Raw genomic sequence first — 254434 nt, forward strand, 5'->3', positions numbered from 1 at the left:
CCAGTTTACTACTGTGTGTGCATGCCTAAAGAAAAAGTTACTTTCTTTTTTCTCTTCTTTGGGAAGATAGACATGTAGGCAGGAGTCTTTTCTGTGTTTTTATAAGTTTCTTTGTAATTAAAAAGGTTAACAGTAGAAGATATGCTTCGGGTTTTCTTTGTTTATCATGCATCAAAAACGAACCACGATCCATCCCCTCTGATAAAGAGTTTTTTACTCTTTTGACAAACACAGCCAAAGACCTTGCTAGGAGGCAGAGTCGGAGGCCTCTGAGCTGTCCTTGACATCTGTGCTCTCTGTAGCCTCACTGACCTCACTGACGTCCTTGCTGTCCCCACTGTCTTCAGCTCCAGGTCCAGTGCCCACAAGGGTCCCTGGGCATCTGTCATCCCGGCAACAGTCACCCACATGGTTAGTCTTGTGATCACCGCCCTTGTTCTCAATGGAGCCCAGCACAGAATGCTTTCCCTTCTCTTTCAATTCCACCTGCCTCCGCAGCTGTCAAGAAGAGATGCTTGTTTGAGTACAGTGTTCTATCCAAGCATGGCATTAGAGAGGTATGATTATACAGTTCGTAAGACACATGGAATCAGCAACAAAAAATACATCCATATTATTAATAACCTCATGTTGCCTCCAGGGGTAATCTTGTTATGGTATACTTCAGGATAAACAGAATGCCAAAATCTGAGAAGCAGCCATGGAGACTGCTTTCAATGTTATTTGTTCCTGTTTACAATTCTGCAGCCAGTCAGCATTTTCACAGAAACGCATGGTAAGGTTCTAAAAAAACTTGATGACGGATGCGCAGATGTGCTGGTCTAAGGTCAATCGTTTGGCCTTAGTTCCCCTAATAGCAAGAGGGGCAAAACAAAACATGACATGGTTTTCCTTCCCCATTTTAACAAGACAGAATAAAAAACTGAGATGAAACACTGTGCATGATTCTGCTTCTTTAATAGGATACTATAGATCACAAATGTTTATGCCACAATAGTTTTGTTAGCCTTTAAGGTGCCACATGTCTCTTTGTCGTTTTAGATTCTAAGTCAAGACTAACTTTGCCTGGTATTACAAAGTGCAAAGCAAGATTGGTCACGGTTAGCACATGTCTGAGAAATCCCAAAGCTTTCTCAGTGTATACACCAAAGTTGAAAAAAAAAACTATCCTGAATAAAATCCACTACCGGTAGTCCTCGACTTACAACTATTCATTTAGTGACCATTAGAAGTTACAACAGCACTGAAAGAAGTGACTTATAACCGTTTTCATATTTATGACGGCAGCATTCCCGTGGTCATGTGATCAAAATTCAGATGCCTGACAACTGACTCATATTTATGACCGTTGAAGTTTCCTGGTCTGATGTGATTATCTTTTGCAATCGTCTGACAAGCAAAGACAAAGGGGAAACCAGATTCACTTAACTATGTTACTAGCTTAACAACTGTAACGATTCATTTAACTGTGGCAAGAAAAGTCATACAATGGGGCAAGACTCATTTAGCAACTGTTGTTTAACAACAGAAATTTGGGGCTCAACTGTGGTCATATGTCTACCTGTGCTATTATTAGCAAACAACCTGCATGAATGCTTCCCTTTAGTCAACAGAAATAAAAATCAACTCTAGGGAGCCCTTAACCATTTTTACAAACCAGTAAGGCATTTCCAAAATATATCAAATATAGCTCAAGGTGAAAGAAAAACAGCTAGATGCTACAGCTTTCATGCAAATGTCCCTTTCTAGATTGTTCGGCTCATTTTCAGATTATTGAGAATCTGACTATCAAGGAATAGCTTATTCAGAGGCATTTGGGCTGTCATCAAGGCAAATTTAGCTCAGCATTTGTTCTGATTTTTAATAAATCTTTTGTTCCTGCCAGAAGGCAGGCTGGCTACCCATCCGTATCTGCACGAGTTGGTGATTCTGAATTGCGTGGCAGGGCCACTGTAACTAGCAACAGCAGTCTCAGACTTTAGGATAACAAGGCCATGTTGTCCAGCATGTATCCATCAAGAGAATCTGTGCTCACCTCCTCTGCCATCTGTGTTAAATCACGCTTCATAGCATATGCATCCTCCCCATCAGCATAGTATTTAGGCTCTACTTCACTGATCCTATGGGAAAGAACAAACGTGTTTCCTCTTTAGAAAAAAAAAAAGCAAGTTTCCATAATCTCTCCTCTCTGCTCAGTCAGAACAACAGAATACAGAGAAATATAAGCTGCAAAGCCCCAGGTTTATAGTCATGTACTCAAACACAATGTGCTCTTCTTACAAGCTCAGACTCCTTCCTATAATAGAAAATTCTGGGCTACACTACAGGGTTGTTTTAAGTATTACTGAGAGAAAGCATTTATCTGCTTGGAATATTCAAAAGGTGAATGACTAGACCAGTTGTGGCAAACTTACGGCATGCGTGCCAGAGGGCACTCAGAGCCCTTTCTGTGGGTATGCGCGCCTTGCTCTTTGGCTAAGATTTTGCAGGAAAAAAGCCATTTCTCAAGCCCCTTCCTAGCCAAAACAAACCTCCAGAGCAAGCACAGGATTGCTGTTAAGAAGAGCGAGGCGTGCTCGCTCCAGAGGCTTGTTTTGGCTAGGAAGGGGCTTGAGAAATGGCTTTTTCCTGTGAAAACTTAGCCAAAGAGCTTGCAGTCTCTGCCAGATCTCCATTGGGATAAAGTTTTTTCTCATCCTTGTTTTCGCAGGATTGCTCTCAATAAGTGAGACACGCTTTGGCTCCATATGCAGGGCAACAGAAGAAGTTTGTGGGACTAAAAAAAAAAAGATCAATCTGACCTTCCAACCTCACGAAATAAAAGGAACTTGCAAAGTTGTAAGGTCTGGTTGAACTTTTTTTTTAACTGGTAGACCCACAGCTTCCTTTGTTGCCCTGCACACGGTAGTGGATAACAGAGCGGAAAAGGTTAGTGAAGGGAGGCTTTGGGAAAGCGAGGGTAGACAGGACTCTGGCCTCTGCTGCCTCACTCCGCCAGCATCAGGGCTCGGAGGCTTGTTTTCGCCAGGAAAAAAGCCATTTCCCAAGCCTCTTCCTGACGAAAATGGAGCTTTGCTCTTATTGAGAGCAATCCTGCAAAAACAAGGATGAGAAAGGACAGCACAGTTAATTCTGAAAATGAAATCCTTAAAGTGTGGAATTCTCTGCCAAATAAGTTTAACTCAATGAAATCACTCGGGACTGCTTTTCTTACTTTGTTTGGATCATCTTATGCTTGTGAGCAGCTGTTTTCAGCTTTAAATTATATCAAATCTGACACCAGAAACAGACTAACAGATGACCTGAGTGCTGCATGTGTTGCTCTCAAACTTACAAAGTATAACCCAAGGTTAGACAAATTATCAGCATGCATACAACAGCAAAAACCACATTAATTGTTCAAAAGCATGCCAAAGGCAAACTTTTACCTTTCAATAAAAAGTTGTTTGTATCAGTGAAAGCTTTGTTATTGTGTTTTTCTTTTAAGACAAAAGATGTTAATGTATGAGGGGTTTTTTCCCTAAACTAAAACCTTTGTATTCCGGTTAAATTGCTGTGTTGGCACTTTGCGATAAATAAGTGGGCTTTGGGTTGCAGTTTGGGCACTCAGTCTCTAAAAGGTTTGCCAACACTGGATTAGACAGTAATACTCGTTGAGAAGATTTACAAATGTTCAGACAGCAAGTGTTTTCAGGCAGTGAGAAAAATATGTTTGGCAGGTTTTAGGATGATGCTTATTTTAAGAGTTGTCCCTTGTTTGTGTTGTTTTCTCAGCACTAAAAAGCCCTGGTTTTTAGAAATCCAGGTATTTTAATCCATACAATTCCTGTTAGTACTACAAAACAAACAAAGATGCATGTTCAGGTATACATAAAGAGATCAGGGTATTGCCCAAATAAAACCTTCTCCTAAGCAAAGTCTTTGCATGGGATCAACCATGTTAAAAATATAGAATATCTGCTATTTTTAATATGTATTATATCTCCTGTAATTCCCATCCCATATAGTCCCACATACTCTCATTCCTATGAGAGCACAAGGAATTCACAAGTTTGCAAAGTAATTAGTCTGACAGACTCTTACCCCTTCAGAGCTACTCAGTGTCTTTTGCAATCCAGTTAAAAGATGAAAAAGTCCCATTTCCAACAATGTTCTAACATCAAAGAACTCTTTGACCATGCCCCTCCCACTCTTGTGGTACTCACTGGAAATTGAGCGTGTTGGAATAGAGGTGTAGTGCAGCTCGATTACTGAAAAATGGAAGAGAAAAAAATACAAGTTATGTAAATCAAGAAAAATGACAAAATTGGACTGATCCCAGTTTTTGGATTAAGATCATCATGAACCTGAAATCATCCACAGAAACTAAAGGTAGGGACATGCAAGACCCATAAAATGGGTCTTGTAAGTTATTTCTTTTTACTGCTATTATTAAAATTTGAAATTGCTGCTCTCAGATGAGACATTAGTGACAAATGCAGATGGTTTTAAAAGAGAACTAACATTTACACAGAACTGATCTATTAATAGCTACTAGTCACGAAGCTTACTATTCACTCAATTACAGGAAACATACCTTAAATGTAAGCTGCTTAGAAGCTAACTGGTGATCTCTTATCCCTGCTGTTCACCTTCATACACAGTGTGTAACCCAAAATGCTGGACTGAATGGGTCCTGGCATAATCCAGCAAAGTTTTGCTTACGTAATAGAGACAAAGTTTTCCATGTATCTATCCACCAACTCCCAATTCTTTTTCCTCTTTTATGGCCACATCTAAGGAGAACAGAGCTCTTTCAACCTATATCAATCTTTTGGTGGATATTACATTTATATCCAATTTAAGTATCGAGAGCCACAAATGCCAGTGTGGTCAGAGCATGCCAAGAACAAGCACTGAATCCAAATAATTCAAATTCTACTGAAAATAGTAATGGCATGGAGTTAAAAACAACATAGTGGTAAAAGACAGATGGTCTCCTGAAGACCATGGAAGAGAGAGTGCAGACAGACTATTGTGATGTTACTCACAGAGTTATGCCACAACCGTATCTGCATGTCAGTTTGTTCAGACATGTCTCTCCGCAAATACTGAATTTATGTAGGAAGCTCTTATCCAATTTGACAATGTCCAAATGAACAGAATGCACGGATTTTGTGCGAGTCACTCGTTCTAAAATCTTCAGATGTTGGGAGAGGTGATAAAAAAATGGAAGCCCTACCTTTCTGAACACAATTGCAATTATATTGCTAAGCACATTGTGCTTTAGATTGTAAGCCGCCCTGAGTCTTCGGAGAAGGGCGGGATATAAATGGGATTAAAATAAAATAAATATGGTAAAAATGTGGGTTTGCCTTTTTTAAGAAGGGTACTACAAATAAATCTGACAGGCAACAGGAAAACTCACCTCTTGCGAACATGCAGTGAGACATACTTAGCATTGAAGTTCTCAATCATGGCTCGGGAAGCCTGGTCCATTAGCTTTTGAGCCAGCCCTAAGCGACGGTGGGAACGCTTGACTGCCTACCAAAAGAGGAACAGCAATGGAGATTATTGCTTATTTCATAAAAAAAAGAAAGAAAGCCGATAGAAGATTTTACAAACTGATCTAACTCAGTATAGGATCCTGATACCACTCGTGTCTAAGCTTATCCTTATTAGGGGGAGGCATTTGCCGGCATCATACTAAGGTACAAATATGGCTGCAGATCATAGTGATCTTACCTAACAAACCTCCATTATCTATCAAGGAGGTCCATCGGGTACTAACTTGATTGTCAGCAATTAAACTTCTTTCTGTGCAATTGCACTCACAGAGAAAAAAAGAGCCTCAGCCATTACTCAACAGTGAGTCAAGCCTCAGGGACCGGCTCTCAGGACCATTTCTGCAACTATTTCAGAATTTCTTTTGAACGATTCCACCTCCCAATTTGAGTTTGATCCCAGCAGAGGATATGCCTTCTCTTTAATCCGATGCTTTCGACTTAGTTCAAATACCTGATCCATCTCAAAGTTATAAGGGGGGGAGGGGGGAGAGAGAGGAAGACAAAGAAATATTACCAGAGACGTGATGTGTCCATGGGGGACATCATCGGGGTCTTCCTCCCTAAAAACAATAGTAAAAATTAGTTCAGCCACACACAAATCCCAGACCATAACTATGGTTCTGGTAGTCTCTTTTATTTGTGAGACTGTAACTCCCCTCATTAGGATAGAAAGTGTAGCCCTATACAACTGCAGAGCTCCAATTTGGGAAGGCTGCTTAAGACTGTATATTAAATAAAAAATCAAATAACCGCCCGTATGGCTCCTGTGAGAGCCCAGCCCTCAGAACATAACAGCAGCAATATCAAAGACTCATTTATTTCAGCATTTTGTTTCCACTGTAGCCAAGCCACAGTCAACAGGAATCTCTCAGGCAGGCTATGAGGCCACCAGCACCCTTCCATTTGTGGTCCCCAGCAACTGGTACTAATAGGTACCCTGTCTCCAATGCTAGGGGTCTTATACAGCCAGGATCGTTAATAAACCTTGAAAATCTTGTCCTCCATGAACCAAACCCCATGCCATATCTTGAAGGAGCAAGATTGTCTGAAATACCATCTTGTTCTCTTTTTGTACTCATCTGTTTCTCACAGCTCAAAGCACACATAGAGACTGCAAGCCAAGAAAAAGTCAAACACACACACACACAGTTTATCAAAACACAGGTTCAGATGGTCAACAGCAATTCCTGGATGTCTGATAGAAGAATGAATGCCACAAGTTTCTGGGAAAACATCTAGGTAAAACAGAGTTGTGCCTAAAATACAAGCTGAGGTCTTACTCTGTACCTTTTTCTGCCTTACTCTGTACCTTTTTCAGACTTTCACATCACAAGAGCAATTATGGGATTTCAGCTTATCTCATTTAAAAGGGAATCTTAGGATTTCTTTAAGAACTAAGAGCAGATTCTTTGATTTCTTTCACCTTTTAAATTATACCAAAGTTATTCTTAATTATACCTTATGGCAGTTTGTCAAATGAGGAAATAGTTCCCTGTAGCTTCTTCTTGTCTTTTGTCAATATATTATAATAATAGAAGCTCTAGCATGTCGATCCAAATCTTTATGCTTAAAGTTATTTAGTGTATTCATTCTGACATAACAAAACAAAAATTATGCTTCTGCCAGTTGCATTGCGTAAAAGCTATAATACTAGAAATTGCTCTATTGGCCCTTGAAGTGCTAAATCAACTCAGGCTGAAGAGTGTCGTCTCCCAGCAGGACAGCCAATAATGGGAGATGCCTTGAGCTGTAACACTGGAAGTCCCCCAATTCCTTATCCTTTAGTTAGCTAATGGGAAGCAAGTTTACAATTAAATGAATGCATTTCTTATCATTTCATTTCATTTTTCATTTTCATTTATTATATTTGTATACCGCCCTTCTCCCGAAGGACTCAGGGCGGTGAACAGGGCACATAAAAAATACAGAATACAAAAATTAAAAAAGAATTAAATAAGAGCCCGAGCTAAAAACAATAGAATAATATAAAAATCCCCAATAAAAACCCCAGCACATCCCCCATCAGGCCAGGCCGGCTTGCTCAAATAGGTAGGTCTTCAGACAGCGTCGGAAGGAGCGAAGGTTAGGTGCCATCCGGAGCTCCACCGGCAGCTGATTCCATAAAGCCGGGGCGCCCACAGAGAAGGCCCTCCCCCTGGGGGCCACCAGCCGACATTCTCTGATCGGTGGCACCCTGAGGAGGCCCTCTCTGTGGGAACGCACAGGGCGAAGGGAAGTTGACGCCGGCAGCAGGTGATCCCCAAGATACTCCGGACCCATGCCATGTAGGGCCTTGAAAACCATTATCATTATCGTGAGAAATCAACATTTAACTGCTCTTTGCTTCTCCTCTGCCATCCCTTGCTTTCATTAACTTCTTTCTATGTTATTTTCAGCAGCACAACTCCTTCAGAAAAAGGTCTATCCTGACCACTTTGCATACTGGTAGTCCTCAACTTACAACTGGTCAGTTAGCGACCATTCGAAGTTACAACAGACCTCTCCAGGATGATTTATAACCTGGATTTGAAGTTCCAAAAGCCATGGGGGGCAACCCAGTCACATGACTGCATTCTGGGCACTTGGCAACTGGCCCGCATTAATGGCGGTTTGCAGCATCTCACGATCACATGACCATGATTTACAACAATTTTTGCTGGAATCCATATATTTCCAGTTTCCAACAAAAAATGCCCACCATAAACAATGAATTCACCCGACGACCACAATATCTTCATTACAAACACCGCATTCACTTAATGACCACCATCACCAAAAAAACCAAAAAACCCTTGCAAAATCAGGTATGGTCACATGGTGACCCATTTAACACCTGGCATAATTTACAACCGCAATACTGAGCTTAGCTACAGTTGTATGTCGAGGATTACCTGTACCTAAGCAAACAACCAAGCCCAAATAATACAAGAACCTAATACAAAAAAAGAAACAAATATTTTAAAATATAGAAGAAAAAATATCCTCAAAAAAGGAGATAGTAAGAGAAAAGAAACTTTCCCCTTTATTCCTAGGAAGCACACTCAACACTAACTTATGAGTGCCTCCTAGAATACAATCAAATATATCTTCATTCCATACCTCACTCCATTTATCTATAAATTCTTCTCTAAATCTTCAGCTCTCCTTATTAAGCAACAAAGATCTAGTAAAACTGTAATGAGTGTCCTAGAAGACCTGGGGATTGTTAAAAAAAAAACAAATGTAACTGTTTTGTGAGCCTCCTGTAATCTGCCCTTGCAATCCTGCAATATTTCATTCATTCTCAAAATCCCTTCCATCTTCAAGCTCATGACTAGTCATCAGTAAGAAGAAAATGAGGTTATGCAACTTTAGAATTGGAATACACACACACAAAAACACACAATGTAGGCTATAGCTCGAAACCTTTCACTGCTACAGCATAAAAGATTGCAAACGTGTTTATTTATAGTACACACACATTAAACTCATCCAATCAGGGCACACATACTCACATTTTAGCTAGCACATAGCCCACAATCTTGCCATTCTCATCTTCAGCAATGTAGGAGAGCTGGAAAGAGCAACCAGGATATTAGACACACAAGGCCTTGGAAAAGAATCCAGAAGCCAAAGGAAGTCATCCATATTACTGCTTTTTCATAGAGAAGTCAAACTAGCCAGCTTAACATTTGACTTTTTTGGATTACTTGCTAAATAATCATAATCTAAATATTCTACACATATATATTATTACTTTTGTAGTCTTTCATAAAATTAGTTCACTTGAAATTCCTTCCTGTCAACTATTCCCATATCACTAAGGGTACACCTAGCTAAATAAAAGAATAATTTCCAAGGTTAAAATGTAAAATACTTGTGTTTATGGTCAAAGAGCCAAGAGGAATTTGGAGGATTCAATAAAGTATTGTCATCAATAAAATATGTTACACAGCTTACTGAAAACAATGGCCACCTGAAAGTTGGAGCAGACATGGCAGATGGAAGCTAAGGGAGGACACATATATACTTAGAAAGCCTGGATCAAACTAGTTTTTTTGAAGAGGCATCACTTGCTACAGGTAGTCCTCAACCTATGACCACAATTGAGCTCAAAATTTCTGTTGCTAAGTGAAACAGCTGTTAAGTGAATTTTGCCATTTTACAACCTTTCTTGCCAGTTGTTAAGTGAATCTGGCTTCCTCACTGGCTCTGCTGGGCGGAAGATTGCAAGTGATCACATGACCCCAAGCTACTGCAACAATCATAAATTTGAGTTGCAGTTGAGTGGGAATTTTGATCACATGACCATGGGAATGCTGCAATGGTTGTAAGTGTGAAAAACAGTCATAAGTCACTTTTTTCAGTGCCACTGTAACTTTGGCCACTAAACAAACTGTTGTAAATGTCAAGGCCTACCTGTATTGTATCAGTTCCCAATGCCAACTGAAAAAAGGACAGGACAAAGGAAAATATTGTGTAGAAGAAACTTGCACCGGGCCCCTTTGAGATGAGGCTCAACCTGTAGCTTTCACATTCTTCACAATTGTTGTTACAGAATAGGAATATAGATGTAAAAGGAATCACCTGTGGCCAGGAGAGTCCATGATAAAAATAGTATTTCATCTGATAATTCTCTGGCAAGCAAAGGAGATTGCAATGTTGCATGTTCATCAGGTCCTCGGGCTGATAGTGAAAAAAGGAATAAACACTGAGAGAGAAAAAAAGAGGCAGCACTTCATTCCCACAAGAGGAGCCTGCTCCTGCTCAAATAAATGACTGGAATTTCTGCAATCAAAGGCAATATAGCACAGGGCCAAAAAGTGGGCCGCTCAGTAAGCTGTGTCTATTTCCGGCCTTGTTTTTCTAAACCTACCACAGTGCTGACTTTAGGAACAGAAACTTGCTCATTGATTACAATCATCTTTTTGGATCAAACCGATTGCAATAATGGCCGTCTCCAGCAGCTATGAACTGTTAACAGTAAAAAAAAAAAGATATTTACTTGGTATATACCAAATACTGCCTATTTTATCCAGCATTTAACTTTGGTCAGGAGATATCCAGGTGCCAGATCAGACATATCAGTTGCAAGGAAGTCCTAAGCAATCAAAGATATACTGCTCCTCCCAAGGAAGGTTCCACTCCGATCCTTGCAGCTATCAACTCCTGCGAGGATCGCCCTGGATCGAAAAGCGCAGCTGTGGGGCTACCAACGCAGAACCTGGGTAGGCCTACCTAACAGAAGAACCAACTTTTAAATCAGGGGTCTTCAAACTTGGCCCTTTTATGACTTGTGGACTTCAACTCCCAGAATTCCTCAGCCAGGCATGCCTGGCTGAGGAATTCTGGGAGTTGAAGTCCACAAGTCACAAAAGGGCCAAGTTTGAAGACCCCTGTTTTAAATGTTCAGTTAATATCCCGCAACAATCTGGAATTGATTGACTGAAGCCCTTCGGCAAGAAAGGCCCGGCGATAATAAGGGGGGGAAAAAAGAGCTTTCCACTCTTTCAGCTTAATTAAGTAGGGCGGTAGAAGGATTGAACAATGGCCTCCTCTACGTAGCCTTTACCTCAAAGCAAAGGGCTGACGCCTTTTCCCGCTCTCGCCCCAGCGCGCCTCCTGAACCCGTCCCGCCTCCCCCACCCTCCCTTCTGCCAGTCCCAAGACTCGAACCCGCGCATTCCGGATATTCATAGTGACAGCAGCGACCCTTCCTCGGCTCACGCGCTAGCTACGATCATCAAGGTACGTTGCCCCGGGAAAAAGACGTGAGCAGGTGGGAGGGGGGGAAAAGAACGTGCTCGTCTCCTCTACGCAGCCAATACCGGGACAGAGAAGAAAAGGTCACTAGCCAACCCCGACACAAATTCTGAGGATTGGACCACGCTCTTCTCCAATCAAGAAAACCCAGCCTAAGGAAGGCATCCTCAGTATCCAATCGGAGCTTGTCTAGAACTGGTCATGCTGACCAATGCGTACGCGGTTTACTCTTCTCCCCCCCGCCCCCGCTTCCCCGTTTCGTGGAGTCTTTTTTTTTAATTCATCTATGGTTGTATTCAGTTGGTTCCTTCCCCCGTGTCTAGTTCCGGGGTAGGCAACCTCGGCTCTTTTATGACTCATGGACTTCAACTCCCAGAATTCCTGAGCCAGCTGGCTCAGGAATTCTGGGAGTTGAAGTCCAAGAGTCATAAAAGAGCCGAGGTTGCCTACCCCGTGTCTAGGTTAAGAAAGTCTTGCATTGTCCCCGCCCCTTTGGACTCATGGAAATAAATGAATGGGGGGGACAAATTAATTCCTCCCAGAGGTGCTTTAATTATCAGTTAAACCAATCATTCGCAAGCAGAAATTGAATGATATACAAGGAAACTTTAGCAGTGAAAAAGTGAGGCTATGGATTTGTGAGTGATTAAATTTAAGAAATGAATTTAGAGACTCGCTCCATAGACCAAAGAAAAGGGCGTAATCTCAGCAAATAACAAATCTATAACATTACGGCTTTTGTTTTTACAACACGCTTGAAATGATGACAAGAAGCAGACGTATCCTTTCTCGGTCCAAGCTGTCTCACAGGATTGTGGGGGAAAAGAGATGAAGGCAATTATGCACCAGGTTGTGCTCTTGGATGAAAACAGGATAGAAATGAAATAACTTCATAATTGGTATTCTCTAAAGATCACAATTTTGAGCCTCAGATCCATTTGCAAAAAAAGGATATAATTAATGAGTCTCTAGTTCAGCCTCTCTTGAGTCTGGCATCTTGTCAATATATTTCCTCGAGCTGCATTGGGTGCTGGCTTGCTTCAAGGTTTTGAAGGGTTCTGGAACAAAGGGAAATTGTTTAGTATGTAACTTGTTGCTTTCTTGCTTTTTGAAATCGGCTTTTGCACCAGGGAAAGCTCATGCAAGCGTGGGAAACATGTACATGGATGAAAACCATGCACATGGAGGGAATAAGGGAGTGTACAGGAATAATTGGTGTCTTTCTTATGATGTAATGGCTCTGTTGGCTGATTTTCATTGGTTAACAACGTTTATAAAGCTGTGGCACTTCTGGACGCAACTGCCAGCGTTCCAGATTGTTAGCCACCCAGCTGCTTCATCAAGAAGTCTCTGCTTGGGTTATCTGATTAGATTGATATGGTATCTCAAGTTCATGTAACGGACTGGGACCTTACAGTTTGGTTATGAGCTTTTAAGCCCTTCGTGTCAAAGGGCCAGATTACCTACAGAGCCTCCTTCACTCCATTACATTGGCCCATCTCACCTGGTCAGGCATGCTGTTGTTGTTGTTAGTTGCAAAGTGTCCGACCCATCGCGACCCCATGGGCAATGTTCCTCCAGGCCTTCCTGTCCTCTACCATCTTCTGGAGTCCATTTAAGCTCACGCCTACTGCTTCAGTGACTCCATCCAGCCACCTCATTCTCTGTTGTCCCCTTCTTCTATTGCCCTCAATCTTTCCCAGCATTAGGCTCTTCTCCAGTGAGTCCCTCCTTCTCATTAGGTGGCCAGAGTATTTGAGTTTCAACTTCAGGATCTGGCCTTCTAAGGAGCAGTCAGGGTTGATCTCCTCTAGGACTGACCGGTTTGAATGCCTTGCAGTCCAAAGGACTCGCATGAGTCTTCTCCAGCACCATAGTTCAAAGGCCTCAATTCTTTGGCGCTCAGCCTTTCTTATGGTCCAACTTTCACAGCCATACATTGCAACTGAGAAAACCATGGCCTTGACTATACACACTTTTGTTGGCAGGGTGATGTCTCTGCTTTGTCATCTGAATTAAATTCACCCATTCCTGTCCATTTTAGTTCACTGATTCCTAAGATGTCGATGTTCAGTCTTGTCATCTCTTGTATGACCATGTGCAGCTTTGCCTTGATTCATGGATCTTACATTTCAGGTTCCTATGGTGAATAAATCTTTATAGCATTGACTTTCCTTTCACCACCAGATGCATCCACAGCTGAGCATCCTTTCGGCTTTGGCCCAGTCGCTTCACTCTTTCTGGCGCTACTAGTACTAGCCCTCTGCTCTTCCCCAGTAGCATATTGGACGCCTTCCGACCTGAGGGGCTCATCTTCCAGCGTCCTAACTTTTTGCCTTTTGGTACTGTCCATGGGTTTTTCATGGCAAAGATACTGGAATGGGTTGCCATTTCCTTCTCCAGTGGATCACATTTTGTCAGAACTCTCTGCTATGACCTGTCCATCTTGGGTGGCCCTGCACAGCATAGCTCATAGCTTCATTGAATTACACAAGCCCCTTTGCCATGACAAGACAGTAATCCATAAAGGGGTAGGCATGCTGTGGACCCCATCAATTATTAAACAATTTTAGCTGACAGAGTCCAGGAAGAGATCCCTTTCTGTCATTGCCCCCATCATTTGGAACATTCCCCTCATCCTGTCAGGGTGAAGCAGCCCCCCACTCTCCTGGCCTTCTGAAAATGTCTGAAGATCCAGCTTACCAACTAGCTTGGGATCCAGAGAGGTGCATGCAGCCATGGGGCTGGTTAATCACTTGAAGCCCCTCCCCCTGCCCTTTAATTCTGAATTTTAAATATTTTGTGTTTTGTTCAGACCAGCACTAATGACGTTACCTAGTTAGGGTAATGAAATGTCTGCAAGAAAACAAGCAAGCTCAAAGAGCACCAAGGACCCCTCATTTCAACCCTAAACTACAAATATTCCCCTTCAATGTGTTGTTCTGTATTTGTATAGTTTTTATGTTTCTATGTCTTACTTGTAAGATATAAAAATTTATCACCCAGAGTCACTCTATGAAGATGAGCAGTTCCTATATGTGAGGGAGGGAGGGAGGGACAGACGGACAGACAGACAGACAGACAGACAAGATAAATAGATGCAGCTTTCTTCATTTCCAGACAGCTCTGCTGGTAGACTGCTGGTAGATGACACCATTTAGCTCTATCTTCCATTCTTTCTGCATAACCAAACATCTGTAAAAGACAAAATGCACTTGGTTTCATTTTCTCTGAAATTTAGTTGCTTGCTCTTACATAACACACATTTAAAACACACTATATACAACGTATATATAGAAAAGAGAGAGAGAGACAGATGTTTGTATCTGTCTCTGTGTCTGTCTCTGTGTACAGTATGTAAGTTGAAAAGTTCATTAGCTTGAACTGATTACTTTTTTCTCCATAAACTCTGTAGCTGATAAGGCTCAATTCTCAAGCACCTTTTTAGAAATAACTTGTTTTCTGGATTCATTTCAGCCCTCCGGGATCTGCAAGGCGACTCTGAAGCATCCATGTCTCAGGCTGCAACTCTGGCTGTGGAAGAGGTTTTCTGGCAATGTGGCCTTCGCATCAACCCGATGCTTATTCCCAGTCAGATCCTCAGGAAATTCATCAGAAACCTATCCAGGCAGCCCTCCGAGACCACTCAGTGATGCCTCCCTTCCAGCTGGGTCTTTGGGCAAAGCCAGCAAGCGCTTTGCAATTCAATAAATAGCATTAAATAAAAGCCTTCGTGAACATTTCTGGATCCCGAACTACTTCAGCTTTGTCTTCCAATGGGCCATGATCGTTTTTGGAAAACATGCGACGTTTGCCAACTTTGGGTTTGGGTTTGGCTAGTCTAAAGAAAAGAAGGACTAGGGGTGACATGATAGCACATTCCAGTATTTGAGGGGCTGCCACAAAGAAGAGGGGGGGTGTCAAATGCTGGAAGGAAGGAAAGAAGGAAGGAGGGAGGTAAGGAAGGAAAGGGAAAGGAAAGGAAAGGAGGGAGAAAGAAAGAAAAAGAGAAGAGAAAAAGAAAGAGAAAGAAAGAAAGAAAGAAAGAAAGAAAGAAAGAAAGAAAGAAAGAAAGAAAGAAAGAAAGAAAGAAAGAAAGAAAGAGATGCAGAGCACCTGACGTTGGTCCAGTCATGAATGGAAACTGTTATCTCCACCAGCAGCTTCACTCCAGATTGGGAACAGACAGAGGTCTAGGTTTTCTTGCTTGCTTATTTGCTTGCTTCTTCACGCACATGATTATGAGGATTGTGCAGAGGTTGGAATTGTGAAAAATTCTTCAAGTGAAGGACATTTCCTTGCTCAAAGATTAAGCATGGAAACTTCCCAGCAGCACTCACCAGTTTTGCTGTGTGACTGTGACTTCTTCAGCCTACAGAAATAATTTGTTTAGTAACCATTCAAAGTTACAAGGGACGGAAACACGTGACTTACAACCGTTTTTCATAGTTATAACCTTTGCAGCATCCCCATGATCATGTGATCAGAATTCAGACACTTGGCAACTGGTGCATATTTTGTGTCTTCACTCTGCAGTCCTCCAATCAACAAAAAGGAAGTTGAGTTGCTGGCAGGGGATGATGGGTGGTGGGGAAAACCTGTCTCCATTTTTTTTGTCTCCTCACAAAGCCAACTTTAAGGAGCGTCTCAGTCTATTGCCAGTAGCGATTTTTGTACTCTCTTGTGGGTGGAACAGAGGGGAGTCTCCCTCATGACAATTCGAAAAAAAGATAACTTGGGAATAAATTCATTGCTTCTAAAGACATGCCAAGGATTTAGGCAGGGAAGATTGTGGCGGGCTTTAGAATTCTTTTAAAGCAAGAATTTAATTGCACAATGAAGGGTGGGGGGCAAAGGGATTTCTAGCTGTCATGGCTCACATGGGTAGGGTGGATCTGGCCCCTGGCAGGCAGGGGAAGATTGGGGTGGCTTCGCCTGATGGGCACCATGCTGCAGTGGTGGGATTCAGCCAGTAGTTAAATTTACCTGAATTCGGAGAACTAGCTAGCTTCTGGAAGGCCTCCCAGACCTAGAATGTCCCACCGGAAGTGCATGATGCCATTCCAGAAGTCTGTTCTGGACATTGGAGGCCTAGGCCCGCATCATATAATAGAACCAGTTGTTCAGGTATTTGAATCCCACCACTGGCTCCATGTCTGCCATCTTCAATGATAAGCAATTACAGGTAATCCTCAATTTATGACCACAGTGGAGCCCCAAATTTCTCTTGCTAAGTGAGACAAGTTGTTCTATGTTTTGAATGGCATGTAGATGTTGTTTATCTCTATGTGCCCTTTGATGGCTGACTTGTCTGAGTGACATGCTTCCAAGTCTTAGAGCTTTAATTTCATGTGTTTTTCAGAAATATAAGCAGAGTAGGGGTGTTCATGGAGGAGAATTCACAGCCCTTGGGTGGCCCCAAAGATCTCCCCAAATTTGCTTGGACAAATGAGTTCCTAGGACATCATAGGATGTTGAAGTCCAACTTATCTGGAAGATATCAAAATAGAGGAAGTTCCTTAGAGCAGCAGAAAGATTCATCCATCCAAAAATCCTAAAAACCGTGACAAGATTTTCCTGAGCAAAGTATACAAGGGATAAACCTGTCGGGTTCTTGGTGTGCTCTGAACTTGAGCATTCTCCAGCAAACCTAAAGAAAGCTCTGAAGGAGAAGCCACCTAGCTCAGACCACACCAAGAACCCAACAATTCAGCATTGAGCTAAATAGATTTTCTGCTATTGGACTAACTAACCTGGTCCTCTTCCTTCCCAGGAAGACACTGAACTGCAATATATCTCCATCGTTCTTTTTGGGATGCTTTTGAGAGGGGTGGATGAGATGGACAGAAGCAACATGTCAGGAAACATCCTCAACAGCATCGTGCCCCTCTTAATCCAGCTTTCAAATGGTCGCACCAAAGAAGTGAGTTGAAGGGCTGGGTAACCTAAACTCCTGGTCTATTCATGCTACCTTCTAAATGAAACCACTCCGTATCCCATCAATTCAGAGCAATGTTGTTGTATCATATGGACAGTCCTGGTAATGCAAAGAGATTCTGGACAATTCTGAAGTTGTGAGGTCCTTGGTGCTCTCTGAGCTTGGTTGTTTTCTTGTAGACATTTCATGACCCAACGAGGTGACATCATCAGTACGAGGGAGGGCAGGCTTTGATCTCTGCTTATAGACAGCATGTCCTATCATTTTGATGTGGGTGTAGGTCAGACATGTCAAACACAAGGCCCGGGGCCCAGATCCGGCCCGCAGAGTGGTTTCATGCGGCCCGCGAAGCCATCCTGGAAACAGGAAGAGAACGGCCCCCACTGCCTTGGCCCTGGCCCAGAGACCCTCCTTCTGCCAGAGACTCAGATCTGTCCCACTCCTGCCCAGGCCCCCATAGGCACCCTTGATGCAAACGATGTAGAGCTGGCCACGCCCACCCAGGCCATACACACTCTAGCCACACCCACACAGTAGGCCACGCCCACCCAGGCCATACCCACCCAGCCCCCTGAGGGCAACTGCGATGCTGATGCGGCCCTCAATGAAATTGAGTTTGACACCCCTGGTGTAGGTTTTCTGCTTGGGAGTTCTTTGATTAGGGGATTGTTTTCTGCTTGATTGTTTGCCTGGTACCAACAGAAGAGAATCAGGGTTGAAATGAGGGGTCCTTGGTGCTTTCTGCTTGGTTGTTTTCTTGCAGATGTTTCCTTATCCAACTAGGTAACATCTTAAGTGCTAGAAGGGTGTGTGGTTTAGGAGGAGGAGGAGGAGATTTTCTTGATTTTCTTCCAGACATTTCATTACCCAACTAGGTACCATCATCAGTGCTAGAGTGGGGTCTCTGTTTATATGTATCAGTGGCTAGTCCTGTCAGTGTTGGTGGGAATGTTGTTTTCTTCTTGTTCATTCCCTTATTAAGCACTTACTATAAACAGGGTCGTGTGGTCCCCTTTTGCAACTCTCCGATGAGCAAAGTCATTGGGGAACCCAGATTCACTTAACAACCCTGTCACTAACTTAACTCCTACTGAGATTCACTTAACAACTGTGGCAAGAAAGGTTGCAAAATGGGGGAAAACTCAGATAACCACTGTCTCACTTAGCAATAAAAATTTTGGGTCAATTGTGGTGGTAAGTTGAGGACTATCCCTAGAGAGATTTGGCCCCTGGTTAGCTTGTCCACCATCCTCTTGCAGATGTTGAGAGACATCTCCTTTCAGGACGGAGGTGCTGTGGTCATCAATGACCCCTCTCTGTCATATCTTAGTCCTGGGTTAGCTTATCAACTTTCCTGTCTACTGAGCTAGGAGAAGGGTGGATGGTCCCTGTGGAACATGTACAAAATTGAAACCAGATTACTCTGACTCCATCTTTTCTTCCATGGCCCAGGCCTCCAGGAACACCCTCAAGTCAGGTGCGAGTTTCATGAACTGGGAGTACGTCCCCAGCCACTTATTTCATTACAAAATATATGACAGTCTACGCAGCATGTACTCGGCCATCTGCCCTGTCATTGTAAGTATGACCCGAACGGCTTGTTTACTTCCAGATTAGAGCATATTAACCATTTAATTTTCTTTGACCTGCCTTTATTATTTTTATACTGCTGCTTCTCTGATTTTCTTCACAACAACCCTGTGAGGCAGGTTGCACTGAGACAGGGGAATTGGCCCAAAGTTACCCAGCCGGCTTTCATGCCAAAGGCGGGACTAGAATTTTCCACCTCCTAGTGATTGGCCCAAAGTCACCCAGGTGATTTTTGTGCCGAAGGCTGGACTAGAACTCACTAGCTCCCGATTTGTTCACTGTTGTATTTACTGTTAGACTAAACTGACTAGAGGGATTCTTCTTGGGTTTTTGCTCTTTCAGGAACAACAGAGCTTCCTTGAAACCACGAGGACTAGAAACCTTGCAGATTTATGGGTTTGAGGATTAGAAAATGTAGTTTGCAGAAAAAGGAAATTATGGTATAACTTAAGAGAGAGAGAGAGGGCAAAATATGAATGCATTTATAAGATCAGAAGTCATTTCTTTATCATCTTTTTTCCCCTTTTCTTTTTCTATTTTCTTTTTTTTTCACTGTTTACTATTTTTCTTTATTTTCCTTTATGGTTTTAACTTGGATAAAACTGTCTTTAATAAGATATATGTCTGTGTTTATAATACTATAATATAATGAATACAATTACGTTATGTTACGTTATGTTACGTTACATTATGTTACATAGTATAGTGTAGTATGGTGTATAATATAGTATAATGATATAGTTTAGTATGGTACACAGTATAATATAATTAATATAATATAATTAATATAATGTTATTGAAGACATTGTTTTTGAGGACATGAGGACCCTTTGTAAAAAAAAGGAAGCTATAGTTCGTTGCCTTGTTTCCCCCAGATAAGCAAATGCAAGCAAAGCCTTCCGGATGTGATGGCTCAGATGCTGGATTTCCTGAGGAGCAAGAACCCGTCGTATCGAGAAGCGGCTGCCTTGTTAATTGGCAATTACAAATAAAACCCTTGAAGAAGGGGATGAACAACCAAGACAGACGTGCAGCCTGGCGCCCTGCATGCTGACCATTACAATCCAAAAGTGCAATATTGCAACAGGCTGGAAGCTGCTGTCATTCTCTGCAATTGCTGTCAAGTTCTTCACGCTGATCTGAACAACTGACGCCGCCAGTGCTTCTGATTTTCAGAAGCCTTCGTCCTTGCTCTGATTTCCACTTCCTGTCTCCCTCTCACCCCTGAACTAAGGAGAAATTTCCTGACAGGGAGGACAATTAATCAGCGGAACGGAAGTTGCCTCCAGACGTTGTGGGTGCTCCCTCACTGGAGGCTTCCAAGAAGAGACTGGGCAGCCGTTTCTCTGAAATGGGATAGGGTCTCCTGCTTGAGCAGGGGCTTGGACCAGAAGACCTCCAAGGCCCAATTTATTAAAAAAATAAATAATATCCCCCTTATACAGGTAGTCCTCGACTTATGACCACAATTGAACCCAAAGTTTCTGTGGCTAAGCGAGACAGTGGTTAAGCGAGTTTTGCCTCATTTTGCAACCTTCCTTGCCACATTTGTTATGTGTATCGCTGCAGTTGTTAAGTTAGTAACACTGTTGTTAAGTGAATCTCACTTTCCCACTGATTTTGCTCATCAGAAGTTTGCAAAAAGTGATCACATGACCCCGGGTCACCGCAACTGTCATAAATATGAGTCAGCTGCCAAGCGTCCAAATTTTGACCACACGATCAAGGGGATGCGGCAATGGTTCTAAGTGTGAAAAACAGTCATAAGTCACTTTTCTTCAGTGCCGTTGCAACTCTCAAGGGTCGCTAAATTTGATTTTGATTTTATTAACTGTTTATGAACTGTTGTAAGTCGAGGATTACCTATACTGTATGTGGTCATCCCTCTGTATCATATTGGCAACTACACAGCCGTGGTTTGTTGTTTGGAAATATTTTGGCCTCCCATTTGAGTATTAATTGGATTCAACGCTGCTTAGGTTTTTCCAAGATAATAATTGTTTGCAGAGTTATAGAACATAGAATACGGTCTCCTGCTTGAGCAAGGGGTTGGACTAGAAGACCTCCAAGGTCCCTTCTGGCTGTATTGTGATTGATTGATTGATTGATTGATTGGACTATTGGAAGACTGCTATCCTGTCACCCCCTAGTAGTCCTTCCTTTCTTTAGACTAGCCATACCCAACTCAACCCTAACCCAATTTTTTATTTATTTATTTATTTATTTTAATTCCATTTATATCCCGCCCTTCTCCGAAGACTCAGGGCAGCTTACAAGCTTAGCAGTAGCCTTCATTCTATGTATATGCCTGCTTATTAGGGCTTTCACACACACACCCAAGCGGCATTATTACAAAGTCAGCTTAATTGCCCCCAACAATCTGCTGTAACCATCCTGTAAAGTCCGAAACCTACTGTTCCAGGTAGAAACAAAGTTAATCGTGTTTTTTTTCTTGAGCCAAAGCAGTCAATTTAGCCATCTCTGCTAACTCGATCAACTTTTTCATTTTTTAATGTGTCTAGCATGCTGTGCTCAGTACATGAAACGGAATCTGGTCAGTTCAAAACAAATTGAGGAAATTTTCCTTGGTAAGTTGAAAAGTTCATTAGCTTGAACCAATGACTCCATAAACTCCGTAGCTCATAAGGCTCAATTCTCAAGCTCCTTTTTAGAAATAACTTGTTTTCTGGATTCATTTCAGCCCTCCGGGATCTGCAAGGCGACTGAAGCATCCATGGCTCAGGCTGCAACTCTGGCTGTGGAAGAGGTTTTCTGGTAATGTGGCCTTCGCATCAACCCGATGCTTATTCCCAGTCAGATCCTCACCAAATTCATAAAAACCCTATCCAGACAGCCCTCCAAGACCACTCAGTGATGCCTCCCTTCCAGCTGTACCAATTCCAACTTGGTACCCAGATTTTCCTCGCATCCATGTCCCTGAGTAATTCCTGCCCTGTGCTTTGAATTTTAAGAGATCTGTACCACTGTGACTGTCATTGTTTGCAAAAAGGTTAATTAAAGCATGATAACTCACAAATCTTATCTGGTTGAAGAGTTGTCAGTTTATCATGGGAACAGCCTTGCAGTGAAAAAGAAAAAAGAAAAGGGAAAAAAAAAGTTCCAGGAACCAGAAAGGCCAGAAAATAATTTTAAAAAAATCATTTGGATCCTCTCCAAATTCCTTCATCTCCGATGCAAGGCCAAACAGGTAGTCCTCGATTTACAACAGTTCATTTAGTGACTCTTGAAGTTACAACACCACTGATAAAAGTGACTTATGACCATTTCTCACACTTATAACCATTGCAGCATCCTCATGATTGGACTTAAATTCTCCAATCATGGGGTTGGAAGTGACCTTGGAGGGTCATCTAATCTAATCCCCTACTCAGGCAGGAAACCCTATACCATTTCAGACAAATGGCTGTCCAGTCTCTTCTTAAAAACTTCCAGTGTTGGAACATTCACCACTTCTGGAGGCAGGTTGTTCCACTGGTGAATTGTTCTGTCAGGAAGTTTCTCCTTAGTTTTAGGTTGCTTCTCTGCTTGGTTAGTTTCCATCCGTTGCTTCTTGTCTTGCCTTCAGGGGCTTTGGAGAATAGCTTGACTCCCTCGTCTTTGGGGCAGCCCCTGAGATATTGGAACACTGCTATCTTGTCACCCCTAGTCCTTCTCTTCATTAAACTAGAGAAACCCAATTCCAGCAAGGTTTTCATGTTTACCTGCCCAAGTCTCTTCTGAGGATCTCTTGTCTGGGAGAGATGTGCTCTAGGTAGTTCTTGATTTATACTATTTGTTTATTGACCTTTCAAAGAGCCTTGGTGGAGCAGTGGGCTAATGCCTCCTTAAGTAACACCAGCTGCCTGCAATTAGTGCAGGTTCGCATCCCACCAGGCTCAAGGTTGACTCAGCCTTCCATCCTTCCGAGGTAGGTAAAATGAGGACCCAGATTGTTGGGGGCAATAAGCTGACTTTGTAATAATGCTGCTTGGGTGTGTGTGAAAGCCCTAATAAGCAGGCATATACACAGAATGAAGGCTATTGCTAAGCATATTGATTTGTGCTTTAAATTGTAAGCCGCCCTGAGTCTTCGGAGAAGGGCGGGATATAAATGGGATTAAAAAAAAAGTTATAACAGCAGTGGAGAAATGTTACTTAGGACTGGTCCTCATACTTACGACTGTCCCAGCATCCAGGCCTTGGCAACCGGCTTGTATTTACAAGAGTTGCAGCATCCCAGGACATGTGATTGCCATTGGCAATCTCAAAATCAATGAGGGGCAGCCGTATTCGCTTAAGGACAGCATGATTCACTTAACAACCCAGTGATTTGCTTAACAACTGTGGGAAGAATTCAGAGAAACAAATATTTTGGGAAATATTAAAAAGACAGAATATATTAAAAAGACAGAATAATGGAGATCTTTAAAAAGACAGAAACCAGCCCCCAGAAACCAGCCCCAACCCTAGGCAGGGGCCAGCTTTTAGAAATGCAAATTCAATCATCCTTTCAGAAAGGTTTAGAATAGAATAGAGCTCAACACAACTGTGGCAAAAACGCTGGTAAAATTGGGCCTGACTCACTTCAACAACCACCTTGTATGTAATGGAAATTCTAGTTACAATTGTAGTCGTAAGTTGAGGATTCTCCCTGTACGTTGCTTTCCAAAGGTTGTAAAATCAGTTCAGTCACTTTGTCCCTTAGCAAAATTAGAATAGAAGCCAAAAAACTACAATCTCAGACTTCAGCCACCCACCCACCCCTTTCCTCTTTTCTGTATTTCTAAGCTCTGAACACAAACTGCAGCAGGAAAACGAAAAGATACATTTGGAAGCAGTTACAGTGTGAAAACACCAAGACTTACAAGGAGAGGCAGGGTTGTTGTTTTTTTCCAAATCTATAAGGGGTGAGGCAGGATTACTCTCTAACAGCAGCATCATCTGGAAGTGTCAGAATCCATTTATATCATATTCATAAATGTATGTTTAAAACATTATTCCATGGATTCTGCCATCTCCCGAGGAGGAAAGAACAAATGTGGATTCAGCCTGCCTTAGGCATTTCAAAGATTCAGAGAAGCCTTTTGAACTGAGGGAACAAAAAGGGGGGGGGTTAAGATAGGAGGCATCTGGCTTGTATCTCCTTTTGAAGGAAAAGCAATAACAGGGAACTCTTTATAAGGTTTCAATTTGTAGAACAATATTAGATCCTGTCTTGTATTCCCACAGCCAAGCATGTCATAGTAAAGATTTCTTTTTGGACTAGAATTGGCTCCAAGAGTTTTGTCTTCCTAAGACGTGGTTTGGGGTGGGTCGAACGACTGTCTGTGTGCTATCGAACAACTGTCTGTTTTCTTTAGGTTTAAAAAGAACAGTTTAAAAAAATGCATTATGTTGCTAGGGAGTCAGTACAGTACAGATTTTATGGGCCTTTTTCGAAAACACGTTGAACAAGAGTGTAAATTTGATCAATAACAATAGTTCCTTCTGTTTCCAGAAGATGGCAATCATGTGGAGCCTGTTCTAGTATAGTGAATAGCAGCTATTCTACTACAGCTGCAGAATGCACTACTGTTACTTGCCGAGTTTTGAACTCAGGGAGAGCATGGTGGAGACTGTAAATGAATCTTGCTTGATGTTGTGACATCTGAATGACCCTTTATGTGCCAGGTTGCAATTCATAGTTTAATCAAGTCATCATATTTGTGTGCACTGAAAATATCTGCAAACTATTTCATCCAAATTCAAATACAAGCAGAGTGAATGCCTCTTGTACACATCAAGATGTGTATAGACAAGTTTCTTACAAGCAGCCGGCTTAATTTGTAGGCTCCCTTCCCTGGTTTCCAAGAAGGAAGATTCCTTGAATGTTTAAAATTCATTTCATGTGCAATTCCTTTGTTCTGAGAAGCAGTAGGTAATAGAACAACTACTAGACCTTGTGTTTAAAAATTCAATTTTTATTATTAGAAATAAGTTACAAACTGTGCAAAGAAATAAATTGCTGTTTAATGAGATGGAAGCCATAATCTTAAAGATTACATATTAGGAAATTAAAATAGAAGGAAATCGCCCAATTAGAGAAATCCTACCACCGTCATACGTTTTAGACTATGATTTTAGGAAGCCACTCTGAGGCTTAGAACTTTTTCTTTCTCCTCAATTTACAGTATCAGACCAATAATAGAGCACTGTTGTGAAGATTGCAGCAAGAAAAGATGTCTGAAGTACTCTGAAAACTTGAATTTGTCAAATAAATGAGAAATGATCATGCTTATAAATACATTAAACAAGCAAAGTTCATTAAGGAACACCTTACAGAGATTCTGGATAAAAAAGAAAAGCTGCTGAAGTTCCTCTAACCCAGGGGTAGGCAACCTTGGTTCTTTTATGACTCGTGGACTTCAACTCCCAGAATTCCTGAGCAAGCATGGCTCAGCTTGGAAACCTCTCCCTTTCCCCTCAGCATGGCTGGCTCAGGAATTCTGGGAGTTGAAGTCCACGAGTCATAAAAAAGCCAAGGTTGCCTGCCGCTGCTCTAACCATTTTGTCAGTAAAATGTCTCTCTAGGGTAAATTCAGCAAGGGGGTCAGGCTGGAGATTCTGTGGCCCTCTATGTCATCATTTGCTACCATTGGCTGTACCTAGTGAAGGGCCACAGGTTTACCACTCTTCAGTCAATCTTTTTATGTACAGAGTTAAGCAACCTTAATAATATACAAAATAAAATTTAAAGCTGGAACCATATGCATGCTGAGTCTTTCTTCCCAATGAATCTGCCTAAAAAGTGGAGGTAATCAAAAATATGGTAGTGCAAGCACAGAAAAACAGATCTTACCGCTTGCTTTCCACCCGTACAAATCATTCCTCAAAATGAGATATTAAAGAGGAAATTCAGGCTATTGGCTAGCCCAGAGGTTTATTAGTAATATTTCTATATTTATCTTCTATTTAGTCAAGGAATTTTATGGAATCATGTCTGCATCAGGCTAAAACCAAGAGACCCCGAGGTCTAGTCCTGTCTCAGGCACAAAACCAGCTGGATGATCTTGAGCCAGTCATTCCATCTCAGCTCTAGGAAGGAAGTACAAACCACTTCTGAAAAACCTTGCCAAGAAAACTGCTGGGACCTGTCAGGCAGTCTTCGAGAATCAGACCCAGTTGACAGAAAGAAAAAAGTTGGATAGATAGGTACACACACACACACACACACACACACACAAAGCAAACATTCAAAGGAGACAAACAAGATGAAGCCTACAACTTTTTCTAACATTGGTGTGGAGGCTAAAGGTAGCCCTGAAAGACTTGCAGTGCACAGCTTGGAAGTGATACAGGAGGAAGCCTCTTTTTGCATATCCAATAAGTAGGTTTTAAAAATGCTAGTAAGTGTTCCTTAAAGGGAATCTGTGTCCTGCCTAAAAGAGGAAGAACTGCATTGGATAAGAAAGTTAGAAACCGGCAAATTTAACAGATTAGTAAATTAGCCATATGGAGAAATCGAAAATTATTGTATTAATTCTGAATGTAGATAGTTAACATGTTTTCTGATGTCAGCTGCCTCAGATCTATTATCTTAGACTGGCTACAGATTCAGTTATCGTTGTGGGCTTTACTGGAGGAGGAACAAACCCTAATCAAACCCACTGTAAAAATTCCACCAGACATTTCTTCTATCACAGCTCTAAATTCCCGCTATTTCAGCCTCAGGGGCACTACAAAACCTAGTACACAGGCTTACTCTCTTTTGCTTCACTGCAAGGAGCTGCTTCTGGATGTAGAAAGTCATTCATTTTAGAATATCATTCTAAATTACCTCAGAATGAAAGTTGGAAGCCAGTGAATCAAAATGCTGTTTTATTTTCTTTTTTTAAAAAATGTTTCGTATAAAAAATGGTGCAGTGCTTAAGGTGCTGGACTAGAACTGGAAAATAGGGAATTCTAATCTTCCTTTAGCTAGCTGGTGAGTCCTCTCAGCCAAATCTACCTAACAGTGTGGTTAAGGAAGAAGCGCTATGATATGTATAAATAATCCTCAATTTACAGCCACTCATTTAACAACTAAAAATTATGACAGTGCTGAAAAAAGTGACTTACAAAAAGAGACATAAAATCAGGTATAACTCACTTAATAACCACCATGCTTAGCGATGGAATGTTCCAGTACAGATTATTGTAAATCGAGGTATTTATGCCACACTAAGCATGCTAAAATAAAAGTGGGATATTTGTTTTTGAGAACATTTTGTGTCTTTATTGCACAAATATAAATGAAAAGGCACAGGTTTGGCAATGACCAGCAAGCAATTTATGATCAGGGAGAGAAAGAAGAGATTAAAAATATTTTCCCACCGCAACAGAAAATGCAAATACTTGTTACAATTTTTAATCATCTATCTATCCTTTTAAGCTGTCTATAAATGTGGCTCTGTAGCACCCATAATGGTGTTGCTAAATCTAGTTAGATTACAGGTTAAAAAAAATAACCAACTTTTTGAATCTGAAGTGAGAAATGATCGGGACTTCCTTTTTCCTAAAATACCTAAAAGCCAAAAAAATCTGAAATAAAAATAGCTGTTTGGTTTCTAAAATGAGAAGTGTGCTGCTTGGGAGAGGGGGGCAGAGTTTCAAAATGATCAGAAAGGATCATTTTTATAATTAGACTCTTTTGGGGACAGAAGATGCAGAAAATACAGCATTTTACAAAAGTCAAAAGAACATTTCATTCCTGAATGGCAGATTTTGTCTCCCTCAAAGATTTCAGAATTTCTTCACACATATAAAGAGCACGAGGGACATGGAAACAACCTGCAAAGAGAAGAAAGAAAGGGTTTATCTTCAAAATATTCAAAACTTCGTACACCTTGCCCCTTATCTGGTTTTTGTTATGTCCTCCAGAGCCCTTTTCATCATTACAGTGCTGCCAAGATCAACAAAAAGTTACAATAAAAGTACTCCTGGCCTATATGGCATTGGTTTCTTTGTACTGACAGGCTTGCATTATAGTTTTATTGATTTCATAGTTTCTTCTGGGGAAACCAATATTGGTGGTGAATGGTTGTGTATGGAATCCCATGAAGAGATCTGCCAGGCTAAGATTGTGTCTACAAAGCAGGACACTTCCATAAAGGAAGCACAAACAGGGATAAGGAAATAAATTACGACATTAGATAATATCTGTAGCTCAGGGATGAACTGTGGAGTTCTTGGTGCTCTCCAAGAGTGATTCGTTTGCTTACAAACACTTCATTACTCTACTAGGTAACATCATTAGCACAAGTCTTGGTGCACGTTTCACACACACACACACACACCCAATTTATATGCATTTGGACTATGTCTTACATATATTGCAGGAAAATGAGACGTACTCTTGCTAAATTACTTTTTGCATTCTACGGTTGAGCTCACAAGTTATTTTTTTGGTTCTACGGTTAAGTTCACAACTTATTTTAGTTCTGCTGATTTCCCATTTACACAGCTACCTTTAGGATAAAGACCCCTCGCCCTTATTATTTATTTATTTTACCTTTAAATGGCCCTCCTTTGATTGTGAGAGCCACCTTGCCTTCTTGGCTCAGATATCCAAACCATTCTCCTGCTACGGGATCACGGAACTAAGGAAGAAGCAAACACGATAGCGACTGTGCTAACATGGAACAACGAAAGAGCAGGGCAGAGGTAGAGAAGAGGATGCTGGACGAAGATAAGAGGGGAACTAAAGTTCAGTGGACACCTAATGCAAGTAGTCCTTGACTTACAACCATTTTTTTAAATAAGCCTATGAAATTACAACTGCACTGAAAAAAGTAACGTAGGACTGTTTTTCACACTTAAAAGCATTGAAGCGTCCCCATGGTCAAATAATCAAAATCTGAATGCTTGGCAACTGGCATTTATTTACGATGGTTGCAGTGTCCCGGGGTCACGTGATCGCCTTTTGTGATCTTCTGACCAGCAAAGTCAATGGGGAAGGCAGATTCACTCAACAACCAATTACTAACTTAACAACTGTAGTGATTCACACAACAGCTGTGGCAAGAAAGGTCATAAAATGGGGCAACATTCACAACAACTTTCTTGCTTAGCAACAGAAATTCTGGACTCAATTGAAGTCGTAAATCGAGGACTAACATTATATTATCTAGGAACACTGTGAAAATAACAATTATTTCATGTAGGCTATCAATTCTGGATATATTCAAAGGGCACACAAATAGGAGCCACACTTTCAAAAATGATTTTTCCCCCACTCCTGCACTCTATATCATAATTATTATTTTGCATATACAGAAATGTTTGTTGTCTTTAACAGTGCAAGTCTAATGAGGAGACTAATAAACATCCAAATCTGGTAGAGAGTAGACATCTGTGATTGCTGTGTTGCGAAAGGATTTGTTCTGTTACAAACAGCAACAGGATAACGAACCATCATCCTGTTGTTGTCCCCGGTATCTATTTAGGAATCCTTCCAGAATTTATGAATACTAACCCTTCATAGTTCTTTGTGCTATGAACAGGAAAGATGTGGAAAAGCATGGAACAGTATTGTCTGTATATGAAGGATAATTGAAGAAATTATGATAGGAATTGTCTAGCACAATCTGGAGGACTTCAAAGTCTATAGAAAAGACATTCAAGGCTCCTAGCAACAAAAATAATGGTGGTGAAAAATAAGCCACACTTATAGAAAAGCCAAAGCATTCAATTTCTATTTTGATTATGAAGCTGTGATGGTGAAAATGCTAGACTAGCACAGGAATTCAAATCCCCACTAGTAATGAAACCTCACTGAGTAACAATGGGCCATCTACTTTCTTTCAGCTCAGTGGGACTGAAAGGGGGAGTTGTAGGGAAAAATGAGAGAAGAAAGTGCTTTGTGTGTTGCCAAAGAGCTCTGAAGGAAAGATGGGCTGACTATACAGCTAAAAAAATTAAGAAATAACACACCCATTTTTATCAAATACATTAGGGTGTTGACGTTCTTCCAGATACCAACCAAACAATCTATGCTCATACAAAACCATATTTAGTCCATCAAGGCTAACATTGCTTATGAAACATTAACAGCAATTCTCCAAGGATTCATGAAGTTTTACTGCAGAGCATTTTCTATCTCTATCTCTTATTTCCCCACCTCTTTTCTAACTAACTGAAATACACCTATTTCTCAAGGCTAAACAGATTCCACGATTCCCAACATTCAATCCTCAAAGGTACCTTAGCAAAGGTGTAATTGGCCACCTGGTGAAATAGCTCCAGAAGCTCTTGGTCTTGAGTTTCAGCAAAACCCAGCAGAAATGCAATCATGGCCTCTGTGTGTGGCCACCAAAGTTTCATTCTCCACTCTAGCTGCAGAAAAGGGTGAAAGAAAAATAGAAAAAGAACTCCCTAATGTTTGAGGGATGGGGTGGGATCTTCAGCTTTGTGGTGAAAATAAGACTTTACAGTCCATACCTGAGTGGGGCAGAAACCATCAACATCTTGGAAGGCAAAGAGTCCCCCATGTTCAGGATCCCAGCCTGAACGGAATGGCTGTTTCATGAATTTCTCCACTGCCTGAAACTGGAGGTCTGAGTTGAGCTGGCGCATGGCACAACGGAGCAAGAACCAGCCTGCTTCAATTGCATGACCTTGGAATGAAAATGAACAGGAAGGAACAAACCAAATCATTCAGAACATCTAGCTCCTAATTACAGTCAATTCATAAATTAGTACTAGACAAACTGTGCCCCATTCAGTCATTTGTTTCAGAGATATTTCCTTACCGAAACAGAAAAACAGAAAGACCAAAAGCAGGCAAAAAAGCAGTAGGAGCAACATTCAACTTCCTGCCAGCTTCCCCATTGAATTTGCTTGTGGGAATTTGATGGGAAATCTGATCAGAAATTTCCCTTCCTTCCTATCTTCCCTTCCCTTTCCAGCAGGGAGATAAGTGGCTACTGCTGAGTGGGGGAGGGATTGTGAGATTGGCTGGGAAACTGTCAAGGAAAGTTGAAAATGAAGATCTCGTGACAGCAGCAGCCAGTAATACTGAAGCAGTCACAACTTTTCCAAATTTCATTCCTTTGGAAGACATTGATCCTGAATTTTGGATACATTCTGTAACTTAGCCCATTTGAGGTACCTTGGTTCAAAACAGCCCTATGATGCACCGTTTTGCCGTTTCACATTAAAGGCCTTGGACAAGTTTTAATTGTACGTAAATTAATGTTGCACATAACCTGCAGAGTTTAGAACTCTGGTTCTACTCTAGACTTCTTAATATCTCTATTAACAGAAATATATTTTATGCCAATAATTATTATACTCCCTAAGGTCATGTTTTCAAAGAATATGGATCATTTGTTAAAATTTTGCATATATTATTTTTTTTAAAAAATGTGACTTGATGGTAATTATAGAGTAATGGTAAAAACAAACAACGCAGGCAGAGAAAAACTGCTGTATAAAGATCTCAGCACAAAGAAAAATCTCTCTCCATGAAGCAATACCATTTTAGGCAGCTCTGCTTTAGATTGAAAAAATATTACTTTTGATGGTCTCCATGTAAAAGAATAGCTTCATATGTAATCACTATATATAAAAGAATCCCCATCTAAAACCCCTGATGTTACTGGCAGTTTATTAACAAATTGCTTGCAGATATAATTACATATGCATGATTATAAAGAAACATGATAATCCTTTATTGTGTAAAATTTTACATGTATACATGCTTCAAAGGCTCTGGTGTTTTCTCTTCCTATGTTTTGTTTGATTAAAGAAAGAACTGAAGGTGATCAAAATTAAAACAGGTTCATATACATATAAAGACAATTTTCTTCTCAACCTTATGGATAACCTGCATCTTCCTCAGTCTTGGGTCCTCTGCCAGAGGCCTGGGAGCTTGAGGGTTCTGGGTAGTACCTTAGCTGTTCCTAGTACTGCATTTTTCTGGACAGAGAGCTCTGATGTCATTCCTGGGATCTGTTGAAGCCACTCCCCAGCTTAGGAGTTACAGCCCAATGTACCCCTAGCACAACTGGGACCACTTTGCCTTTTTATTTTCCACATCCTCTCTGATTCTTCCTTCAGGCCTGATACTTCTTCAGCTTCTCATAGTCCTTCCTGATATTGTTGTCACTTAGCACTGCAACATCTATCACTATCTTCTGATCCTTGTCTACTATGAGAATGTGTGTGTTTAATTTAATACAATTATATATACACTCTCTCTATATATATTTCAAATTAGAAAATGCAAAAGCATCCTGGCCTCTGAGTCACTTTTTACCAGGATTCTGCTGTCTTCCCAAACACCCTGGCAATTCCTTGCCATCTTCAGAAACATTCTCCAAAACTGCAGCACCGTTCCTCTACAAGAAAATGAGATGGCTGGTAATGTATCAGAGGTGAGGCAAAGAGGTTTATGGAGAGGGACGCTGGCCACACCCATTCCTTTACCTGAAGGTGACCGAGTATTCTTTGAACAGACCAGTTGTCCAATTCCTTGAAGCGGCTTGCAGTCTCCCCATCTCCTTCTGACAGCTGATCCACCAAGTTGAGGAGCATCATGGGAATAGCCATGGAGTCATGTGGGAGAGCACCTGCCAGCTGAGGACGACCCAATTCAGAGGGATCCTCTCTCACCCAGTGTACGATGGCTTCCATCATTGCAAGGGCCTCCCTCTGCCAATAGGAATACCATTATAAACACCGTTTTATCTTTCAAGTATAGATTTTCTATTCCTGAGTTCCCTTCTATCCCCAGAGTAAACAAGAACTTAATTCTACAGGCATGGGACCAGACCTCATAGCATAGAGGTTGCTGAGCAGCATGTGGTTTGAGTCTGCCTGGGCTCAGAACAGCATTTATAGGCTTACCACATTTTATTAACTTCAGGATCTTTTTGTTTATATTGGGATGGGGTGGGACAACATTGGCATCTGCCCAGCTATTCATCTATGGTAGAAATTAAATCCTGTAGCTTTTCTTGCAAACCACTACTTGTAAAGCCAAACATTATTCCTGCAAGACATCATTTCAGTCTTCTCACAGACCATTTCCCTGTGGATATTCTTTCCCAGATTCCATCAGTAGAACCCATGTATCCATAGAGACCGGAAGACCATCTCTAACTGCAGCATCATGAGGTAAAGCGGGCCTAGCCAATTTATGCCGTTTTAACTATGTGCATTAGAGGTTGTGCTTGGTTTCAGGAAAGGATGCTAATCAGAGAGAAGGAGAATAAATAGGTTTGAAGACCATGTTATTCTCCAGCAGCCTTTCCCAATGTGGCTCTCTCCAGTTGTATTAGATTATAACTGACCCAATTTTCACCAGCCCCAACCGAAAACATGATCACTAAAACCAGCCCAAGAGCACTGGAGGGTGCCAAATGGGAAATAGTTTTTAAAAAGTAACAGAAATTTTGATATACAGCTCTCACAGTCTGACCTGGTAATGAGATTCCCCTGTAGCTCGACCGAGCTCATCCAACCCAAGAACATAGAAACACTCGCTAAAAATGGTACGCTGGATTTTCACAGGCCGGCCATCACGGGTCAGGACAAAGGCACATTTCTGGGAAGGTGGAGCCACTCGTGCATGTCTCAGCAGGAATTCCCCTCCTTGGGAAAAGAAATGGAACTGGATAGTGGTATCTCACTTCTATTTCTTGTAGCTTGTGCCCAGAAAATGAGCTCAAGCACTCCCTTCCCCTTTATATAAATGTATTTCTTATGAAGCTCTTCATAGAAAACCAGCATGGCAGGAAGGCCGAGAGAGTGAGCTGGAATCCAGAAATAGCTTTACAGTGAAAGACAGAGTGTCCTGTACAACTATATTACAACTCCGCAGTTTACTTTTAGTTATTCTTATACCACCTTTATTACATTTACAAATAGTTCAAGGCCACAAACATATCCGACACATCTCCTTCCTCCTGTTTTCCTCACGACAGCCTTGTGAGGTGGGTTGGGCTGAGAGAGAGTGGCTGGCCCAAGGTCACCCAACTGGCTTTCATGGCTAAGGAGGGACTCCCCTGCTTTTTAGTCAGGGGAGTGTCTACAGTTTGTCTACTCAAAACAGTTCAAATGTAAAGATTTACCTTCAGGGTTTTTCCTTGGATTATTTAACGAATGTAAATACCAAGTGTTAGTACTATCCTGTTTGTGATATTTCACAGAATCCCAGAATGTAGAATTGAAAGGAAGCACATGGACCATCTATTTCAATCTTCTGCAATGTGCAGGAAAACCAAGCACACCGTCCTTAAGAGGTGGCTATCCCACCTCTTCTTTAAAACCCTCAAAGATGATGAACCCACAACCTGCTGTCAGGAAGTTTTTTCCTATACATTTAAATTAAATCTAGTTTCAACTTATATGCAGTATTTCTGGTCCTAGTCTCTCTGCCCATGGAAAATAGTTCTTGATCACTTTCCCTACAGTTTCCCTTTACGTGCCTACAATATCTTTCCTCATTTGTCTTTTCTACGGGATGAACATCCGTAGGACCTTTAGTCTGTCCTTGTAGGACATGATCCTCAAATCCAAGTATCATTTTTGTTGTTCTCTTCCGATTCTTTTCTAACCTGTGAATAACTATCTGGAAATACAGATACCCAAAATCATGTAGAGCACTTCAGATCAGTTTTCACCAGTGCCAAGCAAAAAGGAATAATGACTTCATGCATCATTGATACATTCTTTTAATGCAGCCCAGTATTAGATTCATCTTTCTAGCAGTTATTGAAAGACAAATCAGATTTGTCTTTCTAGCAGCTATCTCACACTATTGAATAATGTTCAGATTACTGCTGATGACCACAGCCCAGAGTCTTCTTCAGATGAAGTGTTTCCAATCCATAAATCCGCCATTTTGTATGTTTGTCCCTTAAACCCATCGCTGCTCCAAAGCACTAGATCTTTCAAGTTTATCTCCTCCTTCCTGAGTTAGCCATCAAAGACCTCAACCCCTCATACAACTTGAAAACCCACCCTGAAGATCAAGGCTTCTCAATTTGTTTAAAATCAGTGAACAACATCTTTAATTTTCAAAGCATGTTGAATGTAGGCACATTCTCAAAATAAGTGTCATAGTCAGCTTCAGAATACCTATTTACCAAAAAGCAAATGAGGGACTTTCTCATGTCATGAGGGTGGCACTTTGCTTTGGAAAAATGTTGACTTTTCACTTTATTTTCATTAACGTATACTAAAATTAGTAGGTCAAGGGATGTTGTCTGTGTGTTCACTTGGAGCCCTAGGGTCTCATGCTGATAACATAAAAACAAGCACAGCAAGGAAAGTTACCTGCTTTGGCTGCCTGTAGGAGTTCTGGACGCTGGAATCTTGGTACTTTTCGATACAACCGACTATACATCCATACCTTGGAGGAAAAAGATTGCAGAAATCCAGCTGAGTTCTCTGGTATGTGTCATGATCCACCACCTAACCAAATGTGGTAAAAAAAGTTTCTTGCCAAGAGGCAATCCTTTGAATGAACAAGTAAACAGCGGGAACTGCAGCCCAACATGAGCAAAGTTTACAGGATTGCTCTCTACTCTCTCGTCTACCCTGTGACATTTTTCCCCTTCCAGGGTTAGTGTCTGCCTTCTGCTTAGTGCTAAGAATAATACCAGGATGTGCTTGTCCATAGTTATTCACTAACCAGCCCTGTATTTAACTTCCAAAGTAGAGATGGGGAACCTGTGACCGTCTAGATCAGGGGTGTGAAACTGCTGGCCCGCAGCCTAGTTGCATCATATGAAGGCCGCTCCCACCCCAGCTCCGGCAATGCAAAAAAAGTCGCGATACGTCATGACACATCACGTGATGTGGCAAGTTTGACACCTGTAGTCTATATATTGCTAATTACATTGCTAATTACAATCTCTTATTGGTTGGGGTTGTTGGAAGACCTAATTCATCAATATCTGGAGGGCTACCAGTTCTTTTCTCCTATTCTAAAGAAATATGTGAGCGCTCAAGACAGAAATATTACATTTTAAAACATTTTCCTGATTATCAGTATTCCCACAATCTGCTAAACATCTTACTCTGCTTTGTGTGCATCTTTTAAATCAAAATCTTAGGTTTACCCATGCCATCCAAGCCCACAAGAGTTATCAACCCAGGTTTATGCAAATCAAAATGCATAATTTAAAATAAGCATTTAAATTCAAAATTATGGCTGCTCCAGGTTGAAAGAATGTGGTATATCTATAATTTTGGTTGTAAGAGCCACACGCAGAAGAAGTTGCAGATGCTCCTACTTTTTGACTTAATCTGTGAGGTGAGCAATGGGAAAGGATTGGAACAATCTCTCCATCCCTTCTAAATTTATTTATTTATTTTATTTTAATCCCATTTATATCCCGCCCTTCTCCGAAGACTCAGGGCGGCTTACAATAAATGAATCATGAAGCCAGGATTCAACAAATTCCCAAGGCTCACATTTTCATGACTTGAACTAAGGAAGCTTGCCTGATTGATCAATTGCCTCAGTTTAATTTAACAACTTTCAATGGGGATAAAAACAGAAAATCTGAAAGTTACCTGTCGACCTTGTAGCCATACGTACTTCAGATCATCATAAACTTTTCCAGTCTGGTCCAGACATGTAAAGAACCCTCTGGAAAAATAGAAGAGGCAACAGCATTTAGAACTAGAAAGAAACAAAGTTTCCTTTAACTTGGTTTCCGGAAGTATTGTACTACAACTCCCAGAGTTCCTAGCCAGCAACTTAAATGTCTCTGAGAAAGATAAGGAGGAACTAAACAGCGATTCCCAGAAACAGCATTAACAGGGCAATTAGCAATAATTTTATAAACCAAGGCATCTGTAGCTAGCTTCTTCAAGAAGCAAAGAAAATAAGTTAACTTAGCAAATTTTGGGTACTACTGAGACGGAGAAAGAGCTGATCCACGTATTATACTATGTCGTCGTTTGCTTCTCTATGTTTTGCTAAAGAAACTACCTTTAGTTATGTTCATTAAAAAACACTAACACAAGCAAAATATAAATTAAGCTTCGCATGATGTGTGAATCCAACCACAGCCAGATCTTATATGTGATACATCATAAATCCAGAGTACGCTGGACATTAATGCCTATTATTCCCAAGTAATAATCGGGGACTGCTAAGAGCTACAAACCTACAATGGCTGGGCTATATGGGGAAAGGATCCCTTCGTCTTAAAAAAAAGGTTTCTTTCTGCATCCCTTCGATTTTTAATAGAGTTTGCTTAAAAACAGCATCAACAGTAGCAAGCATACGGTTCCTATTCAAGTCTGCTTTTTTTAATAATTTGAAGGCTGAACTACCGTTTACTCCACTCGTCTGCGAATTCACACGATGCCCTGTATTCTAAACCAACCGCATCGGCTCGGCTTGCATTGCACACGAAGCCGAAGAGCTGCGTTTCACAGATCGAAGCTCACCCATATTCCTTATCATGGGAGTGCCGTAGCCAAAAATCCACCACCGTGTCCAGCTCTTGAGAGATCCGTTCCTGCCAGCAGTGCAGCGTTTTCTGCCAATCCATTTCTGCTGCTTAATCTACTTTAGCTCTGACAAATCCAGAGATCTAACTATCGTTGCCGCCGATGAAGCAAATCGAGGTATCAGCACATTCTCGTAGGTGACCCGTGGTTTTTTTTTTTTAAATCTAACAAAAGTTTTGCAACCAATAGCGAATCACTGATCATATGATTTGCCCGAGTCACCTGATCCTACTCCAAAGGAGTGGGGGAAGAGTTGTTTTGGTGATATTTTTTTTTCCCCTAGAATCTTTTTTAACCCTGAAATTGCTGTGAATTGCTGCCGAGCATTGCAGAATAATAACAAAAAAAAACCAACCCAAGATAACCGCTATCTTTCACCTTTAATTCCCGGCCCCGCTGATGCATATAAAACTTTCCCTTCTAAAATCTACAGCGCGGTTAGTCGATTCTTTGCGTGTAGCATTTGAAAGCACTTCGGGAATCCGTACGGGACAACTAATTGCCCAACTCGGCATAGAGACTAATCACAGAAGCAGCGATTTATTTAAGGCAGGGGCGGCCAATTAAGCTTTCTTCCACTGACTTATCGCGGGGATTCCTTGTGTGGTAAATCAACAAAGCGTTTTCCACTTCGAATGATTTAGTAATGGTGACAACCGGCGGCGATTTTTTTTCCCCAGTCTAAAATTAAGATAGTGAAAACAACAAAGATGGTCGAGAAACGGGAGCAGATTTGTGGATAGTATCTGCGCAGAGATGTCCCTCTCTCCCTCCCTTCTCTTTTTCCCTTCTTGAACCTTTACGCAGCTGAGTTCCGCTGTGGGCTTCAGCTTTGCAGAAAAACAATGTATCGTATTCCTTTGGGGGGAAAAAACCACCCAGAAACCCTAGATTTAAACTGAGCCTAACCACTCCCAAGTAAATAGATGGGGGGGGGAACCATTCCAGACTAAGCAAATAATGTCTTGGCAGGCAGAATTTTCCCCACACATATACATTAAAAATCCAAAAGACTATTTTCCTTTGCATATATAGGCACCACTAAAGCAAAAAAAAAAAAAAAACCCGCAGAAAGCACTTCTGTATGGGAACTTCTGTATGGGAAGTTACAGTTTGCACATGCACGGTGCATGAAAGATGCATTTATGGGTTGCATTTTTTTTATTTTTTATTTTTTTTAATTTTAATTCCATTTATATCCCGCCCTTCTCCGAAGACTCAGGGCGGCTTACAAGCTTAGCATTTTGTTATGTTTTTGTGGTATGGAGTGCTAAAACATTTTCTATTCTTCCTTCTTGAGAAGACATACATGCATTTCTGACTCAGGATGGAAAATACACTTCCCATACCTAATCTATACAACTCAAGTCACATCCTTTTTATTTGCTCACTACTTAATACATAGCATAGCATTAATTTATAAAACCTATGGAAATCAATGGGAATAAACCCATCAATTGTCTGTTATCTAAATATAATCTACGTTCTTTGGGGCAGAGTTGGATCTCTTGTTCATTCTTACATTACTCAGTTGCAATGTAGTATAATGTCAGAGGAGAGTTCTATTCATTGAGAAAAGTCCCATATATTTCAAATGTCTGCTTGGCCATTTCCGTAGTAGAAAGAAAAGGCTTCAGTTTTACCATTCTAAGTTGTTTCGAAATTTTTACAAGCATGATTTTATTATAATGCTTATAACAGTCCTGCAAGGTAAGCTATTACAATTATTAAGATCAAGGGCATAGGGCAGATTGGGAAGGGCGAGGCAAGCCTATGAGCTCTGAAGGGAATTTGTTAAAGACATCTCATTTAAATGCTATCCTGTGGAACAGCTTTCACAGCAGGACCCCAGTTCAGAAAAAAGGCTCCTAAAGAAGAATTTCAGACAGGTGGTCCTTGACCTACGACCACAACTGAGCCCAAAATTTCTGTTGCTAAGCAGATAAGATATTCTTTATTGTCATTTTTTACTGTGAGCACAACGGCACACATCAAAAATGAAATTTAGTTGCCCGCTCTCAAAGTGAAACACATACATGACACACACCTAAAACATACAACATATGTATAGACCCACACCCCTACATATACATAACAATAAAATATTAAATACTGTCCATCTTGAATATATAATGGAAGGAGGAAGCCTGTGAGTTTGTTAAGTGACAATGTTGTTAAGGCATTGTTAAGTGAATCACTTTACAACTTATCTTGCAACAAGTTAAGTGAATCACTGCAGTTGTTAAGTTAGTAACACAGTTGTTAAGTGAATCTGGTTGCCCCATTGACTACTTGTCAGAAGGTTGCAAAAGGCAATCAGATGACCCCAGGACAACTGTCATAAATACAGTCATTTGCTAAGCATCTGAATTTTAATCACATGACCCTGGGGATATTACAATAGTCATAAGTGTGAAAAACACTCATGTCAGTTTTCAGTGTCATTGCAACTTTTTTATTTTTTAATTCCATTTATATCCCGCCCTTCTCCGAAGACTCAGGGCGGCTTACAAACCTAGCAGTAGCCTTCATTCTATGTATATGCCTGCTTGTTAGGGCTTTCACACACACCCCAAGCGGCATTATTACAAAGTCAGCTTAATTGCCCCCAACAATCTGGGTCCTCATTTTACCTACCTCGGAAGGATGGAAGGCTGAGTCAACCTTGAGCCTGGTGGGACGCGAACCTGCACTCATTGCAGGCAGCTGGTGTTACTTAAGGAGGCATTAGCCCACTGCTCCACCAAGGCTCTTTGAGTGGTCACTAAATGAACTGTTGTAAGTTGATGACTATCTGTACTGTATATTTGTCTCCCTGCCCTTACCCCGTTCCTGGAAGTTATTACGCACCAGTGAACTCAATTATGGTTCAATGCTTTTCCTTGATAATCCAAATGAGTGGCCCAAGGCAACTGCCTCCATTTGCCCAAGGGCAGCCTAAGATTTTGCTGCCCTTGGCTTTAGGCATAATAGGAGGCAACATGGATAGCAACTGTAGACCTTCCTTCAAATCAAACAGCTTCATCCCATCTTTCACTGCACCCAGGCTTAGAAGTGTGTTTTATTCTCCAAGGGAAGGGGTTTTCCAGGGCTTTTTTTGTCATAGAACCTTATAGGGTAGGCAAGGCAGGTTGTATGACATGTGTGAGTTCCGGCACCTTTTTCTTTTACAAAAAAAAGCACTGGGGTTTTCAAACAAGTGACCAGTAGGCCGTCATTCCTGGCCCTCAAAATAGGGTGAGTGCCGGTCTCAGGTGGCCCAATGGCACACTACTCAGAACACTGATTGGTTCCCAAAGAAAATAAGTCTGCACTTGCTCAGGAGCTACTTAAACCTCCTTCCTGCTCTCTCAGAGCTCCAGGAGTAAGTCCTGATACTGAGGCCTGGAACACCTAGCACAGCGTTTCCCAACCTTAGGAACTTGAAGATGCGTGGACTTCTACTCCCAGAATTCCCCAGCCAGCATAGCTGGGTTTAGAGCTGGCTGGGGAATTCTGGGAGTTGAAGTCCACGCATCTTCAAGTTCCTAAGGTTGGGAAACGCTGACCTAGCAGACGGGAAGATCCAAGCGGACTCCTCCTTTGGCTAATTGCTCCTTCCAAGTTCTCGGCTGCTGGGACAAACGGGAACGTCCTTTTCCCGCCGAAGGCCAAAACCCGGGAATTTTTTCGTCAGGGAGCCGCCGCTCAGCCTCGAGTCCCAGCAGCGGCAGGCGTGGCTGCTTGCGCGCGCTTGCAAACACCTTGCCTTGCTCCTGGGAGGAAACTGTGAGGAGCAACCTGCTTTGGCGCAGTACCTTCCCTCCCTCGCAGAGGCGGGTGCCCTAGGTGTAAGAGAGCCACCATGGGGGGGGGGGAAGGGGGGAGTTGAGAGGGGGAAGGGGGTGGGGGAAGTAACCGGGCAAAAAAATAAAATAAGAACGTCCTAAGTTTTCCTCTAGTCTAGGCTACCGGTTTTTCGCTGCCATCGAGAAACGGGCGACCGGATTCCGAGGGGAAGCCACCCTGGGGGCCAGATGATGTGGCAGCGCCTGAGCCCCCCCCAACTTCTCTCTTTGCAGGTTCTGGCGGAGACGCCCCATGTTCAGACGTTCGCACCTCAAAATCCTGCTTATTGGGAATTCAGGGTAAGCTTTTTTGGGGGGGGAGGGCGCGCGGACAACAACCCCCCCCCGCCCCCCTTGGAAAGACAAAAAGTCCGGGGAGAGCGCGCAGAAACGGGACGGCCCAGGCAGGGTGTGTTTGCTGAGTGGGTGTGTAGGCTGCAGTAAAGGCACCTGCCGCCTCTCAGGGAAACGGCAGCTCTGGAAGCTCGGGGAGGGAAGAGGGACGCTGAGGTCACCTCCCTATCCGAAGTGGATCTAAAGACCGAGGGCTCTTTTCCTCCCTGACTTTAAGCACAGCCTGAACCTGCTGGGCAAACTTTGTCTTCCACACGTGCTCCTTACGTCGTCTTCCTCTCATTCCCTATCCTAGCTGAGGCAGGTTTATTTATTTTATTTTAATTCCATTTATATCCCGCCCTTCTCCGAAGACTCAGGGCGGCTTACAAGCTTAGCAGTAGCCTTCATTCTATGTATATGCCTGCTTATTAGGGCTTTCACACACACACACACACACACCCAAGCGGCATTATTACAAAGTCAGCTTAATTGCCCCCAACAATCTGGGTCCTCATTTTACCTACCTCGGAAGGATGGAAGGCTGAGTCAACCTTGAGCCTGGTGGGATGCGAACCTGCACTAATTGCAGGCAGCTGGTGTTACTTAAGGAGGCATTAGCCCACTGCTCCACCAAGGCTCTTCTTTTAAAATAGACTTCCATCAGATTGTGCAAAACAGGGGTGCACCAATAATTCTGCCCAATGGATTTTGTTGGGGCATAGCCCTCAAACTCCAATCTGCTCCAGAAACGAGCGTTTTGAGTGGACAGAGGAAGGAAAAGGCAAAAAGGCGAGACCCGCAGATGAAGGCATGATGAGTTGCTGATGAAAAGACTGATAGCAGAGGTTAATTATCTTTTGGATAATTGGTGACATCAACTACAACTAGGTTTCTGTGATCCCACTTTATATTTAACAACTCATCCCAGAGGATACAAATGCTCCATGTTATTTATTTATTTATTTATTTATTTTAATTCCATTTATATCCCGCCCTTCTCAGAAGACTCAGGGCGGCTTACAAGCTTAGCAGTTATGACAAAGTTGAGAGCCAGTTTGGTCTGGTTAAGGCACCAGGCTAAAAAAACGTGGAGACTGTGAGTTTGGGTCCTGCTTTAGGCATGCAGGCTAGCTGGATGACTAGACTAGTCATTCTCTCTTAGCCAAACACACCTCATGGATTTGTTGTTGTGGGGGGAAATAGGAGGAAGAACTATTAGGTATGTTTGTTATTTATAAAAAAAATGGAGATAAATGAGGGAAGAAAGGCGAGTGAAAGGAAGATTGATGGGCCACTAGACATGCACCATGCAGGGGAAGAAGGGAGCAAGGCAACCCAACCTGGGTTGAGTCCTTTCTGGAGTAGGAGAGGAGCAACTAAATTGACCTCACCCGCAGTGCTCATTGAAGACTCTTGTAGCATCCTTTCCAATATATTAAAAGGCAGAAACTTTTGTAAGCTACACTGACTTCATCAGATGCATAGTTAGAGTCCTGTAGGATTTAAACTGGAATGAGGAAGGAAGTGGAAGGTAGATTATACAGATATAGGTGAGGGAAATTATAAGTATCTTATCAATTAACTGCTGTATTAGGTTAAAAGCCTTTGTATTTGTTGAAACTTTGGGAAATAGCCCCAAATCTTTTGATGTGAGCTTAGCAATCTCTTGCTCAATTGTGCTATTTAAGATTTTTTTTCCTTAGAATGCTTGTAGTGAGATTTCCAATGAGTGTCCTGGGAGACTAAAATAAATCATCTGTTGTTGTTATTATTATTATTGTTATTATTATTATTAGGATTTATATACGGCCCCTCTCCCGAAGGACTCAGGGCGGTGTACAGGGCAATTAAAACACTATATACAACACATAATATACAAAAATTAAAATAAATTAAACCAAGTAGCCCCAAACAATAAAACACGTTCTAAAATTTAAAATCTAAAATCCCAGTCCCTCAGTCCAGACCGGCAAGTTCAAATAGCCAAGTCTTCAGGTCACGGCGAAAAGAGCGAAGGTCAGGAGCCATCCAGAGCTCAACAAGTTGTGACCCCTATCTACGGGGGGGGGGGGGTAACACCTCACCACCTATAGATAAAAATGGAATAGAGTGGACAACCCGAGATGCCGGTATGCACAGCCATTCGGTCTTGTTGGGATTTAGACGAAGCCTGTTCCTCCCCATCCAGACCCTCACCGCCTCCAGGCAACGGGACATCATGTCGAGGGCATCACTGGGTTGATCTGGGGTGGAAATAAGCTGGGTATCATCAGCGTACTGTTACTTTGTTCATCAAAAGAATTAATGAACACAGCATGACATCAGGATTCAAAGTTCTGTTCATTAACTCTTTTGCAGAAAGTTTGCTCTGTATGCTGTTGGAGTTGTGGAATTGGCCCTTTGTCTAAATGGAGGGAGGAATCACATGAGATGAAAATATTATGCTTGGCAATGCTTATCAGCCCCATACAACATGACTACTTACCCGAAGTGATGAGAATACCTTATTGGTGAAAGCAAAGAGGTTTCAGTTTTTAATAAGATATACGACAGTGAAAGGGAAGATTTTTGAGGAATACTAGTCTACAACTCTGCAGCAGTGCCAAATGCTTTAAAAGATTCTATGAATTCCGTTAACACTGGTTGGCAAATTTGTTTCTCTTGTAATTCTACAGACCTATTAACTTTGCTGTCTTTCTTTTATAATCATTGACCAGATACCCTTCAAAAAATGTTTTTGGTTTACTGCTTAGAAATTAAGTTGGCATGCTTCTTTGAAGCTTTGAGCTCAGCCTATGTAGGGTACACACTGCTCTTTGTCCAAACCAGTGTGTGTTGTGCTTAAGCTCCCTAAGACTTTATTTTTGGAGGGTTGAGTTAAATTACATGCCTGTTTCTAGCATTAGCAGAAAGTTATTTTGAAGAATGCCAAGAATCTGAAGGCCAGCTCAAATAGCTATGGTGATGCTTTGGAGAGTTATGGCATCTTAGTTGGAAGAGATGCACAATTCATCATCATAAAAAAAACCCCTCAAATTTAATGTATGCATGTGCGCTGGGATTATAATACTCCGAATTATCAACAATTTGTGCTGGAAATCCTACCACTGTTTGAGAAAGCTAAAGTGGAACATGCTTACACATAATTATGTCCCTCTACTATAGTACTAGAATATAATAGTATATTGAGTGCAAGACTATAACTACTTATCTGTGAATAAGAAACTAATTTTAACTAAATTTACTTCCAAGAATTAAATTTAAAATTTCACTAATCCTAGAGACAAATAACTGGCTTGGATCCTAAGATTTCTTGAAAGCTTAATCAGTCTTCCTGTACTTAAACTACTTAAAGTGGCATTTAAAAATGAGTTGATTTCTGGAAAGAACTTACCTTGAAGAGCATTTCTTGCACTAAGATGCAATTGCTACTCCTACTGAAATAGGGCTCCAAAAATTTAAATTTGGCTGGACCATATCCCTCTTTTAGAAGAAAGTTTACAATATTGCTAAAAGAGGTATTGGTGTATATTTGGTACTGTTCATCATGAAGGTATCACAATGTAACAAGAAAACATGGATGTATTATAAGATCTTTTTGTTTTGGTGGGACAAGAAAAAATAATAAAGTTATGTTTATTGCTTCATCTTCAGAGAAAGCAGTAGTAATTATTTTTTAATTCTGAGATTTTTCCCCCCAGGTGAAGTACATTTTAAATAATTCGTAAATTTAAAAAACCCTGCTTTTCAACTAAGCTTTCTGAATAGAATTGGTTTTCTTCTTCTGTATCCAATTTTACTATTGTAATTTGGCTATTGCGATATTATTCAAATCTGTCTTAATAAACTAAAGAAATTATTTTTTCAGATAAGAGCTGTATTCTATCTAAAAGCTTTTGGGCAACAGGAACTGGTTCTGTGGAGAGAGGTTTTTCTGCGGACCAGAAGGGATGTAGTTTTGCATGCTGTCTGCATCTCGCAGATGGGGCTTTGCTTGTTTGTGTGGACGCATGTTGTGGTTCGGTTTCAGTCCATGGACCTGGGGTTGGGGACTCTTTGATCTAAAACACTCCTGTAAAGAAATAATGTTTGACAACTTGATTTAACACATTATTGCCTACGTTTTATTAGATATTCCCTCTACAAGTCTTCCCCAAATCATAGCCTTAAATCTTTGGGATTATGAAGCCATGCTGGCTGAGCTTATGAGATCATGAGAAGTAGGTTGGGGAGGCTGCCCCCCTCCCCATTTTTTCAAGCTTCTATTTATATTTACTCACCACACTTGGAATCCAAATGTATGTGTGCATCTATTTTATCCAGTTTTGTGAGGAAGGTTGGTTGAGAATAATTGGCTTAATGTTGCTCAGTGGTTAACTGGGAGTTTCCATAAGTTCAGCAGTATAATCAGCCTTTCTCCCCATTGGACCTAACTCAATGGGCCCAGTTCCTATGATCTCTCTTGAATCTTCATGCAACACAGCTTGGGAGTGTGGGAAATGGTATTCTTCCTTGATACCAACCAGTCATCTGTTGATTAATGGGAGGATGGGTAACTGGTCTTCTCTCAGGACCTGATACCAGTGTTGCCTTCTCCACAGGGTGGGCAAGTCTGCCCTGATGAACCAGTATGTTAACAACCGCTTCAGTAGCCGCTTCAGAGCCACCATTGGAGCAGACTTCCTCAGCAAAGAAGTACACATTGATGGCCACACCCTGATAGTGCAGGTAGGCCAGATACGAGGTGGACTTCTGACTACCCTTCTGACACAGATTGAGCCATCTATGCTAATGTTCTCATCCCACCATTGAATAAGCCAACTTTGGTTATTACCAAGCCTATCCTTTGTGTGAATCGCTATATAGTCAAAAGAGGATCTTGCATACAACCACACATAAAATGGTGTCAGCAACCCAGATTAAATATCAAAAAATGACGATAAGGGGTAAGAAGAAATGCAAGTAAAAAAAACCTCCCATAGTTTTGGGGGAAGGGGAAGGAACTCACAACAGCCAGTAATTGATCAGAGATATTCAGTGAGCTCACAATGGTGACTGTTGAACTGTGGGTGGCAGAACATTTACAAGATAAAATAAAGCTCAGCTTTGTTGTTTTGTGAACTGGAAAGCTCCACATTAAATATTTTTGTGGAAATATTCCACTTGTCTCAACTTGTAAGACAAAAAGAAATATGCTATACATGTATGACTCTATGACTTTCATCAGAACAGGGATCACATATATCAGAACAGACATCCATATTTTATCAGATACCTCTAATATACAACAGCTTCCTCCCTATAGCATTGTTTTGCCCTTAGAAATATTCTTCAGCCGCTAGATATAAATATAGAAATAATAGTAAAAGTACTTGCTTCCTTCTTCCTTCATTTTCTTATTTCTACAGATATATGGTATGGCAGTCTCAAATAAGCGATAACCCAGTTCTTAGAAACTTCAGCTTTAGTCTCTAAACTAGCTTATGCTTAAACTGGCTATGGCACATGGAAGTTATGATATACTGCCTCTGGAAGATGGGTCTAATAAAGTAAGGATTTTACAGCTGTCGAAGCAAAGAAAAGCAGTACAAGCAAAGCTTTCACGGCATGTGTTATGACCATTCCCTGAACTAATATTAACAATTACCCCATGTCAGATTTTATCACTAAATATGAAAACTTGGAAACCTAAACTAACATTTTACTCATTTTTAAAAATACAACATAAAAGCTGGAGCACTCCACAAAGGCGTAATATTCCTAAACCAAATATATCATCAGCAAATTGTTTTGAGGTCTAGCTTGACTTGACTAAGTGTGTGTGCCTTTTGGATTTATTTTTTTAAAAACCCTTTTAATTGTCCACTAAAATGTTCATGGCAAAGAAAATGTAACTCATCCTGTAATGATGCACTTTCTCATCTTGCCCATTTAAATATTTCTCAGCACTTGAGGAGTCAGACCTTTCTCTCTCTCTCTCTCTCCCCGACTCAAGATCTGGGATACAGCTGGTACAGAAAGGTTCCATGCGCTGGGGACTGCCCTTTATCGGGGATCTGACTGCTGCCTGCTCGTCTTTGATGTCACATCTATCTATTCTTTTCAAGCCCTTGAGAAGTGGCACAAGCAGCTCTTGTTGCAGATTGAGCCAGAGGAAGAACCCACTTTTCCCATTGCCATCATTGGAAACAAGATTGACCTGGAGAATCGTGAGGTACATAGCAAACACACTGAGGATAGATTGCAAGAGCTCACGCAGCACCCAACGTTATGTGTGAAGGGATGTTTTAAAGATTAGGAACAGGGACCGTATAGTGGTCCTACAGAGCCTTGAATGAAGAATCTGGATAGTTTTTTGGTGGCAGAGGACGCAGAACCTGCAGGAGAGGTTTTACACTTATAGGTTCTATTTCTAGTTTAGGGTTGCAGACAGGAGTGGGGAGAGGGCAGCGTGTGAAGGTATCTTGTCTTTAAGCAGGTTTCTAAAGAGGAAGCCGAAATGTGGAGCAGGCTTCACGATGCGACCTATTTTGAAGCCAGTGCCAAGACAGCTGCCAATGTGCCGGAGGTGTTTGAGTGGGCCATACGGGCTGTACTGAAGAACGTAAGGAATGCATTCACTCCGTTTCCAATTTTAAAAGCTTTAAAGCATGGCTATTCTTTTTTTTTTATAAATCCTGGATAACCCAACGGTGTGCCATCAAAATATGCAAACAAAATTAATAAGTGAAACAGCTAAAGGCAGTAAGAATGCATTATGCCTCCAATAAGGATAACATTGGAGAAAAGAGAGGGAAAGCTATCCCTCTTTAGGCTGAAAAATATATATTAATACTATTAAATAATATGCTGCCTCCAGGTACAATAGTCTGGTCTGGTCTGACGGGTTCTGTTTTAATTATTGTTTTAAGATAACTATCTTCTGCATTTGGGCAAAATTAGGGTTTAATTTGTTTTCAATATCTGTATTTGTGCATTCTGTTATTTATGTCACTGTTCACCGCCCTGAGTCCTTAGGGAGAAGGGCGGTATACAAATCAAATAAATAAATAAATAGGCATTACCCCTGCTTTTAAGACTACACTCTTTGTGATAAGCAATTCCTTTACCAGGGCAGTGCTTTCCAGCAAGTTGCTCCATATCATACCTCTTTTTCAAGTTTCAAGTTTCAAGTTTTATTTAATTTGTATACCGCCCTTCTCCTTGGTAGGGACTCAGGGCGGTTCACAGGGCATATATAAAAAAGACAATACAAAAATTAAAAAAAGATTAAACCCATGCCCAGTTAAAAACCGTAATACAAATCTAAAACGACAAATTAAAACCCATAATCCCCCGTCAAGCCAGACCAGCCATTTCAAATAGGTGGGTCTTCAGGCCACGACGGAAAGTTCGGAGGTCTGATGCCGTCCGGAGCTCCACCGGCAGTTGGTTCCATAATGCCGGAGCGCCCACAGAGAAGGCCCTCCCCCTGGGGGCCACCAGTCGGCATTCCTTGACTGGCGGCACCCTGAGGAGGCCCTCTCTGTGGGAACGCACAGGGCGGAGGGGAGTTGATGCCGGCAGCAGGTGGTCCCTGAGGTATCCCGGACCCATGCCATGTAAGGACTTAAAGATCGTAACCAAAACCTTGAACCTCACCCGAAAGACAACTGGTAACCAATGCAGCTCGCGGAGTAAAGGTGTAACATGGGAGTACCGGGAAACTCCCAAGACAACTCTCGCGGCCGCATTCTGTACCAGTTGGAGCCTCCGAGTGGTCTTCAAGGGAAGCCCCATGTAGAGAGCATTACAGTAGTCAAGGCGAGAGGTCACGAGCGCATGAGTGACCGTACACAGGGCATCCCGGTTCAGATAGGGCCGCAACTGGCGCACCAGGCGAACCTGGGCGAAAGCCCCCCTAGTCACGGCCACTATATGATCTTCCAGGGTAAGCCGTGAATCTAGGAGGACTCCCAAGTTGCGAGCCCTATCCACGGGGGGTAAGAGCTCACCCCCCATAGAAAGAGATGGAACATTTTGAATGTCCCGGGATGCCGGAATGTACAGCCACTCAGTCTTGTCAGGGTTGAGTTGAAGTCTGTTCCTCCCCATCCAGACCCGAACCGCCTCCAGGCAACGGGACATCACAGCGAGGGCATCACTGGGGTGGTTTGGGGTCGAAATAAAAAGTTGGGTATCATCGGCATATTGATGATACCCAACTCCAAAACCACGAATGATCTCACCCAGCGGTTTCATATAGATGTTGAACAGGAGGGGCGAGAGGACCGATCCCTGAGGAACTCCACAAGCGAGAGTCCTAGGGGTCGACCTCTGCCCCCCTGCCAACACCGACTGCGAGTGTCCCAGGAGATAGGAGGAGAACCACTGAAAAACTGTGCCTCCCACTCCCAATCCCCTGAGACGCCGCAGCAAGATACCATGGTCGATGGTATCGAAAGCCGCCGAGAGGTCTAATAGGACTAGGACAGAGGAATATCCCCTATCCCGAGCCCTCCAGAGATCATTCACCAGAGCGACCAATGCCGTCTCCGTGCTGTGCCCGGGCCTGAAACCCGATTGGTAAGGGTCCAGATAATCCGCTTCATCCAGGACCAGAGGGAGCTGATGCGCCACCACACTCTCAACAACCTTCGAAAGAAAGCGAAGGTTGGAGACTGTACGAAAGTTGTTCAATACAGCTGGGTCCAAGGCAGGCTTCTTGAGGAGGTCTCACCACCGCCTCCTTCAAGAAGGTGGGGAAATAACCCTCACTCAAAGAAGCAGATATAACCGCCTGGAGCCAGCCTCGTGTCCTCTCCCTAGCTGCATAAACCAGCCAAGAAGGGCACGGATCCAATAAACATGTGGTGGAACTCAGCTTCCCCATAATCCTGTCCACTTCATCAGGGGTCACAGAATCAAACTCCTCCCAGATAACATTGACAGGACCGCCCGTGTCCTGATCGCCAGACTCTGCCCAGCTGGAGTCCAAACCGGTCCGAATCCGAGCGATTTTATCCGTCAGATGTTGACTAAATTCCTCGGCACGACCCTGCAAGGGATCCTCCCTCACCTGCTGATTAAGAAGTGAGCGAGTCACCCTGAACAAGGCGGCCGGGCGGCTATCTGCGGACGCGATGAGGGTGGAGAAGTAATTGCACCTCGCCACCCTCATCGCTGCGAGATAAGACCTAATATAGGTTCTTAACCGCAACCGGTCGGGTTCGGATCGGCTAGACCTCCAGCAGCTCTCTAGGCCCCGTTTCCGACGCTTCATCTCCCGGAGCTCCGCGGAAAACCATGGAGCTCGCTGGGATCTGCGCCGGGTCAGGGGCCGCAAGGGTACAACCCGGTCAAGTGCCTCAGTGGCTGCCCTTTCCCAGGCTTCCACTAAGGCATCCGCCGAGCTGTGAGCAACGGAGGCAGGTGGGGACCCCAGCGCCACTTGGAATCTATCAGGATCCATTAAGCGTCTGGGGCGGTACCATCTAATTGGCTCCATGCCCCCACGGCGGGGGGTGGCAAAACGGAAGACCAGCCGCAGGAGATGATGATCGGTCCATGACAGGGGCATAATAAATGGAGAGCCCCCACCAAGATCATCCAACCACCGTCTAGATAAAAAAATCAGGTCAAGGGTGTGGCCTCCCTCATGAGTTGGCTCTGAAATTACTTGCGTCAGGTCCATGGCCGCCATGGAAGCCATGAACTCCCGAGCTAGCTCAGATGAACCTCCCAGGGATGGTAGATTGAAGTCTCCCAAAACTATAAGTTTGGGAAACTCAACCACCAAGCCCGAGAGGATATCGAGCAGCTCGGGCAGGGTTGCCGCTGTGCGACTAGGCGAAATGTACACCAGCAGCAAGCCCAACTGCGCCCCAGGACCAAATCTCATAGAGACTCACACCCGACTGAGAAACGGTGGTCTCCCGCGGACATAAGGTCTCCCTAATGGTAACCGCCACTCCCCCACCCCTACCATGAGCTCGTGGCCGGTGTAGCACCCGGAAGCCTGGTGGGCAGAGGTCAACCAAAGGGACCCCACCCTCTGGGCCCAGCCAAGTCTCCGTGATGCAAGCCAGGTCCGCATGCTCACCCTCAACTAAATCCCTAACGAGGGGAGCTTTATTAACCACGGACCTGGCATTCAGGTACACCAGCCGGAGCTCAGGAGGCTGCACATCCTCGCTCCCGGGATCTCGGGGAAGAAGCAGAGGGTCGGAGCGCCTCACCGCTTGTGCTAATCACTTTTATTTCATTTCAGCGCAAGGTACCCGAAGAGCCACAGCTCAACTCTGTTCACCTAGAGACCAGGCCACTGGAAGGGACACACCGGGAAAGGTGTGGCTGCTGATGAGCCCAAATGCAGATGGGAAGATCTTTTGACATGATGCAATGGACAAGAACAGGAAGTTAGCCCATTGGGCAGTAGCAAGATTTTGCCAACCCTGCAGCCTGTCACTTTGGTAGCTGGATCCCATGATAAGATTTGTGGCCTTCTGGAAGAGAGATCCTTATATCTGAAGGGCCTAGATTGGATGTTGGATAGTCTTCATCCAAACATACGGAAATAAATCTCAATCTGAGACTTTTCAGCGAGAGAAACATTATCTAGTCCTTTCATAAAGAAAAAAGGTTATAGAAAATTTGACCACAAACAGTCTGAAGGGAGAAGATGGGGGAAAGAGCTCTTTTTCCAAACATCCAAGTCTTGTTTCAAAAAAAAAAAGTCTTTAATTGTTCAAAATAGCACAAAAACGACAGATACGCAGCACTAAGGGGAGTGGGGAGGGGTCAGGGTGGATAGCCAGGGTAAACTCCTATGAGGGCTGTTCCTGTCTCCGTGGAAAATAAATCAGGCCAAATATAGGAAGGACAGAAGGAATCTTAGGGACTGAACAGGAAAGTGGGACACAGCGAAATATACTATAATACAAAAGACCAGGGCACAGAGCAAGGGAGGGAGAGGCTTGCTCGTGGGGCTATTTTCTGAGGGCTAGTTTGTCTACCAATCTCAACACAGCAAACGGTGCGCGTGGGGGGGGGGGGAAGCATTTCATTTGTGTTCCATAGAGCTCTCCCAACTCTACAAAGCCCTGTTGCTTTCTCCACCTCCCCTATGTGGAATGTCCCAAGACAACCAATAGGGGAAAAGGGGGGGCATATATATTTCTCTATAGAGAGAAACCTAAACTCCTACCCCGTGCAGTGGAGAGTTGTATGTCAACCATCAAGAATATTGCCCTCCAGGCTTGCTCTGACCCAAAAGCCTGGTGGATCAGCTACATTCTCCCTCCCAAATCATTTTATCCTAAAAAAAGTTTTGTACAAAACAATGGAGAGGAATGGCAAGACATCTGCCTAGAGCATGCCACCTTGTGGCCTGGAGGCAGGAAGGGCAAAGGGAGAAAACAAAGTCAGCTTGCGCTGCTAAGGAGGGGCTGTTCCATGTACAGGGGGGGGGGGGGAAAGCCAAACATCCTGCGCTGAGCATTAGAACAGCTGCTGTAGCATGAGCCCCCCTCCCTCCGACGTTCAAAGTAGCTGCATCTGTGGCCAACCATCTGGCATCTTCTCAATCCCCACTAGCAAGGACTTCTCTCCATTTACCAAACGCAGACACTAAAAACTAAACTTGAGGAAGAGGGTCTGTACAGAGGCAAGAACTGGAGGCAGGGAGATCAAGTCTCCTACCCCCAACACACAGGATTTCAGGGGAATACAAAAGAACTTCATTCCTGTAACTGCAACTTGTAAAAAAACCCAACAGCCCCCCTCCCCCCCAATAACAAGTTTTCCCTCAAGCCCACCCCAAACATCAATGTCCATGTCATTGGGTCAGTAAGCAGAGGGCGAGGGAGGAATCCCATTCCTTCTTCCCCCTTCCTAGGCTGGGGTATGGCACAGTGATGGCCCTGCTTGGGGGTCCCCTCACGTGAGCCTCAGCGTCTCTTCTCCCCCCCCACCCCCCCCACCCCAACAGTTCATCCCAAGGTGTACGAAATGTGCTTTCGGCAGTTCCATCTTCGTCATACACGGGGTGACTGACTGGCTGGGGGAGTTCAGGCAGAGTCTGTGGAGCAGGCAGGAAGAGGGGACGGCTGGTGACTCCCTTCACTGCCCATCTGCTTTGGGCTTCTTTGGAGCACTTTTCCTGGAAGATGAAAAAGAACAGTTAAGGTCCAACTTCCTGCTTGGCCATGAATGCGATGCTCTTCTTGCCCGGAGTAATGACAGAATTCACATTTTCATTCCCTGGAATTGTCCACTCCCATCAGTACTAGCAAGCAACCAACTTTTTAATCCTCATCCCACCTTTTTTATATACAACTCAAAAGTGGTGAATCTATCTAATGCTCCTTCCTCCTCCTATTTTACCCATAATAACCACCTTGTGAGATGGATAGTGACTAGCCCAAAGTCATCCAGCCAGCTTTCATGCATAAAGGTGGCCTAGAATTCAGTCTTCTGGTTTCTAGGCTAGTACCTTAAATACTACATCAAACTGCCTCTTGGCTTCACACAGCTGAGCTCCACAGCTGTAACTTTAGCAAATATTTCTGTAGAGAATTTGCAGCAGCATCCTTGATTTGCTAGGCTGCTTATACGAGAAATTCTATTCTGGCTGGAGGTCCCTCTTCCACTTTGCGTAGACAACTAAGTAACTTAACCCCTTTATTCAATCTAGGGCTGACCCAAGATGTTCTGATGAACACAAAGAAAAATTCATGAGGTATTTTTTTCTCCCAAAATGACTGGGGATATACATAGATTTCCTTCCATAACCCTCCACAAAGGAAACACGAAGGCTGAAATAACTGCTTGCTCCACCGATCAATACTCACAAATCAGAAGATGAAAGCGGCCGCTTGTTAGTTGGTTTTGTCATAGATCCATCTTTACTGGATTCTGTAAAGACAAAAAAGGGAAAGATAAAACATTGCCTGAATCAAGTTGAATCATTATAGGAATGTGAGATATTCCTTTATCAACCGTGATAACCAATAGGGATAAAATGAGAAATAAAATACAATCAAATGCTGATGTGAAAAAAAATGGGTAATTTTATTCTGACATTCAGTCCTTTAGTGATATTATTACAATTTGGCTTGCTGAGCTTGTCTCTACAATTAAACTCAATAATCCTATCCCAAGCCATTTATACTGCAGCTGGGGCTGAAAAAAAAGCATTTTTACTCTAGAAGATGAGATTCACATATTAGAAAATCCAGACATACATTCCCGACTAGGAACTTGATAGAAATATCTGACAAATCCATCAAGGCTATTGCTAAGCACATTGGTTTGTGCTTAAAATTGTAAGCCGCCCTGAGTCTTCGGAGAAGGGCGGGATATAAATGGGATTAAAAAAAAAAATTCTTATTGGCTAAATTCAACAGAATCATCATCCAGAACTCTGAATGAGACCTTCCTATTTACTTATATCCCCCTCCTACTAACAGAAATATCAACACAAATATCCAACCTGGATCTGAGAGGCAGCATGGCAGATTTTCTTCAGTTGCAAACCAAGGCTCAAGATGGGAAAGTGAATGGTGTGCAGCTATTTATAAGAGTCAGAGACCCGGTAGCAATTCCTCATCTTGTTGAAGGTTTAATTTAAAGAACGTCTTCCCACTCATATATGTGGCCTGAAGCTACATTCCTACCTCCAATGTCTCATCACAGCCGCCACTCACCTTGAAGCCACCGAACTTGTGTGGCAGGACCATAGCCCTTCTCGTTGCGGGCAGCAATGCGGAAAATAATGGCAGGCTTTGTGGTGTAGTCTATATGGGCATTGGAGAGACTAGCAGACTGGACCAGGCACGAAGGACTGGGTCCACAGTAAACCCGCATGAAGGCCAGCTGGGCAGGTGCTGCGGTCTTAGGTTCACCCGCCTGGGGACTCTGGATGGCTAGGTACACCGAGTATTCTGTGATTTTTCCAGAGGTGACTGAAGGTGGTTCCCAAGTCAGGTGGGCCCCGTCTGGACTCTGTATTAGAAACACGCAAGAAGAGCTTGAAAACCAGGACAGCCAAAAGGTATTGCAGCAAGAACGGGAGATGACAAATGCAACAAACATTATTCAATTACCCCAACTCAAAAAGGGAGATGAATTAACAGGATTCTAAAACAGAAAAAGCTCTCACTTTACTGATTTTAATGGCACAAGGTGCTCCAGGAAAACCAGGCAAACAGGTCTTGAATGCTGAGATTTCACTGAAAGGGCCTCGTCCGCAGGCATTAATTCCTGCTACTCGGAACTTATAAGCAGTACCAGGCTGCAGCTCTTGCTTCTTGAATTGAGAATAATCAGGAGTGGTTCCTGAATCATCCTGCAGAGGACAGAAGAGAGTGGAAATAAGGCATCACAATTATATTGATATTATGGGAATGGATAAGAAGATACATGGCAGCAAAAAATTTGGATCTTTAATGTGAAATTAAGGTGATTATATTTTTCCACTCACATCTGTAGCAGGTGCATCATCAGGCGGCAGGAAGTAGTGTGTCACCACCATGTTGGTTGCCTTGACAATACCCACATCAAACCATTGATTTTCCTTCTTCACAATCACTTTTGGAGGCTGTGTGGGAGGCTCCGGTTTCTAGCAAAGAATGGATAATTCAAGATAAACTTTGGAAAACTTGTAAACTCATTCCATAAATTCCTACCAATATTTTTTTTTCTTACCACTGGAGCTGGTTCAATCCCATTAGCAACTTCTGTCAGGGCAGCTGCTGCCTGCAATTTTGCTGGGCTGGCTACCACCACAGGCTGTGGGGCCACAAATGTATTTGAAGGAGCAAGACCTGGATGAGGGAAATAATTTCAATAACTTTCATTAGATCCCTGATCCCCAAAGATACTGGTCCATGTCCAAAACCAGAAAAGGAAATACAGGCAACAGACCCCAAGTCCTGATTTAACTAAAAGGCCCACCTTAGATAGATTTCCCAAGGGTAATAATAGGTGCCTTGACAGGACTGGAACATGAAATTATCTCACGATCGAACAGTTGCGCTTATCCACTAGGGAGACCCCAAAGAGTTTTGCTCAGACACTCGCCTCTAACAAGGGAGCAGGGGACCCTCCCTTTCACTCTTGGCTGAAAAAGCACCATTGTAAGCAACCTTCTTACCACTGAGCTGTGCCACCTCTCCTTACAAGTGGAAACAAGCTTTTAAAAGCCACTGCCAATGTCATGGCAGTTATCTTTGCCTCACTTACTCTCTGTGGGAGTGGGAGGTAACAGCCCAACCGTGCTGGTCACTGCACTAGCCAACTCATTCAGACCATTGCTCTCACTGGCAGGATCATTGAGGCTATCAGCAGGAGCTAGGGCTTCCGTAGGCAAGTGGGCAGGCAGTGCATGTTGAGGAGGCTGCTGCTGCTGTTGCTGAACTGCAGCTGCTGCTGCTGCCGCCGCTGCTGCCTGAGCCTCCTGAAGCTGCTGTTGTTGCTGCTGCACCAGGGCTGCCAAGTCTTGCTGAGTAAGCACAATGGGGATTGCGGTGGCCTGTCCTTCAGGGCCCTCTGAACTCAGGTGACCTAGTTCAGCCTGTGTTGCTGCCGCTTCTGAGGTATCCATAGCTTCTCCAGGACCTGTTCAAAAAAGAAAAGGGTTAATTCAGGCATGTCCAACCCACAGCTTGTATGCGGCCCTACAATATATATGATGTAGGTCCGCATTATTAGATGTCCAAGGCCACATACAGGCTGTGGGTTACATATAAAATACAATAAAATAAAGTTGTGTGTGTGAGTGTGTGTGTGTGTGTGTGTGTGTGTGTGTGTGTGTGTATAATCTATAGTGGCGTGTTTCCCCGAAAATAAGACCTGGTCTTATTTATTTTTTTTGCCTCCAAGAGGCACTAGGTCTTATTTTGGGGGAATGTCTTACTCACCCTCAAGACTGCCACAGCCAAGACTCCCATGCTCTGACACCTGTTGTACCGCTGCCTGACTTCTGCGGCCGCTCACAACTGCTCGGACGCCACACGGCACTGCCCAACTTCTTCTGCAGCCACTCACAGCTGCTCATGGCAGAACACCATGTGGTGCTGCCCAACTTCTGCGGCTGCTCACAGCAGGACGCCAGCAACCGGAAGTGAGCCAGTGGCCATGCAGCTTCCTGCTGGATGGAGCTGCTGGTGTCGCCGCCGTGAGGCGAGGCAGGTGTTGGGGCATGAAAAGCCTGGCTGCGGAGTCCCTGAGGTAGGCAGGCGCAGGATGTGTGGGGCAGCTCTATCCCCCCTCACCCCAGCTTGATTTTTACGTGTGCACCCTGCCCCACCTCTTACAATGACAGTTGGATGGAGTGGGCTGGGTCTTAACTAAGGTTTATTTTGGGGTAGGGCTTATATTAGGCGCACATGTAAAAATCAAGCTAGGGCTTATTTTCAGGATAGTTTTTATTTTAGGGAAAACACAGTATAATTTGATATGCAGCCCAGGATAATTTCTCCTCACTCAATGCGGCCCAGGCAAGCCAAAATGGGCTAAATGTTTACCTCAGATCCAAGAAAATTAGCAAGATCTCTCACTAAGGACAGACCTGGCTGGCTCATGTAGTGTGAATAGAGAAGATTCCAGAGAGGAAAATGGAGGGTTACAAGTACTCACCCATTACAGCCTGCTGGGCTGCTTGCAAGACCGCCTGGATGGCCAGTGCTTGTGCCTCTTCAGTGGCAGCAGCTTGAGCAGCAGCCTCTGCAGCAGCTGTTACGGCTAGTTCCTCAGGAGTCAATCCAGTCACCATCAGAGTGGTGGTGCCTGCCTGGCTCTCTGACATTAGTTCCTGAGGCAATGCTAACTGCTCCACCTCTGAGGGTGGTGGAGCTGCAGGAGTGACCTGGGGCAGCACCACCATAGCCACAGGGTCTTGGGTGGGGGCTGCTTGTGTGGGTGGTGTCTCTTCAGTAGGAGGGACAAGTTCTGGATGGGGAGCAGTTTCACCCAGAGGACCTTCAGTTGGCAGAGTGCCAGTTGAGGCAACCTGTGCTTGCCCCTGAGGCTCAGGGGTTGCAACTGCTGTCTGCATCTCTATGGAGGGCTGCAGTGGCTCAGAGGGTGCTGGAAGAGAATCTGTGCTGGTGGTATCAGGAGCCTCAGCAGGTGGAACTGCCTCGTCTGCAGGGACATCAGCGAGCGTGGAGATGTTCTGCAACAGGAAAGATGGATAGAAAGATAGTGTGTGTGTGTGAATGCTGGACCAGGCAGCACTGAGTCCACCTTGAACACTTTGTATACAAACACAAGGACCTAGGAGCACCTCCATTAGATCAGATTAAAGGCCCAGTTAAACCAGCGCTCTCCAACGAGAAGCCACCAAGTATTACTCCTCCTTAAATCATTTCACTGTTAATATCTCTTTTACCTCATTCTGCTCTTTTTCTTTGCCATTATCCTTTTCCCCCAAGGAATGCTATTTCTTCTTTGAAGATTCTTCAGAGATAATATTTTGGGAAGAGATATTACAGTAAGCCAAGTTAAACTGAATTTGGTGGATGGATATATGCACACATATTTGTGGAAATGTCTATGGAGATTCTCAGTCATCCAGGTCATAATTGTCCCAAAGATGCTTTTTCACAAAGCAACGAGGCAACTGGGCTTTCTTGCTTTTCCTTTGAAGACATTTCGCTTCTCATACAAGAAGCTTCTTCAGCTCTGACTGGATAATGGAGAATGGAAGGATTTATACTCCTTGCAGACAGCTGGTCATTTGCATTCTTTTGGAGAGTGGTTGAGGCCACCTGGAGGTTTATCAGTGTCATCAGGGTCAACTGAGTCTGCAAGCAATATAAATCCTTGCATTCCCCACCATCCAGTCAGAGCTGAAGAAAAAGGTTCTTGGATGAAAAGTGAAATGTCTTCAAAGAAAAACAAGAAAGCCTCGTGAAAAAGCAGCTTTGGGCGATATTTGTGGTAACAGCAATATTTATATCCAGTGATGCACCTACAAATTTGGATTAAAATGAGCCAAAAATTAGGAACTAGAAGACTTAAAACACTGCTGATCAAGCATGTAGACAAACCCAAGATTAGAAAAATGGATTGGGTGGCAAAGGACAAATGACATTTGAAGCAGAAATCTTTCTTTCTGTTCTGAAATATGAAGTGACTAGTATAAGCAACGGAAAGAAAGCAGCAATTGCCAGGGATAACTCCATCCCCTCAAAGCCAGCTATAGAATCATCTAATCTCAGTTCTTGTCTGGAATAACCAAAGGAAACAGGAGACAACATCCAGTTTCTCCTCTGATTCTCACCGGCACAGAAGGCCCTGGCGCTGGCGTGGACTGGGTGACAGTAGTTACAGCTCTGATTTGAGTGGAGGAAACTGTGGTTACCACAGCAGCACTGGGGCTGCTGGCAGCTGGACTTTCTGTCACGGGTATCTCAGGTTCCCCTTGTTGTCCGTTGGTAGGTGGCTGATCTGCAGAAAAAAAACAACAGGTTACACAGTGAAGACAAGGATGCAAGAAAAGAGGTCTTTGGTTGTGAGAATCTAATGAATTTTCAGGATTTGGAACAGTTGTTTCGAAAGTTCAAAACCTAAAAAAAAAATGGTCCATATTTGGGAATCCATCCCCAACTTTCCTGCTTCATTCCAGGAATGCTTCACTATATACAAAAAGAGACGTGAAACTCAATTTCCTCATTTTTCATCCTAGAGTTACAAAATAGTGTGTGGTAGATTAATCTGAGAATTATCTACCACCTGACTCAGGATAATTTGACCAAGTGAATATCTAAAACAAAAACCAACTTAGTTCTTCAGCAAACTTAAAAAATGTTAGGCAAGCAGAAATAAGGATGTTTTTGAAACCTGTCTGCACAATGTTTAAACCAACATCCCAAGTCAGACTGTTTTGTTTTAAGCTTAAAATAAAACATTCTTTGTTTTGTGAAGAATTTTGTGGCAAATTCTTACTGTTTGGTCATCTTATTCTTGTAGCAAGTTGTTTATCAGAGGACAGAATCCTTCTGTCTCACACACTTCTTAAAATTGAAAAAAATGCCTTGTACCAACTTTTAACTGAGGACCATATGTGCTACAGAAGATTCTGGGCTATAGCTTGAAGTAGGTTAAGTTCTTTACTCAAGGTACTGAGAGAAGTAAAGAATGTTATCTAGATAAACCCATTTTTCAGCAATTGTACTTTGTATGGGATGATTGACAGCAGTGAAGACAATATTTTCCAGAGATACTGGATTTAGTTTTATCTAGCCCCACCCCCAAGAATTACAATTTCAAAACAGCTATTATAGAGCTACAAAACCTCTGAATATATTGAATATATGCAGCGCTCAATTAGTGATTCTAAAACAAGGATAAATAAAAATTCTATCGATGAAGAAAAATTAACCCTAATGCAACTTAGTAAAGCTTATATATTTTGGTGATACAATAAGATGCTATTATGAATTTCCACTTTCGACTGCAGAAAGATGAGGTTTTGATGACAACTTGCTTGCTAAGGAACCACAGTGTGTCCGAGACAAACCAAGGTACACTGCAAACAATTCTGTAAAATTCTCCAATCTACGCAATGCCCATGCAAGGCACTGATCACAAATCAGGCCTCACAAACATTTCTTTTGTGAACCGTGTATCCAAAATTATTCAGTTCATTTCCAACTGCACACTATAAGGAACAGGGTAACTCAAACAATATTGTCCTGCGCTATTAAGAGTACTGAGGAGTCCCTGAGGTTACCCAGGGAAGTCTGAAAATCAGAGATGTTTCTAATACCCTTCCTTTGTATTCTTTTACCTTGGTTGGCACCCATAGAAGAAGTTACTGTGGTGGCAGTATGAGTGGTTCCTGTTTCATGGGTCTCACAAGGAGGGTTTGAGCATATTCTGGGTGTTGAGCTCTGAGGCAAAGACCCAGCAGTCCCTGGAGATTCTCTCTCGGGGTTTTTTCTCAGTTCTGAGTTACCACATTGTGCTGATGCTGAGCTGGAAGACTGAGCGCCATCACCTCCTATGCTGGGTGTCATTACGGTGCTGGTGGAGTTGGTTTGCTGTGTCTCACAGGGTGGAGTAACAGGGGGGTGCTGGTGCTGGGCACTTTCATTTTGTCCAGCTCCCAGGTTTGATGTGGTGGTGGTGGCTGTGTTCGTAGTACCGGTCTCGTGAGTTTCACATGGTGGATTGGAGCACATCTGCTGTCCCGTGGCGATGTTGGAAGTCGCTGTGGTAGCTGTGTTGGTGGTGCCCGTTTCATGAGTCTCACAAGGTGGATTGGAGCACACCCGCTGGGTAGCACCCAGGTTCGATGTAGTTACGGTAGCTGTATTTGTGGTACCTGTTTCATGAATTTCACAATGTGGGTTAGAGCACGCTTGACGATTTGTATCTTTGTTATCCGTATTATGGGTCTTGCAAGGCGTGCTTGACTGAACTGGCACATCAACTTTGACAGACATGGTGGTGCTGGTAGAGTTGGTTTGCTGTGTTTGGCACGGAGGGTTGGCAGATCCCACCCATTCACCATCTGGCTGCCCTTGGCCCATGAGGGACCGAGCTGTAGTGGCAGTATTGGTGGTATGGGTATGATGGGATTCACACTGGACTTTTTTCAGGGCTTGTAGTCTTTCACCGCTTTGCACTGTGGTAGTGCCAGAAGCAACACTAGGCAAGCCAGCAGCTGGCGTGAAGCTTACAATTTGAACTGCACGTGGATGCTCTGTGGGAATATCTGTTTTTGTTGTCATGGTAGTGCTGGTGCTACCTGTCTGCTTTGTTTGGCAGGAAGTGTTAGTCAGTTCCTTTTGTCCGTCATCAGGTTGCTCTTGGCCCATGTTTGAGGTGGTGGTGGTGGCAGTATTTGTAGTGCCAGTCTCATGGGTTTCATGGGGAGGATTGGAGCACACTAGCTGACCTGTACCTACAATGGGCTTTACAGTCATAGTGGTGCCAGTGGCATTTGTCTGGAAAGTTTGGCAGGGTGGCTCTGCGGGTGCTTTCTCTGTTTTAGAGATGGTGGCTGTGTTGGTGGTGCCAGTCTCGTGAGTTTCACAAGGTGGATTGGAACAAATCTTCTGCCCAGCACTCAGAACGGTGGTTGCTGTGTTGGTGGTACCAGTCTCATGCATCTCACAAGGCGGATTGGAGCATACCCGCACCACTCGGCCGTTGGCCTGGAGGCCTCCACCCTCCTGCCCATCACACACAAACTGCAACTGAGCTGGCCCGCCCAAAGTGCCCACAACTGTGGTTGTAGCTGTGTTGGTTGTGCCAGTATCATGTGTTTCACAGGGTGGATTGGAGCACACCAGCGTAACAGTGCCTGGCTGTGAATCTCCTTGCCCCGACTCAGCAATGGCGACTGTGGCTGTGGGCTGCTCTGTGGTGGGAGAGGCCAAGATAGAAACAGGCAAATCATGCACTGGCTGGGCCTCTACTCCGCTGGGGGTTGTAATCAGGGTGACTTGAGTAGGCTGAGAAACAGGCTAGGGGGAGTGAAACAAATACACATAGGTTAGCAGAGAGTTCTCCAGTCAGAGACATAACTAAATCACATACAAGATTTACCACCACTGTTATGCAGAACTGTATGGCTAACTATTTCAGGCTGCAGGCATTACAAAATATTTTTTATGTAAAGAAAATAGACCTTGCACTTATAAAAGCTACAGCTATATCATGGAGAAATATGATTTGATAAACCTCTGCAAAATATTCATGAAATGCATTTATACATGCTAGAAATATATTCTGGGGAGTATTTAAAAATATATCTCCCAATTACTTTCATTCTGATGCACTCTAGTGCAGAATTCTGCGATCTCATTTTTAAAAATCTCCTATTTTTAATTCCTTCCCCCATCACTTTTCATTCTTTTTCTGCATTATGTACAATATTGCTTAACCTGAAAGGGACTACAGTGTGATGTATATGCACATGCATTTATGGAGAACAGTTCTAAGTAGGGCAAAAAAAAAAAGTGGGCATGAGGAAAATGACAGAACTGTGATTAGGTAGCAAAGGATGTGACTAGATCATAGAAACAAACTTAAGTTGTACTGTAGAGAACTGCAAAGCTTCACATCTGCTTTGAGAGGCAGTATTTCATATGCTAGGATTGTAAAAGTCTGCAACAAGATTAAAGATGCAGATTAAAATCATACTTTGATACAAAGAAATTTTAGACACAGATCTTGATGCGATTTTGTAGATGATACAAGATCTTGTAGACTATGACTCATGTTAGATAAAAAAGTGGGCACAGCAAGTTGTCTGATCCCAGAACAAAAGCTCTCACCTGCTTCAAATGCTATGTTTACCTAATACAGAGAGCTGCTCAAGACACCAATCCTCCCTGCTTCAAATCAATACATGCTGATACCTAAGTAACTACTAGGGTTTCCCCCCCTCCCCCCCCCGCAACTACAGTTCTCATAACATCTATGAATTGCAATAGAAGTGCTACCTTGTACTGTTAAAAAAAAAAAAAGGGGGGGGGAAGAGACAAACAGCCAGGCTCTCTAGATCAGGGGTAGTCAACCTTGGCTCTTTTATGACTCGTGGACTCCAACTCCCAGAATTCTGGGAGTTGAAGTCCACGAGTCATAAAAGAACCAAGGTTGCCTATCCCTGCTCTAGATAGTTTGGACTGCAATTCCATGGTCATTGGCCACGTTTGCTAGAATGATGGGATTTGAAGTCCAAGGCATCTGAAGGGTGCTAGCTGCCTATCCTTTCTTAACAGCCCACAGAATTATCAGGCACATCAAGTCCTGGATAACAGTTCAGAGCCCAATAACAAGCCTCAGAGAGGGAAATTCTAATTGACTGAGTACGCATACACAGTTTCCTCCAACTACATCCTTTTTACAGTATGTTCCCTTCACACAACCCGGTATCATTTGCAGGCTCAGTGGGTTAGGACACTGAGCTTGTCACAACCCCATATCATTTGTGGTGGCTCAGTGGGTTAGGACGCTGAGCTTGTCGATCGGAAGGTCGGCAGTTTGGCGGGTCAAATCCCGAGTGCCGCGTAATAGAGTGAGCGCCTGTTACTCGTCCCAGCTTCTGCCAACCTAGCAGTTTGAAAGCATGTAAAAATGCAAGTAGAAAAATAGGGACCACTACGGTGGGAAGGTAACAGCATTCCGTGCGCCTTTGGCGTCTAGTCATGCCGGCCACATGACCACGGAGACGTCCTCGGACAAGCGCTGGCTCTTCGGCTTTGAAACGGAGATGAGCACCGGCCCCTAGAGTCAGAAACGACTAGCACGCATGTGCGGGGGAACCTTTACCTTTTTAAGAATCTAGTGTTCATATTTTGTTTCTAATAGCTAGCAGTTCTCTCCCTCTAGGAACCCTCTAAACACATCATCCTTTTCTCTAAATTTTAGACACACTCCTATCACATGAAAAGCCACAGCTAATAACCAGTAAGACACCAGTTTTTGTAAAACAGAAACATCATTCTTTGAAGCCACCTATGTCAACAACTATCACATTTCAGGCTGCAGGCTTCTCATGGGCAATGCAGAGCACCACTCCATCTTGACTGTAACGTGCATCATTCTACTGGGAAACGTTGCTTGCGATCTTTGACCACGCCAAAACCATACCTGCATAGTGATGGTGGGAGTGGTGAGGCCACCTGCTGCTGTCAGGGTTGTCTGTGCTGCTGAGACTGTGATGGCAGCTGGGTTGATAACCTGGCTGGAAAGTGTGGCAATGGTCCCCAAGGTGGTAATAGGTGTAGCCAAGGAAGCATTAGTATTGTGTGCCCCAGTTCCAGCTAGGCTTGTTGACATGGTGCCTGTTACAGTGCCTAAGGTTGTAACCCCTAAAAGGATACAAAGGAAAAAAAACACACAGATGGAGAAAACTCTGTAAAAGGTGTCCATGTTAATTTCAGTAACCTACATAGTACATAGAAACATGGGCTTTGAGTTCCTGGTCATGTTTCTAGGTCATATAGCTATAGTGCACGGTTAGCAGGTCAGTTTTGCAGCACGCAGGGGATCCTGTGAGGTGTGAAGATGTCCATAGGTCCAAAAACCTATCCAACAGCCAATTCACCCTCTATCCGCTGATGCACTATGGAAAGCAAATGCACTTGCATAAACACTAAATCCAATAATTCTGCCTCCAGCTTAATGCCTTTACCTGTTGTTCCTTTCACTACCAAAGTGGTAACAGTAGGCTTGACTGCAGACACAGTGACAGGGGTAACAAGTCGCACTCCACCCATAGGGACAGTTCGTAAGATTGTGCCAGGTTGTCCTGGTGCCCCCTTAAGCACTACCTATGGAAACACAGATTTTTCATATTAACCTGCTGAAGTCAGAACAGGGATTCTAGCATCTCCCAACCTGTCATCTAGCTCACCTGTGTTACGCTTTGCTGTCCATGACCTGTGGCTAGTTTGGGTAGTGATGCTGTAATGATCTTGGCAGGGGTACCAGTGCCAGAGGTCATCACTTTTGTGGTGATAATGGCAATGGGAGACTTAATCCCAGGACTACTAGTTACACCTGAAAATAAAAAGCAGAGTACGAATACACACACACACACACACACATTCTTCACCCACCCCCAACAACCAAGCTGTGATCTCACTGGTTGCTGTACAACCCAATGGTCCATAGACTGAAACAGGATGACAATTGCTACAGTAAATCAATTTCCATTTCTTACCTGTGGCACCTGATTGCGTAATAATAGCTGACATGGGGATGGTCTTGATAATAGTGGTGGTACCAGGCTTTGTTGTGTTGGGCGACACACTGCTGATGCCCAGGATGGTAGGCTTAGTACCTGTGCCACCTGCCTGTGAGGTGGTGATGATTGTGGTGGGCTTGCCGTCTGCTGAAGTCACTAGTTTCAGAATAGTGCCAGCAGGCAGAGGCCCTTTGGTCTTAAGGGGAATAAAAAGAGAATACCAAGAATCAGCATAACGCAGGAAGCCTCCATATTCTTTCTTGCATTCCACAAGCAGAAAATATATACTAGAGGGGGGGAAAAAAGGCAGGCAAAGAAGAGGAGGCATGCAGGCAGTTGGGATGAGAATGGCATACACTCTGGAAAGTACCCTAGGACTGGGGTTGCATCTGGCATTGCTCCTCCGTTGTATGTTCTTACCTGGATTATCTGAGTCACAGGACCGGTTGATGCTTGGCCTGTTACAGCTGATGTCTGGACTGGTTTGGTCTGCACAACAGACATCACTTTTCCCAAATTGGAAATCTGCTCCCATACAGAGAGAGAAAGTCTGCTTTAGGATTCTTTACATCTTCTAATATAAAGGGACACGGTCCCCTTCCTCTAATTCAGGGGTGTCAAACTCAATTTCATTGAGGGCCGCATCAGCATTGCGGTTGCCCTCAGGGGGGCCGGGTGGGTGTGGCCTACTGGGTGGGCGTGGCTAGAGTGCATATGGCCTACTGGGTGGGCGTGGCCAGCTCTACATCATTGGCATCAAGGGTGCCTATGGGGGCCTGGGCAGGAGTGGGACAGATCTGAGGGTCTCTGGCAGAAGGAGGGTCTCTGGGCCAGGGCCAAGGCAGGGGGGGGGGCGTTCCCTCACTGTTTCCAGGATGGCTTCGCGGGCCACATGAAGCCACTTCGCGGGCCGGATCTGGCCCCCGGGCCTTGTGTTTGACATGTCTGCTCTAATTCATTCAGCAGTTAGCTGACCAGAAAAAATACCCAGCAATCTTTTATGAGAAGCCTGTTAAATGAGAGCATCTTCTCACTATTACATAAAAAAACTGCTGCAAGCTGAGGGCTCACTGAAAACACGAAAACGCTCGCTTATGTGAAGAGCAAGTTGACAGGAAAAAAGCCTTCCATTTCCAGCATCCTCTCTTAAACCCCTATTCAAAAGAGTTATGCTTACCAATGCACTGCCTCCAGGCACGGAGATAGGGCTTTTCACCAATGTGATGGTCTTCGTTACCCCACCCACTACAGTCGTCATCACCTGGGCCTGCTGTGCTACAGTGACAGTGCCTGATTTGTGCACGGTGATGATGGGCCGGGTAGGTGTATTAGTGGTGGATGAAGAGACTGAGGTGCCCACCTGGGCAGCAGCTGTCTTCAGCATGCGGGTGGCTGGGTTGCTCACCTGCTTGTCAAACAAGATCAATATTTTAAAAAGAGCATCTTAAGAGTCCTTTGTGGAGGCAATATGAATTTTCACACTGTTGGATGATTACAGATAGAACATGGTCTAACAAATTTAAATCTGGGATGCAAAGTGTTTGCCCTATCCTTTTTGCCATATACTAATTCCAACAAAACTGGCGAACCATTCATTCTATGGGAATATTACTTCGGAGTCCAATTCAAGGTGTTGGTTATCACTTTAAAATGGTAGAGGTCAGGTTAACTGAGAAACCGACTTGCCTCAATGGGATCAGCCCATCCCACTTGATCAGGTAGAAGGAGCATTGTGCAATCTCTATTGGTCAGAGTTTCAGCTCCAATACGTGGATGAAGAGCCTTTTCCGCTGTGGTGGCCCCCATTCTTGGAAATATCTCCCTATCTAAGGTGAGGCATGACCCCACTGTTGGTGTCCTAGGTGGTTTTGAAAGCTGGCTCTGCCAATTAGTCTGAGGTCTTGATGGGGATGCTCATCACTGGAGGCGGTTGATGGGGAAGACACTGCCACCATACTGATTTTGCTTTTCTGCCTCTTGCCTTTGTATTTAATATCTTTAAGATTAATAATATTTTTTATATTTGATTATTCTGTCGCTTTTCAGAGTGAGATGGGAAGCATATAAATTTAATAAAGAAACAAATATGCCACGGATACTCACCATGACTGGAGAAGCTACTTTAACTGTGGTGGGTAATGTGGTGGTGCCTGGGGACACTGCGACAGTCTTAACTATGGTAGTACCAGCAGGCATGCTTAACATAGTGGGGGCTGAGGACGGTGGAATTTTCTGAGTGGCTGCAGCAGCAGCTGCCAGAGCTGCCATGCCACTCATCTGGGAGCTGCTACCAATCACCTAAGCGTAAGAAAAGACGTCAGTGAGTTAACCCCACCAGGATTCCATGCAAATCACTATGGCAATGTATTAATGACACACAGACAGACACGATGAGATGTGAATTCCTTTCTCCAGCACAGGTCCCCATCATTCCTGCCTTCACTTACCGTCCCTTGAGTGCTCTGTGTGGGTACCACCATGCGTACCCCAGCTGGCAAAGAAGTCACTGTCACTGGGCCTTTCCCAGCTTGTCCTGCTGACCGTACTGTTACCAGTGGTGCTCCTGTGGTAGCTTGTGGGCCAGTGACCTTCAGCACAGCTGGAACAGCTGCAGAAAGAAAATAAGCACAGCTTAAGATGAAACTTTAGACTACATACAAATAAGGATTGTCTGTACCAAAATGTTTCAGAAGTACTGCGGGCTTCATATAAACAGAGCATTTATTTATGATTCAAGTAGTCTGTCTTTTTTCCAGCCTTCCAGAATCACATTATGACTTGACAGAGAAGCCTCAAAATGGAAAATGATGTCTAAAGCAATACTTCTAAGTTAATTTTGATGCATGTGTACCCAACTATAGATTTCTACCTATTCCAATTATGGCGTTCCAAAAATGCTATCCTAGCAAAATGCAGTTTGGAAACTACATTTTTTATTGACCCACACCCTTGGCAGGACGGAACATCAGAGGTAAGCAAAGTGTTCCAAATTCTAAACAGTTGCTCAAATAGTAGTACCTCTACAAGCATGAACACTTCCGGAATTGCTCAAACATCCCATTTTAAGTTTAAAATCTTTCCCCTTTGAAACAATTTGCGCATTACACAATGCATCACAAGGATAGCTCATCTCTTTCCTCTTAGGGAAAAATGTTGAAAAGCACTCAGCTGCGTGGCTTTGAATTTTTGGAACACGTTAAGTAGAAAAAATAAAGGATTATGAGAGTATCTGTTAAAATATGAACCAGAACGTACACTGCGTTCAGTGGAGTTCAACTCCATTCTATTTACTTTGTTCCCTACTAAAAGGAAATCAATTCTTTTCAGACAATTCTTAAGGAAAAAAAAATAATCCAGTAGATTCGCATTATGGGAAAGACGCTTCCTCCCCTTTTGGAGAACTGAAGGTGCTGCTCTTATTAAGCAGGGCTCCTGCAAAGGAGGAAACTCAGGCTTCGAGGGCTGTTAACGGGTTTTGAAAGTTAGCCGGCTTTTGAAAGGAGAAAATTTTGACTGGAAAATTAAAAAAACAAACAAACAATAAAAACCTTCCTTACTTTGTGGACGAGGAGTAGCAGCAGCAGCTGCTACAGGAGGCCCTGGCATTGGGCTGGTAGGCACAGTAGGAAGCACCTGGATGGTTGTTGTGGTTGGTGGGGCAGGAGCAGAAGCGGCAGCGGCAGTGGCAGCAGTGGCCGCAGCGACAGCTGTGGTCTGCGGCAGCAAGGTGATGCCCATTTGTGCCAGAGGCTGCACAGCAGGGACGGGTGCAGCAGCAGCAGGAGCAGGGCTCTTGGGGGGATTGACAGGCACCGAGGGCACGGGATTAGCAGCTGGAGAGGAGGCAGCTGGGATGTCGTATTTCTGCAGCTGGAGTAAGTAAGTATCTGCAGTTGGGACAGAACCCCAGCTCACTTCCAAGGAGTTGGTGTTGGCACGAACCAGCTGAACCCGTGAAGGGGGTGGAGGTTTCTCTGTGGGCAAGAGAGAACAAGAAGGGAAATGGTATTAGGACGTTTGCCCCACTGTGACCTGTCGCAAGAGCACAAACTCAAGACGTTCCCAAGAAAATGGGTTTTCCATACCATTTTAAACACACACTTGATGGGACAGCAATTATATGAGGTTAATGTCACACAATACAGCACCAAAACATTGCTGTTTCCTCCCCATTGTTCTTTAAACTTCTTTTCATAGGGGGATAAAGTAACATTTGAGGTGCTCACCACCTTATTTTTTACAAAATGCCTTTGGCAAAACATTTTTTTAAAACTAGGGGGGAAAAAAACTTTTCCTTCTGCTTTCTAAGATGTTTGAGACAGAGAAGTCTGCTGTTATGGTTTCATAGACAAAATCACAACATCAAGAAAGGGATACTTATGGAATCTTCTACAACATTATCAAAATGTTTAATTTAAAAGTTACTTATGGAAAACATGATATAAAACTCATACACTCTAAATAAACTAGGGTCTACTTTAGTTCTAATGTTGGATCCTGTTTTAATTTAGACCCCGTGCTTGTGCTTTGTGGCATGAGAACAATCAACGTGACAGTGGTATTATCCATAGTGCACTTAATCCAGGGGTGTCAAACTGCAGGCCCAAGGGCCACACGCGTCATCTGGAAGCCGCGTCCACCCCATTGCCGGCAATAGCAAAACTGTCCCGATACGTTGCGTGACGTCACGTGACATCGCGAGTTTGACATGTTTGACTTAATCAGTGAGAGGCTATAGATCCAAACATTTTGGAGACTTGACTTATACCAACACAATTTTCTTTAAAATATAGCAGAAAATCCATCCAGAGCAATGCACTATACTCAGTTCTCATCAGAAATTCCAATATGACAGGAACATCCATAAGTTAAAAAAAAAATCACAAATACAGGCCTTCCCTGAAATGTGTACTTCAGGAAGTAATTGGAGAAGCAAAATGTTTCACTGTTCTATCATATTCAAAACCTTCCCTATATAGAGAACCAGTTTGTTCAAATATTGGCACTGTTCATGTTCCTATGGCAGATAACGACTCTCAATAGCTTAAATAATTTCTAATTAAGAAATTAGCCCATTTGTGTAGTAATTAAGGTGCTGGGCTAGAAACCAGGAGATTATGAATTCTAATCTCACTTTAGGCATGAAAGCTGGCTGGGTGACTGTGAGGCAGTTACTCTATCTTAGCCCAACGTACCTCAAAGGGTTGTTGTTGTTGTTGTGGGGAAAATAGGAGGAGGAAGGAGTATTAGGTATGTTCAGTGCCTTGAGTTACTATAAAGTAATAAAGGCAGGATAAAAAAACCTAATAAATAAAATTAGGAGAATCCAAAAAGCATGAGCCTATTATGAGACTTAATAGATTACAACAGCATAGAAGCCTGAGTAATATATAAATAAGTAGATAGCATCCCCACTGCAGTACTTCTACCTATTCTTCTTACCAGTTTCAAGATACCAGAGATCCTTGCAGCAAACCTGGTTGTTCCAGGCTTTACGGTAGCCATCACGACCACTCCAGATGTACAAGCGGGTATTAATGGCCACAGCACAATGTCCTGCACGTGCCCGTGGAGTATTCTCTTCCAGTGTGTCCATCAGAATGGGCTCCCAAGCCATGGAGTCTGCATTAATAGATATATGCACAAAAGGTCAGGCTTGTTAATGGAATACCAAGCAAGTAAGGTTAAAAGAGGCACTTCTTCCTTTATAGCCTCACCTACCTAGGTTGAGGCAGGCCAGAGTATTTGTGCATTTCCATTCCTTTTCATGCGTAGCCACTTTGACATCATCCATAACAAGGGGCACCCAGCCACCAAATACATACATTCTGCCAAAGAAAGAAAGAAAGAACAAATATTAAAAAAATTGGGTTAGAAATCAATCTGAAAAATGTCAGGAATGGAACTTACTTGTTCCCAATGGTTGTGGCTGAATGCAGACTACGAGGGAGTGGTGCAACCCCTCTCAGGTTGGGCTTGTTCCACGTCAGAGAATCTAGAGGAAGAAAACAGACCAGAGGTCGTTGTTTCCAAAAGGTCTTGCCTCTCAAGTCTACCAAGACACAGTACACACACATACTGGCTAGCGCTGGAACAGAACCAAAATGGTTGTGTCTTCGGACCTGCTCTAAAAGCCTGTTTAAAATCTCTCCCCACTGAATTTAGTTCTTTTTACCGATATCAAGTGTCCAGAGATCACCAAGACGACAACCACTCATGCCTCCGTATATGACCAGTTTGGATTTTTTGTTGTCTTTCTCTGTGTAGACAACAGCAGTATGGGATTCTCGTGGTGGAGGTAATACACCATAGGTGATGGGAATGTCCCAGGACCCCACCCCAGATCCTGGCCGCAGCTCCAAGATATAGAGGTCATTTAGGTACCTGTAAAAAAGAAAAAAAGAGAGAACATGTGAAAGCCACGTGAGAAATTGTAGCTCTCTTGTTTTTTGCTGTTTGTTTTTGATAGCATTTGAGATAATTTTCTTAAAAACTGGAGAAAAAGTAAAACAAAAGGGAACATGGTTCATTACAACATCACACAAAGCCAGTTTCTTCTGATCTAAACTGGCAAAAAGTGATTGTACTTGGACTGCAGAAGTACATAATAGCAATGTACCTGGGAATGTTATTCTTAGGATCTTCACTGTCATTGGCCAGTCCCCCAAAAAGGTAACATTTGTTGCCCACCAACGAGAAGCTATGGCCAAGGCGTGGACATGGTGTGGACCCATTCTTGGGCATCTTGGCCTTGAGTCTCTTCCATTCCCAACGGCTGGCCTAGAATAATAAAGGATCAAATTATTATTAATCTAAGCAAACAATGCAAATTAAAGGAAAGAACTAAGTTTGCAATCACTCACCTGCAGTTCATACAGATCATTGCTGTACTTGCCATATTCAACCATTCCACCAAATACCAGGAGACGAGTCCCATCACAAACAAAACCATATGCAGCACAACCTGGTGGAATGTCTCCACGCACAGCTGGGATAAACCACTGGTTTGTAGCTGAAAAAAAAAGAAATATGAAGAAAGGATAAATACAATAGAGCTTCATATGACGTTCTTGAAGCAACTCAGGACTGGACAGTTAGGATTTGACTCTTTCTTAACTGATACTTTATCAAATAAAGAAGCTCTATAACAATTGGAACTACACACTCACTTCAGAAGTTAATTTTTGTGGTGAAAATGAGATTGCCATCATTGCAATAATATTCTTATTTGGTCTCTCAACTAACAATTCCGCTTTACGCTGGATGCTTCAAAAAAAAAGGGCAGTTTTTCAGGTTAGTTATAATCAGTGCTTTTTTGTAAAAAAAAAAAAAAAGTGCCGGAACTCACACACATCATACAAGCCGCCTTGCCTACCCTACAAGCTTCCATCCAAAAAAGGTGCCGGAACTCCGTTCTGGGTGTTGTATGACAAAAAAAGCCCTGGTTATAATCTAAACTGAGGGAGTATAAAATAAAGGAAGCAGCCTGCTCTAGGACGTTCTGGATGAATGCAGCAGATAGCAGTAAGAGGCAGGGCACTGAACTGTTTACAATGAATAGGCAAGAGGAAGCAACCTATCAGGATGGTGAGAGATGAGGCAGCTGCCAATTAGGAAGCTGAGATCCACCCACTTCTGTCCAGCTCTAGTTTCATAGTAAGAGGACTCCCAACCATAGGATATCTAGATGCTGTGGCTGACACTAAAAGTGGGGGAGGGAGGCATACTCCCTTCTGCATGTGCTTGCCAGCCAACATACTGCTTCATTCCACATATTTATTAGCATTACACTGGCATTTACTGAGATTTTGACAGGCCTCCCAATCTAGCATTTCTATCTCAAACTTCTTTTTTTTGGCAAGTACTTGGTTTGTTAGTTACCTAAAATATACTTTTTATATTATTTGACTCAAGGCAGCATTTGCAGTAAAATAGCAATGGAATGAAAGCACTAAAGATGCAAAAAGCAGAAAGCAAAAAAAAAATCTACTGTGTATTGAATTCAAGAATGCAGCTTCTAAGAGGGAAACTGATTCATGCAAGAAAAGGAAATGCTAATTTCAAACAAAAATTAAAAATTATCTGAATACTTTTGCTAGATTTTTCTGCTTTGACTTTCCTAAACTTTTGTTTGAATATTTTTCAGAATATACAATGTGCCTGAATTTTTATTATGCCTTTGCTACTTATGTCTATTTTAAAAATTCCATACTTTTAAAATATGATTAAATCTCAATGTCATACAAGGGTTAATGTGATCATTAACAATGTGAAAACCCGAATTCTTCCAAAGCTAGTATCTTCATTTGTAGTTATCCTCTGCAATCTCACACTAGCAAGGCTACATTTACCATTTTCGCTACTGGCAGGGTATATGTCTTAACCTTACTGTGGCATGTTAGAGACTGTATGAGATTAGTAAACCATGTCCTGCCTTTACCAACCAACCCTTTCTCTAGAAAAACTGTGCTACCTCTACTGTTGACCTGTTGTCTCCTGGAATGTATCCAAAACAGTCTAGATAAGCAGCATCAATCTTGAGACCATCTATCTAGACTTCCCCTCCTCAATTTGTAAAGCCTTTGATTAAACATATAGATAAAGGCTAGGGGTGGCATATATCTGTAAGGGTAGAACATATTTTTTCCAATTGGCATTAGAAACAATTAAAAACAGGATGCTGAACTATTTTAGGCAATTTCAAACCAGAATTGAGACTACAGGTGAATAGACTGGTACTTGAGAGAAGGTACTCAGGATAAATTGACCCCTCTCAATTACCTACAAGATGAAATGTTGCAGCATTTGCTTCCTACCACTATTGTCAGCCCAGTTCGATTGTATTCTTATGCATCTAAGCCAAGGGGGAAAAACAGGCAACAGAGGGTTAAAAGCTGTAGCATTCGAAAGTTAAATTTTAGGCGCCAAGTCTTTGGGGAAGAACAGCTCCTTAGAGTACTGCCCCGCCATCTCATCACATGAGTGCATTTGAGTCCATGAGGGAAAATAGCGTATTAATACTAGAAGAGATAAAATTACAATGCCAAGCAAAGTTACATGGCTACTCACAAAGCACCAGGCTAATACGAAAGTGCAAGAATTTTGTGTCCTTAAAGCACCCTGTGCTATGTTCAAAACCGGGCTTCATGATGGATAGTTGTCTAGATTTTTTTTTTGCTTTCAATCAAGTTGGCAGAGATCTTTCTCCTTTTGCCAACTATTCATTCCTCTACCTCCCACACTGTTGTTGGGACTGATGATTTGAACTATGGTTTTGTCAAAATAATCCTGAGGTACACTACTGCTAGACTGATGGACATTCCACACAAAAAAACAACATTGCCTTTGTGTCCCTTTTGCAAAAATAAATTCCTACACAAGCATGTAAATTGGAAAAAGTCTCCAATGTGAAGGTGCTATAATTCCATCTAATGGAAGCCGTTCCAAGGCACATGCCAGTTATCTCATTGAAAAGGCTGAAGAAAATTCAAGATAAATAAGACTTAACCATCGTTTCATCTTTACAGTTCTCTCTTATCACTTATGTTTCCATATAGCAATCACTTGGATAAAAGGAAAGCAGTTAAACAAATGTAATGGGTCTTACAGAAACTTGCCAATATACAACTGTAGTTGCAGATACTTTTTTTTTCTACACAAGAGATATTGGAGAACTAAATCACCAATTATAGACAATCTTTTGCCCAATGGACACAAATGGGGTAATGCCCTAGTCCTACGAATACCCTAAATACTGTTGCCCATTCAGCCCCCCCCTTACCTGTATTATAGACATGCAACTCATCCACGATGCCCTCATTGCCCCCTCCGAAGACCACAATCAGCTCTTTGATTGCCACAGCTCTGTGTCCATGTCGGGGCCGAGGCACAGGGCCTGACCACCCAATCACACGCTTCCAGCGGGGCTGCAGCAGCCCTGCAGTGGCCCCACCACCTGTTGGGGAGCCCCCACTAGGGACAACAGGAGAGGCCATAGAAAGCACCTCCTAACTCTCAATAAGTATCCTTTCTAGCAATCAAGTCCTCTAACACAGCAGAGTGTAAGGGCTTCCTTATCAGTTCTGCTTTCCCAAAGGTGGCTCAAAAAAAAAAAAGATCCCCCTAAGCCACATGCACTCTACCTCTTTCGAGGTAAGACTGTTCGTGGAAGCAACAACACCAGCTCTACTTTTTTTCAGAGGACAGAGCCAAGCGGTCCTCCCCAGTGAGGCAAGACGCCCACAATTAGTCTAACTACTAAGACACCCGCTCACCGCGGGCACCGGGTCAGTCACCTCCTTTACTGCAAACAAACTAATTCGGAGTAGTTGTGAAAAAGAAAAGTAAAAGAAAAAAAATTAAAATCCTACCCACCCACCCCCACAACAACTCTTGGCGGGACAAGTAGCTGCCCTTTTTATTTCGTGAGGCAGTCACAGCTTAAGAGGCATACCCCGTTGCTGAAAAACTCCCAAGGCTCCCTTTCCGACAATGAGTTTCGATGACCGTATTTCTCCCCCCTCCTCCACGAACCGGAATACATAAATCTCTATGGAGCAGACACCCTCCCTTGCAATAAGAGGGGGGGCTGATACAAAATTACCCCAATTGCCTCCTGCCTTTTCAAAACCAACACCAATTCCCCCTGCGAGGGAACTACCCCGCGTGGGGCAGTTACTCCTCCCCCCTCGTAACAGGGCCCCTCTGCCGCCCCCCTCCGGCCCCCGCTCAGAGCCCGGCCCTGGGAGCCGCCATCTTGTGTTGCCCGGACGGAAAATGGCGGCCTCAGAGAGGGAGAAGCCGCCTCCCCCTCGTCCCCCCACCCGGCGCGTCTTCCCCGCTGGTTCTGCCTACTCCCCAGCCCGGAGTTCTAAGCCAGGGCGCTCTCCCTCCGGCTTCCAAGCGCAACGGGCAGCTCGATCCAGCCCCGCTGTACGGCACCGATGGGCAAGCTGCGGGCTCTAGGCGCCTTCACGCCGCCCTGGGAGCCGCCATCTTGCGCCTGTGAGGAGTCTCTCTTCCTCGGCAGCGCCTGAAGGCGGAGCCAAAACGAGGCCTCTGTACGGAACCCCTCCCACTAGGGCGCCGCCATTTTCGGTGGGCAGGGCTGCTTGGGCATCGCCATGTTGGGGGACCGCCAAGTCCCCCTCTTTCTTTTGTGGTGCGCGGTGGGTGGGAAATTCTCGACCGGCTTCACCGCACTTTATTATTATTATTATTATTCGAAGCTCAAGACGATTGTTGCCGTCTTTCCCGGCTGTAAGCTATAAAAACTATCCGAATGTTATGTGTGTGTGTGTTGCCATTTTGAATACAAAACTCCGCCCTCTTGTATTTTTAAAAAATCTGCTCCTCCAATAATCGGCTTCAGCATTAGTACCGGCCACGACTGCTTTGGGGAGGTGCGATAGGTCTCCACCTTTCAGCAAGTGCTTCACTGCATAGCAACGCTTATGGGCGCCGCCATCTTTGGGGATAAAAATTGACGCTGCGTTCGTTTCGTGGATGCACGTGAATAATATTTATTGGATATTCGCGTGTCATCCAGCGGTTAGGAGAGCACCCACGATCTACTCATCTTCAGAAATGCACCTGCATCTATTTCCCGCAAAAACTGTCTTGATTTCTATACATATTTCTGGTCCTGAATCTTATCCTGAATTTCAAGGAAATAACACGATTCGGAATTCAGGCAGGCTTATATAATACTGAGAATTATGTTAAAATTCAGGTTTCATGCTTTCCTGGAAGCTGCCATTTTGGATCCACCCCTTTGCTATCACTATCCCAAAATAATAATAACCCCCCCCCTCCCACAAATATCCCATTAAGTTCCCGGATGTGTTTCCCTCCCTTTCGAGCATTAAAATGGCGTCTTTCTCCAATGCCCGTATGTTGCCACCCTGTGTTATGTGAGATTCAAGATGGCGACTCTCCTATTCCGGATGGTGCGGATATATACGCATTCAAGATGGCTGCCCCATAAATACCCGGATGGGCCGAACCCTTGGCAAAAACGGCTTCGTTAAAAATCAAGACACTTCCGTGTTACGTTCTTGATGTATTTTCCCCGATTAAACATGTTTATTAAATCATCGGATAACAGAAATGTACAATCGCTTGTCCGACCTACGCGAATTGTTGTACAGCCCCAAAATGGCGCTAGCTGAAATCTCTAGCGGGTGGCGTGACTGAAAAAGCAACCAAGATGGTGCTAACGGGCTCAATTACCCGGATGTTGAAGACAGGAACTAACATGACGCGCTACGAATGAAGAACAAGCGGGCTGTCGCGTGACGCCGCTTTTTTTCCAGCATGACCAAAGCCGTTGATTGAAGGAGTTGCGCGGGCTGGTCTACTCAAGTTGGAGATTCAGAAGTTCAGTTACTAAAACGCGGAGCCGTAGGATACTTATTTAATCATCGCTTTCGAATTTCTCTTGAATGAGGAAAGTTGCCTTTATTAGAATATATAGACTTTGAAATACGATCTTAGCAACTCCTCTTACAGTTTTTCTCTGGGACTCGCCGGTCCCAATGCGCAAGCGCAGAAACCTCTCCCAGATAGGCCCTTCCCGGCTGCCTCTGCGAAGACTCGGGTGCTTTGGGGTCTTGGACGTCCGCGATAAGAAAGCGGTTTTTCTTTGCCCGTGTTGCTTGCTTCCTGATTTTGCAATTGGCCCAGGACACGTTGGCCTAACAATAAACCCCCGTGAATCCCGAAGGATTCATTTTGGAGCCTACTTGCAGAGGATTACGTTGCGCTGAAACCAGTTAAACTTGCCCAGTAAGCAATCAGCCTAGTTCTCTGCATGGTTACTGGGAAGTAAGTTCAGTAGGGCTTTTGTCTTAAGTCGGTCAATTCAGAGTTGCAAGCTTTACACATTAATAATTATATAGTATTGTAGGATTTTGGCGTGGAGCAGTAGTTTAGAGGTCCTGCTGCTTTTGCGGAATACATCGAGGAAAAGTAACTACCTGTATTTTGAGGTCTCCTGTTTTATTTTTTTACTATTTCTCATCCTTCAACATTTAGATTCCCAAAGGTAGGGGCTTTTTCGGTTATATATCCCCAACTTGTTTTCCTGTTCGTTATATCGATCATAAATTAACAGCAGATTATGCTTTTTTAAAGTATAAGTTAAATTCCTACTAGCACTGGGAAGATAGTATGAAGGGAGAAGATAGTGCGAAGTCTCTAAAGTTAAAAATAAATGATTTATGTAAACAAGCAAGATCATGAAGTTCTGCTAATATCTTCTTGTTGAAGGTATAAGTATCAAATTAATATATACTTATGATCAGAAGGTACAATAGCTGGAGCGAAATAGGGACCCATATCATGTTCAAAATAAATATTGTAAATTGAATTTCTTCTATAATAAGACTTTTTGTGTTCTTTTTTCTGTTTAATTTGCACTTTCTTTTTTTCTTCATCCATGGAGTTTCTTTCTTAGTAGTACATATTACTGAAGTTCTCGTTTGATATTTTTTTTTTGGTAATCTTCATTGGGCAAGTTTTTTAACCAATGTACCTCAAATTGTCTAATTTACAGAATGCATCCAAAATCTTGGACTTGTGACTTTTGTGCTACTGAAATTCGGCAATGCTTTTGTGTGGCCATGCTGCTGTGGTCAGCTGCAGTCACATAATTGTCCAAAACGAAAGGTCAACACAGATTCAGAATGTAACTTATACTTTAAAAATAATTTTAAACAACAGAAAAAGCAAGTGGGAACAAGGAGTAGGCGAAATTATAAAGATTTCAAAGTTGATTCATTTCAATCCCACCATCATGCAAAAAGCCTTTTATATCTTTGGTTACTTTTATTGTCACATTTTTTTCCTCTTTTATGTGTCTTGTTTTCTGGCTTTATTCCTGCACTAATATTTTATCATGGTTTATTCTTACGCGCAGTATATACTGTCCAAATAAAATCCGAATGCCACCACAATAATTTCTCAAAATAGTTTGCCTTTCTGTGTTTGTCCATACTGAAATATTTGTTTTCCCCCTTTTAAATATTAGGGAACAATTTTGGGTTTCCTCTCCAGATTTGAAAGGCACCCATCTCGAGGTATGGATGACTGCTAAATATGCGATATCTAGCATAAAAAGTGTAGGAAGAAACTATTGCAGATTGCTGTAGGCACTCATCCATTACTGTAGGCTGAATACATTGCTGTTTTCACATCAAGTTATGCTATGTGTCATTACTTTTACATGAGTTGTATTGGTTACTTATTTTATATAGGAAAAATGCCACAGAATATAATGGATATTTGGTTCCATGTACAATTCACAGTGTTAGTCATCAACTAGAGACCACTTCATGGCATTCTGAGGGATTATCCATTTGTTTCTGCCCACTTAGAATGCTCAGGCAGGGTAGATGTGTTCCAGGTCTCTTCAATTAAATGCTTATTAAATGCTTGTGGGATTATGAAAATGTCCTTCTCTGTCACAGTCTCTGACTTGGGAAAAAGCATTCTCTGGAAATGTTCATTGTTTTCACTCTCCAGATTTCTCTCCTAATCTGGGTGGCATATAAATGTAATCAATCAACAGTATTCTGGAAGTCCCTTAAGACCTGGCTGTGCTTCTTGGCCTGGGATTAGGGTCTTGTGTTTTAATTATATATATTTGGTATTTTGTAAATCCCCCAGAGTATTTTAATTGGGTGGCCTCAGTGTTCTAGCTGCACAGAAATTTTGTTGAGATTTTTCTACGGACATGTGATATATTTTAGTGAAAACAGGAACAATATATTTTTTTTCTTCAACCGAAATATCTTGGGCTTGACCCCTGATATATTGCAGAAGAAAATAGTTATATTTTTAAAAAATACACACTCATGATGCCACTACAAAAGGTTACGGTACATATATATAAATAGTTTATTAGGTATGAAGTAATTGTACTTTTGCCTTGTGTTATGCCAAATTTCATTATAGTTCTGGCACATCATTTTCTGTCCAAGTGTGTACCTGAGGATATTTTGAGATTAATTTCCCTGTACTAGGCTTTATTTCCTCAACGAGCATTTTTAAAAAATATATCCCACGAGCAACAAGATTTTACAAAGCTGTATACAGATCTGCTTTGCAAAACACAAATCTATTGAAGATAATTTAATCTACAGTTGAGCATTAATGGGACAATAATTGTGACTGTTTTTTTCCCTTAAGCATAGGAGTCAGATACTGAAGTATTAAAATAAATGGCAACCATTCATTGAGACTTATAGGCTAGAAAAAGCCATGAATAGAAATTGAAACATTAAGGTTACAGTCCTGTAAATTAGGTCAGAAATCACAGGTTACATTGGTAGGGGAAAGACAAGACAAAGCACCAATTGACATTAGAAAGGTGAAAGAGAGGTCTGGAAGTTCTAATGGTAATTCAAGGAGCCTGGCCAGGTTATGACAAATCAACTCCAGACTGTCTTGAATGAAGCTGATTTTCCAGATCCCTTTCAGTTTCAGACCTAGCTTTGGAACTGGAACTGCCTTAGTTGCCTTGTGGGGTGATCAGCACTGGAAAAAAGACGGGGAGTGTAATACAGTTGGTGTTTTGAACCAGTGCTAACGGATAGAATGAAGGTCAGTAGACACGGTCCAGACAAGATGGAGGTGCTGTTTGTGGGTGATGCATTGTCTAGCTGAGTAGTGCCCTGCCTTTCCTGGTGGTCTGAACTTGCCCTAAAGAAGCAGGCTCACCATTTGGGGATGCTCCTTGGTCTATCCCTGCCACCTGAGGCCTTCATATCATGGAGTGCCTTTTATCAGCTTTGGTTAATTTACCAGCTGTGATCTTATTGGACAGAAACAGCTTTGTAGCAGTTATTCAAAGTCTGGTAATTTCCTAGTTGGATTATTGAATACGTTGTACGTAGGCTGCCTCTGAACGTGATCTGCAAACTTCATTTAGTTCAAAATAAAACAGTTACCAATAGAGGAGAATATTTGTAGCTCACAGTTGAAATGAGTCCTTGATGCTCTCTGAGCTTGGTTCAAGCTATACTGCTTAATGGGATTGGCTAATAGGAACTTAGTGATGCAAGTTCTTTCTGATTTACATTGATTGCCAATCCATATCAAGGTTTTTAGGGCCTTACAAAAATCTAAGTGTTGGAGCCATTCTAATCCCAAAAGGCATGATGTTCCATAAAGCAGGGGCCACTGTAGGAAAGGTCCATCTTCTGGTCCCCGCCACCCAACACTCTTTGGCTGATGAGATCTGGATATTGTTTTAGTTTTTGAATAATAGCTGACTAATTTATGTAATATTTATAGTTTATTTTATGTTTTTATTTAAATTGCATTTTAGTGTGTGTTATTGTACATTTCCCAGAGAGATCCAGCAGTTGGCTGGTTCATACATAATAAAGAGTGGAAATTTTAAAAAATTAAAAGATGTAACCATTTTTTTGCAAAACATTTTGGAATTCTTTTACTACCGTAATTCATTTTTGAATTTAAATTGGCTCCTCAAAGCACTTCAGTTCCTCCCCATTTTTAAATTTCCCATACAAATGTGCAATATTCATGTAAATACCATATTTGAAATATAAATTTTTGGATTACAATTTAGAAAATGTATAATATTCATAATTTTAATTATGGATGTTCCTATGTATTATGTAGTTGTCCTTATGGAGACATTGGTTCCTATAGATACGGTACATGCAATACTATAGTTATTTTTTCTCACCATTGCAATAAATGTATTGCTTGCTCCCTCTTTTTAGGACCCTTTAAGGATAGTGTGATTGATTGTCACAGAGTGGCTTTTGCATAATACACAAGATTATTATATATTTGCCTAGTTTGTAGATCATGGTGTACATCAAACAAATTACAGTAGCATGATTCATCTATGCTTCACTATGGTGTACAATCCTGGGCACTTGGGTAAGTCAGTAAATCATTGTTCAGTGAATTATGAGTAAGTGTGTTAGGCAAACACAGCCTCAGTATTATTAATTCAAGTCAAGTCTATGACTTACTCTCTTTTTCCTGTACCCTCTTCTGCTAATTGTATTTTGCATTCTCTCTCCGCTCTCAAATGTTATGAACCTTTGTTCAATCATTCTGTAACCCCTAAGTGTTGTTTCTGTTTATGTGGGGATGGAGAAAGCAGGTTGGTTTTGAAGAGACATTCATGTCTCTCCAAAATTAGAATTGATGGGAAAGAACAGAACATCTTTATTGTGTTCACTGACCAGAATTGTACATACTTTTGTAATAACGTTTGCAGAGCTCAGATGGAAATAAATGAAAACTTCTGATTAAATTAGGAGAAACTAAAACTTAGGAATAAAGGGTAAAAAATAAAGTAGTAAAAAAATTTAAGTGTTGTAATAACTAAAACATAATATTACTTTACCAAGATAAAGGCAAAACCTAAAATATACTGTGTTAGTTTTAGATACTACACTTTTCTTTTATATCTTGGTAAATAATATAAAAAAAGGACGCCGTGGCTCAGTGGGTTAGGACGCTGACCTTGTCGATCAGAAGGTCAGCAGTTTGGCAGGTCGAATCCCGAGTGCTGCGTAACAGAGTGAGCGCCTGTTACTCGTCCCAGCTTCTGCCAACCTAGCAGTTCGAAAGCACGTAAAAATGCAAGTAGAAAAATAGGGACCACTACGGTGGGAAGGTAACAGCATTCCATGCGCCTTTGGCGTCTAGTCATGCCGGCCACAGGACCACGGAGACGTCCTCGGACAAGCGCTGGCTCTTCGGCTTTGAAACGGAGATGAGCACCGGCCCCTAGAGTTGGAAATGACTAGCACGCATGTGCGGGGGAACCTTTACCTTTACCTTAAATAATATAAAATAATATAAAAATTGTCAGAAGAAATGAAATGTAAGGTGAAATTAAATACAGGTAATGAATTTCATGATAACAGCAGTACAGGAACACATGAGCTGTAGTTTCAACTGGTCTGGAATGGCAGGGACAAAGCCTCTCTTTGAAGTGAATTTGTTGGTATCCTCCTTTCAATGAGGATGAAAATAGTGTTGAAATATGCCGGTGTAAACAAGTTTATTTAGGAGGGACATTGATGCTCATACTCTCAGGAGAAGGGAAGCTCCGAGCATTCTCTCTGCAAATCTGTATGTCAATTGCTTTTGGACAACTTTTTTATCTTTGGGGAAACCCAAATAATTCTGGCCTGTTTTAGTTGGATCATTATTTTATAATTTTGCTTCCAATGTCATTTTCCAAGCTGAGTGAAAATGAACTAACAATTAATCGTGCTGTGATATTTGCCACCTTATTGATAATCAGGGTTCATTCAGCTTTTAGTGGAAAACTTGTTGCTAATGCCTCAGCACTTTAAGAGGGTGCTTCCACTTGCTTCTTAGCAGTTCATCCATTCTGCTCTGAATTTCACATAATTTTAAATGAATTATATTTTTGTTATTGATGAATAATACTTTAGACAAAAAATGATTTTCTTGCCTATTGATTTCCACCACAAAAAGCCTTCTTCCTCTTAAGTCAGGGGTTCCCAACCCCTGGGCCGCAGACCACTACTGGGCCATGTGCAAGTGGCAGGCAAACATGTGAAGCTTCATTTGCACATGTGCGGGATTAGGTTGAGCATGTGAAACCCATCCCCTCACACACACACACACACACACACACACACACACACACACACACACACACACGCTGCTGGTCCGTGCAGCCAAAAAGGTTGGAGACCACTACTCTAAGTCTTTACCAGTAAGTATACGTTTGGGAACATAATTAAGGTAACACATAGATTTGCTTTCAGATAAGATAATCCAGTAAAATGTAGGAATGGGGAAATGTGCATTATGTAATGTTATCGAGCTATGACATAATGGAAAAGCTGGATGCTGTAGTTGAGCATATTGAGGCGTCTATTAGTTTCAGACAAAGGCCAAGAACATATTCCTGAGCCATGAAATTTCCTGGGTGATTGTGCCTCCCCTCTTTAAATAAGCAGTTTGAGTGGCTGCAAGCATACAAACATATACTCCTTTTCAGCTTAAAGAAAAGGTTTCCATTAATATTTCTCATCAGAAGGATTTCTACAACCAGATGTTTCCCGACTAAAAATCCCCAGGACCTGAAAATAGTGTTAATTAGGAACAGAGATCTATAAAGCCATTGGTGCATGAACCATTCTTTACACAATAGCAACCGATTTTTAGGTGGTTTGTGTCTGACCCGAAACATTTGTATTCAGCTCAGATTACCAAAATGGGCTGTTTTGTCCCAAATTATAGATTGAAAGCAGGAAAAATTGAAGGACATTGGTGGAGGGAGAGGAGGGGGGGGGGAGATGCGACAGAGGGGAAAAACAGGGAGATCAAAGGAGGCCAGCTGGCCAGCGAGCTATCACCATGGGGAGGTTGATGTGTGGAGAGAAGTGGTCATGTACCCCAGTTTTGCCTTGTATTCTCTGCAGAATCTCCAGGCTCTGCAGATTTTGTATTGGATGGATCATCTAAAATGGTGATCAGAATTTCAGAGAAGTGATCCCCCCCCAATTGAATCAAATATACAATGTACTGTATTTTCTGGTGTGTGTGTTTTTTTTACTCCCTATTGGATGCATTGTCCTGATGCCACACTAGGTGGCAGTATATAGTTATCCTGGAGTGATCACAGAAAAATAGGTTTGGATACATCTAGTACTTGGATGAAAGAATCCCAGGGCTACAGCACCTTGCTTTGTGGAACTTAGTGGGGTATCTCAAAGGGGTAGCAGGGCTGTATGTAAAGTTGGCAGTCAAAACTACAAGGCAGTGGCAAGCAAATTCCATGCTATTAGCAGGAAAACTTCAGGCCTGGTCCATGTGGTCATTAGGAGCCAAGCTTGATGCCGAAAAAAATCTTTCTTCCCCATCTAAATAATAAAAGGTTATTACTAAATTAATAAACAACATTGGGTGCAAAAAATCTTGAACTGCATTTGCAAAATCTGTGCATTGGCAAAATTTCCATCTGTACATTACAAAAAGCCACACTGCTTGGATCCTACACCAATTCATTACAAATTCCTAGGTTCTTGGGAAGAACTTGATGCATATGAAAGCCAACACCAGGTAAAGAACTAGCCGCTGTGATTTCACATGGCCATCTATAATAATATTAATTGAACTTTTCCTCCACCTGAATCTTTCCCCAACTTTAGATTACTTCTGAAATGACTTTTAAATAATGCCGTAGATTTATTTCTAAGAGGGTGCAGTAGATGTTTCTGCAAAGTTAATATGTACAAAAGCAACTTGGAGGAATGGCAGCGAGGTATCAATAAATTTGTCTGGGCAGGGAAAAAGCCACGAGTTAAACTTAAGATTATGCAGGATACTCGTGAGAGAGGTGGCCTTAAAATGCCCAATTTTAAACTATATTATGAAGCTGCTGCATTAGTAGGAATAAGTGATTGGATTAATTTGACACAAGAGAGATTATTAAATCTTGAGGGCCATGATTTGTTGTTTGGCTGGCATGCATATTTGTTGTATGATAAGAAGGTAGACAATGTGTTTAGAGTGCATATTTTAAGACAGGCATTGCTGAGAGTTTGGAAGAAGTATAGACATAAGCTAGACTGCAAGATACCACTGTGGGCAATTCCAAAACATGCAATAGAAAATATACATGCTGGTTTCAAACATGATGTGACTACATACAAGGAGATTTTAAGCTTGGAAAGAAATGTCTGGTGTCTGAAACCATACAGCCTCTTGCGAGAAGAGAAGGTTGTTCAGAATTGGTTTCAATATACTCAGCTACGGGCCAGGTGGAAAGAAGATCAGAAAAATGGTTTTACAATGACTGATGAAAATCTGATAAAGCAAATTAGAAACCAGGGTCCAGCACATATTAAACGGATATATCTTGCATTGATAGAGATTGACTCAGAAACAGAGCTTGTTAAGGATTGTATGATAAAATGGGCCCAAAACATCCAGGAAGTTATTACAATGGACACGTGGGAAAAGATTTGGGTGAGGAACGTAAAATTTACGCAAGCTCAAAATCTAAGAGAGAATTTTTACAAAATGTTTTACAGATGGCATTTAGATCCTAAAAAGCTTGCAAGTATGTATCCGAATTATCAGCCTAAATGTTGGAGGTGCGGTGATGAAGATGCAACATATTTTCACATATGGTGGACATGTAAAAAGGTTAAGGCTTTTTGGATAAAAGTCTGGTGGAACATGCAGAAGATTTTTAAACAGAGGATAAAGTTTTGTCCGCAATTTTTTTTTGTTGGGAATAATTACAGATGCTACAGTTGTGGACACCAAGCTGATGTTGAATTTAATTACGGCAGCAAGACTTTTGATAGCTCAGTATTGGAAGAAAGAGGAACTGCCGACTATAGAAGAAGTGGACTTTAAAGGTTTCCGACCTGGCAGAGATGGCGAAGATTTCGGCCTATTTGAAAGATCACTCGCAAGAACGCTATATTATGGAATGGAGAAAATGGATTGAGTTTATCCAGAACAAGTATAGGGTTAAGAAGTTTTATGTAGCATTTGAATAGGTCTTCTTTCTTTTTTTTTCCTTTTTTTATTTTAGTTTCTTTATATATATTTAATATTACTAAGGCTTGTTTTATCCTATATAAGCTAGAGAGTGATGGATTGTAGAGTTTATAGTTGTTAGTATATGATTGTTTACGATTGCTTTTTATATATATACCTTGTATTTAGCTCTGGGAAGTCGGGGGGGGGGGGAGGGGGGAGAGGTAGGGGGGGAGAAGGGAGGGGGAGGGGGGTTTCAAAGGAAAATTGTATGTTAAAACTTTTCAATAAAAAAAAAGCGCAACTTGTTTGCAAGAAAAACTGGAGAACAGAAAGTTTTGCAGCCTGAGCTTAAAGGGCTCTCTAGGCTTACTATCTAGCACTTCTTGTCTCCATGGTTACAAAACAGAAGATCATGGGAAGGAAATCACCCTCCCCCCCATTTCCCCCACTACGCAGTGATGTCACCAGTAGCCAATCCTGCCACTACAGCTGTTTCATAACAGCACACGCTAGAATCTTCTTGGCAGGAGCTGCCAAGAAAACATGCTGGGCCTTTGCTTGAGTAGGCTCATGCTGTTGGCTGTTTGAGCAGGAAAGGGAGGATGAGTGTTTTCAGCCATGGAAAATGTCACCAAGCTTTCTAAGAGAAGAGTTTAACTGAACCCACTCACTTCCGGTCTACATTAGTGGGGAAAGTATCAAAGCCCACTCTGGGCAGTAAACTCATCCTGGGAAACTAATCAGCTGTGTCATCCATTTCATGCTCTCTTCTTGTTTTTTGTAAGCTATTCTAGGAAGAATGGGACTCGGAACGGATGACCAGACTGGCAAAACGAGTGAATAAATAATGGAAAACACAGCATTTGTAGCAGTGGTGGTCGTTTGGCAGCGGTGCAGAGAGCAAGGCTCAAGACTTTGAAAAAAAAGACAGCTATGAAGTCACAAGACGACAAGCCGTTCTTGCATGTGAGTGGAGGCCTGCTGCTTTGCATACTAGCGGTGGCTTCAGGAATTTTTGATGGCGCTCAGACAGATACTGGCTACGAGCATTACGCTGAACCAGCTGTGCCTGGAATGCCAGCTTTCCTAGCTATGCCAGCAAATTGCTTAATCAATTTGGCCTACATACTTCTGGGTTGGTATTGGTGGCCACCAGGTGACAAGAGTAGGCAGACCTACTTTCAAGAAATCTTTGCCCTCATGGCGCTTTTATATGGGCCTACACAATGGGTCAGGCTGTGGACACAACATCACTGGGCAGCTGTGCTAGATCAGTGGTTAACACTAGCAATTTTTGCTTGGGTCATTGTTTGGTGCCTTTTTCTTGAAAATGGGTGGCAACCATACGTTTTTCTAGCCATAGAAGTGACTTCACTGACTAGTTATGTTCTGACATTGCTTCACCCACAGGGTTTTGAGTTGGCATTGAGTGGACATATAATTGCTGTTTTTTGGAAAGTACTGAAGGTGCAAAGACATTTTGGCAATGCCAGTTCCATCTGGATTATAGTTCTGGGGACGATGTGTTGCTTGGGTTTTGTAAGCCTCAAGGTATGGGATCGGGAACTGGCCCAGTGGGCACTCTTCTCTCGGCTCACTGGTCATTTTTGGTCCAAGATATGTGATGTGTTGCAGTTCCATTGTGCTTTTCTCTTTCTTACCTTAATAAGCAGACATCGACTCTGCTCAGTGAAATAATCTCTAATTTCAATGAACAATCGTAATCAAAGGAGAAACTTACAACAGTACAAAAACATAATGTTTGAAAGAAAATGTCTGCTCAAATATGCCAGTTTTTCAAAAGGCTGGTCCTTACACTTAACAAATGTTGCAGCATTGGCATGGTCGTGTGATTAGAATTCGGGTGCTTGTATTTATGTATTTATGACAGTTGCAGTGTCCCACTGTCATGTGGTCACCTTTTGCGACCTTCCCAGCTGGCTTCAGACAAGCAAAATCAATGGGGAAGATGGATTTGCTTAACCACCATGAGATTCCTTTAATAATAATAATAATAATTCAGTTAACAACTGGGGCAAAAAAGATTGTAAAATCATGTACAACTTGCTTAACGATCGCCTTGCTTAGCAACAGAAATTCTGGTCCAGTTGTGGTTGTAAGTCAAGGACTACCTATAAAAACTGGGCCTAATTTCATTAGAGAAGCCCTTTCAGCCAATTGAAGTTTCTGATGGAACACTAGTAGGAAATAGCATTTCCAAGAGGCAGTTATCTGTCTCTGCAGTTCGTTCAGAGATAAACCTTTAGGAGGTTGTCGACAATTCAATGCAAACACATTTAAGGTATAGGATCAAAAACCTTTGAAGCACAACTCGTTACAGAGTGGCAGATGTTTTTCAGTATCATTTTTAAGGTGGGCAGAAGCAGATGCACACTTTGGAGGTTCCTTGCCATACTGTCACTGATGAGTCAAATAATAATAGGGTAAATATATGCATATTTTGCATACAAAGATTCAACTAAGCCCAAGTGGAGAAAGATTCCTGTCTCAGTCTAGGACAGGGGTAGGCAACCTCGGCTCTTTTATGACTCATGGACTTCAACTCCCAGAATTCCTGAGTCAGCTCTGCTGACTCAGGAATTCTGGGAGTTGAAGTCCACGAGTCATAAAAGAGCCGAGGTTGCCTACCCCTGGTCTAGGAGAACTGCTCCAGAGTATGATTTGAATGAAAGGGATTAGCAGTCATTTGATGAAGTCGTTTTCTTTTTCTTCTGAACAGCTGCCTTGGCAAGGTCACTGCACCCCAGTTCTTTTCTTCCTCAAGGCCTGTACAAACAGCGATGTCCTGAGCCCACTGTAAGCTGGCTGCAGGAAAATATACTTTTAATTTTATCTAGGAGCTTAGTTTAAGGCACGTAGGTGTTTTTTCCCCATTTTATTTTAGTTATAATCGCTGTATCCAATTCACTGTATAGCGCTACTTTTTTCCCTCTTAATTTTGTGGGGGGGGGGGTTTGGTATTAAATAAGAACAATCATAAAACAGCTGAATAATTAGTAATCCACTGCATATGGCCTTTGGGACTTTTGCTTCTGTATGGTTTTACAGCTCATTTTCTTGCAGTGAAAATAAGAAGATGACACGAAAGAAAGCAGATGTTCTCGCCTTTCTGAAAACCCCGATAGGACAAAATTTCTGCTTTCTAAGTTTCTTCCTCCCACAGACGGTAGTCTTGTTTATGGCCATTGTAAACATCTACGCCTTGTGAATAACTATAAATGACACTGACAACTTACAAATATATAAAATGTTTCATTGTCTGTTCAGTAAGAGGGAACATGTAGTGAGGAATTTGTATAACCATGAAGACCCACATCATCACCACTCCCACCCCCCACCAGTTTTGAGCAAGGCTCAAGACTTTGAAAAAAAAGACAGCTATGAAGTCACAAGACGACAAGCCATTCTTGCATGTGAGTGGAGGCCTGCTGCTTTGCATACTAGCGGTGGCTTCAGGAATTTTTGATGGCGCTCACACAGATACTGGCTACGAGCATTATGCTGAACCAACTGTGCCTGGAATGCCAGCTTTCCTAGCTATGCCAGCAAATTGCTTAATCAATTTGGCCTACATACTTCTGGGTTGGTATTGGTTGGTTTATGACTATTGTAAACATCTACGCCTTGTGAATAACTATAAATGACACTGACAACTTACAAATATATAAAATGTTTTATTGTCTGTTCAGTAAGAGGGAACATGTAGTGAGGAATTTGTATAACCATGAAGACCCACATCATCACCACTCCCACCCCCCACCAGTTTTGAGCAAGGCTCAAGACTTTGAAAAAAAAGACAGCTATGAAGTCACAAGACGACAAGCCATTCTTGCATGTGAGTGGAGGCCTGCTGCTTTGCATACTAGCGGTGGCTTCAGGAATTTTTGATGGCGCTCACACAGATACTGGCTACGAGCATTATGCTGAACCAACTGTGCCTGGAATGCCAGCTTTCCTAGCTATGCCAGCAAATTGCTTAATCAATTTGGCCTACATACTTCTGGGTTGGTATTGGTTGGTTTATGACCATTGTAAACATCTACGCCTTGTGAATAACTATAAATGACACTGACAACTTACAAATATATAAAATGTTTTATTGTCTGTTCAGTAAGAGGGAACATGTAGTGAGGAATTTGTATAACCATGAAGACCCACATCATCACCACTCCCACCCCCCACCAGTTTTGATCTCCATAACTCCAATGGTGACTTCCATTTATGTCAGATTGCTGGCCTGAAGCCAAAAACATGTACTGGTACCAACTAAGGGAACAGGCATGGTGTATCCAAAGGAGGATAGCACAATCCTACAATTTGCAAAGTGCTGTCAGCGCGATGAGAACTTTGATCCTGTGTTCCTGTGTTTGTTGAATTTGTCACTCAAATTCATCACTCTCTTCAGGTTCACGAGGTGGCTCACCAACGCCGACTGAAGGGGAGAAAGAAAAACTCAGGTTTCAACCGCTCATAGAATATTTTTTTTTCCCCCGACTGCTCTTTAAGGGACTGATCTCAGCTAACAGTTTCTCACCTGTCCCAAAACTGGAACTCATAAATAGCACGATAGGATCATAAATCTGCCTGAGTTGCCTTCAGTCCATCTTTCCCAAAGCCAACTCCATCCTCTAGCTGTGATTGAGAGTTAAAATCTAATGCGTTGGCAAATACCAAGTTGGGAAAGAGTGGACTAAAGACCAGGTGTTGCAATGTGTCAAAGAGCTTGGATTTCGTTTCTCGGGATGATTTTGTGCTATATTGGATAAAGGACAGACATCCTCTGAAAATGATGACTTCGTGTTTATTTATTTACTTAAAACATTTCTACTCAAGGAAACCCGATCCAATTCAAAAGAAACTGGCTCAAAGCCCCTAAAAACTACACTAACAGCTCATCAAACAGACCCACTCCCATGCCAGAACACCATCCATCTCCCAGCTTTAGTGCCTGGATGAAGAGCCAAGTCTTCCAATAGGCTTGTTTAAGCTAAGGAGGTCAGGACATGCAGCAATACATAATACACCACATAAGCCAGGTAGTCTTGGTCAGAGTAAAAAGGCAGGCCTGCTGCTTTTTCCCCATTTCCGCCTTGTGGAATGCCTCACATCTGCACTATTAACATGGCCTTCATTTCAAGGATCAGCAATACCAGAAGTGAAGGAAGTGTTTCAACCTGGGCATCTGCTGATGAATTTATTTATTTTTTCTCAAGAGAATTTTTTCCCCCTCAGTTCATTTGGGATTAGGGAAAATTAAATCTGGAAAAAAAAGTAGTGAGACTCCAAATGATTGTTATGGCTGAACTGTGGGCATTAGTGAAATGTGGCAAGCTTGACTGTAAATGGGCAAGAATTGACTTTATGAAGTACTTTGCACAAATAGAAAATCAGGTGGTAATCACCTGTACTGTACCACTCTGGACTATATGGTCAGAATGCACATGATTAAACATTCCTTCATATTCACCATGGCTACGCTTGGGATATATACAGTCTATTATCTCTTTGTGTTGAGGAAAAAGAAGGGGACAATTAGCTTCCATCCCAATTTTTTAGGTGAAGGGATTTTTTTCAGGGAACTAAAACATTCTGTCCTGTATTTGGGAGAAGGCAAAAGCTTGCTACATTGCCTGCAGCAAATTAAGAAGAATCCCAGCTGGACAGCAGAAAGTATGGCCTTTGGGTCTAAAAGTGGGTCTACAAATGCTGTGGCAAAATCTGAGAGCTCAAACTTCTTATTTCACAGCATAGGATCAGAAGCTGTCTAACAATAGTCTGGGAAGAACTGTGGATGGCTTGGAAGGAAGTATATGTTTTAATAGGGTTCTGAACCAGTTTCTCTGATGGCAAAAAAGAGACCAAAGATAGCTTCTGAGTGAATCAGTTTTATAGAAAGTTTTTTTTTTTACTTTCCTTCTCTAGCACTGTTTTCAAATTTTACCTTATCATCATAATCATTTTCAAATACTCAGCCATTCAAGATCTCCTACACAGCCTGAGAATCTCTTTCTTCCAACTCCTGTCCTACCCCAAATGCCTTGTTTTTGACCCCGCTTGGTCTGTTTAAATAGCCTTAACATTCTGCTGTATAAGTAAAACCAGATTCTACAAATTAGGTAAGGAAATAAATTTGACTTCAGATCCGTTTTCTTTCTGTTTGAATCTTGCAAAACCTGAGATTTAAGTTCAGAAATTTCTGACAAGGCATAATCCAGCAACTGAGAATGAAAAAATGAATAGATCCTAACTATTAAGCAAGGCTTTAAACACTCTCAATTCTCATGTGGGCTATAAATTTGCACTGCTTAACAGATCCTCAGGAATTCATTTCCAGATATACCGTATATTCAACCTGAAAATACAGACGTCAGGGCAGAGATTAAAATGCAGCCATTGCTTCTACAGGGGCTTTACATATTTGAAGTAAACAACTTGTGCACAGCAAGTCAGGAATGTCACACCTGTTGTTCCTATTGTTTGGCTTTCCTACATTAAAAAAGGTCCAGACTTACCTGCAGTGTATAGGGTCACAGCATTTAAAGCACATAAACCATCATGACGTATTCCATTCAGATTTGTCTATGCAAGCTTCAGACAAAAGTAACCTTGCTCTTGTTATCACGTTTTCATCTATTGATCTTAAAGCCTACTTAATATTTTTGACTCTGACATGAAAATAAGGGAGGATAGTTTTTGATACCTCTCTACTGAGCACGCTGATTGATGAGGTGGAACTGGACAATGATGACTGGAACTGAACTGCCTTTCTTGAAATTTCACTCCCTAATTTAACAGAACCAGTTTGGAGATTGAATAGTGCACCCTCCAACTGCACAGCATTGCAGAGATGGGGCTGTTACCTTCTCCTGAAGGTGTAGAGGCAAGCACACCCAGGCTGTCAAGCGCCCCCTCGTGATAGAGTGCCAGCCGTTCCATCATGCGCCTCCGTGCTGGGTTGATGACAATCTGAGGGGCAGAGTCACCTGCAGAAAGAAAGGAGACCATCACTAAGAGACAGCCTACCTGGATCATCAAACTGGGGCTCTTAACTGAAGAGCTGGATCAGTGTCTATCTCTTGAAGTGAACCAGATAGGAATCACAACTAGATGAGCTAATTCTTCTTTATTGTAAAGCTATACTGACAGAATCTTGCAAGTATGAAAAGCACAGTCCTCTCCCCCACCTTCCCCCGTCTCCTTTACAGCCAGAGAAACGAGAGGGTCTCTTCTGAGCCTCTTGCCACATCCACTATCCATCTGCAGGCTATGCTGTCTCTTATCTGACAGTTCCCTTGGCAGCATCTCTCAAGGTCTTTCCCACAAATCATTCGGATTGGCAATAGTGTCACCTAGCTGCTCTCCAGGCACCAACCCGGGTATTTTTTGTTGCCAGATGAAGCAACCTTTACATTTTGAGCTTCTTAAAAGGCACTTTGGTGTGGGAACGGCCAGTTTTTGGCCTCCCAACCTTCAGCTTTCCCAAAGGTTTCTTATTGGCCTCTATGTGAATTACAGTGATGAGCACACACTCATGGTTCGCACAGGATGGCATGTGGGAGGTTTGGGAAACGCTATGATAGAGCTTTCACATATATCTTTTAGTATCTTGTTTTTGTAATGATCTCATAGGCACCTGAGTAGTTCTCACTATGTATCCAATTATCACTATGTATCCTATTTTTTGAGATTGATGGGGTTTATGTAATGTTGTATTTGGTATTCAGAAAAAGGAGGTGAATAAAAGTTCAGGGGGCAGTTGCTCAGTGTTTTTTTAGAGAGACAAGGCTGCCTGGCTGGTTCAGAGCATCTCTTATCGACCCAGGTCTGAATTCTTTTCCCTACACTTTGGTTTCAGCATTGCTTTTAAGTTGTTAAGTACCTTCACTCCTACTTTAACACATTCGTATTGCTATCCTATTAAAGCTCTAAGTCAGACATGTCAAACACAAGGCCCGGGGGCCAGATCCGGCCCGCGAAGTGGTTTCATGTGGCCCGCAAAGCCATCCTGGAAACAGTGAGGGAACGGCCCCCACTGCCTTGGCCCTGCCCCAGAGACCCTCCTTCTGCCAGAGACCCTCAGATCTGTCCCACTCCTGCCCAGGCCCCCATAGGCACCCTTGATGCGAACAATGTAGAGCTGGCCATGCCCACCCAGTAGGCCATATGCACTCTAGCCACGCCCACCCAGTAGGCCACGCCTACCCTGGCCATACCCACCCGGCCCCCTGAGGTTAACCACAATGCTGATGCGGCCCTCAATGAAATTGAGTTTGACACCCCTGCTCTAAGCCTTACTGAGAACGTACATTGAAATAAAATATGAACAGCAAAAGATAGTAAAATGTTAAAATGAGGGTGCTTGAAAGTTACCAGATGTAGGGTTGGGTGGAAATGGTGCAGAACCACCAAGGAAGAAATGCATTTTTAAAAAGCTGCAGCCCAGCATAGCTGCCAATGATTAAAACAAAATTGACCAAACAAGCTATAAAACATCAGATGGACAGGTCAAGTAATTAACATGGATGTGGACCAGTATTTAAAGCCATGTTAGGCCATGGCTCCAACTTGCTCCATATGCCTGACACAGACCCAAAGGCCACATCTTGCCAGGATTTGAGACAGCCCTTTCCTTGCCCAACTGGAGATTCTAGAGCAGACATGTCAAACTCGCAACGTCACATGACGTTGTGCAATGTGTCGGGACAGTTTTGCCATTGCCGGCAATGGGATGGGCGCAGCTTCCGGATGACGCATCCGGCCCACAGGCCCGCAGTTTGACACCCCTGTTCTAGAGGCTGAAACTGGGAGCTTAACAAATCAGGTTTTGTGTCATATAGTATTTGATTTCAAAATACATTCCACAACTAACTGATTTAATGTTAGTGGAGGCCTATCTCCTTAATTGCATCATTCCTTTCAACTGACAGCAAAGCATAGGAGGGAAAATATTTCAGTCTATTATATTTACATACACACCCTCGATAACAAAGTGCCCGCAGCCCACAGTTGTTATTTTTATTTAAAAATAAACTTGGAATTTCTATCTATATTATAGGCATTAACTGGACATCTGTACTTGTTGTAACAAGGACACATTAAAAGTATTCCAAACAAATGCCTTAACTATTGAACTTAGCTGATCCAGTAAAGGTTGTTGTTTCTCACTCATTTTTCTAATTAGCAAATATTTCATCGTGCTTAATAAATACTTTAAATTTCCAACCTTAGTGACTTCCAGCTCTTTGGTGTTCAGCTCACTGGATTTCCCAAGCAGTGCAGCCATTCCTGAAAATTCTGAGCTGAAGTCTATACATCTGGTAGTTGATATACACTGCTTTAAATATATGACTGTTATTTGCCGCCACATGGCTTTGATGATATACAATGTTGTCTGCTTACATTTGGCTTGTCATCTTGTGTGAACCCCACCCTTTTATGGCTTCCTGTTATCTGCTTAGCCGGCTTGATCATTCTGTCTGGCAAAGCCTCTGAATGGAGTGGGAGAAAGAGACGTCTGCAGAATATCGTACCTAACTGGCCCATAGACACACTTTCTCTGGCCCCACTTCTGTCGCTCAACAGTTTGGAGTAGCCCTGTAGGCTTTCATCACTTTCCTCAGGTTCATTAAGAGGCTTGGATGAATAATAGTCTTCTTGGGGGGTGTGAAGTGGCTGTGGAGGCAGCTGTAAGGACGCAGAAGATTTCCCATAGAGGAGTAATTGTAGCCTCTCTAGCTCTTGGTAGACCTGCAGGATAGAAAGAATAGTTACATACACTTATTGCTTCTTAAGAACAACATCTGGCAAATAAAACAACTCGCTCATTCTCCCATTTCCCAGTCAAAGCCAATGTGATCATATAAGCAAGCTCCTTTGAACAGGAAGTCCCATTCACTCCAGAGTTCACTTACTGTCTGATAGACAGCCTTACGAGATACCTGAAAATCTGAAAACAACATAGTGAATAAATGCCTTCAGAAATCGTGGGCGCTCCATCACTGGAGATTTTTAATAAGAGACTAGACAGTCGCTTGTCTGAGATGGTACAGGTTCTCCTGCTTGAGCAGGGGGCTGGACTAGAAGACCTCCAAGGTCCAATTCAGTCCTATTCTGTTCTGTTCTGTTCTATTCTATTCTATTCTATTCTATTCTATTCTATTCTATTCTATTCTATTCTATTCTATTCTATTCTATTCTATTCTATTCTAATTCTACTGACACTCCTTCACTTATATTTATGGTAAATGAGGAACAAATAGCTATCGACGATAGAAAGCAGCAGAAAAAAAAGAGACTCAATATAACTTGGCATTTATCCACCGTCGCTTCCCCATTCACCATCTTTAATTCTTTCAACCTAGAATTCACACACTAGTTTCCATATGAAAACAGCACTCTATGGTGACAGTAGCATTATCAACAGAAATAGAATATTTCTGGACTGGAATTTGGATGTTGCTTCATTTTAACCCAACACTCTTAATCAGTGGTCATGTCAGCCGAGAAAGAAATTTAGCAACATCTGGAAGACCAATGGTTCCCCTTTCCTGGATCCTTCTAGTTGCAGGTCCTATGGAATGAGTATAGATAGATGACAAAATAAACTTAACAAAGACAATGGAGGGAGGAATGGTGGGTGGGTTATGTGTGTGTATGTGTGTCTCTTCTCTCCTTGCACCACCATGAATATGTCATCACTCTTTCATTTACACTGTATGGTCTGCTAAGCTTGTAAGCCGCCCTGAGTCTTCGGAGAAGGGCGGGATATAAATGGAATTAAAATAAATAAATAAATGGTCATCCCAGAAACCTCAGGAAATAAAAAAGACAAACAGATATTTCTATTCATATATAATGAAGTCAAATCAGTTGGAAAGTATCTGAAAACCTAAAAAAAATTCTCATCTCTGTAGTTCTCCTGCTGAGGGTAAACAGAAGTATTCTTATGTCTCTAAATGGTTTCTAGACATTAAAAAACAGATAATTATTTCTCAGTGACTCATTCACAAATCAGGGCCAACTTTGGATAAAATTTTACAGCACTTACTATGATCTCAGTCAAATGAATTAGAATCCTCTTAGATTTTAAGACAAGTAATAGTTTGCACTTGCATGCACAAATCAAATAAATTTCAGGAGGGGAAAACAAGACTTTTCTGATGCCAACCAACTGATATGAACCCCCAGATATACGCTTGGTGTGGAATATTTCTAAAATTTCCACTTTCCAAGTACACAAAAGGGCACATCAGGCACAGATATAGACAGGGCTACGGAGATGTTCAAAGAAGGATTTAAAAGAGAAGGGGGAAGGAAGCACTACTATGTATGTATTTACACACACACACACACACACACACACACACCTGAAACAACAGCATAAAGCAGTCAGTATATGTGAAAAGAAAACAGATTCAGAAAGTAACATACACAAAACATGCACGATTGTGCCAGATTTTCATGGAAGTTCAAAATTTTTCCTGATTCTCTGAAACAAAGGTTTAAAGTTAAAAGCTTTGTTGCAGCAAAGCAAATGCCAAAGGAAACAAGAGACTTAGTATTCTAAATCTAATGTTTGTTCTCTTACTTCAGCCATTGAAGGGCGGCGCTTGGCTCGCTGGTGGAGACAGCAACAAGCCAACTTTCCTAGTGTTTTGCCCAGTTGCTCTGGACAGGGGCCAGACCGTAGATCTACATGTTTTTGGTAGAGGTGACTGCCAAGCTGAAATGCTTTCGTATGACTGGAAGAAGTTGTGGTAGTTGACAGATGGGTTTCTTGCTCCTCTTCATCACTTACCAGATCCTTCTGAAAGCACAAACATGGACAAGCAATTGTAAAAAGTCAAGCTGCATGTGACAGAATGAATTAGGATAAGATGAGAGAGTTGCTCACCAAGTACTTGCTGTGTCCATGAGAATCTACTTCCATAGGTCGTCTTCCAGTCAAGAGTTCTAGAAGAACCTGACAGGGATGAAAAAAGATTATTTTGAACTATTTATAGGTAAAATACCACTAAAATGGGCACTTTGTTCTTTTCTCATACTTCAGTACAGGCTGCGAGGTGACCAGAGCACAGAATTTCATTATAGGATTAAGTCATCCTAGGATAAAGCTGATCAGATATATAACAAAGGACCATTTTGTGTCAGGTTTTCCAACCAGCCCTTTTCATAAGAGCTCAGAGATCAACGGAATTATTTCCAACTAACCTTTAATTCAACTGCTCTGAAAGTCGGATTCCATTTTCCCCAGAAGTCAAAGCAAACAATATTAGGTTCTAACAGGATTTTCCTCCTGCCTCTTAATAAAATATAGCTGTATTCAGGGCTTTTTTTCTAAAAATAAAAAAGGTGCCGGAACACTCATCTTGGCGGGTGCAGGAGGCAGGGGGGTGGCACTGCTGCAATCACGGGTGTGAGGGGTGTTGGTGGCGGGCTGCCCCCTGGGGCCGGAGCCGGCACAGCTGGTGCTGTGGGAGCAGCGGGGCCCGCTCTATATGGCTGGGCTGCGCGGGGCGTGCAGCGGAGGCAGTGTGGGCCAGACGATGCAGGGCGGCCACTTAGGCGCGCAGGGCGAGGCAACGGTGGCACGGGTCCAGCCTGACTGACACGGGTAAGCACAAGGAAGTAGTGCACATGGACTCTACAGAATCCACCTCCCACTCCTTATCCTCTCTTACTTACCTAGTTGAGATGGTGTAGTTGGGCAGCAGTAAGGGATACAAAGTTCCTGCCAACTCACCTTCGCTGCAGACAACTTGCCGGTGCAAGGTTTGCCGGCCAGGTCTTTTGGCGTGCTCAGCAGCAATTCCTATTGGCTTTCGAAAGCCAATAGAGGGAGAAGCATAGCTTGTGCAAAAGCATTTTTGTGTGTGTGTGCAAAAAAAGGTGCCGGAACACCATTCTGAACGTTCTATGAGAAAAAAGCCCTGCTTTTATGATTTAATCATCTGATTTTAAAAATATATTTTTTTCTATTGTAAGTTGCCCCAAACCTCGCCATGTGGATTGCATACAAATATTATATAATCGGTAAAGAAAGGTAGAACATATGTTAAATATACATCAAATGATAATATGCTTCCCTACAAAGTCAATTCTTGCTCAATGACACACCAAGGAGTTAACTTGGAAAAGCAAGAGGAAAGTCTAGAAGAGATCTGTGCAACTTGTAGAAGGGAAAGGCCCACACTGATAAATTAAAAATCTTTGTGGTCTGCAAAAGAATGCTGGTGGGCTAATCAATGATTTGGTGACTAGAGGAGCATGTACAGTGTTGGAGCTTGTGGTCATGGTAAGCTATGGAGGCACTAGTCAACATGACTTTCAGGGCAGTGGTGGTGATTTTATTATTTTTTTAAAAAGTCTGTGCTCTGTCCAAGGGTGCTTAGTAGGCTGCATGTACAGGCCTGGTCTAGAATTTATTTTGGAGCATTCAGCTATCTAGAGCAGGCATGTCAAACTCATTTTGTTTGAGGCAACTTCTTATAAAAGAATTGCCATTTGTTTTAATAAAATAATTTAAATCAATTTTTCACTTGATTTCAAATTAAATGAATTATATTGGTTGACAATGAGATATTTTTTAGTACAATTGCCAAATGCAATAAACTAGTTTTAGGTATATGTTACTGGAAGGAAAAAGCAATCCCTGCTGTGTTACTGATCCCAGAGAAGCATTTGCATGTATGCAGGTATCCTTAGGGTGCCATAGTTATGGATGAGAAATACTGGTTGCAAAGTTGGCATTTCTGGATGTAATACAGATATTTTGGACTTATTTTTGTTTCTTTGCATGTTTGATATTTTTAAAAAGGCATATGCTACTGACTATGCTTATGCACATATGTAACATCTTTTGCTAGGATACATGACTACTGCTTGCCCAGAATGTTAAAAGTGAAAGATTGTGAATAAACAAAATTTTAATGTACTGATAATACCCCCAGAAATTATTTTAGCCTTTTAAATAAATGTTGTTATTGATGTTAAGCTCACCATGGAAAACATCATATATTGTTATGTATATACTAGGTTAATTATTTAAAGACTGAAGTGCAACATAAGTAGATTCTAAATAATCTATTTTTCAAAACACACAACAGTCCAAACAGTAAAAGTAAAGTCCAAATTAAGAATATTTCATTCTTAAAGTGATTTAGTTGTATTAGATGGTTTTAGATGCAAAATAGTTTTCAAGAGTATTTACAAAAGTTACTATTTTTTTCTAGCATCAGCTAAATTAGACATATTACATTGAGAAAAATGTTTCTCATCTTTCCTTATTGATTTATTGATTTCATTGAACAGATGTTAACATAGGAAATAGATTATTTTGTTATCTAATTTTACCTTCCAAATGACAGAAGCAGATGAAAAATGTGAGGTTCGTTTCTTTTGGCTTTTTTGAATTAGCTGTTTTAGATTCTAAAAGTTTAGTTCCTAAAGAAGTAACCTTGTAAATAATTTCAATGTCATCTAGTATAGGCAAACCTGGCTCTTTTATGACTCAAGGACTGCAACTCCCAGAATTCCTGAGCCAGCATGGCTCAGCTTGGAAACCTCTCTCTTTCCCCTCAGCGTGGCTGACTCAGGATTTCTGGGAGTTGAAGTCCATGAGTCATAAAAAAGAGCCAAGATTGCAATAGGCTTTCCAAACCCAATAGAGGCAGCTTTTTTATTTTATTTTTTTGCAAAAAAAAAAAAAAAAGGTGCCGGAACGCCGTTCTGAGCGTTCTATGAGAAAAAAAAGCCCTGGCTTTATTGTATACAGTTTTAAATCTTTGAAGACTCTCAATCCTAATATTAATTCAAAATTTATAATGTGTATTAACCAGTACTGATAAAAATCACCATTAAAACATCATAATTATAAATGGGTATCATTGCAATCCATTTGGTCAAATCAAATACAATTTATGTTGTTATTACTATTATTATACACAATACCAACTCTGAATCCTTTAATGATGTACAAAATGCCTCAAATCTTATAAGCCAAAATCTAAAACAATTATAAAATATAATTACCGGTACATAAATATTTTGGCCATGAAAACTCTGCATCACATAGCTGAAGTAAAAAGGTTTGCCCGTTAATTTAAGCAATCACACAAGTAGTATTTTTCCCCCCTGACATGTTGAGTCAGAATGTGTAATGCGATACTTAAGTAGGTCTGCATATAATGGACAAAGTAAAATTACAACTTTATTTTAATTGTGCCCAAACCATCTTAAGCTTCCTAGGGAAAGATGATATTCTACCAAAACTAGAAGCGGCTCCCTGGCCATTATTGAATGGATTTAATAGACACACACTATTACAATATGTGAGTACGAAAGTTACCTTAAGAGAAAGTTATTTTTAGAGAATTGTCTAAAGCAGGGCTTTTCAACCTTTTCACCCATTGTACCACTTTTAGGATAAGGCAATATCTGAGTACCACCAGTCACCCAGCAAGGTGTCAAAAACTTAACCAAAAAAAAAAGAGGAAAAAAATGATAAAGTACAAGTAGTCCTCGAGTAACAACAATTCGCTTAGTGACTGTTCGAAGTTACAACGGCACTGAAAAGTGAATTATGACCATTTTTCACACTTATGACTGTTGCAGCTTCCCCAGGGTCATGTGATTTACATCCGGATGCTTGGCAACTGATTCATACTTATAACATTCAGTGTTCCAGGGTCATGTGATCAATGGCCAGGTCATCACTCAGATTGTGGGGTGCCTGTGGGGGGGATCCGTGGGTCTCTGGTGGAGGGGAGTGAGACTGGGATGGGTGCCTTCCCTCTCTCCCATTGTCCCTTTCTTCTTTCTTTCCTTTCCTTCTCTCCCTCTTTGGCCCTTCCTTCCTTCCTTCCTTCCCTCCCTCCCTCCCTCCCTCCCATTTTCCTGTGCTACGCCGCCCAGATCCCAGCCTGGTTTTGGCAGGTAGCGGAGCATTCTCACCCACACAGAGCGGCCGGGCAAAGTAAAACCACTGACATCACGTCCCTGCCTGCGCACGCACACAGGCAGGGTGGGGATGTCACCGGTTTATCTCCTGTTTTCAGGCACGTACATTACGAACTCGCTACTTCTCCCAGTCATTTTTCCCCTACGGGAGCCCAGCGTTTGAGCCAGTTCCCCAATCCTCTCCGTGTACATCGTTCTTCCCATAGCTCTCCCCAGCACTGTCAAGAGATACCCATTTCTGGCCGCATTGCTGCCGTTCTTAAGCTACATTTGCACCCGCCCGAAGGAAGAGTGACGCTTTTCTCCCTCCTCCAAAGGAAACAAACCCGCATCGCCACCAAGTCACACATCCTTCAGGCCAAGTAATCTCTAGGCCCAACTTTGAGACTGTTTTAGCCTGAAGCAGAGAGTCGGAGAGCTGCGTCACTCTCACCATTTGGATTCTACTTTTACGCCCCGGGAGCAGCTTGCCTTGCAAACCTCTGATATATAACACAAGGGGAAACGCGCTGCAAAGGCGCGTCTCGCAGAGTCTTTCCCAAGCGATGCCTGCGCTCCAGTGCTGCAGAAAAAAAGCGCTGCATTTCTCACCAGTGCAGGCAGCCCGGGTCCTGTGAGAGGATGAGTGGGAATGAAGCAGCCCTTGGGTCTGTGCTGCGGAAAAGCCGCAAGCGCCAGTGTCGCCTGGGCTCCTGCCTGGCTCGCTTGCGGAAAAGAGGCTGCTTGCATAATGAGCTGGGCAGCAGCCCAGGATCAGCATTTCTGAGCGGGATTTCTAAGCACGACTCAGCTGATCCTGGGCTCCTGCCCGGCTCACTTGCCTGCAAAAAAAGAGGCTGCTTGCTAAGTGAGCCCGGGATCAGCTGAGTCGCGCTCAGAAATCACGCTCAGAAATGCTGATCAGGGCTCCTGCCTGGCTCACTTGCTTGTGGAAAATAAGCTCTTGCTAAGTGAGCTGATCCTGATCCTCAATTGGGAAGATGGCAGATTACACATTCTAAGCAGAAGCAGAATACACCTGATGATTTTATAGAAATGAATACAGGCTGTTGAACAGATCAACTTAGAATTTCCCTCCACTTCTACGACATATCCTGTCCTCATCATACAATTTGAAATACAAGTAGTTCTCAACTTATAACCATTCATTTAGCAACTGTTCGAAGTTACAATGGAGCTGAAAAGTGACTTAGTCCTTGCACTTAAGACTGTCATATTCACATAGTCATGTGATCTAAATTCAGGCCACTGGCAACTAGCATGTATTTACAACCGTTGCACTGTCCCAGGGTCACATGATTGCCTTTTGTGACTTTCCCACCAGCTTCCAACAAAAGTCAATGGGCAAGCCGGATTCATTTAATAACTGCATGATTCATTCAAACTGCAGTGATTTGCTAACAACTGTAGCAAAAAGGTTGTAAAATTGGGTATAACTCACTTAAAAACCGGCTTGCTTAGCAATAGAAACTGGTCACGATTGTGGCACAAGAGCTCCCTGTAACATTCCTGCTCCCACATTACTCACCACACCGAAGCTGAATATATCAATAGCAGTAGAAAGCGTCCCAGTCCGTACATATTCAGGAGGTAGATAGGCCAATGTACCCCTCACAGTCTGGGTCTGGCCCAGCGAACTGCTTATTCCTCCCTGCTTTGGCCGGCGGCTGAATCGTGCCAATCCAAAATCAGCCAGCCGTGGATTGAGTGCTGCATCCAGAAGGATGTTAGAGCTGTATATGACAGGAAAAAAGAGTTTTGTCATGGTTGATGTTACCTAATTTGGTAACGAAATATCTGCAAGAAAGCCACCAAGCTCAGAGAGCAATGGGGGACCCTACAGTTCCTTCTCAAACGCCCATATATAATAAGCATGACCAGGGAATACCTCTCCTCCAAATTTTCATCTTCTTGTTTGGAGACTTGAAGACTCAGTGTTATCCCCAAATACCAGTTACAGGGGAAAGGAATAAGCATCCTATCTGTGAGCATCCCAGAAGCATTTGGCTGACCATGATGAGAAAAAAACAACCCTGGACTAGAGGAAATTACCCAGTGGGGTAATCTTAGGTCATTATGAAAACGAGAGGAATCAAGATATCAAGATATGCACACAGCATAAAGGATGATGAACAGAAAATCCTTGTAAGTCAGAAAAGTTATTTTGCCTTGGAAACCACTAATTTCAGCTTTGCTTCAATTTGTTCATTGAATTAGATAGCTCCTTGAACTAGACACTTCTCCAATACATGCAGAAAAAAAAACATATAAAATAATAACGTAAGCACAGACATCACATAAAAGTTGGCATTTAATCAATGACCAAGGCATTTCAGATTTTGTTAATCACAATTCTCTGCAGCTCCAGTCAGCCTGGCTAATAGTGTAGAATGCTAGGGATTGGAGTTTAGTAATGTGAAAGACCATAGGCTTCTCAGTTCAACTACTATTGTGATTGCACAATGTTCATTGTCTATTTTCATTCTCTTGAACAATCATTCCCCCCTCGCCCCCATATTGAAGCACAGTAGATAAAGAAGCATTAAACATCTCTCTCCTCACCCGAAAAGCAGATATTTTCACATTTAAACAAAACACAATGCATTAGTTATGTTCACATCTCACTCTAGGAGATGATTTCCCCTCCATTCTCTTACCTCTTGACATCTCCATGGATAAGGCTAGGTGAGTCACTATGTAGAAACTGAATAGCTCTAGCAGTGCCCAGAGCCACATGTAAACGTTGGGTCCAAGAGAGACAAGCGCCAACCTAAAAAGTTCAAAATACATTCAAGGACAGGAGTGATCCTGAAGGACCTGTTTGCCAGAACAGACTACTTTTAAATAGAGAGGACAAATTCAGCTAAGTACCTGGCCATGTAAATGATCTTCCAAGGATCCCTTGGGCAGAAAGACATAGACAAGGCAAAAGCATCCCTGCTCAGCACAGTAACCAGCAAACTCTACGATATTAGGATGGCGGAACCTAAGTTATAAGTGAGACAGTATTAAAAGGCAGTAGTTCCAACTCAACCCACCCTTGTTCCCATGATTCTCTAGCACTGCCTTCTCCAATTTGGCACCCTCCTAAGGTGCTGGATTTGGGGAGATGAAATCCAAGACATCTGAAGGACACCAGAACAACCCTCAACCCATTATTCCATTTCTGGGATCTCACAGTACATCCAACATAAACTTTGGCTCTTACCGAGAAAGTTTTTCCACTTCTGTGACAAAACTATTCTTTATTACAGTCCAGTCCAGCTCTGCTTCCTGTCAGTTAGTTTAAGGGAGATTTGGGGTGGGGGGGGGGGAAAGGAAGGAAGATGTATAAGTCACCATTAGCTGGACTAAATGAAAAAGAATTCTGGGTGGTACAAAGGAGCGGGATCCTTGCTTAGCAACTAAGCACCACATATATATGAAAAACAAAGCCATATCACACTGAAGGCCAATCTCCATGGCTATCACAATCCTGGGCTGCAAAGCGTTCATGCCCAATCTTATTCATAGGAGATGGTATATTAGAGGTGCAGGAGCCAAGTCTAACAAATTTTACGGTTCATCATTCCATGAGAGAGAGGAATTCAGTGGAAATAAACATAAAATAAAAAGTGTGAGTATAATACCCAATAGGAATACCTCCTTGAGCCGTTTCACAGCATAGACAGTGTTGCGCAATCGGGCCTGGTAGACGCAGCCAAAACCTCCTTCACCAATCTTGAGATGTTCGGAGAAGTCGTCTGTAGCTTGCCGCAACTCTTGTAACTGCCACTCAAAAGGACACGTGGAGGGCAGAGATTCAAGGCCCTGGGACAAGGTGGGCAGACATACCATAAACAGGATGAAAAGGCATCCCTTCTCTCCAAAATACCGTTCCTAAATATAGGTACATTTTATTACAGTAATTCTGAAGCATAAGCATTTTATACAGGAGCTGCTTCTTTGGCTGCTGATTGCTTCTCCTCCTCAAAGGGAGAAATGGAAGCAGCAACCTTTCAATGACCAAAAAGTCATTTTTGCTTCAGATTAGTTGGAAGTAAGTTAGTGTAGCAGAGAGTGGCCTCAGAGAAACTCTAATCCTGTTTCCAGATGAACAAAGTGAAAGAGATTAAATGAAGAAGATACTTAAAAAGGTAAACTGAAGCTTAAAGTGAATAAGGAAAAGACAGAAAATAAATAGAAAAAAGAAAGACAAAACACTAAAAGGTGAAAATTCTTTATAAAAATTTAACGACTCTTTCCAAAATCTTAATAAGTAGATTTGTGTTATATTCATATACATTAAGCTAGGGAAAAGGAATAAGCATGCCAAACACCAAAAAGTATTTATGACAGAAATTCCTAATTTCTAAACCAGGAATCTTGATTTGAGTGTCAGACTCTTAGACACCTGCTCAAAGTTAAGAAAATAACAACAACAACAACAACAACAATAATAATAAAGTTGGAAGGGACCTTCCAACCCCCTGCTCAGGCAAACGGCTATCCAGTCTCTTCTTAAAAACTTCCAGTGTTGGAGCATTCACAGCTTCTGGAGGCAGGTTGTTCCACTGGTTAATTGTTCTAGCTGCCAGGAAATTTCTCCTTAGTTCTAGGTTGCTTCTCTCTTTGGTTAGTTTCCATCCATTGTTTCTTGTTCTGCCTTTGGGCGCTTTGGAGAATAGCTTGCCTCCCTCTTCTTTGTGGCAGCCCCTGAGATATTGGAAGACTGCTATCATGTCACCCCTAGTCCTTCTCTTCATTAAATTAGACATACCCAATTCCAGCAGCCGTTCCTTATATGTTTTAGCCTCTAGTCCCCTAATCATCTTTGTTGCTCTTCTCTGTACTCTTTCCAGAGTCTCAACATCTTTTTTACATCGTGGTGACCAAAACTGGATGCAGTATTCCAAGTGTGGCCTTACCAAAGCATTGTAAAGTGGTATTAATACTTCACGTGATCTTGATTCTATCCCTCTGTCAATGCAGCCCAGCACTGTGTTGGCTTTTTTGGCAGCTGCAGCACACTGCTGGCTCATATTTAAGTGATTGTCCACTAGGACTCTGAGATCCCTCTCAGTTACTACTATTGAGCAAGGTACCACCTATACTATACCTGTGCATTTGGTTTTTCTTACCTAAATGTAGAACCTTACTTTTTTCACCACTGAATTTCATTTTTTTAGATAGCGTCCAATGTTCAAGTCTGTCAAGATCCTTTTGTATCTTAAGCCTATCTTCTGGAGTGTTTGCTATTCCTGTCAGCTTGGTGTCATCTGCAAATTTGATGAGTTCCCCATCTATCCCCTCATCCAAATCATTGATGAAGATGTTGAAGAGCACTGGGCCCAGAACAGGGCCCTGGGGCACCCCACTACACACTTCCCTCCATGTAGATGCAGTTCCATTGAGGATCACACGCTGAGTACGGTCGGTCAGCCAGCTATGAATCCATCTGGTGGTGATGCTGTCTAACCCACATTTTCCTATCTTATCAAGTATAGAAGTATATAATTTACTGAAGTCCAAGTAAATTATATCCACAGCATTCCTCTGGCCCACTAATTTTATCACCTGGTCAAAGAATGCAATAAGATGATCTGTTTTTGACAAACCCATGTTGGCTTTTGGTAATGACTTTGTTTGCCTCTAGGTGTTCGCTGATTTGTTGCTCGAATCAATGCATGTACTGTACATGTTAGAAGAATTAGAAAATTAGAAATGAATGGTATTAAGAGAGTAAGGTATAGGTCACAGGGGTCAAACTTGCCACGTCACGTGTCACGACGTATCGTGACTGTTTTTGCATTGCTGGGAATGGGGTGGGCGTGGCTTCAGTATGATGAAACTTGCCCACGGACCGGCAGTTTGACACCCCTGGTATAGGTAGTCCTTGTTTAACAACTATCCGTTATGCAACCATTCAAAGTTACGCTAGCACTGAACAAATATACTTACAACCGGTCCTGGAAATTCTGGCCATCCCCAGCATCCCTATGGTCACATGATCTGGATGCTTGGCAACCACCACGCAATTACAATGGTTGCAGCATTCCACGATCATATGATAGCTATTTGTGATCTTCCCTGATGGTTTCTCACAAGCAAAGTCAATGGAGAAGCCAGGAGGGAAGGTTATAAGTCACTATGCTAAGTTGCTCGTGCTTTTCCCCACCCGACAGAACCCACCCCTGGCTCTGCTGCGTTTGTACCACAGGGTCAATGATGCACCCTCACCCTTGTGCATCTTCCTTTACTCAAGAGCAACCCTTATTTGCCTGCCGGTATGTGAGCCGCCTGGGAATGTTTTACAACCTGTGACTCTTGCTTAACAATGGCAATGGGAAGGGCCGGGACTGCTGTCGCTAAGTGATGCAGGCATGTGATGTTGTGCTTTATGACCGCATCACTTAACAATGCAAATTCCAGTCTCAATTACCACTGTTTACTGTGGACTACCTACACAGGAAGAAAACAGCATATTAGGCAACTAGAAGAAAGGGGAAAATATTGATGTTAATAACAGGAGAAGAACTTTGATAAAATAATGGACCTGGATCTTCATGCAGTTAAAACCAGAGAAGTAACTTCCGTAATGGCAAAACTGCGGCAATAAAGAGAAATTAAGTACTAGCATCAGTGCAGAATGCAAAAGGACACGAGAAGGGGGTGGTGGTGGTTTAGGGATTTAAAGCACAGCTGTAAGCAACCTCAAAAAAACAATGAGAAAGGAAGAACCGTTACTTAAAAGATACCAGAAAATATATGATTGAAGAAGAAAAGGTAGTCACATATGTCTTGAATATCTCTGAAAGGTACAGATTATGTCTACTATGCACAATTAGACAAAAAAATAAGTTTGTTATAAAGTAAACACAGAACAAATCATTATAGCTCCCAGGAAATCCTAAACATCTGTTATTGACATAAACCAACAAGCATTAAAGTTCCACCGACTTTTCCCCGCACCGTAGTTTCTCTTCTACTGACCGTTAGCTCTTCTGACCACATCCCACCAAATAGTGTATCAAGCAAGCAGAATGCAGTCTATACCTGTGCGTCACTATGTGTCGGAGGCGATGGCAAGCTGTTGGAGGCTGCACTGCTGAAACGGCTACTCGGCGTGGAGTCTCTCGAAGGGAGCAGAGGAGTGGAGTGATCTGTTTGCCCAAGAAATAAATGGGAATTCAATTGCAGACAAGATTCAAAATAGCCCTAGTATTCATAGCCCACCCACCTCTTTGAGCAGTGACTGTTGCGCTGAAACAAGAATATGTATGGAAATAAACTGAAAAGTCATACATGAAAGAGGAAGTGGAGGCACCACATTAGTGTGGCTTTAAGAATTATGTACAGGAAATGGTTTATTCCAAGAAACTTGTGAGCATTTAGTTCTAGCAATGAATGTTGCATTAGGCATCCTTTTGAAATTGGTTTTCTCTATCCTAAGACAGATGTTCTAGAAGGAAGTAGTAGAAGTAGTAATAAGTGCTCATCAAGTTCCCACTTTCATTTGAAAGGAGAAAGGCTGCCAAATAAATAAACCAAGTTTCAAAGCGGATGAAACTTCATGAGCATCTTTACACTGGTTGTGCATATGAAATTTTCAGGGACCTCAGTGGCTCCTTCGACTATTTTTCTCTGGTTTTCCACAACGTGCAGAAATAAAATTTGGGAGAGGAGGGAGGCAAGGATGCAAAGTTTATTTAAGATCCCTAGCCGGTTTTCTTGGTGACAAATTTTGGCTGCTTTTGCCTTTTAGGCTTTAATATTCTGCCCTGCAGAGCACAGGTCAGGAGCTTGCTATACCTAGGAACTTCTAATAAGGAAGCCAGCAAAACAATTTCCTCCTGTTATTAATTAACTGTCTTAAATATCATCAGAGTGATCTCTCTTTTTCTCTCTCTCTCCCTCCCTCCCTCTCCTCACTGACCCTATTAATACCAAACCAAATAAACTTGGTGAAGGATCAGGGTGTTTTTTTTTTTACTTCTGGCAAGGAGGGTTATGCTTCCTACTTATGGGCCAGGCACATCTCTCCTTGCATTAAATCCATCTGACTCCATCTTGTGGGAGAGGACAGCTTTTCCTAACCAAAGACCTTCCAGAGGTATTCAGTTTACAAGCCCCAGAAGGACCAAACCACAAAGTACATGCGGTATTTTGGAACCTGCTACCATCCTTGTCTCATTTTTTTTTCAACTTCTTCACTTCCAGGAAAAAGGAAGAAGAGGGAGGGGATTAAGCGTATTCATTCCCCCCACTAAAATAGTTTTTCCCCCCTCAGGATTTCAAGCAATCGCTTCTATATGCACTTTTAAAAACAGCAGGGAATGTGGGAAATACTTCAATTTATGTGAAATTTAGCTTCCCCAGAAGCACTGTTATCGCTTATGTGGACTATTGGAAAAACCATTTTATTACTAGGAAGCCTAAACTTTCCAGAAATGATTTGACAAATTCCTTAACTTTCACAAAAGCTCTCTCCACAATGAGTAAAAAAACTGAGTCATAGACAGAGTCTTCCTACATGTTCTTTTAAAGACAACCAGGTAATCGGGCTTCTGGGATTAGTTAAAATGTGCATGAGATGGGCGGGAAGTTGAAAGACACAGTAATAGCAAACAAAAAGTGATAATTCAAAAATATACATTAGCAATTTTTCACCACACATATTGTGAAAATTACAATTGCTGTGTAATAAAATAAGGTAGTCTTCTAGGCAAGAAGATACTGTTTTATTTATTAACCTATTATTTCAATTTGTAATTTATTTAGGGTAGTTCAGGAATCCAGCCAATACCAAATACCAAATGATATAAAACAATAAAAGCCCAGTTAATTTTAGCCATTAAAATTCAAGTATCTCAAACATTAAAGACCTGACAGAAAGGGAGATCGCTCCTGGGACGTGTTGTGACAGGGTCAGCCTGTGGGTTCGGCAGTTGGGTCGGATGATTCAGAGGAGGGGGTGTTGGAGAGCTTGCTGAGGATAGTATTGAGGCTCCGCAGAGCCCTCAGCCAGGCCCCTCCCATCTGGTCACGATGCAGACCCAGCTGTGTGAGCCTGACAGCGTGGATGAAGATGACCCACAGCTGGCCCTGTTCAAGGATGCCTGACGCAGGAGGCAGTCAAGCAGGAGTAAACAGAGGAAGGCAATGGGGCACCTCGGAAGGAGGCAGAGAGAAGCCACGCCCTGAACTGTTTAAAAGGGGAATGTGTGGGAGGGCTGGTTTGCTGAAGGCAACCATTTGAATAGCTCCTGTTAATGGTTCGTGTTTGCTCTCTTTGCTCTGTTTGATGTTAATAAATTTGGCAGGCTTAGTTCCAACCTCTTGCCGTTTTGTAAAAGGGGTTGTCCCTGCCTTTTCTGCAGGGCCGGTAGAAGGCTGGTACAGAACAGGACTATGCAATGTTCCAGATTTCCCCCCCCCCCCCGCCCCAAAAAAAAGTAACTTGGAAAGTATGGGGGCTCACCTGTCACACCTATCTAAATCTCCTTAAATCAGAGGTGTGTTTTTCTGCAAATTCTTTGAGGAGGCACCAACAGATACCATGTGAGAGCACCTGAATGGTCTGAATCATTTTTCCTCATTTGGATCTGGACCACTGTGTAACCCTAGTTTTTACTCCTTTGTAAAAGACAGACTGTAAAGTTGCAAGGCTCAAGTACTTATGGGAACACCTTGAAGAGTCCATATATCTCTATTTTGAGAGCTGCACTGGTTTCCAGGTGCAATTCAAGGTTAATTTTAAAGCTTTGCATAATTCAAGGCTTGGATATCTATGGGACAAATTAATCATTAGCCTGCCTTGTAAGAGAGTACAGCAGGTTACTTATGTTGGCCACTTAATTTGAGACACCACCTAGAGGGGGTCATGGAACATACTTTTTTATTTGCTATAACCTCCTCTGAAATAGTTTTCCTCTCTGACATTCAGACAGTACACACACACACACACACACACACAAACACACACCCTGCTGTTCAGGATCTTCTAGTCTTCAGAAAGATGGTGAAAAACAAACTATTCTATCAAGCCTCAAGGTCATTATGACAGTTCCTCTGAGTTAGCAACCATTGTAGTTGTGTTTTTTGAATGTGAAAGTTTGATGGAGCATATAGTTTATACTACATGGTTTTGGTTTTGACTATTATGTACTATTTTAAGCCAAATTAAGGATTTGGGGAGTTCTACACTGCTGAGAATTGGTTTATTGGAGTGGCCCACAAGCAAGAAAACAAACAAACAAATGAATAAATACAGCTACCAGGAAGTCCATTCCAAAACTTGGGAACAAGGCAAAGAATTACCTTGTTCACCAACTCCACATTTGGTAATGTAAATAACAAAATTGAAAAGTACACGATTATTACACAGCTAGTGTAAAGCTCTCCAGATTGAGCAAATTCAAACTAAATATTTGAGAAGAGTTATGAAGGGACCTATCCATAACCTGTCAGGTTAAGCAAGGAGCAATAAAAATTTTCCCGTGTCAAAGCTCAAAACTTCTACATAACTTTTGCCTTACTATCTCACCAGTGAGAAGCTCATGGATTTGTTCTTATTTCCATTTTAAAATGTAGATTGTAAACTCTTAACAAAATGTATCAACATTTTAAAATATAATCTACACCCATAGCAACAACCAAAAACCATTGAAAAAGAGAAACTTACTAACAGCCACTTATTTGGAAAAAATAGACACGAAATGAACGAACTATGAAAATGTCTGCAAAGAGTTCTGGTATGGATGAGCTTATGTTCCCTCCTGGAATACTGCTCTTGCACCAGGAGTAGCTTAAATGGACAAAGTGAGTTATAAAAGCTTGTGGACTACCATAGTAGACAGTTGAGAACATAGGTGGAAGGCAATTTCAAGTGCAAAAATAAAGATAGGAAAAACATATGGAGCGTAGCTTTTGGAATTCTTTTAAACCCATTAATAAATAGCAACTCCACCCAGGATAAACAAAAATCAGAAGAGGGAAAAGCAGGGATTAACAAAGGAGCAGTTAGTAGCCTCTGGGCTGTTTCTCATTTGCCTTTCTTATAGGAATGCCTTATGGGTTTTTTATTCTAGATTTCTATTTCTCCACAGCGACTAATCTGCCCATTTTTAAAATCTCTTGTTCTTAACCAGTTTCTACCACCAGACAAAGTTTGGCCCCATTCTATTCTGTGTTACTCTGCTGACCAATAAAAAGGTAAAGGTTCCCCTGCACACGCGTACTAGTCGTTTCCAACTCTAGGGGCCGGTGCTCATCTCCGTTTCGAAGCCGAAGAGCCAGCGCTTGTCCGAGGACGTCTCCGTGGTCATGTGGCCGGCATGACTAGACGCCAAAGGCGCACGGAACGCTGTTACCTTCCCACCGGAGTGGTCCCTATTTTTCTACTTGCATTTTTACGTGCTTTCGAACTACTAGGTTGGCAGAAGCTGGGACAAGTAACAGGCGCTCACTCTGTTACGCGGCACTCGGGATTCGACCGGCCAAACTGCCGATCTTCTGATCGACAAGCTCAGCGTCCTAACCCACTGAGCCACCGCGTCCCTCTCTGCTGACCAATAAGAGTCCCAAATACTTTTACATAATTCCTTTCCAACATTCTGGTGGGTTGGAAAGTATAAAAGCCTATTAGGCTTTTTAAGAGTTTATATTTTTTTAAAAAAAAAACAAATCACTCAAGGCAATTCAAAAGAGTAAACATAAAAAAAACAGAAAATTTCAGTACATACATTCAACCTAAGCAAATATAATCAAAAGTAAATATACTTACATTTCAGATTCATTCAAGAATGGAAGCTATTAAACATTTTATGCAGTGTAAACCTGAACCACAACAATAAAACCTCATATAAAATCTGTTTGGGCTTTGGGGGGGGGCGGGAAATAGTTATTCTCTCAGAGATGTAGGGCATCAATCAGAGCAGAACCTAGAGCAGGAACATGGAGTTGGCTATGGTCATCTGAGATGGTACAGAAGTGCTGCTGTATAAAACCTGGTTGCAAGACTTCTTTGTTAGTATGTGCTCTAAAAGTTGAGCTGTTGCTATTCTACTGACCTTCCTGCTTCATAAGATACTTTATGAAAATAGTTTTATCATGCTTTTCCAATAAAAATGCTAAATGTGCCAAACCAATTAGCTACAATGCCAGGAGAAGTAAAGCTGAAAAAGTGAGGGAAATTTTACATCTTCACTTGTGCTAAAGTTTAAAGTAGAAAGTAAAACTGCATGCTTGGCCTCATCATCCTTTCTCAGACCACCCTCCAGATGAAAACTGCGTGGTTATAGTTGTTTCTGTGACAAGAATTGTAGATGGGGAGAGGAATGAGAATTGCTGGCCTTATGAAATCTTTCAGATTTATATTTCCATTATCAAACCGTTAGTCATGAAACCTCAACATATACACACACACAATCCTTTCAGTTACTTTTCATAACTGTAAAAAAAGAAGACTGCTGAAGAAGAATCACAGAAAAGGACAAGAAGAACGATCGAAAGTATTAAAATAACTTCTTTAGGAGGAACAGGTCCTCCTCAAAATCCCTGGGCGGGGGCAGGGGAGAGACTATTTTAAAAGTACAATTACTTTCTGCCTAGAACAAGAATTTGGAATCATCTCATGAAATTTACATGTTCAAAAATAACAAAGAGGAACTTCCTGCTCCACCAATGTGTAATAAAATTGGTATTGGTTTAGATCAGGGGTAGGCAACCTCGGCTCTTTTATGACTCGTGGACTTCAACTCCCAGAATTCCTGAGCAAGCTGCTGACTAGGAATTCTGGGAGTTGAAGTCCACGAGTCATAAAAGAGCCAAGGTTGCCTACCTCTGGTTTAGATTAACTTTCTAAAAAGCATTTGACCAATTGTTCGAGATTAGATCTGTCATCATCCATAAACTGTGAAAGCAAATTAGAATCCAGCTATTCAAATGTTAACAGATTTCTATGTGCTAGATCAGTGATGGCGAACCTTTTAGAGTGCCCAAACTGCAACCCAAAACCCACTTATGTATCGTCTGGTGCCGGGTGGGCATGGCCCATTGGGTGAGCATGGCTGCAGTGGTAATGGCAGACTGGGTGAGACTAGAAATTTCAATCAGTCAATTCCAACTTTGCGAGATCTTTTTTTCCCCGTGAGAAGTTGAAATTGATCGATTGAACCTTTTTTTTTTTGTACATAGTGGCGGAGGCCTAGAGCAAAAGGTTTTATAAAACCCAGCTGAAGGCCTAGTACTGGGACGACGGCGTGCGTGCCCATAGAGGGCTTTGCATGCCACCTGTGGCACGCATGCCATAGGTTCGCCACCACAGTGCTAGATTCTTGTTTCACTTTCTTCTCATGTACTCTGAAATTTTAGCGGGCACATCTTCAGAATTTTAAAGCAACCTAGAGCAACTCTTAGGAAGTTGAATTCTGTGACCAGTGCCAATTTCTGCACTACATAAACAGTGTTTAGAATACCTGCAGCCCAGCTGAGGAGTCTATGAGTACGTGAAACTCAATCCATTCTATTGTCCCACAGTCCAATGCTTTTGAGTTCTATGAAATGATGGTTTCATGAAATGGAAAACATTTCACGCTTCAAATTATCTGAAGAAAGTTGTCCCTGAACAACCCCACTGGACAGGAAAACAAGTTATATTTTTGTCCTACACAAATGGCAAATATGCCACTTGTACCTGGTTCAGGTGGGGAGGGTTTTTGGTGGGGCTCCCACATTGTTGTAATGATCTTGCAGCTGCCTCTGCCACCTGGGTCTGGGGCAGGTGGGGGTTTAGGAGAAATAGATGGCTTTTGAGAAGACAGTGGACTGGGCTTCAGGGAACATGGCAACAGATGTCCTGTAAGAAGAATGGAGAAAAAAAGAATTAAAGATTAGTTCATACACATCTTTGGCGAGTGTGGTTCTGTATCCAACTATTATGCTTCATAAACTATGTGTCATATCTTTGAATATTATCCAAGCCCAATGATTAGTTGCTTAACCAACAATGAATTAAACATGGTTTAGCAATCATGCAAACTAGCTGCTCTTCTTTTTACAATGACACTTGCGACAAACAATTTGGTTAAACACACTAGAACTAATAGAAGAGAAGTTATCAGTCCTAAGGATCCACTTGCCTACAGAAAGCTGAATCCCTGTTACAGCCAGTTAGAAGATTCTATACTAGAGGATTGGCCACAGTCAGGATGAACAGTAGAGTGACTTGAACCAATAGAGAAAAGCAGCACAGGAGGCCAGGAACATTTGCTGCTTTAGCTCCCTTGTCATCTTTAGCTAAGAAACTGTATTTCTATCATCTGGAAAGCTGGAGATGTGATGTACAGAAATGTTAAATGGCGTCCTTTTCTCCACTGACCTGCTTATTTCAACAGACTGACACCATAACTTAAAAATGCTACACCCAGAGGTTTGTGGGAATGCAAATGTTTATATTTTAAGACCAACTTAGGACTTTAGCCCAAGAGTTCTGGAAAACAATAGGTTATGTAAAAATAGCATAAGATAGAATTAACAAGCAGTTTGGGGTTCATAAAATATTAAGCTACTTGTGTCAGAACAGGTTTAAGTCTACTGTCATTCCTGGAAACATTCTGTGGTATTGTTTATTTGTGAAGAAAGTAATAAGAAGCATTCTAGATTCTAAGTTTATATGGACATCCAGCGTGTACAATGAACATATGACTTCATCAACTGGAAGTGGCAATACAACCGAAAAGCCAGCAGACTCACCTATATGAATTTTATCCAAGCCTCTTTATTCAAATATGCTTGAGGCAAGAATAAAAAAAAACTAGATAGGTCAGTGGAAATACAAAGCAGAGATTTCTTTTGTTGGAAAACAATCTATGGAATATCTAAAAGAATATGCAGATGTTTACAAGATATTTATCAGTTGCTTGAAAACTTTTTTTTTAAAGTTACTGATACAATTTTTAATTCTGAATTGAAATAGTCTGACATTTCACAGAGTATTTCACTGCTAGCCTTTACTTGTTTTGCAGTTTAAAAGTTGTTTTTATGTATAATTTTTCTGGTGGAAAAACAACTCATTTTTTTATTTAAAATGTTATAAATCATGAACTGCAAGTGGAATGTAATACATTCATGAAATGGAAACGTGCGATTCATCATTTAATGCAGTATAAAAAATAATCCATACAGTTCAGTTCTTCTACTTACACACGTTTAAGAGAGATTCTGAACAGCTACTAGAAAAGGCTAAGCTCCCTGAAGATAATAAGTGAAATATATCCAACCCCATGGGTTAATTATGATAGTTTAAAAAATCCACAACTGCCACTGCAGATTCTGGGATTAAGATCATTCAATCTTGGGGGAGGAGAGGTGGGAAAAGAGAAGACTTGAGAACATTTTATTCATTTGTATCTCACCTTTATTATTTTTCAAACAACTAAAGGCCGCGAACAAATCCAACACATCTTCCTCCTCCTATTTTCCCCACGACAATGCTGTCAGGTGAATTGGGCTGAGAGCAACTGGCTCAAGGTCACCTAGCTGGCTTTCATGGCTAAGGCAGGACTTGAACTCATGGTCTCCTGCTTTCTAGTCTGGTGCCTTAAACACCAGCTGCCTACAGTCACCTTGGAGGGATGAGCAGCATACAATTTTGATTGATAAATAAAATAAAAAATAAAATAAACCACTAGGCCAAACTGGCTCTATGAAATCCAACTCAAAAAAGTACTTGGGCAGATCATTTTAATCCCTCCAGAGCTACCAGCTTCATCTAAGCTGAAGGAGGCAGGAAGGAATCACCTGAAACAATGATATCACGTGCCCGGTATAGTTGCAAGTCATCAAGTATCTGAATTAAATCATCAACATAGGCGTTGCGATTCATCCAGGTCCACATAAGGTTGTGCGTCCGCCCATCCATCTTCTCATACAATCGCAATTCAACTTGGTTTCGTACAATCCTGGAGGCTAGTGTGTAAGAGAGGAAGGCCAGTTACTAATCATGCATTTACAACCAAGGGTGTAACCTCATAATTAGGATAAATAACAGGCTTGACTATTGTGCTAGATTGAATGCTGATACATTACTGGAAATATATTGGATCCTGTTGGATCATTATTTCTGAGATATACACAGGGAAACAGAATGATCAGGGGAGGGGCAAAAAAGTAGTGGAAGCAGGAGCAACTTCCAATTTCCAACTGGCTTCCCCATTGAGTTTCCTTGTGGGAATCTTGCAAAGAGCATCGGAAGGCTTCTTTTCTTCCCTTCTATTTCTAGGAGGCAGGTAAGTAGCTGCTGCTGGGTGGGGGGAAGGAGCAAGAGATCGAGACTAGCTGGAATACAACATTCACACAATATTGGAAATGAAGATCATTCCCAGCAGCAGCCAGTAGCACTGAAGCAGCCAGAATTTCCCCAAATTTCATTCCCTAGAAGTCAGGTTTGCAATGTGAGTTAGCCTGTTTAAGGTATCTTGGTTCAAAGGTTGTTCCCCTATGATGCTCTATTTCAGCCAGTTAAAGGTCATGATGAGAATTTTAGTAGTATATAGATTCAGTTGTCTTGTGAACAAAACGTAGCAATATCCATCTGTATCTTACATCCTCTCTTTAGCTCTGCTACATATCTATAGCATAATTTGATTTTTTTTTTATCCAAACTAGTGTCAATGTTTCAGGAACCTCAAATATCTGGCCAGTAACACACTTCCCAATTCACACTGGTTGGGAAGTTACCAGATTGGGGAAGGCTGACACAGGCAAAATGTTTCTGTGCTATAGGATCTGAACAACAAATATAGGAACTTTCTCATACAACACCAAATTATTTATCCATTTACTTTTGCCTTAACTATTTTGATTCACGTTAGCTTCAGTAGACTCTTGCTTATGCGTTCACTTCTCTTTTAATGGAGATATTAAGAATTCGATTTAGGAGTACTGTAGATTAAATTGTGTTCTTCTTTTGCAGCAATAGATGTGTATGTGTGTGTATATATATATATATATATATATATATATATATATATATATATATATATATATATATATATTTTTACATTTATATATATGTATGTATGTATGTATGCTGGTGTGTGTGTGTGTGTGTGTGTGTGTGTGAGAGAGAGAGAGAGAGAGAGAGAGAGAGAGAGAGAGAGAGAGAGAGAGAGAGAGAGAGAGAGAGAATATTTTACAAAGCAAGACCACAAGCAACTTTTAACCAGCAGCTGTGGCACACAAGAAATGAGAAAGAAAATTGAAAGAATCCTTTCCTTGCCTCTGACTAAACTGAAGTGAATTGATACATCTGGCATTCAGCTCTTGGTTCATTTCAACATCAGACCTGCATTCGTCTTTGGTTGATAAACACCTACCTGTTCAAGGAATTTAATAAACACTATTCAAATTCTTCCTGTCTTGAATATGTCCAGGATCTGCCTGGCATTGCTGTTGGGTAGCAAGCACATGGTCCATAACATTAACTAACATACAGGAACTAAAATTGATACTAGATAAAAATGAACTGCCAAGCCAGATGTTCTTATGGTTCTATACTCTACTGTTACCATTCCCATCTTATCAAGTAACATCACAAGATGGTTCACGATAGACTCTTTTCTCCCACAGGCATTTAATAATAATAATAATAATAATAATAATAATAATAATAATAATAATAATAATAATAATAATAATAATAATAATAATAATTTTATTTATATACCGCCCTTCTCCCGAAGGACTCAGGGCGGTGAACAGGGCAAGCATAAAAAATACAAAAATACAAAAGTTAAAAGGGATTAAATATATGCCCAAGTAAAAACAGTAAATACAAATATTAAAATAGCAATAAAAAACCCCACCCATCCCCCATCAGGCCAGGCCGGCTTGTTCAAATAAGAATGTCTTTAGGTTGCGACGGAATGAGCGAAGATCGGGCGCCATCCGGAGCTCAACCGGTAACCGATTCCATAGCTCCGGGGCGCCCACAGAGAAGGACCTCCCCCTGGGGGCCACCAATCGACACTCTGATCGGTGGCACCCTGAGGAGGCCCTCTCTGTGGGAACGCACAGGGCGGAGGGAAGTTGATGCCGGAAGCTGATATATTGCAAAGTATCTTTACAATTTTTCCCTGATCCCATTGGCATTCCAGCAGGTGAAGAGAGAGTAGCAGTTGCTGTATTTGAACATGTATCCAGAAAAACATCAAAGGTAAGTTGTGACCAAGAACATCATGCGAGATAGGGATATACTTGAGAACCTCACTTGTTTGACTTTTGGTAAAAGCATTTTGTGAGTTACCACACTTATTTTGACAGCCACTTTGATATCATCAACTTTGCACTTTGAACATTTCATAAGTGTCCAGAAACCTAACAAGATTATCTTATTTCCTGACAAACTCCATTCTGGAATTAGAATTTATACTATTATTGTGGGCACTCTCTTAGCCCCCACATTTTTTCGTGTCATTTTATTTTACTTACATTTAAGATTACTCAACTGATTAGCCAATCAAATTTTAGTTTTAAAGCTTGCAGTACAGCTGCCATTTGCCCAAAGTAGTCATCTTTGTACCAACAGGGAAGAAAATTTGCACAGCTTGCATTAGGAAGCACTGACTTATTCAACTTTTATCTGAATCCAAATGCCACTGGGTTATCAAAAGGGACCAAAACTGGTTTGGGGTTTTTTAACATACGAAACTGAGCAGGGTTTCCGGTCAAAACCATATGATGTTTTATACAAAATTTGAATATGCATAGAAGGGAAAGAGAGAGATAAAATCTATCTAGGAGTGAATGGCAATTTGGTAGCACATGCCTGATGGCTTACTATTTGTTCTTCAGTTATGCACTGTAAAGCATTCTTTACTCCCAGATTATTTCAGCTGTCCAGAGCTTTTCAAGCATTTGCATCTCCCTTTTTCTGGAGGTTGATAGAAATAAACTTTCCCTCTGACAATCCTTCCCTCGTTCTGATTTTTAATGCACAATTTAAATCCTCAAATTAAGTTTTGGAAAGTCCCATCTCCATCCCATATTATACAGTATATTATTTATGTTTCAGGGCTGCCAAAGGAAATAAGTCAGTATGACTTCTGGCTGGAGGAGAGCACATTTTGAGCTGTACCTCAGAGCCTCATAGTGACGGAAGTTACAATCTTCAGAAAATATTACACCATTCTTCATTTGCTGAGATCATGGTCCTAAGGATATTAGTGTGCCACTAGTTCAGACTACATGGCCACTCCATTTAGCATCTTACTTCAAACATGGCTAGTCATTTACTCTAGAAAGCCCCCAAACAAAACGTATATGTAACATAATGTGCTAGTTCCATTTAGATCTAACAGAAAATATCAGGCCCCAGAATCTTTTCCAAGAGGCATATAACCTGTTTTAAAACCATTTTATATCTTGGAATAGCAAACTCCATAAATTTACTATTTACTGTGAGAACAAATATTTTTTTTGTCTGTTCTCTCTACTACATTTGGAGTAAAATTTTGCTTCTACTGGTAAACAAAATATATTTTTCTTTATCCTTTCCCACTATACCGTTGATATGTATAGGTATTCTCTTCTATGGATAAATACATAAAATTGGATATAAGAAATAAATACGTAAGAATTGAACTGTACTTCCGTTTAACTCTCTTCAGCCAGATTTTGGCTCCTGCCAAAAGACCTATTTTTTTTTGGCAGAGCTTTTCTTATTTAAAACACTTAACTCAATGCTGCTGTTATTCCATTTTACCCATAGATATTTAGTGAAAGGAAGAAACAAGAAAAGCCAATTGGATGTATGAGAATTGGTAAGAGAAAGAAGGTGGTCATCTTCTATGCAACTGACAGACTTTCGTTTTGATTACAATGGCAAAGAAATGTGTTTAACAAATAAACTGAAGGAATAATCTATCTATCTATCTATATCTATCTATCTATCTATCTATATCTATATATCTATATCTATCTATATATCTATATCTATATCTATATATACTGGCCACAAAAGCAACACACAAACACAGAGCACTTGAGAGGGGGAATCCACCTAAATGGATCCAGTGGCTCGGGGCAGATAACTTAATGGTGTTTAGATAGGTACCTTACACCAGAGATCCACCCACTCCAACCAAGTACGTCCATAGCCCAACAGAGTGGACACAAACCTAGATTTAAGGACAGGTAGGGGATACCTGGGAGCGATATAAGCCGAGCCCAGGAATTTACCTGTGGTTAAAAAGAGGGAAAGGCAGAAGCCCCATAAGACGCCACAAGACGGGGCAGCAGAGGCCAAGCCCATATTCTGCCTATACTTACCATACGCGCTGCCCTTCCGCTTTACCCGAGGGAGCCTTTTCCCACCCGACTTGGCCGGCCAGCAAACTCGTCCCCTCTCCCACCACTTACCGAAACGCTCCCACTCGGCCCGGTCCAGCGCGTCCATGATTTCGTAGAACTTGCACATGACCGCAGGCGGCAAATCGTAAAGGAGCCGGCTCGATCGGGAACCGGCCATAACCCCCTGGTCTTCGCTATGACTACCGCCCTCCACCGCCCAGGCCGGGCCATAGGAGAGGTTGGACAAGGGGGAGGGAAAAAAAAGAAGAAAAGAAAAGGGGGAGGGGGAGGGCGAGAAAAAGAAAAGGGGCTACTTCCCCTTTAAATAGCACTCAGGATGAGGAAGAAAAGGATCGTTTCGGCAGGCTCCCGCTCATCCTCCTGCGCATGTGCCAACGGCAACGTGCGCTTCTCTACAGGCGCGCCGCCATCCTACGCGGAGCAGCCATCTTGGATGTGGCAGGCATCGTTGGAAAAACCAGTTTGGGAATCCCTCTTTTTAGGCACTCGCTCCCCTCCCCACACACACACACACCTGCTCCGAGTAGGGGGTGGTCATTTAGGCTGTAATATTTAAAGCAGGGGTCTTCAAACTTGGCCCTTTTGTGACTTGTGGACTTCAACTCCCAGAATTCCTCAGCCAGCCATGCTGGCTGAGGAATTCTGGGAGTTGAAGTCCACAAGTCACAAAAGGGCCAAGTTTGAAGACCCCTGGTTTAAAGGTTTTACTTATGATATAGTCTTAGCTGTCGTGGCTTTCGACGGCGGGGTTAATGGTGTCAAGCCGACACACACCCACACACCCACACCCACCCCGTGGCCGCGCTCTCACTACTTGGGGACATGGCGGAGCGACGTTGTGTAGGCTGCTCAGACGTTGCAGGTCCTAGAGGTGAGGCTTACGAATCGAAACGTGCAAGACGGCGCTCTGCTGCTGCCTTTGTTTGAGAATACAACTCCATTCGATTTTAATTGTACCCGTTTCCCGCTGCATTTGGGTAAGCGCAGGGTTACACAAAAAAACCTTGTATCTTTTGTTTTCTGCTGCAGCAGAGCACGTAGGCCTGAACTTTATCCAAACTTGACAGCAGAATAAGTGAAAAATCGAGGCTTGCTAAAGGCAGCCACACCAAATAGCATGTCAAGATGACAATTCAAATGAATTGTGATGGAAGCAGGACAGAGATAACTTTAAACTTGAAACATCACTCAAACTTCTGTTATTCTATTCATTCAAGTATACTAAAGCACTTTTCTGCCCTCTATGTATGCTTGCTTGATTGCAAATTCCAGATTTGAGTCCAGATAGTAGAATTCCACATTATGAAATCTGCTTTACTTACTGAGTCATTACTCAGATGCCCTTATATACCATTCAGTGGAGCAGAACAGTTCTGAATAGTAAAACTGCATAATTGGAAGAAAATTTCTGGAAATATGTATTCCCACAAGCAATCAATGAACTCAACTAGTCTTTGGAACAGATGCACCCTTAATTTTTTTGATAGAAAATTCACTGCTGATTTTGTTCATTCTGATATAAATTATTCCTGCCCAAATCATGGCAGGCCCGATATTAGCATTACCGTACCTGTTTTGAACAAATCTGATGACAGTAGAGATTTTTTCCTGCAATTCCTTATAGTAGCCCTATTTAAGCAATTAGGCAGAAGTTGCTAGTATAGGTAATAAATTCTGTTTGTTGTTCATGGTTGTCCACTGAAGAAAAAAAATGCCATCTGGCTGTTCCTGGATAAATAGATTGTAGAACTTCCCTTTTTACAATCCCTTAATTTGGGATAGAGTCCAGGCGACTGAATGGATGCAGCAGATATTTTTGCACCCTAGTAGAGAAACATCTGTAGCTATTCTTATTTGAACAAGCCGGCCTGGCCTGATGGGGGATGGGTGGGGTTTTTATTGCTATTTTAATATTTGTATTTACTGTTTTTACTTGGGCATATATTTAATCCCTTTTAACTTTTGTATTTTTGTATTTTTTATGCTTGCCCTGTTCACCGCCCTGAGTCCTTCGGGAGAAGGGCGGTATATAAATAAAATTATTATTATTATTATTATTATTACCTAAGTTTGAACTCAGCCTTCCACCCACACTGCTCTATAAATTCAGATGGTAACAATGCATATTTATTTTAATACAAATGCAGTTACTCCTCGACTTATAACCACAATTGAGCCCAAGATTTATGTTGCTAAGTGAAACATTTGTTAAGTGAATTTTGCCCCATTTTACGACCTTTCTTGCCAAAGTTGTTAAGTGAATCACTGCAGTTGTTAAGTTAGTAACAGGGTTGTTAAGTGAATCTGGTTTCCCCATTGAGTTTGGTTGTCAGGTCACAAAAGGTGATCACATGAGTTCAGAACAGTGCAACTGTCATAAACATAAGTCAATTGTCAAGCATCTGAATTTTGATCACATGACCACGGGGATCCTGCAGATCCTGTGAAAAATGGTGATAAGTCCCTTTTCTCAGTATGTTGTAACTTCAAACAGTCACTAAATGAACTGTTATAAGTTGAGGACTACCTGTACTAATTCTATGGAAAATATAATTATTATTAGGTTTGTACAGTACTTCTAAATCCAGCTTGGTGGTTTCTTCCAAGGACTAGAATGGGAGTCTGAAATATGACTCCATTCTAGCTCATTGCACCAGCTCCCTGAATATTAGTGAATAATATAGCAAGAATCTGCTTTCTGCGATGTGTATACTGACAGCATTTTTTCTCTGCTTGGTTCAGAAGACATCTCTTATTTTTTTAAAGCCAGCATTAATATATCATAGTTTAAATAATTTCTGAGAAGAACTTACTATTTTTTCTATGACCTATGAGATTTGTCCCTAGCTAAGATTGGGGCAGTTGGTTAGCTGAAATATCATAGGATGTAAAAACCAATTATGTGATGGCTTACCTTTTTATTAGTTCATAATTTCGTATCACACCAATCTTCCAGGTGGCAATCTCTTATAATCCTAAACAGAATCAAGCAGTATTCGGGACAAGAAATAAAAAGGTAAAACAAGTTACATTGTGCCAGAAATTTAAGATTTCTGGTGAAAAACAGTTTTCCAAATAATGTGTAGAGTAAAAAAGGGTGCAATCTTTAGTCACATGAGGACACATTCACATTTGACTTGGGAGAAACAAATGGTGGAAAAGCCAGGGTGGGGGGATCCCCCCCGATTGTGGACCAGTGGGGAAGGAAGGTCAGTTCCGGAAATGTATAGATGTTCATCCAAAGAACCATACTTCTAGGTATTACCGTATAATATTGCTGTCTGTGATTAACATCTGTGGATGAATAGCAAATTATGTATCTGAGGATAAGTTTATAACTTAAAAAAAGAAAGTATGATCTTCCCCATAGTAGCACTTAGAGGGGGGCATGAAGTCCAAACAATGAAAGTGCGTTGCAGTGATCTCAGGGACAGTTCTGAGAGATTGGACAATGGAGATGTTCCAGGTTCTTTAACCTGGAAGTGTTTCGGGGGCAGCCTTTATCCACGAATTCTGGATTTCAACATTGGACATATGAGTGGAAAATGATACAGTGCTGGCTCCTAGGAGTCAGTGGGGGCGTTTATTGATTTGCAGGGGCATGGTCTTGGTGGTTATTGATCCAGTAGATGGGACACTATCACTGGCTCTTATGATCAGAATGGCCTATAATAAAAATGTTGCTTGTATTTGTCCAGATTGTGATAGGGAATATAACCAAGGCATATACAATGCAGAAGGAATATGACAGATAAGGCCAGTATTACTCTCCCTACTGTCAAGATCCTGATAGCTATCAGATCTTAGAAAAGTATGTTGTTCAAGCAATGTTGATGAGTTTGATATGGAGTTTCTGATGTTCTGAAAATATATGATGTCAAGAAAAGCAAATCAGGTTTGGTATGAAGCAGAAGCCAGATACCTAAGTATCCTACTAGATTCTTGAGAGAGAAGCCCTATGTTTGAAATTAGCCAGTGGATTTCTAGTTTAGATGTGGAATCTATCCTTAGCTGATCATCTCTGTCATCTGATTCAGAAGCTGAGAAGAGATAGCAGGAGCAATTTCATTGGTATCAAGATTTGCATTCCCACTACAAAATCTTCAATCTGAACTTCAGATATCACTAATAAACTGGCTGGCCTGACTTGAACTACCTGCATTTTCTCTATCTCCCCCCCCCCCTTGGGTGCATCTGAAGGAGCAGCTAAGTTCCACTTTGACATCCATCTAGTTTTTCCAATCCATCTGCAGATAATTTATTATTTGACTGATTCACACGGCAGTTCCTGGAAAGCCACAAATCTCAAGTACAGTGTTGTTGCTACTTTCATTTGTGATATGTTCACTACTAAGGACCAAGAAGAAACGAAACTAATTGCATATGCATTACAGTGTTCATGCAACTAGCTGCTTTTAGGTCTGCTCCTAGAGTTCATGAGTGCAAAGCTTGTTCTTTTTGAGCCTGTATCATGAAAGCTTGACAAATGGGTAAGATTTTATAATAAGCTTCTTTCTCAGGTACACCAAGGGGCTAGAGCATCAGACGAAGATTCCTCTCATAATTCCAGTATTTTCAGAACTGGGAATTTCTGGCTGTCAGAGCAATTCGGGTTGATGAAAATGATATTAATTGCCAAAATAATATTCTGTTCTAAAAGTAAATAATAAAAAAAGAATACCAAATAGAAAATGGCAACAGATGCAGGAGAAACCCTTAATACTTTTTAAGAAATACAGATAACATTTTGAAATTGAGCTTAAGAGAAATTGAGGACATTCACCAGAGCTGTGCCAAGTTTTGTGCAACACCAGAGGAACTGCAATTCAGTCTCCTGATCTTCTGAAGAGCCACAGACCCTCCAATTGGATCCCTCAAAAACTGGATGAAATTTTAGGCCTTTTTCAGAGAGCAAATGTGTTAGGGTAAGAATGGGAGGACTCTGGAAAGGTTACTATCATTCCCATCCAAAAACTTCCCCTTGAGCAATCAAATAGCTGAAATTTGTGGCAGTAAAATTCTGTCATTTCTGTCACTGAATCCTGGCAGTAGGGGATAATAAGTTATGGGGCTGGCTGCATGTGCATAACCAGTAAGACCAAGCTGAAGAATTTTGAGTAATGCATTTGCACTGAATTTCTATAAAGGCAGCATAGATAGAGGCTAATGTTAAGAGAAAGGATAACATTTCAAATTTGATGAGGTTTTCAATGGTTTGGCATTTTGGAACAGTGTAGAAAAGAAAGCACCAACATCTCAGAATTGGCAGTCATAAGGTACCACACAAATCTGAATTCCTTTTTGGTTCTAATGAAAAATGTTCAGTATGATGTAATAGAAGTGAGTTTGTATCGTGTTCCCATAATGCACAGGTGTCAAACTCGCCACGTCATGTGACGTGCCACAACTTATCGCGACTCTTTTTGCATGGCCAGCAATGGGGTGGGCGCAGTTAAGTATGATGAAAGTGGCCCGTGGGCTGGCAGTTTGACACCCCTGCCATAATGAAAAGTATCTTCTCCTTTATTGAATAGATTGGTTTAACTTTGCATTAACTGTAGATAAGAGCCTTAATATATGAGGGCCACACAATATGTTAAACCTACACTGGCAGTAATTTCCTGGTCCCCATCCTCCCTATTGCCATTGGTCAGCCAAAAACAAGAGTGGCCACAACTTTTTTATATTAACATTCTGTCTTAAGAATCTCAAGTATTGGGCAGATGCTAATGATATCCACAGCCTAGCTACAGTATTAATTTGGTATATTTTTTAATACATTGGGCCTTAGATTCCACTGACATGGTATAGCTAATCATTATAGTTGGTCTGTGACCTCTTATATTGTAACTATTTGATCAATAATTTCTAGTTTCAGAAATACTGCCCTAAAACAGATATTGAAAAAATGCTTCCTGTAACAAAAAATAAGCATTCATTACCATACTATTATTAGAAATTAAATATAAAATATACATGTCTAACTTCCTGTTTATGTTGACGTATAAAGTGTTATGCCACGTGATAGGGATCTAAAAAGTGATGATCAGTTATATTAATAAATAATATGAAACACTGTAGATGAAAAGAGAATTCTCTATCACATCCAGCCTAGATTCTTATGAAACTCAAAAACGTCCTCTGCACCTGATTTTTTTTTTTGGGGGGGGGGGAGGAGAAATTTAATTTTTTAAAAGAAATACTCTTGCAGCAGTGAAATCTGGCTAGTCAACAAGATGGCCACTTTTCAATCAACTCAAAAGCTAAAAGACATCCTCGGCCACAACAGAGAAAAAAAATATTATATTTTAATGGCAGGGCAGAACATTTCTACCCTGGTAATAAAAAGGCTCAAACAGATCTGTAACATTTTACATAAGTTTATAATCCAATTCTAGCACAGAATACAGTACTTACCAACATGAGATGCAACTAGATTACTGTGTAGAATGCATGCTGAGTGCTAAAACCGGGCCTGCATGTATTTTTAACATAAAAATATAAATTATTCTTTTATATGAATGCATATATATATATATATATATATATATATATATATATATATATATATATATATATATATATATATATATATGCATGCAGTTTCCATTGTATTTTTCTCCGAAAGGAAGAGGAAAATGCTTGTTTTTAACAACAAAAGATAGAGACGCTTGTAAAGAAAGGACTTTTTCTTGTAAATTTATAAGGCAAACGTTTTATATAATAAATAGGATACAAGGGTAGGGAGGGATTTTGGTGGATTTCTTTTAAACATATACATGTACATTCAGACGGATTTTGTTATTTTCTTACTGAAATTATACAAATTTTCCTTTATTAAATTTCTTTTTTCTTCTTTTTTTTTAAATATAGTCAGTGCTTTCAGTCTTTTTTTTTTTGGCTGTAGACAAAACCTACAAAAAGAGCAATCAATTTTTAAGTTTTATTAAACAAATCTACTCAGAATTCTTAAAAGTAATTGTCCCAAAAATGCATCAAACAAATGCAAAGTGTGGTGAGGAAGTATGGGTGGGGGGGTACACAATAAAGTATATTTTAAAAAATTCTTCAAAAGAGCCAAGGAAGCTCTACTTAACCTCAGTGTGGAAAGTTTCTTAATATTTTTTTCCCTAAAATTAAGAGATTTAGTATAGAAGGATCATTCATCTGGAGCAACAGTGATTTCTCGGCATTAAAAATAGTAGTGGGGCAATCCTTAGACAACATACAGCCCAACTAATAAGAGTGTTAACTATGATTTTTGGAGTTTCAATGCCTTCTTCTTTGATAACACTTGTAATGCTAGATCCTCCTGATTTTGCTACTTTATTATTCCTCCCTTAATGAGTGTTCAGTGAAGGAATCTACAGCACCACCTCATTTTTTCCTATATTGCCTTCTGGTGGTGGATTATTAAAAATGAAAACTTTATAAAATTCTTCCTGGATTTTGTTTCTTCTTTTTACTATTGCATTCCCGCCAAATGAATGTTTCAATGAAGGACTCTAAGCATATTCTAATTTCTCTGATACACTGACTTCTGGTAGTAGATTATTAGAAATTGAAGCATATAAAATACCCTGGGAAGTTGTTAAAAAAATTGTCTAAACTACCTCTTTCTCCCTACTGCCAATGGTAAGACAAAAATAAAAGTATATATACCTTTCCTCCCTTTTAAAATATATACATATATTTGACACTCACATTTGAAGCATTTGTGCCTGGAACAATTACTTTACAGAAATGTTCACGATACATACTCGTGGACCATTAAAATAAACACACACGCACACGCACACAAAAGGTTTTCATTGACATTCCTTTTTTCAGGGTGGGGAGATAAAACCCTACACACAATGAGAGTCTCAAATACCACAGTTCTTTTCTGTTACATCCCCCCTCTCAGGGAAAAAAAAACACTATTTAAAAGAAAATAAAAAAACAACTCCCACCCCAACCCCAAATTCTGTGTCTCTGGAATTTTTTTTTTAAAGAAATGTCACTGGGTAGAGAGTTAGTTGGCTATGTGAAGATTAAGAGCTGTACAAGCTAGCAAGCACTCAGCATACATTTAATAACAGTCCGTGTAATATTTGGTCTTATAGTGATCACTACTGAATTGTGAAGCAGAAGGAAGTTGGTTTGTTATTAGCGGCATGTTGATTTATGGAAGCTGGAGAAAGAATTTCCCCCCATCCCTCCCCCTGTACAATAAAGGGAGGAAAACCTTTTTTTTGCACTCACAAAGAAAATTAATTGATCAATGTCCAACTCTTCTGCCACTTCATGCAGAGATAACACAACCGCAGTAAGTACTGCTCATCTACATGGGTTGGAGAAGGAAAACCATAATTGGAAGAAAATTTTATGTATGTCAATTTATGGACCGAGAAATTCTTTCCCCCAACCTCAGTTAGGAGGAATATAGTAACACTGTCCCTCAGAGAAGTGTAATCTATGCTTGGTCTTTGCTTTTGGAAGAACGGCAATTTTAAGCTGCTACTCTTGAGCGGATATTGCTGATTTCCACAACTTGCAAGTGAAAACTGGCAGACAGGAAACTCTCATATTTGGTCCTCTTTCTAATGGGGCCTTTTAGGATATGATGAGAACTATGTCAGTAAAGTGCTAAAAAATTATTTTTTGCTTAATGATCTGCTTCCAAACACATCAGCCTTTGATTTGGTGACTGTTGCTTGAGCTGTAATGTCAAAGCTTTAATACAAAATTATTAAGTGTGACACAAATTGAACAACTCAGCAATCACTCATGCAAGCATAAGCAACACTAAGGGCAAAGTCCAATTTGAAAAACTGATAATTTGTTCTCTCTGAAAAATACTGCAAAACATGTTTGATCAGTAGAAAAAGTAGTGAGAGTCAAATTCAATACTTCACTTCTGCCACCCAATTAAAAATGACATGTCCATTTTTTGTTCACACCTTTTTCTTTCCAGGATCCATATCTGGATGCAGTATGACACTGGCCAATGAAGATACAATATCAAATCCAGACATGATGTCTTTGGAAATCAGACCTCGATTTTTGCTAAACATGCAGGAAGAGAGGTGGGGGGAGAGAAGATAAAAAAAGGGCAGGTTATCAGCTAAAGAACTGGAACATGCTATCATGGAGTGCTTCCAACCTATGCCACATGGCATGCAGTGCACAAAATGAAAGGAGCGGTAGGAGAAATGTTAACTTTAAAAACAGTAGAAGTGGGAAGATGAGAAGCCAGGTAAGAACTTTGCTATGAAGAAAATGAGGAAGAGCACTAAGAAGCTCAGTTTAGGACCAATAGTAGTTTTCCAAAAATTACACTACCAGACTAAGTTGTTTCACCATAGAAGTAGCCATAATTGATAGAGCTAAATCATGCCAATAATATTAGTTAGGCTTTAGTTAAACTGAAAATATTTTTTTAGAGAGGTTAGTCACAATACAGACCAAATACTTCATATTTTCTTCACTTTATCATCCTAGACCCAAGTCAATGCCCTTCCCCACAAGTTGATTTGAGTGCAAAAAAAATATAAAATGTTGACTATATGTGACCATCCTGTTATTTTTCAAACTCATTGAGCAAAAGAAAAAAAAATCCTCTTCCAAAAGTGTAAGAACAGCCCAGCTAAATGTATTTTCTGCTCTGGCATTTACTGGCAGATAATTGTGAAGGGTGTTTCTTTTCCCTTGCTATGATACTGAAGTTTAGGAATAATAGTAAAGAAAAAAACATGTAATAATTTCTCAACAGACCATACCATTCCTTGCTTGTCAGTCTGTTATCCTTATTTGGTAGTGGAGCAATAAGCCAAAAAAAAAAAAAGCTACCCCTCATTTATAATGCAATATACAGATATATAAAATTAGACAATTTTTTCTGTGTCTACTTGGTGCCTTAAAAAAAAAACACCACACACACACACACACACACAAAACAGAAATTAAATCCCCAAACAAAAAAGATTTAGATCTAACGTTAAACTCTACACATTATTGGATAATAATTGAAACTGACAAGAAGTTTATTTTCACTTGACACAGAAACATCAGGTGGTTCACAATGCTAACAAGGTAAATCCCTCTTGCACAGTCTCTCAAACTCCAGGCACTATCCACATGTCTTGAGGATGAGCAGGGTGGAAGTGGGCAGAGCTAGGAGCAAAGATAGTCACTTTGTATCCCTGTAAATAAGCAGTTTGCCAGTGATGTAATGCACTCTGGAAAAACAGCATCTTTAGAAAGAATGGTGGGAAGAGGCCAGACTTCTATTACTCCCTCTTGACCATACTCCTGCTCTACTTTCTCAATCCTTTCTTTGGGTTGAACTAGATTTTGGTGGAAGACCCAGGTCTGTAATCGGCTGCAAAGCGGAGCAAGAAAGATGCCATATGCAGCAAAGAAATGTTCACGTGCTGGGAGGAAGGCAGGGAGAGTCAGGAAAAAAGCAAGCAGAATTAAAACTTTTTGCTTGCCTGCTGCTTCTCTGATGCAAAACTGCCTCTCTTACAATCACTTTGTAGCAATCAAGCAGCAATCCTGGTCTGCCTACAACAGGGATGTCAAACTGCCAGCCCATAAGCTGGACACGTCATCTGGAAGCCGCGCCCCACCCCATTGCCAGCAATGGCAAAACCTTCCCAATACGTTTGACACGTCTGGCCTACAAGGATCTAGTTTGGCTCTTGCTGACAAAATGAACCTTCAATTTCCCGCCCTACATCACAACTCCAGGAAGGGAAGGGAAATAGTGTAAAAGTGTCATCTTTTGACTTGTTTGGAATGTCGAGACACATGAGATTAAAAAAACAAAACAAAGAAACTGTGGTTTTACAAGCTTATCAACTCCAGGTTAGACTAATTACAATACGAAGATGATTTTAGTGATATATGGGTATTGATATTCTAATTTGGATTTTTGTTTCAAATTCCATACATGTTCATGGGTATACTTAACTAAAGATACCGCAAAATCTTAACATTTGAAGCTTCTTTTAATAATCCCCATCTGACCCCATATTAAATTTAGCCCATTCTTCTCAATCTATTTGTAAGACATTGTTAAAACCATGTGATCTCAATGGGCTTGTGGCTCTACTGTTCACCCAAATAGGAAGAAAGCAAGAAAGAATATTCTTCTCTCTTGGCTTTAAAGTGCATTATTCTCTCCCATGAAAATGTTTTTGTTTTTTGTTTTTTTAAATAAAGGGAGGGAGAGGTATTTCCATCATGAAGGCAACTATCTGCCTCAACAATGGACACCAAGAAACAGCTGGAAAAGGACATGGCAAAGGGCTGCCAACTTTTTACCTAGAGCAGTCACCTATACCTTTTGAAAGGTACATGGCTGGGAGAGTGCCAGAGCTCCTTTTACGATAGCAAAAACTACATTTTCTAAATGATCTGGCAAATAAGTAGGAAGGCATGAGGCTTTCAATACTCCCATAGTAAACTAAACTAGAGGAGATCTACCTATGGGTATTTCAGAAGGTTCAAATGGCTAAAAACTTCAAATGCCGAGTATATTTCCTGCAGAACTACAGCCCCATTTGTGTTCTCAGCTATAAACTACAATATTATAAATGCTAAAGAGACTGGAATGCAGCAATACCCTGTATTATAGGGACAGGACTAAACTGACACAACACCTCTGCTTAGCCATAAGCTTGGTCTAATAAGTCTGAAATGGAAATGTGGGTCCATGTTTTAGGGCATAAGTGTAGGCATATAGATATAAAGCAATGTTCTCCATGTTGCTATTTCACCCATCATCCTCTCCCCAAGGATTTTTTCTATCTAACCAAATTCCTGTTGTTAGAATTCTTCCAAGAATGTGTGTATGAATGAAAATGTTTTGTGTCAACAGGTATCCACAGTGGGGTATCGGGGGAACAAAAGATAAAATCACTGTCACACATTGTAACACAAGCACCACTCATGTACAAGTGTTGTGATATTGCACATATGAAAGGGGTATAGCTTGCATTGTAGTAGTGGCACTCGTAAGCCCAGCTTGAGTATGCTTTTCATCCTGCAAACACCTGTATCAGGCTGTAGAAGTAAACTACAGGAAATAATATTTACTCTATCCTCTTTACATGATTTTTTAAAAACTATAAACAGTTACCACTACATTAAGCTTGGGCTTCAGTTATAACCCAAACATATATATATATAAAATATAAATCAATATTCCAATTGGAAAGATTGCTATCACTATTCTTTTTCTTGATGTTCTGTGTTTCAAACTGGATAAGCTAAGGAGCTGTTTTACCATGATATTCTTCTGTGGAAACATTCATGATGTGTATCTATACAATTAAACTTTGACTTCCAAGGATGGTGCTCTGTAAAAGTCACCCATGCCAAATTGTACCTGTCACACTTTCAGTTTTGACATATGTGTGTATGTTTACTATTAAAAAAGAGTCCCATCAGAATTGACCCCAAAGTAGAATGAAATGTAAGGTTCTGTTCCATTTATGAAAACAATCTCATAATTTAGAAAAATTAATACATGATAAAAGGTTGTCTCTGCAAACTTAGAAGCTGGAGCAAGTGGGACAATAATTCACTCTAGATCTCTCAGTCAAGTGCAAAGTCTTAGAAATCCCCAAATGCAGCTGAATATCAAAGTATACTGCATTTTTCACATCTCTTTCCCACAGACTAGGATATTTATTGTGGTTTGGAAAACTGTAGATAGGAGACCCCCTCCCCTGCCAAACTAAATTTGTGCCTTTTTCAATATTGAGGAAAAGCCCTTAAAGAGTTTAAAATTGTTGCAAAGTAATTTCCTCTTGGTTTTTTCCTTGTGCGTGCTTCTTTACATTTTCTATCAGGTTTCTATATGTACTTCTCGGCACAGAGACATCCTTCCAATAAATAATTTGCTAGTTTCACAGGAATTCACCATTTAGCAACAGATTGTAGCCCAAATTCTAATGATTAAGTTAGAGGCTTGGTTTTTATTCTTGATAAAGAAAGAAGCCAGCCCCAACCTTATTGCAAATCAAGGAAAAAGAGAAGGAAAAAAAATCAAACTTTCATCTCTGATTACACTGTAAGAAGCTAAGAAGAAAAAAATCGGGCTACTACAGGGCTAATTCTCATCAGTCTTCCCACAGAGAAAACTGAGGTTTTTTTTTCTTATGAACAAATCATATTCTAAGGCTAATAACTTCACTTTGGCTACTTATGCACAAAGAAGAATTTTTATTCCAATGTCTGGTACATAGCCAAGAACAGAGAAGAAAAGTCATCATCTATGCCAACGAGGCTCTCTAAGCTCTCAAACAAACGTGACTCCTGAGAGTCTGTGTATTGTATTTATGCATGTATGTATGTATGTACGTACATATATGACTGCAGGAACTCCAATTTTACTAAGTAAAATATGTAATAGTCCTCCCTCTTAAAATAATTTTCCTGTTCTAAATTTTGTTGTCCCTGCAAGCAAACTGCTATACTAGAAATGGGGGGAGAGGAGGAGCCATCATAGGAATCTCTATTTTTCTCCTAGTAGCAACTTGTAAAGGGTGAGAGGGCGCATATTTAGACCATTAAAATGCTACTGCTCTGAATACTTTCTGACTTTTAGTGCTAACTTTATTTAAAAAAAATATCACAGATATCTGGATATACGTCTCTTAGGGTCCTCAAAGACCCATGAAATAAGATGGATCTTTTTTTTTATCATTTCACACCACTCGGGGATTTTTTTTTTAAAGAAAGCTACTTCCTGCCTAGATTTTGACTGGGATCCAGTCCTCCTTTCTTCTTATTGAATTATTTGCTACAGTCCAGAAAAGGTAGGGGCAGACACTAGCTTACCTCTGTGCTACATATTCCCTTAAACAAAAATAAGCAGACTAGCGTGGCCAATGTCCTTCCCCTTCCCTCCACTGAATGCTGTTTTCTGCTATTCAGGAGGGAAAAAAATAGACCTTAAATTGTAGACAAAGCCTCATAATAAAACGCTACACTTCTGCTGATCCCTGCTTTTCTGGGGAGTGAGGCGATATGTGCTCAACCGCCTTGGAAGAGCTTGGTTGCCAACTGTAGGGAAATTATTTGAAGCAACTAGGCCTCTCCGTTCAGCCATTGCCATGTACCAATCCCACAAAGAATTACAGGTAGTTTTACACACATTGGGCTACTTTCTTGAACAACAAGTAAGGTGGAAAAGTGAGCCAATGTTCAGTCCAATGCCCCATCTGATACACACAGGCACACTTTGTACATCTTTCACGCCACTGCGCCTCCCCCTCCCCAAACAAGTGGACAAAGGCCTCCATTAGTGCAAACAGTTTCCTAAGCTAGTATCATTGACAGTAACTGGAAGAACTTCTCATTTTAAACTCTTAGCGTGTGACAAGCAAACACACACATGCCGTTCAGCACACTCAGACTGCTTCAACAAAAATCAAAAGGCCTCTCCTTTCAGGATTGACACAGGAAAGGACGTTAATACAAAGCTGCACCTAGTATCCCAGTGGTCTCTTAGCTATTCTTGGGGGAGCTATTCTTGGGGGAGGGGGGGATATTCTTCTTAATTGCTGGCCTAAATGGCAGATGAGGGATATTAGTTCCCCAATATACCACAACCCTATTTCTCTCTCTCATGTGTACACATGCGCACACACCCTACTGAAAACTACAGAACTCCAACTAAGACTGGACAACTACAATTACATGGCACTAGGGAGGTGGAGTGGAATACACGTGTGGGCCCATCTCCACCTGATCTGTTGATGGGGCCTCTATAATATAAAGGGCAAACAGGATCAGGGCAACAAGCCAGAGTTTGGAGCTATTTCTCCCCCGCCAAACAGCTTGCCTTGTCAGTAGTATTCTCAGCAAAGCATGGCAGAAGGAGCCAGGCAGATGGGGAGAGGGAAGAGTGGGCCCCCGTTCTGTAGAAAAAGTGCAAAGTGGCTTCCAGCCCTGGGGGGCATGTTTCTGTACCCCACACTGTGCTTGTCTGTATTAAAAATGGGGGGAATGAAGGACACAGAGGGATAGTTTGGGGGTAAGCTGATTGATTGAAAGCCAGGGCATTGTGGGAAAAGAGAATTCTACCCGGCAGCTGCCTGGAGTCTCATTTGGGTGTGTGGGGCTGAGAGTGCCTGTTCCTCTCTTTGTTACCTCTGGCGCTCACTTGCTCACTCACCCCCCGCAAAGTCAGCTGACCCGCTCTGACACAGGTGTCCTGGTGTCCACGGCCTCGTCCCTGTTTGTAGGCCGGGACAAGGCCGTGGAGGACGACACAGTATCTTTGCGCTCATGTTTGTAGGACACGGCTGTGCCACCAGATTGAGTCTTGGGTGGCTCTTTTGGACAGCCATCGCTTTCTGGAGCCCTCTCCTCTTTATAGCTCTTGCTGCTCAAGTCCTGGGGCTCAGCTGGAAGGCTCTTGCTGTCCTTAGGGCTTTCAGGGGACTGAGCAGGGGAGGTGCCCTGGGGCTCCAAAGATGGCTGATGGGGAGGGAGGTGCTGATCCTTCTTGCCAGGAGAAGAGGAAGGGGCAGGGGTTGACACAGCATTGCCACCCCGCCCTTTAGGGCTACTTTCTTTGCTGCGGCGCCCTGGGCTCTTGGCAGCCGTTCGCTGTCCTTTGGAACTCCATTCCCCTGTGTTGCTTGGAGGAGGAGGACTTGGCTTGGTGATCTCTATACTGACAGCCTCACGTGTCTTACGTTTCTTGATGGGCAATACTGTCTCCCGGACAGCCTGGATGACTGGCTCCTTGACTGTTTTCTTCTTAGCTTCGGCAACAGCTGCTACTGCACTGCTGCCTGGCTTTCGTCCACGTTTCTTAGGTACAGCCTGGGGATCTGATTCAGGTTTCCGTTTACGTCCAGGACGCTTGATCACCATGACCTGTGCTGAGGTGGTAGCCCCCCCTGTTCCTTCTGCTTTTGCTCCCATCGAAGACGATTGCAAAGGCATCTTGACTAGCAGCTTTCCCGAACTCTTCTCAATTACCCTTTTCACCTGTACACCTTCCGAAGCAGTTCCTCTAGGTTTGGTAGAGCCACTACCTTTGGGTCGACCCCGTCCACGGCCTGTGCCAGGAGTTTTAGGGGCTTTAGTTTTCTTAGGAGGCTTCTGTTCTCGTCGTGAGGGGCTCCCACGTCCGGTCACCGTGAAATCAAAATCATTAGGATCCAGAGAAGTATCTCCCACCTTCTCAAAGTAGGCGATGAGCTCAACTTTAGAACGAAAGGCCTTGCCTTGGGGGCTGCAGTTTCGGAACCAGAAATATGAGAAAGAACAAGGAAGGGAAGGGGGTGGGAGAGAAAATTAGTGATAATTCACTAGAGATACACAAGCTAGATTATTACATAATTCTTTTTTAAAAAAACCCTCCTTGCACACGATTCTGTAATCTACAGTATACTCTATACATCAAACATCACACCTGCAAATAACCACCAATAAGGGGAGGTTTTGAGCTTTTGCTTTGTGTTGAGAGCTATTTTCCCCCACTCTTGTATCATGTATAGCTTTGGTGTGAAAGCTAATAGAAATATAAGGGAGAGTAATTAATATATTGCTAATTTGGATTCCAACCTATCCCCAAACACTTTTAATTATGAGAGCTTTGAAAGAAGGCCCTTAGAGCTAGCACTCAAAAGGTATTAAGCCACTGTTCTGCCTTTTCTTTTTTAATGGAAAAATGAGTTACACAGAGCAAATGAAAGGCAGCTTAATATCTGAGCTCCCCTGTAAAATTCTACGAAGAAAACCAGTATGAACGTGTTATCAAAGTTTTGTCTACTGGTAGTCCTCAACTTACAACTTGTTGTTTAGTGACCATTCTACATGCCAATGGTCCTACCTGGGCGCTAGTTGCAAGCCAGATTTGAAGTTACAAGAGTTGCCATCCCTTGGAATCACATGACTGAACTTTGGGTGCTTGGCAACCAGGCCACATTTGCAGCCATTAGAAGTATGTGATTTCATTTTATGACAGTTTTGTCTAAAACCAGCATTTACTTCCAATTTTCAGCAAAACTGAGTCCATAGCGAATCAGTGGCTTGCTTAACCATCCCAGCAGCTGCTTAATGACTGCCATAAGAAAGCTCATAAAATTGAGGTGGTCATGTGACCAACCCATTTTACGACTGTTACAAATGTGATAGGCAGGCTCCATTATGGTTGTAAGTTGAAGATTTCCTGTGTTCTTTTTTCCTACTTCTATATCTAAAATAGCATCATTTTCCTAAGGGAAAATTTTTCTTGGCGAAAAACATCATCACATGACAAGAACCTGCTTCTTTTCCTCTATATTTTTTTTCTGAAAACATGACAGATTTTTTGCATTTTTTACTTTGTAACATCTCTGATCAGTCCCTTAGGAAAATGATGCTATTTTATATGCTGGGATGGTTAAGCAAGCCACTGATTCGCTATGGACTCAGTTTTGCTGAAAATTGGAAGTATATACACACACACCTTTCCCCCCCCCCCCATGCACAGTATGGAAATTTAGATAGGATGTGTTTTGATAGATCGCTTGCTAAATAACAACATTTTGTTAGGATTCTTGTTCTGTATGAAGAAATTCCTTCAACGCTGATTTTATTTATTTATAGCAGCAAAAATAGCTAATTATAAGGAAATCTCCAGGGAATACCAGGGCCGTAAGCTAGATTCTAAAGTTGAAAAAATATCTCAGAAAATGACAATGGCAAACTACTTCTGTCAAAAATGTATGTGCTTATGTCCATGAAATCACTGGAGTTTACCTCGAATGGATAAGCCTTTACATTTTTCTACTAATGTAAATATTTTCTAATGGGCATACCATTTGCAAGTTAAAGAGGGAAGGTTTTATCCTCAAAAGCTACTTTAAAAATGAATTTAAAAATTTAAAAATGTCTGAATTGCAATATTAATATGAAACTGAGTATGAAAAATCATTAGAATAGTTAAGTCTTGTTAATTAACAATAGAATAGAATAGAATAGAATAGAATAGAATAGAATAGAATAGAATAGAATAGAATAGAATAGAATAGAATAGAATAGAATAGAATAGAATAGAACAGTTTATTGGCCAACTGTGATCGGACACACAAGGAATTTATCTCCAGTGCATACATTCACATTGTACATATAAACAAGTAATAGGTCATAGGTAATAAATTATAGTTATAATTAATCATAAGTTATAAGCAACAATCGATAACTCATAAGAAACCAATAGTAGAAGATAGTAGGAAAGATGAAAAGATGAGAAATTTCTATGGCAAGTTATATGGCATTTCTGTAGTATTTCTGCTTAATAATTTCATTATTAAAAGTATTTTTTTAAAAAATGTTCCTGTGATAATCTCTAGTTAGGGAGAGAAAGCCCTATGTCTATGCAGTAAGAGAAGCAGAATAATACATTAACCCTTTCCTGACTGTGGTAAATTATAAATATTTAGTGCTGCTGAGGCATTTTTCCCCTCTGGAAGCATAATTAAATATATGGGGGATTCCATATAGCATCTAGGGTAGACCTATATTAATTGTTAATGCCTTTTCTTATGTTACATTTACTCATATGTAACTTGTATAAAATGCCTGACAACTTCAATCTGAGGACCCAGATTGTTGGGGGCAATGAAGCTGACTTTGTAATAATGCCGCTTGGGGTGTGTGTGTGAAAGCCCTAATAAGCAGGCATATACATAGAATGAAGGCTACTGCTAAGCTTGTAAGCCGCCCTGAGTCTTCGGAGAAGGGCGGGATATAAATGGAATTTAAAAAAAAATACATGTTCATTGCTTTCATCTTCATCTGTTTTTATTGCTTCCTGAAAATCCCAATTTGAAGATTAATGGGTAATTTCTTGAACTTGAACAGTCTTTCTGTAAAATTATCCTGTATTGGTTTCTTTTCACTTGTGTATGCCCATATGGCAAGAACACAGCTGCACACTGCATCAGATTCCAAGAGTATATGAGGACAGTTAGAGAGCAGTTGTCTGAATTTTTTTTTAAAAGCAGCATGTCTTTTCCTGCCAGCAATCCCCTCTGCAGCTGCCACGCAATTACAGGAAAATGTTCATTGATATTTGGCTCAGGGAATTGCTACATATACCCTCCCATATGCTCCAAAGGATGACTTTGATATCTGCACAGTCCTAGCATGGAAGACTTTTCATTCTAAACTTTGCCATGTTACTTGTTGTTCGGTTAAAAAATGTAAAGGAAGAAATGTTAGTAAGTGTTCACCACAATATATGAGGAAAATAAGACAAAATGGACCAAGTCACAAGCAACAGTACTATTTAGCTTAGAGAAAAAAATGTAGGATTGCAGAAAATAGTTGTCAGTAATTTAGAAATTATGTCACATGGATATCTCACAAGGACTAACAAATCCAGAAATAAGGGATGTGGGAAAGGCTCTTATTTCCCACATCTATACACTGCTACAACTGTTGTGTCTCTTTGTTTGTAACCTTCAGTTAGCCCAAATGGTGCATGAAAGCACAAACATTTTTGAATCCAGGTACCTCAAATCTGCTAACTTAAAGAATGCTCACAAAATCCAGGATCCATGCAACTGAAATTTCTAGCATCTTTATACCAGTTATATATTCTGGGTGCTGCCATGTTGCCACAGTTAGCCACAGTCACATGACTGTGATTTCTGACACTCCCTGCCAGCTTCCCACAAGCAAAGTAAATGGGAAAGCCAACAAAAAGTTGGAATTTGTTCCTGCTCCCAAATGCTTTTTTGCCCACCAGTGGTCATTCTGTTTCTCCATTTAGGTAATGAAATATCTCTGAAATGACTGTTGGGTCAAAATAAGTATTGTTGTTCTATTTTCACAAAATAGCATAAGGCCTACTGTCTGAAATTAGAGTGAAATTGTGCACAAGAAACATACACAGTACAATATATAAATAAAAATAAATAGGATAAATAAATATAATAATAAAATAAAAAGACCCTATATTAGACCTTAAAATGCTATTATCTCCTAATTCCCAGAAAATATAAGGGCTGGCTATAATTACGTGAGGAAGAATGTAATACATACTCAAATATGTTCTCCCTCATATACTCCACTGCTGAATCCTGATCAAAATAAGCTCTTAGACCGTAATATAGTAAGCACATTCCCCCTTTTGAGTTTTGGAGAACACCACATGATGAGAGCAATGCACTACAAACATACAAGGGCCACTGTCACTCACTTGATAAGATAGACGTCATACTTCCCCGCCGAGCGTCCCGATTTTCTCTGCTTGAGTTTGCGAGTCCAGCCCTCAGGCAAAGTGGGATCATCATACATAGGACCACGATCTCGGATGACAGAGCGGCGCTGTTTTGGAGATGCAGAGGCCTCAGGTACAGCTGGAGCAGTTCCAGCTCCTTCTGACATTTCTGCCTTGCCTGCTTCAGCTGGCTCCACAGAGGGCTGGGCATGCTCATGTTGCTTTTCTTCTTTCCGCTCTTTCTTGACTTTTTTACATTTGGAGGATTTGTCCTTTAGACCCTGTAAATCTTGGTCCTCAGATTTTTCTTCCCTGCAAAATAGAGAAAAGAAAGGTCTTGAGTGCTTAGCATATCATACAACAATATATTATCAGGGCTGATAGGTGGCATAAGAACTCACCTACAGCCAAAGTCACATTCATAAATACTCTTTAACATATTTATTTTGGGAGGATTTAATAGGAAGAAGGAAAAGCAAGGTGTAACTTTTGAAATTCTTTCCAACCTCTTAAATGATAGCTGTTTTTGAGTCATCTGACAGGAAGATGGAAGGGGTTTGCAACAGTTGCCTATCTCTCTTTGACACAAGGATACAATGGGAGAACTTTTCCTGGATTATCTTGTCTACAGTCTCTGGCCTCAGGTGGTCCATTTTCAAACTTGAAATATTTGTATTTTATTTTGTATACTTCTCCCCTCATATAAAATGGGTCCCATTCCATTAAGTTTCTGAGGATCTATCCATAAGTAATACGTTTTTTTCCAATACTTCATCGGGCTGGGCAGAATTAAAAAAAAACAAAGTGTGTTGTATACTTTTGGCAACAGCAGAAGAATACATTTGATTCAGTGGTGCCATAGGTATATTTCTGTAGGACTACAACAATGATCGGCTGTGCTCTTTTTGTTAGTTAAACAACTCTCAGAGGTCACATACTAACAAAACTGTATCTTTCTATGTCCGTATTCCAGAAATATCTTCCCTGAAGAGCTGCAACTTACAGACAGGTTTATAATTCTACAGCTGGCTTAATTAAACAGAGGAAGCCAGACGTTACTATTTTTGTCTGGTATGAAGCAGGAGTTCCTGCTAATTTCATATGCAGCAATATCAAAGCACATAACTCAGTTGTTAGATTCTATTATGTAAAAAGACCCTTTTTTCACTTCCACTCAATTATGTCTGATACTCAGAGACTGCCTGGACAAGTCCATGCAGTTTTCTTGGCAAGATTTTTTTAGAAGTGATTTGTCCCTGCCTCCTTCCTAGGGCTGGGTGTAGACTAGCCCAAGGTCACTTGGTGGAGCAGTGGGCTAATGCCTCCTTAAGTAACACCAGCTGCCTGCAATTAGTGCAGGTTTGAGTCCCACCAGGCTCAAGGTTGACTCATCCTTCCAAGGTAGGTAAAATGAGGACCCAGATTGTTGGGGGCAATTAAGCTGACTTTGTAATAATGCCGCTTGGGGTGTGTGTGAAAGCCCTAATAAGCAGGCATCTACATAGAATGAAGGCTACTGCTAAGCTTGTAAGCCGCCCTGAGTCTTCGGAGAAGGGCGGGATATAAATGGAATTAAAATAAAAAAATAAAAATAAATAAATACTTAGCTAGCTTTATGCCTAGAGTGGGATAAGAACACACAGCCTCCTGGTTTCTAATTGGATGCCTTAAACCAGGGGTCTTCAAACGTGGCCCTTTTATGACTTGTGGACTTCAACTCCCAGAATTCCTCAGCCAGCACTGCTGGGAGTTGAAGTCCACAAGTCATAAAAGGGCGACCTTTGAAGACCCCTGCCTTAACCACTACACCAAACTGGCTCTCAAAGCACACATTACTCAGTTTTTCATTGAGTATAGATTTGTGATACCTCTCAACATTCTGTCGCCATTACAGTTTGTAATGAAAAACAAAATAACACATTATGTTGGCTTTGTGTAATTGTAAGCCGCCCAGATTCATTGACTGAGATGGGCAGCTATAGAGATTGAATAAACAAACAGACAAACTGCAATTCAGCCATGTGACTAAGAGAAGATGCAAACATTGCTAGTTTAATAAAACCTATAGGAAATTATTTACTAATTTATATTGAAGTAGAAAGCGTAAAAAATAATGAAAGTAACTTTATATATTAATTCAGCAGTTTTAATTCCAGTATACAGTATACTAATAAATTTGATAAACAATAATAATAAATATTATTGCTGTTCATTAGTGAGTGATTCAAAAGCTTTTCTGACTAGCTTTTTCAAGCAGTTTTTCTTGGAGCAACATTTGAAATATAAGTAGCTGAATTTATTACCAATTTCCAAAAAATAATTTATTTTTTGAATAACAAAAACTGTTTAAAAACTAAAAAGATATATATACAACAAAGAAAAAAATGATGATAAATGATTTTAACAGTAAACAGTTACAATTCAAGCTATATTTATCTAATATGAATATTATTCAAATATATATGTTAAACAATACACTGTACTGGCCCTCTAATATTCTTAGTGGTAGATAAGTTTTTCTTAATTATCCATTACAAATTTTGTACACTATACAGTATAGTATTTTATCAATCATTCCAATATACATACACATGCCATGTTTGCTTGATGACTCCCTCTTTATCTCTTTACATGATGAGATGACTGATCAAGCTACACCTAGAAGGTAACCTCTCACCTTGGGATAGTTAAGTTGAATAAAGCACAGACTGAGGTATAAAAACCTTAATTTTGTCTTAAACAAACTTTAAGTACAGCTGAAAGGAAAGGATTTCAGCTGGGGGGGGAAAAATGGAGAACTCACCTAAACTGTTATATGGCCCAATATTACAAATCAAAATCAGTTTATTACAGCTCTTAGACCAAATACAGAAAAATAAGCTAAGAGTAGAACTGTTACATACCCATACAAAATAGAAAATCATACGTATAATAGGATCTCAAATGGATTAAGAAGAGATATAATAAAATAAAACAGAATGAAAATATTAGTATAAGAGATTCCAAACTTAATTAATGGTGCAGAACATTGTACAGATGGTAGCACAAAACAGGGATACTAGGAAAAATAATTTTGAGTTCTTGTCTGAAAGAAGTAAACATTCTTCATCAGATAAATGAAATTCTGTCTAGAGTTCTTAAATAAGGAACAGCACAGTAGCATGTGGGTTAGTTCTGTGGTGGCGAACCTACTGCACGCATGCCACAGGTGGCACACACAGTCTTTTCTGTGGGCACGCGCACCGTCACCCCAGTCCTAGGCCTTTTCGCTTTAGGCCTCCGCTGCCGTGTGCAAGAAAAAAAAAGGTTCAATCAATTTCAACTTCTCAGGGGAAAACAAAACTTGCAAAGTTGGAATTTTAGTCCCACTCAGTCTGCTGTTACCATCGCAGCCACGCCCACCCAATGGGCCACGCCCACCCAATGGGCCACGCCCACCCAGCACCCGAAGATACATAAGTGGGTTTTGGGTTGCAGTTTGGGCACTCGGTCTCTAAAAGGTTCGCCATCACTGGTTGTTTCTATTGAGCCATCGCAACAGGGAAATAGCCAAAGATACATAGGAGTACCCTTAAAATATCCAAACACCCTGGTGAATTGAAACCTTACGATATTTCAGAATTGTAATTGATGACAAATAGGAGGCTGGAGCAAATCCCTTTGGAAAAATATGACAAATATTGGGGGTGCAATGTCTTTCTTATATTTGGTTGGAATGAATATATAATAATATATTAATAATAATATAATATAATAATATAATATAATAATAATATGTATATGTACGGGGTGTGTGTGTGTGTGTGTGTGTATGAAGGGACGCGGTGGTTCAGTGGGTTAGGACGCTGAGCTTGTCGATCAGAAGGTCGGCAGTTTGGCGGGTCGAATCCCGAGTGCCATGTAACAGAGTGAGTGCCTGTTACTCATCCCAGCTTCTGCCAACCTAGCAGTTCGAAAGCACGTAAAAATGCAAATATAAAAATAGGGACCACTACGGTGGGAAGGTAACAGCGTTCCGCGCGTCTTTGACGTCTAGTCATGCCGGCCACATGACCACGGAGACGTCCTCGGACAAGCGCTGGCTCTTCGGCTTTGAAACGGAGATGAGCACCGGCCCCTAGAGTCGGAAACGAATAGCACGCATGTGCGGGGGAACCTTTACCTTTACATACACACACACACACACACACACACAAATGTGTTGTTTGAGGGCAGTTTTAACATTATCAGAACCCATCTTACGATAACTGTAAAAATATGTTGTGTGACAACTGTCCAGTAAATAAATAACAAATATAAATAAATACCAATGTATTAACATTCCAGGACAGAGAAACAAGGAACCACACTCCAAGATATCTCCAGGTGTGCCTCTGTTCAATCTGAATCCCATTCATTTGCCATTTGTGAACTTGATGATAATATTGGGCAAATACTAAAAGTTTGATTTTCTGATATTTATTGATAGTTTTTGTAAAGAATAAAACTATTGCCCTAAGACAGAGGTCCCCAAACATTTAGGCAACAGGGACTGGTTCCATGGAGAGGTTTTTCCACAAACTGGAGGGTGTGTGGTTTTGTGTGCTGCCTGCATCTCGCAGATGGGGCTTTGCTTGTTTGTGCGGACCGGTTGCTGGCATACCGTGGCCCAGTACTGGTCCACGGACCGGGGGTTGGGGACCCTTGCCCTAAGAGCTTTTTTCATTCCCAACTGTGAAGTAGATATAAGTACATCACTGGCCTATAATCTAGAATTGCAGTCAGCTAAAATAGGTGGGCAATGGGCTGAAAGAACAAGTGCTTGGATTACTGGATTTAAATACAGATTACAAAGTAATGGAGCTAATATCTAACCTTTTCTTATACCTCTATAAATTGGGACTGCTTTAGATAAATGTCCTCAATTCTCAGTAAGGTATTTGAGTAAACAGAAGCAGCCTAAAGCACACACCCCGCTATATACATATTCATACATACATACATACACACATACATACGTACATGTGTGTGTGTGTGTGTGTATGAATGTGTATAGATATCTATATATATATGTATATGTATATATATGCTTTCATTCATGAGTTCACTTAGTGAGCTTGCCTTTGGTCATGTGATCAAAATTCAGACACTTGACAACTGACTCATATTTATGACAGCTGCAGTGTCCTCGGGTCATATGATCGCCTTTTTGTGTCCTTCTGAAAAGGAAAGTCAATAGGAAAGCCAGGTTCATTTAACAACTGTGTTATTAACTTAATAACTGCAGTGATTCACTTAACAACTGTGGCAGGACAGGTTGTAAAATGGGAGAACATTCATTTATCCAATTAACCACTTAGCAACAGAAATTTTGGGCTTAATTGTGGTCATAAATTGAGGACTACCTGTACAGTAAATAAACATGGAACAATCTTGCTAGTGAATCGGAAGAATCTTACTCTAGAAATGATATCCTTTTTTCTCTACATACCTGCACTTCACATTTTATACCACAAGATGGTACTGAAGTCATAAAGAAACAATTCTATGTCTTTCTTAGGCAACATTATAGTATTCATTCAGGCCCAAAGTAAAATGACAAGGGTGTGTGTGTGTGTGTGTGTGTATCTTCTCCCATTCATTTTTAAGTGAATTAGCAGCTCCATACGAAAACTATAAAAGGTAGAACACATTCTATTATGATAAAAAAAGAAAAGAGGGAGGGAGGGAGGGAGGGAGGGAGGGAGGGAGGAAGGAAGGAAGGAAGGAAGGAAGGAAGGAAGGAAGGAAGGAAGGAAGGAAGGAAAGATCTGAGACTTATAAAATATGGGAACTGAGTTAAATTAGAGGAAGACATTCTTCCCAATTATACAGATTAAAAAGCCAGAAAAACAGGACCTAATTTACACATTATCTTTCAAAAATGTGAATACATATGGGGGAGGGGGGCTGTTTTATGTTTTCATTGAAAAAAATGTTCAAATAAGGAAAACTGCCAGCAAAGCTGTGACTCTTACAATATAGTTCAAAGTCACTACAGGTGAAACTCGAAAAATTAGAATATCGTGCAAAAGTTCATTTATTTCAGTAATGCAACTTAAAAGGGGAAACTAATATATGATAGACTCATTACATGCAAAGCAAAATAGTTCAAGCCGTGATTTGTCATAATTGTGATGATTACGGCTTACAGCTCATGAAAACCCCAAATCTACAATCTCAGAAAATTAGAATATTGTGAAAAGGTGCAATATTCTAGGCTCAAAGTGTCCCACTCTAATCAGCTAATTAAGCCATAACACCTGCAAAGGATTCCTGAGCCTTTAAATGGTCTCTCAGTCTGGTTCAGTAGGAATCACAATCATGGGGAAGACTGCTGACCTGACAGTTGTGCAGAAAAGCATCACTGACACCCTCCGTAAGGAGGGAAAGCCTCAAAAGGTAATTGCAAAAGAAGTTGGATGTTCCCAAGGTGCTGTATCAAAGCACATTAATAGAAAGCTATGTGGAAGGGAAAAGTGTGGAAGAAAAAGGTGCACAAGCAGCAGGGATGACCGCAACCTGGAGAGGATTGTCAGGAAAAGGCCATTCAAAAGTGTTGGGGACTTTCACAAGGAGTGGATTGAGGCTGGAGTCAGTCCATCAAGAGCCACCACACACAGACGGATCCTGGACATGGGCTTCAAATGTCGTATTCCTTGTCAAGCCGCTCCTGAACAACAAACAACATCAGAAGCGTCTTACCTGGGCTAAAGAAAAACAGACCTGGTCTGTTGCTCAGTGGTCCAAAGTCCTCTTTTCTGATGAGAGCAACTTTTGCCTCTCATTTGGAAACCAAGGACCCAGAGTCTGGAGGAAGAATGGAGAGGCACACACTGCAAGATGCTTGAAGTCCAGTGTGACGTTTCCACAGTCTGTGTTGATTTGGGGAGCCAAGTCATCTGCTGGTGTTGGTCCACTGTGCTTCATTAAGTCCAGGGTCAACGCATCTGTCTACCAGGAGATTTTGGAGCACTTCATGTTTCCTTCTGCAGACGAGCTTTATGGGGATGCTGACTTCATTTTCCAGCAGGACTTGGCACCTGCCCGCACTGCCAAAAGCACCAAAACCTGGTCCAATGACCTTGGGATTACAGTGCTTGATTGGCCAGCAAACTCGCCTGACCTGAACCCCATAGAGAATCTATGGGACATTGCCAAGAGAAAGATGAGACATGAGATCAAACAATGCAGAAGAGCTGAAGGCCGCTATTGTAGCATCCTGGTCTTCCATAATACCTCAGCAGTGCCACAGGCTGATAGCTTCCATGCCACGCTGCATTGAGGCAGTAATTGCTGCAAAAGGGGCCCAAAGCAAGTACTGAGTACATATGCATGCTTATACTTTTCAGAGGTCCGATATTGTTCTATGTACACTCCTTGTTTTATTGATTGCATGTAATATTCTAATTTTCTGAGATTGTGGATTTGGGGTTTTCATGAGCTGTACGCCATAATCATCACAATTATGACAAATCACGGCTTGAACTATCTTGCTTTGCATGTAATGAGTCTATCTCATATATTAGTTTCCCCTTTTAAGCTGCATTACTGAAATAAATGAACTTTTGCACGATATTCTAATTTTTCGAGTTTCACCTGTAAGTATCCATATTATAAATGACTTCTGGTCTCATTCTGAGCTTCAAAAGATATACCTCAGTCATCTCGTCTTCAATGCCCGTTTTTCAAAGCTGGCCTGCTTCCGAAGACTTATCCATCTCCATTTCATCACCTATTTCTGAGATTAATTTATCTCTCCTCAAAAACTCCTTGGCTTTATCTGTGGAGTTCAGTCAAAAACTTTGTTCACGATATGCAAGTGTCACTCCCTCAAGCTTCTCCCAATGAAAGGGAATTTTTCTCATCTTCAGAATATCTGTAAGGAATGAATAGGCTTTCCTTTTTCGTAAAATTCTTATGGGGATTTCCTTCAAAATAATTATATCTACATTTTTCCATTCGTAGTTTTGCTTTGAGATGACTTGTGACCATTCTTAACAGTTGCAACTGCTACAGCACCTCCATGGTCATGAGATAAAAATTTGGAGGTTTGGCACTTGGCATGTGTTTATGTGGCTTGCAATGTCCTGGGGTCATGTTATCACCTTTTGCAACTTTCCGACAGATTCACTTAGCATCCGTGTTATTAACTGAACAACTGCAGTGATCCGCTTAACAACTTTGGCAAGTAAGGTCATAAAATGGGGCAAAATTCACTTACCAAGTGTCTTGCTTAGCAACAGAAATTTTGGCCTCAATTGGGGTCATAAATCAAGGACTACCTGTAAAGCAGGGGTGTCAAACTCAATTTCATTGAGGGCCGCATCAGCATTGCGGTTGCCCTCAGGGGGCCGGGTGGGTGTGGCCTGGGTGGGCGTGGCCTACTGGGGGCATGGCTAAAGTGCATATGGCCTACTGGGTGGGCATGTCCAACTCTACATCGTTGGCATCAAGGCTGCCTATGGGGGCCTGGGCAGGAGTGGGACAGATCTGAGGGTCTCTGGCAGAAGGAGGGTCTCTGGGCCAGGGCCAAGGCAGTGGGGGCCGTTCCCTCACTGTTTCCAGGATGGCTTCACGGGCCACATGAAACTACTTCATGGGCCGGATCTGGCCCCCGGGCCTTGTGTTTGACATGTCTGCTGTAAAGTATTGTTCAATATTACAAGAACAAGCCCTAGCAGCCCCATGCCCGTATGTTCCCATTTCTTCCTGGCAGTACCACTGAAAAGAAGAATCTTTGGGAAGAATCGGCTCTTCCCAAAGGTGTTTTCAAAAGGCAACTGGACTTGTGTTTTTCCTTGAAGAAGCTTTTTGGATGAGAAACGTCTTCAAGGAAAAACAAAATGCAGTTGCCTTTTGAAAAAGCACCTTTGGGACAACCGTGACCTGGATGACTGAGAATCTCCACAGACATTTCTAGGGCTCATGCTGCTGTATGAATCTTACTAAAAGTGGTTTATCTTTCCAAACATTAGCTAAATCAGAATTTACACATCAGAGTTCAATTTGCGACAGTGGATTTATTATATAAAACTGTAAATGCAGTTTATTTATTACCTCACAACTATGCCTTAATGGCTGGAATAGATTTAGCCACAGGGAGATTATGGAGTAACCAGGATTTAGTTGTAGCTCTGTGTGTGATATGCAATATATTAATTTCCCATTTGTTAATAATTGCATCGTAATATTGACTTTTCCACCAAACTTCTGCGGATAAGGAAAAAAGCTTAGGATAAGAAGACTTTTGTATGAAAGGCTTGTAAGCTGGGTCCTACCACTGTAAAGAAATTCCTAGCCTAATTCACAGACACTCTGCCCCTTTTATTAATATGCCTTTTGCATCTTCTTCTAGTTTGTCAATCTTAGGGTACTAGTTCCTAAAAAAAAATGCCTTTTTCCGTGGCCTTCACTAAGATTGTTAATGTTCCTCATCCATACTTGCTACCAAAGGGGGGGAAATGGTTAGCATTCAGGTTGGAGACCCCTGCACTAGTGAGAAGTAATCTCAAAGTTTGATAAAGGGGAAATTAGAAACTAATTTGTTTCTACGTTTCCACAATGTTTTAGTGTTTTTCTCCCCTTTTTGTATTTAAAACAAGTAGTAGAGATTTTGGCACTAAGCTCAGAGATTTAAATTCTTATTTGCATTGTTAAAACAATATAATATACTTAAATACACCTTAATGTTTTCTATGATTATTCTGTAATCAAATATACAGTGAGGATTAACTGTACAATCTTGGTAATTTTTTCTCCACTTGTAGATATATTTTTGTACCATTAGGCTTTCTTTTTCCCTTAAAATTATTAATATGGGTAATTCTTGCTTACTGGCTAAAATTGGGACTGCAACTCCATCACTAAATGAAATGATCATTAAATGAAACATGTGACCACAAAGGACTTCCGCTACAGTCATTAAGTGAATCAGCCACAGTTGTTAAGTGAAATATCATATAACCATGACTTTATTGCCAATTTCTCCATTGACACTATTTTTCTGAAGCAGCTGAGAAGTATACAAATGGCGATCACATCTATGGGACAGTGCAATGGCTGTAAATGCCTGTTGGCTGCAAAGTGCCTGAATGCCGATCCCATGACCACAAGAACACTGCAACAAGCTATATGTGTGAGGACCAGTTGTAACTTTTTCAGTGCTATCATAACTTTGAGCAGTTACTAAACAGGGTTTGCCTATAAAATAATTATTTTACAAAACAAAGACAAGATCAGCCTGGGTCTATCTATTGAGTATCTGCTAACTTCAGCAGTTAAGCACGTAAATCTCTCAAACATTTGAATTAATATTTGGCTCTATTTCGGTCTTTTTTTAATTAGCTGCAACTTTTCTGCACCTCCAAATCCCCACGGTTATTTATTCTTCAAAATCAGATTCCTAAATACCAGGATCCTAAAACTGTATTTGAATTTATCCAGCTTCTCTTTCTTTTTCAATTTCACTATATATATCTTCCCCAAATATTTGGTAATCATCTAGCTTTGCAACTATTTTCCATTTAAATTTGCTACTGAAATGGGAGACAAGGGTATGCCTAGTTTCTCCCACCTGTTTTTCTAAACAGAGATTCTATTGTTCTCCACCTGTCCGCAACACACCTGGAATCCTTACAATAAGCAAGGAAGGAAGACACAGAAATGGTTTAAATGTCAGTGGAGAATACTTGAAAGATTCAGTTAGCCAACGTTTAGATAAATATGGACTCTCCATCTTTCACTCTATCCATATCAAGCCATAACATCTCTCCCCACTTAATAACTTACCTGTAACTATAATTACAAAACAGCTACAATCTAAGCTTCTTGTAAAAATATTTAAACTATTAATGTTTTATTTTTAGTAATTGGTTAAAGCTAAATTGGAAGCTAAAAGAGTCAGCACTGTAATGGAATCAACATTTGAAATTTTTCTCGTTGCTTTAAACATTTGGTCAGAAGGCGCATCCTTGTACTCTGATCAGAAAAAGTATTCAAAATTGCTTAAAATCAATTTTTCATGATTTTCACAATTTTTTTTTTTTTGGAAATTTACTATTTCTATCCAACTTAAATATGAGCAATTCCAACAAATTCCAAGCAAAGTCTTTGGTTCCTTTGCTTGCCAAAAGGTTTTTGCCCACCAATGAGTTCCATGGCCCAATCTATTCTGACCATTAATTTTGACTGTTGGACGTTTTCTTCCCCACACAATGGCTGAGAGTTAGGGGTATGGCTATTGAATAATGGTTGACAATTACTTCTGCAAATTTATGTACCTACACCATAACAAGGATATTGCACCAACTGATTACATTTGTGTCAGGCGCAGAAGACTAAGATCACACGTGAAGTTGTAATCAAACTGATATATTATTACGCTGAGCTTGTCGATCAGAAGGTCGGCAGTTTGGCGGGTCGAATCCCGAGTGCCGCGTAGCAGAGTGAGCGCCTGTTACTCGTCCCAGCTTCTGCCAACCTAGCAGTTCGAAAGCATGTAAAAATGCAAGTAGAAAAATAGGGACCACTCCGGTGGGAAGGTAACAGCGCTCTGTGCGCCTTTGGCGTCTAGTCATGCCAGCCACATGACCACGGAGACGTCCTCAGACAAGCGCTCGCTCTTCGGCTTTGAAACGGAGATGAGCACCGGCCCCTAGAGTCGGAAACGACTAGCACGCATGTGCGGGGGAACCTTTACCTTTACCTTTATGCACAAAAATCTACTTAGCTATCTTGGCATTAGATAAGGGTCAATAGGATTCAAGAGGGGTTGGACTTACTCCACTTGTGGCTATGTAAAGACTTTAGGCTGATTCTTCTTTTGACTCTGCCCCCAGGTTCTGCCATTGCTTCTCCTACAATGGCTTTAAATTGGCTTCCTTGGTGAAGGTTAAATTGTATACAGGTAGTCCTCACGACCACAACTAAGCCCCAAATTTATGTTACTAACTTGCTAAGTTGAGTTTTGCCCCATTTTATGACCATTCTTGCCACAGTTGTTAAATGAATCACTGCAGTTGTTAAGTTAGTAACACAGTTAAGTGAATCTGGCTTCACCAATGAATTTGAACCTGACAATGGGGATGACGTAATGGTCATAATTGTAAAAAATGGTCATAAATCACTTTTTTCAATGCCATTTTTCAATGGTCACTAAATAAATGGTTGTAAGTCAAGGACTACCTGTATGATATTTTTTCTTAGAAGCTTTTAATATTTTTTCTTGACTAGAGATTGAAATATGAAATTTTAAAGATTTGTTTATGGATAAAATATGGGAAGAGTAGAGGTTTTGTTGCACTTTTAAAGAAAGTGATATGCTGTGGTATTAAAATTGAGAGGAGATAAAAGAAAAGATGGTAAGAAATTAATTTCTGTGATCTGATTTGAAGGAATTAAAGATTAAAATTGTCAATAAATTACTGTTTCTGGTAATTCCTAATGGATTTTTTCTTGAATAAGTTTGAATGATGAGGTCTTCAAGATTTATTTATCTATATGACATGGGTGTCAAACTCGCCACGTCACATGACGTGTTGCGACGTATTGTGACTCTTTTTGCATTTCTGGCAATGGGGTGGGCGCGGCTTCGGTATGATTAAACCAGCCTGCGGGCCGGCAGTTTGACACCCTTGCTATATGAGAAGACATTTTTTTGTTTTTTAAAGAAAGTGATAAGGTTATATGTAAAGTAAGGAAATATGAAATTGATATACTCATTTAACATTTACACACACACACACACACACACACACACACACACACACACACACACATACACAATTTCTGGTGGCTCTTAATGGATTTTTGCCAATTAAAGATTAAGTGATTAGGTTTTATTATTTGCTAACAGATGAAATATAATATATTGGACAAGATTTTTTATTGAAATGTTACCGAACATATTAAGTTACTGAAACTGTATTTCTCTTGATGAAGGAAGAAATCATTTCTATTTTTTCTGAGTTTTGATATTTTGTTTTTCATATTTTTCTCCTTTCCTTCTTTTTTTCTCCCTGTACTTTTTTTCTTTATGTTTTATATTTTTCTTTGTTTGTATTGGTTTTTTATCTTTGTATTTTTAAACTTCAATAAAAATTATTATAAAATTTTAAAAAAACTTAGAAGTATAGGTAGTCCTGAACTCACAATCACAATAGAGCCTACCCATTACAGTTACAAGTCATGACAGTGGTTCGGTAAGGCAATCACATGATTGTATTGAGTAACAACCCCAATACTGCTCACCCTGATATGGTCTTTAAGTGGAGCATGGGGTGCCTCAGGTGAGGAGAGGCAATGGGAGGCTAGTGCAAGCCCAGGCTCTACACACATTTTGGGACTCCCGAGGCCTCCCCCACCCCGAGGCACCCCATGCTCCAATTCCTCCCAGGTTCCCACAGGCCTTAGACCAACTTTCCATCCCACCAGGCCCCAAACCCTTCTCATCCCCCATAATTCATGTTGAATTACCTTTCAAAGATTTCGGGAGCTCGTGTTAGGGAAAGAGAACTGTCTTCATTCTTCCTGGACTATGTAATTTGATCCCGGAAGTGGCTGTCATTTGGAGGGGTTCCAATGAATTGTAGCCGCTCCAAAAATGGCAGCCACTTCCAGGATTGTGCCGTGAAGTCCAAGAACAGAGCAGATTGCCCTCCTTCCCTAACACAAGCTCTGAAGCTCTTTGAAAGATAAGTTTGTGGTTGGAGGTAGGAAGGATGGTGTGGCATATGGTGGGAAGGGAAGTAAGCCCAAGGCCTGCAGGCACCCGGCGTGATAGGCAGGCGGGGGGGTGGTCTCTGTTGCAGCATCTCTGCAATTGGTCATAAGGCTGAATTATCACAGGGGTGCTGCGGCAGCCATAGCTTCACAACCAAGTCATAAGTAGCTTTTGGGGGAGGGGGCCTGTCATAACTTTGAATCATTGCTAAGCAACCAGTTGTTAAGTTGAAGACTACCTGTAAAAGAAAGCAATATAAAGTTGGTTAAAAAAGATATATTGTTTATTTCTGTCAATCCTTTATGGACTTTCGGCAGTCACCATGACTGAAAATATATATTATGGATTTGTTTATAGCGAAGAGATGGGATGTGGGATGAAGAGAAAAATGTTTGAAACCTTAGAAGAGTGAAGAGTTATTAGATCGAATTTGTTTATAATTATGTTGAATGTAAAAAGTCACTTTCTTTTCTCTTTTTTCTTTTTCTTTGCACATTTTACTCCTATTTGCTTTTCTTTTAAGTTTAGGTTGTAGTGGATTTTATTATCACAATCAACATTCTTAATTATCTAACTTAGAAAGAAGTGAAGGACCAGGTCAGAGACAGATCATCATGGAGAAAATTTATATGGTCACTAAGAGTCGACAACTTGTAATCATCATCAATAAACGTCAAATCAGAATGATCAATTCCACTATCGCAATCCCATCTCTTAGTTCAATTAAGTGAAAGAAGACATTTCTTGCAAAAATGTACACAAACCTTTAAAAACAATTTTCTTTCAGTAGTCAACTGTCACTGACAGAAATACCCTGAATATTTTCATAAAAGAAATATACTACTTATGGATTAACGCTTAGATATCTGGGCAGGTAATAACTTATAAGAATGATCATGACACCAGTGAAATTTTTAGATTTGAGCACTTGTAGTTATATTTATATACAAACATACACACAGAGCCATAAGTCTCAGCAGCTGATGGCACCTAACTGATCTAGAACAGGGCTTTTCAACCAGTGGTACAGGTACCACCTGTGGTACATTGGCACTTGGCAGGTGGTACGCGACCATCCTAGAAATGTGGTAGCGGGGGAGGGGAATGAGCTGAACCAGTGGCAGAACCGCACAAGCCTGAGCGAGAGATGGCTAAGGCTGTCAGGGCTCAGCGGAAGCGCCAGGATCAGTGCTGCTTTCCAGCTGATCAACACTTGTTCGGAACTGTCAGGGCTCAGTGGAAGCTCGGCGCTGACCCTGGTGCTTCTGCTGAGCCCTGAAGTAGCACCAATCTGTTATGACTCAGGGCCAGCCGGTGGGTCCGGCAGCCGGTTCAGATGTATCGGATGACTCAGATGAGGGGGAGGAGGAGGGTGTGGAAGACGAACCGGCTGATGATGGCTTGGAGGCTTTGCAGAGCCCTCAGCCGGGGACCTCTTCTCAGCTGCGTGAGCCCGATAGTGCGGAGGATGATGACCCACAGCTGGCCCTGTTCAAGGACGCCCGACGCAGGAGGCAGTCGAGCAGGAACAAACAAAGAAAGGCTGTGGGACTCCTCGGGAGGAGGCACAGGGAGACCACGCCCTGAACTCTAAATAAAAGGAGTGTTTGGGGAGGGGCTGGTTGCTGAAAGCAACCCTTCCGCTTGAGGATTCAAGTTCCAGTGTTTTTGTTTCTTGTTCTGTTAATTGACTAATAAATCTTGGCAGACGCTTTTCAGCCTTGGACGCTCTCCAGTCTCTTCTGTTTGAATAGGGGTTTGCCTTACTACAAGGCCGGAAGAGGGCTGGTTCAGAACAGTTTGCTTTCAGCCTCCCACCCCTTATTACTACGATGGAGCAGCTTCGTGCCGAGAATGCTCAGCTCACCCAGCAACTCACTTTGCTGGCAGCTCAGGTGGCTCAACTGCAAGCTCAGGTACATGCTGCACCCCCACCCAGGAGGAAATGTCAGATAGCTATGCCGGATAAATTTGCTGGCAATCCAGAACTGTTTCCTGCCTTCCTGGGACAATGCCAGCTTTTTATCAGCGTGAGAGCAGCTGATTTCCCCACTGACCGGGATAAGGTGGGGTTCGTGTTGAGTCTTCTGTCGGGGGATGCAGCTCGTTGGGGCACGCCTTTGCTGGCACAGCCTAGCCCTTTGTTGGATAACTTTGGGGGGTTTTGTGACCATATGCGCCTCATGTACGAGGACCCAATTAAGGCGCAGACCGCCACCTGACGCCTGAAAGCTTTGAGGCAGGGTCAGCGCCCCCTACAGGCCTATATCAGTGATTTCCGGCTGCTTAGCCAGGATTCCGCCTGGAATGAGGCTGCGCTCGTGGATGCCTTCCAGGATGGCTTGTCGGAGGAGGTGTTGGATGAGCTGGCCCGCGTGGACATTCCCTCAGACCTGAATGGGCTGATCCATCTTTGTCTGCGGATCGATGCCCGGCTGCAGCAGCGAAAGAGTCGCCGTGCCACCCCACAGACCCCTGCCGCTCCTGTTGTGCGTGAGCCCCCAGTCCAGAGGGAGGAGCCAATGGAGCTGGGTGCCGCCAGGTCCCGTCTCTCGGTGACGGAAATGGACAGACGACGATCGGGGGGGTTGTGTTTTTACTGTGGGGACCCTGGACATTTGGCTGCTTCTTGCCCGAAGAAGCGTCAGCGGGCATCAGTGACCAAGCCTGCCCCGAGAAAGTCTTCTACTTTGCTGTCGGGAAACGGCCCGAGCCCGATCTAGACGGTGTGATAGATCGGGCGACCCACAACGACCACGCCGAGCGACGCCGTTCTGACGGTGCCTGTGAACCTCCACGGCATTTGATTTTGGAGGCACGTCTGATCCTTCCTGGCAAGCCAGAGGGGATTCCGGTCCATGCCTTAATTGACTCTGGGGCTACCACTAACTTTATGGACTCGGCCTTCGTGGCCAAATGGGCTGTTCCCCAGTGTCCAGTGGATCCGCCCATGCTTGTGGAGACCATCGATGGTCGAGTGCTCCTGTCCGGGCCTATTACGGCCGCCACGCAACCCGTGTGTATGGCCATCAGTTCTCATGTGGAGGCCATCCAGTTCTACATCACTTCGGATCTGCACTTCCCCGTGGTTTTGGGTCTGGCGTGGCTCCGGGCGCATGATCCACAGATCTATTGGTCTCAGAACTTGGTCACCTTCCCAAGTTTGCAGTGCGTGGACCACACCCACCATATCTGTGCCGGCCAGGTGGAGGGTTCCCCAGGGGTTTCCTTACCTCCCGAACTGTCCGACTTTGCTGACGTGTTCAGCGAGTCAGAGGCGGATCAATTACCCCCGCACAGGCCCTACGACTGCTCCATTAATCTAGTCCCTGATGCGCCTCTCCCAGTGGGGTGTTTGTACTCCATGTCGGAGCCCGAGTTGGCTGCATTGCGGGACTTCCTGACAAAAAATTTGGCTCGTGGTTTCATCCGGCCCTCGTCCTCGCCAGTGTCTGCGCCCGTGCTCTTCGTCAAAAAGAAGTCGGGCGAGTTACGGCTTTGCTGTGACTACCGGAAACTCAACGCCATCACGGTGCGTAACCGCTACCCGCTGCCCCTCATCCCCGAGCTCTTGGACCGACTCCGGGAGGCTAAGATTTTCACGAAACTGGACCTGCGTGGAGCTTACAACCTCGTCAGGGTTCGGCCGGGTGATGAGTGGAAGACGGCGTTTGGTACTCGCTATGGACATTTCGAGTACACGGTGATGCCGTTTGGCCTGACCAACGCCCCCGCTGTGTTTCAGCATTTTATGAACGACATCTTTCGAGATCTGTTGGACCAGTTTGTCGTGATTTACCTGGACGACATCCTGATTTACTCCCCGTCGCGTGAAGTGCATCATCAGCATCTCCGTCAGGTCCTGCAGCGCCTCCGGAAACATCGGCTGTTTGCCAAGTTGGAGAAGTGCCAGTTCTACCAGGTAACCATCGATTTCTTGGGTCACCGCATTTCTCCTGAGGGCATCGCCATGGAACCGAGTAAAGTTGATTCGTTGCAGAGTTGGCAACCCCCGCGTCGCGTGAAGGATGTTCAGCGACTTCTTGGATTTGCCAACTACTATCGAACATTCATCCCTGGCTTTGCTGCCTTGACAGCCCCCCTCACCCGGCTCCTGCAGAAGAAGACTCGGTTCCAGTGGAACGCCCCCGAACAACAGGCGTTTCAAGCTTTGAAGGACGCCTTCATGAAGGAGCCCATCTTGAAGCATCCTGACCCGCAACGGCCGTTTGTCGTGGAGGCGGACGCCTCCGACATTGCCATTGGGGCCGTGTTACTCCAGGCAGAGACGCCCAACGGTACCCTTTTCCCTTGCACGTATCACTCTCGGAAATTGAATCCCTCGGAGCGCAACTATACCATCTGGGAGAAGGAGCTGCTGGCCATCAAGGCGGCGTTCGAGGCTTGGAGGCATCATCTGGAGGGGGCGCGGCATCAAATCGAGGTCCGGACGGACCACAAGAATCTGGAAAGCCTGCAGACCGCTCGGAATTTGAACCAACGCCAGATACGGTGGTCCCTCTTCTTTGCGAGGTTTGACTTCCGGGTGCAGTACATACCAAGCGGGCACAATCAGAGAGCGGATGCTCTGTCCAGGAAGCCCGAGTACACCCGAGTGGAAGACAAGCTTCCGCCCAGGACAGTGATCCCCGTCAAGTCTTTTGCTGCGGTGCGGGAGCCGGTGGATATACGGGCTCGGATCCGGGAGGCGCAGCAGCAGGAGGCGTGGGTGGCTCAGCGGAAGGAAGAGTTGGGGCCAGATTCGCCTTGGTCGGTCACGGATGGACTTCTGTATTATCGTGACCGGCTCTATGTTCCGGGAGGGCCACTCAGGGGACTCGTCCTCAGCCAGTGTCATGATAACCCGGCTGTGGGGCATTTTGGCCTGTTCAAGACTCTGAACCTGGTCTCCCGTACCTTCTGGTGGCCCCGAGTCCGACACGACGTCCAGTCTTATGTCACCTCCTGCATCCCATGCAGGCAGGCCAAGTCAGCGACAGGGGCCCCGCCTGGTTTACTGCAGCCATTGCCAACACCCAAGAGACCCTGGGGGGCTGTGTCCATGGACTTTTTGACGGATCTACCCCCATCCTCCGGCTTCACGACAGTGTTTGTGGTGGTGGACATGTTGACCAAGATGGCGCACTTCATCCCCTGTCGTGGCTTACCGTCAGCTCGCGCCACTAGTCGCATGTTCATCCAACAGGTGTTCCGGCTGCACGGCCTTCCAGATAGAGTCGTCTCCGATAGGGGGGCCCAATTTACAGCCCGCTTTTGGCAGGAGTTGATGCGGGCGTTGGACATCAAGGTTTGCCTCTCGTCCGCGCATCATCCTCAGACAGACGGGGGTACCGAGAAGGTCATCGGCATCTTAGAGCAGTATCTGCGCTGCTACGTTAACCTGCAGCAGGACAATTGGGTGGACTATTTGGCCATAGCCGAGTTTGCCTTTAACAACTCACAGCACACCTCCACGCAGATGACACCGTTCTTGGCCAACGTGGGTTATCACCCCCGGTTTTTCCCCCTTTCTCCCGTGGACTCACCGGAGCCGGCAGCGAACGAATTCATGGCGGAGCTACAGGCGATCCATCGGTTGGTGCAACGGCAGCTGGAGAAGGCCAAGGCCGACTACAAGAGGTTCGCCGATCGGTCGAGAAGGGATACGCCTCCACTATCGGTGGGGGATCGGGTCTGGCTGTCCACCCAGAACCTACCATCCACTCGGCCGGCGAGAAAGCTGGACCACCGTTACCTTGGACCGTTCCCAGTCGAGGCCGTCATCAACCCAGTCGCCTATCGTTTAACTTTGCCACGTTCCCTGCTCGTGCACCCCGTCTTCCATCGGTCCTTGTTGGTCCCCGAACAACCGGCTTGTCCACTTCGCCAAGCGGAACCTCCCCCATCAGGACCTCGTGATGGTGGCAGCACACCCGAGTACGAGGTCGCCAGCATCCGGGATTCCCGCTGGCTGAAAGGTCGCTTCCAGTACCTGATCGAGTGGAAAGGGTACGGGCCGGAGGACTTCACATGGGAAGACGCGACCGCCGTTCATGCCCCTGCGTGGGTGACAGCGTTTCACGAACAATTCCCATCCCGACCGCATCCGGATCGGCAGCCCCGGGGGAAGGGCCCTGCGGTGCGGGATAGTGTTATGACTCAGGGCCAGCCGGTGGGTCCGGCAGCCGGTTCAGATGTATCGGATGACTCAGATGAGGGGGAGGAGGAGGGTGTGGAAGACGAACCGGCTGATGATGGCTTGGAGGCTTTGCAGAGCCCTCAGCCGGGGACCTCTTCTCAGCTGCGTGAGCCCGATAGTGCGGAGGATGATGACCCACAGCTGGCCCTGTTCAAGGACGCCCGACGCAGGAGGCAGTCGAGCAGGAACAAACAAAGAAAGGCTGTGGGACTCCTCGGGAGGAGGCACAGGGAGACCACGCCCTGAACTCTAAATAAAAGGAGTGTTTGGGGAGGGGCTGGTTGCTGAAAGCAACCCTTCCGCTTGAGGATTCAAGTTCCAGTGTTTTTGTTTCTTGTTCTGTTAATTGACTAATAAATCTTGGCAGACGCTTTTCAGCCTTGGACGCTCTCCAGTCTCTTCTGTTTGAATAGGGGTTTGCCTTACTACAAGGCCGGAAGAGGGCTGGTTCAGAACACAATCAGCTGGAAAGTAGCACTGATCCTGGCGCTTCTGCTGAGCCCAGAAGAAATGCCAATCAGCTGGAATGTTGCAGCATCTCCAGGGTCTTGTGATTTACATTCAGACGCTTGGCAACTGATTCACATTTATGATGGTCACAGTGTCCCAGGGTCATGTGTAGTGACCAAAATCTGCTACAACCACCCAGCAGATGGGGGGAATAAAAACCAAACACCCCCCACCCCATCCCCGCTGCCAATCCTCAACAGAAATGCTCACAACAATGAAAACCTCGGACAGGAGGAAGAGCGCCGCCGGGCGGGCAGGTGTCTTGCTCGGCTATGGCTTGGGGGGCACTTTTTTTTGAGTGCCACTGTGACTTCAAACAGTCAAATAGTCAAGGACTACCTGTATTTTATCACTTTTTTCCTTTTTTTTTGGTCAAGTTTTTGACAACTTGCTAGGCGGCTGGTGGTATTCGGATGTTGCCATATCCTAAAAGTGATACAATTGGTGAAAAGGTTATATTATGCCAAAAAAACAGGATGCATACACCCACCTAAGTCATCAGGAGATAAAATGAATTTGAAGGCAATGTTTTTCCACATATATCCATAAAATCACTGGACATACACCCCTTGCCAATACACCATATAAGAAAAGTGGGGGACCTTGGTCCTGGTCAGACCATTCATTCGTTGACATAATGCTAGAGAAAAATCATATTTTCCTTGTGTCGATCAAAACAATGACTTGGCCTAACTGAAATTTCTGACTCCTGACAACATAAAAAAAATCTAGGCAGGTTTTGTTGTTATTTTTTTGTAAACTATAACACAGGGTTAAATTTCTTCATACTCCATTTCACCCCTACACAGTCAGTCTTGTACAGAAATCTATACACCTTCATGTTGCTTTGCTTCACTGGCAGCTTGGTTGCAGCAGCTTCTACCCTGCTGCTATTATTTTAAAATCCAGTCAATTCTTGACCAGAAGTCAAGCAAACCAAGTTCATTTTATATATGTAGATAAATTTGCCAACTGATTTGGCCCAAATGGCTTCCCAGTTCAGAATGTGAAATGCAAATCAACGTTAACTAGTTCTTAATTACAATTTTAACCGCTTGTTTCTAGCAAGCGATGTGCAGAAGAATCAAATATGTGATTTAGTACACAAAAATGGGGCAAGAGGGCATTTTTGGCTTTGTCCAAAAACAAAGATGGTTGCAATGTTTAATTTGGCACCCTATCACACAGTGTGTCAGATTTAGTACATCAATCAATTTGAAATCACTGGACAACAGGAAAAGAGAAATCTTAAAGGCGGTATAAGCACTCTATAATTTGTATGTGCTGAAATTCAAGACAACCATGGCATGGCCCATTCAAGCAAGAAACATCACACATAATCCTCCTTCATCAAAGGAACCAATTTGCTGAAAAGCAGTAATTAAAGTAGGTGCTGTTCACAAGGCCATGCTGGTTTCAATTACGGATGACAATAGCTTCTCTGTACTGAAAAAAAAGTTGCTTCTTCCAATAAAAGGAAGTTCAATATAACTGCATATTTTTAATTATCCAGCAACTTGGATTTGGATTCTGTTCAAAAACTGCCTCTGTTCATGTGTGCACACTAAAAGATCAAGGAACTAGAACTTAAACATATAGCCTCATGCATAATGGTATTAAGGCAATAAACATATTAAATCCCTTACAAGCTATAATTGCTGTAATTGCAGCTTTTTTAAAAATCCAGGTTACAGTTGCCAGGGGCATATTCCCCTTAAAAGTAGAACAAGGACAAGCAGTGTATATGGCCAAGACATTTAAAAGTTACTTTAAATTTAAAATAACAGACAGTTAATATTCCCACTTTCCTTTTATAAGAAAAATGATTACTTGAGTGGTAAGATAAGTTTCTGTGTCTTAAACTTACAACTTCAGTTCCGCTGCAATCATTAAACAAAGCACCTAGTTGTTAAGCGAGACATTTCAAGACTGCAACTCGTGATGTTAAAGCCAGCTTATCCATTGACTACAGAAGTTGTCCGTGAAGCACCAAATTACAATTGCATGACCACAGGATGCTGCAACAGTCGTAAATGTTCACCAAGTGTTGATTACATGACCGCAAAGTCAGTTATAACTGCGAGCACCATTCATAAAGTTACATTTTCGATGCCGTTAACTTCATATGATTGCTAAACAGGGCACTCCTTAAGTAATGACTACCTGTATAGGAAGTGTATAGATCCGTGGTGGCGAACCTATGGCACACGTGCCACAGTGGCATGCAGAGCCCTCTCTGTGGGCACGCGTGCTGTCGCCCCAGTCCTAGGCCTTCAGCTGGGTTTTATAAAACCTTTTTGCTTTAGGCCTCTGCCGCCATGTGCAAAAAATAAAGGTTTAATCAATTTCAACTTTTCGCGGGGAAAAAAATATCTCGCAGTTAGAATTGATTGATTGAACTTTTTAGTCCCACCCAGTCTGCCGTTACCACCACAGCCACGCCCACCCAATTGGCCACACCCACCCAATTGGCCACACCCACCAAATGGGCCATACCTACCCAGCACCCGATGATACATAAGTGGGTTTTGGGTTGCAGTTTGGGCACTCGGTCTCTAAAAGGTTCGCCATCACTGGTATAGATCAGAGCTTTTCAACCAGTGGTACAGATACCACCTGTGGTACATTGGCACCTGGCAGGTGGTATGCGACCATCCTAGAAAAGTGGTAGCGGGGGAGGGGAATGAGCTGAACCGGTAGCAGCACCGCACAAGCCTGAGCGAGAGATGGCTGGAGCTGCAGGGCTGTCAGGACTCAGTGAAAGCACCAGGATCAGCGCTTCTTCGGGGCTATCAGGACTCAGTGGAAGCACCAGGATCAGTGCCAGGCTCCAGCTGGAGCTCGGCGCTGATCCTGGTGCTTGTGAACCCAGAAGAAGCACCGATGAGCTGGTATGTTGCAGCATCTCCAGGGTCTTGTGATTTACATTCAGATGCTTGGCAACTGATTCATATTTACGACGGTCACAGTGTCCCAGGGTCATGTGAAGTGACCAAAACCTGCTGCAACCAACCAGCAGACGGGGAATAAAAACCAAACACACCCCCACCCCACCCCCGCTGCCAATCCTCAACAGAAATGCTCACAACAATGAAAACCTCAGACAGGAGGAAGAGCGCCACCAGGCAGGCAGGTGTCTTGCTTGGCTGTGGCTTGGGGGGCACTTTTTTTGAGTGCCATTGTAACTTCAAATAGTCACTAAGCAAACTGTTGTAAGTCGAGGACTACCTGTACGTCATCACTTTTTTCCTTTTTTTTTTTTTTTGGTCATCTAGTTTTTGACACCTTGCTAGGCACCTGGTGGTACTCGGATGCTGCCATATCCTAAAAGTGGTACAATGGGTGAAAAGGTTGAAAAGCCCTGAAAAAGGGGACATATGGCCCAAATCCAAAGTTCTGATGGCCGCCCCCTGCAAGTCACATGACTGCACTTCAGGCATTCAGCAACACAGCCAGATTTACAGTTTGCAATGTCTACAGTCACATGATCATACCATATTTTTCCATGTATAAGACCCTATTTTTTCCTGCAAATACCTGTACAAAATTCAGGTGTGTCTTATACAAGTGCAGCGTCTTATACACGGAAAAATACTGGTAACCTCCGCAGCCCAGGGTATGCCTGTGTGGGTTGCCATGCTACCTGGTGCAGGTGTCAAGCCCCTGTGGGTTTGCCACTAATAGGAGGGGGGAGGGGAAAGATCGTCTGCGGGCCTAACTTCCGGATTTGCAGGCTCAGCTGTTTGGCGCTGCATCAAACAGCTGATTGGTGTGGAGAAACTCGCATGCCAGAGCGTCTTATACAAGGGTGCATCTTATAGTTGGAAAAATACGGTATTTTACAATGGTTTTGCCAAAAAACGGCATTTACTTCTGGTTTGCAACAAAAGTGCAATAGCAAACAGTGGGGTTTTTTAAACAATCATAGGGTGTTTTATAACTGCTGTACTCGTAGCAAAAAACATTGTAAAATTGGGTCAGTCACATATGACTGACCCATTTTACAATCATTGCAACTTACCACTATAATGGGTAAGTTCCATTATGATTGTAACTCAAGGATGAGCTTTATTACATGCATATGGTTAACAATCATTAGAAAATACCACAGTATTAAAAATTCATTTTTCAACTAATGTGTGCATTTATGACCAAATTTCATATGCATGACAACAAAGTATGCTCAAGTGAGAGTAATGCTGACATTATCTGTACAAGAGGATTTATGTAGATCAGACAGCACCTATGAATGTCTTTTAGTCACATGTTCACTAGTGACCATTTCACTTAATGACCTGTTCACTGGAACAGAATTTGGTCACCAAGCAAGAAGTGGATATAGTTTGAGTGAACAATGCTAGGTGAAATTTAAGAGCTTCAGAAAAACAAGTTAAGCATGTGATTGAAGAATCATTTTATCATGACGCATGACTGCTAACCAAAGGTTCATATAGGGCACATTTCTTGCCAATATGATACCCTGATGTTATCTAACACCAAAGCAAATGTTTAAATATGTAAAATACCTTACGGATCAAAAATGTATCCAGTCTGTTGATATGATAGAACATCCAGATCATTGACAGGATAACTTGGAATGCAAAAAAAAAAGAGCTGTGTTCCTAGCTCAACACAGATGTATCAGCAGCAAGTACCTATCAGATTAAAAGGGGAGATACAAATTTTTCCCTTGGCTCTTGCCAGACACTACTGCAGACATTTCTTGGCTTCAGAGCAGAGAGGCAAAGATACCTAGCATTTGGGAGGGATATTTGCTCCAATTTACTGTCCTAAAAATACTAGTACAGATCCTTTCAGGAACACTTGGGCACACAGGAAGGTGGAAAGGCCCTCTGAAATTTTTCAAACCAATCTTATAACTTGACAGGCCATGTTTACTTTTTGCTTAGCTACAGAGTTGCTATTTTGACAAAATGGAGAAGTTCACTACAAGTAGTCCTCAACTTACAAGTGTAAGAATTACAATCATAAGTCTTGCCAGTTGTTAAGCAAGATTGACTAGATTTTATATTTTTTGCTGCATCCATAAGCTAAAACAGTGATCATTAAGCAAACTCATTGTTTGCAATGGGGGGGGGGGTTGGGTCTAAGGGGAGCGGGCAAAGGGCGAGGTATTTGTGAGGGGCGGCCAGGGTGAGAAAAAAGGAGAATTTGCTCCTGGAAGATTATTTTGGGGTTGTGTGGGGTTGTGTGGAGCTGAGGCAATGAAAGGTCGGGGGAGCCACCATGAGGGAGGATGCGGTTGGCCTTTGGAGGAGCATCCCGATCCATGAACGGGGGTAGTGGTGCCGTGTCCAGGTAAACCCCCGAGAGGTAGGCAAAGCTGGAAGTGGTGGAGCAGCTCGGAGGAACCGGGAGTGCCAGTGCTGGTGGTTAAGAGAAACTTCATTGGCCTTTAGGATCCAGGAAATGGTGGAGGAAGGATAGGGGCATTGGGATGTGCCCCATGGGAAAGAGGAATGAGGTCCTGCCAGGCAGGTTCTTCTGCCCTGAGACGGTTGGGAATGCCAATCAAGGAGAATATTTCTGGTTCAGAGTTAAAAGGAAGGGTCCTGGGGGGGCTGGTCTCTGAGGATGGTGGTTTTCTTGCAGACGTTTCAGGACCCAAAGTGGGATATATAAGTGAACCAATGATGTTACCTAGTTTGGGTCATGAGACAGCTACAAGAAAGCCACAAAGCTCAGAGAGGACAAAGGAACCACAATCGCCCTCCTCCTCCTCCTCCTCTTCTCCTCCACTCCACAAACCCCATTCTCTTCTGGCACTGATGATGTTACCTAGTTTGGGTCATGAGACGTCTGCAAAAAATGCTGAATGGAAATGGCACCCCTGCCCTGCCCCCTTCCTCACCTCACCTCACCCCGCAGGACAAGCCTCCTGCCCACCGTCTCACCTGCCAGAGACCCCCTGGATCTCCCCCAACCATACCCGGCCCCCACAGGCGTCCCTCCCCATGAGCAACATTGAGGTGGCCATAACCACCCTGGCCACACCCAACCAGTCTGCCATGATCACTGCACCCACCCAGTGGGCCATGCCAACCCAGCACCCGACAAAAAATAAGTGGGGTTTGGGTTGCAGTTTGGGCACTTGGTCTCTAAAAGGTTCACCATCCCTGTGTTAGAGGAATTACACCTGGCAAACCAGAAGAGTCTTTTCTGCAGTGGTGCACACCTTATGGAACATTCTCCTTAGTCCTGAAGTGAGGTCAATTCCATCCCTACTTATTTCCTGGAGGTCCCTCAAGAGCTCACTTTGTCAACAAGCTTGGGGTCTCAGGACCAGTGAATTCTTGAGGGGGCTCCTTTGCTAATCTAATCGTTTGTGCACCATATGCTTTTTAATTTTTAAAATACATTTGTACATGTTTTATTGTTTTAAATCTGTTTTATTGTACATGTTTTATTGTTTTAAATTGTTGTATGCTGCCCGGAACCACTTTTCGTGTGATGGGTCACTATATAATTTTGATATATAAATAAATAAACAAGCAAATAAACAAGCAAATGAATGAATGAATGAATGAATGAGCTGGATGAATTTCCTTGGAACTAATTCACTATAATATTTTAAAATATAGGGATTCTAGTGCGCCATATGGAATGCACTTTCCTATCACTGATGACTAGAATAGTAGAAAAGTAATCTCCATTTATCTATTCATTTGTTGCATTTACATCCTATAAGTACGCACACTTATACATTCTATCCCTCCTGTTTTTTCCCCGTAGTCATCTTGAAAAGTAGAGTAGGCTGAGTGACTGTAATACTGAAGTCACCTAGTGAGCGAGCTTCCTAGTCAAAAAGAAATTTCAACATGGGACTTCCCAGGACTTATTTAACCATCTAATCTTCTTGGTTCTGTGCTACTGATGGGTAGGGCTAAAATAGATCATAAAAATACGTCCCTTCCTTTTTTTTCCATCGGGGTAGAAAATTATATTTGGAGATAGCATGTGCCGGAAAGAATTCACGGCTTAATAACTTGCTGTAATTACTGCTGGAAGGCCAAATTGCAAATTGTAACAGGGAGAAGGAGACTAAGATTCCATCAACCACTTGCTCCTGGAAAATGGGTCACCAGGGAGGGAAATCTAGAGAAAGGCATGAGTCAAACAATTACACTATCAACAATCCTATTTGACGGTTGCTTTAGAGCAGGGATTGACAAGCTATGTCTTGGGGACCAAATCCGGCCCACTGCCTGTTTTTGTAAGACCTGCAAATTAAGAATGGATATTGGATGCAGACTGCTAGTCCCAAGCCTCAATCAAGTTCCCAGGGCGAAGCGTGGGGCATCCTGGGCACCGTGGATAATCTATCAACAGCCTCCTTGCTGCTGTCTTTGGCCTGCAGACCTCTCAGACACAGAGGGAAGTAATTTGGCCTTTTACAGAAACGAAATTGCGACCAAGGACCACAATTAGGAGACACAATGGTTACAAAAAGGGGGGGGCTAGAGGGGTTCAAGTTGCCTCTCTCCCCTTCTGTTGTCTTCATAACATCCTATCTATGTTTCCATTTTGACGATCTGAATTCAATCTACTTGTCTGTCAGCTGAAGACCAGTTGCATCAGTTCAAAAGCACTACTACATAATACAGAGAGAGAGAGAGAGAGAGAGAGAGAGAGAGAGAAAAGCTGCTGCCAGGAAAACCCTATATCATGTTTTTGGGAAAGAGCACCTTTATGCATAAAACCTGAGTTCACTCAATTTCAAATGATGCTGAAGAAAAAAGAGCAATGATTACCTAAGATGACTATTGTTGTTGAGTCATATTCTAATTTAATATGTTTTGGTTTAAAATGAGGTTGGCTTCCAGTCATTTACCACAGATAGAACAAATTACTGAAAAATGAAACTATTAGGTAAATATGAAAATTTAATTATTCTATCATATTGCCTTTCTCCATTCATAGATCCAAGATTTGCCTGTACTGACATTCCTCAACATATTACCATAATTAAGCCCGAAATTAGCGAGGAGCTCACATGATCACCTTGCTCAACAATCGCAAACTCAGTTCTCCCTACTGCAGTCATCAAGTGACCATTTGAACTGTTAAGCAGAGGGTGAGGGAGGCCCTGGGAGGCAGTTATAGGCCCATACTGCAGCAAAAAAAAAAAACCTTGTCCATGGCCTCTGCCAGGCCTCCCAAGGCCTCCTCCACTCCGAGGCACCCCTTGCACAGCTTCCCTCTCTGCCTGGGCCTTCTTCCCACTCTGCTGGGTCCCATAGCCCTTGGGCTTGCTTCCTGCCCCGCCAGATCCCTTAGCCTTGAGCCCTGTCTAACCCTGCCTTGTCACATTTTACTCCAGTTACATCTTCTGAAGATCACCTTTCCAAAAGAACACCCAACCAATGCAACACAGAGACTTCCTACAGAAGTCACCCTGCGCCATGCTGGAAGTGGGCATCGTTTTGGAAGCAGGAACCATCCCTGGAATCTCTGATGGGTGCAATGTGGAGAAAAGGCGAGAATGATGCTGACTTCCAGAATGGCACAAGGTGGCTCTGTAGGAAAGCTACACATCACATCGGCTGGGAACTCTTTTGGAAAGGCAATTTCCAAAGATTGCCTGTTGTGATTCAGGGTCAGCCTGTGGGTTTGGCAGTTGAGTCGGACGACTCAGAGGAGGAGGGGGGTGTTGAAGAGCTTGCTGAGGGGGTTGGAGAGCTTGCTGATGAGAGCCCTCAGCCAGGCCCCTCCCACCTGGTCACAACGGAGACCCAGCTGTGTGAGCCTGACAGCGTGGATGAAGATGACCCACAGCTGGCCCTGTTCAAGGACGCCCGACACAGGAGGCAGTCAATCAGGAGTAAACAGAAGAAGGCAATGGGGCACCTCGGAAGGAGGCAGAGAGAAGCCACGCCCTGAACTGTATAAAAGAGGAATGCGTGGGAGGGCTGGTTTGCTGAAGGCAACCGCTTGAATAGTTCCTGTTTCATAGCTCCTGTCCCATGGTTGGTGTCTTGTTTTGCTCTGTTTTATGTTAATAAATTTGGCAGGCTTAATTCCAGCCTCTTGCCGTTTTGTAAAAGGGGTTGTCCCTGCCTTTTCTGCAGGGCCGGTAGCAGGCTGGTACAGAACATTGCCTTTCTGAAAGAGCACCCAGCCAATGTGCCACACAGCCTTCCTACAGAGCCACTTTACGCTATCCCGGAGGTGGGTACCATTCTCATGATCTCCCAGAAATGTATAATTTGAAAAATCGAGCCCTTCTGAGATATCCCAAGAATGGCAGCTGCTTCCAGAATTGGCATCTGGGATGGTGTGAAGTGGTTGTGCCAGAAGGCCGCAGGTTGCATCAACTGGGTGATCAGAAACATGATCTTCAGAAGAGGCAAATGGAGCAAGGCGTGACAGGGCAGGGAGGAGACCCAAGGCCTCTGGGGCCTAGAAGGGTGGGAAGATATATAAGTGGGTGCACAGTTATTGCATCCCTGTGGTTGGTTTAACGGGGGGGGGAGGCGGCAGATTGCCAAATGCCGGAATTTTCATCAGGTGATCATGGGGAAGCTGCAGTGGCTATAACTTCGAATTCAGGTCATATGTCCCTTCAGAACTGCTGTAATTTTGAATGTTTGCTGAACAAATGGTCATAAATTTAGGACTACGTATGGGAGTATTCTGTGTCTTGAATTTACACTTTAATTCAATCTGAAATTAATAATAATAATAATAATAATAATAATAATAATAATAATAATAATAATAATAAATGATAAAAATAAAAATTGGAAGGGACCTTGTAGGCCAGGGGTGTCAAACTCAATTTCATTGAGGGCCGCATCAGCATTGCAGTTGCCCTCAGGGGGCCTGGTGGATATGGCCTGGGTGGGTGTAGCCTACTGGGTGGGCGTGGCTAGAGTGTGTATGGCCTACTGGGTGGGCATGGCCAGCTCTACATCGTTCGCATCAAGGGTGCCTATGGGGGCCTGGGCAGGAGTGGGACAGATCTGAGGGTCTCTGGCAGAAGGAGGGTGTCTGGGCCAGGGCCAAGGCAGTGGGGGCCGTTCCCTCACTGTTTCCAGGATGGCTTCACGGGCCGCATGAAACCACTTCGCGGGCCGGATCTGGCCCCCGGGCCTTGTGTTTGACATGTCTGTTGTAGGCCATCTAGTCCAACCCCCTGCTCAGGCAAGAAAACCTATACCATTTCAGACAAATGGCTGTCCAGTCTCTTCTTAAAAACTTCCAGTGTTGGAGCATCCACAGCTTCTGGAGGCAGGTTGTTCCACTGATTAATTGTTCTAACTGTCTGATAATTTTTCCTTAGTTCTAGGTTGTTTCTCTCTTTGGTTAGTTTCCATCCGTTGTTTCCTGTTCTGCCTTCAGGTGCTTTGGAGAATAGCTTGACCCCCTCTTCTTTGTGGCAGCCCCTGAGATACTGGAACACTGCTATCATGTCCCCCCTCATCCTTCTCTTCATTAAATTAGACATACCCAATTCCAGCAACCGTTTATATGTTTCCTCCAGTCCCCTGATCCTCTTTGTTGCTCTTCTATGCACTCTTTCTAGAGTCTCAACCTTTTTTTTTTACATTGTGGTGACCATTTCTATCCTGAATACATAAAGAGGCGAAAATATAGATTATTATTTAGATACATTATGTCTAGTGGCTAATTTAATAAAACTTTGACTCCCCAAGGCTAGTCTGGGAGGATATCTACATATGCTATCTCTGTAATTTCTTCTTCTGTTCCATCCTTCCAAAATCAGTTTAACTGCATTTCACCTGTTCAGTTGCAGGTATTTTTTTCCTTTTTCTTTTCATGTATATATTTGTGGAGATTTGTACCTAGATTGCGAACATACATTCTGAGGGTGTAGATCTTTCAAATGAAATATAAAGGGCAGCTCCACAGAAACATAGTCAAGTCGAGCCAATCTGACCTTGATTAACCCCAAGTATTTTGGCACTAAAGATTGGAGGAAACAGAAGATGATATGCACATCTGGATATAGAATCAAAATCTTTAAAAAGTACCAAAACCACTTTGTACGTAAAGGAATCAGCCCAAAAAAGCATAAGCAAATAAAACATAATGTTATCTAAATTTCCTGTCTCAAGATTCTTTACAGCCAGATTCACACTCCTGCATGTACCACAACTTTTAAGCTAATGTCTAGAATCCAAAATACTAAGGCATCCCCAAAATACAACACATAATTTCCCCCACCTCCATATTACAGACAAGTTTTTTAAAATACTCTGCTTAAAAAAGTACAGACTACTGTTCATGTAACACAAATTTAAAGCTCCTGTTTGCACACGTAACCAATTATGAAATGAATACCTTCTGGATAACTATTCTTGTGCATAAAACTATCTAAGAGATAAGAAATTCCACATATAGGCTTGTGCCCAACTCACAAATACAGATACACAAATGATTATTGGGGGGAAAAAGCCCCCACAAAATGGGAGTTTCGGGCTCCACAAAATGACTTTTGCTTAAAAAGGACATGATCATAACAAAATTCAGTCTATAATGCTCAATGTCATTGCAATTCATTGTCACCAAAGTATGTAGAACTTTTTTTTTTTTTTTTGTGGATAGCCTGCAGGAGATTTATAGGAAACCTGCTGGGTTCCCGCAAATTGTAAAGGGCCAAACTTCACAGCAACTAGCAGCTTAGCACCTGTGCATATATTTAGAATAAACAAATAAAAACATCTGCACTGGCTGACTGTTACACCAGTAGTAGATAAAACATAGCTTGAATTTTTTTCACCTTTGAAGTTAAAAGCACATTTCCATCATCATTAAGCATATTTTAAATTTTTGTTCCATACATATCCCTCCTTTCAAGCATCATTGTCATTTCCAGAAAATTGTATTCTAATTATTCAATACTGTTACATTTAAATATAAGAGCAAAAATCTTAAGATGTTTTTTTTACACAGGAATATTTTACAACCGCAGATTCCCAATTGAAATCCAATGAAAATACTGTTAGAAAAAAGTGCTCTTAGTAGGATTGATATTTTTGCAGTTTAGAAAACGGGCTGATAGCCACCAACAGAAGATGCTGAGTTTTGATGCTTGTTACAGAATATATATCATTAATTGTGTTGATAATTTGTTTTGAAAAATTACTGCAGCTTGTAAGCCTGCAAGACTATACTGGAGATGCAGCTTTCCATTTAAATTGGGTTTAACTCCCCTCTAGCTAAAGAACATGATCAAATGATCAAATCAGGAATACTGGCCTAATCATGTCATTTAAATTTTCTATTTCATCACCAATACTTTTTAATATTTAATGCAACTTGAGCATTTTGTTTATAAACAATATGGGTAATATCAGTAATAATGAATAATATATTATATTGCTTTTAAAGCAAATGTATTTGCATATTTTCAGCTATTATTAACAACCAAGATTTACAAATACAGTTCTAGTTCTAAATACTGCAAAATGAATGCTTAATATAGTATCCACAGATATTATTATTAATGCTCAGAAACCCACCAAGATGACAGAGTGTACTTTTTGACTCGTGATTTATAAGCTGAATTCATGATTGCTGAATGCCTGGAGTGATTAGTGCAACAGAGGCCCTGCTAGTTCTTTGAAACTGCTGAATGGTTTGATAGCATTACTGTATAGGCAGAGAGAACGAGCAAGTGGGAGCCCAATTAGCAGCTCAAGTGCAATTCACACTCACTCAAACACACACACACACACACATATACACACACTATTGAATTCATAGTGCTACAAAACAAAGGAGAAAAATACACTCTACTTTTTATGTCCTTTCTCTTAAAATTCAAGATTGAAAGAATAAAGAAAGCAGCAGTTTCATTGCACTGCTGTGAGAGCTGGAGAATTTCAAAATTAGAACAAGCACATACTTTAGTAATTAGGACATCTCCAACCTCAGTTATTGCCCATGTGTAATCACATTTTGTTTTAACAAAATAAAGATGTAAACACAGCATTGACTAAATATCTTCAAACTTCACTGGAATGGATAAGTAATCATAATAGGAAGAAACACTGCAAAATGTATCAAATGCTATTTTTGCTTTTTAAACATAAAGTACTCCACTTGTCATACTGTCCCCATCATTCGTCAAAACAGAAGAAAGGAAGGACACTGGAATTAAAATTGGAGGGGGAAACATTTAATTTAGTTTTGAAAGTGAACAGTTAAAATTGGAGGGGGGAACATTTAATTCAGCTCTGAAAGTGAACAGTTCAGAGGATCTGACCTGGTTTTGAACAAATATTCAAAGAAGGAGCAAAGAAGAAAGACTACTTTTGTGCTTTAAAAGTAGTAGATATTTAGCTTGTAGTTCAAGTTGGCAAAAGTCTGTCTTTCTACACAAACATATCTACAGAAGTTCCTAAAGTATGAGTTTGTTTGTGTATGTCTGCATATTCCAAGCAAAGCTTCTCTTCTTCCTGACTTCATGAACGGTTCTTTAATCTTTCACTACAAATATATCCAGCTGATGAAGAACAATTAATGGTAACTGTCTTTAAAACAGAACAAATAAACCTCCATTTAGAGTTTGCTATATTAACATTCATCATATCCTTATTTGCACCAAACCGTTTTGTCATGGTTCCGAGGAACTCCGAGGCTTGAAAATTCCTCAAAGAACATGTTTATTAGTTACAAAGTATTGGCACGGTCAAGAGTGAAACCAAGCCTGGATACACAAGTAACAATTTTCCAATACAAAGTTAAATGTCCCACCCATAAAAGCTATGCAAACAACTACGTTCCCCAATATGATTATTTGGCGGACATTTTATGCAACCCCCAATCCCTAGTCTCGGGAGTAGCTGATGACCTTGGTTCCCACAGGACAAAAGATTATTTTGACTAGTGAAGCATCTGGGCAACCCCCCCTCCCTCCGTTCTATGTGGCAACCTAGAATGAGAAGGAAACTGGCTGCAGCCATGCTCATCTGTAGAGTTAACATATTTACTGGAATTGGAGATGTGGAGACATATTCACAACAGAACTAAAGCAAGAAAGTAACCAGCATTTCTAATAATTGACTACAAAAGTGAAGATTAAACCATATGGAAAAAGCTGCTTTAAAAATAGATTTAAAATAAATTCCAATTTTTGTAATTGTTCTGTGTTCTAAAATTTTTAGTCCACAATCTAATTTGAACTTCATACAAAATGCAAATTTGATAAATTCACATTGGTGTAATAAATTACTATACTAGAAGCATGATAAGAGGTCTATGCACTATCCAGAATTTAATTGTACAGGTAGTCCTCAATGTACGGTAATTGTACAGTACAGTACACTGTACAGTAATAAGAATGGTTATGAACTCTTTCTAGTAAGTAACAAATAATTTTTTGTCACTAAAAATCCCTAAGCATAAGAATTCAGTCTCCATACTGTCCATAATACAGGTAGTCTCATTAGCAACATTTGGAACCGACAATTCAATTATTAAATGAAGTGGTTGCTAATTGAATGCTTAAGGTCTTACTTCAGCTTTCCTTTTCTTTACAGTCCTGAAAAGGTAGTAAATGCAAGGATTGATAGTAGTCACTTTTCATCACCGTCATAATTGCAAACAATCACTAAACAAGGCCAATATTAAAAGGAAGTGCCTATAGTCATTTTACAATTTGCTATAGTAAGAACTAGAATGCACCTCCTATTGTAGCATACTTAAAGTATGACTTCAAAAATCAATCTTTAAGCAGTCTATTACTTCTAACAAATTTTGTTTCAGTATATTTAATAAAGAATTAATGGACTGAGTTTTAAGAGAGATCAGATTTCACATATTTATATTAAACTTAAATTTTATGTTATGCCAATTCCTAGCAAAATATCACCTTATATTTGAATTCAAGATTATACTAACAAGTCATTCTTTAGTTCTTGATTAAGCAAAAAAAATGGATTCAAATTCATCCAGCAGGCTAGTACAAGAGGTCCTCAGTTAATGACCAGTCATTCAGTGAACATTCATACTTGCAACACCACCAAGAGTGGTACTTATGACCCGGTCCTCAAAGTTCCAACTGTCACAATGTCTCATCATCACATTATCATAATTTGCCATTTTTCCTGCTGGTAAAATCAATGGGAAAACTGGCAGGATGTTAGAAATCATGGTCACATGAAGTCCAAGCTTAACAACGCAGTGATTCATTTAATGATGTTGACCAGGAATTGTCAGAACTGCCAGTATACAACCTCATCAATTAGCAATGAAGAATTTCAGTCCCAATTACTGTACAGGTAGTCCTCAACTTACAAGCATGAACAATTAGATCCACACATGAAGATTTCAATTAGCTATTTATTGTTTACGTCTATAACATAGGAATTTTCTCACTGGCAATTTGTACCTGGGCCAGATAAGGTAAGGTTTAACAGATTCAAGAGGGTTGGACTTTGCCCTTTTGAACCTAAAGAGAGATTCCAGACTAATTCTCTGCTTGACTCTTCCCTCTGCCTCTGACATTCTCTCTCTGACACAACCATGATTGGGAATTTTAATCATAAGTCATTGCAGTTGTAAGTTGAGGCACCCATGTGACTGTTTTTACGGTGGTCATTAAGCAAATCAAATGGTCATTAAGTGAATCCATTCTCCAGAAACCAGCAAAAATTGTGCCAAATGAGAAGTGAAACCTTTTCAAAGAAAAAAAAACAAGAAAGTCCAGTTGTCTTTTGGACAACCCTGACCTGGATGATTGAGAATCTCTATAGACATTGCAACTGATTGTAAATGTGAGCAACTTTCCAAACCTGATGTAACTTCGAATGGTTTCTGAATGACTGTCATAAGTAAAGGACTACCTGGAAACTAGCTGAATATTTTGAAATACAGACTCCATTAGAAATGACAGCTCAAAATATCAATTCCAAATCTGTGAGAAGTCTTGAGTACTTCAGTTTCTCTTTCCATTTTATGCTTTGATTTTAGGAACAGTAAATATCTGAAATCTAAACAGGAAGAAAAATTATAGCACCAAATAAATGGAAGTCATTTGGAAATGCTGAAGCATTGGGAAAGAGAAATATACGGAAATTAGAGAAAAGCAAATGTTAAGCCCCTTTTATAGCTATGAATGAAACAATGTTGTTTCCAACATATATCGCATTCATTCAATCCCAGTGCCTTGAAATATAAGGGAGCATAAAAAGAGATCTACTAATTTTGAAATGAAACAAGAGGAATCAACTCCACGAGTAAAGGTTTAAGTCTTTCCTTCTTTTTGAAACTCACTGTCAATCTCTCTTAGAAGGTTAAATCTATTACTGTCCTTACAAACATGAACTGTAGTTATAGCTTACCTTCTGTATTATAAACCAGAAAACAAAAAAGGGACTCTAGTCAGGAAACTACAGCTTGAGTTTTAAGACCAATTTATTTGCTGAAAAAAAAGTTTTAAACATGAAGTAAATGGAAAATTAGAGATAGCTGCTTTAAAAATCAGTGTAAAGAGCTGTTTCTACAAACGGAACAATTTTTCTACATATTTTTAGAAATCTTTTTGGCAGGCAACCATTTTTGTAATCATTTTCTATATCCCAAAGAAAGAAAATACTTAGGAATTCTAAATATCTATTCAAGTTAACTTTTTGGACAGCAAAACGTGGCCTATTTTTATTTTTCTTCCCTTCTATATTTCTATAGAATTCAAATATTACTGTAGATGATTTTTAAAGCAGCTATCTCTAATTTTCCATTTACTTCATGTTTAAAACATTTTTTTCAGCAAATAAATTGGTCTTAAAACTCAAGCTATAGTTTCCTGACTAGAGTCCCATTTTGTTTTCTGGTTTATAATGTTCTCTGAAGTTATGTCTTATAAGTTGAAGATCATAATATTAAGTGCTTTCAAAACAAAATCATTTTTATTCCACACAAATTACTATGCTTAACTAAATACTGTACTTCTTTATGCTTGAATAAAAAGGATTATCCATTATTTAATTTAAAAATAGTGCACTTACTCATATGCAAAAATCAATGCTATTCTCATATATGTTTTGCATTCCTTTTCAGGAAGATTTATTCTGGGTATGATTAAATCTACAAGTGTTAAGACCCATTATTTCATACTGGGATAATGAGACATAGCTACTGCATATTGACATGTACAGTAGGTTGAAGCTAAATGAAGGCTTGTGCCTTATTTCACCTCCCATTTAAAAATGTGTAGATATAGGAAAAGACATGCACATAGTATTTTATATAATTGCTCAGTAAGCAATATATTTGTTTTGATTTTCCAGTGAGTAACCAATGAGTACAAAAGACAACAGCAAATACCATACAAAAGTCAGAAAGAAAGATCAACCTGATATAAGTGCCTATTTACAGCTCAATGATTTGTCCTCAGCTGTGGTTCTGTGTGCACCCAGGATTCTGTGACAGGTTCCGTAGTTTCTTGGAAGATCTTGGTTAATTTAAAAAAAAAGTTCCAACCTCCAATACTGAGTTGGCCTACCAGAGTATGCACAGATCCCAGGCAGAGATTGCTGAAGAGTGAGGAGCAGCAAGTGGTGAGAGCAGGTACACAAGAGCCACCGGGGCCTATGTGCCATGGTTTTCCTTGCCAGCGCATACCTGCTTTTCTGCAGGTACAGTGGTCTGGAGGGCCTCCATCTCAGGTGAACCTGGCACCAGTAGCAACAGAAGCCACCCACAAAGTAGTGGGAGGTAGTGGGGAAAGGAAAAGTAATGGTGTTGGTGGAAGCCTTGGCATCAGAGTACCAGAAGACATTGAAGAGTCCAAATATCAGAAAAGAGTGTTGGAGGTTGCAATGCATCATTAACACTCTTTAGTCTTCCTTGGGAGATGAGATGGAAAGGGGGGGCAAGAAAGGAGAAGCTGGATTTGGGGAACAAAGCATGAAACAAATATAATTTGAAACCTCTGACTTATATTTGAGCTTGAATGTGCATGGGTTCCCAAGGACCTGAAAAACATTTCAAGGGTTTCTCCAGGCTCAAAAAGTTAAAGAAAGGCTGTCCTAGATCATCATGTTAATCCTCATCTCCCCTCCCCATTCAAAATTTATCTTCTCCTTCTCATGTTTGTGCATTGTCATTTAAGCAAAGTCTGTAAATTCTTACCATTCTTTATATCCTTCAGTACACTTAGCAGGCCAAGGCATGGCTTTTCAACCAGTGGTACAGGTACCACCTGTGGTACATTGGCACCTAGCAGGTGGTACGCGGCCATCCTAGAAAACTGGTAGCGGGGGAGGGGAATGAGCTGAACCGGTGGCAGCACCACACAAGCCTGAGCGAGAGACAGCTGGAGCTGCAGGGCTGTCAGGGCTCAGTGGAAGTGCCAGGATATGTGCCAGGCTCCAGCTGGAGCTCGGCACTGATCCCGGTGCTTCTGCTGAGCCCAGAAGAAGCGCCGATCAGCTGGAACGTTGCAGCATCTCTGGGGTCTTGTGATTTACATTCAGATGCTTGGCAGCTGATTCATATTTATAACGGTCACAGTGTCCCAGGGTCATGTGAAGTGACCAAAACCTGCTGCAACCACCCAGCAGACGGAGGGGAATAAAAACTAAACGGCCCCCACCCCACCCCCACTGACAATCCTCAACAGAAATGCTCACAACAATGAAAACCTTGGACAGGAGGAAGAGCGCCACCAGGCAGGCAGGCAGGTGTCTTGCTCGGCTGTCTCTTGGGGGGTACTTTTTTCAGTGCCATTGTAACTTCAAACAATCACTAAGCGAACTATTGTAAGTCAAGGACTACCTGTACTTCATCACTTTTTTCTTTCTTTTTTTTTTTTGGTCATCAAGTTTTTGACACCTTGCTAGGCGACTGGTGGTACTCGGATGTTGCCATATCCTAAAAGTGGTACAATGGGTGAAAAGGTTGAAAAGCCCTGGCCTAAGGTTTGTAGTTAGAAGGTCTGGGAATCTATAAACTTTCTCAAAACACTTCCCATTGTTGATATAACAGTGTGTGAAGTGCAAAATAAATAGAATTTTGTTAATGACACATTTTATTTTGGTTTGAAATTAAGATGATAAAAATTACAGGAATGATCAGTAACAAAATACCTGTTCATTTGCTATGTAATTTGATTAGCCAAAGTCAGTTTAAAAATGTCAAAAAAAGGTGAGGAAATGTTAACATACACATACATATAATATTTCACTCTGTACCAGAATTACACCAAAATATCTATATTTTAATTGACTGTGAAATTGTCTGAAATACTGCTTGCGTTTTTTAAAAAAACCTCTTTCCCTTTTTAATGTAACTGAATGCTAATGTTTTATTCATCTGGTAAATGTTGTCAGTGTATTCATAAACTGTACATATCCCACTGTAATTTTTAGACATGATACTTCTGACACAATTAATTGGTTTCTTTTACGGTTATCAATTGATGGAACTGATTTATTTGACAAAATGAAATCCTATAATCCTATAATTCAAGAAGGGAAAATGTAACTGCTGTAATTTAGACGATTTTCACTGGGAAATCAAAGTAACACTATGACTAGGAAGAAAACCAACTTCAGAGATTGATTTATATAAAAAAGTAAAAGTATGTGTATAATGTGTACATGTGTGTGTATTCTGTGTACATGTAGAAAAACCCAGAAATTCAATATTTTCCTCTGAACCATTTTTACTTTTCTTAAAAACCAACCTATCAAGTAGAACTGTGCCAACAGGTTTCACTGTACTATATAATACTTGCTACAAATCTCCAAAACCAGAAGTGGTTCAGTATGATTTTGAGTGGCCTGAAAATAAGACTGTAGCATCCTAAATCACCCGTTCTCTTTTTAAAAAGCTAGTACTGTAATTTATACAAATTGGATGACAAAATCTTTTTATATAGGTAGTCCCAGACTTACAATTACTATTTCCATCACTAAGCAATCAAGTCATAAAGTGCAACAGTCAGGTCTCCACATTATTTCGTGAGGCACTCCCCACTGCCATCATGAGGTAAATTCCACGGTTCTCTGTGTGGATGCCGCTTCCGGAAGCCCATTCTGGGCCTGGGCAAACAAAAAATTAGCTACCGGTTCTGCCAAAGTGGTGCGAACTGGCTGAATCCCACCACTGCTCCCAGCCCTGTGTCTCGGTTCTTCTAAGCCAGGGGTCCTCAACCGTGGCAACTTGAAGACTTGTGGACTTCAACTCCCAGAATTCCTCAGCCAGCTTTGCTGGAAGTCTACAAATCTTAAAGTTGCCAAGGTTGAGGGCTCCTGTTGTAAGCTAAGGGACTGCCTCCCAACTGCCTATTCCCCTAATCTGTTTTTGGTGAGCCTGCACTCTTCCTTGTGAGGCAGCAAGCAGCTCTAGAGTCATGCAGCTCAGGCACTTCTTGGCACACCACAGGGGCTCTAAACACCCCAAGTAACAGTGCAAAACTACAGCCGCCCCTGAAAGCCTCAGCTGCCCCAGCAACGTGGTACAAAGCTGCCACATTTCAGGAAACCCCAAGAGCAGAAAGCTACCACATCCTGGAAGCTCTAACACCGTGGTGCAAAGCTGCAGCATCCCAGGAAGCACTCCAGCTCAGTCCAGTCTGTTACTGAAGCAGGTAAGAAAAAGGGAATAAATAGCCAGCCTCAAGCTATAAAATTCTTCCTGTGCTTTTGTGGGGAAAAATTCTTGCCAATTTATGTTATTCTTTTTCTTAAAAAGGAAAAATACCTCTTTTTTATAATTTAATACTAAAGTTAGTTAGTGCCATTATTCTTTACATGTTCTGTATTTCTATTATTTATTTTACAGAAAAGTGAGCTGTGCCGTTCTCTTTCAGAACAAAAATAGGGTTTCTAAACTGGAAGACAGGCAGATAAACCTTAGAAATGCAAAGGGAAATACGTCCTTCCAACAGCTTCCTAAAAGGTTTTCATGACAATGATGCCAAATTTCCAGCATATTCATCCACAAACCCAACTTGATGAATGTTCTGATTTCATCAGCCTCAATGATTCAGTCAAGCAACAATTCTGCTATAGCCATTCCCTTATGCAGCTTGTAAACATCAGTTTGAAGCACAACAGATCCACAAAAAGGAAAATTTCTCATCATAAAACAAAGCATAACTCCCTGAACAATATAGTTCCAATGGGCAACAGAACCTTCCCTTGATAAACTTCCAGTGAATAAAGCCACCGCTACATACTGACAATAGCACCCTCCTGGAATGGGAGCAGGTAATCTTTTTTATTTATTTATTTATTTGTTTATTTGTTTGTTTGTTTTTATATACCGCCCTTCTCCCGAAGGACTCGGGGCGGTGTACAGAGCAAGGTAAGTATGCTGAGAAAACATTTGGCATTTTCAAAGTTCTGCATATTGTGAGTGCTTTTGCCAAATAATTGCAATAGAAATTTTTCCTAATCACAAAATGGCTGCCAGGGTGGGCATAACCAGTCAGAAAACACCCATTTCTCAGGCAAGCCCAAAATGGCTTGGCTTGAGGCCTAACGTTCAGTGGAATTTGCCTAATGATGACAGTGGGGAGTGCTGGTATTGTCCTCACGAAATGAGGTGGAGATCTGACTGTTGTATTTTACAATTACATTGCTTGGTGATGGAGGCAAGCTAATCCCTAAGGCAGGGGTCGGCAACCTCGGCTCTTTTATGACTCGTGGACTTCAACTCCCAGAATTCCTGGGAGTTGAAGTCCAAGTCTGGCTCAGGAATTCTGGGAGTTGAAGTCCACGAGTCATAAAAGAGCCGAGGTTGCCGACCCCTGTCCTAAGGACACTCCAACGAAGAATTGGAAGGCTATTTTCTCCTGCTATCCCTCAATAGGAAATATCCTTGCTCACTTTCAGTATGATCTAAATAGGCAATCGTGTCAGAATAAAACTTCCTGACTCTTGAAAGAAACCCTTTAGCTACAAAAGAAGAGATGAAACAAACTCATTGTGGCACATTAAATCATTTCCAAGATACGGTGATAAAGGATAAAGTAAAAGTATGTAAGAGGAGTTAAAGCAGATGGGAGCCATTCACACATTGAGCTTGAAATTCAAATTCAGTAAATAATTCTTCAAGAAAATAATAACAGATATAAGCAAGCTAGAACAGGTGAAAGAAAATAAGCTGAAAAAGAAGATCAACAAATACTGTATCTCAGAGGTCCCCAACCTGTGGGTCGCAGGTCCACTACCGGGCCATGGCCAGTTGGCAACCAGGCTGCATGAGTGGCTGGCCAGTGCACGTGTGTGTGTGTGCACGCTCTCACTCCCCGACTTGTGTCACTGCGAAGTGTCGCGCAGGCACTGGTATCGCTGCAAGCATCATGCAGGCCTTAGCGTTCTGCATGCGCTTGCGTCGCTGCAAGTGTCACATGGGTACTAGCATCGCTGTGTTGCATGTGCACTAGCATCACCTCAGGACTAGCATTGCCACAAGCGTCATGCAGGCACTAGCGTCACTGCATCACGCGCATCTTTACAAGCATCGCCTGGGTGCATCACAACAAATGTTGCTTGTGCTCGCGGCCCCATTCGCATATGTGTGTAAAGGCGCCTCCCCCTCCCTTTTCTTCCGGGCCACCAACCCAGAAAGGTTGGGGAACTCTGCTATTTCTGATCAAGAAGTACCAACTATAGACAAGGAAGATTAAGGGAGCACTGGCAATTATAAAACAGCAAATAACAGCCATAGCCAAAAATATCAGCAGATAGAAAGCTTGAATTGCACACTATAGGCAGAATCTCCAATTTCAGACAAACCAGAAATTTTTCTACCAATCCATCAATGCAGAGACTACAATAAACCAGCCAACACCTGACAGGGAAGAAACAGTGGAGTTATGGAACAACACAAACACAACAAGAATGCATTTTGGAGAAAGGAGGTGCAGAAGGAAAAAAAAACGTGAAATGAAAAATGGTAATAATAACAGAAATGGTAGAGAAACTGGCAAGGAAGATCAAGAATTGGTCAGTACCAGGTGAAGATGAACTATGTGGGTTTTGGTTGAAACATCTCACCAAGTCTGCATCCACTCAGAGCCATGCAGTTTAACTTACTGCAAGGAGGTGAAATTGAAGATTGATTAATATCTAATAATGAAAGATCTAACAAAAGGGGCAGCACTACACAACTACAGGCCAGTTACATTCTTATCAACAACCTACAAATTTCTAACTGACATAATAGCTGACGCAGTCCAGCTCTTGTTGAAAATAAGCTTTTTTCATCTGAGCAAAAAGGATGCTCCCAAATAGCTGAGGGATCAACTCCTATTTCAAAATATGATTTTGGAAAACTGCAAGAAAAGGAAGGCTAACTTAAATTGATTACAATAAGGCATTTGACTCCTTGCCACATGACTGGATAATCAAGTGCCCAGAAATAACTAGTAGAAACATCAGAAGCTTTGTTCAAAGACTGATGGCAGAGGGGAAGACATAATTGCTGATCAATGGTGGTAGACTGGAAGAGGTTAACATCAAAAGAATAATCTGTCAAGGAGACTCGTTATTACCACTACCGTTTTGTCACTGCATTGATTTCTCTGTCAACAATACTTAATAAGTCAGGCCAAGGCTATCAAACATCTGCCAAACTATCCTACCTTCTTTACACAAATGGTCTGAAGTTGTATGGAAAAATGCTGTTTGAAATGAAACCACTGCTTAGCAGTGTTTGGATATACAACTACTGTAAATATTGCAATGTAGTTTGGACTAGAGAAATGGGCCATCCTTTCCATCAACAAGGGGGAAAAATTGTGAAAACTGAAAGACTCAAAATGCCGTATATAGAAATAACATCAAAATTCTGGATGAAGACGATCACTACAAAATCTGGACATCCTTCATGCTGACAACATGAAGCACATCAAAGTGAAGAAGAAAGTTAGTAGTGAATACATCAGAAGAGTAAAGAAAATTTTAAAGCCCAAACTCAGCGGTGGAAGTAACATCAAGGTGATTAACACTTAATTAACTCAATTAGAAGCCCTGAATAGGAAGACCAAACAAATAACCATGCCCTTCATCTATGCAGCAATGTTGACAGACTCTATTTACCAAGGAAAACATATGGGCGTGGAAGTGTCCATGACAATTCGCCATGGCCAACTTGCCAGTCGTCTTGCCACAGCCATTTTACCACAGCCAACTTGCTGCGGCCAACTCTGCAGCCAACTTGCCACAAGACAATTCACCACAGCCAACTCATCGCAGAACAACTCGCCATAGGACAAGGGTTACACTAATATCGAAGAAATAGTCAAACAGAATCATTAAACAAAGGAGGCAAAAGGATGGACAAAATAAAATGTGAATGACTACACTATATATTCCTTCAAGAGTCAAACATTTCTTATTTTTCTTTCCCCTCAAAACCAAATATTGCATGATTTCCAGAATCAAAGTATTCTGAATAAAACTAGTTTCACACTCAAATAGATTTCAGATTTGAAGAATTTTGTACATCTCTACTGTAGCAATTTTAAAGTCTTATTTAAAGGGACAAGTTTAGTTTAGTTTAGTTTATTAATATTTCTATACCGCCCTTCTACCGAAGGACTCAGGGCGGTGAACAGGGCCAGAATAAAATACAAAGTTACAAATATTAAAAGAAGATTAAATAGTAGCCCATTAAAAAACAATTAATACAATACATTTATAAAAACCCCAAAAATACAACAATAAAAACCCCACCAATCCCCCCATCAGGCCAGGCCGGCTTGTTCGAATAAAAATGACAAGGAAAGGGACTAGGCAGTTTCTGGTATATATTTAGGCAAAGTATCACTAATTCCTGTATTTGCCTTTATTTCTCCGGATGTTCTGTTCAAATATGTGTCTATTGTTGGAGACAAACAGAATTTGGAGATCTTGTGTATTTGTGTCTATAATCCAAGGTATTAGAGCCAGTGCTTAAGGCATCAGGCTGTTATAAACTGGGAGATGGTGAGTTCTAATCCCTCCTTGGAGAGATAGCCAGCTGGGTAAATGTAGGCCAGTCACTGTGTCAGGCCCAGGAAGATGGCAATGGCAAACCACTTCCCCAAAAACCTTGCCAAGAAAAAAGCTGACTCAAAGGTACAAAAAATCCACAACAACAAAAAATCAAAAATATTTATTTTTATTTTACTTATCAAATTTAGGCACGTCCAGCCTATCTAATTATTACTAGTTATTTAGCTATTAGGTATAACTAGTTACCTGTTAGTAAAGTGCTCATATTCCAAGGAAGGTATGAATCTCTGGACAGGTCCCCCCCCCAAAAAAACACACACACACACAAAAGATGTTCAGTTGTCCTTTAACTCTTTTAACCATGCCAAAGCTCACTTTTATGAATTGCAACTGTGCAAAATATGCAGCCTCATGTCGCAGGCCCTGTCAGTCTCCCCATGTGTGGGTTATATAATAATCATGGTATGATATGATTGGTTACTGAATTATAATTTTTACCATTTCACATCATCTCTATGAAGGTGGAATAATTGTCTACATGGGTCCAAATTTTTTTAAAAAATCCCTTTAATTTAAGCTAGCGAGAGAAAGAGATTTCCTACACATAAAGCAAGTATAACATGGTTTCAGGAAAAGCAAAGCATAATGCAGACGCTGTGGAGTGTGCTCCTCCACTAAGCCATATGAAAGTATATGACATAAGCAAACAGTATGAGTTTGGTACGGCATAAAATCCTTGGATCTTTACATTAGAACTGAAAGGGTTGGATTCCACCAGAACAAAACCCTAGTTACTCTGTGTGTTCTGTCATAGGGAATAATGGGAATTTGCATTTGCAGCTGTAGAAGTAAGCCCAGAAAAGAAACAATAGATTCACTTCAGTTCAACTCAATGAACTTTATAACAAAAGCAACAAAAAAAAACACTTTTTCAGGTACATTGGCTTGAGGGTTTTATTTGTTCCCATATGCACAATGTGCACTTTTAATTTTTAAGCACATATCTGCAAAATTATACAAAGCAATCTAGGTTTTTTTACATAGAAATGTGAAACATCCTTAGCACAATAAACCTATGTATAAAGCACATGCCCTGTTCATTCTTTTGAAATCTGGCAAACTGAAAAGTAATTGTGACACACATACATACAGGGATTACAACTTTAACCTCCATATAGCAAAGAATTTAAAATCAGTACAGTAATAAAACATAACTTTATTTTTGTTGGTAAATATTGTGAACTCTCAGCATACCAGGGATCTGTCAAATCCTACTGCTCCTTAGCCAAGAAGCTTAAGTATAGGATTGATTCCAAATTACTTTGAAAAATCAAGATGAAGATGAAGTCCTTAATTCCTATCCCAAACAACAGAAACCTCTACCTTGAGTATCTCAAACCTTTTAATATAATACAGTTTTGATGTATAATTTTGTTCCACTGAGGAAAGCTAAATTATTCCGTAAATCACTCCAACAGTTCCAACTATAACGTGTCTACTCATTAAAAAGACAGATTTAAGATAGGAAGAGTGGACTAGCTCTACACTACTTAATTGACTAAATTCAAAGTATAGCATATTGAACTGACATAAGTGTTTTACAGCAACTTATTAACTGAAGCCAGACAATCTGCAGTTTTCGCAGATGTTGAAAATAGGGCTACTTTCTCTTAGACAACCCCCAAATGATAATAGTTGCTTTTCTTCTAGTTCTTTTTAATTCTTGTAATTATAGAAATTTTGTTAATATCTTAGTTCTTCAAGATCTATAACTATTCAACTTATGCATATCAGATATGACAAGAACTAGCGGACGCAAATTTGGATATACTGATGATTTGGCCATAGCAGTACAAGAAACATACATGGAGGGAGCTGTCAGCCTCCTGTCCAAAGATTTTAAAATCTTGGAAAATTCTTCAATGACTTGGAGGCTCACTCCTAGCATCAGCAAAATAGTAACTATGTGCTTCCACCTTAACAACTAGCATATGAAGCCCCGAAAATCTACTTAAACAACAATTTATTCCCTTATGATTCCCACCCAAAGTAACATGGGACAGGACACTCGCCTACAACACGGGTCCCCAATCCCCAGACCACTACTGGGCTGTGAGCTGTTCAAAACCAGGCCATGCGAAATGACAGGCCAGTGCATCCCCCCTTGCGCAAGCAGTGAGCAAGCTTATGGAGATGCGCATACACACATGTTCACCAGCCCCTCACATGGAACCGTCCCCTCTCGCCCCGTGCTGGTCCACAAAGCCAGAGAGGTTAGGGAACTCTGTACTACAAGATATACCTAGAGAATAAAGTAGCAAAAATCAATACTAGAAATAATATACTCCAGAAACTATGTAGAACAAAATGGGGAGCTTCAGCTGCCACCTTCTGATCATCAGGACTAGGGTTGGTCTACTCCATAGCAGAATACTGTGCCCCTGTATGGCTGCCATACTATTGAGTTAGACGCCGGACTCAATGACACCATGAGGATTATAAGCGGATCTATTAAAACCATCTCAACTTGCTGGCTTCCTGTTCTGAGCCCTATAGCACCACCACCTTTATAAAGACAAGATGCACTAGTGAGAGAATATAGAAAAATTATGAACCACTCACTCCTACCGGTGCAAGCCGACCTTCCTTATTTATCAGCCAGAAGAATCAAAACCAGGAAGCCCCCACTGGCACTTGCACATCTGCTCAACAACTGTAACATCGATTCTCAATGGAAAGCCAAATGGGTTGCTGAACGCCCAGACACAAGAAGACATATAAATGACCCTACAAAAAAGGTGCCAGGCTTTGAATTACTACACCAGCAATAGACAATCCTGAATAGGATTCTCATCTCCCATCTGCCGGGACTCCCTGTATAAATGAGACATAATATCCTCTCCTTAGTGTGACTGCAGGTTCCCATCTCATACTATAGATCAGAGGTCCCCAACCTTTTGGGCATCAGGGACTAGTTCCATGGAGAGGTTTTTCCGTGGAACAGAAGGGGCATAGTTTCATGTACTGTCTGTATGCTGCAGATGGGGCTTTGCTTGTTTGCACGGACCGGTTTCTGGCATGCCACGACCCGGTGCCAGTCCACAGACTGGGGGTTGAGGACTCCTGCTATAGACCACATTGTGACCAGCTGTAAGCTAAGGGCATATACCGGTCCAATATCTGATTTTTTAAAAAATATAAACAATGCTGCACTTCAACAGTTAGACGGCCTAGACAGATCTTTTTAACATTTATATTTTATTGCTTTATTAATCTAGATGAAAGGTTAATATATATTGCTAGTCCATGTATGATATGCCATATGCTAAATAAATCAATAAATAGTTCTTCAGGTGCAAAGTTAAGATTTCCATCATGTACCTTTTATAGGGTATTACTGTAATGAATGGGTCTCTTACACACTCATTTATAACTCTGGGTATTCAGAAAGAAAGGATGCAAAAGAAGGTGGGGAAACAAAGAGATAAAGATGGCACAACAATATGATCCTTTCAGTAAACAGACACTAAGCTTGAAAGCTTGGTACACAGTACTGTACAGAGATAAATTGTTAAGGATCTAGTCAGCCTGTAAAAATACAATCCACGCTATGCTGCCAAAACCAACTGAAAGCCTGATTTATCAAGCACTCTTGCACAGCCAGCTTTACAATTTCCTTTTAAGCATTTCTTCTCTTCCCAACCTCAATAACAACTATTCGCTCCTGGTCTAGGGATTCAAAGGATGCATTACAAAAATATAAAAGCAGTGACAGAAACCACTGATAAAGGTTTCTTCTGACCAACTACACTAAAGAAAACAGCACTACAACGTTCACCTTAAGCAAACCGTAAGGCGAACATTGAAAGCATACATCATTATTCACTTCAAAACACACCACTCCTTTCAAATGAACTTCCTGTAGAGCCTTTTATACAGATGTTTGCAAATATGAGTGTAAAAAAAAAAAGAAACACTGATCCTATGCAAAGAAAGCATGCCACTGTAATCTGCAACACTGTGGACTTAAAATAAGAAATATTCAGTAAAATAAGGATCTGTATGATTTTTAGATTACACTGCCCTGTAGTATATATATTTTCTTTTGATCCATCCAAGTTACCATTTTGGTGGATCCAAGTTCTTACTACAACTTTGGAAAATGCCCTTATCAAGCAGAGAAAAACTCTTTGCAGAGCTGAACAAATGCCTCTACCACTAGATACTGTCATCATATTATATTTGTATATGTATTTATTATAGTTTTATACTACGAGATTCAAAACACAAATCTGCAATAATACAATAGACACAATGGTGATTAATCACTTCCCAAAGGCCTTCTCAAACAGCTCTGTCTTTAATAGCTTCCAGAAAACCAACAATGATGCTGTTAATATGATTTCTAGAGGGAGGCACTCTATAATATGGGGGCTGCAACTGAAAGGTTTGTGAGCCCTCACCCTTTCCACTTCGTGTATTTGGGAGACCATTAAGAGATGTTGGTAAAATGTGTGCACTGGGTCATTCAGGTGGGCTGCTTCTATGCAGAAAAAAAATGTCCTTGTAAGTACCTCAGTGCCATGTAAAGCTTTATAAGTCAAAACCAGCAAACTGCACCTAGAAATCTACTGACAGTCAATAAAGAGACGGTAAAAGAGAAATTATATGATTATAGTGCCTTTGTTTCCTAATATGAGTCACCATTTTTATATAAGTTGCCATACAGTCTTTAGAGGTAGCTCTATGTAGAGTACATTTAGTAATCCAAACCCATAGTAATAAAAGCATGAATCACTGTGGCTAGAAAGTTTGATGTAAATATAAAGATAAGGTATAACCATGATAATAGATAAATCTAGCTCTGGCTTTCCTTTCTTCTCTTTGTAAGCTTTCAATTCTACATTTTGTTAAAATGGCTCGCTAAGTTAGTATTGCATCTCCACTACTCATTTTTGCAAGTATGAATTTTTTTCTACTATAGTATTTAGCCCCAGATAGGAAACTAATTTCTGTCCAAACATTCCAAAGGCAATGTTTTTTTTAACAAATATATGCTCACCATAAATAATGCTACATAAGCTTAGTATTTACAGGCTCACTTGAGAACAGCACCTGTTATTTGAACAATCATTCCAAAATATCCTGGTCATTGTTATCTTGCTATTACAATTTTTGGACTGAGCATGGAAAAAAATGCTAACGATTACCTAGTATATTGGTAACTGATATAGTTTCAAGAACAACATTTCTCAAGTCCCTACTATGGGCCCAACGTGGCTTCAGAACACTTTAGCAACTTCAAATAGCTTTTTAACTTCAGGCTTTCCTGGACATGAACAGCCTGACTATGTTTATGTTTTATTTATGTTTATGTTTTATTTAATTTATATACCGCCCTTCTCCCTGGGGACTCAGGGCGGTTCACAGGGCATATAAATAAAAATACAATACTATACAAAAGTTAAAACAAAGATTAAATCAGTGCCCAATTAAAAACAATAATACAATCTAAAAAGACAATTTAAAACCCAACTCCCCCATCAGGCCAGACCGGCCAATTCAAACAAATGGGTCTTCAGACCACGACGGAAAGTTCGGAGGTCCGATGCCGTCCGGAGCTCCACCGGCAGTTGGTTCCACAAAGCCGGGGCACCCACAGAGAAGGCTCTCCCCCTGGGGGCCGCCAGTCGGCATTCCCTGACCGGAGGCACCCTGAGGAGGCCCTCTCTGTGGGAACGCACAGGGCGGAGGGGAGTTGAAGCCGGCAGCAGGTGGTCCCCGAGGTACCCCGGACCCATGCCATGTAGGGACTTAAAGATCATAACTAAGACCTTGAACCTCACCCGGAAGACAACTGGTAACCAATGCAGCTCGCGGAGCAAAGGTGTAACATGGGAGTACCGGGAAACTCCCAAGACAACTCTCGCGGCCGCATTCTGTACCAGTTGGAGCCTCCGAGTGGTCTTCAAGGGAAGCCCCATGTAGAGAGCATTACAGTAGTCAAGGCGAGAGGTCACGAGCGCATGAGTGACCGTGCACAGGGCATCCCGGTCCAGATAGGGCCGCAACTGGCGCACCAGGCGAACCTGGGCAAAAGCCCCCCTAGTCACGGCCACTACATGATCTTCTAGGGTAAGCCGTGAATCTAGGAGGACTCCCAAGTTGCGAGCCCTATCCACGGGGGGTAAGAGCTCACCCCCCATAGAAAGAGGTGGAACATTTTGAATGTCCCGGGATGCCGGAATGCACAGCCACTCAGTCTTGTCAGGGTTGAGCTGAAGTCTGTTCCTCCCCATCCAGACCCGAACCGCCTCCAGGCAACGGGACATCACAGCGAGGGCATCACTGGGGTGGTTTGGGGTCGAAAAGAAAAGTTGGGTATCATCGGCATATTGATGATACCCAACTCCAAAACCACGAATGATCTCACCCAGCGGTTTCATGTAGATGTTGAACAGGAGAGGCGAGAGAACCGACCCCTGAGGAACTCCACAAGCGAGAGACCTCGGGGTCGATCTCTGCCCCCCTGCCAACACCGACTGCGAACGTCCCAGGAGATAGGAGGAGAACCACCGAAGAACCGTGCCTCCCACTCCCAATCCCCTGAGACGCCGCAGCAAGATACCATGGTCGATGGTATCGAAAGCCGCCGAGAGGTCTAATAGGACTAGGACAGAGGAATATCCCCTGTCCCGAGCCCTCCAGAGATCATTCACCAGAGCGACCAATGCCGTCTCCGTGCTGTACCCGGGCCTGAAACCCGATTGGTAGGGGTCCAGATAATCCGCTTCATCCAGGACCAGAGGGAGCTGATGCGCCACCACACTCTCAACAACCTTCGCAAGAAAGCGAAGGTTGGAGACCGGACGAAAGTTGTTCAATACAGCTGGGTCCAAGGCAGGCTTCTTGAGGAGAGGTCTCACCACCGCCTCCTTCAAGACGGTGGGGAAATAACCCTCACTCAAAGAAGCAGATATAACCGCCAGGAGCCAGCCTCGTGTCCTCTCCCTAGCTGCATAAACCAGCCAGGAAGGGCACGGGTCCAACAAACATGTGGAGGAGCTCAGCCTCCCCATAATCCTGTCCACTTCATCAGGGGTCACAGAATCAAACTCTTCCCAGATAACATTGACAAGACCGTCCGTGTCCTGATCGCCTGACTCTGCCCAGCTGGAGTCCAAACCGGTCCGAATCCGAGCGATTTTATCCGACAGATGTTGACTAAATTCCTCGGCACGACCCTGCAAGGGATCCTCCCTCACCTCCTGATTAAGAAGTGAGCGAGTCACCCTAAACAGGGCGGCCGGGCGATTATCTGCGGACGCAATGAGGGTAGAGAAGTAATTACACCTCGCCACCCTCATCGCTGCGAGATAAGACCTAATATAGGTTCTTAACCGCAACCGGTCGGGTTCGGATCGGCTCGACCTCCAACAGCTCTCTAGGCCCCGTTTCCGACGCTTCATCTCCCGGAGCTCCGCGGAGAACCATGGAGCTCGCTGGGATCTGCGCCGGGTCAGGGGCCGCAAGGGTACAACCCGGTCAAGTGCCTCAGTGGCTGCCCTTTCCCAGGTTTCCACTAAGGCATCCGCCGAGCTGTGAGCAATGGAGGCAGGTGGGGACCCCAGCGCCGCTTGGAATCTGTCAGGATCCATTAAGCGTCTGGGGCGGTACCATCTAATTGGTTCCGTATCCCCACGGCGGGGGGTGGCAAAACGGAAGATATATAATGATCCATACTATGTTCATGTTCAATTATTTGCTGTCACCAGGCTGTCACTAACTTTACAGAATTCAGCTACTGCAATTCTTGTCAGTTTGTCTATACAAAGCTGTATTAGAATCTTGAAGGATATAACCTGATACTTTTGCAGCCATATTCAGTTTAAAATATTTATATGTATTTACAACAGACAGGATGTCCCATCCCTGCCTTTGAATGCATTCAAAGTTACAACAAACCAGCAAAAGCTACTTGTGACCCACATTTAAAATTCTAGTGGTACATGACTGTTTTGGGCACTCAGCAACCAGCTCGCATTTATAGTCGTTTGCAGTGTCTCGCAGTCATATAACCACAATTTAGGATTTTTGCTGGAAACTGGTATTGCTTCCACTTTCTGGCAAAAAATACCTCATAGTGAATATAGCTTAACAGCCACTACAAAAGAGGTTGCAAAATTGAGCATGGTCATGTGGTGATCCACTTTACAGCCATCACACTTTACAAGCATAATTCCATGCTCAATTATGGTCTTAAGTGGAGGACTGCCTGTATCTTCCGAGATAGCACATCTGAATTACAGATTTTTTTTAAAAAAGAAAGTTAATTTTTATATGCCTAAGCAGTGTAAATTGTTTACTAGAACAGTTATGCCCATCAATGTTATTATTTAGCTATTTGAGGGAGTACATTGCACTTTAAAAAAAATAGATGGAAAAACTCTCATTTAAGCACAAAATGCTGGTAGTTCTTGCTTACTGACTGCACATAAAGCAACTGTTTCTTTTTTTAAAAAAAAGTTACAACGGCACTGAAGAAAGAATTACAACCAGTCCTTAAAGATGCGGCCATCATAGTGTCCCAATGGTCATGTATTTGTGATTCAGGCTCTTGGCAACTGATATGCTCTTACAATAACTGCCAAGTTCTACGGTCACATGATCGTCTTTTGCAACCTTCACAAATCAGTATCCAAAAAGCACAATTAATGGGAAAGCTGGAAGAAATTGCAAAACATGGTCACATGTTGCAATGCTTAACACTCCACAGTGATTCGCTTAATGGCCACAGCCAGAACTGATGCAAGTCAGCATGTCCATAGGGCATTTCACCATATTGTATTTTGTTGCTTAGCAAAGGAGTTGCTCACAGATAAGCGAGCACTACCTGTAATCCAAATCCCATAGAAAATGTGATTTTAAAAAGAGTATGTTGCAACTGCAACTCCCTTATTAGTTCTCCCAACCAAAAGAAGTCTAATAATTAATTCTCTCTAGACAAGAGAAAAATATTTGATGAAAGTATTAAATGAAAGTTAAAAAAAATCTTTTTAAGGAAATGACTTAAAAAGAAATTTAAACTCATATCTCATTTGGCTGTTACAATAGCACTATACTAATTCTCACTAGGCACCAGAATCGATGTTTACATTTGACCTGCCAAGCTGGCAAGAGAGAAAGTCCACATTTTCTTTTGTTTGCGGCCAAGATCAAAATTTTAGGCACGTGTGAAATTTCCCCAAGAATAACCTAACGCCACTTTCTCAGTTGCAACCTCTTAAAATCCCTCAACAGAACAATCTCCTAAACGTTAGTATGCCTTTCTTGAGCTTTGCTTTATAGAAGTGAACACAAGAATCATGCGTCACGCATGCAGAAAGAGGTGTCAAAACAACCCAGTAGGACCGTTCTAAATTAGAAGTCAAATCTGCCACCTCCTTCCACTTGAACCTTTCAGGGACAAGCAATAACATTTAAAGGACCTTCTCTTCACATCACAATTAAGCTGTCCAGTATAAACACAGACTGCTACAAATTATTATTTTAAATACATTTCAAGTCCAAAGGCAATGAGGAAATGATGATGTAAGGAAAAGAAACAAAAGGTAAAAGAGGCAAGTGGAATTTTCAGAAAGAATGATCACAAAATGTGTACCAGCCAAACACAGTAGCCACAAATTACACTGCTAACAAATTATTTCAGTCCAGGTAACTTTCAGCCGCGTTGCCCAAATAAAACATGTATTTTGCTACCCCTCCACACAAAAAAAATTAAAGCATTTTATTGTTACTGTTAAGCCTTGCAGTTTTGCTTGATCCAAAAAGCATTTAGAGCATCACAGTCTAAAAAGGTAGATACAATAGTAAGCAAACAAATAAACAAACATAATAAGTGTATTAGAACGGATCCCTGAAGTAAAATCAATAATGTAAAGTCTCAGCTGAATTATGCACACGTGCCTTCAACAGAATACTAGAGACATCTAGCACCTAGCTATCTTTTTATTCAGTATGTCACTATTTATTTTAGTAAATTCCAAATGAACTATTATAATATTCTACACAGCGCTATCCTGGAAAGCAACACAAAGTTTTGTACACCCCTCTAAGGAAGGACAACCCATAAACATTCCACATTAGCAATCCACAAATGCCAAAATGCTTTAAGAAATAAAACTCTAAATTAAAAATATTACTAAGCAGAGCCTTATATTCACTTTCCTTGCTGAACATTGTAGATACTTTTATTCAGAACCCAACCAGCTCCATTCATTTTTAAATTGGTAAAGGTCAGTAGTTTGAAATATGCCCTTTAATTAATCATTTCCTTTCACTTATTAACTAACTCTTTAATTACCAATTTCCTCTTTGAAATCAAAAGAAATTCCACCATTTCAATATTCATTAAGAGTCTTCTCTTTTTTTAATGCAACTGCATGTTTATGGAGGGGAGAAAGTAAAAGCACTAGTGTACAAATAAGTGGAACCTCACCAATTATTCATAGATCATAACATTCATCGGATGGATCAATATTTTATTCTCCATACTGGATACGTTGGTGTTGCATTTAATCAAAAAAGCGCACTCAAATGTAAATCTTTCCCTCCCCACAACATTCAAAGAGGTAATATAATATAGCCATATAACAGATTGATGATCAAGACATCCTAAAAACTAAATAAATTACTGCCTTTTTGATAAAAAAATTTATGAAACAGCTTAAGTTATAACTTAAGTGCATCTATAATACTTCATTTACATCTGAGCCGTGTTAATAATGATTAAAGTCGTAGGTATCCTTTTTTCAGCTTTAATGCTCTTTGAAATTTATGAAATAAGCTTTCTTTTATTCCTCCTAAATATAATGGGATGTGCAGTTTTTTATTCACTGAATAAAATACTAGGAACATAAAATAGGGCCATTTTTGAATAAAACAAACTTTGAAATTCCCATACTAAAGGTAATTTTAATCAGCAGGTGTAAAGTTTCTTTCAGAAACTTGTTAAGCTATGCTATGGCATTTATCTGTGAATTAACTTTTTTAGATTTACTTAGCTTTTCAAATACTGAATACAACGTTCCATTCCATTTTTTTAAAGTTGCATAGGTGTGATATTCAAAATATTGGAATAGTTATGAATTTGTAATATCCTTCAGTAAACAATTTTTATAAGGAAACAATAATATATAGCCTTTCACATAAATTTACTGATGTCGTCTGCTAAGAATTCTCAAGATTTATCTTTAACTTGGTGTTGGAAGCATTTAACTTATTAAATAAACATTTGGTGTATAATTATGACTGGAAATAAGCCTGAAATATATGCAGATGTAAGATAATATTTTATTGATAATGATACATCAAAATGATATTATTCAGCAGTTCAGATATCTCAGATTATGTAGTTAATTGGTCTAAACTCTTAAAATATCAACTACCAAAAGCTTTATTCTCTGTTGAAACATAACAAAAGTGGTTTTAAGCGAATTCCTTTAAATGTTGGCAAATAATTATTTCAAAGAAACTTTATTATCTAAAGTTTTTTTTTAATCACACATGGTAAGCAGTACAAATTGTTAAGACTCCCTATGGATTTAGACAAAAATGTAATTTAATTAAAATGAATATTGCTTCCAGACTGCATTTACTTGGTGATCTTTCCTAGGTCAGTATTTCTATATTTGTTTGTAACAGATTTATGAAATATTAAGATTTTACGTATGGCAAGAATATCCCACTTAAGTTTTTATAAGCCTAAATTACTGTTATCAAAAAGAAGTAGGGGATTTAATTTTTCAGATTTTCAGTTTTATACTGGGAAGAATATGTCTTGATTTCCTTTTGGAATACAGGTGAACAAATACAAATCCATTACATGTACACTGTATTTCCATGAATTAAAAGCTGGAAGGCATATTTAGAAAATGTTGGAATGAAAGTATAATTTCATTCCCCAATTCATACAATATATTTATACTCTGGAATAATCCCAATCTGAAAATAACTAATTTGCTGGGGGGGGAGAGATTAAAAGACATGGGCTGCTAACAGTAGCAATACTCTAAATTAATTTATTACACAAATCAAATTTTCAAGCCATTTGAGTTATTACTTGAGGAATTTAGACTATGTAAAACAGTAAATAGCAATGCATTTAATTAAAATACCTCTTAAATTCAGTTTGGTGTGATGCAGTGGCTACACTTACAATTCCGGAACTAGTACTTACATTCAAACCTTCATAATTTTTTTATAAATTTCTAAAGTTTATTACTAAAATGGGTATTATCTTTAAGAACAATGGAATAAAGGAACTAGAATAGCCTATATTATCAATGACAAAACATTTGAAAAAATATTAATTATACCTTATGATTTTAAGAAGCAATTCAACAAAAGATTTTTTCAGTATCTATTATATTCTTTAGAAAATGTTCAAAAAGGACTAGTTTCCAATTACAATATTCTATCTATGGATAAGGCAATACTTACCCATATCATGCAGCCTTTTTCAATTCATATTCTATTTTAATATCACGTTAATATATTACAATGTTCATTTTAGTTTAAGGATGTGAATATGCTGTTGAAGTGTATAACATTTTATATGAATTATAAATTTGTTGTGCATGAGAGGTAGCAAGGAAATATTTAATGCTGACAGGACATATTTATTTCAGTTTACAATCATGGATTATAGATCTAGTCTCATTTCTTTTTGTGAACTACCAACAAAATGGAAAGTGTGATAAAAATTATTTTGCATTGATAAGGTTTAATGTTTTAAGAATTAGGTGATATATTTTTGTACGTAATGAAATATTTTTTCATTTATATTTTTTTATCCTTTCTTCTTTGCATAAAAAATTAAAAAGAATTTTAAGGAATTAACAGTTTAAATTAATCAAAGTACTGTGTGTAATCTGACCTGTGCAAGAACAGGGAACTTGAAGTCTGCTGCTCTGAAGCAATCTGCAAGTCCGTTTCTTGAAATCATTTCACTATCTTTGGGGGAAAAAATGGACCACATGCATATTCACCTATCAACATAAAAAAAATTACCTTGCTAATAGTTTTGCTTTAAGAGTAAATCACTCTTGGAAGATAAGTCATCTATCCCACTATATTAAAATCTATTCATAGCTGAAGTGCAGAAATATGAAAAATACAAAAATTTTCTGATATGTTAATCACAGTTTTGATAATTTAGCCCTTAGCAAATATAATCATAATTAAGAGTCAGTGAATAGTGAAGGCCATAATACTACATATCAGGAACAGGCAACCTGCAAGATCAAATATACTAAATCTCACCTTTATTATACAATAATAATTAAGGGATCTTAATAGTTTTTTAATATTTTTTTTAAAAATGACATATTTATTTGTATCCCACGTTTATTATTTATTATAATAATTATTATATCCAATAACCTTCCACGTCCTATTTTCTCCACAACAATAACTCTGTGAGGTAGGTTGGGCTGAGAGAGAATGACTGGCCCAACTGGCTTTCATGGCTAAAGCAAGACTAGAACTCAAGGTCTCCTGGTTTCTAGCCTGGTGCATTAACCATTAGAGTAAAATGGCATGCAATTATTTAATTATATAAATTATTTAGCATTACATGTGCTCTGGGACACATTATATCACTTTAATGCTTCTTTTCAATATATCCAGCAACCCTCTCAGAGAGTGAACTAGAATAGAGAGGATAGTTTGTCTAAAGCTATCTAGCAAGTTCACGCCTGAGGCTCACAATCGGGATGTTTCCATTTTGCCTAATCACAAGCATTCTGAGATTGTAGGTACTTAATCCAGAGGATTCTACTGAAATATCAACTAAGATCCCCCAAACCATACGGCTTAGGGCCCAGATATCTACAAATGCATTCTTGCCTATACAGTAAGGGTCACTCCACATCCCTTCACTTAATCATCTATAGAGACCAAGGAGTTGAGCCTTCTCTATTACAGCTCGTTCTTTGGAATGGCTTCCCATTCAAGATCAGACTAATTTTCACATTGTTGTGTTTTAAAAGAGCCACCAAAAACTACCTTTCAAAGATCATGGGAGCAGAGTAAATTAAAATCCCACGATGGGTTGTATCGGAATGTGCCCTTTTCCTCTTAAGTGATCTTAGTTATATAGTTTAAGATGAAAGTTCTAATGCTGTTGTTTATTTTATTGTTTTATTTTACCATAAGAATGGAATGTAAGACCCCTGCTGGATTGAAGAAGCACATAAAATTCAATAAATTAATATATAAATAACACTTGATGACACTTCCATTAGGAAAAATGTACATGATATTTAGTAACATGTATTAAGAGGTGGATCACTTAGCAAAAGAGGTTACTAGATTTGAACTACACCAGGAGATGAATTAAGCAAATCTGTTTAAATGTGCTGGCAATTTCAGATTCTTGATACGGCTGAGTGATATAAACAAAGATGGAGAAATGTTATTCAGGTACGTCATTAGAAATATCATCCTTTGTAAAAAAATAAATCAATCCCAAATCTTCCAAATGTTCTTAAGGAATAAGCACTGGGAGAGATGGTGTATGAGAATTGGTTTAGTAACACCCATAATGCATAATTTAGGGCACTGCTGTTCCTAACAAAAAGCATACATCATCAAGCACTCAATACTGTCCTAAATAATTCTCACCTTAGTGACCACAACTATGACTACATTATTAAAATTTCACTATTTCTAGTTGTTATCCTTATTAGCTTACTTTTAAAAAATCTAAATATAAACACCAAAAATGGTTGGTTTGACTTTTTAGGAAATGCACTTGACCTTCTAGATGGAGTACACTCTAACTATATCCAAAGGAAACATATACTAAATTGATTTGAATGTAACATTAAGTGATGAAATATTTAACCATAATTGACTAAACAAATCATAATAGCAAGATTGAAAAGATACACTTAGCATGATGTGAAATTCAATCATAATTTAGTTTATCTTTTATCCTGGCTTTGCTCAGACACAGTTGTTATTAAAGTCAGAACAATATTTCTATGCCAATGATGAATATTTATATGGATTAATTTGAAATGAATGCAAATTATTATTGGTATATTTCAAATACCTATTGATATATTCTGTGCTCTGTTCATTATATCCCAATCTGCTATAGTGGAATGGCAAAAAGATTATTCATATAGCACTTGAACCTATGAAAAGATGTAAAAATCACAAAAAAACATTATCTCATTAAGGAAAAAACTACAGTGACAGAAAACTGATCTGCTAATTTACACTAACTTGTACTAATTCATAAGAAGTACCCTCTAAGATCACAGTCAAATTGTTCTTATAATTTGTTTTTTACTGCAAATAAGTATTCTCTTCCTGTAAAAGACATATACATAGCTTTCATAACTATGTATATGCTACGTGAGCACCAAAATAATTCTTACAGCATGCCATTGCAGGAAATATTATATCTTGATTACAACTATATACAAGATTTCTAAGGATAAGAATTTATGTAAGAACAGTGGCTCTAGACCAGGGGTGTCTACTGGCCGGACGCGTTGCAACAAAACTGCGCCTACCCCATTGCCAGCAATGGGGAAAAAGCTCCAATACGTCGCGCGACGTCACGAGTTTGACATGTCTGCTCTAGACCCTGGACTAGGTCAAACAACATAAAAAACATAGAAGCTCGCTGGCTGACACCTTCTCAGAGACCAAGCTACCTCAAGAAGGAATTCTTATGGGGTTAATTTTTGAAAGTGGCTGAAGGTAGCAATGAGGTTATTTTAATAAACCAGATCAGGATTTTCAGAGGCTAGCTTTGGAAGAAATTTAGAGGTTAATCCCACTTTTTAGCATTTTCCTGTTGAAAATGGGAGGGGAATTACTTTGAAGTCTAAATTCAAAAACATGGTTTCTGATTATTCCAAGAAATGTGTCATAGATTATAAACATGCAATAACTTGGCTGTATTTCAGACAAACAATTAACAACTGCATGATTGAATCAATAGTCTACTTTTCTATGGATCAGGATGTTAGCAGACTAGTCGATGAAAACCTACACTCTATTCTTGCTGAAACAGACTATCACTCTAAAATATCTATAAATTGCCTTTTTTTCAAACTAAACTATATATTGTATTATATTTACAGCGCTCCATTTTAAAAGTTGGTCACCCAGAGTTATTTATGAGATGGCTAGTTTATGTATGAATTAATTAAATACATACATATATGAATATCAAGACACCTAATAGTTATCTGGGTGGTGACATCCAAACTTTAAAATGTCATTACAAGTGATATTTTATTTCACCATGGTTCTTTTCATTTTGAAATACTGTTTCCTGAGGCATTTTAAAGGTTTTATTTAATGTTATCAAATTGCTGTTTTCCTAGCTGCATAGTTTCTATAGCTCAAATTCTAATGTTACTATACCATATTTAGATTTTAATAATTTTTTGTAAACTTCTTTTAAGACTTTGCCATTGTCACATGCTGAAAATTAGCAACTTTCTCAAATAATAATGGAAATGAAGTATAAATTGATAGCTAACATATGTTTGATACATAACCACAAAACATAGCAAAGGCACTACAATTTTTGGAATGCTCCATGAAGTCCTCAATGCCACCTACGACCACAACTAAAGGTGACAAACATTATGATACTATTCCAGGAACTCACATAAACTCACCCATAGTGGCATAAACGTCAAAAATATCTTTTTGCTGAAGGAATAAAAGTTGTAAAACAATACAATAAGCACTCAAAAGTGATGTTTGTGATAAGGAAGGTAGGTATAGGTAAGATATTTGATTTCCATGTACTGATCGCTACAATTCTGAAATTAAATTCTAGTTTGGGTAGCAGAATAACTAGGGGTAGATTATACCTGCATCAGAATCACAGTAGCCTGTGAAATAAACAAGATCAGACATTTAGTGTTACAGATTACTTAGGACAGAAGTGTTACAATATAGCCAACAACTGTCACTGATAAGATAGTACTAGGTTCACACAAGAGTTGGTGACAGAAAATTAAATAACTGGTGAAAATGCCACAATTTTAAGGCATCTTTTTCCAGACAGAACTCATTAGATATGTCCAATTACAATTTTCATATTTTGCTAGTATTTCCTATGCTGAGATTATGGTAATTTAGTCCAAAGATCATTAATATAGGGCTCATGGGCGTAACATCTACAACATCACTAGATGGCACTCAGGCACCTTCAAATTATATAAATAACAGAATTGGCTAAAATAAGATATTGCATGATTTGGGGGATTTGTAATTAAAACTTTTAAAACAAAACACACTTGGCAGTTTAAGCAATGCACAAAATTTTATTATGATAAACACTACATAACAAGGTTATCAATCCCTAATGTTCTTTTGAAAATACCAGATTGAAGAAAGTGCATTAGAAGATTAGTAACAGCAAAGCTCAAATAAAAGTGGAATGTGAACATTAATGGAGCAGTGTAGAAATATTTACACAAATAGATGAGAACAAAGGTATATAACTGAGTATCAGATCATCCTACTGTACGGTAACTCTCCAGACAGGAAAAGGGAAAAAAAGTTGGTGTTGACTCTAAGAGCAGTACTAGTTTTTTGTTCACTGATTGATTCTAAGCAACCATACTTCACTTAATCCTCCATACTGAAATAATCAAATAGTAGTAGAAGAGCAAAAATAGGTTCTTCAAAGTGAGCACTAGATATTAATCAGAAAAGTGACTGTTATTTCTAACCACATATTTAATTATTCTTGCCAAGGAGTGACTGGAAAGGCAGTGAATGCATGAATACTGCTCCTCCAAGATGCACTGCCATCTTCCCTTTCTTGCTGCTTTTTATTAGGATGGAAAGTCTGTGTCTCTGACAATTCAATATAGGTAGCCCATGATTACAAACATTTGTTTAGTGACCCTCTGAAGTTACAACGGCATTGAAAAAGTGACTTATGACCATTTTTCACACTTACAACCATTGCAACTCCATGGTCACATGATCAAAATTCAGATTCTTGGTAACTGGCTGATATTTGTAATGGTTGCCACCTTCTGACAAGCACAGTCAATGGAGAAGCCAGATTCCCTTAACAACCTTGTTATTAACAACTGCAGCGATTCATTTAACAACTTGTGGCAAGAAAGGTCATAAAATGGGGCAAAATTATCTTAACAAATGTCTCATTTAACAATAGAAATTTTGGGAGCAATTGCCATTGTAAGTCGAGGATTATCTGTAAACCTTAAAAAGAGATGGAAGCTACTATCCCTATTCCTTTGTTTATCGATCAGGATTGGACCAGTGACAATTGCAAAAAGTGAGGATTACTAATCCCATTTAGTTATGTATCTAGTAGAATGGTCTGCACGCTCAACATTTTTCCTTGTACCCAAAGACCCAAAACAAATGCGTTTTCATCTCACCTGCTTTAAGCCTCACCTTCTGATATTTACAATAGCTAACTTCCGTCCCATTATGACTCTGTATCAAATGAGCAGGCAAAAGGTTGCTGTCCATGCACAAACAGCCACCTTGGCTCATTTGCCTCTATCCTTATCTCTATCGGATGCCACAATAGTAGGAATGAGGCCCAATTTTTTTTCTTGCTGCATAACCTAGAAAAAGGAGGGCAAAGGCAGCAGTTTCCACTCACAGGGGAGCACAAGGGAACCCCATCCTCCCTGCAGCGAAGCCCCTGGAGGACACCCTACTAACTTTGCCCAGCTTCTTGTCGTGTCTGTCTTTTTTGGGTGCGTTCAGTATGACTGAGCTGCCTTGGAAGGAGAAAAAAATCTTCCCCCAGAAGCCTATTACCAAGTGTTCCCGATATCCAGGACCACATCCTGAGAAAAGGACCCCCAAGGAAGTTGGTGGGATCAGCTGCATGAAGGTAAAGGTGCATGGACCACACATAGCTTGGGGCCTAGAGGCTGGAGAAGATGGTCAGCACCAATAAGAGTAAACCCGGGGACCTGACATCAGCGAGAGAGCATCAAGGAACATCAAGTCACCTCTGACCTTAAGCCCACCCCCACCCCTCTCTTCAGGGGGCACGCCCATGTCTTCCTCACCCACTCCTCCTCCCCTCTTAGGCAGGAGGAGCAGCCCCTCCCCTTGCTGGGCAGAGGGGATTGCTGTGACGCACTCAGGGGCCCTGGGCGCGCAGGAGAAAAGGGGAGGGGAACCCACGAGCGGAAAGAAACCAACGGCCGCATCACGGTCGCGCATCCTCTCCACCCTCGGAACTGCTTCAAATGGTCCCGTCTGGGGGCCCCCATGCAAGGGATTTCATGGTCCGACCCAGATCTTCCCCACCCCCTTTCCTCGGGTCACTCACAGTCTCTCTTCATCTCCGCTCGGCGCCGCCGCCATTTTCTTCGCAGCGAAGAACCCGCGGGGGGGGGAGGGGGAAAACCGAGCCGGAGAGGAAACCCGGACAGCCAGGCCCCGCCCACCTCACTGCAATTGGACGTTGGGGCTCATCACTCTTGTCTCCATCGCAAAACTATTGGTCGGTGTTTCTCTACACGGGCGAGGCTGCCCTGCTCTTGGCGGCCGTTAGAATTGGCGGGAAGCGCTGTCAGTTACAACGAGACGAAGTGGGCAGGGGACAAGTTCTCACTCTCTTTCTGATTGGACTGTGAAGATTGTTTTGTCTATCGATAGGCCCGTTGGCTTATCAGTCACTGGACAAAAAGGTGTTGCGGAATCGCGGGCTGAAGGATTTTGAAATGTAACGGGTCTAACGTTTTTTTTAAAAAAAAAAACCGCTTCATACTTCCTCCGCTGTGAGCTCTCGAAGTTCTTTATTTTTAGCGTAAAAAGGAAATAATTTATACCGAGAGGGCAATCCCGCCAGTGCAGTCTATCCAAATGATACCAAGGTCATTTTTTTCTATATAATCGATCCCGACTACAAAATAACTAAAGCCTTCCAGTTCAGAATGACTCCGGGCGAGTTCCATGAAGGGATAAAGCAGCTTTCTTGGTTTGGTACAAAAGTGGTTTTCCCATTCCATTCTAGGATTTGGGATGGGTTTTGTGTGTGTGTGTGTGTGTGTGTGTGTGTGTGTGTGTGTGTTTTGCATTCATCAATGCGGGGCTACCTAATACTTAAAAAAACCACTGTCAATTTCACTATGCAGCCGCACAAAATCACGCTGTCACATGAAGATTAGCTTAAAACTCCTGTATTAAATAGTAATGGGTAGGATGTAGGTCTGCATAAGGTTTCATCTGCGTACCTTATTATGTTCCAGTTTGCAAGTCTGATAAAGGAGGGAAACAACGAAAGAGTCCGAATCTTATATGTTGAACCCAACCACAGCGACTAAAATGCCGGTTTTAGTTGGGCCTTCTCATGTTTGGGTGCTATATTGTAAAAAAAAAACAAAAAACTCCTTGCTATACTGCAGTTGTAGATGGGGCAAAAAGGACAAACTATAGCAACATTTCAGAAGTTAAAAAAAGTTTTATTAGATCTTTAAAAATATAGAATATTTGTTGCAGCTGTCCCTGCCGCGTTCTGTGCTATTAAAAATATTTAAGGCACTCAAAATGATGGACAAATTTATTCTTCTAGTGAATGTATACATTTGTAGCAAGTTTCCATTTTATAAAAAATGTTTCAACCATTTATGTGATAACTAGTAAACAGAAAATACTAATTTTGACTTTCTTAAGCATAAAAGCAACCCCCCCCAAAAAACTGGGTTTACACCACACACTAAACATATGCATTGTTTAGAAACCCATTAGCTAGGTTTATGAAAACGTTAAACTACAAATGACATTTGGAATCTCACATGCTAGAGTGGTTTATTTAAGTCACAATTGGCTGGATTTGCACAATAAATTTAAATACAGTTTACAAACCATAAGGGCTGGGTTGACACAACACTATATCAAACTTAAACCATACAAGTACAGTTGTATGGCTCAAATTATTCTGCTGCCCACCAGCTCCACTGGCATAAGCTTTATAACTGGTACAGTCAGGCACTGAGTTTGTTAGTAGAACGCAGTCCTGTACATCTACATAGTCTCAGAAGTTGTCTCAAGTTTTAAGTATCCCAAATAAACAGGCATAGGATTGCAGAGTTTAAAATGTAATTCAGGTGGAAGTCCTATTGTGCTGTTTTCTAGCCATGTGTCCTATTGCATTCGGGCTTATTTTCCAGTGAATTCATGTTAGTGTTAAACACTAATTATGGTGAATTGATTTTAAACAGGCATGTGTGCTATAGCTAAGATCTAAGCAAAACTTTTCATAACAAACACGGATTAATTATTACACTGCTCATATAAAGACCAAAAGCATGGTTTCTGACCTTCCTCCTGGTTGTAGAAGCTGCTAACTGCTGAATACTACTACATTCTTCCAATATAGCAGGATTATCTGGCCTAGTTAGTAGATAGGTTATGAAAGTTATCTGAGCTTCACTTTGATAAGAATGTAGGCAGGAAATAATTTGATAGAAAAGAAAAAGGTGCAGAAAACAGCAGGAAGTTATAACTCACATCCTTGACATGCCATGCGCATTAGTTACAGTAGTATCTGCCCCCTAGTGATGCTAATACAAAAGTGCACAAAAATGCACTATTAGCTTATATAGCTTCTTGCTAAGCAATGTAAGATTCTACACAAGCAATTCCAATTAGAAGGAAACTGGGATCTTTGAGTAAATCATGTTGTAGGCAGAGATACAAAATAGAGAAAAGATCTGCAATCATATTATAGGAGAACTCTATATATTTTATGGAAAACTCTTAAACCAAATTAGTGATAGTTAATTTATATGCTACCCCTTTCACTATTGGGAGGGGAACACCCATCACTAAACAATGCAGTTAGTAAGTTGTGCTTGATTTTATGACTGTTTTGCCACAGTTGTTAAGTGAATCACACAGTCGTTAAGCAAGTCACATGGTTGTTAACTGAATCCAGCTTTCCTTATTGACTTTGCTTGTGAGAAGCCCCTTGGGAAGGTGACAAATAGTGATCCCGTAAGATGCTGCAACTGTTGTAAATATATACCAGTTGTCAAGTGCCTGAATTTTGATGGAGACTGCAATGACCATAAGTGCAAGGATCAGTCATAAATCCCTTTTTTCAACACTGTCATAATTATGAATAGACATTAAATAAATAGTTATAAATTGAGGATTATCTGAATTTATTAGAGTTTACAATAGACTTTCTACCACTAGCTTGCACAAAAATAAATATGGTTTTATTTTTTCCCATTTTGTTCATTTGCCAATAATAATTTTCTTTGTTTGCTGGTTCTCTTGTGTCCAACACCACCTGAGGTTTTTCCATACTGCTCAAAAAAATAAAGGGAACACTTAACACAATGTACTGTATTTAATAGTAGGATATCTTATCTTGGGTTTCCTTTATTTTTTTGAGCAGTATACATGGTTTTTGTAACTAATAGGTATATGACAAGATTTCAACAGGAGAGAACTTTCCAGCAATATATGTGGTTAACAGACACGCTGGATATATCACATGAGTATTGCTAAAAAAAGGAAAGTACAACCTTATCTCATATACATTAATACAGCATCGTATATTTACAAATCCAATACATTTTTTTTCTTTCCAAACCTGTAGTTATAGTCCCTAAACCTCTATTTTTACATAAACCCATGTGACTCACTGTGATTTCTAATACATTGATACAAAGTTTGATTTTAATTTGCATAAGTGCAAACGTCTTTCACAATCTAGTACGATATTGTATGATGTTATGCAAATTTTAATAGAGGTTTCATTGAGTTCAGAGGCTCTTTCTCTTAAGTACATCCACAATAAAAAAGGATTGAAAAATGCTTTTGTGAATACCTCTATGTTGGTGGTAATTATATATATTAATCTTTAATGTGCCACAAGACTATATTCTGCTTGTTTTAACTTCTAGTTACCTCTCTTAAATTAGTCTTCCCATAAAATAATAAAATCAGTATCTTTTTTGTGTGTGTATATTTAGAAAAGCTAGGAGTATTGGGATAAGGACAGTTTGTTTTTCCCATATCTGTAATGCAATATTTATTTCACTAGTGCTCCAAATGGTACAAGAAGTGATATAGGGTAAAAAAAAAGAAACCTTAAAACTACTTTAAATTTTGAATAATCAGTTCTCTTAGGATTTGAGTTTTTTCACCCAATATTTTACAAGATTTCAAGGGAATAATAAAATTTCATTGAATTATGAAAAATCCCAAAGTCACACAATTTCATTGTGTTTTTATGTTTCTGCAGCAACAACTAGGAGATAATACGTTCCACAATAACAGCGTGCATTGCCAAACCTTAATTTATTAAACTATTTGATCATGGTCTTAATCAATCTAAAGGAAAAAGCTGGGATGAACTCTGTAAATTTGTGGTAAAATTGTCTATATTCACACATGGTCTTACCTTTTAATTTCCTTTCCTAAATTAGCAAAAGTTATCTGTATTTTTAGATCATATTCAACTGTAAAAAGATAAAGGCAGATAAAAGGGATTTAAGTACACATTAATTTGAAAAAAAAATCCTTAAATATTCTTTTCATTAAAAAGTAGTCTCTAGATTTGTCAGTTTAGATAACAGAATGCAGCTCGCTATATTCCTTATTATAGAAAGTTCCTACACTTGAAGGGTAATAAGTGCTTTGCTTACAAAATGTCCCAATTTTGCTTACCATTTCCAGATTCCCATATATAAATATGGGACAATCCATATCGGGAACAATAGAAACTGCTTCCAATCTGAAGAAGACAGAACAGAAATCTAAACTGGAAGAGAATATATATGCGTAACAATGTATGAATATAGAGGTTTTATTAATCCAAGAAACTAATTGCAGTAACAAGAATAATATTTTACTTATAAAAAGTTATAAACATTCATCAATTAAATACAACATGAATATATGAATATTGAAAATCTATGAATGTTTATAAGATTTATGAAATGAAAATTTTAAAAACCACAAGAATTCTAAAATATTTCAAACAAGAAAAATATAGTATTAAAACAGTGATGATCAATTAACAGGGTAATTATTCAGTAGTTGTTTCTTTTTCTCAGACATGTCTATAATTTCTATACAAAAGCATTTCAGAGCAGTTTATAAAAAAATCAAATACTGTATGTTGTAAAAAGAATAAATTAAAAATGTAAAAAATTACAGTTTTATAAAAAGAATGGGAAAAGTAAAAGAAAGTAACAATTCAGCTAATATTCACTCCAGAAGTTTGTGCATAAAAGATGTAAGTAGGTGTTTCACATATGGTTTAATTCTACAATTTTAATTGCTTTTTCTATTTTGGTCTTGTTTGTGGTCTTCTAATATTTTTATTATGAATTTTAGTAGCTGCAATCATATAATACACAATTGCCTAATTTTAATCTTTGACTGAAATAAACAACTTTTTCATAGTATGGTATATCCTTTTAAAAAATACGACAATTTTATTAAATTATTGTGATACGTATGATGCAAATATATTTTATGTTTAGTTCTCAGAAAAAGCCTCAGAATTCCAACATGTCCATAATTCAGAAAAATTGAGAATTTGAGGAAAGGACTTTCTAGAGGAAAAAGATTTATATGTATGAACAATTTTCAGTATTGAAAAAGTTAATTCTGAAAGAAATGTGATGTATATACTCCTATCAGAAATTAATTTTATAAGACTCAATGGGGTTATTCCCCTTCTAAAGGCTCCATTCATACAGTCTCCTAATATGCAACCATGAGTTTGTATAAATATTGGGGGGTTTTAGATTCAGCTGATTAGGAAATGTAACATTTGAAATAAATATTTCCTAATTCTTGATGTTTATAAATTAGGTTAGAATCTTACTACATTAAATCATCATTCTAGTTAAATAAAAGTTTTTATATAACATGGTTAGAATAGTAGAGTACATCAAAGCTCAAAAAGCAGATTACATAATTTTGTTTTCTACCATGCTTCACTAAAATTGAAGCAAAGGTGCTTCTAGACAGATGCCCACATACTGATGCATGGATATGAAATACCATGAAAAAATGTTACTGCTGTATTTTAAAGGGTTATGAGAAAGAATCCCTTTATTCACTTCTGATATTGTAAGATGGTAAGTGATGAAAACTGTGAAGCAGTTTATTATTTTTCTATTATTTCTGCAGTGTTATGCTTTCCTTATGCTGTAATATTTAGATTTAGAATAGCTTTATACCTAAATATAGTTTTATTACTTTAAAATTAAATTTGTTTTACCAGTTTGTAATGAAATATATCATTTACACTGACATTTAACTTATAAAATAATACTGTTTGATCTATTTTTTCAAAAAGCAAACAAGAGTTAAAAATATATTCACTGCTACAGTCAGCACTAAAATTTCTGCATCCTAACAGCATATTTTAATTTTTGCTAGTGAAATAGTAGGGGAGAAAATGGATTATTTCTGAAAAATGGAAATCAGATGTTTCTGATTCACTACAAAGTTTGAAATATTTGATGAATTTTGGTAGAAAAATAAGCATACTGTACATGTTCATGTAATTCTTAATTTTGATCAAGTTATTGTACAACCTTAATTCCTTACAATATTTTTCCTTCAGTTCTTCATTGACTTTCTAAGTACTGCATATTCCAATCTAACATTGTTTTTATATGAGTGCCAGGGAGAGAATCAAATACAGTTGTACTGTAAAACTATATGTAACAAAACTAAAACTTCTAAACAGTATCTTGTTAATATCTTCTGAGAGATTATAAATAATGCTGGCAAATATAGTATGCCAGCAATATAAATAGCAATGGCAAGTAGGGAGTTAGTTACTCAGATGGCATGCCATAGGACATTCCAGTGCCATCTTTTTAATTTGATCAATTACATTTTCTCAATTATAGGGCATTCATTGGTTTTCATAATTTATATACTACAATTCAGGAAGTAAAATATTTTTGTTTCTCTAAATTGACCTAATTACAAAGTCTGAGTATGCAGATTATTTTAAGAAGCTTATGTGTACCTGGAAATATAATAAAGAAAAGGAATGAAAATTATAGAGTTCCTACAACTACAGACATATAAAACATTAACATTTTGCCTCTTGAGAAATATGTTACATCTTCTCTATGGGAAGGATCCATAAAGAAAGAAATTGAAAGGCAGGGGAAAATCTGTTTAGCTGGATTCTTTCACCCCATTTCTCTACAGGCATAAGTTTCAGCAGCTTTACAGGGATCTTTTCCTGGTTTGTTTTAAATTTAATTGTGTTTTATTTTAAATTCCTCACATTGCTTATCAATCACTTCGAGAGATTTGTTACCCTGCAATGTAGGATGGAAATAATAACTAAAACATAGAAAAAAATGAACTGAAACAAGGAACATATATTGACAATATAGTATATGAAAAATTGTTCTTCACATCCAATCACCACAAAAAGGAGAACAAAATCCAGCAAAGTGCAGTCCAACAAAAATTTACTACAATGCACACTAGATTCAAATTCGGTACACTAATGGAAATGGAAATTCTGTGAAGAAAATAACATATCCTATATATATATATTACAAACTCAATCACATTTTATTTTATTTTCTAATTTTATTTATTTTCTAATAGCGCATTAGTAAAAGATTTCAGATTTCATTTAAGTGTAAAAGTTAAATCAGTAACTGGAGGAGACATGCATTTTGTAGATTTACAAATAAGGCAGCATGTAATGCATAGATTGTTATAAACATTACAGCAAGATGGACTAACTTTTAACTAATAACTGATAATATGAAAATGTATTTTCTATGCCAATTTTGACAAAAATATTTCTTGTTGATAAGAGTTAAACATTCCTTTAAAAATAAAAGAGAAATGTAATCAATTTACTAAGAAGTTTCCCCACTTTTTATTCTCAGGTGAATAATATTAACTTAATTTTTGAATCATTTCAATTAATATTTCACAAAAGAAATTTAAACGAAAAGAGACAGAATGTGAAGTATTATTATGTATGTTAATGGCAGCGATATTGATTCACATTTGTACTGAGGTCATTTTTCCATTTTAGCCAATTTGATTAATCACTAAACTTGACAAGTTTATATCTGGATATAAAAATACAAATTCTATAGTACAGTTATGTGAAGTGGGTCATTTCCCTGGGTTTTTTGTCCTAATGACGGTGGTGCCTACTAATGCAATCCACCACATATTTACCAAAAAAATGAATTCCATTGATTTAAAAGGAGTCTATTTGCAAATAGGAGTATATGATATTATATTTGGCGTTTGCTCATCTTATAATTAATATTATTACAAGAAGAATAGTTATTATTTTTGTTAGAAATCAGACTTTTAGGTTTAAAAAAACTAGTTCTACCTTGACTTTTCTAATTGCTTGGGTGAACTTCATTGTGTCGTGATTAAAAACTCCCATTTTTTTATTCTTGCTATTTGATACAATAAATGTGCAGTTGTTACTACAATGTTACAAATGATCTAAGAATCTTCTTTCAACAAAAAAAATTGTTTTGGGAATGATACATTTTTCCAATAATGTTATGTTTCAGTTTTTGTTTTTCTTTGGGGAGGCATTACTACTTTCCTCCTATCAATTTAGTATACAAGTAGGCAAATTAGTACCTTTCAAATGTTATGGATGGTAATTACCTTTCGCTTCAGCCAGCATGGCTAATGGTCAGAAACCTTGGCAGTAGTCCAAAATATCTCATTTAGTACATAATTTGTCTTTTCAAGCACTGTATTATGTGATTGCTCTAATGACCCAAGCAGCCATTAAAATATATAAAGGCAGTTCCAGTAGAAAATCCAAATAGACATTCACTCTGATTATTTAAATACGATGGCCATTCCAGTGAGAAATTCTACACATGATACATTGAAATGAACAGAGTAAGGATAGTTTGGGTTCCATTGGCCATTTTGTTACTATCTTCTCTCTACTTTGCTGTTTTGATTATGCCTGACATCTGATGCCTTGGGTAGTGTTGTAGAGTTTGCCAGGTTGTGCATGGTGAAAATGAAGGCTGATATTACAGTAATAACTGAAACCTTGCAGGGATACTGGCAGCATTGAAAGCAGAATCACATAGTTGCAAGAGATCAGAACACTGGACAGCTCCCTTAGGGAGCAGGTATCCAAGCCCAGATGTAGTGCAATCACAAAGAAGGCTTCGTCTAGTAATTACTATTCCTACAACCAAAGAGTTCTTCTGAAAGAACAAGTAAATTTAGGCTAAAAGGGTCACAGGCTATTTCTCAGGTATTGATTTAACAGATCTAAAGAACTTCCTGCTGCCCCTGGCTGTCAGATGAAAGCGACAGGTTACCCACATGCAATGGAGAGGCTCTTGAGAAGTTTAAAAAGGATGGCAAGAAGGGATGGATATAGCAGCAGAAATCTCTAGCAATTGTTCTCTCTCTCTCCCCCCCCCCCCTGAAAATAGGTCCAGTCCTTTTTGTTGTTCTATCAAGGTTCAACACCTATTAGATTCCCACTTTCATTACTATACAACAGTTAGGATTTATTAAGTTTTAATTATTGGAAAGTAGTTGTTTTCAACAAGAAGTAGCAAAAGAAAAAAACAAAAACCTTAACCTCTTCTTGCCAACTGCTTTTCCATTCAAAATTCACTGCCACAACAGCTACTTTCATCCTTCAAATGACCAGATGCATATTATAATTACTTATGTAGAAGCATACAGGAAGAATAAAACCATGTAGACTGATTTTAGAGCAAAATAAAATAAACCAATATAGTAAAGATTAAACAGCCTCTTTCTGTCACTGTTTCCAGCATTCTTTTATAGCCTTAATCTCCCAGGGTTGGCTTTCTTTTTTGAGACAGAGATTCATTACAAATATTTTAATGCATTTGTTCTTTCTGATAAACTAGCATTGCAATAAATGGCATTATTAGTCCATTATAACTGTTGACTTACAAAGTTATGCACAGATGAATATATCTAGGAAAGTTGAATTAATATTATTATTAAATTTATTTGCTGCCCATCTCAACATAAGGCTTATCTTAAGTGGCTTATACAACAATAAAAAATAAAGAAATAGGAAGCTTAAACAAAGCAAAAGTAAACTAATAGAACAATAAGATAAAATAATAGAACAATAAAATAGACCAAAAAAAGAAAGCAGAGCAATTTGATCTTTGAGCAAGGGACATGAGTCCAGGAAGACCGCCAAGTTGTGAACTCGGACAGAACCAGGGTCAATTATTGAGCCAGCTTGAATGTTCATTTTGAAAATTAATATTGGTAAGTAGACCTGCATAGAAATGGATTTAAGCAGATCCATAAATGGTTTGGCTAGCCCTTTCAATAGCTATTTTTTTAGTCTGAAATACAAATGTTCTTTCTTCCATTTGCAGTATGGTAGTGTCATTTCTTTGAGATCCCAATCAAGCAAGGAGACAAAGAGTCTGCTGTATCTTCAATAGAAAAAAAAACTGGATTGCTAGTGTAAGCTCTTTATAAGGGAAAGGGGTCTATGATTTCCTCTCTTTTTCTCAATTAATGTAGGATATGTGACTAAAATAGGTTAAAATAAGAGGTTTTTAAATGTAATTCATTAATTGGCATCACAGTTCTGCCAGATGAAATCTTGAGCAAACTGCAGAATTTGGCATCGTATAAATCTTCTCAGAAATAAGTTAGTCTTAACACTGAAGTCTTAGATCTTTTTTTAAAAAAAACTTTAATGTAACTGAAAGATTACTACACTAACAGCAACATTTTGTACAACTTGAAATGGCAAAGAAATCTTATAAATAAATAACAGTGCAAATATTAGTACAAGGTAGAAAGATTGTTCGAAACTAACTGATTGGACAAGAGAATGACAAGTGAGATTTAACATTGTTAAGTTCAATGCATGTAAATTCCCAGTTTATAAAATGAGCACCTCTGCACTGCAAACTAGGGGAGGAACTGTGAAATTTAGTGTATACTATAGAACAATCCTGAATTTTTAAAGTTTTGATCCTGTAGAAATAGGACTGCATATTTTATGGTGAAACAGTGGCGGCAGGGGGCAGCCCTTATTACTTATCTTAAATCTTAGATTTCTCTACATTCTATTTTTTGAATTGTCCCAGGCTAAAAACCTTTATGGGGCAGATGCTAGATCTAGGAGGAGAAATTATTTCCGTAAATCCAAATTAATATTCTTAAAAAACACTTCAAACAGTGATAGAAAAGCATATTAGAGAATAAGTACTTTATAATGCATTTTCTCCAAAACCATTCCTCATATTTCCATATCAATTTCAGATTCTTTCAGAAGGAAAAGAGAATGTTAAAAAACATAGTACATTAATATTTAAAAATAATAGATGGATGGATGGATGGATAACCAAGAGTTTATCCCTCTTCCAGTACAAAAAAGTTAAAAATATCAAATCAACCTCTTCCAGCATTAAAGAGCAAATTTGCAAAATTATGAACAAAAGTATTTTATTGCTCTACATTATATTATATTATATTATATTATGTTATATTATATATTATATTATTATATTATATTATTATATTATATTATATTATATTATATTATTATTATATTATATTATTATATTATATTGCATTATTTATTCATTTATTTATTCAAAAGTGATATAGCTACCCAATTCCAATGAATTCTAGGTGGTGTATAGAACCAGAATATAGTAATATTTTATAATTATATATTATACTGCATAATAATTCACAAAATTATATAATATATTTTTGTAATAATTATAAATAGAAGAATTGCTCAGAACTGCAGTAAAGTGTACCAGTCAATATAGATATGTTAAAAGAGACTCCTACACTTAGATGTATAGATAGTCCTCAACTTACAATTGTTTCTTTAATGATGGTTCAAAATTATGACAGTTCCAACCTGTCTTCAAATTTTCAATTTACCGCACTTGGACAATCACATGACTGCAATTCTGGCACTTGGCAATTCCTGGCATTTAGATCAGGTGCAGTGTCTCGTGGCCATGGGATCACAATTTGTGACCTTCCCTGCTAGCTTCCAACAAGCAAAGTCTGTTGAGAAAGTTGATTCATTTATGACATGTGATTCATTTAACCATTTAACGACCATTGTAAAAACTATTGTAAAATCAGGTCCAGTTACAGAATGACTCACCTTATGATTGCACTGACTGAACAATAGAAATTCCAGTTCCAACTTCAGCCAAATTACTACCTAAAATGATACGTGGGGGATGAGGGAAAGTGATGTTGCGTAGGGAATGATCCAAAAAGAGAAGGAAGAGCCCACAATGGTGGAAGTATCAAAGGAAGACACTTAGGAAGGAACTGACCTAATTGGTCAGGCTGTTAAAAGTGATGTGGGAAATTTGTAGTTTCAGACTTAGAAGATTCTGTTAATGGAACTTTACAATAGAGTAGACCTTGTTCATCTGGTCATATCTGGCTTGCCTGGGAAGACTGGGATTAAATTATGAATTAGATTATTTTAAAAACAATACATCCATTAACCATTTTGAGATTTATGTTATTAGTATACTGTAAATTTTATTTTGTTATAAACACAGCCACAGCAGGTAATAATTACATCTGAATGGATGAATTCATCCATAGTTATACATTGTGACTACTAAAAATAAGCCTCTCCTGTATTAATTCTTTAGATGCTGGACACTGTGAAATTGTTTATTAGATTGGTAAGAAGTCTAGCAGCTATTTCCAAAACAATCAGTGGATACAGATTGCTGGTCCTTCACAAAAGAGAAAAAACCTCTTTTACATAGAAAGCAGTTAAGAAAGATAAACAAGACCTTCCTACTCTAACCATACATAGGTTCCTCATTTGAAATTTTAATAATTAGAACTCAAAGAGATTTTTTAGGGGTATTAACTGTTGTGTAGTGGGTTCTGGAGAGCAGGAAGGATGCTGAGATGATGAGTACAGCATAGCAGCTCTTTATTAGGTGGAAGGGACTGTACTGGGGAATGGGGGTTACCTGCACTCATACACAACCAACCAATTGGATTGAACCTCTCTTTCCCACCGAAATTGCTTCCTGCCAAAACAGTTACAGTTCAACGCCTCCTGGTGGTGACTCTTAAACACAGTTTTAGGTTTCCAATAAAGTTTAATACATAACACCCCTTCCCCGTTAAGGATGAAACTATACACACATATAATGAACTTACATTCATGACAACCACTTCCCAATGGACCTAGCCACCCGGCTTCCCTTATTTGCACACATAATCAGCGAGGTAAGTGGGTGGCCTGTGGGGCTGAGATGAACATCTCAGGGGTTCTTCCCCCTTGTGGGCTGGCGCCCTACTCAGCGAGTCCTGGCAGTCCAAGTTCTCCTGAACTAGAGGGTCAGACCCTGTGGCAGGGTTAGGCCCACGGTCCTGGGAGGGTTGCTGTCCAGGTTGATCGGGGTTCTCCAGGGCTCAGGCACGGTTGTTTGTTGGTGGTGCTGGTAGGGGGAATGTGAGCTAGCTTGTATGCCAGCTTGGAAAGTCAATGAGGGGTAATTTTCCCAGTGGTCGCTTGTTGACCGTTCTGGAACTCTTTTCCTTACTTGGTCTATGTGCCGTCTGACCTGATGACCCCCCTCCACCCTTACTACGTAAGATAAGGGCCCAGTTTTGTCAACCACCACCCCTGAAATCCACAAGTATCCCGGACCGTAGTTCCTGGCCCAAACCAAGTCACCCGAGTGTAGTTCTCTTGGGGTTTTGGTTTGCGTGGCCTCAGAAGCCACTCTGTTGGGGTGAAGCCTGTCCAGTTTGGTGATGAGGCGTCTGCCCCAATGGAGTTCCGCAGGACTCTTCCCCATGGCTGTGCATGGTGTGGTGTGTTGCGACAATAGGAATTCCGCCAAAAATCACCAACGATAATGTGCCTGAGTGCGTCTTTGGTTGTTCTCACCATCCTCTCTGCTTGTCCATTAGTTGATGGGTGGAAGGGCGCAGATGTGGCGTGTCTAATCAAGTTTGCTGTCATGAAGGCCTGAAACTCAGCAGCGATAAATTAAGCCCCATTATCAGATACCACAATGTCAGGCAGACATGGCAAAAAGTCTCCTGAGCACTTGGATTGTTCTGGCCATGGTCATATTTGGGACTGGCACTACCTCCAGCCATTTTGAGTGGTTGTCTACCACTTAGGAAAAGCTGTCCTTGAAATGGACCAGCGTAGTCTATATGGACCCTGGACCAGGGTGTATGTGTTGCCTCCCATTTGTGAACAGGCGCTTGGGGCATCTCAGGTCTGGACCTTTGACAAGTGTAACATCCATGAACCTGTAATTCCACTGCCTTGTCTAGCCCTGGCCACCACAGGTAGCTCCTAGCTAGCGCCTTCATGCAAACTATGCCTGGGTGCCCTTCATGTAGGGACTGTAGAACCCTATCTACTTAGGCCATCCGCATGACCCATCTCTTTCCTGGGCTTATGAACCAATTTGAAATTATAAGCCGATAAGAATATGGACCAAGCGGCAGATTATTAAATCTTGAGGGCCACGACTTCTTGTTTGGCTGGCATGCATATTTGTTGTATGATAAGAAGGTAGATAATGTGTTTAGAGTGCATATTTTAAGACAGGCATTGTTGAGAGTTTGGAAGAAGTATAGACATAAGTTAGACTGTAAGATACCATTGTGGGCAATCCCAAAACACGCAATAGAAAATATAAATGTTGGTTTTAAACATGATGTGACTACGTATAAGGAGATTTTAAGCTTGGAAAGAAATGTCTGGTGTCTGAAACCATACAGCCTCTTGCGAGATGAGAAGATTGTTCAAACTTGGTTTCAATATATTCAGCTACGGGCCAGGTGGAAAGAAGATCAGAAAACTGGTTTTACAATGACTGATGAAAATCTGATAAAGCAAATTAGAAATCAGGGTCCAGCACATATTAAACGGATATATCTTGCATTGATAGAAATTGACTTAGAAACAGAACTTGTTAAAGATTGTATGATAAAATGGGCACAAAACATCCAAGAAGTTATTACAATGGACACGTGGGAAAAGATTTGGGTGAGGAACGTAAAATTTACACAAGCTCAAAACTTAAGAGAGAACTTTTATAAAATGTTTTATAGATGGCATCTAGATCCTAAAAAGCTTGCAAGTATGTATCCGAATTATCAGCCCAAATGCTGGAGGTGTGGCGATGAAGATGCAACATATTTTCACATATGGTGGACTTGTAAAAAGGTTAAGGCCTTTTAGATAAAAATTTGGTGGAATATGCAGAAGATTTTCAAGCAAAGGATAAAGTTTTGTCCGCAACTTTTTTTGTTGGGAATAATTACAGATGCTACGGTTGTGGACACTAAGCTGATGTTGAATTTAATTACGGCAGCAAGACTCTTAATAGGTCAGTATTGGAAGAAGGAGGAACTGCCGACTATAGAAGAATGGACTTTAAAGGTTTCTGACCTGGCAGAGATGGCAAAGATTTCGGCTTATTTGAAAGATCACTCGCAAGAACGTTATATTATGGAGTGGAGAAAATGGATTGAGTATATCCAGAACAAATATGGGACTAAAAAGTTTCATGTAGCATTTTAATAAGTCTTCCTTTCCTTTTTCTTTTTTCCTTTTTTTATATATATTTAATATTAATAGTGTTTGTAGTTATCCTATATGAGCCAGAGAGTGATAGATTTTAGAGTTTATGGTTGTTAGCATATGGATGTTTATGATTGTTTTTTTTTACTTTTATACTTTGTACTTAGCTCTGGGAAGTCGGGGGGGAGGGGGAGAGGGGTAGGGAGGGAGGGGTAGGGGAGGGGGAGGGGGGACTGTTAAAGATAAAATGTATGTTAAAACTTTTCAATAAAAAAAAAAGAATATGGACCAAGCGGCCGGCAGGCCCCAGTTCGGCAGATGGCCCTCTGGCTTTTGAAAAACCCCACGCTTGTCAAACTCCGGGCCCCAGTACCTTTCCACGATGAGTTCTCCGATTGTTGCTTGGGTAGGCCTTCTCGGGAACGGCTACAGCAGACCGCTGCAATGTGACTCAATTTTCCGCAGACCCGACACGTGGCCGACTGGAACTTGCAGATCGCTCACGGGTGATTGCCTCCGCAGCCTCCACATTTCGGGGAGGGAGCTGCCTTCAGCTGGCTCTCCCTGCTCTCGCGTCGTTGATCCCGTTCTATTTTCTGCTGGATCAGGTCGATTTCGGGTTCTTCCTCATCTGTGGGCTCGCCGTATGTAGCGCCTTTGTTGTACACGGCTTCCTCTCGGCTGCTGGGCAAGGGAGTCTGTACTGTTTGCACCGCGCCTCTGGCCGCCTCGTCGGCCAAGATCTCATCTTGGGCGTCTTGGAGAGTTATATCGGGCCTTGCGAAAAGCCTCTGCTGCAGACACTTGTCTCGTAGGCCGCACACAAGCCTGTCCCGTAGTCTTTCGTCCAGGTTGGAGAACTTGCAGAGTCAGGTGGACTGTCGCAAGGCCGCAATGAACTCCGATGCCGATTCGCCCGGCTGTTGTACTCTCTGGTCAAAATGGAACCACCAGGCCAGCTCGGACATTTGGGGCTTGAAATGCCCGTTCAGCTTTGTCGTGAGGTCTCTGGTGATTCGGTTCGCCTGGAGGTAGTTCTCGACTTGCCCCAGGTGTGATGACCATTGTTCGGGATGGCAGATGTCAAATTCTCTGGGCTGGCCGACCTTCGGCATCTTCCTCTCGTTCTCAGATCCTGCTCCGCCAACTCAGACAGTTGGTTCTGAGTATGTGAGGCCCTAGCGTGGTGACTAGCCAGCTGTAGAAGGGGGGGAAAGATGCCTCTTTCCTCCAGCACGCGAAGCCGTCCCCTCGTGAATTCAGCTCTTTAATGCAAAGCAGGATCCCATCCTCGTCACCACTGTTGTGTAGCGGGTTCTGGAGAGCAGGAAGGACGCCGAGACGATGAGTACAGCATAGCAGCTCTTTATTAGGTGGAAGGGACTGTACTGGGGAATGGGGGTTACCTGCACTCATATATACCTGGCCAGTACCTGGCCAGGTACACAACCAGCCAATCGGATTGAACCTCTGTTTCCCGCCGAAATTGCTTCCCGCCAAAACAGTTACAGTTCAACGCCTCCTGGTGGTGACTCTTAAACACAGTTTTAGGTTTCCAATAAAGCTTAATACATAACATTAACCATTCTCATTCCAGGCTGTTCCTAGAAGCCTACCCAGAGATGAATAAAAAGGGAAGAATATTGTAATGTTTTTAAAGTTATTTTTTTGTGAGTGCCTTGGGCGGATCTGTTCTCATGCCAGAGAATGTACTTAGAGCAATTGTATTTGTAGCCTGTTCTGTTTCCCTATTCCATAGATCAACAAAGACATCCACAGGATCACTGGCTGTTGCTTCTGGAAAATCCCTTAGAGCATTAAATAATTAATTGGATTCTGCAAATCTCCAAAGATTTAAGATGCTCTTCACCCCTGCAAAGTGAAATAGTGCTATGAAATCAAACTTCATCTTTTGAAAACATATTAAACATAGAAAGATATAAAATAATTTTTAAAAAAGCAAGTAGAAGCAAGAAATATACTATATTAACAGCCTCAGTATAAACAGGTTTTTACTACAACATATTCACATATTAACAATAAGCACTTAAACTATTGTTTCACACTTGTTAATTTGCAAGATTCTAAATGCTATCACATGCTTGTGGCACATGCAGGAGAAAATCAGTTGTAATAAAACAGTAAATGTGACATTTGTTTAATTCTATGGCAATAGTATAGAATAAACACAACATTTTATAAGAAAAGAAGAATGAAACAATAGTAACTTAATTCTAAAACGTTAGAAGAAGTAGACAATAAAATAGTTTAGGGGCTTTTCTGCAGAGCTAATTCCATAACATTGGGGATACCATTGAAAAAAGCTACTATGCAACTCAAGAGATCTTAAATAGTAAAGTTGTAAAGCAGAGGAGATCCCATTGGCCCAAAGGGATGAAGGGACTAATGTAGCTATATCAGACTACCTCTTCTAGGATCCCACCCACTTTTTTATGCCCTCAAGTCAGTTTTTCACTCCTGGCAACTGCCTGGACTACTCCCTGTAAATTTCCTGGTGAGATTTCAAGAGATTTGCCAGTGCCTCCATCCTAGAACTGAGAGGAAGTGCTTTGGGCCTAAGGCAGAACTAGAACTGTGAATTTCTCAGTCCCCCAATTTCTAGCCTGATGTCTTAACCACGATACCAAATAGTCTCCTGAGTATTTTTTTTAAAAAAACTGTATACAATCAGTCTATGTTTCATTACTCACTCACTATGATGCCTTAAGTTGTCTGAATACTTATGATCTTATGCCAACACCCAAATTCTGTGTCCTGTTTTTTAAATCTTGAATGCTGTATCATTCAGTTGACTCATGTGTAACTGCTATCAATTCCTCTCCATGCAATTTTTTTTCTGGTCTTTTTCTTGAGTCTATCCCATCTATTCGGTCTTATATATACATCTCATTGTTCTTTCAGTCCTTCACTTCCATTGCCCATGTTCCTCCATTGTAATCCTGACTTTCCACAAAATCAAGTTTATCTCCATTAATTTTTCTTCATTCTGATGCTCTTTGAGATTAGCAATGTCAACCATTTCCTTGTGTTCTGTACCAGCCTACTACCGGTCCTGCAGAAAAGGCAGGGACAACCCCTTTACAAATGGCAAGAGGCTGGAACTAAGCCTGCCAAATTTATTAACATAAAAAAGAGCAAACAGAGCAAACACGAACCATGAAACAGGAGCTATTCAAACGGTTGCCTTCAGCAAACCAGCCCTCCCACACAATCCCCTTTTAAACAGTTCAGGGCGTGGCTTCTCTCTGCCTCCTTCCGAGGTGCCCCATTGCCTTCCTCTGTTTACTCCTGCTTGACTGCCTCCTGCGTCGGGCGTCCTTGAACAGGGCCAGCTGTGGGTCATCTTCATCCACGCTGTCAGGCTCACACAGCTGGCTCTGCGTCGTAACCAGATGGGAGGGGCCTGGCTGAGGGCTCTGCAGAGCCTCAAGGCTATCCTCAGCAAGCTCTTCAACACCCCCCCCTGCTCCTCTGAATCGTCCGACCCACCTGCCAAACCCACAGGCTGACCCTGAATCACAACACCTTGCCCCAAAAGAAGCTTAGTCCACCTAGGTGAATTGGAGATGACAGGAATAGAGTTAGGTTCTGATACTGGCAATCTCTAAGGGCATCAATATTCTCACTGTCTTTCGTACGTTCAGGTATAAAAAAACTTAGTTCCCACCTCAGCTATATCTTTGTCAATCTTACAGCATCAAGGGGTGCTGATAATTTATGTTGGCTCAAACTCTGTCCTCTACAACTAGTGTAGTAGTTGTGGCTTTTGAGTGTATCCTGAAAAATTGACAAATCACTAGGAAACTCATCTAAAATTGATAACGCTGAGTTCTAGTCACCTTGCCCCACTCCTGTCTGGGCCATATGAACCTTTCATGGCTATGATTATATGTGAAATTCTGCTTTTTGTGTTTGCATTGGAAACATGTTGCTGAATATTACCTAATTTTCTTAGGAACATGCCCAAAGAACTACTATGCTCATATGGACCAGGCTGACCTATAACAAACAAGTTAAATAATGTTGTACATGCTATTGTATTGGAGTCTTATTGTCTATTATTTTCTTCTTGTACGATTATCTTCTCACCTGAGACAAGAAGCTATTAGCTCTTGTCTTCTATTCTCCCCCTCCATGAGACACAGCATTTTTTTTAAAAAAAGGACAGCAGATAGCACAGTCATGAGTAAAAGTATGAAGAAGTTTAATTGTGCAAACCTGAGAGTTATGTCTGTGGAAGGTTCCTCCCGTTCAGTGCATTTTAGTTCAACCAGCATTATCTTCTCCCAGCCCAGCTGTCAGATATTCTTTTAATAAGAAAAGCCAAGGGACCAATCTATACCAGTATTCTTTCCAATCAATAACATCTAGCTCACTTGTACAGCACATGGTATATTCCCCAACCAGTTCTTCTGATGCTATTTTCCCAAGTTGTTTCATTTCCCCCAACTTCTACATTATTTATTTTAATTATTGCCATTTCCTTATGCTATGTGTGATGTGTGTTCCAGTGTCATGATATTAATTACCAATGAGAATAGTTTAAAGTTGTAGACGCTTTTCAGTATTTTATCTATCTTTTCCTTTGTCCTCAGGAGGAATGGAGAGATACTATATTTGAAGGCAAGAAATCGATGTATTTGCTGCTGTTGTTATTTTTAGGGGTTTTTATTTCATTATGCACGTATAGAGCTGTGCAATCAGAAATAATGCACAGAGACAGCATAATTCAAAACTAGAAACTGAATGCAATGAATATTCCTCAAAAATGAGTTACCTATACAAAGCAGTATTATTCTTCCATAATTAGCACATGTTGTTGCTACTTTGTTTTCATTTCTCATATCTGCAACTGTAGCTCTTTAGGTAGCTTATGGCAGGTAGTCCCAAAGATGCTTTTCAAAAGGCAACTGAACTTTCTTAGTTTTTTCTTGAAAATGTCTTGCTTCTCATCCAAGATGCTTCTTCAGTTCCAAAATGAAGCGAAACATTTTCAAGGAAAAAACTAAGTCCGGTTGCTTTTTGAAAAGCACCTTTGGGACAACCATGATCTGGATGACTGAGAATCTCATAGATATTTATGGCAGAAACTTTTGTTATAATCACAAACATTAAAACAATGATTTTTCAAATACTTCTTCTAAATTATATGCTGTACTTTTTTATTCTAAGTACAGTAAATATTGGGCTGCATTCTCAAATATGTGGACCCTCCCCCCAGCAGATTTTTCATTTGAAAAAACAAAGCACAAAGTGTGTCTATAAAACAACAGAGATCCAGCATAGAAAATGCTTTGAAATTAACAAAGGAACTTATATATGGAAAACACCTATCACTAAACATCGTTCTTTTCTACAGAGGGAAACTTCATACCAGATTAGAAGTAGTTGTATGAGATATGAACCCAGGCCTGTGATTTCCTGAGGCAACACTTTTGATCTCTTTGCTTCACAGCTGAAAGCCAATGCACATTTTTTCTGGGATAAATTAAATATGATGCAAAATATATACATACATTTAATGTCTAAGGTTTCTCCACTCAACCTAATACCTAATTTTATTTATTTATCAGATTAATTAAATTTATATGCCATCCATCTCACTATCAAGCAACTAGGCTGCTAATTATATTTCTAAGAAACAAAGGTGGATCATTTCTCCCATCTGTAGCCTAGTAGAAATTTCTTGATCTGTTGCCTAAACCCACATGTTGTATGTTTTTTTGTACAGCAGAAGTAAACAACTTTTGATGCAGGTGTTTGGAAGCCCAATGCATGTACCAATTGTGCAAAGTGCCAAGGACTCATGGATGAAGCTTGGCTTTTCCATGTTTTCTTTGACTCCTAAATGGAACTTGATTTAAAACAAAACAAAAAAAATCTTTACTATGATGTTTAGCCTGTACTGGAGCTTATTCAACCTTTTTTGTGAATTCACTGCCTCAAAATAATAGGAAATAGAATCTTAATTTTTCAAACACTCGTATCTCCAAAACTTGGTGCCATAGTCAAGATAGGCTCCCAGGGCTCATGTACAGGATCATGTTCAGGGGCAGGCTTTCCAATTTGGCCAAAATTGTTGCAGTTGTAATCTCATGGAACTTCACTATGGATTGTTCTATCAACTTCCAGCAGGAAGGAGGGCAACATTTCCCATACTAGGATGAGGATTAAATTTACATCCCTTCTCAGGCCCTTGTTATCTACTCCAAGTGTTCAGTCTTTGCCTCAGTTTAGGTGAAAAGGAAAGTAAGGCTAAGTGTAATTTGTATATTAATAAAAGCTCAACCTACATCCTCAGATGTTTTCTCACAATGGTTTCATGTAGATGCAAAGCAATAATCTCCCAACCTGATATTCTCACAATGGCCAGTCAAGTTGGAACAGAATTGCTGTGAGTCAGTGCCCCAACACAGAAAGTTGGTCCAGAAAGATCCTGTGGCTGATGATATTAAAAGCTGGAGGAACAATCAAGCGAATCATCAGGGTTGCACCCCTCACCCACTCTATGCAAAGATATCTCAAAGGAATAAATATTAATACATGTAAATTTGTGCTTGTACTTAGCCCAAGGCTGTGATTTCTCCTTTGTTGTTTCCCCCTCTGCTGGCTATTGCAGAAAGTACCATGAAAACGTCTGAAGGAAGTAAAAATAAGAAAGGAGAGGTTGAATATGAGAATTCACTTTTTTAAATAGGACTTATGAAAGAGAACATCTCAATGAGTCGCACATGTATTCTACTTAAATGTTGAGATAGTACAGCTTTCCCAATATGGGGTCTTTCCGATGTGCCAGAAGAGAATTTCCAGAATTCTCATACAAAGTGAGTGAGAGTATGGAAGTCCAAGAAATTAAAAACAGAAGAGATCTGAGACAAGATCATAATATACATTGATTTAAAAGCTAGATAAACATTCTGACAGTTCCTGTAATAGAACCTGAATGACTCACATCTTGATGACTTTGCAGAAAAGGTTGGAATAGCAAGTGCATTGTAACAATTAAAATGAAACCCTCATGCTCAATTGAGATCATGCCCATTGGAGGCATCTTGAAAACATTGGTCCATGTACTGTTCTGTTTCATATTATGTGGGTTACCATCAATAAGATAATACCTGTCTCATGGCCATTCTGACACCTGAGCCTCACTCTTATCCATAGCTAAATTCTCCTTTATTCCATCCATCAAGTTGCAAAGCAGTAGCCACAATAGCAAGGAGAGAGAGAGGGGGTGAAGGCAGTGGTGATGGGCTTCTTGGTATGCTATTGCCATGACCTTCCTTTGTACTGTAGGTAAGATCACATTGTACAGCACACTATGAGTTTTAAGACATTTACTCTGTCTTTTCCAAGGGCTCAACTTTTTTTAATAGTAATTTTATTAAAAAAAACCAACCAATGCAAACTAAAAAAATAAAAAGGAAAAATAGAAAATGCAGAAAAAATAGAAAAGAAAGAAAAATGGGAATATAATAAAGAAAAAAGAAAAATATGTAAAGAAATGATTTCCCTCTTCACAATATGTATAATTTTTTTTAGTAATTTATCATCTTCTCTCAAAATATAACAACCATTAAAGGATTGACTTGGCTCTGATTCCCATTTGTTGCTGAGTTTTGTTAGTATCACTGCAACTATAGTGTCAATATTCACTTTTCTTTCTTTTTAAATAATTTTATTTAAAAATACAATTAAAAGATAAAAACAAACTAAAAAGGGGGGAAATAAAAATGCAGAAAAGACAAATAGAAATGAAGAAAGAAGCACATACAGAAAAAGATTTTTTTTCTTTACAGGAAAAGAAATCGGGTTTCAGGCCCGGGTACAGCACGGAGACAGCATTGGTCGCGCTGGTGAATGATCTCTGGCGGGCTCGGGACAGGGGTTGTTTCTCTGTCCTAGTCCTATTAGATCTCTCAGCGGCTTTTGATACCATCGACCATGGTATCCTACTGTGGCATCTCAGGGGGTTGGGAGTGGGGGGCACTGTTTTACAGTGGTTCTCCTCCTACCTCCTGGGCCGCTCACAGTCAGTGTTGACGAGAGGGCAGAGGTCCGCCCCGAGATCTCTCGTTTGTGGAGTCCCTCAGGGGTCGGTCCTCTCTCCCCTCCTGTTCAACATCTACATGAAGCCGCTGGGTGAGCTCATTCGTGGTTTCGGGGTGGGGTATCACCAGTACGCTGATGATACCCAACTTTTTCTTTCCACCCCGAACCAACCCAGTGATGCCCTTGCCATGATGTCCCGTTGCCTGAAGGCAGTCCGGGTTTGGATGGGGAGAAACAGGCTTCGTCTCAATCCTGCCAAGACTGAGTGGCTGTGCATACCGGCATCTCGGACTGACCAGCTTTTTCCATCGTTAACGATGGGGGTGTGAGGTGTTACCCCCCATCGATAGGGCTCGCAACTTGGGCGTCCTCCTGGATTCACAGCTCAGTTTTGAAGATCATACAGGAGCCGTGACCAGGGGGGCTTTTGCCCAGGTTCGCCTGGTAATGATGATGATGATAACTTTATTGTCACTTTGAATGTACACCAATCGGCATACATCAAAATGAAATTTCATTGCATACAGCTCTCAAAGGGTCACCACCTCCGATATATACTTCTTGTTTGTGGCCCGCTCAAATTTCACATTGTCCATTTTAGTCTCTAGGGAGTGAACGATGGCACACAGGACAGATGGAAATGGGGCTCCATGTGGATTAGCCCTCAAATTCGCTTGTATTCTGACAACCTCGCCTTCTTTCCTTTTTCTGATCCTGACTCTTCCACCTTTTCCTTAAAGAGGCCTTGCTTCTTTTCACCCCTGGAGCACGCTGCCGCCACCACCAACTCCTCCAAAAGCCCCACTCCCTTCCTCTGGGCCTGCCGACAGCCTCATCCAGTTCCTTCACTCCATAAGCTCCAGGTCCTCTCCTCCTCTGCCTCCTCTGGAAACAGCCCTGATTTGCAATACAATCCATCACTGGGCCAGCAGTCAGATCTTGCTGCTGGTAGAACAAATTCAAACAGTGCCAATGACTTTTAACGGTCTCACCAACAGTTCCAAAACAACTAGAAACTTGCCATGCCAGCAAAGATTGTCGGTCGTATGTTGTATGTTACCTTAGTTCCAGCATGTTGCTCAAACACATTAAAATCTTCCTGATCATGTGGCCTATACTATCCCTTAATATCCCTCCCAAAACTATTTGCCTTCAAGAGCCAATGCAGCCGCAGCCATTCCAGGTGCTGCCATCTTAGATCTGGTGCGCCAGTTGCAGCCCTATCTGGACCGAGATGCCCTATGCACAGTCACTCATGTGCTCGTGACCTCCCAGTTAGACTACTGCAATGGTCTATACATGGGGCTGCCCTTGAGGACCACTCGGAGGCTTCAACTGGTGCAGAATGCAGCCGCACAAGTTGTTATGGGAGCTTCCCGATACTCCCGTGTAACACCTCTTCTCCGCAAGCTGCATTGGCTTCCAGTTGCCCTCCGGGTGAGATTCAAAGTGCTGGTGATGACCTATAAAGCCCTAAATGGCTTGGGTCCGGACTATCTAAGGGAACACCTGGTGCCGGCATCAACTTTCCATCGTCCTGTGCGCTCCCACAGGGAGGGCCTTCTCAGGGTACCGCTGGTTAAGGAATGCCAGTGGGTGAATCCCAGGGGGAGGGCGTTCTCTGTGGCTGCACCGGCCCTAGGGAACCAACTACCCACGGAACTTAGGATGGCCCCCGACCTTCATTCATTTCGCCGGGACCTGAAAACCTGGCTCTTCAAGCTGTCTGGCCCAGACTGAGGGGTTTTTAATTTTTAATTGGATTTTAGATTTTAATTTTTAGGGTTTAAATTTAATTAATTGTTTTAACTGATTTTAATTTTTGTATTTTATGTTTTAATTGCCTTGTAAACCGCCCTGAGTCCTACGGGAATAGGGCGGTATATAAACTCAATAAATAAATAAATAAATAAATAAATAAATAAATAAATAAATAAATAAATAAATAAATAAATAAATAAATAAAAATGGCTTCCTCTATGACAAATAGAAACAATTTTAGTAACTTATTCTCTTAAAGTATAAGAAATCTTCATCTTCCCATATCCCATGTCTGATTCTTAAACACATCCATAAAAACCTCCTGATTAGAAGCAAAAGTACTGGAGAATGAAGATTTAAGAGAAAAAATGGACACAGAACTGAGTCTTGCTCAATATTTCCAGATGCAATATGCTGTTAGAATCAGAGGTTTAAAAGAGAATATTAAGGAAGACCTAAAGCAGTTGATTTCTGAGGCTCTGGAAGTAGTATTGAATCAGCCAGCATCTGAAATAAAGGGAGGCATGGATAAAGTGTTTCGTGTGAATTCATGGATTGCTAGACAGAGAAAGTTACCTAGAGATGTGGTGGTTTATTTTGTAAAGAGGGAAATTAGAGATGAAGTTATTCAAGCTGCCTATGGTACTAAAGTTGTGATTGCTGATCAAGAAGTTTTGGTTTTAAAAGAAATTCCTCCAAAGATTTTAAGGAGAAGGAAGGATTTTACATTTTTAGTGCAAGAGCTCAAGCAACGAGATATAAGGTTCAGATGGGAGATTCCAGTTGGGTTGATGGTGATGTATGAAGGTAAAAGGCACCGTTTGGCCACTGTGATGCAGGCGCGTGATTTTTACAATAATGTTTTAAAAGCAACCCCTCTATCACTTCTGGAAGCTGCAAAGGGATCTGGAGAAGGAGAACACCAAGAGGCTGAAGATGGACAGACAGAGGAGAATGGTGCTGGAGGAGATCAAGCTATAACCTCTTTGGATGATTCTGGAGAGCAGAGGGAGACGCGTGCTGCTTTAAAACGGTCAAAGAAAAATAAAAGAAAAATGTACTTACAGCCAAGCAGTGGGAGGAGTACGGCCTAAAAAAGATAGTCCTATTTAAGCAGTGCTCCAAGAGCTTTGGGATGATATGCATGGCAATTAAATTTTTAACTTGGAACGTTAATGGACTAAATTCATCACAGAAGAGGAAGAAAGTTTTTCAATATTAATGATCAATAACAAGCTGACTTTTTTAGTTTACTTTATACGAAGTTTGCCCAGTTGGATTATAAATTTTTTTATTTTTATGAGGGATTGGAATGGTGTTTTGGATGTACAGATGGACAAGGCTGGAGCTTTTAAGCGTGTCCCAAGTCATGTTAGACTGCCTAAATCCTTTTTTGAAATGAAGGATGACTTGGAACTGTGAGATATTTGGCGTGAAAGACATTTGCAAGAAAAGGATTATACTTTCTTTTTTCTGACAAATATCAATATTTTTTTTCAGGATCGATTTTATTTTGTCGACTAATGACTTTTTTTTAAGGATGAATGTAAACAGCGGATAAAGGGTTGCTTTTTTTTGGAAATTATTATGAATAAGGGCACCTCTATGGACATGGTTTGGGATGCTAGCAAGGCCTATATGAGAGGGGTGTTGATATATATGAATAATAAATTTAGATGTGCTGTGGAAGCTAGGAGGAAAGAATTGGAGAATGAAATAAAGGAAAAAGAAAAGGCTTTGATTTTGAATCCAGAGGATGTGAAGTTTAAGGAGGCTATTAAACTGTTAAGAGGAATGGTTTGAGTATATCCAGAATAAATATGGGACAAATGGATTGAATATATCCAGAACAAATATGGGACTAAAAGGTTTTATGTAGTATTTGAATAAGTCTTTCCTTCTTTTCTCTTTTTCTTTTTTCTTATTTTATATATTTTATATTAATAGTGTTTGTAGTTATCCTATATGAGCTAGAGAGTGATAGATTTTAGAATTTACGGTTGTTAGCATATGGTTGTTTATGATTCTTTTGTTTTTGTTTTTTATACCTTGTACTTAGCTCTGGGAAGTCGGGGGGGGAGGGGGGAGGGGAAAGGAGGGAGGGATAGGGGAGGGGTAGGGGGGATTGTTAAAAATAAAATGTATGATAAAACTTTTCAATTAAAAAAAAAACCTCCTGATCAGCAAATGTCTCTTAAGGATTTTTTTTACAGTGATAACAATATAATTATTTTAACCTTGATCAAATAAATAAACTTTAGATTCTTTTGCTTTTAACAATCTTCATTTTTAGTCCCTTCAAACAATGTCCTTAAACTTGATTTCTTTTCATTTTTTTTATTTCTCCCTTCTCACAAAAATCTTCAAAGCTTTAACAAGCCTCTTTTGTAAATCCAATGTAGGAAGATTATCCAGGTCATTCTCTTGGTTTGTTATTTGTATATCCCTTTTAATTATTAAGACATCAGCTGGCTTCTTTTGTATGTCCAGTGTAACATCTTTTCCCATGACATTCTTGTAGCTTGTCATTTTTAAATTCACTTTCATATCAGTCTCATTCTTGCCCAGTAAAATGTGTTCCTCTTCTATAAAAATTTTTAAACCCAGTCTATTTATAGAGAGAGACACTCCTAAAATTAACTTCTGTATTCATTGTTCGAAATATCTTTCAAAATGTCAAATATTAAAATATTTTGTTTCATTATGTATTGGTAAATCAAATTAAATGTTCTCTTTTAATGGTAATCTTTAGTTCCTTCTAGTTCCCCCTGGTGTTCAACCTTCAAAATTCCGTCCTATTTTTTTTTAAGAATTAAATAGAAATTTGTTTTCCTACTGGAAGAATTGTTATAATTAATTCCAAAATCCAATTTCAAATTACCGGTATATGATCTCTTAGTCCATTTGAACTTTCTTAAATCAAAAATCTAAACATCCCTTTTCTGTTTATTCCAGAAAAAAATTAAGCCCTTAAACTTGTACTTAAGATTTCTTTCGCTAAGGATTGAAGGAAATTTACCTAGTGCAGTAAAACTTGTTGATCCAAACCTTCCTAACAGCTGAAAAGCAGTTAAGCAATTTCCAAAGGTGGTTAGAAAGGGAAATATGCAAGCCCAGTGCCTTCTGGGTGCCAACCATTATTTCAGCAAGATAACTATTCCCTTGTCTCCCAGAGCATTAAACCTGGAAATTGCTGTCTTGAGGGGTCCCTGTGAGGAACAATTGCCTGGACCACTTGTGGGCAAGCTCAAGTCCTCCATTTGTCCAAAGAGGAATTACAAAGGGCTGGTCTATCTGGTTCTTCATTCTGCTGTGGTCTTCAGTTTTCCATTTCTTTTGCTGAAGCTGTGCTCAGCTTCAACTGGATTCAATCCTATTATGTACTTCTTCATGAAAAAACAATCAACCTAGACAGGAAGCAGTTAAGAATGAGCCAAACAGCAGAAAGAGAATGGAGGATTCCCAGTATATCCCACTGGCTATATCTGAAGTAACTTAAAATTCTAGCCTCCATTCGTTGTTGCCCTAAATGTAACTTTTCCCCATATTAATACTTCACAGAGTATCAATCCCCATGCTTAATTTATATACAGTATCAATATCTACCTACCTATCTATCTATCTATCTATCTATCTATCTATCTATCTATCTATCTATCTATCTATCGATCGATCTATGCATTGCTTTTAGTTTTTCAATGTGTAATCTTTCAGTTTATTAAAGATGAATAAGTGTACCTTTCTCTGGAATCTGTATCTTCAGAGAACATTGCTTTTTTTCATATCACTTTTGGAAGCAGTTCCCTTTTCTTAGATACTAGCAAAATAATGATGGACACACAGAAAGATGGTTCATAATTGTCTTCCAGGTTCCCTGAAGGCAAACTGTCCACTACTGCCTGCCTTCCTTAGCAATGTTCAGCCACTGGAGAATATTAGGCATGTTGGGCTGTGTTCTCAGTTCACACAGGCTCATGAGAAGTCTGACAAATATAGTATGATCCTCCGCAGCGGATCAGCTGGTCAGATAAAGCATTCCCTGAAGCCTGAAACCCAGATCTTGGCCCTTGATGTTTCCTCTGGAAGTATTGTTGCACATTCCAAAAGCCTGGGCTTCTTGTGACAGTAGATTGATGCGATGATGCCTCTGCTGACCACCTTTCATATGCATTGCAATTTGGGCAGGCAGTGCGCGCTCTATTATCAAAGGGGAAGGGGATAAAAACGTGTCATTTTGTTCTGAAAGATATTTGGTGAGTTCCTCCTTGAAACAGTATTCTAACTAAAATGAGGACAAAAAATAAATCAGTGTAGCTCAGCTGGCTGGATATGGCAGAGGCAGAAAAAGAGAAGAGGAAATAAAACATTAAAATACAGAAATGGCAGGTGAGAAGGATCTCTGCAAAGAGAACTAAGGAAAAGCAGAACAGTGTGTAGAGAAAAACCAAGGAGAAGAAACTAATAAAAAGAATAAAGGAAGGTAGGGGTGACTACACAATGGTCCCAATCCAAAATTCAGCCTTTCTCTCACATGTTATGTTTTCCACCAAACCAAGAAGTGAAGCCCTTATATGCTTGCTTGCTTTCTTTTTAAAAAATTTACACACACACACACACACACACACACACACACACACACACACACATACATATATGTACATATACAGACTCAGGAATGCTGTTATGGGAACTATACATTTAATAAGGGTATACAATGATCTGTGTTGACCCTAATTCATCAGGGAGTCAATCATTTGAACTTTGGGTATAGTTATCCACAGGTTCTCCTCTTCTCCGTAGCTTGAGCATTTAGCTCAATGCTAAAAAATATCTTAAACATATTACAGTGAAAGATATCCTTTCCATTCACACTCATATCCAGCAAATTGTTCCCAAATCTAACAGACATCATCAAATAACCTTGCAGATACTGAAAAAAAATCATTACCAAAAAGATAGGCCTAGGAAAAAACAGATTCATATTTGATCATCAAAAACAGTATATCATTTCTCCACAGTTGTTCAACTACATCCATCCAGGAGGAACATTGTCTCTAAAACAGTGAAAACCCTAATATTTATTTTTAAAATATTTAGCTTTTGACACTCAACTTTAAACATTAATTCTGCCCAGATCTGAACAATTTACATTCCTTCTTTTATGAATATTCATGTAGCTCAGAGAAGAAGGTAGGTAGAATAAAGAGCTGAAGACTTGCTTGGAGAAATAGAACAGGTTTGAACATTCATAGAGAAATACCAGAGGAGGGAGGAATAATAAGAACAACAACAATAACAACAACAACAATAACAACAAAAACTAATAAAGTTGGAAGGGACATTGGAGGTCATCTAGTCCAACCCCCTGCTCAGGCAGGAAACCCTATAGCATTTCAGACAAATGGCTGTCCAGTCTCTTCTTAAAAACTTCCAGTGTTGGAGCATTCACAGCTTCTGGAGGCAGGTTGTTCCACTGGTTAATTGTTCTAACTGTCAGGAGGTTTCTCCTTAGTTCTAGGTTGCTTCTCTCTTTGGTTAGTTTCCATCCATTGTTTCTTGTTCTGCCTTCAGGCGCTTTGGAGAGTAGCTTGACTCCCTCTTCTTTGTGGCAGCCCCTGAGATATTGGAATACTGCTATCATGTCACCCCTCGTCCTTCTCTTCATTAAACTAGACATACCCAATTCCAACTTTCTCAACCTATATTGGATACCATTGATCTGTGCCAGAATTAATTCTTATGTTCTTCGTTTCCTGAAGAGTGTTATAAAGAGATCCCTGAATTTAGCAGAATAATGAAGAAATAAACGAAGCATCCCATAAGTAGCACAAAACAATACTTTGTACTGAGTATACACATTTGTGTCGATAATTCCCATTTATATATTTTATACTGATTCTTATGAAAATATCCTGGAGCAGGACTAATGTCATCCATTAATTTCTTGCCCCAGCTCAAGCATTTCTAAAAAGTACCAAGGGAGAGAAAGTGAGCCCTCCCCACTATTTCCAGCAGCGTGGCATTAGCTACACCTTCGCTGTTAGAAGATATAAAAGATAACCACAGTAAAAGCTCTTAAACATTTTTTCCCCAAGTTGGTCTCAAATTCTTCCAAGAACAGTTATTTAGATTTTTCTCTGAATGTCTGTCTTCAAAAAACATCCTGAGATGCCACTTCTGAACACACAAATTAACTTCTTTCCCAAATCAGAAAAGCACCTTCATTGTACTGAGACGCCTAGCACTTCAGTGTGCAAGATGACATATTAACAAGTCACCAAGAACTTTCCCTCTCAGAGTGAGCAACTGCCCAAACAAATGGATCTCCCTCTTCCTTTGGCTAGCTTATAAATGTGCATCCCGCAAGCACCACAAGAAATTCTTCCCCCAATCTTATCACACAAAGGGGCAAGGATGAACTAATTTTTCTAGCCTGATGCTCGTATAATTAAATTTCTTTATTTTCCTTCCTGATTTGTTAAACATATATATTGCTTTGTATGTTGTAGTTTTTCTTTCTTTTTTTGTATAGTACATCAATAAAACAAAATAAACTAAACCCAGAGTACCTGTGGGCTCTGGTCCCTGCAATGGCCCTGCTGTTGCTGCCTTCCTAGCTGTCTGATTCTGGGCATCTCAGTCTTCCAGAGTTCTGTCCTTGTTCCATAGATGGGAGATTAAAGTTTCCAGTGTCACTTAATTAGGCTTCCCCAAGTGACCCCCAAATCCTTGGATTAGAGGGAGTCCAAGCGGTGGGTGTCACCTCATAATCAGCTGAACAGCTTGAAGTAAAGGAAGCTCAATGCAGTTCAATGGAGTGAAGGGTGGGGTAGAGAATTAGGGCAAGCTTGAGCCTGTATGGCAAAGAAAGGTGATCTAATGCAGTCAGCAATAGACCAACGATAGCAACTCAGGCTTTCACTGTCATCTCTTACTAGATAACTGCAATCCACCTTACAGTATATAGGGCTGCCTTTGAAGTCTACCTGGAAACTACACACACAGAATGTAGCAGTATCCCTATTTGAGGCAGCATAGGTGGGGAGGGGGAGAACTATTCTACCCAAATAATGCTGACGTTGCAGCTACTACTGCCGGTAGGTTCCCAAATATAATTCAAAGTGCTGGTTTTAGCCTATAAAGCCATATATGGTTTGGCTTCTTGGTATCTCTATAGCCATACCCCGGGCAACTGGGTAAGACTGAAGAAGCAGGAACTACAGAGATTTTTGGAAGGTCTTTTTAGTGCTAGTCTGAAATAAAATGAGAATCTTGGAAAGTGTAGAACAATTTCCTACCCTCAGGTTATTTGTTAATTAATTAATGAATACGTTAAGGGAGACTCTCTTCAGATGATTTTGAAGATGCTTGTTTCCAGGTGTTTCACCTGGATTAAAGTTGCCTTTTATGATATAGGTTGCAAACTGACTTGCCTGCTATTTCTTGGCTCTTCCCAGCCTTTCGCAAACTTTCCTAGAGGGCTCTCCTAAACTGAATCTAACTACCCCATGTTGCCAACCTAGGAGGAGAATGTGCTGGATTCCTCCCCTTCAAGAGGCGCATCTGAAAGACAGGCCTAGGGGCAGATGCTGCTTATGACTCCATTCATAAGGAATTGTTTCCCCAGAGGTCTAGAGTGACCCACAGGGCTGTCTTTCAGGAAAAGGGTGAAAATTGTTTTCAGAAGGCCTTCTGACTGATTTGATAACATCTAATGTCTGTTGTGCCCTGCGTAGCTGAATTGGCCTCCAAGGAGGAAAAAATAGCAGATTGGGGTATGCAGAATCCTAGTGTGCCCTTTGCTTTCCCAGATTCACCAGTGTAGACATCTTTCTAGCAGGCAAGAATGCTAGGCTGTGCAAAGACTCTCTTGATCTCAGCAAAAACATGTCAAAGGAACTTGCAAGAAGGCTATATCAGTACTTCCAGAACCTGACATTATTAACTGCATTATTACCAATAACCGCCTGGGGGAGGTTGTACAGCTGTGTGAGCCTAACTAGTTACTAAACCAAGCTGTCAAAGATGCCCAGTTGCTGGAAGCACCTATCCCACATTCCTGACAAACTACAGCCTATCCAGACAGTGACTTTGGCTCATCCCTCATGCTAAAGGATACAGTTTTCTCTGCTCCATTGACCTCAAGACTACCTAATCATCTTCTCAGTTTCAGAAGAATTTTGCGTACAAAGGCACCCACACAACTTTGTTTTCCCTCATTCTCCATTCTGGCAACTCCATATGCAGGCACACAGAAAAAAGGCTTGCCTAATTCCTGCTCTTTGTGGCGTCACCCCCACACATATGTATCACCCACCTACTCTTGTATCTTCTTCAATGGGCATTTCAGCACTTTCCATAGTTCCCTATGACTGGACCATGAAATCACCTTTACAGGATGGGTGTTATTAGATATTTTTCATCACGATTTCATTTTTTATACTTCCACACAATTATTAGAGAAACTGTTTTACTTAGTGTTTTTTATTTATCTGTTTGTTTTACAATAAATTGCCTGGAGTCATTTTGGAATACAGAAAAAAATAGAAAGATTTGGGCGTCTGAATTCACACACTTATCTGCTACCATGAAGAAGATTCAGTTCACAGTAAGAAAAACAGAAGGGCTTTTCCAAAGCTGCTATTGAGAGTAGCCATCCAGCTACAAATTCTTAATCTAAATGCTGGTCAATGTCTGAGTCAGAATACACATCTCTCAGGTATGGGATATAGCCTATGAATTCAGGAGAATCCCTCAGCCTCAGATTAAGCAGAAGCTTCATTATTGTAAAAGACAAAGGCAGAATTCTGAGTATAGCAAGGAAAACAGCAGCTCTGATAAATGACTGGTGATAAAGGTCTGTGGAATGGGAGACAGGAGGAAAAGCCACAGCCTAAGCAACAAACATGCAAAAGGTATCACAGCCCACAGGGGGGAAAAAGTGGCGTGGGAAAGATCTCAGAAGGAACTTTCCCTAAATTTTGGGAAAGTAAAAGGAGAGGAGGAGCTCTCCAACTTGCAAGATTAATGTCAGTCCTTCAAGGAAGGCTTGAAGACAAGAAACACAAGCTATGAATACTAACATTACTGTTAGGTTAGAGTAGCAGACTCCTTCTGTGGGCTGAGGTACCTTTTGCATGACAGTTGTCTAAGCTGTAGTGTAGGCATGTTGCAGATCTCATTTGCTAAGGAGTTCTATCTGGCAGCAGGAGTTGAGCCTTTTCTGCTCATCATGCCACCTGAGGTGAGGTTACCCTCAAAAATGTGGTTTTTTTCCATCAGACCTGGCACCAGAGAGTCTGCGTGTTGGTTGCACCAGGTACAGGTAATACTTGCCTTGTGATCAGAATGGAGCCTGCCCATTGCGGTTGTAAGTTGTGACAGACCCAAGTTATGATGGATGTGATTGAATCCATTTTTTTGCGGTGTTCATTAAGTGAATTCCATGGCAGTTAAGCGAACCCATTGTTTGATCAGGAGTGTTTTTGCCAAAAACCAGAAGTAAACACCAGTTTTTAGCAAAAACATTGTAAATTGCAGTCATGTGAATGTGGGGCACTGTAAACAGCCATAATGCAGGTTGGTTGCCAAGCACCTAAAATGTGGTCATGTGCAGGGGGCCCGTTGTAACTTTGGAACTGAGTCATAAGTACTTTTGGGGGGGGGCAGTTGCCATAACTTTGAATGGTCACCAAGCTTAATCTTAATTAACCCTCTCACAATTTTGTTTTCCTTAAGCAAATTATTTAATTGTATTAACTGGTTTTCATATTCCGTTTTAAAAATTGGATTTATTTTACACCGCCCAAAGTTGCCTTGTGATAGGTGGTCAAATAATTTAATAAATAAAACTGTTCTTTCAAAGAATTTCAACTGTAAATTATAGGACATGGAGTTCAAGGCAAATGGTAATTTTTCAAGCTGATAGCTTAAAATCTTATTAAAACTTTAGCTTCAGTGTGGATCCTAATGTTTAGTTTATAAAGGCTAATAGTTCTCAGGAGGTTAGATCATAATCAGGAAAAAAGTTATATATAAGCCATTTTCCCAGTAGAGATTTTTAGCATCTTCTTGAATCATTCTATCACTGTTGAACCAAAATATCAAAGTGAGGTTAACTTTAAATTCTCTTCACCAATAGCTGAAGGTGATGTTAAGAACACATCATGTATGAGGAAATGGCTGTAGCCTGGATTAAGAGCTGCTGATATATAGCCCAATTTTCTCTGAAGGGGTAATCCAGAATCAGGACAGCCATTCCAAACTTTAGACGGCTCAATGCAAAATTATATTAATTATAACATCACAACCTCCCATATAATAAATAATAATAATAATAATAATAATAATAATAATAATAATAATAATAATAATAATAATAATAAATAAATAAATAAATGAAAGGTACTTTAGAGGTCATCTAGTCCAACCCCATGCTCAGGCAGGAAACCCTATACCATTTCAGACAAATGGCTGGCCAGTCTCTTCTTAAAAACTTCCAGTGTTGGAGCATTCACCACTTCTGGAGGCAGGTTGTTCCACTGGTTAATTGTTCTGTCAGGAGCTTTCTCCTTAGTTCTAGGTTGCTTCTCGACTAGTTTCCATCCGTTGCTTCTTGTCCTGCTTTCAGGTGCTTTGGAGAATAGCTTGACTCCCTCTTCTCTGTGGCAGCCCCTGAGATATTGGAACACTGCTGTCATGTCATCCCTCGCCCTTCTGTTCATTAAACTAGACATACCCAATTCCAGCAACCGTTCCCTGTATGTTTTAGCCTCCAGTCCCCCAATCATAGAAATGTAACATGTCAACAAGAATGCTAGGCGAGAGTTCATTTGGATAATTTAGCTTTTTATGTTTAGGGCATTTCTTTTCTGTGGGACAACATTCAAGCAAGGTGATAGTGGATACCTATTAAGCCCTATATAACAAGGGATCAAAGATTCTGAATCAATCACTCATCCAGTCCAATTCAGTCCCTTGCAAAGCATAGGCTTCTTTAAGCTTGTCAGAAGAAGCTTAACTTGCAGGAGTTCCACACATTTTCTGGATAGTCCAGTCCAGAAATTTGCAAGGTAACCTACTTTGCTTTGCTTTTAGTGTCAAGTTAAAATTGATTTGACTCAGAAGTATTATGCCAGACTGAGACTGATCTGCTGTACCCTAGTAATTTGGGAGAAGAGCAGGTTAAGAATACTTTCTATAATGAATGGACGACTGAATAAATAGAAGGACCTATGGTCTTGTTACTGTGACAATCTCAGTTCAGAGTTAGATCATTTGACAGCTTGGATAGTTTGCAATCCTTTCACTCAGAACTCTAAAGGAAGAGTAGTCCACAATCTAGAAATGGATCCTAAAACTCTTTTTATAGCTTTTAGAACACCCAGGAATTGTGCTGCTGAAATATCAAGGCAAGCCACTATGAAAGTATAATTTTTGTCTGATACAGTATATGGGACATTTAAAAGGTACAAGAACACAGCTTTTAAAAAGTAGAGAAGATGCACACATACATTCAACACCACACACACACACCCAACTGACAAATGCCTTAAAAATTCTGGTTCAATCAGTTTGGGTAAATGAACTTATTGCTCTCTGCTGTGCACTGCTGTCAAAAGTCACTGCATCCAAAAACTACATCCATCAACCACCCAAAGATTGCTGGTCCTGGTTGGTTTTGGGATAAATGGGATACCGTATTTTCCGGCGTATAAGACGACTGGGCGTATAAGACGACCCCTGACTTTTGAGAAGATTTTCAAGATTTTTCGTCTTATACACCGGAAAATACTTACATGCCAGTTGCCAAGTGTCCAACACAAGCCCAATTCAGCCCCGTCTGATGCAAATGGTGCAAAGCCACACGCTCTTCCAGGCCAGACTCTGCAAACAGCTGAGTCCCCGCCTTTCGGCAGCCTGCACGACCAAGCGCAATCCGGCTTTGAGATAGCATTTGCAGACGGAGCAGCCGCCGCGTCTGGAGCCAAGCCCCGCCCAGGAGACGGTTGGCCAGGCGGGCCCGGAAGACGTGCTAGAGAGCCGGGCTTGGGGCGGCCATGCCGAGGCCGGCTGGCGAGGGCCGCTGCATGGTCTACGGGCAAGAGGGGCGCCAAGTACCGCTGTTCCACACTCCGTGGCCGGGCAAGCGATTCTCCGGTCAGCGCGGGTCAGGCGGTGCCTCGGCAGGAGCAAAGGTGCTCCCTCCCTTCCTACTGTCGAGCAGCGCGCCTCTGGGGACTGCCTGCCCCTCCTCTTTTTGGGGACCTGACAGCCAGCATTGGAAGCGCCAGCATGGCCAGTCCTACATAGAGCAACGGTGGCGGCTGCAGTAGCCGCCCAAGGAGCTGACAAGAGTTTGCCCTCCATCACCCGTTCGCCATTGGCCGCTTAACCACGGGTCGCCATCGCCTACCTCCATTCACCCAGCGATCCCGCCGTCCAGCAGAAAAGAGAAAAGATCAGAGAGGTGAATAGTATTTTCCGGCGTATAAGACGACTGGGCGTATAAGACGACCCCCAACTTTTGAGAATATTTTCATGGGTTAAAAAGTCGTCTTATACGCCGGAAAATACGCTAAATGTTTTATTTGGCAGAAAGCCAATAGTAGAAGGAAAGAAAACAGGTACAATAGCATTCTATTGAGTACCTATCCAATGGAATTATATATTTAGGAAATAATTCAGACCCCCAGTAAAAAAGAAAAGTCTATATATGAATATATAAGAGGGACATTAAGCATTACATAGCTGAGGTAATAACCAGAAACGCTGGCTATTGCTACACTTGATCAATATATCTATTTATGTAATTTTGTAATTGCTGTTTTAACAAGAATATTTTACATTGCCTTTCATGTGAATTGCACAGGAAAGCAGTCAGAGTACCAGAGTATCACAGAGACCTGCAAAGCGTAAACTACAAGATTTATTATCTTCCTTTGAAATTTAGCGGTCATAAAATTTAACACCAACTAGAAAGGCTATTCATGCTGTCAGCTGCTTGGGCCAGTGGATAATGAAATAGAAGCTGCACCACTTTTATTCCAAAGAAATGAGGAACCTCTAGTCCTCCCAATATTGATTACTTGCCATTCCTAGCGTCTTAATTATAAACCACGATTTACACATTGCTCCAAGTATGTGTTTAGGGGTGGGGGTCCTGTCTCCAACTACCTGTCATTTAACACATTACACACAAAGAACAAAAACAAAATGAACTTCATTATTGAATTGTACCAGCCACAATATTCCTCTCTCCTCCCTCCCTCTCTTTTTTCTCTTTCTTCCCCCTTCCCCAAACATTTTTATATTTCTGTAAATTTGGGGTTCTTCCAAATCTGCAATTGCTTTCTACCTGAGCACTGATGCTATCATATAGTAATGAGTTTCCTATTAGAAATAACAACAACAACAACAACAACAACAACAACAACAATAATAATAATAATAATAATAATAATAATAATAATAGGAAGGTACTTTAGAGGTCATCTAGTCCAATCCCTTGCTCAGGCAGGAAATCCTATACCATTTCAGACAAATGGCTGTCCAGTCTCTTCTTAAAAACCTCCAGTGCTGGAGCATTCACAACTTCCAGAGGCAGGTTGTTCCACTGACTAATTATTCTAGCTGTCAGGAAATTTCTCCTTAGTTCTAGGTTGCTTCTCTCTTTGGTTAGTTTCCATCCATTGCTTATTGTCCTGCCTTCAGGTATTTTGGAGAATAGCTTGACTCCCTCTTCTTTGTGGCAGCCCCTGTGATATTGGAAGACTGCTATCATGTCACCCCTAGTCCTTCTCTTCATTAAATTAGACATACCCAATTCCAGCAACCGTTCCTTATATGTTTTAGCCTCCAGTCCCCTGATCGTCTTTGTTGCTCTACTCTGTACTCTTTCTAGAGTCTCAACATCTTTTTTACATCGTGGTGACCAAAACTGGTGACCTTACCAAGGTATTGTAAAGTGGTATTAACACTTCACATGATCTCGATTCTATCCCTCTGTTAATGCAGCCTAGCACTGTGTTGACTTTTTTGGCAGCTGCAGCACACAGCTGGCTCACATTTAAGTGATTGTTCACTAGGACTCTGAGATCCCTCTCACAGTTGCTACTATTGAGCAAGGTACCACCTATACTATACCTGTGCATTTCGTTTTTCTTGCCTAAATGCAGAACCTTACTTTTTTCACCATTGAATTTCATTTTGTTAGATAGCGCCCAATGTTCAAGTCTGTCAAGATCCTTCTGTATCTTAAGCCTATCTTCTGGAGTGTTGGCTATTCCTGTCAGCTTAGTGTTGTCTGCAAATTTGATGAGTTCCCCATCTATCCCCTCATCCAAATCATTGATAAAGATGTTGAAGAGCACTGGCCCCAGAACAGAGCCCTGGGGCACCCCACTACACACTTCCCTCCATGTAGATGCAGTTCCATTGAGGACCACACACTGAGTATGGCCGGTCAGCCAGCTACGAATCCATCTAGTGGTGATGCTGTCTAACCCACATTTTTCTATCTTATCAAGTAGTAGGTTGTGGTCTACTTTATCAAATGCTTTACTGAAGTCCAAGTAAATAATATCCACAGCATTACTCTGGCTCACTAATTTTGTCACCTGGTCAAAGAATGCAAGAAGATTTGTCTGGCATGACCTGTTTTTGACAAACCCATGTTGGCTTTTGGTAATGACTTTGTTTGCATATTCATATATGCTGTATATCAGAAGGCTGCCCTGAGATTTGTTTCATTTATCCATTTCAAATACATTATGAATCCCCAAGTTAACTCATGATTATTAAAAAGAGATTTTTGTATATGCAAAATAACCTCAGGCAAACCCCCTAGGTTTAATGTAAAAAAAAAAGGTTTCTGAAGGCAGTTAAGATCAACAGAAAGGAAACTTCCATCTAAAGAATGTTGGCTTTCAGTCTTGGGTGGTATCTCCCTATCCAAAATATCTGAAAGGGAGGCGGGCTCCCTGTAGGCCCCTCTGCTGGGGCAGTGTTGTCATCTGAGACCATGCTGGTGCCCTCCTCCTTTGGAAAAACATCCTCCTTAAGATTAGACAGTAATTGATTTTCTAGGGGTTTAGAAAGGTCTTTAGAAAGCCATGTGATGGATCCCATTTCATAGGGTTCTTTTCTTTTTTCTATTGCAAATTTGTGCTGTTGCTGCTTGGCAAACCGTGTTATGTGAGAACTGTTGTTATTTTTATCATATTTATTGCTTTTAATCTTTTCTACTGGAACTAGCCACATAAGCCATGTACATTGGTTCATGATTGAAGCAGTCTATAAACCAGAAGAACAAATATAGTTAATAAGTAATACGTAAACCTTTCAAGGTGAAAATAATTTTTTTGGATAGACTTGGTCACAATGGACTTGTGTAGCCAATGAAGTGTTCCCTCTTATTAAGATATGATACAGTCTATAGAGAAAGGAAGGGACGCGGTGGCTCAGTGGGTTAGGACGCTGAGCTTGTCGATCAGAAGGTCGGCAGTTTGGCGGGTCGAATCCCGAGTGCCGCATAGCAGAGTGAGCACCTGTTACTCGTCCCAGCTTTTGCCAACCTAGCAGTTCGAAAGCACGTAAAAATGCATGTAGAAAAATAGGGACCACTACGGTGGGAAGGTAACAGCGTTCCGTGCGCCTTTGGCGTCTAGTCATGCCAGCCACATGACCATGGAGACGTCCTTGGACAAGCGCTGGCTCTTCGGCTTTGAAACGGAGATAAGCACCGGCCCCTAGAGTCGGAAACGACTAGCACGCATGTGCGGGGGAACCTTTACCTTTACCTTTATAGAGAAAGGAAGAGTACTCTTACTCATGTAAATAGGGACTAGTCTCACAAAGATCTCTGTGGGCTGTATACTACTCAGATTCTTGTTCTGTTTGCCAACTTGCATTCCTAGTCATCAATTCCATTTTGTTTTTTGAGAGGTTAAACACATTAAATCCAAATTAAATTACTCCCATCACTGCAAATGTAGATGTCCTATTAGCACTGTATGCACGCACAAAATATAGTCTAGCATAAATTTATGTGGAAGTGTATCATGAGCATGCAGAGAAGAGCATGGCTGCTGGAAGCCATTCAAAGAGGCAAGAATCTTTTTGCAAAACTTTTGCCTAATTTTTTTTTATAAGATATAGAAGGTGTGGCCCCTTCATGGATTACTGCCTTGTCGTGGCGAAGGGGCTTGCGTAATTCAATGAAGCTATGAGCTATGCCGTGCAGGGCCACCCAAGATGGAATGGTCATAGCAGAGAGTTCAGACAAAACATGATCCACTGGAGAAGGAAATGGCAACCCACTCCAGGATCTTTGCCATGAAAACCCTATGGACAGTTCCAAAAGGCAAAACGATATGATGCTGGAAGATGAGCCCCTCAGGTCGGAAGGCATCCAATATGCTACTGGGGAAGAGCAGAGGGCTAGTACTAGTAGTGCCAGAAAGAATGAAGCAACTGGGCCAAAGCCAAAAGGATGCTCAACTGTGGATGTGTCTGGTGGTGAAAGGAAAGTCCGATGCTATAAAGATTTTTTCTCCATAGGAACCTGGAATGTAAGATCCATGAATCAAGGAAAGCTGGACGTGGTCAAACAAGAGATGACAAGACTGAACATCATGACGCCGGAGGCAGCCATTTCTTGGCTGTCAGCCTCGCGGCTCCGTAGAGCTGCCAAAAACAGCGCCGATCAGCTGTTCGGCAGCTTGGAAGCCCCCACCTCGGGAGAAGAGGAGGGGGTGAGCGTCCAGGTAGGGGTAGAGCTCTCCGGGGCCGCCAGAACTTAGAGTTTTGGTGGCGGAAGGATTGAGCCCCCCCGAAGCCTGGGCATGCTCCGGACTGCGAGGCGTCTCTGCTTCGGGTTTTTTGGAGCAGAACAGGGCGTTCGCAACCATCCCTGCTAGCAAGGAAGAGCTTATGAGAACGAGGACGCAGGCAGAGCGATGCAGGAGATTTTGGTGAAGATGATGTTTTGATCTTTAACTCAATGGACTTTGCTGAATCTGCATGTGAAAGTGCGTAGTTAACAATAGAGGGTGAAAATGGCGGCTATATCTTCTAAAGTTCCTGCCCTGAGGCAGCAGTCTTCGGTGAAAACTTTATTGTCCTCTGCATCTGAATCTGTATCAGCTTTTACAGTAAAAGATTTGCAGAGTTTGCTGCAAGAAACTATGGAAAAGCAAATGCAACAATTTGTTGAAATAATGGAGAAAAAGTTGGAGGAGAAGTTTACAGAGAAATTAGCAGAAATGAGAGCAGACATCACATCTGTAATGTTAAATATGGCTAAAAGCATTGAGATTTTGGATGAAAAAGTGGAAGATCTTGTTCAAAATGATATTAGAATGGAAGCCAAAATGACAGAAACTGAAAATGTGACAGAGAAAATGGATTATGATTTGATTTCGACACAGTATTCTCAGATGGAGTTTGCTTTGAGAATCAGAGGCCTAAAAGAAAATCCTAAGGAAAATTTGATGAAAATGGTTTCTGAGGTTTTGGAAGGGGTGTTGGAGTGACCACCAGATGAAATAATGGAAGATATACAGTAGATAAAATCTTCCGTGTTAATTCGTGGATTGCAAGACAAAGGAAATTACCCAGAGATGTGGTGGTTTATTTCACAAAGAGAAAGATTAGAAATGAAGTTATCCAGGCCTCCTATAATATTGATTTTGTAATGGATGAGCAAAAAGTTTTGATTTTAAGAGATTCCTGCAAGAATTTTAAGAAAAAGGAAGGAATTTGCTTTTTTGACACAAGAATTGAGACGACGTGATATTAAGTTTAGATGGCAAATACCAGAGGGTATGGTGGTGACTTATGAAGGTACGAGGCATTGTCTTACCACGGTGATTCAGGCACGTGACTTTTACAGTAATGATTTAAAAGCAGTCCCCATACCGTCTTTGGAGTCTACAAAGAAAAAAGGTGACAGAGAGCCTCAACGTTCCAGAGAGAATCCACAAGATGTTGAAGGGTTAAGGCAGACAGATGTGAAAGCTACAGGAGTGGGTCAAATTTCATCACCACGGGAGAAGGCCAGAAATTGGAAGAGGTGTGCTGCTTCTGGAAGAATGAAGCAAACCTGAGGATTTAGTTGCATAATTGCAAGAGATAATAATGTAATAAGGATGCTAGAAGGATTAAGTATTTGGGGATTCATTTTTCACCCTTTTAAAATAATTATATAATATTTTGTGTTGCTTTAGTTTTAAGATGATTATGAAAATTTAATTGGGAAGATTTGTAGTAGTGTTTATTGATATTCTGTAGGTTATGCTTTGTTATTTGGATGGAAAGTTTTAAGCCTGGAAGGTAATGTATGGTATTTTAAGTTGTATAATACATTAGAAGGAAAGGTTGTATAAATTTGGTTTTAATATGTTAAAGTTTAGTTGGATAGAAGAATAGTTTTATAAAACTGATATAAATTGTTTTATGTGTGATTGAAATTAATTTGTAATACTTTTATGGGCAATATTGGAGTAGGTAATAGAATATAAGAATATAAGAATGATGTGATTATATAAAAAATTTTAAGTTTGGAAGTAATCTATGGTATTTTAATTTGTATAATATATCAGGATAATATGAATTTAAAGCTTAGTTGGGAAGAAGAACAGCTTTAGACAATTGATATAAATTGTTTTATTTGTGATTGTTTTTATTGGGTAGATTGAAAAGTATTATCTTGTTTTTTAATAATTATTGAGATATATATATATACATATATACATATATACATATATACATATATACATATATACATATATACATACATATATATATATATATATATATATATATATATATATATATATATATATATATATATATATATATATATATATATATATATGTTTGGAGTTTATCTATATGAGTTAAAGTTTGATAGTCTATATAGTTCAGGATTGTTTGCGTAAACTAGATTATGATTGTTTGTATTTTTATACCCTGTATTCTGCTCTGGGAAGTGGGGGGGAGGGGAAAGGGAGGGTGGGGTTGGGGAGGGTGGGAGGGAAGGGGGATGGGGGGGTTTCTTTTTCTTTTTCTTTTTTTTGTTTTGTTTTTGTTGTTTGTTAAAGATAAAATGTATTCTAAAACTTTTTAATAAAAAAAAAGACTGAACATCGACATCTTAGGTATCAGCGAACTAAAATGGACAGGAATGGGTGAATTTAATTCAGATGACCATCAGGTATACTACTGCGGGCAAGAATCCCTCAGAAGAAATGGAGTAGCCTTCATAGTCAATAAAAGAGTAGGAAAAGCAATACTGGGATACAATCCTCAAAATGACAGAATGATCTCAGTTTGAATCCAAGGCAAACCATTCAATATCACAGTAGTCCAAGTCTATGCCCCAACTACCAGTGCTGAAGAGGATGAAATTGATCGATTCTATGAAGTCCTACAGCACCTTATAGAACTAACACCAAAAAATGATGTCCTTATCATCATGGGGGATTGGAATGCTAAATTAGGAAGCCAAAAAATAACTGGAATAACAGGCAAGTTTGGCCTTGGAGTACAAAATGAAGCAGGGCACAAGCTGATAGAATTTTGTCAAGAGAATACGATGGTCATAGCAAACACTCTTTTCCAACAACCCAAGAGACAGCTCTACACATGGACATCACCAGACGGTCAACACAGAAATCAGATTGACTATGTGCTCTGCAGCCAAAGATGGAGAAGCTCTATACAGTCAGTAAAAACAAGACCAGGAGCTGACTGTGGCTCAGACCATGAGCTTCTCATTGCAAAGTTTAGGCTTAAACTGAAGAAAGTAGGAAAAAGCACTAGGCCACTCAGGTATGAATTAAATCATATCCCTGTTGAATATACAGTAGAGGTGACAAATAGATTTAAGGAATTAGATCTGATAGACAGAGTGCCTGAAGAACTATGGACAGAGGTTCGCAACATTGTACAAGAGGTAGCAACTAAAACCATCCCAAAGAAAAAGAAATGCAAGAAAGCAAAATGGCTGTCTGAGGAAGCTTTGCAAATAGCTGAGGAAAGGAGGGAAGCAAAAGGCAAGTGAAAAAAAGAAAGATATGCCCAATTGAATGCAGAATTCCAGAGAATAGCTAGAAGAGATAAGAATGCCTTCTTAAATGAACAGTGCAAAGAAATAGAAGAAAACAATAGAATAGGGAGGACCAGAGATCTTTTCAAGAAAATTGGAGAGATGAAGGGAACGTTTAATGCAAAAATGGTCACTGACCTCGAGCCAGACATCCTAGAATGTGAAGTGGGCCTTAGAAAAGCTGAGCAACAACAAAGCTAGTGGAGGTGACAGTATTCCAGCTGAGCTATTCAAAAT

At 40.9% G+C, this 254434-nt stretch overlaps 8 protein-coding genes across 27 annotated transcripts; 3 read left to right on the top strand and 5 right to left on the bottom strand.

Annotated features, from left to right (window-relative positions):
• Positions 1-85: 85 nt before the first annotated feature.
• NAA10 (N-alpha-acetyltransferase 10, NatA catalytic subunit) lies at positions 86-11365 on the bottom strand. Of its 5 annotated transcripts, none has more exons than XM_083353068.1 (9): positions 11202-11365; positions 10113-10211; positions 9945-9971; positions 9041-9099; positions 6061-6106; positions 5408-5523; positions 4206-4250; positions 2036-2120; positions 86-498 (listed from the first exon to the last, which is right to left on the bottom strand). In XM_083353068.1, the coding sequence occupies exons 1-9, from the start codon at positions 11220-11222 to the stop codon at positions 247-249; spliced, it is 750 nt and encodes a 249-aa protein (XP_083209194.1). In that variant the 5' UTR covers positions 11223-11365; the 3' UTR covers positions 86-246. The 5 variants fall into 5 exon arrangements, with proteins under 5 accessions (XP_083209194.1, XP_083209192.1, XP_083209195.1 ...); XM_083353066.1 differs by lacking the exon at positions 11202-11365 and adding an exon at positions 10402-10822; XM_083353069.1 differs by lacking the exon at positions 9945-9971 and having other exon boundaries at positions 11202-11364.
• A 5631-nt stretch (positions 11366-16996) lies between these two features.
• On the top strand, positions 16997-19931 carry LOC310633780 (uncharacterized protein). The gene is made up of 3 exons (XM_083351660.1): positions 16997-17211; positions 18679-18804; positions 19692-19931. The coding sequence occupies exons 1-3, from the start codon at positions 17104-17106 to the stop codon at positions 19806-19808; spliced, it is 351 nt and encodes a 116-aa protein (XP_083207786.1). The 5' UTR covers positions 16997-17103; the 3' UTR covers positions 19809-19931.
• Positions 19932-24771: 4840 nt separating this feature from the next.
• On the bottom strand, positions 24772-37481 carry RENBP (renin binding protein). The gene is made up of 10 exons (XM_083354447.1): positions 37246-37481; positions 36361-36436; positions 35116-35191; positions 33257-33429; positions 32263-32487; positions 32093-32174; positions 30274-30449; positions 30037-30168; positions 28346-28433; positions 24772-27624 (listed from the first exon to the last, which is right to left on the bottom strand). Exons 1-10 carry the CDS (start codon positions 37347-37349, stop codon positions 27539-27541), a joined length of 1218 nt encoding a protein of 405 aa, XP_083210573.1. The 5' UTR covers positions 37350-37481; the 3' UTR covers positions 24772-27538.
• A 3619-nt stretch (positions 37482-41100) lies between these two features.
• Positions 41101-52028, top strand: LOC310636199 (ras-related protein Rab-7a-like). Of its 2 annotated transcripts, XM_083355807.1 has the most exons (6): positions 41101-41138; positions 41370-41435; positions 46073-46199; positions 47467-47685; positions 47950-48075; positions 51721-52028. In XM_083355807.1, the coding sequence occupies exons 2-6, from the start codon at positions 41389-41391 to the stop codon at positions 51808-51810; spliced, it is 609 nt and encodes a 202-aa protein (XP_083211933.1). In that variant the 5' UTR covers positions 41101-41138; positions 41370-41388; the 3' UTR covers positions 51811-52028. The 2 variants fall into 2 exon arrangements, with proteins under 2 accessions (XP_083211933.1, XP_083211932.1); XM_083355806.1 differs by lacking the exon at positions 41101-41138 and having other exon boundaries at positions 41214-41435.
• A 147-nt stretch (positions 52029-52175) lies between these two features.
• On the bottom strand, positions 52176-77160 carry HCFC1 (host cell factor C1). 2 transcript variants are annotated; one of them, XM_083355756.1, is made up of 26 exons: positions 75941-77160; positions 73023-73171; positions 72779-72939; positions 72335-72418; positions 72070-72154; positions 71881-71987; positions 71602-71781; positions 69717-70133; positions 68607-68767; positions 68263-68457; positions 67337-67564; positions 66580-66684; positions 66136-66355; positions 65827-65972; positions 65605-65743; positions 65061-65281; positions 61246-62929; positions 59737-59903; positions 58089-58626; positions 56694-57068; positions 56157-56275; positions 55933-56070; positions 55612-55797; positions 55157-55454; positions 54302-54365; positions 52176-53610 (listed from the first exon to the last, which is right to left on the bottom strand). In XM_083355756.1, exons 1-26 carry the CDS (start codon positions 75977-75979, stop codon positions 53571-53573), a joined length of 6246 nt encoding a protein of 2081 aa, XP_083211882.1. In that variant the 5' UTR covers positions 75980-77160; the 3' UTR covers positions 52176-53570. The 2 variants fall into 2 exon arrangements, with proteins under 2 accessions (XP_083211882.1, XP_083211881.1); XM_083355755.1 differs by having other exon boundaries at positions 72335-72543.
• A 1475-nt stretch (positions 77161-78635) lies between these two features.
• TMEM187 (transmembrane protein 187) lies at positions 78636-90259 on the top strand. 3 transcript variants are annotated; one of them, XM_083355803.1, is made up of 3 exons: positions 78636-79204; positions 80189-80237; positions 88470-90259. In XM_083355803.1, the coding sequence occupies exon 3, from the start codon at positions 88618-88620 to the stop codon at positions 89380-89382; it is 765 nt and encodes a 254-aa protein (XP_083211929.1). In that variant the 5' UTR covers positions 78636-79204; positions 80189-80237; positions 88470-88617; the 3' UTR covers positions 89383-90259. The 3 variants fall into 3 exon arrangements, with proteins under 3 accessions (XP_083211929.1, XP_083211930.1, XP_083211931.1); XM_083355804.1 differs by lacking the exon at positions 80189-80237 and having other exon boundaries at positions 78637-79204; XM_083355805.1 differs by lacking the exon at positions 80189-80237 and having other exon boundaries at positions 78637-78945.
• Positions 90260-91769: 1510 nt separating this feature from the next.
• On the bottom strand, positions 91770-127187 carry IRAK1 (interleukin 1 receptor associated kinase 1). 3 transcript variants are annotated; one of them, XR_014491629.1, is made up of 14 exons: positions 126929-127187; positions 119443-119610; positions 117338-117499; positions 110698-110804; positions 107305-107472; positions 106871-106935; positions 106534-106648; positions 106320-106432; positions 105191-105395; positions 99599-99667; positions 99293-99511; positions 97105-97452; positions 94566-94688; positions 91770-92137 (listed from the first exon to the last, which is right to left on the bottom strand). XR_014491629.1 is itself a non-coding variant. In XM_083355789.1 (14 exons), exons 1-14 carry the CDS (start codon positions 124169-124171, stop codon positions 92085-92087), a joined length of 1893 nt encoding a protein of 630 aa, XP_083211915.1. In that variant the 5' UTR covers positions 124172-124395; the 3' UTR covers positions 91771-92084. The 3 variants fall into 3 exon arrangements, 1 of the variants encoding a protein (XP_083211915.1); XR_014491630.1 differs by lacking the exon at positions 126929-127187 and adding an exon at positions 124063-124398; XM_083355789.1 differs by lacking the exon at positions 126929-127187 and adding an exon at positions 124063-124395 and having other exon boundaries at positions 91771-92137; positions 97236-97452.
• A 3654-nt stretch (positions 127188-130841) lies between these two features.
• MECP2 (methyl-CpG binding protein 2) lies at positions 130842-209101 on the bottom strand. Of its 10 annotated transcripts, none has more exons than XM_083355795.1 (6): positions 208098-208702; positions 204742-204826; positions 202561-202633; positions 144215-144547; positions 139187-140257; positions 130842-130928 (listed from the first exon to the last, which is right to left on the bottom strand). In XM_083355795.1, the coding sequence occupies exons 4-5, from the start codon at positions 144400-144402 to the stop codon at positions 139198-139200; spliced, it is 1248 nt and encodes a 415-aa protein (XP_083211921.1). In that variant the 5' UTR covers positions 144403-144547; positions 202561-202633; positions 204742-204826; positions 208098-208702; the 3' UTR covers positions 130842-130928; positions 139187-139197. The 10 variants fall into 10 exon arrangements, 9 of the variants coding, with proteins under 9 accessions (XP_083211921.1, XP_083211923.1, XP_083211919.1 ...); XM_083355797.1 differs by lacking the exon at positions 208098-208702 and adding an exon at positions 206531-206549; XR_014491631.1 differs by lacking the exons at positions 202561-202633; positions 204742-204826 and adding an exon at positions 132957-133062.
• Positions 209102-254434: the final 45333 nt, after the last annotated feature.

This window comes from Vipera ursinii, assembly GCF_947247035.1.
Source record: "Vipera ursinii genome assembly, chromosome: 2".
In the NCBI taxonomy this organism is placed as follows: Eukaryota; Metazoa; Chordata; class Lepidosauria; order Squamata; family Viperidae; genus Vipera; species Vipera ursinii.

Bases quoted from the DNA above. Each gene is read 5' to 3' on its own strand.
- NAA10 (XM_083353066.1), bottom strand. From the start codon at position 10,449: ATGATTGTAATCAATGAGCAAGTTTCTGTTCCTAAAGTCAGCACTGTG. The intron at 10,212-10,401 runs GTAGGTTTAGAA...TTTCACTATCAG, and splicing joins TTCCTAAAGTCAGCACTGTG to CCCGAGGACCTGATGAACAT. The intron at 2,121-4,205 runs GTGAGTACCACA...TCTTTCCCATAG, and splicing joins TCCAACACGCTCAATTTCCA to GATCAGTGAAGTAGAGCCTA.
- LOC310633780 (XM_083351660.1), top strand. From the start codon at position 17,104: ATGCTTTTGAGAGGGGTGGATGAGATGGACAGAAGCAACATGTCAGGA. The intron at 17,212-18,678 runs GTGAGTTGAAGG...TCCATGGCCCAG, and splicing joins CAAATGGTCGCACCAAAGAA to GCCTCCAGGAACACCCTCAA. The intron at 18,805-19,691 runs GTAAGTATGACC...TGTTTCCCCCAG, and splicing joins CGGCCATCTGCCCTGTCATT to ATAAGCAAATGCAAGCAAAG.
- RENBP (XM_083354447.1), bottom strand. From the start codon at position 37,349: ATGGATTGGCAGAAAACGCTGCACTGCTGGCAGGAACGGATCTCTCAA. The intron at 32,488-33,256 runs GTCAGACTGTGA...TCCTATTGGCAG, and splicing joins CAGGGGAATCTCATTACCAG to AGGGAGGCCCTTGCAATGAT. The intron at 30,169-30,273 runs GTATGGACTGTA...CCTTTTCTGCAG, and splicing joins ATGGTTTCTGCCCCACTCAG to CTAGAGTGGAGAATGAAACT.
- LOC310636199 (XM_083355807.1), top strand. From the start codon at position 41,389: ATGTTCAGACGTTCGCACCTCAAAATCCTGCTTATTGGGAATTCAGG. The intron at 41,436-46,072 runs GTAAGCTTTTTT...CCTTCTCCACAG, and splicing joins CTGCTTATTGGGAATTCAGG to GGTGGGCAAGTCTGCCCTGA. The intron at 47,686-47,949 runs GTACATAGCAAA...GTCTTTAAGCAG, and splicing joins TTGACCTGGAGAATCGTGAG to GTTTCTAAAGAGGAAGCCGA.
- HCFC1 (XM_083355755.1), bottom strand. From the start codon at position 76,154: ATGGCCTCTCCTGTTGTCCCTAGTGGGGGCTCCCCAACAGGTGGTGGG. The intron at 72,155-72,334 runs GTAAAAAGAACT...TTCTTCCTCTAG, and splicing joins TCTCTGGACACTTGATATCG to ATTCTCTGACGTGGAACAAG. The intron at 68,768-69,716 runs GTAAGGAAGGTT...TTCTTTCTGCAG, and splicing joins TGCTACTCCTCGTCCACAAA to CTGTTCCAGCTGTGCTGAAG.
- TMEM187 (XM_083355803.1), top strand. From the start codon at position 88,618: ATGAAGTCACAAGACGACAAGCCGTTCTTGCATGTGAGTGGAGGCCTG.
- IRAK1 (XM_083355789.1), bottom strand. From the start codon at position 124,171: ATGGCCGGTTCCCGATCGAGCCGGCTCCTTTACGATTTGCCGCCTGCG. The intron at 99,512-99,598 runs GTGAGCAACTCT...TTGTGCTTTCAG, and splicing joins ATGGACACAGCAAGTACTTG to AAGGATCTGGTAAGTGATGA. The intron at 92,138-94,565 runs GTAACAGCCCCA...TCTCCCCTTCAG, and splicing joins CTCTACACCTTCAGGAGAAG to TCGGCGTTGGTGAGCCACCT.
- MECP2 (XM_083355794.1), bottom strand. From the start codon at position 209,030: ATGGCGGCGGCGCCGAGCGGAGATGAAGAGAGACT. The intron at 144,548-208,995 runs GTGAGTGACCCG...TCTATTTTGCAG, and splicing joins AGCGGAGATGAAGAGAGACT to GGAAGAAAAATCTGAGGACC. The intron at 140,258-144,214 runs GTGAGTGACAGT...CCGAAACTGCAG, and splicing joins TATGACGTCTATCTTATCAA to CCCCCAAGGCAAGGCCTTTC.